At 45.2% G+C, this 288,358-nt stretch overlaps 3 protein-coding genes across 5 annotated transcripts; 1 reads left to right on the forward strand and 2 right to left on the reverse strand.

The window, feature by feature from the left end:
* Positions 1-23,536: 23,536 nt before the first annotated feature.
* TADA2B (transcriptional adaptor 2B) lies at positions 23,537-35,525 on the reverse strand. The gene is made up of 2 exons (XM_068276999.1): positions 35,127-35,525; positions 23,537-25,980 (listed from the first exon to the last, which is right to left on the reverse strand). The coding sequence occupies exons 1-2, from the start codon at positions 35,394-35,396 to the stop codon at positions 24,988-24,990; spliced, it is 1,263 nt and encodes a 420-aa protein (XP_068133100.1). The 5' UTR covers positions 35,397-35,525; the 3' UTR covers positions 23,537-24,987.
* Positions 35,526-35,558: 33 nt separating this feature from the next.
* CFAP184 (cilia and flagella associated protein 184) lies at positions 35,559-39,264 on the forward strand. The gene has a single exon (XM_068276985.1). It carries the CDS (start codon positions 35,664-35,666, stop codon positions 37,560-37,562), a length of 1,899 nt encoding a protein of 632 aa, XP_068133086.1. The 5' UTR covers positions 35,559-35,663; the 3' UTR covers positions 37,563-39,264.
* Positions 39,265-55,400: 16,136 nt separating this feature from the next.
* Positions 55,401-239,826, reverse strand: TBC1D14 (TBC1 domain family member 14). Of its 3 annotated transcripts, XM_068277011.1 has the most exons (15): positions 239,748-239,826; positions 214,227-214,371; positions 203,377-204,082; positions 134,588-134,711; positions 103,551-103,669; positions 89,325-89,407; positions 80,167-80,284; positions 77,290-77,396; positions 73,279-73,359; positions 71,204-71,298; positions 69,266-69,337; positions 69,008-69,136; positions 67,873-67,982; positions 64,413-64,671; positions 55,401-60,875 (listed from the first exon to the last, which is right to left on the reverse strand). In XM_068277011.1, the coding sequence occupies exons 2-15, from the start codon at positions 214,270-214,272 to the stop codon at positions 60,810-60,812; spliced, it is 2,115 nt and encodes a 704-aa protein (XP_068133112.1). In that variant the 5' UTR covers positions 214,273-214,371; positions 239,748-239,826; the 3' UTR covers positions 55,401-60,809. The 3 variants fall into 3 exon arrangements, with proteins under 3 accessions (XP_068133112.1, XP_068133122.1, XP_068133131.1); XM_068277021.1 differs by lacking the exons at positions 203,377-204,082; positions 214,227-214,371; positions 239,748-239,826 and adding an exon at positions 165,728-165,945; XM_068277030.1 differs by lacking the exons at positions 134,588-134,711; positions 203,377-204,082; positions 214,227-214,371; positions 239,748-239,826 and adding an exon at positions 109,540-109,949.
* Between the last annotated feature and the right edge of the window lie 48,532 nt (positions 239,827-288,358).

Below are 288,358 nucleotides of genomic sequence, written 5' to 3' on the forward strand. Positions count from 1 at the left end.
GTCATTTGTGGGGTGTGTTTACTGTCCTGACATTTTGGGGGGTGCTAAATTGTAAGCACCCCTGTAAAGCCTAAAGGTGCTCATTGGACTTTGGACCCCTTAGCGCAGTTAGGCTGCAAAAAAGTGCCACACATGTGGTATTGCCGTACTCAGGAGAAGTAGTATAATGTGTTTTGGGGTGTATTTTTACACATACCCATGCTGGGTGGGAGAAATATCTCTGTAAATGACAATTTGTTAATTTTTTTTTACACACAATTGTCCATTTACAGAGATCTTTCTCCCACTCAGCATGGGTATGTGTAAAAATACACCCCAAAACACATTATACTACTTCTCCTGAGTACGGCGATACCACATGTGTGGCACTTTTTTGCACCCTAACTGCGCTAAAGGGTCCAAAGTCCAATGAGTACCTTTAGGATTTCACAGGTCATTTTGAGAAATTTCGTTTCAAGACTACTCCTCACGGTTTAGGGCCCCTAAAATGCCAGGGCAGTATAGGAACCCCACAAATGACCCTATTTTAGAAAGAAGACACCCCAAGGTATTCCGTTAGGAGTATGGTGAGTTCATAGAAGATTTTATTTTTTGTCAAAAGTTAGCGGAAAATGACACTTTGTGAAAAAACACAATTAAAATCAATTTCCGCTAACTTGTGACAAAAAAATAAAATCTATGAACTCGCCATACTACTAACGGAATACCTTGGGGTGTCTTCTTTCTAAAATGGGGTCATTTGTGGGGTTCCTATACTGCCCTGGCATTTTAGGGGCCCTAAACTGTGAGGAGTAGTCTCTAGAATGGGGTCATTTGTGGGGTTCCTATACTGCCCTGGCATTTTAGGGGCCCTAAACCGTGAGGAGTAGTCTTGAAACCAAATGTCGCAAAATGACCTGTGAAATCCTAAAGGTACTCATTGGACTTTGGGCCCCTTAGCGTACTTAGGGTGTAAAAAAGTGCCACACATGTGGTACCGCCGTACTCAGGAGAAGTAGTATAATGCGTTTTGGGGTGTATTTTTACACATACCCATGCTAAGTGGGAGAAATATCTCTGTAAATGACAATTGTTTGATTTTTTTACACACAATTGTCCATTTACATAGAAATTTCTCCCACCCAGCATGGGTATGTGTAAAAATACACCCCAAAACACATTATACTACTTTTCCTGAGTACGGCGGTACCACATGTGTGACACTTTTTTGCAGCCTAGGTGTGCTAAGGGGCCCAACGTCCTATTCACAGGTCATTTTGAAGCATTTGTTTTCTAGACTACTCCTCGCGGTTTAGGGCCCCTAAAATGCCAGGGCAGTATAGGAACCCCACAAGTGACCCCATTTTAGAAAGAAGACACCCCAAGGTATTCCGTTAGGTGTATGGCGAGTTCATAGAAGATTTTATTTTTTGTCACAAGTTAGTGAAAAATGACACTTTGTGAAAAAAAAACCAATAAAAATTAATTTCCGCTAACTTTTGACAAAAAATAAAATCTTCTATGAACTCGTCATACACCTAACAGAATACCTTGGGGTGTCTTTTTTTCTAAAATGGGGTCACTTGTGGGGTTCCTATACCGCCCTGGCATTTTACAGGCCCAAAACCGTGAGTAGTCTGGAAACCAAATGTCTCAAAATGACTGTTCAGGGGTATAAGCATCTGCAAATTTGATGACAGGTGGTTTATGAGGGGGCGAATTTTGTGGAACCGGTCATAAGCAGGGTGGCCTTTTAGATGACAGGTTGTATTGGGCCTGATCTGATGAATAGGAGTGCTAGGGGGGTGACAGGAGATGATTGATAGGTGTCTCAGGGGGTGGTCAGAGGGGAAAATAGATGCAATCAATGCACTGGGGAGGTGATCGGAAGGGGGTCTGAGGGGGATCTGAGGGTTTGGCCGAGTGATCAGGAGCCCACACGGGGCAAATTGGGGCCTGATCTGATGGGTAGGTGTGCTAGGGGGTGACAGGAGGTGATTGATGGGTGTCTCAAGGTGTGATTAGAGGGGGGAATAGATGCAAGCAATGCACTGGCGAGGTGATCAGGGCTGGGGTCTGAGGGCATTCTGAGGGTGTGGGTGGGTGATTGAGTGCCCTAGGGGCAGATAGGGGTCTAATCTGATAGGTAGCAGTGACAGGGGGTGATTGATGGGTAATTAGTGGGTGTTTAGGGTAGAGAATAGATGGAAACACTGCGCTTGGGTGGTGATCTGATGTCGGATCTGCGGGCGATCTATTGGTGTGGGTGGGTGATCAGTTTGCCCGCAAGGGGCAGGTTAGGGGTTGATTGATGGGTGGCAGTGACAGCGGGTGATTGATGGGTGGCAGTGACAGCGGGTGATGGGTGGCAGTGACAGGGGGTGATTGATGGGTGGCAGTGACAGGGGGTGATTGACAGGTAATCAGTGGGTTATTACAGGGGAGAACAGATGTAAATATTGCACTGGCGAATTGATAAGGGAGGGTCTGAGGGCAATCTGAGCGTGTAGGCGGGCGATTGGGTGCCCGCAAGGGGCAGATTAGGGTCTGATCTGATGGGTAACAGTGACAGGTGGTGATAGGGGGTGATTGATGGGTAATTAGTGGGTGTTTAGAGGAGAGAATAGATGTAAACGCTGCGCTTGGGTGGTGATCTGATGTCGGATCTGCGGGCGATCTATTGGTGTGGGTGGGTGATCAGATTGCCCGCAAGGGGCAGGTTAGGGGCTGATTGTTGGGTGGCAGTGACAGGGGGTGATTGATGGGTGATAGGTGATTGGCAGGTGATTGACAGGTGATCAGTGGGTTATTACAGGGAAGAACAGATGTAATTAATGCACTGGCGAATTGATAAGGGGGGGTCAGAGGGCAATCTGAGCGTGTGGGCGGGTGATTGGGTGCCCGCAAGGGGCAGATTAGGGTCTGATCTGATAGGTAAAAGTGACAGGTGGTGATAGGGGGTGATTGATGGGTAATTAGTGGGTGTTTAGAGGAGAGAATAGATGTAAACAATGGATTTGGGAGGTGATCTGATGTCGGATCTGCGGGCGATCTATTGGTGTGGGGGGGTGATCAGATTGCCCGCAAGGGGCAGGTTAGGGGCTGATTGATGGGTGGCAGTGACAGGGGGTGATTGACAGGTGATCAGGGGGATAGATGCATACAGTAAACAGGGGGGGGTGGTCTGGGGGGGGGGGCTGGGGAGAATCTGAGGGGTGGGGGGTGATCAGGAGGGGGTAGGGAGCAGAGGGGGGGGGAATAAAAAAAAATAGCGTTGACAGATAGTGACAAGGAGTGATTGATGGGTGATTAGGGGGGTGATTGGGTGCAAACAGGGGTCTGGGGGGTGGGCAGGGGGGGGTCTGATGGGTGCTGTGGGCGATCTGGGGCAGGGGGGGGGAGAAATCAGTGTGCTTGGGTGCAGACTAGGGTGGCTGCAGCCTGCCCTGGTGGTCCCTCGGACACTGGGACCACCAGGGCAGGAGGCAGCCTGTATAATACACTTTGTAAACATTACAAAGTGTATTATACACTTTGTATGCGGCGATCGCGGGTTTAACATCCCGCCGGCGCTTCCGTATAGCCGGCGGGATGTTGCGGCGGGCGAGCGGTGACAGTAGCCGGCGGAGGATCGCGTCACGGATGACGCGATCGCTCCGCCCATGCCCTTAGAAGGACCGCCGCCTCTGTGGGTGAGCCGGTCCTTCAGGGCTCCACTTCCCGGCCGCCTCTGTGCGTTAGGCGGTCGGGAAGTGGTTAAAGATCTGGCATGCCGGATCATTAAGTGACCGCAGCAGACACATGTGCACAGGCTAGATTCACAGGCAAGGAGGCCTTCTCCCCTTGAGCCTGGTAACGATGCAAATTTCATTGGCCAAACACTGACCAATTTTACCACCTCCATGTAGTGTAAGAGAATACATACAAAATCTGTTCATAGTACTGTATTCAAAACCTGTTAGGCCTCATACTACATGGAAGTGGTAAAATTTGCTTCAAGCCTCATCCATTCATTTATGATTGTCCAATCACTGACCAATTTTACCACCTCTATGTAGTATGAGGGTCAGATATTAAATACTATGAGCAGATTGTGTAGGTACATTCATATTACATGGAGGTGGTAAGATTGGTCAGTGATTGGCCAATTATAATTGAAAATGTGTACTAGGCTTTAGACTCTTAGGCCTGGAACCCACTGAAATCCGCAAACGCAAAACGCAACCGCTAGCGTTTTGTCTGAGCGGTTTGCAAGCGGATTCATGCGCGTTTTCGGTCGCGTTTTGCAACAGTGTATTTTTTTGCTCAGCGGTTGTGTAGCGTTTTGCGTTTCGCGTTTTTATCCTGATTGGTCCTGTGAATTATTTTTAATTTTGTTACAGTGTGCTGAACAGCAAAACGCTAGCAAAACCGCTCAGTTTAGGTTTTGCTGAGCGTTTCTGCTAGCGTTTCAATACTTTACATTGAAGCGCTAACGCTCCCAAAATGCTGCAGGTCCTGCGTTTGCGTTTCTGGGAAACGCAAACGCTCCTGTGGAAGTTGCCCCATCCATTATCAGCTGAGCGTTTTGGCAAAACGCTAGCGTATCGCAGCGCTGCCAAAATGCTCAAAAAACCGCTCTTGTGGGTTCCAGCCCTTATGCCTGTACAATATAGATGAGAAGCTGCACAAAGACAGCAAATTGAGATTGATATGTGGCCAGCAATATGCAATCAGTTTGTACCATCAAAACACTTTCATTTATCAGAAATTTCCTATTCAAAAATACATAAAAACATACACCTCAAAAAGATCAGACCATTATAAAAAAAACAAAAAAAAACCCACAAATTTCTGCTTGTATGGCCATTTTACAGGAAAACCTAACAAATACAAAGTGTAGCCTTACAGAACCAACGAAGGATGATAATACACTACAAAGGCATAGCAACCAGCACACAATGGTACATGTCACTAAATGGACATCTAAGCTTGGTGCATTGAGGGGAAAAAAGTAGTCTTTCACTAATGTCTCTCTCATCAGGGTAAAGCAATCATATGGCACAGCCTCCGTATTTGTAAACAAGGCCTTACTGGAGGAGGAATAAATATAAAGGACCAGTATAGTTAACTCTACCTCTCAGGCTTGGTTCACATAGCATCAGATTCCTCCTGTGACTGGTAACAGCACATTACCCTTGTCCCCATTCCATCAGACAAGTCTTAAAAAGTATCCCATGCATGACAAGTCTGGAATTATTTAGTACTGCACAAGAGAGCGTTCTGCTCATCGCAAAAAAAAAGAAAAACTGAAAATCCATTCAAAACAGATATGAACACATCCAATACTTAACGTAGGATCCATTAACATGTCTGTTGATCCGCTGCAGTAAAAGGAAATATTCTGATTGTAGTGTAAACCAGGCCTCAGTCATTTGTCCCTCTTCTGCTCAAAAGCCCACACAAGCTTAAAGCCAGACTCTGCCCTGTCACTCCTGAGAAATGTCTAAATAAAGATGCTGTAAACACAGCTCTTAATCAGAGAGGGGGAGGGATACATGCAGCTTCAAGTTAGGCACAAGTATTTACAATTAAACTCTGAAGCCGTACAGTCTCATTACTACAACATGGTGCAAACACAGATTAGCGCTATATTTTGCTCTTGGGCACACAATCTCTTTCAAAAAGGCCTAAGGGCCTGAGCCCACCAACGCAGTTGTACACAGTTGTGTCCGCTTTTCAGCATCTGTAACATTGATGGGTTGACCCAAAAGCGGACCCAACTGCGCACAACTGCATTAGTGGGCTCAGGCCCTAAGATTTTATTTTTTTTAAGCATAGTCCTATTTCTTTATTGCAGTTAGCAAGAATATTTTATGTTAAAGAAATATAAATTTTTAACCAGAATGTGATCTCTCTTTGGCATTCCACCTACTGGTTCAACTGACAAGAATTAAGGTTCTTTTCACACTATATAGGCTACGTATTCTGAAATCTAGGATTGATGTAGAGATGCATTGTAGGTGCATGGACTAATGATGCATACACACCTTCAGATCCCCTTGCCCGCTGGGACTTAATCCCTCGGGTGACAGTTTGGGATCTGATGCTGTACAGATGTGTTGTTGACCTGCTACGGAGGGGGCCGAAGGGGTGACGTCGCAAAGCAGAGAGCAAGTAGGAACCACTTTTAGTCTGCGCTTGGCTAACATGACTGTGAGGTGGATTGACACATCAAGGTCAGAAATTGGTAGCCGCTGTACACACACTGGAGTTTTGCCTCAGCTAAGAACCACGTGGTGCGTGTGCAAGACTTAATTTGAGCAGCCTGGCTGCATGTTTGTGGTAGTGTGACACGGACACCTCTGCAGCCAAAAAGACCAGCAACCAGGCAACGTACATTTGGCTACCTCCATATCCCATTAAGGTCCCATTAAGAAGGATTTAAATATGAACTATTTACCTTATGCTGAAGTAGGGGATACAAAAGCAGAAAATAACTTGGAGCATTGTTCTTGCAGTTTACCACAACCTAGCGCCCTTATTATTTACCAGTCACTAAGCCGGGAGGCTTTCAGAATTTCATATCAGAGACTTGTTTATTGCAGAAATAAAGCAGCAAACCCTCAGACCAGCTGTGGAAATGTACAAAAATGTATTTGCAGCATTTTAAGGAAAAGGGAGGGGAATTGGAGGGCAATCCACCATTTTAGAGCGCCAGAAACTGGATTCTGGGACCCCACATGCTGCTCATTTCAGGTATGGGTGATAGAAGATATACAGTATAAAGATATGAAAAAAATTATCTTGCTGTTGGTGGGAAGGTGGTGGCTTGTTTTTTGGGAAGACAGCCATAAGGACAACTGCAGTGAGAAGTATATGGAGACTGCCATATTTATTTCATTTTAAACAATACCAGTTGCCTGGCGGCCCTGCTGATCTATTTGGCTGCAGTAGTGTATGAATCACACCAGTGATCAGCAAAGCGCTGTATCAATGTATTACAATGCAACTGTTCTCACTGTAGCATTGCAATTTCTCTAAGATTGCAATCATGCTTCATGCAGCATTTTGAGTAATTGCACTTGAAGGTATGCTGAAAATTCAGTCATTCCTTCAAAATCTGAACATTGCAATTGCTTGACATTTGCTATGTGTATTGCAGAATTCTGTGTTGCAGATTTCCTGGACTCTGGCAGAGTTTAAAAAAACACTATCGCAAAAAAGTAGGCAGTTAAAATCTGACAGAACTGACAGTTTTTGGGCCAGTCCATCTCAGCATGGGGGATTCTCAGGGTTTTCTTCGTTTTCAACAGCATTTAATGAACAGCAGTTGCAAAGTCTAACTGACAAAATACTGCCCGCGCAATACGCCGCAGACAAATACGCCGCAGACAAATACGCCGCAGACAAAGTGGGCTTGATTGACAGCAGCACTTCATGGAGGCACAGTAAGGACGACCTCGAGGTCATCCTCTGCACCGCGCGGGGACCCCAGGCCGGCGACTGCAAACAGAACTCTCAGCGTGGGACAGACAGCTGCGAGGGGCTGGAGAAAGCACCAGCTTAGTAAATCAGATTTCCATTATTTTTCCTGATAAATCTTTTAAAGCATACATGTGAAACTCCGGCCCGGGGACCAAATCTGGCCCTCAGAGCCATTAAATTTGGCCCCCAAGTGGTTGCCCCACTTTCCATTATATTTGGCCCACTCTAGGGAAGCCATATTGGAGGTGAAGCCCTAAAACACCAGGGAACCAATATGGGGGAGGTAAGGGGAAAGCATTAAACACTAGGGAACTGTATAGGTGAGGGAGGGGCCACTAGACACCAGAGAACTTTATAGTGGAGGGAGATGGATCACTAGACACCAGGGAACTGTATGGGGAGGAAGGGCTACTAGACACCAGGGAACTGTATAAGGTTTGGAGGGGAGCTGTTAAACACCAGGGAACTTTATAAGAGAGGAAACGGTTGGCTCAAGACTAGGTTCCAGTGTTCAATTCCAGCCCTCTTTCTATTTGAGTTTGACACACCTGCTTTAAAGGAACCCTGAGCAGTCCCCCAGCGTCCCTCTGGCTTCTCTCAGTGTCCCACCAGCGGCTCCCATTACTGGCAACACCCAGGCCAGGTGTCGGGTGACTTCCTGGATCCTGACACTCGTCATCACGGCGGCCTGCGAGGCTTTCTAACTAAACCGCGCAGGCCTGTCACACCGGTCACAGTAATGACGCATAGCGGCCGAGCATCAGGATCCAGGAAGAGTCGCCCGGCCCAGGTGTCGCCGGTAATGGAAGCCGCCGGCGGAACACAGAGAGAAGCCAGGGGGACCTTGCAGCCTACGGTGGGCTGGAGGAAGCCCCAGGTAAGCAACATTTTTTTAATTTAAAGGGTCCCTTTAATGCTGTCACCTGACTGTCCACAAACAGTCTACCGCGGTCAGGCTTAGGGATAATTTCCACTATGAAATGCGATCACAATTGTGTTTCACTTACCACCATACGATTGTGCTTTAGCTCTACTGTACTGAGTATAGTAGCTCAATCGAATCCAAAATGCGGCAGGACAACGGATGGCGGAAATTGCTGCTGCTGTTTCCATTAGTTTAACCTCCCTGGCGGTAAGCCCGAGCTGAGCTCGGGCTATGCCGCGCAGGGGGAGATCTCAGCCCCTGGTGGGGCGATTTTTATGCTGTAAATTGCTGTGCGCGCAGCCAGCACTTTGCTAGCCGCGCGCACAGCTTGATCGCCGCCGCTCTGCGGCGATCGGCCGCACGCAGCGGCGAAAGAGGGCCCCCCGCCAGAGCCCTGCGCTGCCCGGACCAATGAGTTCCGGGCAGCGCTATGGGCTGGATCGGAGGTGTCTGACGTCCATGACGTCATCCCGATCGTCGCCATGGCGACAGGAGAAGCCAAACAGGGGAACGCGTTATATACGCGGTCCCCTGTTTGCTATAGATGCCGGCGACGATCGCACTAGAGGGACACATGCGCCCTCTAGTGGTGTTTCATGTAGCTACCACTCTGGTAGCTTTACATGAAACAAAAAAAAAAAATAAAAAAAAAAGGTTTTTTGCCAATTTGGCAAAAAAAATTAACCGCCAGGGAGGTTAATGTACCTTGCATTTTGTGATCGGAATCAAATCGCAGGGTAGTGGAAAAAAAAAGCCCTTATGGCTTTTTCCAGAGATAACTTGGCAAGGTCTCATTTCAGCAATCAGAACAAAAAAGGTAAATAAAATTACAATGTTGCACTGTACCACTCTCTAAAAATATTTAATATTAAAATAAAGATATTTATGTTACAGTTCTCATCACTGATCTGTCCTATTTATCATGCTGGTGATTATGAGTATTCCCTGGGGTTTTCCTGTCTGCTGCAGTGTGAACACACCTGATAAAGCTGCAGCAAGCAGGATCCACAGGTGATTGGAAGATGGCACGACATGTAAGCCAATAGCGCAATGTCTACTGAAGCACTTATTTGCATAACAAGAAAGTGAAGCACAGAGGAACAGCAATGTCCTCTGTACATACAAAAGGCATAGAGGATGCACAGATTGCAGCAGCATATTTACAATATTGCCCATATTATTCATACTCAAAACCAAAGTCCTCAATGTCTCTTGCCAAAAACTCCATCAGACTATAAAAGCAAAGCTGCTATTGTGATCATAAGCAGTGCAGAAAAAAAATAAACTACATTTTTACCCAGTTTTGACACTAGGGCCCATGTGCAATTCACTTTTTCTCCTAGGTAATATTTCCACAACTTCTCATAAAATGTTTTTTTAAGCCACCAGAAAGCAAGAAAATGCTCAAAATAAAGTTGATAGTACTTTTTCACAATCTTTTGGGTACTTTTTCAATTGTAAAATGCTGAAAATTTGGTTTAAAGAGAAGATGAAAATGATCTCCTAGGAGATAACTCAGGTGAAAAAAAATAATTGCATATGGGCCCGGTCTCAAGATAATTTCTCTGTATTGATCCTACAACTGCTAGGCCTCAAACACTATGCAGTAACACAACTCACCTGCGCATGCCCATACAACTGAAGTGCAACACACATTGTTATGCCAATAAGCTGTCTGCTGCTGGTTTCTGGATAACATGCATGGAAACACACATACCAAAAAAATACACCAGGCTATGAAATAGAGCAAAATAGCATGCAGTGCGTTAAGCAACATGCACAGTGTGAACAAGGTTTATGGGTACAACAATTTTAGCCAATGCTTTCACCAGAGAAGCCTGGTGATGTCTGGCACTTCCTAGTCACCTCACTGGTGGGTGCTGCCAGGCGTGCTCTATTGTCCCCATGAGGGAAATCAAACCACTAGTGGGCACAGCACCAATCTGTCAGCCACCATCAGGCTTGTAGCATGAAAACTGACCTCACTGAGAACAAAGGTTTATGTCTTCTCAGCACTTTCCTAGAGCTGGCTGTAAAGTGCAAATAGAGAGAACCACTTGGAGGGTGAATGCACGCAAACTGGTATGAAGAACATGAAAGATGGAAAATAGCCTTATAAACAGCCATCAGCAGTACTGGCAGCTATGAGGTCTTAACAAATTGGTTCTGAAGACCAAAGAACATTAGTCTCTAACCTAAGAAAAAAAAGTTACTGGATCCCTAAAGGCACACATTCCATACTTTAGCAAACGACGGGTCTGTCAGACCCTCCCGCTGGGCGGATGTTCTGCCGACAATAGGACATCTGTACAGACTGTCGTCAGACTAATAAGTGTTGGGCAGATCTGTCAGAAACAGTCTTATCAGTCTGCCGACAGAGTGTACGCGTCCTACTGTCGGCATAACATCCGTCCAGCGGAAGGGTCTGACGGACCAGTCTGCTAAAGTATGGCGTGTATACGCGCCTTTAGGGATCAAGAGTCTTCTCTCCTCTTAGGCGAGTAACTTCTTCTTAGGTTAGAGACTAATGTTCTTTGGTCTTCAGAACCCATTTGTTAAGACCTCAGCTGCCAGCACTGCTGATGGCTGTTTATAAGGCTATTTTCTGTACGCGACTTTAGACTCTAAGGCCACATACACACATCAGACCATAGTCTTTTGAAAATGAAAGATCACAGACCAATCTTACCACCCTTCATGTAGTATGAGAGCCATACGCTACACAGTCTTTTCTATTGAGCTGAACTCCCCATCAGAAAAAAAAAATCTTTGCAAGATGCTGCACACACAGATCCTGTACAGACACAAAAGATCAGTATCTGCAAAAGATCTGTTCCTGCCAAAGATCCGTTCCTGCAAATTGCATTCATATAGTCTATGAGATCTGCAGATCATCATGCACACCTTGTTTAACAGACATTCATCTGCAGATCAGATCCACCAGGATGGATTTTCAGATCTGCAGAGGATTGTCTGATCTGCAGATAAATGTCAGTGAAACAAGGTGTGTATGATGATCTGCAGATCTCATAGACTATGAATGCAATTTGCAGGAACTGATCTTTTGCAGGAACAGACCTTTTGCAGATACTGATCTTTTGTGTCTGTACAGCATCTGTGTGTGCAGCATCTTGCAAAGATATTTTTCTGATGGGGAGTTCAGCTCCATAGAATAGACTGTGTAGAGTATGGCTCTCATACTACATGAAGGGGGGTAAGATTGGTCTGTGATCTTTCATTTTCCAAAGACTATAGTCTGATGTGTGTATGAGCCTTCCTGTTCCTCTCTGCATCCCCTCATTCCACTGCTGGGCCCCAGTTTAAATCTCTGTGTCTTCAAGTACTTCTGACGAGGAGGAGCTCCACAGGCAAGCACAGTAAGGAGCCGAATGTCTTCAGGAATACTCAAAGACCCGGCCGGTGGGAGATTTAAACGCGAGCCAAGCGGTGGAATGAGGAGATGCAGAGAGGAACAGAAAGGGTCTAAGAGTATAGATTTTTTTTTTATATAATAATCCAAACATTAGTATAGCTGTTTTTTCCTGTTGGACTTAAAGCGCTCAAAAGCGGAGCAGTGCTTTTCAGTGCTGCTAGATTTGGGCGCAGCCATAGACTATAATAGGAATCAGTCTATAGCGGCGCTCAGAAGACGGAGCCAAAGTTGCTTAAAAAAACACAATAATTCGGCCTCCAGCAATCGCTGGAAGCCAAATTATTTCATTCCCCCACTATCCATGGCGGCCTGGAGGGGGAATAGTAATTAAAACGGCCTGGACTTGTGCAGAAGCAGGATCAGCCATATACTGGCTGTATCCTGCGCCCAAGTCTACCGGCGCCGATTTCAAATGTACTCTTGCCTTGAACTCCTTACTGAGTAGGTTTATTCAATAGGAATAGGTGAATTTTTACTAGGTGTAAGTTCTTTAAAAAAAAAAAAGTTGCTATTTTGCAACAGTTGCAACCCATTTCCTTCCTGTTCACCAACACTCTCAATGGCAGCCATTTTCTATAGTAGCAACAGTGCCTGAAAGTACTTGCAATAATCTTTAGATCACATGCTGTGCATTTAGGGCATCGGCATCTCTGTGGATATACCAATACTGTACAAGGATTTCTGGAGTTTAGAAATTGGGAGCAAAACTCCAACACCCCTGCCCACCAACTTGAGTCCAACAAAAAAACTGTTTGCTAAAGCGCTAGTGCAGTACCAATTATTGGCAGTGATCTCACTGCCACAGATTGTGAGCATTTTGCGGCAATCACAAAATGCGGTGCATGCAGCATTTTACCCCAATTCTAGAGTAATCGCGATACATGGCTTAAAAAGCGCTAATCGCTCAAAAATTGCAAGAGTGTACAGTGATTTTATCGCATTAATCGCAATAAAATCACCCATGTCTGCGATTGCCAGTAAGAATTGGGCCTTAATAGCAGCTGCATAACTCCTTTCTCCCGTCCTTGTCACTAGAAGCTGAAGTGCCAAAGATTTCTATGTCTGAGTAATCATAAGACGATGGAGTGCCAGCAAATAACTGATGGGCTGGGTTGACCGTTCTGGAAAAGAAAAACAAAACAAAACCTGGAAGAGTCACATGACCACAAACCTGGGGAAGAGAAAAGGTTAAGCCCCTTCAAAAGACCCAAGACACCCTCAATCCCAGGCACTTTAAGCCACATTCAACATGGTTTATATTAACACCTTTTCTGAAATATTAAGCATACTAATCCTCACTGATCTCTTAATGACATTTTGTATATACAGCTATATACAAAATACACTATAAAAAAAGTTAATGTGTATAGCTCTTTAAGGCCCCGTTCACACTTGCGTTTTGGCAAGTAAACGGACTGGATCCTGATCGGATCAGGACCTGATCCTGATCAGAACCGTACGGTTCCGATCCGGTCCGTTTGTATCAGGCATGCATCAGGCTGCCATCCGGATCCGTGGGCAAAAAAATAGTGAAATTTAAATAAAAAAAATGTTGGGGGTCAGCAGAAGGTGCACCTGTAGAATCAGGTTCCTCTGCTGTAGGCCTCACCTCCACCTCCGACATTCTGCCAAACAGCTCCAGCACGTCTGTCACTGCTGCTCCACTCCAGACATGCTTGGCCCATGTGTCCCCATCTGAAATGGCCGCTTGGATACGCATAGGAAGTGAGGTAGAACGTCAGGTTTTTGTAGCCAGTGTGTTCTGTGGCTTCCGTTCCCCATTGGTTTCTGTGTTCCAGATGGTGCTGCCAGGCTCAGGTCAAGCTCCGGGTGCATGGGCCGGATATCCGGACCCAAAAAATAGCGCATGTTGGAAAAGTGTCCGGAGTCCGGTCCGGCTCCGTACTGTACTGTACGGACACGTCTGAACGTCCGCATAGACTTTGCATTGCTATGCGGAACATACGTTCCGTTTGTACAGTATACGGTCCGGATCAGATCAGGAAAATCCGGACAGGGAACGCTAATGTGAACCGGGCCTTAAAGCCCTCAAGATCTGCAGCCACTCATGGTGTAGGCCACCCGAGAACACATCAGGGAATCTTGCCCAATGACTCCTTATGTCAAGGGTGGTGATTAGATATAGCCATAATTCTCATGACGGAAGGGGGCAGAGGAGATAAATAGCCTTCGCCTGAGCTGATCCAGCAAGCCGCATCTCTCACCCATGCTTTAGGGCTATTGCATACAGGCTTTAAATAACAGTTGTAGCGCTCTGCATATATTTAATTTAAAAATAAGGCAGCAAAGTATATGGGGTTAAACTCTCATCCCCTTCGAAACAAAAAATATAAAAAGAATAATACTTGCGCCAAAACTACAGTAAATTACTGAAGCGTTTCATTATTAAACGCTTCAGTAATTTACTGTAGTTTTGGCGCAAGTATTATTCTTTTTATATTTTTCTATTGCATACAGGCTAGATTCTTGGCTAAGGCAGCCAAGTCCTGTGAACCATCTACCGGTAGCAGGTGTACAAGCTTACTTTCCACTCACCCTTTTCACCACGTCACTCCTGCACTGCTGCAATCCCCCCCCCCCCCCCCCCCAACTGACAAAACACATCACTGGCCAGCACAGCCTTGGCCCTGCAATGTTGCCCAAGGGATCAGATCCAGATCCCCACCGGATGACATGCTTTAATCCTGCTCCTAGTGCATTGTTGTCAGGAAGTCCATGCTTCCAGATTTCCATATCCTCAGAACTAGAACTACTGCTGAAATAAAAGTAGAGAAAGTTGTAACACTGAATGACTAGTTTCAATCCACAGGGCCACAACACAATCAGCACACAAAGGAACTTTATCAACAAGGAATGCATTTACAAATACAACAAAAATAAATAAATAAAAGCTTGCACAGAGAAGCAATAACAGACGTAATTACTTAGTAACTCAACAGGAATACTCCTTAAAGTGAATTTGTTAGAACAGAAATAGGAGAGTTGCCACTGCTGAATTGTTCATAAATGTGGAAGATTCAAGGCTAGAATTTTGATGCTGGCCAGTGGACCTGAACTCTTGCACAGGACAGAAGGAAAACAGAGAGAAATGGACCCAGTATGTATTTAGAGTTTAGCCAGTCTAATCCCCTTCATCTGACTAATCACAAGTTGTAATTTGATCTCTGTGTCAGCTGGCTGCCTTGGCAGAGCAGCTAATTTGCAAACATGATGTGCTTCCATGAAAGCTGGAAATAGACACTGCAGATTCATTGCAGGATTTGTATCTGCTGTAACAAAAATGTTTTTCTTAAAGAGAATCTGTATTGTTAAAATCACACAAAAGTAAACATACCAGTGCGTTAGGGGACATCTCCTATTACCCTCTGTCACAATTTCTCCGCTCCCCGCCGCATTAAAAGTGGTTAAAAACAGTTTTAAAAAGTTTGTTTATAAACAAACAAAATGGCCACCAAAACAGGAAGTAGGTTGATGTACAGTATGTCCACACATAGAAAATACATCCATACACAAGCAGGCTGTATACAGCATTCCTTTTGAATCTCAAGAGATCATTTGTGTGTTTCTTTCTCCCTGCATCTCTCATGCACTGAAGTTTCAGGCTGCTCTTTTCTTCCTGCAAACAGCTTTGCCCTTGTCTGTAATTCCTCACTATGTGAAAGCCCAGCCAGCTCAGAGGACATTTATCCAGCTTGTAAAAGATAAGAGAGAAGCTGCTCTAATCTAAATAACACACAGGCAGTGTGCATAGAGGGGCCTGGAAGGGGGAGTTCATAGCAGAACCACAACACTGAAGAACTTGGCAGCCTTCCAGACACAGGCTGACAAGTCTGACAAGAGAGAGATAAGTTGATTTATTACAGAGACTGTGATAGTACAAAGTGCTGCAGTAAGCCAGAACACATTAGAATAGCTTTTGGAACTTGTAGGATGATAAAAAACAGGATGCAATTTTTGTTACGGAGTCTCTTTAAAGGTTATACTATTGCTCATCTTGTAGAACTGAGAGAAAGTTCTAAGTTCAGGTCCCCTTTAACGGTGAGTCATGTGCTCAGTATTATAAAATGTATGTCATGTGCTCAGTATTATAAAATGCATGACACTACTGCCTCCTGCATGAAGCCACAGACATAGCAGCCTGCATGAAGGTTGCTAGTCAGAGACACACTTGCTTTTGGTAACTGTGTTTTGTTATTTGAAACCGACAATCCTTGGAAAACTTGCATCAGATAGCTGTGCTTTAGGGCAAGCATGTATTTGTAAGCCAAGAAGTATATGATAGATCAGGGCTTCTCAACTCAGTCCTCAAGGCCCACAAACCGTGCATGTTTTATGGAAATACACAGGGGTCCTAAAAGTGGACCTGATCTCTTACACAGGACAGAAGGAAATGTAGAGAAATGCACCCTGTATGTTTTTAGAGAGTTTAGCCTTTTCAAATCCCTCTCACCTGTGATTAATCACAACAGTAATTTGATCTATAAGCTGTGTTAACGCCTGTCTTGGTAGAGCAGCTAATTGGTAAATACAGGGGGCCATATGCAATTCACTTTTTCTCCTGGGAGATACGTTTTCATCAACTTTTAAGCACTTTGTAATTGAAAAAGTACCAAAAAGTAGACTAATAAGTACTATCAAAATTATTTTGAGTATTTGTTTGCTTGATGGAGTTAAGGGCATGTTATTTAGAAGTTGGGAAAATTTCACACTCAGGTGAAAAATTGAATTGTATATGGCCCAGGATGTAAAACCTAATGTCTGCTTCCATGAAAGCAGGAAGTAGACACTGCAGATATATTGCAGGATTTGTATCAGCTGTTACAAGGAAATGTTTTTCTTTTAAGGTTATTATGCTGTTGCTTATCTATTAGAGCAGAAGAAGTTCTGAGTTCAGGTCCGCTTTAATGATGGAACAGAGAGATAGATATCACACGCTGTAATCAGTCTCTAGTGATATGGACGAGGACATCATAATCATATTGGAATATTGACCTTTCATAAAGTATAGGATTCTTCCCATGATCAGAGCTGGCTGTAAGAAGACTCTGCAAAGCTTTAATAAAAATCCCACGTGATCCTGAGAACTCAGCTGCCTGCAGAAGTGAACCTTTATTGGTCAAGCAAAAGAAATTGTCGCTACAAGACTTCAGAAAAGCATGATTAAATAACAAAAACACATCTTTAAAGTTTTTTTATTTTAAAGAAAAAGTGTATTTGAAATATCTGGCCTAGCCACAGATGCAATCTGGAGTAACAAGTACGGTTTACAGGCAGGACACCCCTCTGCTCAGTTCCTGCAACAAAACAAAAACCTTTTAAAGAGTCTGAAGTGAACCTACCCCCAAAATAAAATTATATATATTTATTATAATATATGATATCAGAGATAACTGAGGACAGGGAAGGCTCTATAGAACCTTCCTGTTCCTCTCACAGTCCGCTTGTTCCACCGCTGGCTCCTCCATTTAAATCTCCTGCCCAAGTGCTCCTGAAGACAAGTGGCTCCGTGCAGTGCATGTGCGTGATCACATGCACAGTGCGGAGCGCCCCCTGGAGCTGCAGTGGAAGAGAGCAGTCTCCAACCCATTGGTCAGAGACTAACGGGGGCACCAGCGGTGGAATGCAGGGACCAGGAGAGGACCGGGAAGGCTCTATAGGACCCAGGGCTTTTTTTTTTTTTTTTATAGCAGATTCGCTTCAGATTCCCTATTAAAGAACTACTGTAGGGAGAAAAATATTTGAACTTACCCAGGGCGTCTAATGGCCCCCCGCAGGCATCCTGTGCCCGTGCAGCCAATCACAGATGCTCCAGCCCCGCCTCCAGTTCACTTCTAGAATTTCCGACTTTAAAGTCAGAAAACCACTGTGCCTGCGAGGACACGCCCTTGCTTCCGATGATGTCACTAGGAGTGTATTGCGAAGGCCCAGTACGGTCTGCACCTGCGCAGTACATTCCTGATGACGTCAGTGGGAGCAAGGACGCCGCGCAGGTGCAGTGGGTTTCCGATTTTCAAGCCAGAAATTCTAGACGTGAACCGGAGGCGGGGCCGGAGCACCGGTGAGTGGCTGGGTGGTCCCAGGATGTCTGCGGGGTACCATTAGAAGCCCCAGGTAAAGGTGGCCATACACGATTAGCAGCAGATAGATTTCTGATCTATCTGATGTGTTTAGGAACATTTTTTTACTAGGAACAGATTTCCAATAGACTTCAGTATGAAATTTATTGAAAATCGATCTGATGGCATTTTTTGCCATCAGATTTCCATTAGGTCCAATGCAAAATGATAAGTAATCTCAACAGATCGACCTAGATTTTCCAGCATGTAACACACGGGTCGATCCGGCAGCCGATTAGCCGCCGGATCGACCACAGCCACGTCCCCACGGATTGAGTACAGCTCATCCCCGCCGGCGCTTCCTTATCAGCGCTCGACTCCCTGCCATTGTCCACAGGCGGGGATCGAGCGGGGCGAGCGTCGAGCGGCTTGATTGGGACAGCTGAATATTATCAGCTGGTCGATACACGGTACAGAAACGTACCATGTATCCCCAGCATCAGATTGATTGAAATCGACCGCAAATCGATCAATCGATTTGTGATCGATCGATTTCGATCAATCGGCCACTAATCGGCTCAGTGTATGGCCCCTTTAGTTCAACTGTTTTTTCCCCTACAGTAGTTCTTTAAATAAAATATTCCAAGTCTTGAATCAGCACTGTAAAAACATAGAGCAAGGCTTGGGCACCCCTTGCTTCCTCCCAGCATGCACTGTTACACCACGCACCGGTTAGCAAGGTTTCTGACATCTGCAGCTGCTCAGAGACTTTGTAAGATTCAACAGGCTTTCTCCATTTTCACATGACAGAAAATTAAGCTATCTGAAAGCTATGCATGTGGAACCCAAATGTGGGAGAAGAAAGGGTAGAAATTATTTTAATACTGATAAGGTTTTAGAGTAAATGGAAAATGTCCTTACAGAGTTCAGGTCCACATTCTATACACAATAAAGGCTTTGTAAACATAAAAAAATTAAGTTAAATTAAATATAAAAAAACCCCTTCCCTTTAAATGCAATTGAGCAGTGGCAGCTCATGTGCTCTCTTCTCACTGGTTCATATTTAATAATAATAAAAAATAATTTCCTGTCACACTATACATGAATTTGTGATCCTCTACAATTTACATATACACAGAGTAGTGATTTGTTTGTATTTTATAGTCATTACAGGTTACCGTCACCTCAGCTTTTTTTGCCATTATCTTTGGCAATCAGAACATAGTAACTGCATAGACAGAGTATGGGGCCTCAACTTCACCAATCCTTTCCAAGCATCTGTTCTGGCTGCAAAAGCAAGCCCCTCCCACACCCAGCATCTTTAGTGGAAATCCTGCCCACAGAAAGAGGATGGCACCGCCTCTAACTGAATTCACAATGGCCCACCCGATTACTCTCTCCTGCTTTTCTCCAAGAGGTTATTTTCAAACCTTACCAATAAAATACGTTAACCCTTTAGCAGCCAATTTATTTAGCTGCTTGCAAGTGCTCCAGGCCAATTCATTTTAGCACTTTTTTTTTTTCTTATTTGTTACATTTCCCTGCTTCTAATTATTACAGCTGTAATGTGTATTTATGGCTACTTGTCACTAGGGGGCAGTGTGAGAAAAGACTTCCGCTTTCAGTTCCAATATTTTCTGTTAGTAGAGAGAGATCAAAGCATTCCAATAATTTACAGCACAAATTCTGCCAGCTGAAGTCAAAAGCAGTGCACTTATCTCAAACGAGATAACTATTGAAGCTTCTAATGGGTTAAAAGCTCTGACCATGCAAGAAAAGACTCAAAATAAGTTGGATATAAAAGTGCTGAAAAGTTATTTTCTAGATATGATGAAAAATGAACTTGTGTGAAAACTGAGAAAAAAAAAAGTGAATTGGAAAATCGTGCATTTCTGCTGCAGCAGTTTCCCCACACGTATTCGGAATTACAGCCTACTAAAAATCAATAGGCTATGTGTGAATCGTGTGCAAAGAGAAAATGCTGCTTGCCGCAGTTTTCTGCAATTTGCATCCAAATCCCCTTAGTCATCCAAGGCTATAGCAATTGGGATGCCGATTTGCATCTGCCTGGGTGCAGCATCCATTCCAGAAACAGACAGGGCGCGCCAGTGGAAACCCAGCCTAAAGGCTCATACACACACTAGACTATAGTCTTTGGAAACTGAAAAATCACAGACCAATCTTACCACCCTTCCTGTAGTATGAGAGCCATACTCTACACAGTCTTTTCTATGGAGCTGAACTCCCCATCAGAAAAAAATCTTGGCAAGATGCTGCACACACAGATGCTGTACAGACACAAAAGATCAGTATCTGCAAAAGATCTGTTCCTGCCAAAAATCCATTCCTGCAAACCGCATTCATAGTCTATGAGATCTGCAGATCATCATACACACCTTGTTTAACTGACATTCATCTGCAGATCAGACAATCATCTGCAGATCTGAAAATCCATCCTGGTGGATCGGATCTGCAGATGAATGTCTGTTAAATCATGTGTGTATGATGATCTGCAGATATCATAGAGTATCAATGCAATTTGCAGGAATGGATTTTTGGCAGGAACAGATCTTTTGCAGATACTGATCTTTTGTGTCTGTACAGCATCTTTGTGTGCAGCATCTTGCAATGATTTTTTTCTGATGTTGAGTTCAGCTCCATAGAATAGACTGTGTAGGAAGGGTGGTAAGATTGGTCTGATCTTTCAGTTTCCAAAGCCTATAGTCTGATGTGTGCATGCACCTTTAGTGTTCAGAATATGACCTAGAGCAGGCAGACAGTTTCTTTTCTGGCCATATAAATGTCTGACCTATAACATCCTGAAGGTTATTAGTAACCTGCTTTCTCAGATTTCGGATTCTTTTCCCAAGAAAATTATAGAACTATATCTAGGCTGTATGCATACTTGGAGTCGATCTCTACCTATCATTTAGTGCAAACCAAAATTCTGCAAGTTAAAAACCACAATCTCAATTCTTTCTATCTGAAGCTATAGCAGTATCAAGGTCCTCACTACAATGCAACCCTAGCAGTGTAGCCAAATGTCTGTGCAGTGTCAGTTGATCTAACCATAGTCAGGCTGAACAACAACTTCAAGCCTGTGCAGTCATCCAGTGCCAGGTGCTGCTATCCATGCTTAGGAGTGGAAAGACAATGGCCCAAATTGGCTTTCTTCAGATGACAATTGTGTTTTTCCCACCACCATAGTCTCCCATATTTCTAGACCACACATGTCAAACTCCAACCCACGGGCCTTTAGAGCCATTAAATTTGGCCCTAAAGTGGTTTCCCCACTTTGCATTATGTTTGGCCCACTCTAGACCACCAGGGGAACAATATTGGAGGTGACGCCCTAGATCACCAGGGAAGGGAGGGGGAAAGCACTAAGCACAAGGAAACTGAATAGGCGAGGGAGCCCCTGATGAAACTGGAACAGTGAAATCGGTCGGGTGAGGCGGACGAGTGGCTGGACGGTGTCCTGTATGTTTTATATGCTGATGTGCTGCACTGGGTCCCTGTAATAAGGACCCTGATGTAAGTGATTGCTGAATTTTAATGTCTTATTTTAAAGGATTAATAAATTTAAGATAGATACGCTCAGATAAGTCTACCATTATTATTTTTTCATGCTCCTTGATTCTGAGAGTCTGAAATATTGCTGACATACATCTGTGGAAAGGAGGCCAGCTGGGAAGACACCTGCCGCTGACCTTATGCTCTATTGCAGACCCTGTAATTAAGGTCTGTCTTTATCTGGTAAGCGCATTCATTTTCTATGGTGTTGCGGTGGTGGATGTATATGAACTAGCGCTGAAGGTTTTATCTATATGAGGGAGGGGGCCACTAGAAACTAGGGAACTGTATAGGGGTTGGAGGGAGGCCATTAGACACCTGGGAACCTTATAAGAGAGAGGTGGCCAGTGGACACAGATTAGCCCGCGACTAGGTCCCAAGGTACAATTTTGGTCCACTTTGTATTAGAGTTTGACACCCATGTTCTACTAGGAAAATGACGGCCAAGTGCATTCACATTGCTAATTAAAACAATAAAAAAAAAAAAATGGCTACCTATAGTGCATTTGATTCACCACACATTGGCAATATGTGAGCACTTTGTGATTTTCACAGATTGGGCCAAAAGCAATTGCAAAAACTCTACATGGTGTATGACTACTACACAAAGTAGTATCATACACTCAGCCATGCCAAAGTCCTACCCATTACAATGATGCCACTGTACAGCATTCCTTTTTATTACACTGCAAATTGCAATGCAATTCAGAATTCACTGGATGCTAGAAACACAAGCAGAAAAAAAAACAGGACTTTTTAAAAATCACATCGGAATTGCGTGTAGTGTAAAAGAGCCCTGAAAGAAGACAGTGGGCCTAAAGTCTGCAAAGGTCTCTACCTTTTTAAAAACCAAAAATGCACTCCTTTAAAGGATACCCGAAGTGACGTGTGACATGATGAGAGACATTACAGTGCCTAGCACACAAATAACTTTTTTCTTTCTCTGCCTGAAAGAGAAATAGCAGGTATTTAAGTGGCTGACTCAGTCCTGACTCAGACAGGAGGGGACTACAGTGTGACCCTCACTGATAAGACATTTCAACTAAAAAAACACACTTTCCTAGCAAAAAAAAATGGTTTCTGAGAGCAAGAAAGAGATAAAAAGGGACCTTTCTTATCAGTGAGGGTCAGACTGTAGTCCCTTCCTGTCAGCCACTTACATACCTGATATTTAACTTTCAGGTTGAGAAATAAAAGAAACAGCATAGTTACTTGTGTGTTAGGCACTGTACATACCCATGTCTATCTCATGTCACTTCAGGTATACTTTAACAAGTACCTATGTACTGTGAAGTTGCCTCCTTTTCTCTTACTGCGCCAACTTCCCCCTAAAGCCACACCTCATGAGCCAAATCCACTGTTAGTAGTTTCTGATAGTCTGCAGAGCTTGACATCCAGGTTCTATATAATCTTGTCTATGCGCTGTATGCCAACACATCTCTGCCATAGCTCACAATGACTTCCTTCTTCAGCCCCATATGTAAATACTAGTGTGACAGATGCAGATTTATTGCTTCAACCAACCAAGTGATTTTGTGATGAGAGACTAGGACGAGAATCACTTCCTGCTGCAGCGCCCCAAATATACTGCAACTAGGGAAACCTTCTTTAAGAAATTGATGGAACTATTTCCAGACTTTCACACAGAGGATGAGAGAAAACGCTACATTCTACTAGAAGAGGAATCCACAGTGACAATCGCTGCACACTATGTCACAGCATGCCAGGAGCATAAATTAACTGTAAACCTAAAAATGTCCATGAACTGCTAACCTACTGTATCCCTCTACCCCACCCTGTTTCATGTCCCAGATCCCCCTCTGCTTTGGCAATGCCTGTATGATTTTTGGTCATGCCAATAAAGCTATCTTTGATTTGACTAGTAGAAGGACTAGACTATCTGGAGCCATAAATCAGCATTTGTTACACAGCAGCATTTACATATGGGGCTGAAGAAAGGAGTCATTGTGAACGAATGACAATCAGATCGATTTTCTGATAGTTTTTCTAATCGATTTCCATTCACTTCTATGAAAAATCGATCAGAAAAATCGAAAATAAGATCAGCCAAAAAAAAAAAAAAAATCTCATGGTGTATTCCCAACATAAGGAAGAGCTGTGTTAGCATACAGCACATTGACAAAACTATATAGAACGGCCGACGGCAGTTTTGGCTCATGGAGCGCGGCCTTAGGCGAGACGGGGTAACTTCAGATATGCATGCTTGCTAAAAGGGACACCGGGCATACGCAGGCTTTAGGTCCGCTTTAAGGGATGTAACTCGTAGGGAACTAATGTCTGTTCCACACAGAGGAACCACTGAATCTAATGAAGAGGGAACTGATCATGTGACCACTGTTTCCAAATCAAAATTCAGATAGTTAAAAGCCTTGTTGTATGAGGTAAGCTCTCGATTGCTAATCCCTTAGTGGGTTTTGTAGTGATGCCTTTAGTTTAAATCCTGGAGCGTCATCTCTTTGCATCCCACTACAGGTATGAAAAATAACTATGTAACTATGCATCAATGCTTAAAGAGAAGAAATACTTGAATATTTGGGCAATAGTTGGACCTTGTGGCACTTCCTATATGTGATCAAGCTGCTACTCACCGCCCACAGATTTAAAGATAAACAGGGGTGTGTGGCATGCCTAGCACTCTACAGAAATCCTCCACAAGGGAAAAAAAAAAAAAAAAAAAAAAGTGAAGCCAGCTCCCATATCATCTCATCTGCACCATAACAGGAAATCAGCGCCCAGATCTCTAACATAAAACAGCATTTTCAAAACAAATCAAAAACAGCAACTTCAAATTTTTTGATGCCACTGGGCTGCATAAAAATAATATTTTCAGGCCGCTGCACAGCATATAAGGGGGATTGGGGGAAAAAAAAAAGTTGCTGCAGGCAATTACAGCCATAAAACAGGCAGCACCATTTTAGGAAGAGCACAACAGCAGAAATCTATGCAGACAAAGTAGGAGCTCAACCACTAAAGCCAACTTTGAAACAGTCCTGCTTGAATCCATTCAGCCCACAGCTCATTCTCAGCTCCAATAAACTCTAACTATCTGAGTGCAATCTGGCATTTATAGTCTTGGCAGTATCTTTATTCTGTCTGCTCTGTCAGGAGGATTCTGTAGACGTGAAAGAAAAAAAGAGGAGCTATTGTCAAATCAACCAAAACTTTCCAAACCTGCTAGAAACCGATGTGATTGGATTGGCTGCTGCCCACGTTCCCATTCCTCTACTTTTACAGAGTTGCCCAAGGCAGACGCAGTTTCCTTACATATAAAAACCAGAAATCCGCTGAAATCTAAGTGACAGAACCATTTTTCCATTCCTAGACTTTGTAAAGAAAAACGAGTTGCCCCTTCTGTTCCGTTTTGATACAATGTTCCCAATCCATCCGCAATAATAAAATTATAATAAAAAAAAACAACTATACATTTATAATACAAGTTCAGTGGAGTCTATGTTACACGAGTCTTATATACAGCAGTTTACAGATTTAAAAAAAAACAAAACAAAACATGGTCATGAGGCATCCCGGGAAATCCAGCCACTTTCTGTGAGGAAGTTTAAAATCCGTTTCTTTAGGACTTTATCCAAGTAGCTGGGGAGGCGACTCTTGGAAGGAATTCCCTGTCTTTTCTGCAGATGGTCCTTAATGATAATGGTTTTGACAGTCAGATAACGTGTGGGGCTTAGGTTGATAGAGCTGCAGAGCACCTTCTCTCTGTCCGATAGCAGCTCGAAGCCTGAAAGGTTTTCAATGGCGGCAAACTCTCCGTCTTTCCCATCCTCCCGACCCCTCTTTGAGCTGGCAGTGTTTTTATTCTCCTTCCTCTTCTCCCGCTTGTGACGGGCAGCTTCATATTCCGCAGATTCCTCCATCTTAGTGATGCCGTTCCTCCGGTACCTCTGCAGTTCCCGTAGCTTAGCCCTCAACATGCGCTCCTTGTGCATGTTCTCAAAGAAGTCCTCAATGTCCTTGTTGGACATGAACTGGTAGAGCGGCCTCAGTTTCAACCGCAGTTCTTTCTCCTCTTTGGAAATTTTTCTTTTCACCGGCTTGTCCTTGTCCTTTTTATCCTTCCCCAAAAAGGCTGGCACCAAGTTATACTCCCGTGCTATGCTCTTCCTTCGCTGCCTCTCCTTGAGTTTCCGCACATACATGTCCACACAGCATTCTTTAAGTTCTACCTCTATGTCATCGTCGTCATAATTTACAGACAAGCCACTGATTAGTGTTTCGGCATCCTGATCGTACTCAATCTCGTAGTCATCCCGGAGAGGCATGTACCCCAGCTGCTGCTGTTCTTGAACGGTGATGTCCAAGGGAGGCATCGGTGATGTCAGGCTGGGAGACAGTGGGCCTCCGGTGGGACAGGTGTGATCGGTTACCCTGTTAGGGATACTGTCTGGAATGCATGCTTTTCCAAGGTTCCCGTGGATATACATGCTGACATAGTGCTCCATCACTTCCTGGGGAGTCCGCGAGGCGCCCACATGAGCTGCCATATCCTCCTGCATAGAAAGAAGTGGAAATGTGTCAACTTGAACTTCAGGACACTATGTAGCATAAAGCAATTCATTAATAAACGTATCGCTTTGCTTAAAATATATGGTTTTAAATCCTAAAACCCAGTTTGAAAAAGATTGTGTTTAAATTAACTTAGAAAGTGTCTTCAATATACAAGGAGCTACCCGTCATCCCAAAAATGAAAACAGGTATAAGGTTCAGGGCCAAGTGCTGTACAGACGTGTAGCCTGTAGCTATGCAAGGAGGAGGAGGGACTACAGTGCAGCACATAATGTAGCGACTTCCAGCAGGAGGGTTAAGGAAAAGCACTTGCAGAGATGTTCCGGCACACTAAATCCCTCAGCAACGCATCGCTGTACACACAAGATTGACTGAGCCAGCCCAGACCAGCTACCAGGGCCAAAAACCCTCCAGTGCATCTACAAGGCTTTAGCGCCTCTTAGATGAAAGCATTTGCATTAGTAGGATAAGCTATGTGTCAACTGTGTCACAGCTTACTGACAGTGAAGACAGACAAAAGGCCCATACACACGTCGGATTTTTCCGAACGACTGGTCGTTTGAACGTCCCGTCGTTCAGTCGTCCGGACGCCAAATCGGGCGTGTGTACAGTCCATCGTTCGGGTGATAAGACTGGTCTTGAGCGATCCGCCTGGCGGATCGCTCAAAATCAGTCTTATCATCCGACCGACAGACTGTACACACGCCCGATTTGGCGTCCGGACGACTGAACGACGGGACGTTCAAACGACCAGTCGTTCGGAAAAATCCGACGTGCCCTCATCCGAGGGCAAACAAAAGGTATGTGTGAAATGGTCTTTGTGAGGGGAACTCATGCATAGGTTTTGTTTGTGAATGGTTTCTGCATTCAGGTATATTTTAAAGAAAAAAAAAATAATAGGCAAAGTTTAACAATTATTTAGTCAGTATTTAAAGCTACACCTCAGGTAAACAAGCCATTTAATGTAATTACATGACCACTGCGTTCATGACATTTTTCTTACATTCCCACCATAGTAGCACTCTCTCCAGAACCTGAGTGAAAACAATGCACCATTAATTCTACCAAATCAAAACTAATGCTGGGTCTACACGTGCCGATAAAGCTTATCAATCGAGCCACTGATGCGGCTCGATTGATAAGATCCGACAGGACCGATCTCGCTGCGGCCGATTCCCGCTCGTTCTCCGTGTGCGGACAATAGCGGGGAATCGAGCGGAAGATAAGCGGCGCCGGCGAGCGGGTACCGAATCCGACGCACGCGCGGATGAGCGGGGACACGGAATAGTCGATCCGGCAGCTAAACGTGCCGCCGGATCACTCCGTGTAGATGGAGCATAGTCATGATAGCAGATATCAGACACCTCCATGCTCTATAGTGATGTCTTCAATCTGTGGGGATCTGAGCATCAGATAAGATTGAGAAAACTGCCCAGCTGTTGCTGTTCCCCAGCACAGGAAGTTGCTGCTTAGAGCTCCCTCTGTCTTTCCCTGCCCTCTCCATTGTGCAAAGTGGAGCTCAATGCTTGCATGAATGTGTATGCACCTTAAAGCGGACCCAAACCAAACAATTTTTTTTTAATTTACAATATTTAGTTGCACCACTGACACATACAAAGATACATTAACACTCCTTTAATCCTATGAGCATTTCAGTGCATGCTTTTCACAACTAGGGTTATACAGGTGGCAGCCATTACTTCTGAGCTTAGTAAGTTTTAGATCATGGGTGTATTTGTCATCAGCTACCCTCCCTCACAGGGGCATCATCTATGTGAAATCTCACACAAGCTGAGATCACCTCCCCTGTGACATCATCAGTAGCAGCCTGTGTTTTGTTTTTGTATCTTATCCACCAGTTTGCTGGATTCTGTCCCGGCAATATGAAAGGAAGGGAGGGAGGGGTTCCTCCAATAAAAGTAAAATATTTTATATTTGTCATCATGTAGCTGAAAAAAAGGCTGCTATTATTATAAGTTAGAAAATAGATTTTATTTCTGAAATCTTGTATTTTTAATTTGTGTCCACTTTAAAATACGCCTGAGCTGAGAGGGAAATGCAGGCTGCCATATTTCCTGTTTAAAAGGAGATCTGTAGTGAGAGGTATACGGAGGCTGCCATATTGATTTCCTTTTAAGCAATACCAGTTGCCTGGCAGCCCTGCCTGCAGTGTAAATCACACCAGAAACAAGCATGCAGCTAAACTTGTCAGATTTGACAAAAATATCAGAAACACCTGATTTGCTGCATGCTTGTTCAGGGTTTAAGGCTAAAAGTATTAGAGGCAGAGGATCTGCAGGTTAGCCAGGTAACTGGTATTGCTTAAAAGGAAATAAATATGGCAGCCTCCATATACCTCTTACTACAGTTCTCTTTTAACAATGCACATTGCCTGGCTGTCTTGCTGATCCTCTGCTTCTTGTACATTTAACCATAGACCCTGAACAAGCATGCAGATCAGATGTTTCTGACTAAAGTCCGACTGAATTAGCTGCATGCTGGTTTCAGGTATGCGATTCAGACACTACTGCAGCCAGAAAGAACAGCAGGGCTGCCAAGTAACTGGTATAGTTTAAAAGGAACTAAATCTGGCAGCCACCATATCAATCTCGGTTCAGGTGCCCTTAAAGCTTCATGGAGAAGTATACTGCTATCCTATACATATTCCAGAAAAAGGGGAACAGGAACAAATTTGGTGCCCAGCGAAGCAGTTGCTCAGAGTGGCCAATCAGAAACTTGATCTGAACATCTGTTCCATTTTTTTTGCATCAGTTTCACACAGGTTTTCCTTGCACTGCTTTTAGAAATATGCCCCACCCCAGAATCCGCACTCACTTTCTTGAGGTAGGTGGCCATTCTTGTAGGCCTATCTGCATGATCTGACTATCTTTGGAATGCCCATTTTCAAGACTTTAGAAATGTCTGGAGTGCCACCTCCTGGCCACAAGTGATCAGGCATTTATAAATAATTATGCCATTTAAAGGGTCTGTTTTGTTGTGTAACAAATTACAATACGCTAGATTGCAGTTTCACAGCTCACTTCAGGGTCATCTGCAATGTGAGGCAGATGGACCATTTCAAATATCTCAGTGAAAAAGATCAATCACATTATACCACTAGCCAGCTGCCAGTAATCCTTGGTTGTATCCCGCTCATCTGCAAGTCCCCCCCCCCCCCCCATGTCTAACCAGCCAGATGACTGTGTCTAGTCTATCTTGTGAATAGCTAGCTCTCAATAGAGAAGTCAATTTGATGAAAAGGGCCACACTGCAAGCTTGCTAATACCTATTGTTTTTAAACAGGTGGCTCAATCAATAGACAAGAGGCTTGTGGCTGTGCATGAAAGATCTAGCTAGCTAAAAGCTGTATTCAGAGATGGTAAAAATAAGCATGCACCTGGGAAATATTTGAAATAGAAAAAAACAAAACACTGTATCCTTTCTCCTAAAGCACGATTTAGCAAAATACCTTCTTTTCTGTGTGAAGTCTCATTCTAATATTCCCACTTCCTAGATGTCCATTGACTGCAGTCAACAGCACCTAAAGCTTGGTACACAAATTTAATTTTAATTGCCCAAATGTATCACGTCCACGTAGTATGCGGGCTGACATTTGGAATATTATGAACAGATTGGGTAGATAAGCCCTCAAAGGATATGAGGTGGTGGGATGTTCGTTCCACTGCCCTCCAGGGTGCTGCTGCCCCCTCTGAAATATCCTCGACCACGACTGGGTCTACTGGGCATGCGCCTCTCGATCATGCTCCAGTTCCACAAGCGCAGAACACTCCCATCTATGGGAGCTTTACAGAGTGAAAGACATGCAGCATCCCGAAGCCACAGCTGTGGTCGGGGATCTTTAGGAGGGGACTTACTTGAGGCTCGAAGAAACCAAGTAAATATAATGTTCCCCCGATCCCCAGATTTTCTTTAAAGCCAATGGGTACCGGTAAAAAAAAAGAGAAAAAAAGTCAGATACTCACCTAATGAGAGGGAAGGCTCGGTCCTAATGAGCCTTCCCTCTCCTCTCCCGGTGCCCTCGGTGCTGCGCTGGATCCCCCGTCCGCCGCAGGGACTTCGGGAGCACTCGGGCTTCCGAAGACGGGCCGCTCCATACTACGTACGCGCGAGCGCGTCATAGAGGGCGCTCGCGCATGCGTAGTATGGAGCGGCCGCGTCATTGGGAGCCCGAGTGCTCCCGAAAGCTCCCTTTGGCATGCGGAAGTGGCAGTATTTGACCGAACTGGTCGAATACTGCCACGGGGGATCCTGCGCGGGACCGGGCACCGGGAGAGGGAAGGCTCATTAGGACCGAGCCTTCCCTCTCCATAGGTGAGTATCTGACTTTTTTTTTTTTTTTTTTAACCAGTAAACATTCACTTTAAAGAGAATATGTAAAAAGGAAAAGCAAAAAAAAAAAAAAAAAAAAAAAAAAAAAAGGCACCTGGAGAGTACTTACCTCGGGAAGGGAATCCCCTGGATCCTAAAGGGGATCAAGTGTTACGATCCGATATGAAGAATACTGAAGGTGCTTTAACATAACTAAAATTTGTGACATATCTGGCAGATTCAATCTGCCAGAGATCGATGCTGCAACATGGACACTTGATCGAAATTTCGATTTCCGTCTGAAATCAAATGATCCAGCATGCTGGAAAGAGCTCACTCAAAAAGGCTCCATCAGGTGTGCAGTGGTAGCGTAGTTCGATTTCTCTACGACAAAACGACCCTGCACGGCAGGGCTGTGGAGTCAGAGTCGAAGCAATTTTGGGTACCCGGAGTCGGTGATTTCACAAACTGAGGAGTCCGAGTCGGATGATTTTGTACAAAATTCACAGCCCTGGTAAATAGACTATGGAGTCGAGGAGTCGGAGCCATTTTGGGTACCCGGAGTCAGTGGTTTCATAAACGGAGGAGTTGGAAGATTTTTGTACCGACGCCACAGCCCTGCCGGACGATCCCATGGGCACTCCCTCCTGTGTCCAGTGCATTCTCTCCATCGCTGCCAGGAGTGGCATGACTTGAAGGCATGTACCACCGAGCCACAGGGTACAGGCACCCCGGCCGGGATGGAGAGAAGGCAGAGGGCACCTGAAAATAGATGAGTTTGCAACACTCACCACGGTTGTACTGAGGCAGCTGCACAGATTTCCAATAGAAAAATCTGTGTGCACTACACTGGCAGCAATAGATCCCTCTCTGATCAGATTCTATCAGAGATCTATCTGATGGTTGAATCTGCTGGCCATTACCAGTGTATGAGCAACTGTACACTACATGAAAGTGGTAAAATGTGTTAATTAAAATTGGATGTGTGTACCAGGCTTATCTCTCCACACTTGGCCAATGAATAGCGAACTGATGGTCGTTGCTCGATGTACTTGTTACTCGAAAGTGCTTAGACTGTATATACATATAGTGGTGGAAGCGGCGGTGGAGTTGGCCTACAACCTGTGGGTAGAGGCATTGATAGCTCTGGAGATTGGCTCCGGATATCGGTGGATATAGGTAGGGGGAAGGTTAGTGTTATACATCTAATGAACAGTTTCTTATACATTTTTTAATATTTCTTAAAGGGAACCTAAAAAAGTTTCACTTACCTGGGGCTTCTACCAGTCCCCTGCAGCCACCCTGTGCCCACGCCATCCTGAAATGATCGTCCGGTCCCCCCGCTGAGCTTTGATTTCGCCGACTGGTCGAGGCCACTGCGCGGGCACACATCCTCAATCACCCTCTCGCCACCAGGAGCATCCTGTGCATGCGCAGTATGAGAAAAATCACATTCTGCGCATGCGCACGATGTTCCCAGCAGCAGGAGCGTGATCGAGGACGCACGTGCACAGAGGCCATCGACTGGCCCAGTTGTCGGAAATGAGACTCAGCCGCTGTAGGGGACCAAAGGATAGTTTCCGGACTGCACCAGCACAGGGCGGCTGCAGGGGGCTGGTAGAAGCCCCTGGTAAGTGAAACTTTTTCAGATCAGTTTAGGTTCCCTTTAATAGTTACATTAGTGGATTGTAAGATACAAAAATACAAGTACCCATGGACAGGGTTTGAGTTAGACACCCGATCAGTTTCTCAGCAGAAATCCTTCCATCCCATATTGCCTAGCATGACCTCTGACCCGAAGTTAGGCAGCCAGTGGCGTTTGCAAACCTGTGTGTCTATACAGGAATTCAAACATCCCTATTGGCAGATGCCTTCAGCGGGTGGTGATGGGGTGGCAGAGCACATCAAGAGTTGGGTATTTAGAGTTTTTTTATTTTGTTTAATCTTTATAAGAATTGCATGCTTCTTGTTCCTCCAGTGCTGCTCTCCTCTGCCATTCCCACGACTGACTGGCTGCTTACCATGCAAAGAATCCAATTCAAACTTCTGACATCAACCAAAAATCTCTCTATAATGAATCCCCTTCATTCTAAGAATCCCCATATACCACCCAAAATAATATCCAGTTTAGAAACAAACTCCTCCTCTTCTCCCACATTTAAAACTGCTCACAAGCTTTTCCACTGCTGTGGAACTCTTTCACTGTTTGGCCCTTCCTATTCCACAGTATTGTTCAAAGTAATCCCAAAACACACCCCTACCTGTTAACATATAATCTGACCTAAAGCCTGGTACACACATTCAATTTTGATTGACCAATGACTGGCCAGTATTACCACCTCCATGTAATATGAGGGACAACAGATTTGGATCACCATGAACAGATTATGAAGATAAAGAACGTGTGCGCCTGGCTTTGGACAAGTCGCCTACCTATGAATCCTACCAAATCTCATTCTCTAACCAATGTCAGGACACCACAGTTTCCAGAGTCCCTTCAGTCATCCTCTTTACCAGGGCTGTGGAGTCGGAGCAATTTTGGATACCTGGAGCCAGAGTCGTGGTTGCTCTTTACCCACAGGGCTGTGGAGTTGGTACAAAAATCAACGACTCCGACTCCTCTAATTTGCATATTACAAGCTTGTTGATTGAAAGTATGTAATATGAAATGCATCTCTTAACTGCCAACGCTTAGGAATTTTAAAAGACAACTGAAGTGAGGGGGATATGGAGGCTGCCATATTTATTCCCTTTTAAAGGGAACCTAAACAGAGGGATATGGATGTTTCCTTTTAAAGGGAACCTCAACTGAACGGGGGGTAAAGAGTTTTACTTACCTGGGGCTATTACCAGCCCCCTGCAGCAGTCTTGTGCCCTCGGCGCCGCTCTGGAATCCTCTGGTCCCCCGCTGTCACTTAGTTTCGTTTTTGACGACTCACCAGTCGCCGGCCGCCATGCGTATTATTGGACGCATTCACCAATGCAATTAGCGCTAATGCGGACCGGAACGTGTACAAAAATACGCGTTGCCGCAATCCGCACGCGTAGATATGCGGCAACGCGGTCCGCAATATCGCTAATTGCATTGGTGAATGCGTCCAATAATACGCATGGCGGCCGGCGACTGGTGAGTCGTCAAAAACGAAACTAAGTGACAGCGGGGGGGGGGGGGGGGGGGACCAGAGGATTCCAGAGCAGCGCCGAGGGCACAGGACTGCTGCAGGGGGCTGGTAATAGCCCCAGGTAAGTAAAACTCTTTACCCCCCGTTCAGTTAAGGTTCCCTTTAAACAATACAAGTTGCCTGGCAGTCCTGCTGAACCCTTTGGCTGCAGAAGTGGCTGAATCACACACCTGAAACAAGCATGCAGCTAATCCAGTCTGACTTCAGTCAGAGCACCTGATCTTCAAGCTTGTTGAGGGGCTGCGGCTAAAAGTTTTAGACACACAGGATCAGCAGGAGAGTCAGGCAACTGGTATTATTTGGTACTTATCCGTTAGCATCCGGCAGGTGGCGCTAATTACTATTCCCCCTCCAGGCCGACATGGATAGTAGGGAAAGATGTAACTGTGGTGGAGTTTTGTCGCCACCTGCCGGATGCGCCCGGCTAACGGTTAAGTACCTTATTTTAAAAGGAAAAATCCATATTCTCAGCTTAGGTTCCCTTTCAAAGGAAATATGGCAGCCTCCATACAGTCCTCTTAAATTTCCTAAGCATTGGCAGTTAAGAGATGCATTAAAATGTTACATACTTTCATCAACAAGATTGTAATATGCAAATTAAAGGAATCAGAAGAATCATAACCTGAGGAGTTGGAGGATTTTTGTACCGACTCCACAGGCCCTGCACATGGAAGATAAGCAACATGTCCAATGCACTTCTGCACAAAGAGTAACGGCCGGGCATAAAATCATTTATTTTTATCTGGTAAACAAGTAATAAGGATGCTAACCAGGCAATCCAAAAGTTAAAATCTCTATTACTTTTCTTGTTGATAAATGATCATTCTACAGTTTACCTGACTCTTAATTGGTACACACATTTGGTACACAAAAAGGAAGTTGCAGGGCATGCTGGGTTGTCATCTTTTGCTTCTCTAACCAATAAAGGACAACCCAGCATGCCCTGTGACTTCCTTTGTGTACCAAATTTTGTGTGTACCAAATAAGAGTAAGGTAAACTGGGGAATGATCATTCATCAACAAGAAAAATAATAGCGATTTTAACTTTTGGATCGCCTGGTTAGCATCCTTATAACTTGTTTACCATATAAAAATAAAGAATTTTTGGATTTTATGCCCAACAGTTACACTTAAAAAAAAATTGATTATGAGCTTGGGATTGGTCACTGGCAATCTCAATTGGAAATAGGATCTGAAGTGAAAATTGCATGTGTACCAGGGTACCTACCACCACTGGAACAGACTGCCCTAGGAGGAGAGGGAATCCTCTTTAGGATCCAGAGGCACTGCTCTTCGAGGCAAGTATACATTTGAACCATTTTTCAACGTCACAGGTTTACTTTAATTCATGAAGCACCAGTGGATTTTTTTGGGACCTGACCAAGTACAAATTTGCCTTCTAAAAACTGAAGGTATTTGCAAGTATCGCAGATGAGCCAGAAATCCCTCCTCCCCCCAATAATGCCCCACTCCAGGGCAGTGAGTGAATGAATGGTAAGCAGCCTGGCTGCTGGGAGACACTGGAGACACCAGGAGCTTCTCTCACTACTATGAGTGACACAGGAGCAGCAATGCATGCCGGGAAGCAGCCAGGACACTCAGCAGCACACACAGCTCACCCAATTGCCGAAGCCGAACTGCTCGATGGCATCGAGCAGCAGCTGCTCTTCCCTGCTCGTCCAGCCCCCCTCCGCCTCGGGCCCCCATAGGGTAAAGCGACCGCCGTCCACCAGCTGGTAACCATGCCACCGCCGGTGACTGCCAATCTCCGCGCCGGCCGAGAAGCACTCGCTGCACAGCTCGATGTCCTGGCATTCCGTGCAGCGCAGCCGCAGGCTGGTCACGTCCGCCAGGCAATACACGCAGTACTTCTTCCCCAGGTCCGCCATCTTGGCCTCCGCCAGAGCTCCGAGGCTCTCTAAACCCAGCCCAGCCTTCTGCCCCGCCCCTCGGTGCGCGCGCTCCTGCAGGGGGAGGGGGCGGCGCCTCTGGTCTCATAGGCTGCGTCCGCGCAGCCCTCCTGGCATTGGTGGTTGTGGTGACGTCATGTGATCGCGTCCTGGTGTTTAGCTGTAACACCGCCCCTATGCACGCCGTCTCCATGGAAACCCTGCAGACGCCTAAATACACAAGTGGGGAGAATCTGAGCAGGTGCCATGCAGTCCCCGGAGCCTGGTGCAGAGGTACCCGCAGGAACTGAAGCAGAGCGATCTGCTACTGGGCAAGGGACTGGCACAGAGCCTATTAACAGTGACAAAACTGACAGAGAACATGGTGGCCATCTGGAGGCTGGGAATGATTCTAGTACCCACAGGGAGACAAGCAGAGAACAAAGTGTTCATCAGGAGGCTAATGGTGAACATGGCTCTCACCAGGATGCTGGCAGAGAACATGATGCCAACCAGGAGACTGAAAAAGAATACGCTGCCCAACAGGAGACTGGCGAACAAAATGTCAACCAGGTGACTGAAAAAGAATACACTGCCCACCAGGAGACTGACGGAGAACCTGGCATCAGTGAAGGTATGGATGGAGAACATAGCACCAACCTGGAGGCTGGTAGTGAAGCGATTGGCAGAGAACCTGGAACCAGCCAGGAGACTGGTAGGGAACAGAACGCCAACCAGGAGGCTGAAAAACAGTCTGTACCTGACAGAGATTCTGGCATGCCTGATCAAGAAACTGAAAGGGAACTGGGCTCTGGGGATGATACTGGCGCAGAGCTTGGCACCATTGAGGTGGCCGAGGAGCAGGATGTTAGAGAGGAATTTAAAACCATGAATCAAGAGACTGCCTCATCAGAGCTGCAACAACAAGAGTTTGGCTCCACGTCAGTTTCTGAGAGCACAGAATTTGTTCATCCAGCAGAGGAGCAGGAAAAAATAGGTGATATCGACAACGAGTTGGTAGGTACAGCTGCCTATCAGGAAATGACTAGTGAGCCTTCCGAAGAGCAGACCTCAGAGTATCTCATGGGACAGGTGAATGAAGAAAGCATGCTTGAAGTGGAGGGTGAGCAATGGCAACAAGAGGAGGACATCTCTGGTGCTACAGCTGAAGATGAAGCTTTCAAGGAATCTCTTATACAACAATACCATGCAGTGGTTTCAGAGAAAGAGAAAGTTCATCAGCAGAACTCTCAGCTTCAGCACAAGCTTTACGAGTACTTCCGTAAGAAAAGAGGGGAAGAGACTCGTCCAGAGACTGAGAAGCAGGTAGCCGATCAAGAGCAGCGTTACCTGAAATACTTGGCTACACTGGAAGAAATGAGAAAGAAGTTCCAAATAGATGCCACTTTGCATCAACAGCAGATTGAAGAGCTCAGGACTCAGTGTCAGAAAGTTGAAAATCAAGTAGATAAGGAGTGGTCTTCCTTCCAAGAGCAGCAGAAAAAGATGGTTTTATACATAGTAAATCGGGGTGCTGGAAAACACGCAGCATCCTCTTTCAACCACGAACTGGAGCAACTCCAGTCCCGGGAAGAAAGAAAGGAGAAGGAAGTCATTCAGGTACGTCTAGAGAACATCAAACTGAAAAACCAGATACAGCGCTATGAGTCCACCATGCGTTCTAAGGAGGAACTGGCTGAAGGCCTGCACCTCATTGACTTTGAGCAGCTCAAAATAGAAAATCAGACCTACAACGAAAAAATCGAGGAGAGGAATGAGGAGCTGCTTAAACTTAGAAAGAAAATCACTAACACTGTGCAGGTACTCACACATGTCAAAGAAAAGCTTCAGTTTGTTCAAGCTGAAAACCAAGAGCAGAAAGACAAGCTGATGGAAATAGACGCACTGGTAGCTCATAGAAGGGACATTCTGACCAAAACTAAACAGGCCAGAGACAGCCTGAGGATGGATAACCTGAACCTGAAACAAAAATCTGGCCTGCTTGGCAACAAGATCCTTCTTAGAGATTTTGAGGATAAAGTCGATGCTACAGAAGAACTTAGCCAGAAACTTGAGAACCTGAAGAGGCGTCATGCTGAGCTGACATTATCCAGCAGGGGCATCATGAAGAAAATAGATGAAGCTAAGCTGGTCATGGAAAGTTAAAGTACCCCTGAAACCAAAAAATGTATAGTGAATGAAGCCCATGGTGGGATAGATTACTTCCTACTGATCATCCTCCTACAGCTCGTTGTCTTTGGTGTCACTCCTGTTCCCATGGTCTTAAATACTCAACTGGTCCCTCAATAGAATATTCTCCAGAAAGCGCCCGTGGCCACACACAAGCACTTTTGAACTGGGCATAGGTGAGTTCCAAACTGTGCATGCCTAGTAAAAGAAAGAAGATGCACACAAAAGAAGAGAAAGACGTACACAAGTCCGTTTAGTGGGTATGCACAGTTCTGAACTTGCACATGCCCTGTTCAGAATCGCTTACTCCCCTGGTTGATGAACATCTGGGAGGCTGAGGGTAAAGACGGCCCTGAAACAGGGAGGGACATCGAGCAACAGGAAGATGGTGAGTAGTGGGTTCTCTAGCCCACCATGGTCTTAAACTAAACACCTTAGCACACTTCAGATGTACTTTCTTCCTAACTTTTGGTCCTACGCCACTTACAACTTTTATTTCAATTTTAGATGAAGTGGAAAAGGCTTTCAACATTTTTTTTTTTTTTGGGGGGGGGGGTTAACACTGTCATTGTCTCCACTGGGAGGAATTGTACTCACATCTCATCCTCTTTACCAAGGGTGAATACAGTAATTGAAAAAAATATTTTTAATGGAGTGGGGAGCCAGAAGGATGTATCAGTTAGTGTAGTGGTCTTACCTTGTGACATGCTGGGATTAAATCAGAGCCCTTGGCCCTTATTCAATTCACTGTTTCTCCTAAATTTTAGGTAATAATTACCTAAATTACTAGGTAGTAATTTCACACCTTATTAATAAAAAGTCTTTTAAGCCACCAGTAAGCAAGAAAATAGAAGCATTTTTACATACTTTTTTATTGCAGAGTGCTGAAAAGTTATTTAAAATGGAAGATAAAAAAATATCTCCTAGGAGAAAACTTAGGAGAAAAAGTGAATTGAATATGCCCCTTTGTCACCTGGATGTAAAGTAAGAGGCACCTTCTTTAAGGGCCCGTTTCCACTATCGCGGTTTTCGCCGCGATTCCGCAGAGTTTCAACGCACATGAATCGCACGGGGAAACTCTGCCATAGGGGATAACGGCGCCGCGGCCGAATCGCTTGCAGAATTCGCGGCGGAGGCTGCAAATCCCATAGCCGTGCATGGCACGGCTCATGGGATTCGCCTGCAATCCTGCCCACCCACTCACGCTGCACTAGTGGAAACGAGTCCTAAAGGGAATCTGAGGTGAGAGGGATATGGAGGCTGCCATATTTATTTCCTTGTAAACAGTGCCAGTTGCCTGGCAGCCCTGTTGATCTTCAGGCATAAGTATCGTCTCAGTCAAAACCCTGGAACGAGCATATGGCTAATACAGTAAAACCTTGGTCAGCTGAGTCAGACTACCTGATCTACTGCATGCTAGTTCAGGGTCTATGAACTAAAAGTATCAGAGGCAGGACCAGGAGGACTGCCTGGCAACTGGTTTTGTTTAAAAGGAAATAAATATGGCAGCCTCCAAATCACTCTTATCTCGGGTTCCTTTTAATGAAGAACACAGACAGGATGAACTAACTAACATAGGTTGTAATCTCTTCTATTCTATAAAAAAAAATGGCAGCAGAAGGATGTGTATCTTTGCTGATAATGGTAGATCTGTAATAAAAAATATATTGATTCTGAATACATTGAGCAGTCCAGTAATAATCACACTATACTGATTGATTCATCTTTCATTAGTGTAAATCCAATGGCATTTTATCATAGCTAAACATTGATGGCCAAGATGAAAAAAAAACTTTACATATTCATCAATTATCAGCATTGGTGAGTGTCTGTTATATTTTTACATTTCTGAATAATATTTTCATCAAGGTTTCTCAACTGTTACCTGTTCAAAAACTCCAGACAACTGTAACAAACGGCTTCCAAACTTACTGCAGAGGTGTCACAGTCTAATGATTTCCTGTTAGTGGCAGCACAAGTCATGATGGGAGCTGAATAGAGATGACCAATAAGATGCTGATAGATCCAGCTTACTTGTAAGTTCTTTGCGGCTGGGAACACACTAGGCAGAAACGCTAGCGATGAGTAAAACGCAGCGTTTATGCCTATAATTCTGGGAATACATCGTTTTGCCGCTCGATTTGTCATTGAAGTGAAAAAAGATAGGACAAACGAGCGGAAGATAAGAGAAGTGAGCGGGCAAAACGAGAATCGAGCGCCAGAATCCACCCGTGTATTCCCAGCATAATATTAGTCAATGGGCTGCATAAAAAATGCATATAGAAATGCATATGCGTTTTTTATGTGTTTTATAATATGCATTTTTAAAAACGCTGGTTTTGTTGCATGTTTTTCAAAAACGCATCAAAGATGTACTTAAAGCACTTCTGAGGCTCAAATGTCAAAAAAAGTTAAATACCTGCATCACTTTTGTAGGCACGGATGCACGCAACAGGCTGTTTCCTGTTGCGTGGATCGGGGGGTTGGCCCTAGAGCTGCGCAGCCGCACTCACGGCTATGCGGACTGCGCAGCCGCGGCCATGTTAGTGCAGGCAGGAGAGCCCGACCCGGGCTGTGAGGTCGTGAGCCGGCCCGGGGGGTTATTGAGCTGCGGGGACCCGGCGGAACGACACGGAGGGCGCGGACGGCGTCCTCCGTGCCTACAAAAGTGATGCAGGTAGTTAACTTTTTATGACATTTGGCTTTAGAAGTCCTTAAAAGAAAGTCAATTGTGACGCATAAGTATTACATTTTGGTGGGTTTTGCATGCATTTTATATGCTTTTTTTTAAGATGATGTATTTCCGCTTCCTGTTGACTTATTAGTGATTTGCATAAAATGCATATAAAAAAAGCATGCAAAATGCGTACAAGCGTTTTGTATATGCGAACCGCAAAAGCATTAAAACACACACAAATGCAATAAAAACGCATGTGCGGCAAAAAAACACGCTACAAAGTAAAAACGCACATGACAGAAAACACAACCTTTCACGCACTGACAAGTGTGCACCCAGCCTGAAGCTTGTTTCCAGTTGGACACTCCAAGTAGTCAGGAAATTCATTTGACTGGCCTAATTCTAACGGCGCGTACACACGCCTGATCACTTCAAACGACAGGTCGTCAGACTAGCCCGTGGGACCCGGCCGTTCTGCCGACAGTTGACTGTACACACGGGGAAACTGTCGGCAGAACGGCTGCCCCGCTGGTAGGTCTGGCTACCCATCGTTTGTTGTGATCATTTGCATTCAGTTCAGACATCTCATTGACCATCACTATGTGTCTGGAGAGCAGCATACAGCTGTTTAAAGGACACCTGAAGTGATAGGTATATAAACCATTCAAGTTGCCTGACAGTCCTGCTGATCGCCTTGGTTGCAGTAGTATCTGGATCACACATCTGAAAGTGGACCTGAACTCTTAAGGTGGCCATACACTGGCCCGATTCGACGCCGTTTCGACAGCAGATTCGATCACTGGGATCGAATCTGCTGCCAATCGTTCGCGCTACACGCCGAATTTCGATCCTTTTCGTCCGATCCCGTCGATCGCTCCGTGCGGAAAATTAGTGTCGATCGCCCGCAGGTAGGGAGCTCGTCGCTAGCGGCGTTCGAGTACCCGACGACCGACGAAATAGAGCCGCATACATTACCTGCTCCGTCGGCACGTCTACGCCCGGTCACCGCTGCTCCGTGTCCGCGCTGGTCTCCGGCATGCTTCAGTTCCTCCTGCCCGGCAGGAAGTTTAAACAGTAGAGGGCGCTCTACTGTTTAAACTTCCTGCCGGGCAGGAAGAAGTAAAGCATGCCGGGGCCGGAGACCAGAGCGGAGACGGAGCAGTGGTGACCTGGGGACTGGAGTCGCGCCGGCGGAGCAGGTAATGTATGCGGACGGGGGGAGCGGCGGCAGCACCACCACCACCACAACAGATTGTGAACGGTTTCAGGCTGAAATCGGTTCACAATCTGTTTGCAGTAAAGGTAGCCATACGTTCCCTCTCTGACCAGATTCGATCAGATACGGATCTGTCAGTTGGTCGAATCTGATGGCAAATCGACCAGTGTATGGCTACCTTTAGGCCTCCTTTCCACGGACCGCTGATAGGCAGTAAAATGCCTCTCAAACTCTCTCAACTGCTCACTGCTGCCTAGTAACTGCTTGTTGCTGTATGATAACTGCTGACTGCTGCCTGGTAACTGCTTGCTAAGCACACAGCTCAACAGTTCGTGGAAAGGAGGCCTTACACAGTACAGAAGGAAAACAAAGAGAAATGCACCCTAGTTGGTTCCGAGTACATTTGAAATCGGCGCCGGTAGACTTGGGCACAGGATACAGCTGTTATACAGCTGATCCTGCTTCTGCACAAGTCCGGGCCGATTTAATTACTATTCCCCCTCCAGGCCGACATGGATAGTGGGGGAATGAAATAATTCGGCTTCCAGCGATTGCTGGAGGCCGAATTATGTTTTTAAGCAACCTCGGCTTCGTCTTCTGACGGCTCCGACGTTACTCACTGAGCGCTGCAATAGGAATGATTCCTATTGAAGTCTATGGAGGCGCCGGCTGCGCCCAAATCTAGCAGCGCTGAAAAGCACTGCTCCGGTTGGTTCCAGCTCTAACGCTGCACAGACGAGAAATGGCACATTCTAGAGTTGTATTAAACCCGGTACACACTTTCAATTATGATTGGCCAATTACTGACCAATTTTACCACCTCCATGTAGTATGAGGGTCTACAGATTTTGAATACTATGAGCAGGTTGTGTAGGTAAGCCCTCATACTACATGGAGGTGGTAATATTGGTCAATGATTGACCAATCATAATTGAAAGTGTGTACCAGGCTTAAAGTGGACCTGAACTCTTGCACAGAGCAGAAGGAAAGCATGGAGAAATGTACCCTGTATGTATTTAGAGGGTTTAGCCTGTCTAATCCCCCCTCATCTGTGACTAATCACCACTGTAATGTGATCTCTCAGCTGTCTCAGCTCAAGAATTTGTAGACGCACTGCAGATATATTGTAGGATTTGTATCAGCTGTAACAAAGAAATGGTTTTCTTTAAAGGTTATTATGCTGTTGCTTATCTTTTCGAGCAGAGAGGAAGTTCTGAGTTCAGGTCCACTTAAAACAAGTATGCAGCTTGTAGCTGAAGTCTGTCTACATTAAGGCTAGTTACATAGCAGGACGTTGAGTTTAGGGGACGTTATAGGGCACATAACGTGCCCCTAACGCAACGCCTGGTGCTCTCTGGTGTGCCGCATTGTGCAGCTCACTCTGGCGTCCGTGATGCCGTGATGCGTACTCTTGGACGCATGCGGCATCACGTGGTCCCGCCCCGCCAAGCGCCGCACAGAGCGGCCGCTCCAGGAAGTAAACCCTGCACGTCACTGAGTGCAGTGAATATTAATTAGCCATGTGCCCGGCCGCTCTCCCCTCCTCCCCAACATGACTGCGCATGTGCAAGCAGTCTAACACGGCTTAGCCGCGGAGAACGCACAGCATGCAGCACTTTGCTGCATTACAATGTAACGCAACGTAGGCAGTGTGAACAGCCCACTTGTGCTACATTGCTGTGCGTTGGGGGAGCGTTACAGGCTGCACTAACGTGCGCCTGTAACGTCCCTGTGTGCAAGAAGCCTAAAGGACAACTGTATTGAGAGGTATAAGGAGGCTGCCATCTTTATTTCATTTTAAGCAATACCAGTTACCTGGCAGCCCCGCTGAGCCTCTGCCTAGAATACTTTTAGCCATAGACTCTGAACAAGCATGCAGCAGATCAGGTGTTTCTGACTCCAGGTACCTAAAATGGCTCTGACTCCTTAGTGTAATACTTACCAGATCTGTGGATTTGGTACAAAATCATCCGATTCCCAACTCCTCAGTTTATGAAACCACTGACTTCGACTCCAGGTACCCAAATACTGCTCCAACTCCTCGACTCCACAGCCCTGCACATATGTAATCCTTTTTTCAAATTTTGATCATTTTTCTGATTGGATATCAGTCAAAAATGAATCAAGAGGAAAAAGGCAACCAGAATCAGACATACACATGGAACAATGGGGGGTATTTTTGGTAGATATTTTTCAGCCTGTCCAATCTGCTTTTCGAGAAGCTGGATATGTTTTTTTTTTCTTTTTTACTCGATCCATTTTCTCAATTGGGAGTAGAATCTGATGTGAAAATTGAATGGCGTGTGCTAAGCCTAATATGTAGAGCTTAGCAACCCAACTTGGTACCAGTTTTGCGGTTTGCAGCAGCTAGAAAAGCCCATCTAGTTCTCAGCCTCATGCACGTCGAGTGTACAAACAGTCCTTCCTTCTAATTAAAACCTGGTGGCAAAATGACTTCCAAGGTTTCCTCTCTAGAATGTATGAATGATGCAGGAGGTGTCACCTGCTAAATCATCATCGCTGCCAGTGGAAAAGGGCCCTTACGGTGGTTTTACAACATGCTGGGCTGCTTCTTTCATTTTATTTTAGCTGTCATCCTTTAAAGGACACCCGAGGCGAAAATAGACTAATGATATAAACGATTGTATCTATCATCCTTCTCCTAAAATGACTTAAGATAATCCACAGTTTTATTTTACGTTTAAATCTACTTTTTAAGTTTTAACGGTTTTATTGTTTTTGCTCAATGACACATTCATTGAAGTATGCCAGAGCTAAAATCTATGAACTATTGACCTTTTTTTATCTCTTTCCTGCTCTAAGAAGCCATCTTCTGCTAGGAAAGTGTTTTATAGTTGGAATTTCTCATCAGTGAGGGTCACACTGTAGTCACTTCCTGTTTGAGTCAGGACTGAGTCAGCCACTTACATACCTGATATTTAACGCTTTCAGGCAGAGGAGGGAAAAAAAAAAAGGAACACAGCATAATTATTTGTGTGCTAGGCACTGGGCATTGTACATACCCATGTCTATCTCATCATGTCACCTCAGGTATCCTTTAAAAGGACAAACAGGACTTCCCTTGTATGGTTTAAGCCATTTTTCTACGGACGGCTGAACTATTTGTTTGTCAAGCAGTCCAGCCTTACGTCTGCTGCCCACGGTTGCCATTCAGGTGCAATTAAAATGACTGCAGCGTTACCATGTGGCAAAACACCATCTCATATCACATCTGAGCTCGGCAACCGCCTGCACCAGGCCTTGTCCCCACCTGCGTCACAGTACTAAACTGTCAGTGGCCACTGCAGGCTCTCACATTGCACTGTGAAATGGCAAGTGTACAGATAAGCTGCATGGTGCTGAGCAGAGGCCCTCAGTACAGTGTATAAACTGGAATTTGTTTGGGAAAAATCTATATAATAATGTCATTGTAAAGACTGGTACTTCTGTGCTAAGTTTTGCCATCGCCTGGGTTTTGATTTGTTTAAGTCAGAGGGATGTGGAGGCTACTATATTTATTTCCTTTTAAAAAAAAATATCGGTTGACTGGCAGCCCTGCTGATCTGCCTGGCATCAGTAGTGTCAGAATCACACACCTGAAACAAGCATGTTGCTAATCCAAAACAAAAACAGGGAGCGCTCCATAGTGCATTAACATAAAAACTTGTTTATTGCGCATTAAAAGTTATACTCACAATGTGCTAATGTAAAATTCGCCTATCAGCGGTAAGCCCTTCCGCTTAGATCCCCGGCAGCTATGGCGCTCACGCTGTGGCCAGCAGCGCGGTCCTGGTGTAATCGGTAGCTCGTCTCTCGGGGGGTGGGCGTGGCTTAGTCCGAACGTGCTTGCTGCGTCATTACGCGTTTCGGCGCTCTGCGCCTTCGTCAGATGACGCTGCAAGCTGAAGCACGTCCTTTATTAGGCTGCCTCTCACCGTAGTCATAGCAACAGTTTCTGCGGCGATAGGGAGACTCGCCCCAGTGCAGATAGCAGTTGCAACGGTGATAGAAAGATTTATCTGGGGCAAACAGAGGGTGGGTGGATTACTATAATTAAGCAACCCACTAAGCAACACATATGATTAAAGTCAGGACCGCTCTGTTGGCCCTTAGCAGCGCGTTAGAATTTGTTGACCATCATTTCCGTGGCAGGCGGCGAAACGCGTAATGACGCAGCAAGCACGTTCGGACTAAGCCACGCCCACCCCCCGAGAGACGAGCAATAATGCGCAATAAACAAGTTTTTATGTTAATGCACTATGGAGCGCTCCCTGTTTTTGTTTTGAAGTTGCACACACCCCAGAGCTGTTTGGAGCGGAGCCAGGCATTGTGAACATAAAGATCGCAGAGATTGTTTTGGATGACTGTTTGAGACCAGGATTGAAGCGCAGGGGTTATTTGGATATGTTGCTAATCCAGTCAGAGCATCTGCATGCTTGTTCAGGGTCTATGGCTAAAAGTATAAGGCTTATACACACATCAGACCATAGTCTTTTGAAAATGAAAGATCACAGACCAATTTTACCCCCTTCCATGTAGTATGAGAGCTATACCTTCACAGTCTTTTCTATGGAGCTGAACTCCCCATCAGAAAAAAATCTTTGCAAAATGCTGCACACACAGATGCTGTACAGACACAAAAGATCAGTATCTGCAAAAGATCTGTTCCTGCCAAAGATCCGTTCCTGCAAATTGCATTCATAGTCTATGAGATCTGCAGATCATCATACACACCTTGTTTAACTGACAATCATCTGCAGATCTGAAAATCCATCCTGGTGGATCTGATCTGCAGATGAATGTCTGTTAAACAAGGTGTGTATGATGATCTGCAGATATCATAGACTATGCAGGAACGGATCTTTTGCAGGAACAGATCTTTTGCAGATACTGATCTGTTGAGTGTGTACAGCATCTGTGTGTGCAGCATCTTGCAAAGATTTCTGTCTGATGGGGAGTTCAGCTCCATAGAATAGACTGTGTAGAGTATGACTCTCATAATACATGGAAGGGGGGTAAAATTGGTCTGATCTTTCATTTTCCAAAGACTATGGTCTGATGTGTGTATGAGCCTTAAGAGGCAGAGGATCAGCATGACAGCCAGGCAATTGGAATTTGTTTAAAGGGAACCGTAACCGAAGTAGGGAAAATGGGGCTGGGGCTTCTACCTGGTGCAATCACCCTGTGCCCACGTAGTCACTCACGGATCCTCCAGTCCCCCGCTGCGAGCTAGTTTCGTTTTCCCCATTGCATGTGCATGGCCCTTGCCACGCACATCTTCGATCACGCTCCGGCCGCCGTGGCCGTCCTGCACATGCACAGTACGCATACATACGTACATACGCGTGCTGCGCATGTGCAGGACGGCTACAACGGCGGAAACACGATTGAGGATGCGTGTGGCCCTAGTACAGTGGGCATCGACTGATCAGTCAGCGAAAATGAAACTAGCTTGGGGCAGGGGACTGGAGGATGCGGGATTGGAGGATTTACACGGGCACAAGACGTCTGCAGGGGGCTGGTAGAAGCCCCAGGTAAGTGAAACTCATTTTACCTACTTCGGTTATGGTTCCCTTTAAGGATCCTTTCACACTGTGACATGCGGTAAGCTATTTTACCACAAGAGGCTGCTAAGTCACTGGAAGTCTATGGAGACTTTTACACATGCACAATGCACTGGAAGTAGTTAATTTGCCACATAGCCTTCACAAAGTCATCCGTGCATTACCGCATGATCCAGGTCTACCACACAGATTATGCAGTATTGCAAATCTATGGCTATGCAGAAAGTGTGAATGACAGAGTGCGGAGTGCATGCCGACTGGAATCCCAGTGACTTACTTGCTGTCCAGCAGGGAGTACGCCACTGAGCAAGGGGCGTGTCTATGCATGTGACCCTGTTGGCGCCCTCTGGCACAGAGTCATAGAAGTACGGATTTGTGTATTTTTGTGGCAGGCTCCCTTGCTGTGGGATCACTGCAAAAGTGTAAAAGGGCCACAGGAAATAAAAAGATGGCAGCCTCTATAGTCCTCTTAACCACTTGAGGACCACAGTGTAAAACCCCCTCTACCGACTAGGCTTTTTTTTTTATGCACTGGGCTGTGCAGGCTTTTCAGCCTCCTGCACAGCCCAGCTATGGAGCCCAGCGATCGGACTCACCTCCTTTTATTTGTCCCTTAGGGGACATGCCGCCGGAGGGGTCCGATCTCTGGCAGTTTTTTTTTTCAGCTTGTATAGGCTCTCCCTCCCTCCATGCTCTGAGTTGGAACAGGACAGCGATCCGTCCTGTTCCGCCTCTCATAGGCATAAGCCTATGAGAGGCCGGGGATCGCCGATCTCGTACAGCCCTGCCGGGGACCGCAGCGCTGTACAGATGTAAACAAAGGGGATCTCTTTCCCCTTACGTTTACAAGCAGCCTGCTAGCCGCAATCGGCAGCTAGCAGGCTAATCGCCGGACTCAGTTCCGTGAAGTGGCAGGGAAGGATCGCGCATGCGCGCAGCCGTTCCCTGGGAAACTGCAGCTCCAGGACTTAACGCCAATTGGCGTTAGGCGGTCCTGGGGCTGCCACGCGGTCACGCCCATTGGCGTGACGCAGTCGTTAGGTAGTTAAATATGATTTTCAGAAAATACTATGGGAATGGCAAGATATGGGATCAGTATAACCAGAGTGGCTGATGTTGGGAAACTACAGCAAATAAGCGCTCAGCATCAGGGCTGATATTAGACTTTTTGCTGCCTGAGGCATAATTGGTTAGGGTGAGATGTCTTTAGGCCCCGTTCACATTACAAACGCGGACGGGCACGCACGCGGAACGCAACGCGTACGAACGCACGCCATCCGCGTTTGTATGCGTTGCGTGGCTGATCCCATCACTGAAAAGTGAATGGGACAGCCGCGCGTTTGCAACAAAATCTGCGTGCAGCATGCGTTCCCGGACCGCACAGGTCCAGAACGCATGCAGTGTGAACATCAGACATTGCACTCTATGCACTGTCTGATGTCCTGCGTGTCGGCCACCTGCACGCGTTTCCAAAACGCGGCTGGAAACGCGTGCAGTGTGAACGGGGCCTTTGTTGTCTGCCCAGTAGCACCTCTTCTGCTTCTAGTGCTTCCGCAATCCTGACACTGTCAGGCTGGGATGGTGTGTGCTGCCTCTTTAAAGGACAACTGTAGCGAGAGGGATATGGAGGCTGCTAGATTTATTTCATTTTAAGCAACACCAGTTTCCTGGCAGCCCTGCTGATCCTCTGCCTCTGATACTTTTAGCCATAGACCCTGAACAAGCATGTTGCAGATCAGGTGTTGCTGACATGATTGTTAGATCTGACTGGATTAGCTGCATGCTAGTTTCTGGTGTTATTTGGGCACTACTGCAGCCATAGATCAGCAGGGCTGCCAGGCAACTGGTATTGTTTAAAAGGAAATAAATATGGCAGCCTCCATATTCTTCTCTCTTCAGTTGTCCTTTAAAGAGGAACTGTAAATGAAGTGAAAATAATGAATGCAATTGCTTATTTTTTACAATATTAATTTATAGGTTATTTAGTCACGGTTTGCCCATTGCAAAAGCTTTCCTCTCCCTGATTTACATTGTGAAATGTATCACTTGTGGCGACATCTTTAGTCCTGCCAGGTGATCTGTACTGAATGTTTTGTTACTGAGAGTTCTATGCGCAGAGGGAGATGCTGCTTGCTTGGCAGTTGGAAACAACCGTTATTTCCCACAATGCAATGAAGTTCACAGACCGTGTGATGCCAGGACCATGGTCATGACATCACACTGTGGGAGGGTTTCACCACAATATCAGTTACAGACTCCCCTGATGATCTATTCGAGAAAAGGTAAAGATTTCTCATGGGAATGGGGGTATCAGCTACGGATTGGGATGAAGTTCAATCCTTGGTTAAGGTTCCTCTTTAAGAACCAATAATGAGAAAAAAAAACAAAAAAAAAAACAGGTAAACAGTACATTTTTTTTCAGAGTACTAATCTATAAATTACTTTTCTGCTATATTGCTGTTTCTTACAGTAATTAGTGAATATATGACAAATCTGACAGGTTTTGAACTAGTCCATCTCTCTATGGCCCAGTGCACACCGAGCGGTTTTTGGAGCGATCCGCCGGCCGCATCCGCCTACAAAAACGCTTGTCTAATGTATTGCAATGGGATGGTGCACACCGGCGGTTTGCGGTTTTTGCCAAGCCGCAAACGCGCCTCCTGCTGCGCGTTTGCGGTTTTCGGAAGCGTTTCGTCCTCAATGTAAAGTATAGAAAAAACGCAAACCGCTCTGAAAAACGCTAGTTCAGAGCGGTTTGCCAGGCATTTTTGTTACAGTAGCTGTTCAGTAACAGCTTTTACTGTAACAATGTGTAACTGCTACACAAAAACGCACGCAAAACCGCTAGGTATGTTTAGAAAACCTCTCTAAGGGCCCGTTCACACTGCACGCGTTTCCAGCCGCGTTTTAGAAACGCGTGCAGGTGGCCGACACGCAGGACATCAGACAGTGCATAGAGTGCAATGTCTGATGTTCACACTGCATGCGTTCCGGACCTGTGCGGTCCGGGAACGCATGCTGCACGCAGATTTTACAAAAACGCGCGGCTGTCCCATTCGCTTTTCAGTGATGGGATCAGCCACGCAACGCATACGAACGCGGATGGGGCGTGCGTTCGTACGCGTTGCGGTCCGCATGCGTGGCCGTCCGCATTTTGCAGTCTGAACGGGCCCTAAACATACCTAGAATCGCTCTGAAATCCGCTCCCAAAACCGCTAGCGTATTGCGGATCTGCTAGCGGTTTTGGTGTGCACTGGGCCTAAGGAGGATTTTCAGTATTTCCTTTATCCTTTACCAAAGCACTCCCTAGAAAAGATCTATACAAATATGCAGGTTGGCCTCCCTACCAGTTAGCACTATTTTATAAGCTGGAATAAATAAATGCCATTCAGTAAGTGCTTTTGAAACAAAAAAACCTGAGAATCCCCCATGAGGAGATGGACTAGTCCAAAGCCTGTCAGATCTTGTAACAGCAACATGGGGGAAAATGTAATTTATAGTGCATTTTACTTTAAATCCAATCATGAATAAAACGCACACAAAAACAATAAAAACCACACACTTGCTGGCGACTTTTTACATAAGTTTATTTACTAAAACCATATTTACATTTCAAAAAAGTACAATTCATTTTTATTATAATACCTTCTTCCCCCAATTAAACAACTCTACACAGATATCTGTACACTTTACACATGATTGCATTGGGTGCGGTTACTCATACAACTGCATAACAAGTGTGGTTTTCCTCTCTCTGTACAGCCAGTTTACATTTACAGTATATGCATCTCCCAGGAAGGGTCAATGGCTACACGCAACGATTCCAGATTCTATACTGATCATATAAAACAAGCAAAGCAGAACTTCAGGACAGGACAGAAACAAGCAGACACAGAGGTCTAACTAAAACAAAGCCACACAAAACAAAAACATGAAGTGTCATAACTCAGAGCAGCCAATAAGATTTACACAAGTCTGATCAGTGAAGAATGAGTTCTGAATGGTCGATTGAAAAAATTCATCTTGTAGATTTCTGAACATTATTATATTGTGTTAAAAGGACAACCGAAGTGAGAAGGATACGGAGGCTGCCATATTTATTTCCTGTTAAACAACACCAGCTGCCTGGCAATCCTGCTGATCTATTTGGCTGCAGTAGTGTCTGAGGGTAGGATAGGAACACACTAGGCAGAACCGCATAGGTGGTTTCCATAGCACATATTGGAAAACCCATATGCGATTCTGCCCAGTGTGTTCCTACCCTCAATTACACCAGAAATAAGCATGCAGCTAATCTTGGCAGATCTGACAAAGGCCTCAATTCACTAAGATGATCTCCTGTCTTTAATAACTCTTCTAGAGTTGTTACCATGGTGATAAGGCATGTAGTATTTTACCTCAGGCAAACCTAAAGTTAACTCTTCTGTCTTTACGTTAACTCTATCCTTAAAATAACTCCAGAGTTAAAGACAGGCTGTTAATTAACTGCATGTGAAAATAACTACAGAGGAGGGTAACTTAAGGAATGAAGAGATAAGATAACTCTCTCACTGATTGGAGGTAAGTTTTCTCTTGCCTTATCTCCAGCATGATCTTAGTGAATTGAGGCCAATGTCAGAAACACCTGATGTGCTGCAGGCTTGTTCAGGGTCTATGGATAAAAGTATTAGAGGCAGAAGATCAGCAGGATAGCCAGGAAACTGGTATTGCTTAAAAGGGAATAAATATGGCAGCCTCCATATCCCTCTCACTACAGTTGTCCTTTAAATAACAGTGCAGACATCTGTACATGGCATTTTCTATTTGCTGCAAATCACAAGACAAAAAGGGCCTGATTTACAAAGATCTTCTAGTGTGTGAACTGAATTTATTATAAATTGTTTGCTACAAAAGGACAAAAGCTTGCAAGCAATACTTGCCTGTGTCATATCAAACCATAAGCAGTTTGCTGAAAAGTGGTCTGTGAAATAAAGTTGTGTGACAGCAGCCAAGTTCACATCCTTGCATTAAGAACTTGGATTTATTTAGTTTCGTTAATTTCTCACTGCAGGTGTGTGGAGCTGACTGCAATCACCAGACTGCCATTTCAATAATCTCGCAGCAATTATCATCGCCGTGGTCAGATATGACACAGGTAATGGTTACTTGTATTTCCCATCCAATAGCAGATGATTAATAAATCGAGACCAGATCTGCAGGACCAATTATGGTCTCCAACCCCAGAGAGCATTCGTACACCAGAGGAGTAGTACACAATGAGCCTGCAGCTGCTGAGGGTGTACATTATTTGTACAGTGATCCACAACAATCATATGCTGGGGATTCGCCAGCTTGTAGTCCCAGGAAACTGTCCAGGCATGGTTAGTGGACAGCTCTCAAGAACAAATTTTACAACCAAGGTGTCCAAAAACATTAATGGTTTGTAATTCTTGCCTTATATTTGTGAAGTAACACTGCTGTTCAGGCGTGGTGCCACAAGTGTTCCAAAACCTGTCCTTTCTACCCATGATGCCCAACATGCACTAAATAGACACATAGACTGATTCAAATAAAACAGGGCCCTAGTCAAGTTGCAACTTTGGCTCCCCCGTCTGGTCCTTTTTGGTAAGCTGAGGCGAAGAGAGGTCAATGAAGTTAGCAGCTGGGCCCCCTGACACCCACTAGGCCCCAGGCGCCTGCCTAGGTTGCCTTGTGGCCGATTCTGCTCTGAATAGACACCTTGCCTTCTCTGCACCTTTACTTGCTACCGTGCAATGAAAAGCCCTGTTACCGGCAGGTGAGGAGCAACCTCTGGTTTGTGGCTGAAAGAAAGGGGTGTGGCAAATGTCCAAGGTGGAGAAGTCAAAACACCTATTCAATGTATATCTACACTGGGAGATATCTCCAGGCACCTTGTGGTATTCACAATCAAGCAGCAGTTTCAAATCACAAAAGTGGAAAATATAGGCTTGTATAGATTTAAGTCACACTCTGCTTTTATTAATGTACTTCGGTTATATTAAATTCAAAATAATTGTGAGCAGAATTTAAAAAAACAGATTTAAAAACATTAAAAAAACGACGACAGAGTACAGTAAGTGGCTCGCTGTGTTCAGGATCAGGTACCCTGGAGCACAGAATGGAATGTGAGTGAAAGACAAAACACTGATGAGCCCAAGTCCTGAACATCAACTCATGAAACCCATACAGGCTTTTAGAATTCATAATTGACATAACCGTCAGTGCTGCTCAAAGCAACCAATCCTCTCCTGGCTTTCATTTCTTTAAAGTGCCTAACAAACATGAGACAGACAGACACTGATTGGTTACTGTAGGCAGCATACAAAAGTCCCATAAAACATTTCTGAACGCAACGATTTTACATACACACATACAGTGTTCGACAAGATCCCTGAATCAATTAGGACAGAAAAGATCCATACCAGACTTTACATATTTTGGTATATCAACCAGAGAAATGGTGTATATTATCCCAACGCATCTTGAGCAACCCCCAACCCACCCCAAACTGTGCAAAATAGAGTATTGCATTGCTATTATTTCCTTTCTGACACTATTCACTAATAAGTCAACAACAAAAATATATACACAAAGATTCATAGAACTATAACAGAACATCCTAAATATACACGCAAAAAAAAACAACCAAAAAATATGTGAAAACAGACTTACAAATTCATACAGCACATCCTGTGAACGGGTGCACATTTTACGTGTACATAAATGTACGGAATTAGGTGACATTTTTGTTTCACGTTTTGCTCATTTTCTGAGGTGGTGGCATGACGGCGGTGAAAGTCGCGTGGTGCCAGGCACTAACCATCTAAAGATTATTTACCTGAAAAACTGTAACAAAATCTGAGAGCCTAAATAAAATATACAGTAAATAATCTCTGTATACCACAACATATTTACTGTCTGAAAGCACTCCTGCATTATAATCACCATAGTTTGGTCTTTTATAAGTGGATAGGGTATAGTGCGGCATCCCCTAAGGCATACATGTCAAACTCTGGCCCGCGGGCCAAATCTGGCCCTCAAAGTCATTACATTTGGCCCTCAAGTAGTTTCCCCACTTTGCATTATGCTTGGCCCGCTCTAGATCACCAGGGAAGCTATATTGGAGTTAAAGCCCAAGAGTACAAGGGAACCCATGTGAGATGGAGGTATGGGGAAAGCAATAAACACAAGGGAACTGTATAGGGGTGGGTGGGGGACTCTAGACACCAGGGAACTGTATAAGAAGGGAGGACCATTAGACACCAGGAAACTGTATAGGGGTTGGAGGGAGGCCATTAGACACCGGGGAACTTTATAAGTGAGGGAGGTGGCCAGTAGACATTGAGGATGGCCCGTGACTAGGTCCCGGTGTACAATATCAGCTCACTTTGTATTCGAGTTTGACACCCCTGCCCTAAGGGTTTATTAGTTCCGGGCACATAGGCGATTGGTGCGCTAAACCCGGCAATAAGCCTGATTGCTGCTGGGAGGCCTTTCATATGGATTTGAAGAAGTCAATTCACATCAATGCAGTGTGGGGAGCAGGTAGAAAGCCTGGCTAATAGCATTTCTTTATGATGGGACAACTTCATGGAGGTATATTGCTATCATGCCAATGTAGCATAAGGACCTATCAGTGGGTTTCAGATTCCACTTTTTTAAAATAGGATTTCTACTTTTTTGACACCAGTTTTATAAAAGGGTGAAGCTATTTTGTGCAGTGATGATCAGTGCCCAATCCCCAATACCGTAATACACTTGAATGGAGTAACGGATCAACCATTACTTTAACACGGGCGGAAACCGCACGGAGTGGCCCATCGACAACCACTGCGGCCGCTCACTGCTACTTCTTTAAGTGGCAATATGCGGTAAATCAGACAAATTAAGAGTACGAAACCATGCTCTGATTCCATCCAGCTTTACTAAGAGTTTATATATTCCCAAATATAACGCTCAACACAACAGATGACAAAACTATTCTGTGGACTCTAGCTGCATGGAAAATAAGTGAATTAGCCTATGAATTTACACCCATAGGCCCATACATACGCGCAATCACTATCACATGAAACAATTTTTGCCGATCATCCTGGGTGACTGGAACAATCCTTACAGACACACCACTGCTTCAGCCATGCAGCCTGTTCTGTTTTACGGCAAGGGCAGGTGAATGTGCAGGAGGAGCTGAACCATAGCAGCTGGTGAAGGAGGGGAGTCCTGCATTCATGAATGTCTCAAATTCTTTGAATTTAAAGGAAGCTGCGCTGCCCTCTTTGTCCGCATATCTCTGGAAAATAACGATAATCTTCTCCATGGATCGCTCTGTCTCTGTGGAGTCGCATGTTCTCATCTGGGCCATGGTGCTAGGAGGGTCCGCAGACTCACAGAGGGCTGCTGGGCTAGGTGAGTGGAGAGAGCTGAACCAGAGATATGCGGACAATGAGGGCAGAGGGCAGCGCAGCTTCCTTGTACTTCAAAGAATTTGGAACAATAGCAGCTGTTCATGTCTGCTTGTACTGATCTGTATCAGGAACACAGAGGCGCCAAAAGGATAAAACTATGTACACACTCGCTTAGATAACAGATCAGCTGCTCCTGTTCCACTGCCTGAGGAAGTGGGCTGTGTCCCACGAAAAGCATCACAATTATTGGAGTATAATATAAAAAGAATATTTTAGAAACCTTTATCTTGTGCAATCTTCCATGGGGAGGCGAGTACCTCTTCCCCTACTTTAAATTTTAACATTGGATTTCTCTATTTGTACTGATCTGGCACGTCACTGAACCATGATGAGACATCTGTACCAACCTTAGACTTTTACGTGAGACAATCGTAAATAAGCAAGGACAATTTACCGTATATTTGTAGCTTAAAGGTTTGAGTGAGTTGCTCATGCTAAACAGGTTCAAGGCACAATAAAGAAGAAATAAAAACAATCTGCCTGAACTGAAACCAAAGTAAAACCTTCTGTAAAAATAGCTTTCCTCCTCCCTTTGTAGGTTGGCTGCTGCTCTCCTGCACGGCCCTGAATGCAATTTATGCAATTGTAAAGAAAAGACTGAGCCTGAACCCTGCCTAGCTGGAAGGATATGTACATCTTTGTGGAAAAATTGAGTTTTACACACCCAGAAACTGTATCAGAGAATCTAACCATCCAGCAATCATCCACAGGGCTTACTTATAACACAGAATGAGAGCAATCAGATGGTAAAAGCACAGCAGCCAGAAGTGGCCAGCATCAGTAGCGCTGTAAATTCTGATTTATGCCTATGTTCTGCTTGGCTGTTATGGGGCATTACGCTTCAACCTTTGCTACTAATTACAGCCTGTTCATTTTAAAGTGCTTAACATATTGGTGCATGGCCTTTTTATGCCACTAAATCCCAGCTAGCTCAAAGATACAGTAAGGGCCATGGCCCACTACAGCAATTTAAGCCGCTTTTCATATTTGCCTACAATTCCAAAACACTAGGCTAATGAATGTTAATGGAGGTGGTCCCACAAGAGCGATTGGCGATTTGCCAAAATCACAGTCGCCCTTCATGCAGCAATATTGAATTTCATAGAGTAAAGCAGAGCCCAAAATCGCTTTCCTATTAATTGCTCTACTTTTACGCTGCAAAATCCCTCTCAGTGTTTTGATATCGTCATGGGACAGTCAGTGACTTCCTTAGCAGCTCGGTACATTCTAGGGACAGTCGTATGATCGATGCTGCATAAATTCCTGCCAGACATATTAAGCGCCAGAGATTAATAATTTATTTTACTGAGACTCATCTCCAGGAGCATTTATGAAGAAGCAAGTGGTCAATTATACCTCACTTCCTGTTTAAGCTGACACAGGAAGGAAAAGATAAAATCACATGACTGCAACCTGCCAATCAAGGACTACAATTCAATCCCCAGATCGAATCCATGTAATCACTCTAGTCCACAAGGGTCGAACTCCAGTCATGGAGGGCCATATCCATATCGGTGTTTAGGATGGACAGAGGAATGGAGAAGGGCTTTCTACTTGATGGACCACACCTTCCCTGATCCAGTCCCATCAATTAATTTGAGCTGTGCCAAAAATGTGTGAGGACCTCGGCCCCTGAGGATTGGAGTTCAACATCTCTGCTGTAGACTATAAATTGATCTCTATCAATATATAGTACTAATATGTTCCGTTATGAGGCTATTGTGTCCAAACAAAGGTTAAAAACATAATTTACTGCTTCTGTTTCCAGTGTATAGACTAGTAAAAAAAAAGTGCAATTTTCTTTTATAGCAGAAAACATTCACAATATGAAGATTATAATTACATTTCCATATGCTTGTGTTCATATCAGCAGGACACAACTTTTCCAAAAGGAAACCAAAGGGTTTGTAGATCATGTAACTACACGAGGACCCTCACAGATGTGTGTATGGTCACGGCACTGCAGACCAGTATGACAAGTGCCAGTTATATGCCGCAGTACACAGCAACCAAAACTAAGTGTGATAAACCAGCCAGTTACTGCTCCTGCCAGCCTTGTATTTAGAATTTATCTGTAAGGCCAGGTTCACAGTGGCCGTTGTGTTACCCTTATTACAGCAGGAACACAACGCAACGGATCAAGACAGCGGCGCAGCATGCATTGTATCGGGTACAGTGAAGCATACAGTCAATGAAAAGTATGCTTCACACCAACTGTTAAATGGACACGTTTAGAAGTAATGCACTGCAAGCAGCGCATTATGATGCTGCAACCAGTTGTACCACATCGCTAGGTGGTGAGTTGTAGTGCGGAAAGTTGCTTTACAAAGCAGTCATTACATCGCACTGCATCACTTGGGAAAAGGAGTCAGAGTGTATTCAGGTCCATTCACTGTGCAATGGGTATCTAATTCATCTTTTGTGCAGTTTCCAGAAACCATGACGCAGATAAGACAGGCACCTATGAATTCAGTCTTTAAGGGGACCGTAAAATGACAATAAGGCAGCCAGTTTAACTTACCTGGGGGCTCATCCAGCTCCCCTGCAGGTCTCCTGGTCCCCTGCCGTTGTTTTGCTCTTCTTCCTTCAGCCACGGTGCTCCGCTGAAAGCTGCATGCGGGCCTCCTGATTGTCCTCCTGTGGTTATGGGAACAAGGAGGCGCACGACTGGGCATGCTCAGTAGTCTGTGACTGGCCCAGATGGCCAGCTTTCAGAGGAGCATAGCGGCTGAAGGGAGAAGAGCGGTACAACAACGAGGAACCAGGAGAACTGCAGGTGGCTGGAAGAAGGCCACAGGTATGTGGCCATCTTATTGTCACTTTAACTTAAAGTGTAAGTATATTCTAATTTCAGAAGCTTCTGAGCCAGGATCCCTTTGATAATTAAACATGTGTTGCTATAATATAATGCCCTGTGTTAAAAATCTAGAAAACCCAACATCTGTTGACTGCACTGAGATTTACATGCATTAGACCATTAGTGTAAAAAAGAACAATATGTTGGTACAAAAGTGAGATGGACAGGTAAGGCCTCTGAGCTCCGCCCCCAGACTGGATCCAGGACAGGTAAGGTCTCTTAGCTCCGCCCCCAGACTGGATGCAGGACAGACAAGTCCTCTCAGCTCTGTCCCCAGACTAGATGCAGGACAGACAAGTCCTCAGCTCCGCCCCCAGACTAGATGCAGGACAGACCAGTCCTCTCAGCTCCGCCCCCAGACTGGATGCATACCGTATGTAACATTACACCAGACCTAGTACAGGCATTTACATGGCTTCAGACAATCGCTTTCTTTAGCACAGCTGCCACAACCATATCAGCTACAACATTAACACAATTACTTGAGTGCAGTTTTCTTTGGTAAGTGCCCCTTGTGACATAAATAAAAGTACCATTGGTAAAGTAATGTCTTTTTCCAAGTTGATCAGGATCATCGCTATCCCTCTGAATAAACTGAAAACTGTATAAGATTGTGTAACATGCACATATGGCTTGTACCAATGACAGAACTCTGTGCAAGACTGATAGTTGAAATCTAGGCCAGTTTAAAAACACAATTTCAATTCAATTATGCATTCAATAAAAATGCACCAAGTCTGTCTAAGTAAACGCTGTCAGTGTAGTACCAGATTCAGTCTATATATCAAGTCCTGAGATCCCTTTCACAGCTGCATTCAGGCTGGCAGAGGGAGGACTACTGAGAGCCAATCATCCTCTGTTACATAGGACAGTGCTGCAGAAGTAACAGTGGATGTTTGTTTACAGTAGGGAAGAACACAGTGAGTGAAATGTTCACTGTTCCACCAGCAGGTTGAAGGAGGGGCTGTGCCCAAACTGCCACTCTATTGCAGAGGTCAGAAAGGGGAGGTCACACAGCTGATTTCATTGGCTGTTTTGCGTAGTTCAGCTATCTGAATCACAGGAATGGATGGACAGAATAACAATTGTTTTGGACATTTCATATTCACTGTATTTCATTATTGGTTGTATACCTGGAGGGCCACTTTAAATGTAAGCTCCACCTAAAACATATTTTAGTTTTTGATGGGCACTGATCTTTCTAATCTCAAACTGGCTCCTCACAGCTCTTACAAAGCTCCTGTGAGTCCATATATGTTGGATTCCTCGCCCACAATGAAGGCGTTCCATTTCTTAAACCTGGATTCCCCATTTATGTAGCATATTTTGCAAACAATGCCAACTGGCCTGGAATGGAACACAATAGCTGCACAGTGTGGTGGGGATGCCTCCTCCCTGCAATATAGGAAGCAAACAGATCTCAGCCTCATACTAGGTCTGGGGAATCATCTCCTCTGTCCCAGAACTAACAAGCAACCCAGGAGTCACACAGAACGGTCGCTATAGGACTCAAGCTTCACAATACAGAATACGTTATCAGAATGGAAAGCACACTAATCTTTAAAGAGCCTGTCTGGCTAAAAGCACTGTGTACATAGTAAGTGCACAGAGCTCCCCCTGCTGGAGTGTTCCTGGCCCTTGCTGCAGCATCTACTAATCAATGTAAGGAAGTCCCAATCTTTCACTCTCTCGGATGGAAAAGCAGCAAGAGTGACGCTCCCTCACCCGGGCAGGCCTGGAAACTCCGGGAGAGTGCAGACTGAAGGTGACCTTTAACCATGCAATCCCACGGACGATCGATTATTTCTGATCGGCACAGCAATCGATCGGTCCTATACGTGGCTGAAAAACGTCAGCCTTTAAAAACACAGTCCCCGGGAGATCTAAAACGTGATCTTCACAAAATGCATGATCATTTTTGGGTTTACTGACCTTATGGTAAAAGTATAGCTGCCCTACTTAAAGCAATGGTCCATGGGAAAAATGTTCAATGTTCTAGTTTGTTCATTGCAGTGGAAAAAAATAAAATAAAAACAATCACACAAACACACAATGTGCACAACCTGAGGCCCGGCCTCACAGAATCCAGGCAGTATCTGCCCAGTCCGGTCCTTCCAGACAGATAGTATCACAGGTGCGGGATGGAGAACCATTTTCTGGATTATACTGCATCAACTGGTACCAGGAACTTGCACAGGGAGGAGCCATGTTGTGGGTGGGATCAGTAACGAGCCAATTAGCTGGCTAGCTAGGGCTTATTGACTGCATTCCTGTGAGCCAGCTTTCTACCCTCAAGATGGCTGCTTCTGTGCCGTGCTAGTGGCTAGTATAACCGCTAAGGCCAATTCCAGTGTATGACAAAGTCCTGAATAAGAAATCTATCCTCCCAATGAAGACCAAATCCGCCACATTCTTGGAAACCCTTCCCCATCCTGAGATAATGGTCAGCGCTTGAGTGAGGGACTTCTGTTCTCCATGTCACGGTTGTCTTTCTGTAGTGCGGATAGAATCTGGAACACAACAGATAAGGACAGTCACAAACTTGTCACATATCATGAGGAATGATATTAAAACATGCACGATACTGAAGAGTAAATAACATTTGGACTGTCCCTGGACACCCTACAATCAATCTTTGGCAGCCTTCATTCTGTTCTAACCATGCACGACCCAGCTCAGAGGAAGAGATGGACATGTCTAGGAGAACTCACGGAAAAGCATGTGATTAGTTTGGTCAGCTGATAGACATGCAAGTCTCTGATTTGCTAGTCATGACCATGTGTTAAAGTGGGATGTGATCACAGGAAATCAGAGCTTTTCAAATCTATCAGCTGATGAAACAAATATGTTTCACCACGGGTTCTCCCACACATAACCATCACTACTCAGAGGGAGAGCAGCAGCAAAGGTAGAGGGGGGGGGGGGGGGGTAAGCATTTCCCGGTCAGTAGATCCCTTATCAAAGTTCTGCCCTGTGTATCCTGGCTCTTGCTAACTGAATCCCTGACCTTATTAACTTGTGACTGCAATTTTTGACCTTTCTAGTCCAATCTAGAGAGCCAGAATTCTGCCAGAATTCTGTCTTGGTTCTAGAGGATCAAATATTGTTTTTTTACTCAATGACATGCAAACAATTTATAGCTTTTATTGGTTGATTTTCGGTCTCTTTTCATTAAAATGTAAAACCTTAAAAAGTTCAAAGAGGGGTTATTTTAACCCTTTCTCCTCTTTTGTCAGACTATTGGCCTCAATTCACTAAGATCGTGCTGGAGATAATAAGGCAAGAGAAAACATGCCACCGCACAGTGAGAGAGTTATCGTATCTTTTCATTCCTTATGCTGGGTACACACGTTGCGATTTACCGCTCGATCCACGGGATCGATTATTTCCAACATGTTTGATCGGGTTTCAATCGATCTAGCCGTCGATTTTGCATTATAAGTATGCAAAATCGACGGCTGTATCGATCGAAGCCTGATCGAACATGTCGGAAATAATCAAATCGTTCCCGAGGATCATTAAGTTTCCTCCTCTGTAGTAAAGTTACCTCCTCTGTAGTTATTTTCACACACAGTTAATTAACAGCCGGTCTTTAACTTTAGAATTCTGGAGTTATTTTAAGGATTGGAGAGTTAACTTAAAGACAGAAGAGTTAACTTTAGGTTTGCCTGAGGTAAAATGTTTCCTGAATACTACATGCCTCGTCACCATGGTGATAACTATAGAAAAGTTATTAAAGACAGGAGATAAGCTTAGTGAATTGAGGCCAATGTCCGAAATTGCCATTTTCCTGAATGGCTCCAATGTAGGACGTGATAAAACGTGCTGCTGCTAGGTGGCACTGTTGCTGAATAAAATCCGACACAGCATCATCCTGTACTGATCAGAGTGATGGACTAAGTCCAATACGCTGATCGCTGCCAGCCCTACCCACCGGCGATGTGCTACATACTGTAAATATTAAACTCGCGCATCAGGCTTGTTGCAAGGGCGTCGCTGCCACATCTGGTCCCTCACGGCATTCTTCTGGATTAAAGCGTTGGACAAAGTCAACAACAATATTACGGTGACGCTCATGCAAGGGGGTGGAGCTACACTGTCCAAGCTGGTGCTGGCCCCACCCCCCACCACTGATCCCAGGCCCCGTCCTCTTTCCACTGACATCGGGTATAGAGCCTCTGGGTCCCTGATCCTTTCCCGATCACCCATGTCCCCTGCAACACCCTGGGGAAAAAAAATAGGTGCTGGGGGACGATGATGTGGGTGATCAGGAAAAGAGACTGTAAAGTGTTAAAGTGGACCTCAACTTAGAACTTCCTTTCTGCTCTAAAAGATAAGCAACAGCATAATAAACTTTAAAGAAAAACATTTCTGCGTTACAGCTGATACAACTCCTGAAATAAATCTGCAGTGTGTCTACTTCCTGCTTTCATGGAAACAGACATAGGTTTAACATCCTGTGTTTACAAATTGCCTGCTCTGCCTAGGAAGCCAGTTGGCACAGCTGAGAGATCAAATTGCAGTTGTGACTAGTCACGGAGGTGGAATTAGACAGGCTACTCTCTAGGACCCGTTTCCACTAGTGAATGGGAGCCAAAATGATGCGATGCGGCTACACATTACTTCTGCATCTCCCGATGCGGAAGTGAATAGGAGGAGACAGGATGCAGCCGTGTGAGAATCTGTAGCATGCTGCAGATTCTCGGATGGCTCCACATAACCAGCACACAATGGAAACGGTTCCATTGCCGTGCATTGGTTTCAGTTCGGCCGCAGTGTGTAATGGAAATGGGCCCTAAATACATACAGGCTGCATTTCTCTCTGTTTTCCTTCTGTCCTGTGCAAGAGTTCAGGTCCACTTTATAGAGTAACTGTCGGGCATAAATTCAAAAATTAATTCTTTATTTTTATCTGGTAAACAAGTAATACGGATGCTAACCAGGCAATCCAAAAGTTAAAATCTCTATTACTTTTCTTGTTTATAAATGATCATTCCCCAGTTTACCTGACTCTTATTTGGTACGTTGCCGCACAAAGGAAGTTGCAAGGCATGCTGGGTTGTCTTTTTTGGCTTCTGTATCTTAGTTAAAGGGACACTGTAGGGGGGTCAGGTCCCCCGCAGACATCCTGTGTTGGCGCAGCCACTCACCGATGCTCTGGCCCCGCCTCCAGTTCACTTCTGGAATTTCAGACTTTAAAGTCTGAAAACCACTGCGCCTGCATTGCCGTGTGCTCGATCCCGCTGATGTCATCAAGAGCGCACAGCGCAGGCCCAGTATGGTCTGTGTCTGCGCAGTACACTCCTGGTGACATCAGCGGGAGCGAGGACACGGGCGTGCAGGCGCAGTGGTTTTCTGACTTTAAAGTCAGAAATTCCAGAAGTGAACTGGAGGCGGGGCCGGAGCATCGGTGAGTGGCTGCGCCAACACAGGATGTCTGCGGGGGACCATTAGAAGCCCCGGGTAAGTTCAGCTCATTTTCCCCCGACCCCCCCTACAGTATCCCTTTAAGTCTGAGGGGAAATAAAGAAGCAAAAAAAAAAAAAAAGACAACCCAGCATTCCCTGCAACTTCCTTTGTGCGGCAACGTACCAAATAAGAGTCAGGTAAACTGGAATGATCATTTATAAACAAGAAAAATAATAGAGATTTTAACTTTTGGATTGCCTGGTTAGCATCCGTATTACTTGTCTACCAGATAAAAATAAAGCATTGTTTTTTGATTTTGTGCCCGGCAGTTACAATTTAATAGCAGCAGCCAGGCCCAAGATAGTCGTAGAGGAGTAATCTGCAATCGATTTCACTTTTAAAAAGGACTAACCAATCATCTTCTACACTGGCTCTCTCTCACGGTTTTTAAACTCTGCTCACATGATCACGTGTTAACGTCAATCAGTTCCCTGCCCGGCACACTAGAAGAGAAGGACTATACCTATTTGCTTACTAGCTTCAAACACATATTCAGTATATTTTGTACAAGGAATTTGATGAACATACAAATGTGTACAAAGCCATTATCCCCAGTGCAATAGATCCCAGCCCCGTACCTGTGACCACTTCTTATTGCGGCTCTGCATTTGGATGGAAGCGATTGAGGCAAAGAGATCTTCAGGGGTTAAGTCCTCCGGGAGTTTGGTAAGAAACTGGGCAATGTGAATGAAGTCCATTCTAGTTAAAATGTCTTCGAACAGTTTCAGTATTCCCAATGCAGTGCTGAACAGGAACTCCTCCCCGTCGCGGCAGAAAACATCCCACACTCGGCACGCCAGGTCCAGCGGTAGAGATTTACTGTACAGAGTAAATATCCTGCAAGGAGGAAGCACAATTCACACACTCAGTCTGCATCAATACCGATTACAGGAAGTCTGAGAAAAGATTCGTGTTACTGGCCCTGTCTGGTGAGGCTGAACACTCAACATTACATTTTATCTCATGGATCCGTTAATTCTTTGGGCCACAAGTACGTTCTGCGGGAAACCTGTCGCTTTGCTCTGTTGTCACTGAGGGACATCAGATTGCCAGCAGTGAGTATCTGGGAACCTGTAACCCCCTGTAGGGTATCACTGGGGCATTTACCAGTCAAGTCATATTTAGGGAAGCATATTACGGATATTGGTCAGATCAAAAGGATCTAATAACTTGACCACCCCCGGAGTTCAACTAAAAACCTTTGGAGCCAGAGCTTTGGGTCATGCTGCCTCTACTCTTTGGAATGCTTTGCCAAACTTAATCAAGACAGCTCCAACCCTGGACATGTTTAATTCAAAACTGAAGAGCCACCCGTTTTGTCTAGCATTTATGATTACCTAACTTTTTCCCCCGGTACACATCACTATGTACTGATCTGGGACAAGCTTATGCACTTTGGGTTCTATGGGAGAAAAGCAATTTACAAATGTTTTGTTGTTGTTGCAATAGATCATCAAAAAAACAAACAAACAAAAAAACATAAAAAAGTGTTAAATCGGAGTGCAGCCATGATACTCTGGTTGCAAAGCATGCTGGGTTTTCTGTATACAGCTAGGACAACCATACTCCATATTTTTTTATGAAAGAGGAGAAAGGGTGTGATCCTGCTCTGAGAGTCAGTCTGCAGTGTAAATAACCATGATTTTAGAAAAGTAGCTGTTCTGTGATCTTGTTTAAGATTTCTGCATTGAATTTGCCACCTCCCAGTTAGTTTTAACAAAAATATCTAATTGTTTTCCCAGACTATATTTTATACTTTTATAGGGGACAAGATAAGAAAGGCCCAATTATGAGCTTTCAGACTCTTGAAAATATGCAGTATCCAAAATAGCCAGCAGATGTCAGGTTTGTCTTACTGCAATATCCTGAGAATTTCTATTACTTTTATGGAAAGCAAAAATTTGCTTTCTTAAAACAAAAAGTATTTGCAATAATTCAGGATGGAGTGAGCTCAAGATATCTTCCAGTGCATCACTGCTGAATATATGCAAATTACCCATGCATATAAATATGCAAATGTTACTTGCGCTGCCACACTAAGCTGTGCTGCTTGAGCAGTGTAACTTAGTGAATTAACCCCTACTAATTTGTCTGTGAGGCAGATGTAGCCATCAAAAGAGCCACATCTGGCTCCCGAGCCATAGGTTCCCTACCCCTGCTGTAAGCCCTGGACTTCAGTCGGTTGGTGTATAGGAAGTCCAGAGGTGGCAGGGGAGATCCGATGATCCTCTCTGCAGTGTTAATGACTCTTTGAAGTTTGAGCCGATCACTTGCGGATGCGCCAGCGTGCCAGACAATGGAGGAGCAGAGGATGGACTCAATTGTGGCAGTATAGAAATGGGTCAACAGTTCCTGCGGCATACTACCCAACGTCCTCAGTTGCCTCAGGAAGAACAGTCTTAGCTGAGCTTTCCTCTGGATTATGTTGGCGTTCTCACCCCACCGCAGATAGTTTCTGATATTGGTACCCAGGAATCAAGCACTCACTCTGGGGACATCAAATCCCTCGATGAAGATAGGGGTAGGAGCGGGAGGGCGCTTCCTGAAGTCAACAACTAATTCCACTGTTTTTGTTGCATTTAGTACTAGTTTGTTGTCTGAACACAATTTTAAGCTTAGTCCTGCAAGCCTAGCCCAATCATGACTCAATACAATACAATAAAAGTAAAGCCTCATCTACACTGTACAATTTTCCATCAGATAAACGGATCTATTTGTTGGATCTAATAAGAAATTGCATAGTGTGTAAACATCCACATTTTTTTCAGATCAATTTTTGCGATAGATTTTGCTTTGAGAAGTACCCAAAATCTATTGCAAAATCTAATGCCTGGTACACACCATGCAATTTTCCATCAGATAGACTGACGAAACAATTATTTCCGATATGTCCAATCTGATTGTATATTGTTTTTCTGATTGATTTTGTATATAAGTGATCAGAAAAGCAATAAGAAAAATGATTGGTATCAGGGCCTGTCGGAAATAATCGATTCGACCAGTCTATCTGACGGGAAATTGCATGGTGTGTTTCAGGCATTACACAATCCGATTGGACATTATCGAATAGATCAGTGTTAACACACACCATACACCATACAATCTTGGTTGTACAGATGTACCAAATCTATGTAGTATAAGGGCCAACAGATTGAAAATACCTTAAATGATTGATTGGATAAGCTCTTATACTACATGAAAGGGGTAAAATTGAACAAAGAAGATTGTATGGTGTGTGTGTTGAGCCTTAATAGATCCAATCTGATGGAAAATTGTACCGTGTAGATGAGGCTTAAAAATAACCCGAGGTGGATCTTTGGTGGGGAGATGGGACACAGAGGCTTGTTCTCTGCCTCCTGAGGTCCTCCTGACATGCCTCTGTGTACCCACACCACCAATCTCTGCCCCCCCATCGAGTTTAGCGACAATACCTGTCGCTAACTCGGAGGTAAATAAAGGGTAGAAGAATTCCCTATTCAAAATGCCCGCCAGGGGCATTCCTACAGGGTTTCCCGAGCTATCATTGGACAGCTCTCTCCCCTAGACTGCACCCCCTGCCGCTCCCCCGCCTTCCTGCACGCTATGAGAAACACACAGTCTCAGTGCAGCGTCATGACCCAGGTGTCACGCAAGTCCAAGAGGGCCACTGCGGCCCACGGGCGCGGCTGTTTTTGCGGCTACCTGATCCCCTCAGCCCTGCGGATCAGGTACCTATTTTATTTATTTTTAATTTTTTTTTAGACAACCTCGGGCTCTTTAAGAGTTGCAGGGAAAATGAAAGAAAAAGAGGAGGAAAAATAAAGAGAAGAAAGAAAAGAGAAATGATCCACCAAAGGAGGCATAAAAGTCCTCTATCACCTTCATCGTCACTCTAATGGATTGTAAAGTCCACAATTCTAATAGATTTTCATCGGATGATGCTTAGGTCAACACCAACAAAGTGATATATTGAAAATATTGGGTAATATATGAATGTCAGAAATGAAAGCCTTCACACAAGCCAGTGTAAACTGCTAGGAAACACTGATGTAAGCTTACCAGTCTATTAGGTAGATATCTGGTGTCAGATTGTTCTTTTTGAAGTGCGCAAATAATCTAGGCAGATTTTCTTCAAAAAATACTTCAAATGCTGCAAAGTAAGTTAGCATCTGCAAGAACAAACAACGGCATGTCACCACTTACAATCACTCTTTACCTAGGCAAAGCAAAGTCAGGCAAAACACACACCATACATATTGTAAATTATATGTAAATATTTACAGTATAGAACTTGCAAGTCCAGTCTGGCCGATGATAATCTATAGCTGTGAAAATACATTTTAATGTAAACTCTAGAAACCGTAGGTGTGACTTGAAGCTGAACTCTGGGGGTGGTGTCCTAGATCTGTGTAGGTACTCTTTTGCAGTCTGTATAGAAGCTGCTTGATTAGCTAATGCAAAGTACATGTGTTCTTTTGATGTACCTGATCTGCAATTTTTTTTATACCTGCTTTGTGTGCCTTTGCTGAATTGTACCAAACTGTGCAGTGCCAACAGGATTCTGGGAAGTATTTGGAGGCCACTGTACACACGCTGGGTTCTCAGCAGAGTCTGCCTTGCCCAAGAACTGCATAGCTCCCAACTGTCCCGCTTTTGGAGGGACAGTCCCTCTTTGGGAGCCCCTCTGTCTCTCTTTCTTCCTCATCTGTAACTCTTTCAGGACTTTGTCCCTCTATGTAAATATATATTTTTCTCTACTATAAAAGTGTGTTTAATTGACTCAATGTTAATATGAAGGAAAATGAACCAGGATAGAAAGGATCAGTGTGGTTTGAATTATAAAACAACATTTTTTAAAATGAAATCTTTATGGTATGCGTGAGTAGGGGCATGATTGGGGTGTGGCTTAAGTGTCCCGCTTTCTCATCTCAAAAAGTTGGGAGGTGTGGAACAGTCTAGTGTGTGTACGGGGCTTTCATTTTAGTTCAAGTATAAGATGGCAGTCTCCATAGCTCTCTAGTGACATGCGCTTTCACTGCAGTGGACAAAAATTAAAGGCGCTATATAGATGAGTAGTGTGAATAGTAATGCTGGTTGTGAAAAAACGACAAATACATAAAATAAAACGTGTTTATCTTTTCCCTGCAGTTCAACATAACGATGTCATTAATGCGTCCAGTAGCCGGATACTTACAAGGCCATGGTCCACTCTGAAAAATGCCATCTGACAGGGTTTATTCAAGAGGTTTGAAAAAGCAATAAAGGCATCAGCAGTATCTAGGTTCAGGATCAGCACAGCAGCTATAAAAGACATGCCCTGTACCTGGAACACAAGGAGGGGGAGATGCTATCAGTGGACAGGAGAACAGCACCTTCCATACACAGCTAGGCACACAGCATACTGCTATCTATAAATAGGACAGCACATGAATTCAGTGAACCGCAGACTTACATAGCCAACGTCGGGTCTATAACACGTGTAGGCTCCTAAAATACTATGCAGCATGTCGTGGTAAGGGCCACCCTAAAATATGACAAACAAAACATCAAAACACTAGCAGTACACACAGCAACCAACTACCTACACTGCACACCACAGGCAGTTTTTCATAAACATTTTCATATTATTAACTTTAAGTGTAGCCGAATAGGGAAGCCTGTGAATCCTCCAAAGGCTTCCCAGGTCCTTCTGGAGACCCCTGTTGCCATGCATGGACCCCCAAAACAAGAGCTTGTGGAATATGTTATGGTGGCTGCACTCCCAGGTGTGTATGAGACAGTCAGTGCTGCCCCTAGGTGAGTATGGCCACTCTTGTGCAGTAAGCCAGAGCGGCTCTGTGCTACTTTGCAGGCGGGGCCATCCTCATGCAGATGCAGCACAAATGCACTCACTGCGGGAAGCATGTATGCAAACTTGAAGTAGATCCTGGACAGCAGCAGAGGCCACGAGGAGCCTCTGGAGAATCAACAGGCTTCCCTCCTCATAGGTGTCTCATTTTTTCCCATTAGGTTTGCCTCAGGCTTGCTTTAAGTGAGGTTCTGTTTACAGTTGTATTTAGTTCAGCTTTAAAAGACTCCTGTAGGGAGTCAGGGGAAAAAAAGAGAGTTGAACTTACCTTGGGCTTCTAATGGTCCCCATAGATGTCCTGTGCCCGGCAGCCACTCACCAATGCTCCGGTCCCCGCCTCCGGTTCACCTCTGGAATTTGCGACTTTAAAGTCTGAAAAACACTGTGCCTGCGCGGCCGTGCTTTCGCTCCTGCTGACGTCACCAGGAGCGTACTGCGCAGATGCAGACCGTACTGGGCCTGTGCAGGCCTCTTCAGGTGACGTCAGCGGGTTCGAGGGCATGGCTGCGCAGGCACAGTGGTTTTCGGCCTTTAAAGTCACAAATTCTGGTAGTGAACCGGAGGTGAGACCGGAGCATCGGGGATTGGCTGCGTGGGCACAGGACATCTATGGTGGACCATTAGAAGCCCCAGGTAAGTTCGACTCATTTTCCCCCTACCCCCTACAGCAGTCCTTTAAAGGATCCTTTGGACCTCTGTACAGGTTTATATTAGAAGGTGAATGAAGAAGCAATGGAAATACAATATGGATCGAGCAGTGAAGTACAGTGTACTGTAGATGATAGGGGGAGCAGCCCCTGTGGCCACAGAAAGGCACAGAGCTGTGGGACACCATATCTCCTTACCATAAGTATTATCAATACAAAGGCAGGTGTTATGGGTTACGTATTATAAGATTCCTGGAAGACAAACTTCCTGGTCTTGGGGGTCACCATTGTAAAAGGAATGTGTGAACCTTGGAGGGTGGGGATATTATTTGTAGTTACACCCCTGGGAACAACTTTGGATTCTTGAAGGTGGTCAAACTATCCCTGTAAAGCAGCAAACACCACTAGCGCCATCAGGGGGATGTGAATTTTCAAACAAACTGAGATAGATGCAAATAATTCCAACCTGATACAGGATTATGTAAATTCTGTATGCAAATAGATGTAACTTTAAAATGGACCAATCAAATTAAACCTTGGTGAGACTTGATTGGTCCATTTTCAAGCTGCGTACATCATTAACATAATCCTGCATTTAGTCAGAATTATTTGCATCTCATTGAACATCCCTAGATCAAACCACAGTTGCTGCATTATCTCCACCATTGTGGCTGCTGCATGGAGCACGAATTATGATGCAAAAAGACTGGATTTTGACTGTATTCCTTAATTGGCTGTAAATTGCAGGGTTCCGTTTCTTCCTCAGAACACCACTGCATGCCCTGGCCAAAGAAACAGAACGCAAGGCGCAATCAACACTGCATCCCGCAGAACAGCAGTCATAGCATTTACCCAGAATATTGGGTTCTTGACACACAGTAAAGCAAAGATGTACCTTCTGAAAAATGCACAGATTTGGAAACGTCCGAGAAATATCCAACTTTATGAGCTCCAAGCTGGCTTCCCGATCTGCGGCCGACAAACCTGAGTCTGAGAAAACAAAAACAAACATAGAATTTAAAAGATGGCAACACACACACTAGATTTTTATTTGACAAAGGTCAACCTTAAAGTGTACCTATGATGATTGAAATAAAAGGATTTATACTTGCCTGGGGCTTCCTTCAGCCACCCATACTCTGTCAACTCCCTTGGTATCATCTGCTATGCCATTCTCAGCCCCAAAATGTCCGGGAAAATAATGTGTATATGCGGTCTTGGCCGCACGCACCCCCCCCCCCCCCCCCCTTCCCGATCACACTCCTGCGTCCGGGAGTATTCAGTGCATGCACAGTTCGTTAAGACTATAACTGCGCTTGTGCAGAATGCTCCGGGAACAGGAGCGTGATGGAGGAGGTACGCAGCCTGGAACAATGTATGCACAGTGGCCCACAACCCAGCTGAATCATGGACTTCACAGGAGCCCAGCGGATTGGACTGGAAGGACATCAAGGGAGCCGACCGCCTACTGGAGGAAGTCCCAGGTAAGTAAAAGTCATCTTCTCCCATTTATCTCAGGTTTACTTTAAAGAGCCTTCATGGAAAGACTGTTCGGTAATCCAGTGTATTTAGAGGTGTCCTGACTTCACTGACAGTGTTGTTAGTGATGGATCATGTTGGGTCATTTATGACCAATCTCTATTGTTTGTGTGTTGTAGAGACCGCAGCAGGGCACCTCACAGCTCTTTCCTCTTCCACTCTCCATAGAATAGAATGACGGTCGTTAAAAGCATGTATAGAGCGCAACAGTCCTGTCGTTTGACAGTTTTAGATAAATAGCTGTTCAGTTCTAATTGTTCTTGAGGAAAGGTAACAGGGAGTGGATGATGTATGGTAAGCTTCAGGAATCCAGGCAAAGATGAAATGTCATTGAACTTGGTGTTGAAACATGTTTGCAACTTGCACCCTCTCAATATTATTTCCTTTCAGAAGTTATTAGTTGCAAAACTTCTTAAAGGAAACCAGAGCTGAATTAAAAGTTTTTTAAATACCCGGGGCTTCCTCCAGCACCATGCGCACCGATCGCTCCCACGTCGCTATCAGTCTTCTCCCTCTTCGGGTCCCGTAACTTCAGCCAGTCGCTGTCCGTCTGCGCAAGTGAAGTGTGCCCTCTACGTATCCCTGCAGCGGCTGCTGGAGAGATAGGCAAAGAGCGCACTTCTCGTCTGTCAGACTGGCTCCGACTGACAGAAGTGATGGGACCCGGTACCGAAGAGGGAGAAGACTGATAGCGACGTGGGAGCGATCGGTGCGCATGGGGCTGGAGGAAGCCCCAGGTATGTATAAAACATTTAATTTAATTCAGCTCTGGTTTCCTTTAAAAAGGAACGCCAGTGAAAATAATGTAATAAAAAAAGTGCTTCATTTTTACAATAATTATGTATAAATTATTTAGTCAGTGTTTGCCCATTGTAAAATCTTTTAAATCCCTGATTTACATTCTAACATTTATTACATGGTGACATTTTTACTGTTGGCAGGTGATGTAGCTGCTGCATGCTTTTTTGGCAGTTGGAAACAACCCCAAACAGCTATTTCCCACAATGCAACAAGGTTTACAGACAGGAAACTGCCAGGAGCACCACAGCCCTCAGAGTTTCTTGTGCGAGGGGTTTCACCACAATATCAGTCATACAGCGCCCCCTGATGGTCTGTTTGTGAAAAGGAATAGATTTCTCATGTAAAAGGGGGCATCAGCTACTGATTGGGATAAAGTTCAACTCTTGGTCGGAGTTTCTCTTTAAGAAGTTCTGCAACTACCGGTAATACAACTTTTGAAAGGAAATAATATCGAGAGGGTGCAAGTTACAAACATGTTTCAGCACTCAGTTCAAATGACATTTCATCTTTGCCTGGATTCCTGAAGATTACTAGTAAAACTATTTTTTTTGCCTCCGATGTGGATATCTGAGGCGATTTAAAAAAAAAAAAAAAAAAAGGGGGACAGACACATGGGGATGGATCTCTTACCTTCATTTTCAACTTCTGCAGTACCCAAGCTCAGAGATTTCCACCGGTCTTTGGCCCGAGACAAGCAGATGTCATACAGCTCTAGAAAGTAAGTACACAATAATGCATAAACGCTCTAATGTTTCAACAGGACTTTTCACCACTGTGTGTAATGTAAGGATCCTTCCACAATAGAAAATGCAACGCAATCTCTTTTCTTGTGTGCTTGCTCTGATTTCTGTGGTGTGATTGCAAATTCTCACTCAATGTGGCTGAACAGCATCGCTCCAAATATGCAGCATGCAGTGCGTTTGTGGATGAAGGGAATGGGGGTCACACTAGTGGGAACGCTGCACTGCAGTTTACATTACTACACCGGCGTCCTTACGGTCAGCAAACTGCATGTGTTCATAAAATAAGATTGAAACGCAAGCAATGTGAGAGCTGTAAACACAGAGACTGTCCATTGCCCGATGCGGGCGCAACCTCTGCACCCCCTATTGCTATGGCCCTGATTGCAGGGAATCTGCTCTCAGTGTTTTACCCCTCCCATTCTCCACTAGTTATACAGTCATTGAGCATCTACCACTTTGGCCTGAAGAACAACCCAACAAATATTATAATATAACGTAAGGATGAGCTTGATTTAATACTTTACTATCTGCATAGCACAGCGATCTTCTGAATGTATGCAAATGTATTCTATGCAAATGTATTGCCACAGCAGAAACAAGCAGCAAACATTTCCTCCTCCAATGCACCTTTCTCCACATATTTTTACAGCATAACCAAACCCAGGCTTTATAATCACAGTGCAGAAAGCATGCTTGCACACATCTCAGGCACAGGATGATCATATACTGAACAGTGATCATCCTAAGATAGAACAGACTGCATGCTCTTTCAGCCATGAGGCCTAGATCAGACTGGGTGATTTTTCAGCGATTTGCTGATCACTGTCAATCACCAAAATGCTGCTGCTTATGCCAGTCAATGGTAGTGTTCACACTGTAGCGATCGCCAGTGATTAGCGATTTGCTGATGGTGCATGCAGCATTTTTGAAGCGATTGCATTTCAATGTTATAAAATTAGACCTGAACGATTTTAGGTAAACATTGAATTGAGCAATTTCTGTCCGAAATTGCGATTTCAATTTGATTCACAATTTCCTTCAAGGCAGTTAACAATGTGCGGCGACTCAGAGGTATTGCTGATTACTTGAGCCGGGCAGCTGGAGGGCGGATCCACTCGAGCCACTGATTGGCACAGACAGAAGCTGTGTAAAAGCAGTGCATATTGCCGATTGTTAAAGAGCCGGACAGCAGGGGTGGTGCGAATCCAGTCCAGAGCGGCACACAGCTCCACCAATCGTTGGATAGACATGGTATGACGGCGGGGCTGTACGCTCTTGTACAGCTCCGCCTACCACCGCCGTCCTACCATCTCTATCCAGCAATTGGTGGAGCTGTGTGTCGCTCTGGACTGGATTCGCCCCGCCCCCGCCCATTAACAATCGGCAATATGCACTGCTAGCCACAGCTTCTGCCAATCAGTGGCTCATCTAAATGACGGCGCGGCGGTAGGCGGAGACATGCGGCCAAGCACAGAGGGCTTGGCCTATATAGCCCTATATAGAATCACAAAACTTAATCACTCCTAAATCGCTTTCCTGTACAGTGAAAAAACAGCTTTTTGCTGATCGCCAGCGATCAGCAAAACGCTACCAAAGCGCCCAGTGTGAACTAGCCCTGAGACAGAGCGTAAAGTCATGTCTTGGCTACAGGTTCCCTCCAGTCCCGGCTACCTGATGGCTTTTCAGAAAAGGACAGATCAGACAATATCATCTGATTATTATTCAATGTCTTGATAAGCTGGTGTAACAGCTGTGTGAGGCCCCCGCTCTCTTCTCCAGAGAATAAAAGTGACCATACATCTCTTGACTTGACTGCCAATCGACCATCTGATTCAATAATTAAATTGGATGAAAATCGGTGCTCGTGTTCTCCCCAGAAATCTTTTTCCAGCCGGGTGGCATGAAAAAGTAGCCGGGTGGGGCGAGATGAGAGAATGGAAGGCCCGTGCTTTTCTGCACAACTCTGCTTATAACATAGGCCAGTGATCTGCAAACTTGGCTCTCCAACTGTTAAGGAACTACAAGTCCCACAATGCATTTGTCTTAATGAATCATGACTATGGCTGTCAGACTCCTGCATTGCATTGTGGGACTTGTAGTTCCTTAACAGCTGGAAAGCCAAGTTTGCAGATCACGGACATAGCAGGAGGTGAGCTGATGACAGCCAGGTGCTCACCAAAACTAGCTGAATTGAGCACCCGGCTAAAAGAAGAGCATGCTTGATCGACAAGGCAACCAATTTCGGCTGGTGAGAGATATCGGGATGAGCAATGAACGGGACGAAACCCCTGGCACAATTCCCCCCCTAGTGTATAAATGTGCGCGCCATGTGTCATGTCCTATTTCGCCCACCGCGTGGTGCCCATCCTTCTTCGGAATCCTGATGCGTCATTAGCGCTATACACTCATTCAGCGTTTAACACGTGTGACATCACTCATGCCAAACGCTGGCAGTGTGTATAGTGCTGATGAAGCACCGGGATTCCAAAGACGGATGCGCATGAGGTGGTGGGTGACACAGGACAGGTAATATATAAATGCACACATGGGGGGCACATTTATACACTGGGGGCAGCAAGGCGGCAGATACCACGTCACAAGGCCGATTCTGGAATGATTTCAGCATGAAATTGATCGGAAATCTTCCTGTGGTGTATGGGCAGCCGGCAGATCTCTCTCTAATCAGATTCGATCAGATAGAGATTTGTCTCTGTGTCGAAACTGCCCATCATCATTCGATGTATGGCCACCCTTAAAGGGGAACATTTGCTGGACCAAACAATGGGATAATGCATGATATGCCCTGAGAGCAGTCACATGGTCAAACACTAACAGATTGCAACCCGATGTGGCAAAACAATCAAATTCTCACTAGTGATGAAAAACTTTGAGCTAATGCAAATTTATGCACATTTTTACACAAATTTATGCAGCTCGAAAATGAACCAATCGAATTTTACTTCGGCGGGATTTGATTGGTTAATTTGCAAGCTGCATACATTTGCATAAAAATTTGCATCAACTTGAAGTTATTTGCATCTACTTGACCATCACTAATCCTCACACCAAAAGGTATTGATTCCAACCACTAACTGCATTTCAATTTTCAATTGTTTTAATCGATTGAACTGCAGCATTGCACTATTTAAGCAGTGCAACGCTATGGGCTTTCGATCTACTGCTTTTCCTGCCCCGCCCTCAAATGACCTAGATCTTCTGTCAAATCTATACTATTGAACAGTTTTTGGTAAAAAAACGCCTGAATGTGAATTGTTTGGACATTTCGGGAGAGTCGATTCCATGCAGACTGATCTGATCGAATCTGCAGGGAATCGAATGGGAAAATTGTTTTGGGTATAGGCACCATAGGGTTGCATTAGGCTGCAGAAATCTGACGCACCACGCCAGTGTGAAAGTGTGTGACTAATAAAGCTACAAAGATAAACAGGGCAGTCGGGCAACTAGCATTGGTTAAAAGGAAATAAAATATGGCAGCCTGTGCCTCTCACTACCGTGTCCTTTAAACAAGTGACCGCCGTCTGGTGCATACATGTAATTAAGACACTGGGAAAGTTGGGCGCAGGGTCAACGGCTCAAGATGCTCCTGCAAAAAAGTCCCGGAGGCGTAAATTAATATTCCCCCTCCAGGAGGCCGTGGACTCAGGGGGGTAAGACATAATTCAGCTTCCAGGTATTGCTGGTTTCCAAATTACACTGTTTTTATCATAGTTTGGGCTCCAATGGTGCCCAAATCATTGACTGAGCTCCGCTTTAGCTGTAATTCACATTATGTCCTATGGAGGCGCTGGCTGCACCCAGACTTCCAGCGTTGTTTTTGCCGGACTCGCCTCTGGCATCTAGGGGTACCACAGTACCGTACATGCAGTGTCAGGCTTACCATGTGTGATGTTTAATTCATTTCCGATGGCCAAGCTCCAGACTTTTCCCCTCACGCTGGGTGGGAGTCCCTGCCACCACATATCCCGAACTCTCCGAGAACAGCACCTGATGGCAGAGCAACGCAGGATTACAATACAATTCATCAACTATTAGGATTCTACTTTAAATATGTGCAAAAGGAAAAAAAAAAAAAAGGTAGACACTTATTAAGGCCTCTTTTCCATGGACTGTTGATGGGCAGTGAAATGCCTCTCAAACTCTCACAACTGCTCACTGCTGCCTGGTAACTGCTTTCTGAGCACACAGCTCCACAGTCCGTGGAAAAGACGCCTTAAAAGGAACCTAAACTGAGAAGGAAATGGATTTTTTCCTTTTAAAATAATACCAGTTGCCTGACTCTCTGCTGATCCTGTGTCTCTAATACTTTTAGCCACAGCCCCTGAACAGGCATGCAAATCAGGTGCTCTGACTGAAGGCAGACTGGATTAGCCACATGCTTGTTTCAGGTGTGTGATTCAATCACTACTGCAGCCAAAGAGATCAGCAAGACTGCCAAGCAACTGGTATTGTTTAAAAGGAAACATCCACATCCCTCTCAGTTAAGATTCCCTTTAAGATGGTTTAGTCTAAGCTTCATTTGCCGTAATACTATTATTATTTTCCCCATTCTAGATGAAAGATAAATATACAATATATATAAATATATATATGGAAAACAATTATATACAGAACAAGAAAAAAAAAAGAAAAAAGAAAAAAAAAAGGGGGGGGGGGGGGTGTTTCAATTGATGATAATGTATACATCAATTAAAAAGAACTAGGAACATAGTGGATAGTATTCTAATAGTATTGTGCATTACGGCAAATGAAGCTTAGACTAAACCATCAAGTTTGCCCTTAGATAGGAGACACAGTAGTGTGTTCTCTTTGATGTGTGTGTGCGTGTGCATAAATATGCGTTTGCATATGCACAGCATAGAATCAACTATTAGGGCATGGATAAATCTGCCAAATTAAATCATGTTATGCTATTTATTCATTTATATATGTACTCTGACCGCTATTATTTTTATAATTTTTTATGAAATGTGTATATGTATGTATATTGAGGAACTCTTCCTGCTGTTCTAGGCACCGTATTGGCCTGAGGAAGTGGGCTCAGACCCGCGAAATGCGTTGCCTGTGCTCAAATAAAAATCTTTTGTAAGTTTACAGAGATTTCGTCATTGAGGTAAGATACCTCATTTTTCTTTTTCGTTTTTAAACTGGTTTTAAAAGCTTTTATTCAAATCAGGGCGCCTCTTTCCCTTATTGTGCGTAGTTATACCCCCGTACATGTTTGTCCGAGGGGTGGTGACAGAACACCCGTTGTTTTACCACGGTTAATGTTTTGTCCATCCTTTTTCGTCTAAGAGAGCGACCGCAACCAGGTCCGTCCAGGACCACCCCGAGTGGAGTCGGGTTTATGGTCTCCACCTGCTTCCTGTGGTCGGTTGCCCCTTGCAACCCTCCTTTGTGAGTAGCCCTTTCAATCAAGTGATTTCTCCACACACCTATTATTGACATACTGCACTATCGGGTTCCCTTTTTTGTCTCCTGTATTTTTTTCCATAGGGTGCCAAGACACCCCAACCACGATTACACAGTACAACAGTCCGTGGAAAAAAGGCCTTCGTCACTTCCAGGAGGCTGCAGCCATACTGGGCATGCATGAGTATGACCTGCACATCCCCAGCAGCACAAAGTCACCTGTGCATGGCTTTTCCCCCTGTGCATGAGCGGCTTCGTGCTACTGGGCATGTGTGAACCGTACTCGTGCATGCCCAGTTACGCTTGTACTCAGATTATGGCATCACTGTGCGTGATTGGCCAACAAACTCACCTGACATAAATCCCACAGGGAATCTATGGGGTATTGTCAAGAGGATGAAAGACACCAAACCCGAAGGTGCAGACAAGCTGAAGGCTGCCATCAAAGCATTCTGGGCTTCCATAAAATTCCACAACACCTTAGAAGGGGCTGAAGCAGTAACTCATGCAAAAGGACCCTGTATTAACCACTTAACGACCAGCTAACGCTGATAGGCGGCAGCTGGTCGTTTGTGGATTTCCATGGAAACTTTCCATGTCAGTTCACGGCGGGGGGCTCCGTGAGCAGCCTGCAAGCCTCCGATCGCGGCTCGCAGGCGAAATGTAAACACGCGGGGAAGAAATCCCCGGTGTTTACATAGTACAGCTCTGCTGTTGCAGGATCGGCGATCCCCGGCCTCTGATTGGCCGGGGATTGCGGCCGTCTAAAAGGCCGGTACAGGACGGATCGCCGTCCTGTACCGCCCATAGTGGGAAGGAGAGGGAGGGAGGGAAAGAGAGGGAGGGAAGGAGAGGGAGGGGGGAATAGCACTGCAGAGGGGGGCTTTGAGGAGCCTGAAAGAGTTAAATATCAGGTATGTAAGATTCAGACAGGAAGTGACTAAAGCGTGACCCTCATTGATAAAAAATTCCAACTATAAAACACTTTCCTAACAGAAAATGGCTTTTGAGAGCAGTAAAGAGATGAAAAAGGGCCAATAGTTCATAGATTTTAGCTCTGGCATACTTGAATGAATGTGTCACTGAGCAAAAACAAAACAGTTAAAACTTAAAAAGTAGATTTAAACATAAAATAAAACTGTGGACTATCTTAAAAAAGTCATTTTTAGGAGAAGATAGATACAGTCTTTTATTTGATTAGTTTACTTTCGCCTCAGGTGTCCTTTAATAGACACAGATATAGATGAAATATGGGACAGATTATTTGCAACAAAAGTGCTATATATTATATTATAGAAGAATATTATCCCCTCTCCCCCATGACAAGTGCAGCCACTTCTCTTACATGGTCTCCCAGTTGGGTAAGATTTCATTGTTCCATGTTAACGCTGCGTTTCCGATACTCTCCTCCAGCTTACATCGCTCCTCCAGTTGTTTTTTCCTCCTCTGGGCCTCTTTAAATTCTGAAAACAAAAAAGGCTAATTAAAAATGCAGCAGGCGTGTAACTGTACTCTGCCGGTTGGCTCAGCCCCGCATGAAAGGATGCTTGGGAAGAAGCAACATGAAATAGCTCAGGTAAAAGACTGTTTACTGGCTGTGGGAGAAGCTATTCTTTGGTGGTTTGCTCACCTTGTATGAAAAACACTAAAATGTTAGCAGAAGACTCAAGGACATTCCCCTCCCAGGTAAATGTGATGATGAACAGAACAGTCTCTGCCCAACTCAACATTTCCTCCTATGTTCCTGTTGCTTACAGTAAGCCGTACACATCAGACAGATTTGTCAGGTTTTGGACTAGTCCATCTCCTCATGGTGGATTCTCAGGGTTTTTATTTTTATTTTCAAAAGCACTTACTATTGCAGTTGCTCAGTCCAACTCCCAAAATAGGGGATACCTGAGTAAGCAGGCTGGCCGACCTCTTTTGTTAAGATCCTTTCCAGGGAGTGCTTTTGTAAAGAATAAAGGAGCTACTGAGAATCCTTCATGAGGAGATGGACACGTCCAAAACCTGTCAACTGCCTACTATAAGTGACAGCAACATAAGGAAAAAGTAATTTATAGTGCATTTTACTCTGGGACAAATGTACATCATAATATATATATATATATATATATATATATATAGATAGATAGATAGATAGATAGATAGATAGATAGATAGATAGATAGATAGATAGATAGATAGATAGATAGATAGATAGATAGATAGATAGATAGATAGAACATTTTACATTTCTTTGCAATAATTGTCCTTTAACAGCATTATGACTCAATTCCTCACCAACAAGCATCATAAAGCAATCCTATAAATTGTACCCACTGCTTCTGCCCTCACTAAGCTCTTCTCATTGGTCAGCTATCAGTAAACCAAAGCCTACTAATCTTGTAGCCATCACAGGACAAGGAATGGGGAAACTTGGCCAGCCGGATCAGGCATTCAACTGTGAGCTCCTCTGAGGGACAGTTAGTGACATTGCTATCCACTCTGTAAAGCGATGTGGAAGATGGCATCACTACACTATATAAATATAAAGTACAAATAATAACCTTACTTTGGACCTCAGGTCATTTACATGGAATTATTTCTTTTTTGATCATCTTGCAAAAAAGATGTGCAGGAGTTATTAAAACTCATGTGTGTAACAACTATTAGGCTTGGTTCACACATAAAAAAAGTTGTTCATTTCTGTCCTGTCAGATTTTGACATTTTCTATGGCTGTGGTCACGCATAAATGAAATCTGTAGAATTCCGGTCTGGTCCTGTTAGTTTTGTATGTGTTTCTATGGCTGTGTTCACACATAAAAGATGTACATTTCCGGTCCAGTCAGGTAAAACTGATAGAAAACTGATGCAAAACTGACAGGACCTGCGGAGAATACTGGACCGGAAATGTGTGAACCAGGCCTAACTCATTAGCAACAACTTGGAATGGCAGATGCATGAATTATACCAATTGCAACACCCTATTTCTGCAAAGGGCTCCTTCACACTAGAGGCCTTTTTCAGCGTTTTACTGCCACGCCCATAGTTTGCATTTTCCATGGTAAAATGAAAGTCCATAGACTTTCATTTTACCTTTCACACTTAATGCTGCGTTTTTGAGCATTGCGGTTTGAAGCTCCCCGGTGCTTTTTCAGGGCTGACTGCAGCGTTTCGGGTTTCAATGATAGTCAATAGAAAACGCAAACTACAGATTTTTTAAAACGTTTCACCCCTGAAAAAAGTCCCCAGAATTCAATTTTAAAAAAAGGCGTATTCAGAGCTGTAAAACACTTTGAAAACGCTATGGAAAAGCTATGTATTGGCGTTGAAAAGCATAAAAACTCCTTCAAAAAGCACCAAAACGCTGACAGCAAAAGGCAGCGTTTTTGCGTTTTCTACCGCAGCCTTTAGTGTGAAAGAGACCTAAGGCCGACAGAATTTTATCTAAGCTCCACCCCCTCCACAAGCAGTCCCCTCCTGAGGCTAGAACAGGCATGGGCAATCTTGGCCCTCCAGCTGTTAAGGAACTACAAGTTCCACAATGCATTGCAGGAGTCTGACAGCCACAGTCATGACTCATAAAGGCAAATGCATCGTGGGACTTGTAGTTCCGTAACAGCTGGAGGGCCGAGTTTGCCCATGCCTGGGCTAGAATAATGGGGCTATCACAATGATGGGCATATACCAAAAATAACAGCGATCAGGACGCAGGTAAGGGTGGAACTCAGCAAAGCTGACGACTGTGGCCGTTTGTGTGGACTGGTGATAAAGACTCCAGGGCGTTCTTCCAGGTAACATGAATAAGATGCCAGGTAGAACAGGTTTTTTAGCTCACCAGGACCCGGATGTGACTTTAAAAAGCGTTTAATAACAGCTCAGATCGGTGCTGAAGACTTTAATGGAATCTGAGGAAGTGAAGAATGACCTCTCTCTCCAGTCTGCGCAGTAGAGTAATGTTAGTGTCAGGGAGAGTCAATAAATGCACTGTATATCATTCTAGGAGAGGGAAGTAGTCACTGACAGGCAACACTAATAAATACAAGCTACAGTATGCTGCAATACACAGCAAGGCATTAGCAGCTGCATGTATCTGGAACACCCAGTAATATCCATGCTGCATGCCAGACCACTTCCTCCCGAGCATGAATAAAACATGGGCGGCTCCTGCAGAGCCTACAGAGCGTTCTTTTGACTGGCGTGCTTGTGTAATGGATTGTGCAGGAACATGGTTCACACTGGGAATCAGGCTGCCGGCTTACACAGAGGATGTTAAAGGGAATCTGAAGTGAAAATAAACTTAGGATATAATGCATTATACAGTGGCTTCAAAAGTATTCGGCCCCCTTGAAGTTCTCCACATTTTGTCACATTACTGCCACAAACATGAATCAATTTTATTGGAATTCCACGTGAAAGACCAATACAAAGCGGTTTACAAGAGAGAAGTGGAACAAAAATCATACATGAATCCAAACATTTTTTTACAAATCAATAACAGGAATGTGCAGTGTGCGTAATTATTCAGCCCTCTGAGTCAATACTTTGTAGAACCACCTTTTGCTGCAATTACAGCTGCCAGTCTTTTAGGGTATGTCTCTACCAGCTTTGCACATCTAGAGACTGAAATCCTTGCCCATTCTTCTTTGCAAAACAGCTCCAGCTCAGTCAGATTAGATGGACAGCATTTGTGAACAGCAGTTTTCAGATCTTGCCACAGATTCTCGATTGGATTTAGATCTGGACTTTGGCTTGGCCATTCTAATGGCCCATACTCACGGGCAGCAAAAGTTGCCTGTCGCCAGCACACGTGAGCGTGTGGGCGACAGGCCGGCGACAGCTCCTCGCCAGGTCCCTCCGCGTACACACGCGGAAGAGGGACCAGCGGCGCGACGGAAGCTGTCGCCGACGTTCCTCCTCCCCCCGCCGGAAGCTCCGCATTCTCAATGGAGGTTGCTGTCGCTAGTCCGCGTACTCACGCGGACTAGCGACAGTTGCGGTGGAGGTGCGGCGGCGACTGTCGCTAGGCGATTGAAACTTTCAATCGCCTGGCGACATCAGCTGCGGGCGATAGTTTGGGGTGCGCGCTCGTGCGACGGCCCATACTCACGGGCGACCTGTTGCCGCAACACGCGCGTGCCGTATGGGCCATAACACTTGGATATGTTTTGTTTTAAACCATTCCATTGTTGCCCTGGCTTTATGTTTAGGGTTGTTGTCCTGCTGGAAGGTGAACCTCCGCCACAGTCTCAAGTCTTTTGCAGTCTCCAAGAGGTTTTCTTTTAAGATTGCTCTTTGTTTGGCTCCATCCATCTTCCCATCAACTCTGACCAGCTTCCCTGTCCCTGCTGAAGAGATGCACCCCCCGAGCATGATGCTGCCACCACCATATTTGACAGTGGGGATGGTGTGCTCAGAGTGATGTGCAGTGTTAGTTTTCCGCCACACATAGCGTTTTGCATTTTGCCCAAAACGTTCCATTTTGGTCTCATCTGACCAGAGCACCTTCTTCCACGTTTGCTGTGTCCCCCACATGGCTTGTGGCAAACTGCAAACGGGGCTTCTTATGCTTTTTTGTTAACAATGGCTTTCTTCTTGCCACTCTTCCATAAAGGCCAACTTTGTGCAGTGCACGACTAATAGTTGCCCTATGGACAGATTCCCCCACCTGAGCTGTAGATCTCTGCTGTAGTCACCATGGGCCTCTTGACTGCATTTCTGATCAGCGCTCTCCTTGTTCGGCCTGTGAGTTTAGGTGGATGGCCTTGTCTTGATAGGTTTACAGTTGTGCCATACTCCTTCCATTTCTGAATGATCGCTTGAACAGTGCTCCGTGGGATGTTCAAGGCTTTGGACATCTTTTTGCAGCCTAAGCTTGCTTTAAATTTCTCAATAACTTTATCCCTGACCTGTCTGGTGTGTTCTTTGGAGTTCATGGTGTTGTTGCTCCCAATATTCTCTTAGACAACCTCTGAGGCTGTCGCAGAGCAGCTGTATTTGTACTGACATTAGATTACACACAGATGCACTCTATTTAGCCATTAGCACTCATCAGGCAATGTCTATGGGCAACTGACTGCACTCAGAACAAAGGGGGCTGAATAATGAATTATGTACACCCCACTTTGCAGTTATTTATTTGTAAAACATGTTTGGAATCATGTATGATTTTTGTTCCATTTCTCACGTGTACACCACTTTGTGTTGGTCTTTCATGTGGAATTCCAATAAAATTGATTCATGTTTGTGGCAGTAATATGGCAAAATGTGGAAAACTTCAAGGGGGCCGAATACCTGTGCAACCCACTGTATGTGTAGTAAGTACAGCTAAGAAATAGAACATTAGTAGCAAAGAAAAGCGTCTCCTATCATTTCCAGTACAGGAAGCGTTCTGAAACTTCAGTTATCTATGCAAAAGAGCTTCTCTAAACTCTCCAACCCAACTTGGGTTGGAGAGTTCGGTCCTATTTTCTGAAGCATTTAAACATAAAAAAAACAGTGAAAAACAGCTTCTGATAAAGATTTACTGCAGAGGAGTTCAAAAGGTCATTAGCTCTGCTCTGTTACATAGTTTAAAATACAGAGTGTTTGCAAATGCAAATATGACAGAATGATCCAATGCTATAAAAAAAAATAAAAAAAAGCTATATAACAAAAAAAAAATATGAGACTTTTCTTTGCTGCTAATGTTCTATTCATTATCCATACTACACATACAATTCAGTAGATCATAAGCTTTTTTCCACTTCAGTGTCACGTTACATAGTTACATAGTTATTTTGGTTGAAAAAAGACATATGTCCATCGAGTTCAACCAGTATAAAGTACATCGAGTTCAACCAGTATAAAGTACAACACCAGCCTGCTCCCTCCCATATCCCTGTTGATCCAGAGGAAGGCGAAAAAACCCTTACAAGGCATGGTCCAATAAGCCCCTAAAGGGAAAAATTCCTTCCCGACTCCAGATGGCAATCAGATAAAATCCCTGGATCAACATCATTAGGCATTACCTAGTAATTGTAGCCATGGATGTCTTTCAACGCAAGGAAAGCATCTAAGCCCCCTTTAAACGCAGGTATAGAGTTTGCCATAACGACTTCCTGTGGCAATGCATTCCACATCTTAATCACTCTAACTGTAAAGAACCCTTTCCTAAATAAATGGCTAAAACGTTTTTCCTCCATGCGCAGATCATGTCCTCTAGTCCTTTGAGAAGGCCTAGGGACAAAAAGCTCATCCGCCAAGGTATTATATTGCCCTCTGATGTATTTCTACATGTTAATTAGATCCCCTCTAAGGCGTCTTTTCTCTAGACTAAATAAACCCAGTTTATCTTACCTTTCTTGATAAGTGAGACCTTCCATCCCACGTATCAATTTTGTTGCTCGTCTCTGCACCTGCTCTAAAACTGCAATATCTTTTTTGTAATGTGGTGCCCAGAACTGAATTCCATATTCCAGATGTGGCCTTACTAGAGAATATAGAAGCCGGTGCTGACTGGTGATCCTGTTCCTTCCCATCCTCAGCCAGCTGTCCTCATTTACCAGCGAGTGGAGGAAATAATTAACTGCTCTGCCTTCATGGCAAGCGGCATAACAACATGCTTCACCAGCCTCCAGACACCAGTGCCCACATGTCACTAGAACTGCTGCAAAAATAGCACATCAGAAAACGCACATCCAGGCAGAATTTCTTATCAAACCAGAGCTTCCACACTACTCCTAACAATCATACCCCCCCTCCCCCGATAAACACAGACACATACCCCCTACAGTAGCAACAGGTGTTTAAAGAGAATCTGTATTGTTAAAATCGCACAAAAGTAAACATACCAGTGCGTTAGGGGACATCTCCTATTACCCTCTGTCACAATTTCGCTGCTCCCCGCCGCATTAAAAGTAGTCAAAAACGGTTTTAAAAAGTTTGTTTATAAACAAACAAAATGGCCCCCAAAACAGGAAGTAGGTTGATGTACAGTATGTCCACACATAGAAAATACATCCATACACAAGCAGGCTGTATACAGCCTTCCTTTTGAATCTCAAGAGATAATTTGTGTGTTTCTTTCCCCTGCAGCTCTCATCCACTGAAGAGTGGCAGGCTGATTGTTTCTTCCTGCAGACAGCTCTGCCCGGTCTCTAATTCCTCAGCATGTGAAAGCCCAGCTCCTTTCACAACAGAGGATTTATCCATCGTGTAAAAGATAAGAGAGCAGAGAAAAGCTGGCTAATGTAAATAACACACACACACACACACACACACACACACACACACACACACACACACACACACACACACACACACACACACACGGGAATGTGCATAGAGGGGCCTGGAGGGGGGCGTGCATCACAGATCCACAACACTGAAGTTGGCAGCCTTCCAGACACAGGGTGGCAAGTCTGACAGGGGAAAGATGAGCTGATTTATTACAGAGACGGAGAGGTGATAGTAGAAAGTGCTGCAGTAAGCCAGAGCACATTATAATATGTTTAGGAACTTGTAGGATGGTAGAAAACAGGATGAAATTTTTGTTAGAGTCTCTTTAAAGCCTCATCTACACGAGGCGATCCGGCGGTTCGATTAGCCGCCGGATCGCCTCAGCCACATCCCCGCGTGTACCCGCCGCATCCCCGCGGATTCGATCCCCTGCTCGTCTCCGCCGGTGCCGCTTATCTTCCGCTTGTTTCCCTGCCATTGTCCCCTCATGGGGAACGAGCAGGGAATCGGCGGTGGCGAGATCTGACCTGTCGGATCTTATCAATCAAGCCGCATCAGCGGCTCGATTGATAATACACATCGGAGCGTCATCTACGCGTGTAGACCGAGCGTAAAGGATTAAAGGGAACCTGAAGTGAGAGGAATATGGAGGATACCATATTTATTTCCTTTTAAACAATACCAGTTGCCTGGCAACCCTGCTGATCTATTTGGCTGCAGTAGTGTCTGAATCACACATGAAACAATCTTGCAGCTTACTTGTTTGATACCTATAGCCCCCCCTTATGCTAGCCTCAGGAGGGGATTGTTTTTTTGAGGGGTGGAGCTTGGGTAACATTCTGTGGGGCTGTAGAACAAATAGAGGCCGTCGTAGTTGGTATAATCCATGTATCTGCAATTACCGATTATTCTGTATCTTGTACCAACTCTGTATTTCGTACATGGATTTTGTACCCCATGTTTGTTTCTTACTTTGTACAGCGCCATGGAATATGTTGGCGCTTTATAAACCAATAAGAATAATACCTATGGAGAAGGAATGGTCTGGATCACACCCGCTCTCACTAGGTCCCTCGTTCACCTCCGCTGAAGTCACACGCCTTTGAGTCTTCGGAAACACTCACATCCCAGAGTACTTCAGAAGATGGGAACATCTACACTGCGTATTCGGGAGCCCGGACTCGCGCCTGCACAGTACAGATCAGCTCATCTTCAGAAGTACTCAGGGCTGCAAATATTTCAAGAGGCTGCCCGAGGAGGGCCGAATATGTATTCCACCCTGCTGGTCCAAGAACTCCACCAGAGCCTGCCGCTGGAACAGCAGCACAGAGCGAGGAGGGGGAAGGCTGCATGGGATCCAGAGCATTCCCTCTACATAGGCAAGTATCTTTTTTTTTTTTTTTTTTTTTTTTTTTAGCTGTTTCAGATATATATTAAATAATACCAGCTGTCAGATCCTGCTGATCCTTCCGGCATCAGCAGTGCTTGAATCATACACCCAAAACAAGGATGCTGCTAAGTCTGACTCTCTATTATTGTTCAAAGTCTATGGATAAAAGTATTAAAGAAAGAGGATCAGCAGGATAGCCAGGCAATCTGCATTGTTTATAAGGAAATATATATGGCAACCTCAAGACAGCTCCACGCCAATCGGCATGGACGCGGCGGCAGCCCCAGGATCGCTCAACGCCAAGTGGTGTGAAGTCTTGGGGCGGGGTTTTGCAGGAGATCTCGCGCGCATCTCCACTTGAATGACGGGGCTCCGCTCCGTCATTTTCCCAGCGGTGAGAGACTGTTAGACGGCGAAACCACCATCTATTTACATTGTACAGCGCTGCGATCTACGGTGTGACACGACTTTCCCCTCTGGAGGCACAGGAGCAATCAGCTGTCATAGGCTGATGCATATGACAGCCGATCGCGGTGATTGGCTGGCGCGGGGGGGGGGGGGGGGGGGACATAATAAAAAAAAAGGTTAATTTGTAAAAAAAATAAATACATTTATATATATATTATATATAAAAACATGCCGGCAGGGATCAGAGCCCACTAACGGAAATCTCTGTTGGTGGGCAGAAAAGGGGGAGGGGGGGAATCACTTGTGTGCTGAGTTGTACGGCCCTGGAGCGAGCCCTTAAAGCTGCAGTTGGCTGAATTGTAAAAAAATACCCTGGTCACTAGGGGCGTGTAAGCCTACGGTCCTCATGTGGTTAAAATCAAGAGCAATCATTGAGGCGAGTGTTGGGAATGGAGAGGACTCCAGCTGGGCCAAAACTGTGGCAATGACATGTTGTGATTACCTCGCCTTTTCGCCTGGGCCACCATCTCCTCATACTCCTGCCTGTGCTTCTGGGCTTCCTCTGCTGGTTTGGCTGGAAGGTTTCTGCAGGCAATGGAATAATAACACCATTAGTTTGCACACAAGTTACCACCCTGATACAACATTAGGGCAGACTTGCCAAAACCAGTGAAAGGAAAACTGGAGCTCAACTGATACAAAACACATGCAAGACCGGAGCTGTCCCTCCAAGCAACCAACCAGAATCCCTGGCCTGGGCCTTTGCTCCATCACTGGGACCAGTTTCACTCCAATTTCCTCTGCATGGGTTTTGATAAATATGACCGGTTATGTTAACACAAATCACTACCAATTTCGTTCTGGTAAAATACAAGTAATCATCATAAATATTAAGAGGTTTTCATTTTTTTTATCTAGATTAGTTTTAAAACACATAGGTAGAAAGGTCTGTGAACACTGGATATTCCATTTACTCACAGCAAAGTTACCTTGCAGGAGGAACTCTTTGGTGACAAATGGCTGACTGGCTGTGAGTGGTCTTATGAGATCTGTGCAGGACAAGAGCCACAGTCAGAGTGGCCACTTTGTCGAATAAAAAAAAATATATACCAGTACTGTGTGTATCTGTGCACTCTGCGAAGATGCAAAGCCCCTACTTGTGTGAAACATGCCACCTTGTTGGGCGTTTAAAGAGGAACTCCAGTGAAAAGAACATAATGAACAAAAGTTCTTAATTATGTATAAATTATTTAGTCAGTGTTTGCCCATTGTAAAATCTTACCTTTCCCTGATTTACATTCTAACATTTATCATATGGTGACATTTTTACTGCGGATAGGCAATATCAGTGAAAGTAGTTGCTGCTTGCTTTTTTGGCAGATGGAAACAGCTGTTAATTCCCACAATGCAACAAGGCTCCCACAGTGTGATGTCAGCACTGTGGTCCTGACATCACACTGTGGGAGGGGTTTCACCACAATATCAGTTATACAGAACTCCCTGATGATCCGTTTGAGAAAACGAATATTTCTCATGGGAAAGGGGGTATCAGCTACTGATTGGGATGAAGTTCAATCCTTGGTCACGGCTCCGAAACCAGAGCTCAGACAAAGAAAGATTTATACATACCTGGGGCTTCCTCCAGCCCCATCTGCTTGGATCGCTCCCATGCCGCCGGCCTCTGATGTCTGCAGCTTCAGTATCGGGTCCCCGCACTTCCGTCAGTCGGCTGCAGTCTACGCAAGATAAGTGCGCTGTTTGTGTATCTCTCCAGCAGCTCCTGGAGAGATATGTAGAGGGCGCACTTCTCTTACGCCAGACTGGCTTCGACTGACGGAAGTGCGGGGACTCGGTTCCCGAAGCTGCGGGTGGATGGGGCTGGAGGAAGCCCCAGGTATGTATAAATCTTTCTTTGTCTGAGCTCTGGTACACTTTAAGCTAGTTTGGTGGCAGTCTCCAGTATTTAGAAAAGCTGCAGCACACAACTCCTACCCCCAACAATACTACGACACACATCTAACAGAAAGTATCTTCTTACTACAAAAAGAAGGCCAAATATACAGTGAAGGACTTACACTTGGGTTATAGTTAGAGAATCATGTTGGTCACCAAGCCATTTCAGAAGGCGCCATAATGGAGTTTACTATACAATAAACCCATCGCCTCACAAAACTTCAAGACTTGATCTGGCCATAAACTATGTGGCAGAGGACTCTACTGGCAAATGATCATAAAAGGATTCAAATCAAATTGAGCCCTAGGCAAGATAGCAGTTTTTTTTTTTGTTTTTTTTTTTTTTTAGCAAGATTGGGTGGGGGTAGGTATCCACCAGGCCTCTAGACTTTCTCAAAGCCAATGAAAATTGGATGCATTTATGCACCCCAAGCACTGATCCCTAGCCAATTCCCCATCCCATCAATAAAAAGGGCTGCCTCCTAATAATTTTTCAATTGATGTTTAAAGGACCACTGTCGTGTCTTAAAATTCCCAATAAATGTAAACACATACAAATAAGTAGTATGTTTTTTTCCAGAGTAAAATGAGCCATAGATTACTTTTCTCCTGTGGCGCTGTCACTTACAGCAAGTAGCAAAAATCTGACATTACCGACTTTTTCTAACCCTAACACACAATTAGTTACTCAATGACCAAGCTTGTGCGCTTTGCAGTCTTTGGCATCAATCATTTGCATTGAAATGAAACAAATCTGATTGGCTGTTTGTGGCTCCACCCCCTTTTCTGAATTTGAACCCCAGTCACCCAATGACTAACTGTACCAGGTTTGACGCTTGTGCCATTAACAGTGCAAGAATGGCAGCAATGAAATATTCTCCTTGAAAATCAATAGGTGAATTTTGATTGGCTTTTCTAGGCTCCACCCACTTTTCTGATTATTAATCCCAGTCACCCAGTGACCAACTGTGCAAAGTTTGAGAACCCTACCCTACCATTTTCCAGTGACATTTGTATTTGTCTCCGCCCACTTTTTGGTTATGGAGATAAAAAGTATCTTCTATGTTATTCCAGGTAATGTACTATGTGTGTGCCAAATATCATTCAAATCCATTCAGCCATTGTTGTGTGATAGAGTAACAAACATCCAAACTTTCACATTTATAATATTTGTAAGATAAGATACAGACACTTTTTCATTTCTTTTGATTAGATAATTTAGTTCGATTATTCCGTTAGATTGAATAAAAAGATTTTTCCAAAATGTCTGATCAGGTTTTTATAGAAAAAAAAAACGGGATAATAGTTCATTTTTCTTAATAGAAAAAAAAAAAAAAAGTTTTTTTCAACTTTCATTCCATTTGATCGTTTTGGTTGGAAAAAAAAAATGGGAAAATTAAACTTTTTTTATTGTACCGTGTAAAGGTACCATAAAGCAGCCCATACACTCAGCCGATTTTCTGGCCGACCGATCGATCGCGATCGATCGATCGATCGATCGATCGCAAATCGGTTGGCCAATCGACCGATCGACGGCCGATTTCGATCGATTTCGATGGATTTCCATCGAACTAGCAGGGTGGAAAATTTAGGTCGATCTGATGAGATTGCTTATCAGTTTGCATTGACCTTAATGGAAATCTGATGGCAAAAAAATGCCATCAGATCGAATTTCAACAGATTTCAAACTGAAATCTATTGGAATTCTATCCTGGTAAAAAATGTTCTAAAAACGCATCAGATAGATCATCAGATGCATTTCTTATCTGTCTGCTGCCAATCTGACGAGTGTATGGGCACCTTAAGAAAAAAAAAAAGATTTCTACAAAGATGCTGGCCACCCTCCCTGCTCGCTACACAGTTTTTTTGGCAATTGGACAGAGCAACTGCCATTCACTAAGTGCTTTTGAAAATTAAGAAAACCCCGCGAACCTCCCATGAGGACATAGGCTAGCCTAGTTCTGTCAGATTTCTACTACTTACTGTAAGTGACAGCAACATAGGAGAAACGTAATTTATGGCTCATATTACTCTGGGAGAAACTTACTTCTTATCTGTATAGGTTTACATATATTTTAAAATTTTAAGATTTTCGTGACAGTGGTCCTTTAAATTGGAACAGATTTACTGAGGCCCAAATTCATGTTTGTTTGTTATAGTTGAAGAGTGACCCAAATTTATAGATTAAAAAGCTCATAGCCTGTATAAAATGCAGGAATTTATCTCCTGCTTATTCCTGCAGGGCTTCCCTCTGCATTTAATGAAGAAATCTGATCCCCAAAAGAGAAGCCTCAATAATCATCTTATTGTTAGTTATGAACAAGTAGTGACATCCCATTACCTCTTCCAAACTGGTCCTGACAAGCTCTGGAGACTTCCGCATCATGCAATGTACTTGCCTCCCTTATGGTGCCCACACACGGTACAATGAAAATGTAAAATTTTCTCATTTATTAAACCAAAATGATCTAATCAAATGAAGGTTTAAAAAAATCCTTTTTTTCAATCAAGAAAAAAAAAAAAGAATTGATTATCCCATTTTTCCAATAAAAATCCGATCGGACATGTTGAAAATTATCTTTATATTCAATCTAATGGAATAATTGAACAAAATTATCTAATAAAAAAAAAATGGTACCATGTATGGGCACGATTAGTGCGGGTTTGGAAATCTGACCTTAGTTCGATTGACGCTGGTCGTACATTAGCCTCTTCTCCAGAAGTGAGAGGAATAAGGAGCAGCCAGATTAATTTCTGTTTACACAATACCAGTTGCCTGGCAGTCCTGCTGATCTTTCATGCATCAGTAGTGTCTGAACCACACACCTGAAACAAGCATGCAGCAAATCGCGTCAAACTGTAGTCAAACATCTGATCTACATGCTTGTAAAAGTATTAAGGACACATACACACATCAGACCATAGTCTTTGGAAAATGAAAGATCACAGACCAATCTTACCCCCTTCCATGTAGTATGAGAGCCATACCTACACAGTCTTTTCTATGGAGCTGAACTCCACATCAGAAAACAATCTTGGCAAGATGCTGCACACACAGATGCTGTACAGACACAAAAGATCAGTATCTGCAAAAGATCTGTTCCTGCCAAAGATCCATTCCTGCAAATTGCAATGATAGTCTATGGGATCTGCAGATCATCATACACACGATTTAACTGACATTCATCTGCAGATCAAGCAATCATCTGCAGATCTGAAAATCCATCCTGGTGGATCTGATCTGCAGATGAATGTCAGTTAAATCATGTGTGTATGATGATCTGCAGATCTCATAGACTATCATTGCATTTTGCAGGAATGGATCTTTGGCAGGAACAGATCTTTTGCAGATACTGATCTTTTGTGTCTGTACAGCATCTGTGTGTGCAGCATCTTGCCAAGATTGTTTTCTGATGTGGAGTTCAGCTCCATAGAAAAGACTGTGTAGGTATGGCTCTCATACTACATGGAAGGGGGTAAGATTGGTCTGTGATCTTTCATTTTCCAAAGACTATAGTCTGATGTGTGTATGAGCCTTAGAGGCAGAGGATCAGCAGGATGGCTAGGCCAGTGATCTGCAAACTTGGCTCTCCAGCTGTTAAGGAACTACAAGTCTCACAATGCATTTGCCTTTATAAATCATGACTGTGGCTGTCAGACTCCCGCAATGCATTGTGGGACTTGTAGTTCCGTAACAGCTGGAGAGCCAAGTTTGCAGATCACTGGGCTAGGCAATTGGACCATTTCCACTAGTTCTGCATCCAGATTCCTGGATATAGCACAAGATTTTCCCATACAATGGAAACAGGCCCATTGACATTCATTGGAGTCAGTGTTTCTGCATCCAGAATCTGTGTGTAGTGGAAACAAGCCCTAAGGGCTGGAACCCACAGGAGCGCTTTTGGCAGCGTTTTGGCAGCGCTGCGATACGCTAGCACTTTGCCAAAACGCTGGGCTAATGTTAATGGACGGGGCAACTTCCACAGGAGCGTTTGCGTTTCCCAGAAACGCAAACGCAGGACCTGCAGCATTTTGGGAGCGTTAGCGCTTCAATGTAAAGTATTGAAATGCTAGCGGAAACGCTCAGCAAAACCTAAACTGAGCGGTTTTGCTAGCGTTTTGCGGTTCAGCACACTAACAAAATTAAAAATAATTCACAGGACCAATCAGGATAAAAACGCAAAACGCAAAACGCTACGCACCCGCTGGGCAAAAAAATACACTGTTGCAAAAAGCGACCGAAAACGCGCATGAATCTGCTTGCAAACCGCTCAGACAAAACTCTAGCGGTAGCGTTTCGCGTTTGCGGTTTTCAGTGGGTTCCAGGCCTAAAAGAAAATAAATATGGCAGCCTCCACATCCCTCTCACTTCAGGTGTGCTTTATGGAGGAATCATTACTAAAGTAAAAGTTGGAAGAATGGCCGGGACACAGTCTTGTGAGATGCACTGCGAGGGGGAGGCTTTGCTGGCCTGTCACCCAACCTCCCTCTCATGTTAGTAGAGTGCCAAGGTTAGCCATCACTGGTCTAAAATAAGCTCAGTCACTGAGTGTTTACACAACACAAGGAAAACATTGGTGCCTTGAGTAGTTATTGTTATGCATTAATTTAGAGCTGATATTTTCTGTAGCCCTTTACAAAGTACACTGAATAATTCATGCCACTAACTAAGCTTTAATGTCTTACCAGTGAAGATTGTGAAATATGCATGCTTGGCTCAGGTGGCGGCATCATGCACTTTGCAATGGAAAGAAAAGGGGGAGGAGAGCAGGAATCCACTTGCAGCAGCAGAATACAATAACAAATAGCCAGAAAAATCCAGTGCAGACAACTGCTATTCCCCCCAGTGTGGATGGGGGAGCAGAGTTTAATGTAAAGGGAAACCAGAGCTGTGTGTATGAGCAGGGGGCTCCACCAAGTCACGGGCCAACCTCAATGTCTAGTGGCCACCTCCATCCCTTATAAAGTTCCCTGGTGTCTAGTGGTCCTCCTCCCTCCCCTATACAGTTCCCTGGTGTCTAATGCCTCTTCCCTGCCCTTCTCAGTTTCCAGGTGTTTAGTGGCCCCCTCCCTCCCACTATACACTTACCTGATGTCCAGTGCCCCCCCCACCCTATACAGTTCCCTGGTGTCTAGTGGCCCCCTTCCTGCCCTATACAATTCCCTGGTGTCCAGTGCCCCCCCTCCCTCCCCTATACAGTTCCCTGGTGTCTAGTGGCCCCCCTCCCTCCCCTATACAGTTCCCTGGTGTCTAGTGGCCCCCTTCCTGCCCTATACAATTCCCTGGTGTCCAGTGGCCCCCCTCCCTCCCCTATACAGTTCCCTGGTGTCTAGTGGCCCCCCTCCCTCCCCTATACAGTTCCCTGGTGTCTAGTGGCCCCCTTCCTGCCCTATACAATTCCCTGGTGTCCAGTGGCCTCCCTCCCTCCCCTATACAGTTCCCTGGTGTCGTGCAGCCCTCCTCTCTCCCCTATACAGTGCCCTGGTGTCTAATGCCTCTTCCCTGCCCTACTCAGTTCCCTGGTGTTTAGTGTTCATCCCTCCCCCATACGGTTTCCTGGTGTCTAGTGGCCCCCTTCCTACCCTCTACAGTTCCCGGGTGTCTAGTGAGCCCCTCCCTCCCCTGTACAGTTGCCTGATGTCTAGTGGCCTTCTTCCTGCCCTATACAGTTCCCTGGTGTTTAGTGGCCCTCTTCCATACAAGTTCACTGGTGTCTAGTGGCCTCCTCCATCCCCTATAAAGCTCCCTGGCACCCAGAGGCCCCCTCCCTCCCCTATTCAGTTCCCTGTTTTGTAGTGACCACCTTTCCTTCCCTATACAGTTCCCTAGTGTCTAGTGCTTTCCCCCTCCCTCACCCATATGGCTTTCCTGGTGATCTAGGGCTTTAATATAGCATCCCTGGTAGTCTAGACTTGAGAGGGCCAAACATAATGCAAGGTGGGGAAACCACTTGGTGGCCAAATTTGATGGTTCTGAGGGCCAGATTTGGCCCTCGGGCCAGAGTTTGACAAGTATGCAGTAGAGGCTTCCCATGTCCTCCTCGCCACTGCTTGCCGGGACCCTCCAGAACATCGAGGCCACGCTCCTCTTCAGGTACAAGTGCAGCAACAGAGCAAGCGTAGGGCAGGAGCAGTATGGCCATGCTCGTGCCTAAAGATGAGCATGGCCTATTTCTACTGGCAAGCCTTGGTCTGTAATCTTCTGGGGTCCGCGAGCGGCAACAGGGGGCCAGAGGATGGCGTGGCAAGCCTCTACAGAATCCAGAGGCTTCCCTCTTCTTAGGCAAGTATGTGTTTTCAAACCCGAGGTTTGCCTCAGGTACACTTTAAAGGGAACCAGAGATGAAGCACCCTTGTGTATTTTATCATATATATATCAGTAAGAACATTAGAGAAAACACTTACCATGCTCTCTGTTTCATCCTCACTGCTAAAAGTGTCTGTTATCAGCTGTGATAAGAATCCCGGACTGAGCATTCAGTCTGGCTTTGCAGGGAATAATTATAGCTGAGTCATTATATCAGAGCCACAAGGGGGCAGGCTTGGCCTTGAAAAGACACCAGAGAAGACAGACTCAGCTATAATCATTCCATAGCAAAGCCAGACTGAGTGCTCAGTAGGGGATTCTTATCAGAGGGTATAACAGTCAGATTAAAAAGAGAACAATGAAACAAAGAGCAGATTAGGTGTTTACTGTCATGTTCCCACTGATTTATAAGGTAAAATACAAAAGGGGGCTTCATCTCTGGTTCTCTTCAACCACTTCAGGTTCCAGGGTTTTTACCCCTTAAGGTTTCTGACAATTTTGCCATATGAGCTGTGTCACTTGATATAGCAATAACTTTTCATTGCCTATGCCATCAAAGTGATACATATATCATTTTTTTCAGGACATTGTAGGCTTTCTTTGAGTAATATTTTTTCCAAGTATTTTTTCTTTTCACAAGCACTTCATCAAGGGAAATTAGGCACAAACACGAAAATTTTGCATTTTTACATATTTTCCCCTTCCTAATTTTGTACATGACAAGTGCCACTGTTGTGAAACACCTCAAGGACAGCCACACGGAGCAGCAGAGCCACAATGACCAAATTATGCCAGATTTGCAAAGAGGATGAGGCCCTCTTGGATGATCTCTGTATCCAAGGACTCCTCAGACAAACAGGACTTAAAGCAGACCTGAACTCTGCTCTAAAATATAGCCGACAGACAGACATTTCTTTGTTACAGCTTATGGAGCTGCTGCAGTGTGGTTACTTCCTGGTTTGCTGGGAGCACAGAAAGGGTTTAACTCCTGTAACATACATATTAGCACTCAACTGGCAGACAGCTGGGAGCTCAAGTTGCTCACTGAGAAGGGAGAATTATTCAGGCTGCACTCTATATACACATGCAGGGTGGACAGTGGACACAGGGTGGATTTCTCTGTGTTCTCCTCCCCTGTGCAAGAGTTCAGGTGCACTTTAAAGGCGCTAGGTATTAACTTTAGCAGTGTGCCAAAAGCAATCCTCATAAATGTAAGTAGGTCGAGAGAAAGAAATGGCAATTGACTACCATTGATTTCCCAAGATAACGCCAGAATCACAGCTATCTGGCTATGCGCCTTCAAAATTACAAGGCACTCTGTGCATCCCTATTACCAGAACAATTTATGAAATGCTGCCTGATGTCTGCAGATCCTCTAGGGCAGCCTCGGACAGGAGTGACGAGCGTCATCCAATGATTAATCTGTGTCAGTTTGCATCCATACTGCTCTCTAGTGACAGACAGAGACCACACCCAACATTTTCATGCATGTGAGGAACTGTCTCTGACTGGAGGATTCAGCTTCCCTAGGACAAAGGGCACCTCCGACTGAGCCATGTTTCGCTGCAGCAATAACATCGTTATTACCGAGTAGGACAATATTTACATGAGATAAGCATGAGCACTTGAATGAAGTAATTAAGGTTAGAACAACACTGACATATGCCCATAAAGAACTGTAAAAATAGACATAGATCGAGCAATGATGAGCAGATTCGACCAAAAGACAAATCTCCCTCCAATAAAGTCTGATCAGAGAGAGATCTGTTGGCTGCCCATACACCGCAGACCGATTCCCAATCGATTTATGCATGAAATCTCTTGGGAGTCCGCTGCTGCTGCCCAGTGTGCAAATGTGCCTGTCCTGTCGTGTGCATTTATACATCTACAGAATCCCGCTGCTCCATTAGCACTATACACACCGCTGGTGTACAGCACACGGCGCATGTGTGATGTCACACGTGCCACTCTGGTGTGTATAGCTCTAATGGAAGAGCGGGGGATTCCAAAGACTGATGGGCACCGCATGGTGGGTGACAGGACAGGTAATGTAGAGATGCACAAACGGGGGGCACATTTATACACTGGGGGGGGGGGGGGGGGGCAGCGCTGCAGTGTTTCGTCACGTTTGTCCAGATATCGCACGCCATTAACCCCCACGCACCCGATCGACCACGACAGCCCGACACCTTGCAGCATGTCTGATTAATATCAAATCGGATGGTCGATCGGCCGCGAAGTTGAGAGGTGTATGGCCACCTTAGTGATGCTCAGACCAGAATCACCCTGCGATTCCGAATAAACACGCCACAGACACTGGCTCTTCTCATTATAGATGCCGCTCACATACACTTTAATTCATCTCAGTGAGCCAATTCTGGTCTAGTACATAAATCCATCAGAAATGCACACGCCATATTCTCCAGCAGTAATGTAAATGGCAGACAGCGGAGCCGATGTCAGTGATGGAAGACTAATGTTCTGTTCAGGGACCGGCACAGGCATCCCTGCGAATAGATGTATCGTCTCGCATTTACAGCATTTTCGGTAAAATAAGCAGATGTTGCCAAGCGGAACCCATTTATTTTATATTAATCGAAAAATTGTCACAGATGCTTCTTTTAAATGTCTCGTATTATTTAAAGTGGACCTGAACTCTTGCTCAGAACACAAGGAAAACACAGAGAAATGCACCCTGCGTGTATTTAGAGAGTTTAGCCTCCCACTCATCTGTGACTTATCCCAACTGTAATATGATGTCTCAGCCGGCTGCCTGGCAGAGCAGCTAATTTATAAACACAGGATGGTAACCCTAGCTCTGCTTCCATGAAAGCAGGAAGTATACACACTGCAGATTTATTGCAGGATTTCTATCAGCTGTAACAAAGAAGTGTTTTTCTTTAAAGGTTATTATGCTGTTGATTATTTTTTTAGAACAGAGTCCGGAGTTCAGGTCCGCTTTAAAGCTACCACACACTATCAGATGTATGGTCGCCGTTGTAAACAAATGAGCTTTCCTTCATCGAAAATCAATTTGGGAACATTGATTATTTTACCAGTAAATCAGATTTCAGCATAAAATCTTGTAAAATATGGATTGGAACGAACGCTGCCAGCGCTACCTTTGTAACTCTGTGCAGCACAAACCTATGGGGTAACTGACTGCGTGATGCTTTCTACCGCACTCAGTTGATTTAAAGAGACACTGAAGCGAAAAAAAAAATATGATCGAATGATTTGTATGTGTAGCACAGCTAAGTAATAAGACATTAGGAGCAGAGATAGAAGTCTAATATTGTTTCCAGTGCAGGAAGAGTTAAGAAACTCCAGTTATCTACGCAAAAGAGCCATTGTGCTCCACGACTTTCAAAGTCGCAGAGAACTCTGTCTTCTGAAGCTTATTATCTCAAGTATCTGTCACTGTATTTTCTTTTTCTCTGCAGAGGACAGGTCAAAAGTTCACTGGCCTGCTCTGTAAAATCATTTAGAATGCTGAGTAGTGTAAACTGCAATTATTAGAGAATGATGCAATGTTATAAAAAAACACTATACAACTAAAAATAAAAATATGAGAATATTTTCTTTGCTACTAATGTTCTAGTAATTATCCATACTACACAACCAATTCATTATATTATAATTTTTTTTCGCTTCGGTGTCTCTTTAAAAACAGTCAATATACTTCATGGTTTGATCAAAAATTGATCGACTGGTAAGGCTGTTTTGAACAGGTTTTTGTGCGATTTCGGGCTTAAATGAAATCAGACATTACATTTATTAAAAACATGTATAGTAGAGTCCCGGTTATCTGGAACTCAACTAACCAGCAGTCTTAACCAACCAGCACAAATCACCAGCAGTACTCACAGTGGCCAACTTCTTAGGCTGTTTGTAGGCTCTGCTGTGCTTAGAGACCGGCTTCCACGGCTCCTCCAAGGTTAATATACTTTCATTTACTGTATTTTAATATTTAGTACATAGCTCATGGTATGTATATAGAGTGGGCTATAGCACTGTATTAGCTAGACTTATTTTTTAACATTAAGTCTCAAGCAACCAGAAAGCACACTTATCCTGTATCAGACAATCCCCCGTCAGTGCCAGATAACGGAGACTCTACTGTAGTAGCATATGTCAGGCTATAAGAAGACAAAGTACATATCTACCTAGTTGTAAGGGCAATGCAGCCTGTATGAGATAATTCTTCCTCCAATAGCCACCCTCAACCATTTCAGGACCATAGGTTTATATTCCCCTAGTAACCAGGCTACAATTTCGGGCTCTACAGCTTTAAAAGCTTGCTGCAGAGCCATACCATGCAGCAACAAATTAACCCCCCCCCCCCTTTTCTGCCCACCAACAGCTTTCTGTTGGTGGGATCTGCTCGCTCCCCCAATGTTTATTTATTGGTGTATTGATTATTAATACAATTACCTATTTTTTTTTTATTTTCCCCCCCTCCCTGCCTCCCTTCCCCCGCCAGCCAATGACAGCGATCGGACGTCACAGGCATCAGCCTATGAGAGCCATTAGCTTCTCAACCTCCCAGGGGGACAGCCAAGTGACAAGGCTGCCGTAGATCGCAGTGCTGTACAATGTAAATAGATGGCGGTTTCACCGTCTAACAGTCTCGTAGCGGCGATCGCTGCTGGGAGACTGATGACGGGGCGGAGGTCCATCATTCAAGCAGAGATACGCACGCATCAGCGCTTGCGATCTCCTGCAAAACACGCCCCCAGGACAATTGGCATTGCGTGGTACCGGGGGAGCCGCCGCGTTCACGCCAATTGGCGTGACGCGGTCATATAGTGGTTAAAACTAATCTGAAATCCGAATCATATTAAGGCAGCCATGTTAATTTCCTTATAAACAAAATCAGTTCTCTGGCAGTCCTGCTGCACCCTACTCTTTGGCTGCAGTAGTGTCTGAATCACACGCCTGACAAGCATGGGGCTCATCGGGTCAAACTTGGGTCAAAGCACCAGATCCGCATTCTTGTTCCGAGTCTATGGCTAAAAGAATTAGAGGCAGAGGATCAGACAGTCTGCCATGTAATTTGCATTGTTTAAAAGAAAATGAATATGGCAGACTCCATATCATATGCTTTAGAAAGGAGGTCTTGCTGCATTTTTTGCTGTTCAGTAATAAAAGTACCAAGCGAGAATAGTTCAAGTGTAAACAACCAATAAGAAGTTCTCTTCTATTCATGTGACTTCATTAAACGGAGATCAGAATGAAGTGCAGCGCTGGGGTGTGGTGGGGTTGGGGGAATAATGTAAACTTGTATTCGCCCCATCGGGTTCTATAACCATGGGCATAGTGGTTAGCACTCTCGCCTTGCAGCGCTGGGTCCCCGGTTTGAATCCCAGCCAGGTCAACATCTGCAAGGAGTTTGTATGTTCTCCCCGTGTCTGAGTAGGTTTCCTCCGGGCACTCCATTTTCCTCCCACATCCCAAAAACATACAGATAAGTTAATTGGCTTCCCCCTAAAATTGGCCCTAGACTAGAATAGAGGCGATGTGCCTGGATATATATGTTTTTTTTTTCTTGTTACTGACCCCTGTGGCTAGGGTTTTTATTCAGTGCACTCCCTCCTTCCCCTGTATGTGTTTGTCAGCATGCACACAGCTTATGCTAGTGTATGTGCATGGTGCACATGGATACATTACGTTAGCTCCCTTGTGCGATTGGTAAGATGCACTATCTGTCCCAAGAGAGGATGTCGGGATGTGTGCTCCTAATCCATTGATAGGTTTGATGCAATGAATGTTTACATGTCTGCACTATGCATGTTACAGGGCCAGAGTTAGGACACCTATGTTTACCTGGGTACTTCTAAGCAGTATAGGTAACTAAGCATAAGAATGCATTCTTCTGTGAACTAAAACCCCGGCTTTTAATTTAGCTGTAGGAATAACAGTGGTGCCTGGATGAGTGAATCTGTGAATTCATTCGTTTGAACATTTGCATGCGAGCGTGCGAAGGGTTAATAGATTTTTTGGTTTTTTTTTTTAGAATAGACATTTGACTATAGTAGGGACTAGATTGTGAGCTCTTCCGAGGGACAGTCAGTGATAAGACTGTGTATATTCTGTAAAGCACTGCGGAAGATGTCTGTGCTATATAAATACTAAATAATAATATAATAATAACTACATCCCTACTTGTAAAGGTGGTCTGAGGAGCTGAAGGAAATCACACAAAGAGAACTGCAAAAGATGCCAGAGCTAAGCCAAATGGCCCCAATTCTGCAGGTGGCCGTGCATTACACCACAACATATGGCCAAAAAAATTGAGACTCTAATCATTCCACGTGCTATCTGAACGGAAAAAAAAGAAAACTTTTGGTTGAAGTTTGAATAACTACCAACATTCTCCAACTTCCACCTTCAAATCACTCAGCTTTCAACAACCGGCTGGCTGTGACAGCTGCCACGCTGGACAGAACATGAATACTGTATACTCACGCGGGTCGGTCTTCCAGTATAAGCGCTGTAGTGGACAGGGGCTCAAACACCAGGTTCTTCCTCACATTCTGCTTTGGAGAAGGGGACTTTGGAGCTCGTCCTATCCTCTCTTCATATTCCTGAGGAGCAGAGGAACATGCAGGTTATAGATATGGCTGAAGGATAATGCTGGTTCAGTAAGAAGATACACAGATATGACAATACTCGCTATGTGCCACAATGCATGCTGCATTCTCACTGTCATGATATTGCAGCTAGTTATGATGTTGGGATAATATGCCGAACACAGAAGCCATATTTTCCCATTTTTATGTCTGCTGTGTACTACTGTATCATATGTGTATGTCTGCTAGCCAGTCTGGCTTTGGAGGTATTGGCAGCTAGCTTCATGGAAACTGTTAATGTGATTGTGTGTGTGTCAATAGACATATATTTGCATTAAATTCCTCTGGAAGCAGGGAGCTTGGACATTAGCATACAGTTCCTCTGGACAGCCAGGAACAGGTAATTAGGTAATGATTCCCTTTGAAATCTCTGAAAGATCAAAAAACGAATACAGGAAAGCTTTGAAGTTTGCATATCAAAGAAAGGATATGACCAGATGTCACCATCTGGGAAATTGCGTTAGTTTTGGGGACGGAACATTACATGCCCCAGGCTACCCAGAGGACCATATAAACTTAGCCTGGGACAGTCACAGATTATCTTCTCTTGGAGGTAGCGCATAGCTAGGGAGGATCCCGAGCGAATCGGAAACGGCATTCTCCCCCCAACCACGTTCTAATTTACGCTGGTAATGTTATTTCCCTTTTATTTTTGCAACTTGTCTTGTGTGTATCCTTGTAAACTTTTTATTTTGTAACTTTTTACTTTGTTTTCGTAAATCTGTTGTATATATTATTTTCTGCATTGTTCCACTTTTTTCCTGGAATATTAAATAGTTATTGAATAAGTTTGACTTATGCTGTACTAAACTAACACTCATATCCTAGTAGAGGAGACTGAAGTTTAATGGTGTATAAGTACATGCCTGATTATATGATTGAGTAACACTACCGTATAAGATTGTAATTGCATTGTGTGTATGGGGCACTTTCGCGCTCGACAGCAGAATGGGAAGTCTTGGAGTGGCTAACAGTATCGTTCGGAACGACTGTTTGTGGTTTTTCTTCACTACAGTGTAAGATTGCATGTGTGTGTGTGTGTGTGTGTGTGTGTGTGTGTGTGTGTGTGTGTGTGTGTGTGTGTGTGTGTGTGTGTGTGTGTGTGTGTGTGTGTGTGTGTGTGTGCATGGCGTTCCCGTATTCGGCCTAAAGCGCAAAGCTGACCCGAATACGAAAACGCGGATTGCGTGCTGAGCACTCGACAGCAGAGTGGACGTGTCTAGCAACAGCTAGTGGTGGCAGTGAGAAGTGTTTGAGGGGTCACAGCCTTGTGGTAGCTCGACTAAGGCTGCTTCCCATCTCGATCTGGTCAAACCCGCAGTCGGGAACCGTATACGCAGGCGTCCCGCGGGCCGGTTCCTGACACTCACTACTAACAATAAGTCTTTCTAACTCTGCTATATGCAAATACGACCCAGACAAGGGCTACAATTCTGACGGAATCATCCAGAAATCTACTGACCCAAGATACACGGTTGGTCAATTTTTAATGATAATTTAAAAGACATCACCACAATTAGCTTGCTTGGCCCCTGTGGAAGCGGCTGAATAACTGAGAAACGTACATCAGGCACACTGGAAAGTTGTAAGGATACTGATCAAGAAGGTTTGCATTTGGATATGTGATTTCATCCAGACTGCACACGAGGCACAACTCATTTCAACCCCACTGAAATCCACCATAGGCCTCCCCTTACCCCCTTTCCTTTACTCCTTTAAGGTAAAATATAGACCAAAGCAACACTAAAGGCTCAATCACTCAGTCTGTGGTGTCCATAATTATGTACAAGTGTATTAGGGCGGAGCAGTGAGGATGAGCACTGTACAGACAATGCCTCCCCCTGATTGCCATGGAGCGTGAAAGAGGCATAAGGGGTCAGCGCATGAGTGAGTGGTGTCTGGTGGGGCAGGTAAGTATAAGCAGAATGGGCTTATTTGTGGCTTAAGGTTTTGATGTGTCAGATCACTAAATGACTGTGGGCAGCTATACACAAATGACAAATGACTGTGGGCAGCTTCCCCCACAACGTAGACTCTCAGTGAGACAGACACAAACGTCTTTCTCTGCAGAAGATCATCTATATCCTGTCTGTGAGGACCATCTAGTCTGCCTGCTACATTCCCCTCTTCCGGTGATGTGTCTGATCGGGCTGCCTGTAAATTTACGCTGCCCCGCATACGCAGTAGGAGCCTGTGCTGCCACATTTCCTATTTAATTATGCTGCCAGCCTTAAACACCAAATATCTCCGTTTCCACATCTCCTATACTCCCCAAATTTTCAGGGTAGGGAGGGGACCACCCAAACGACCTCTGAGCCAAATTGCCCCTGTAATCTACCTCTGGAACCAGCGAGGCTCAGGGGCTACAATTTGCCACCACAGAGGTAGTTGGGAGGGGGGGGGGGGAAGGCAGCTTCCAGGCATCACGGTCAGACATTACACCAGCACACACCATCCCCTACCCTTGTGCTCATTCATACAGGCAATGTCGTCATTGTGTGTGACACATTCCAAGGCTGCTAGGCTGTCCATCCAATGCCTAGGCACCAATCACAAGGGAGGATACAGTGTCCCACAGGGGACAAATACTGTACACCAATGTGCCTGCAGTACACCATATGCAGATAAAATCCCAAATTTTTTGTGGTACATCCAAAAGACAACTGCCAGCCTCTGTACTTGTTGCTACTTGTGCTTGTCCACTACTTACAAACGACTGCAGTTACAACGTTTCAGAGATACAAGCAAAGTTGCCCTTATGTACTAAACATACAAAACAGTTTTCATAAAATATTTTTGCTGTTAACTGTTACAGTATTGTATAAATCTGTTATAAGTAGTTTAAAACACTTGTTGAAAATAACCAAAAAAACACAGTTTATAGTCTATGTCCAAACCCAGAGATGTCCGAAAGTAAATCATTTATCCACATTTCACCATGTTTAACACAATACCCAACTTACAAACAAGCAAAGACAGTTAACCCTTTGCACACTCTTCATGCAAATGTTCATACAAATGCATTCACAGGAATCAATCATCCAGGAACCACTGCTATCCCTGAAGCTAAATGAAAGCCGGGGTCTTGGTACAAAAGAATACATTATCTTGGGTAGTCAACTACACCATGCAGAGTTACCTCAGATTTGTAGGTGTGCTAACCCTGGCCCTGTAACATGCATAGTGCAGACATGCAAACATTCATTGCATTAAACCTATGTAAAGATTAGAGGTACATATCCCAACGTCCTCTCCTGGGCCAGCCGCCCTGAGCCAGCATCATCACAAAGAGATCCTCCGGTTCCCCGCAACGCCCTACTTTTGTTCTCATGTGCGGCCCCAGTCTGCGCACCTCCTGATCGCGCTCCCAAGGACGGGAGAGCTCTGCGCATGCGCAGTATGCAAAAATCTCTACTGCACATGTGCAGAACAATCCCGGTGTCAGGAGTTTGATCGAGGACATGCACGGCTGTGCATTCGCAGTGCCCATTGACTCACTCAGTGGGCCGGCTGGAAGAGGATCGCTGCAGGGTACTGGAGGATCACTTAGTGACAGTGCGGGCACAGGGCAGCTGCAGGGGGCTGGTAGAAGCCCCAGGTAAGTTAAAATGATTTTTTAATTTTTGATTTAGGTTTCCTTTAAATGCCTTAACTTGAGGTGATGTGCCGGGTTTTATGTGGTTTTTTTTATTGAAACTTACAAACAAATCTCCCGGAACGGACCTGGTTTGTAAGTAGGGGATCGGCTGTAGTTGCAGCAAGTCTATCCAAGCATGCAATTAGAGATGGGAGAAAACCCTGGCAATTCAGTAAATCCACTCATTCTTTATTACTAGAGTTGTTCAGTGCAAAAACATCAATCCGCTAATGTGCCAATACGTAGACGTGTCAAAGGAATACATAGCTAAGGGTGCCAGTCTGTGAGTGGCGGAAGTTATAGAGTGTCTGTGATGTCCCGCTACTCTGCCAGAGTCCCTACAGGGCTACACAAATCCAGGATAGGAGAACCCACAAGCAGAACAGTGAGTTTAGTGGTAAAGACAGGGCTGTGGATTCTGAGCAATTTTTGGGTCCCTGGAGTCGGTGGTTTTTAAAAACTGAGGTGTTGGAGTCGGATGATTTGTGTACCAACTCTACAGCCCTGGTAAGTATTCGGGCTAGGTACACACAAAACAATACAGATCGATTATTTACAACACGTCCTGATTTCTGATCAATGAACTATAGAAGTTAACTTCTATAGTTCATTGAAAATTGATCGGACTTGTCAATAATCGGTTTGACAGTAAATCTGGCAGAAAAATTGTACTGTGTGTACCTAGTATTAGACTAAAGCTGGCCACTAACGGTCCAATTTCTAGCGAAAAATCGTTCGAGCGATCAGAAATTCGGATCGGATTGGTTGTAAATAATCTCCATTGGTGGACACAATCGATTATGAACGAGTGAAAAAAATGTCGCCCGAATGAATTTTCGTCGAACGAAAATTTGGATTTTCTTGGTGGTCGTAATAGATAGGAAGCAATGATTGGTTAGTTGATGGTTTAGTGAACGATTTTTCATCCGATCAGAATTTCTGATCGCTCGAACGATTTTTCGCTAGAAATTGGACCGTTAGTGGCCACCTTAAGGAGTCGGAGTTGGAGCAATTTTGGGTGCCTGGATTTGGAGTTGGTGGTTTCATAAACGGAGGAGTCGGATGATTTTTGTACCCACTCCACAGCCCTGGGTAAAGAACTACTAAAGATGTGAAGACAAGCTACCATAAGCAAATCTCACTAACAGAGTTTCCAAAATCAATGAGAAGCCAGCGGAAAACTGACCCCAACCTCACCACCAAAAACCAAAAAGTGTGCTTTGGGTGGAGACGTCCCTTTAAAAAAGATTTAATACATTTTATCTTAACTATTCTGACTAATTCAAAACCAGTCATGCAACAATATAGTGTGAGGGGGGTATAAACACTATTAAAAAAATAAGCCTTTGAAAACTCCCTCTGATCAGCCTATCCCTAGCCTTTATCGTTACTCATTCATAGTTAAACATTACTCAGCTACCGCTCCAGCTAACATCCACATTAAAGAAAAAAAAAATACAACGATACCCCACTGACCTGCTGATGACAACTTTTCTTTATTAGCTGCGCTAGCACAAAATATGTGCCGATAATGCAGTTCTGAAAGGCAGCCTAGCAAACAATTATTCAAAGCAGCAGCAAACTCATTGTATTTATCCATCCCCTGCCTGGCTGCGGTGATGGAAATCACATCGGGGATGATTCAACACAATATAAAGGCAATGAAACATCAAATAAACCGGCAAGGGCAATACACACGAGTGCCCTGTATACCTGAAGGATGCGTCTATCGCGCCCATAGCAGATGTGAGCTAAATGACTGGACTAATGTACCCATTTACTGCAAATGATCTCAGCATTAGCAATATGGATTCTTACCATGACTATATACATAATAAAAATACAATAAAGTGATGCAAACAAGTCTAAGAACAGAACAAAGGATAAAATAGGCACATATTTAAATTTGTTTAGCAAAACAATTAAAACAGAGCAGTCAAGTAATATGTGCACTGAAAAAGCAAAGAGGGCAAGGATGGAAGATAAGAGTGAAATTTGCCCAGATGTGGGGGTTTTCTAAGGATCTGCGCTCTGCAAGGTCACCTGGAGGAAGAAGGGGATCCGGCAGTTTGCAAGGCACGCCTGGTGTGTGTGTTGTCCCATGGTAAAGGTTCCTGCTAGTGAGGGAGTGAGTAGTGTGTATAGCAGATGGGCTGCCTGGTGATGCTGCACATTTGGTGGTACTCACCATGAAAGCTGCAGTTCCTCAGAGACACAGAATCAGCTGCTCCATGCTGCATCACCTCAGAGCCCAGGCTGGCTGCAGAGTACCAGCTCACAGCAGGGGGAGTCCAGCACACACCATGCCCGCAGGATGCCGGCGGGCGGCCCCTCAGAGGGCCATCATGTGCATCTCTGCTGTCAGCTGCTTTCTTCAAGGACCACAGAGGGCTGGGACATGGCAGGGATGGCTGCATCAGCCATTCCAATCAGCTGCAGATGGAATACACCCAATCAACACGCTCCGGTCTCTGCTCTCATGCCTTGCTACAGGGCGTAATGAGAGCAGCATCAGTGAGCAGGCTGTGTCTCTCCTGGGCTCAGGTTTCCATACAGAGGCACAGGAACCCCTCCCAAGATCATGTGTAGCTTCTGCCAGCCCTGCTGCATAATGCACATGGAGAGGAAAACACTTGTGTAATCTCCGTCATAAGTCTGCCATGTGATAACCCTGGTAGATACTGTAGAGCAGGGTTATTACAGCATTATTACAGCATGTAACCCCTTGACACATACATGTTGCTTAATACTTCATAATTGTGTATGGATGCTTTTCAAGCATTTCTTTGATGCTTTTAACAAATTATAAATATTTATTCAGGTTCATTTATGTCTGCTTTATCATTTTATTTTATTTTTATCTCAAAACATAATACATTATGGTCTTCAAAGGGACCCTGAACAGACCATTTAAACGCAAATCTTAACCTACCTGGGGCTTCCTCCAGCCCCCCATAGACCTCAGGGTCCCTTGGTGTCCTTTGGGTCACTTCCATAGTCCCGCTGGCAGCCCCGTTAGTAAGGCGACTTCAGGCAAAATCGTGTGCATGTGTGGCCTGTCCACGCAACCGACTCGATTCTCGAAAGTCTGAACTGTGTAACCCTGAACACTTACAGCATGCGCCGCATGATCGAGTCGGGTGCGTGGATGGGCCATGAATGCACAGTTGTGCACCATTTCACTTGTAGTCTCTTTTATTCCTCACATTCACTCTCTAACCAACTCCTGTCATCTCCAACTCAAAAACATATCTGGCATCCGACCTTTACTCACACAGGAGTCTATTAAAATGTTAATACATGCTCTTCTAATATCATGTCTGGACTATTGCAATATATTGCTTTGAGAACTACCAACTAACAATGAATAATAGGTAGCAACAGAGGCGCCAAATTAGAATAAAATGGTTAAAAACCGTTTAAAAGGAGGGGGTAGGTGGACACCACCCTCAGGTATATAATGGCCAGCCAATGAGTCGTAAACAGACAATAAAATTTATTACAAGCTCTCCAAGTATGCAACACGTTTCACGGGTCAACCGCCCGCTTCATCAGGCAATCAAAGTTTGGAGGTACACAGTGCTGTATCAAACTCTGGGTCAAGCGCCTACTGTAAGAGTCAGATGCGTCTGGTACGCTACATATAGTATGTATAGTAACAGACTGGCACTGCTCCAATTTGTACTGAACTAGTCTCCCTCTTTTTTCTCACTCTTCCTCTATGGCCTGCTCTGTCAAGTTCTTCATTGACTGCCAATTAACCAGAGGATCCATTTCTAAAGCCCCATCTACACGATACGATTCTTTGTACGATTCTATTTACGATCCAATTAAATCAGACATGTCCGATCAGGATTCGATTAAATTTGATTTGCCATTGGAAAACAATGGCAAATCGAATTGAATCCCAATCGGACATGTCGGATTTAATCGGATTGTAAATAGAATCGTAATTGAACCGTACAAAGAATCGTATCGTGTAGATGGGGCTTAACTCTTAACCCTAACCTACAAAGCTCTCCACAATCTCTCCCCCCCTTACATCTCCTCACTAGTTTCCAGATGCCAACCCAATCAGTGTTTCAGATCTGCACAATACCTTCTTTTATCCTCCTCTAGAAGCACCTCCTTGCATTCACGTATACAAGATTTCTCATGTGCCTCACCCTTCCTCTGAAAACCCCTTTTCAAAATACATCTGTACTCTCCAGCTTTGGAAATGTTTAAGCACTCCCCCAAAACTCACTTTTTCTGACAAGCATATGCCCTAACTTAGGAATATGTTGGCGCTTTATAAATTAATTGTTATTAATTGCTGCATTTACCAATTATAACAATGATTGTCTTTGCATAACAAATACTGGAGATAGAGAAACACCATGGCATTTTTTTTTTTTAGCATGGGGTAGGGCCACTTACCGTAAGCCTGTGGCCCCCTGGCCTATGGAAAGATGTCGGGGGGTAAAGACACAGCAGGTAATTATAACTTGCTATAAGTAGAGGACCTGTTGAATGTATGAAGGTGGCTATACACGGATAGATTTGCAGCAGATTTGACCATCAGATAGATTCCAGTCAGATGTCCGTCAGGAATCTAACAGGAATCTATTTGATGTGTGCCACACACCAGGAACAGATTTTCAGTAGATTTCACAATGAAATCTATTGAATATCGATCAAACTGCATTATTGCACCATTTGATCCAATGCAACTCTATGGGCCATCGATCAGCTGCCAGCAGCCGATCGACCTAGATTTGCCGTACGGACCGATCTAGAAAATCGATCGAAATCTGCCGGAAATTGATCGGTTGATCGATCATGCCTTCTACTGCACCGATGTCTAGCCGATGCGATCAGAGCAGTCGAATTGGCCGTTGATCAATGGCTGAAACTAACCAGTGTAGGGGTCCCTTTACATAGACTGGAGTGCCACTTTAACAATCACTGTTAGGTATTAGGAAAATATGATGACTTCAGAATCAGCTGAAGCAAATATGCAACAGATGGCGCATTAGTAACACTACTGACTAGATAGGGAAGAATTATATAAGGTTTGGCATTCACCTGTATGCAGGTATAGTAGCAGAATTTTAGTTGTGTTTAAGCAAGTCTGCAACTTCTGTGGATCTATTTATAAGTCTCTTGTCTAGAGACCTTTCCAGCTCACATCTGCTGATGCTGTCTTAAAAATTATCTCTGCTTGAATTATTAACCTGCTATATGATGTATCCTGCTGTACATTGAATTGTGGAAAAGCTTTTATCACGAGAATGGCACAACCCAGATCAAAGGCTATTATATAGTCACGAAAGAGCACTTGTCATTTGCAACTAGCCAGATGCGGGCTTTACCAACCTGCATTTATAAATACCCTTTCAATATATAGTCTCACATATATTTCAAGAATAGATGGTTTTCAGTCAATTGAACTCTGGCCTTGCAGCGCTGGGTCCCCAGTTAAAATCATGGCCAATACACTATTTGCACGGTGTTTGCATACCACCCATTTTTGCATGAGTTTCTTCCAGGAACTCTGGTTTCCTCCCTCATTCCAAAAGTTAAACAAAAGTTTGCTTTCCTAAAACAGAAAGAATTTGCGATAATTCAGGTTGGAGTGAGCTTGAGATGTCTCCCAGAGCAACACTGCTGAATATATGCAAATTAACCATTGTACCCTTAGAAGCTAAACACACCTCCAGAACCGCTGGAATGCAATGATGTGTCAGCTTGTTAATTTGTACAGAGCCATAATAATCCAACATGCATACAGACTGTTTCGGATTGTTTGATCCTCATCAGTGCATGGCATGGATTAATTTGGCTCTATGGAGTAGGGCTTGTGAATCCGAGAGGCACAGACTAACCAGCAAATTCTTTCTGTTTTAGGAAAGCAAACTTTTGTTTTTCTTAACATCTTAGTAAGGGGGCTTTTAGGACCATTGTAGTCCCTTACACACTCCAATGAGTTCTGGGTCACCATGAGCTTGCTGGTTAGTCTGTGCCATTCCAAAAGATACAGATACGTTAACTGGCATCCCTTAATTGGCTTTAGACTATGACAGAAACACATGACTGTGGTAAGGATCAGATTGTGAGCTCCTCTGAGGACATTGACAAGACTTTATACTCCGTATAGGGCTGGGGAAAATGCCAGCACTATATAAATACTTAATAAATAAAAATTTAAAAGAAGGTTTTAAACCAGTAGTTCCCAATCCTTTACAGGTCTCTATGCAATATGGGAGGAGGCACCCTAATAGTGATACAATGGGAACTCAATGGTGGATGACCAAGGTAGTTATTAAATGCTTTCTTTGCTTCTGTCTTCACAAAGGAAACAGCACTGTTGCAAATTACAGAGGCAGAAGAGTCTCAATCTTCTAACTGTAATATTAAATACTTAACGCAGGAAGAAGTGAAGGCAAGACTAAATAAATTAAAAATAGACAAGGCACCTGGCCCGGATGGCATGCATCCTCGGGTCTTAAGGGAATTAAGTTCAGTTATAGCTAAACCCCTTTATCTTATCTTTTGTGACTCTCTTGCAACTGGCAGAATCCCAGTGGATTGGCGTACAGCCCACGTTTTCCCATTATTTAAGAAGGGCAAAAAATCAGATCCAGGAAATTATAGACCTGTAAGCTTAACATCAGTTGTATGCAAACTATTTGAGGGGTTACTAAGAGATACTATACATGACTTCATAGTAGAAAATAATCTTATTTCTCAGCATCAACATGGGTTTACTAAAGACAGGTCCTGTTTGACTAACATGCTCAGCTTTTATGAGGTAGTGAATGCTAATATGGATATTGGGAATGCTGTAGATGTGATATACTTGGACTTTGCAAAGGCCTTCGACACTGTTCCCCACAAAAGTCTGGTGCAAAAGTTGAGGATGCAAGGACTGGGGAAGAGTCTGTGTGCTTGGATAGGGAACTGGCTAATGGACAGAAAACAGAGTTGTGGTCAATGGATCGTACTCAAATTGGGAGACTATTAGTAGTGTGGTCCCACAGGGGTCTGTACTGGGTCCAGTGCTCTTCAATTTATTTATTAATGACCTAGTAGATGTAGTAGTGAGCAATGTTGCTATTTTTGCAGGATGATACAAAATTGTGCAGAATCATCAACTCTCAGGAAGATAGTGTCATATTGCAACGGGATCTGGATAGGATGGCTATATGGGCACATACATGGCAGATGAAATTCAATGTTGAAAAATGTAAAGTCCTGCATTTTGGTCGTACCAATGGTCTAGCACCATACAAAATAAATGGGATACAGTTGGGGACATCAAACTTGGAGAAGGACTTAGGAGTACTCATCCACAACAAGTTAAATAATCATACTCAATGCCAAGCCGCTGCAGCTAAAGCTAACAAAATTTTGGGATGCATTAAAAGAGAAATAAAAACTCGAGATGCTAGCATAATATTGCCCCTGTTTAACTCTCTAGTAAGGCCACATCTGGAATATGGAATTCAGTTCTGGGCACCACATTACAAAAAAGAAATTGCAGTATTAGAGCAGGTGCAGAGACAAGCAACAAAATTGATACGTGGGATTGAAGGTCTCGCTTACCAAGAAAGGTTAGATAAACTGGGTTTATTTAGTCTAGAGAAAAGACGCCTTAGAGGAGATCTAATTAACATGTATAAATACATCAGAGGGCAATAGAATAGCTTGGCGGATGAGCTTTTTGTCCCTAGGCCTTCTCAAAGGACTAGAGGACATGATCTGCGCATGGAGGAAAAACGTTTTAGCCATTTATTTAGGAAAGGGTTCTTTACAGTAAGAGTGATTAAGATGTGGAATGCATTGCCACAGGAAGTCGTTATGGCAAACTCTATACCTGCATTTAAAGGGGGCTTAGATGCTTTCCTTGCGTTGAAAGACATCCATGGCTACAATTACTAGGTTATGCCTAATGATGTTGATCCAGGGATTTTATCTGATTGCCATCTGGAGTCGGGAAGGAATTTTTCCCTCTTGGGGCTAATTGGACCATGCCTTGTAAGGGTTTTTTCACCTTCCTCTGGATCAACAGGGATATGTGAGGGAGCAAGCTGGTGTTGTACTTTGTACTGGTTGAACTCGATGGACATATGTCTTTTTTTCAACCAAAATAACTATGGCCTCAATTCACGGAGCATTATCAAACGTTTATCAAACACTTTATCAAACGTTTGATAATTTACCTCATGGGTAAAATCTCACTAAGGTGTTATATATTTGTTGAACATTTTATCGGTAAAACATTCGATAAATATATAACACCTTAGTGAATTCAAAATTAGATTTTACCCATGAGGTAATTTATCAAACGTTTATTAAACGTTTGATAAAGTGTTTGATAAAACTCCGTGAATTGAGGCCTAAGTAACTAATGTGCAGTGAGTGGAGGTAAGTAATAGGTACAGTTTTACCTCATGATAAGAGGTTAAGATTTTCATTGTTAGAATGAAAAAAATGTAAAAATACAAAGCGTTTCATGGGACCTGCCCGCTTTTTCAGGTCAATACGAGACAGTGTCTGAGCTGTGTATCTCCGTTTCAGAGCACCAAAACAGAGATACATAGCTCAGACACAGTCTCGTATTGACCTGAGGAAACAGGCAGGTCCTGTGAAACGCATTGTCTTTTTATTGGTGTCTAACAATAAAAATCTTAACCTCTTATCATGAGGTAAAACTGTACCTATTACTTACCTCCACTCACTGCACATTGGCTATCATTCATAAAAGTGTGATCGGTAAAATAAATCCATGTGGGAAAACACCGCTGTCGGTATTTTAGACTTCTGGCTGCTCATTCATAAAAATGTTGGCAGTGGCGATAGCACTGCGGAGATTCCCCGAACTAGGCTGGCGGTAGGCAGACGGTAGGAAGTAGCCGAGTTGATACATTTCTCCGTGTTCCGCTCTACTGCAGCTGCCTGGGAGGTCTCTGTCTCCATTCACTTAACATTGTTATCGCCACATCCAAGGGAGCGGTACTTCCCGTCCCCATACCGATTGCGTAAATCTTTATGAATTAACATTTAGTTACATTTGTTACGATAATCACCGCACAAGGCGGTAATTTATTGCTCTGCCAGGGAATGTCAGCTTTTCATGCGGAAACAGGCTTTATGAATGCAGAATTTGCAAAGTGGTCGGTAAAGTGAGCGGTTTTCAGCATTTCCGCATGTGGGAATGTTTTATGAATGATAGGCTTTGTGTCACATTTCGGGGCACCTCCTCCCATCTAGCAGTCTCCTCCCTGTCCCCCAGGGGTGACTTCTGCGGCTACATCCAGTGGTCCTTTTTTTTTCCTAGAGCATGACCCACGTTGACCCAACCCGAGTCATAATAACCGCCTTGAGATGGACATTCTCAAAATGCCAGACATGTTGGTTGCCTATAGCAACCAGTTTATGAGTTGCTATTTTTGTTACATTTCCTATATCCCAGAATTACTACACTATTGGAGCTCCTGGTGCTTTTTCTTGTCTCTTTCTTACCGGTACCAGGGTTTCCAAACCTGAAATTCATCTACCGGACCTCCCAGACTTTCCAGGTCACTGCAGCCTTAGTGCCTCGGTAAACCTCTCAAGTAAGTCTGAGCTCTCTGAATCGGAACAGTTCCGAGTTCTGATTATCGCATCAGAATTCGGCAGTTCCAAATACCGCATTCCATTTATCGTTGAACTCAATAGCCCCAACTTGCGCGGTCAATTGTAAAGCCACCGTACATGCTATCATTACCAAATTTTCCACGTATGTTAAACAGATGAGTAGGAACATGGTAAAAAAAAAAAAAAGGCCTTATAGTTTGAGAAAATTGATTTCAGTTTCATAGGAAAATGGTTTTTAAACTGTGTAAAATGACACTTGCTGCAGTACACCGTACTGCATTCCGAGTTCTGTGTACATACTGTATGCATTTCATAAAAACAGACAGTGTTAGGTCCCCCCTCCCGAGCCTCCTTAAACCCTGGTCCCCCCCATGCAGGCTGGCATAGCCAGAATGCGGAGCCCCGGCAACGTATGTAACAGCCTGCATGGTCCATGGTATGGCGGGGCTCTGGAGGAGAGGGGCGGCCAAGCCTTCCCCTTTCCCCCAAAGCCCTTGCCCAATCCATGGACAAGGGGCTCTTCCCCACCTCTGGTGCCCCAGGAGGAGGTGGAGGCAACTGATGTCCTGGGAGGGTTCATGGTGGCATCCTGGGGTCACCTTTAATAAGCGGATCCCTAGAGGCCCATCCCCTCCCCAGGAGAAATGAGTATAGGGGTAGATAATAGCCCTTACCCATTTCCATGGAGAGTTAAAAAATTATAAAAACAAAAAAAAAGTCCATTATTGTTGTAAATTAACCAGGGATACTTACCTTGCGATAATCCAACACCAGTATCCTCCAAAGAGGTCCCACCACCCTCCCCCACAGACAAACGATGATGACGATGATGGCATGTATAGGGGCTTTACAGTTAGCCACAAAATTTGGCACCATTCAATTTAATAGAAAATGCCCTCGGAACACGAAAATGGGAACACAAAATTTGGTATTTGGCTGTGGATCAATCCTACTCTCAAGTCACCACTGGGTGTTGTCAAATGAGGGCGTGGCCATGAATAAATGGTGTTACAGCTTTCTGATGTCCAACCAACATATTCATAATCTTTCAGCTGCAAAATAATTTTCCACCAACCAAGTCACACAACACACACACCTAGCTTATGTAAGGTCTCCTCTGTTGTCTCATTACTGCAATTCTCCCATTAGAGCGCCCTCCACAGAGCTTGGATACTCTCTTCTGTATATAGCACAGCCTTCAGTGCACCCCACTGTACTCCATTACAGTGACCACCATTTACACCTCCTTCATTACAGTGCTCCCCATAGTACTCCCTTCACTACAGTGACCACCATTAGCAACTCCTTCATTACAGTGCTCCCCATAGTACTCCATTACAGTGACCACCATTTACACCTCCTTCATTACAGTGCTCCCCATAGTACTCCCTTCACTACAGTGACCACCATTAGCAACTCCTTCATTACAGTGCTCCCCATAGTACTCCATTACAGTGCATCCCATAGTACTCCATTACAGTGCATCCCATAGTACTCCATTACAGTAGCCACCATTACCACCTCCTTCATTACAGCGCTCCCCATAGTACTCCCTTCATTATAGTGCACCCCACTGTACTCCATTACAGTGACCACCATTGGAATACCCTTCATTATTGTACAGCCCACACAGTACTCTCTTCATGACAGTATGCCCCGTAATGCTAGGTTTGTTATAGTGCCCCTGGGCCATGAATAAATGGTGTTACAGCTTTCTGATGTCCAACCAAAATATTCCGAATCTTTCAGCTGCAAAATATTTTTCCACCAACCAAGTCACACAACACACACACCTAGCTTATGTAAGGTCTCCTCTGTTGTCCCATTACTGCAATTCTCCCATTAGAGCGCCCTCCACAGAGCTTGGATACTCCTCTGTGTATAGTACAGCCTTCAGTGCTCCCATCATTATAGTCCACCTCATTAGAACCCCCTTCATTACAGTGTTCCACATAGTACTCACTTCATTACAGTGACCACCATAGTACTCCATTACAGTAGCCACCATTACCACCCCCTTCATTACAGCGCTCCCCATAGTACTCCATTACAGTGCATCCCATAGTACTCCATTACAGTGGCCACCATTACCACCCCCTTCATTACAGTGCTCCCCATAGTACTCCCTTCACTACAGTGACCACCATTAGCACCTCCTTCATTACAGTGCACCCCACTGTACTCCATTACAGTGACCACCATTGGAATACCCTTCATTATTGTACACCTCACAGTACTTTCTTCATGACAGTATGCCCGTAATGCTAGGTTTGTTATAGTGCCCCTGGACGTTATTTTGCACTGCGTTATGTGTCTCTTGGTGCACCATTTTCATTACATACTGATGAAAACGAAAACGGCGAATGCATTACATTAAAAAAAAAAAAACCTTACTGAGCATGTGCAACACAACGCAGAAAATGTATTGCTAAACGCACAGCATGCAGCACTGTCTAAATATTGCTACACGTTACACACAACGCAACGTTTGCACTGTGAATGTCGCACAGACTTTGTATTGCTGTGCGTTAGTCTGCGTTATACATTTTTACAACGTGCGACATTAACGTCCCGCTGTGAAAGAGGCCTAAAAGGAACCTGAGGTGAGAAACATATGGAAGCTGCCATATTTATTTCCTTTCATACAATGCCGGTTGCCTGGCAGTGCTGCTCATCTTTCTGGTCAGTAGTGTCTGAATCACACACTTGAAACAAGCATGCAAATAACTTCGTCAGACTTGAGTCAGAAACACCTGATCTGCTGCATGCTTGTTCAGGGTCTATGGCTAAAGGTATTAGAGGCAGAGGATCAGCAGGACAGCCAGGCAATGTGCATTGTTTAAAATGTAATAGGTCAGCCTACATATGGGTCTCATCTTGGGTTCCCTTTAAGGTTGCCCTGTTAATCAATAGGATATGTTCACATTGCGTTGAACGGACTGCAAGTTTGGAGAGGCTGCACTAATTCCGGAGCGGCGGATGCGTTGCACTGACCACGTTCTAAAGGAATGGATCAAGATCGTGAAGACCAGTCTGTCTTAAAGTGATCCTGAAGTGATTAAAAAAACCTCACTACTTACCTAGGTAAAGGTAAGTCTCCAGATAGTCCAGAGGCTTCCCATCTCCTCCTCACACCCACCATTGCAGCGCATGGACCCTCTGAACATAACAAGCAGGGCTGTGGAGTCGGAGTTGGAGTCAGTGTCGGAGCAATTTTAGGTACCTGCAGTCGGAGGATTCATAAATTGAGGAGTCAGACGATTTTTGTACCGACTACACAGCCCTGCTAACAAGAGCTTGTTTGATATGTTCTCATCGCCATGCTCCGCGCATCAAGAACCCAGAAGATATTACATTATTTCCAAAACCACATTTTTGCATAGCTTTATAAAGAAAGTCTCTAAAGACTCTGTTGAAGGCTTTTTCGGCATCTAAACTTTATTAATACTGCATCTAACTACAGATTGAGTAAATGTAGTCTCGTGCTTGTTTTTCCTTTTTGAAGCCTGACTGCTGTCCTCCCAAAATTTTCTCCATAATAGCATACAGCATTTCATATTTCGATATTTGTAATAAATATTGAACATAGTTTTCACAAGCGGTCCGTGGCTTCCCCGCCTTATAAATCAAGGTAATAGCTGCTGTGTTTGTAAGTTGAGAAAAGGATGTAGCAATCTATCGTTCACTAGATTGCAGAATGGGTCGGCTAAGACTGGTGAGAAGGCGTTCTAAAACTCCACTGAGTATCCATCAGGCTCAGGGCAGACGTGTCGCATTGACTGCAGGCTAAAGGAACAGATCAAGATCGTGAAAACCAGTCTGTCTTAAAGTGAACTTGAGGCGATTAAAAAAAAAAAAATACTGAATACTTACCTAGGTAAAGGGAAGCCTCCAGATAGTCCAGAGGCTCCCCATCTCCTCCTCACACCCACCATTGCAGCGCATGGACCTTCTAAACATATCTAACAAGAGTTTGTCGGATAGGATCTCATGGCCATGCTCCTCTCATCAAGAACCCAGATGATAACTGGCGGAGCATGAGGCGGCCCATGTAAACGGTGAATGATAAGTTTGGGAGACTACACACATAAGCTGCATGCACCACATATACACAGGCCAGCTGCATTCTGTATGGTGGCTGTGATGGAGTAGCTAGCCTTCCATGACACGAGACTCCGGATATGACGCACGACAACCCTGAAGAGAAACGTGAGATCCTGGAACAGACAGCACAGCTGAGACCCAGTAAATGAAGGTCTACAAACACAAGACAACCAACCTCATGTCTGTTCACCCTATTAAACCTCCAGTGAGCAAATAATAGATTATTATGCAATGCATGCCTTCATGTGATGGGCTGTATGACGCAACTAATTATTTGTTTCCCCCCTCTTGTGGCCAATAATATAACACCACAATCACTCACCATGCTTATTGAACACTTGCCGAGTTGCAGTGCCAGCAACACAATACAAGTTTTAAGCTAGAACTGACTAACGGAAATCTGACACCATCTTAAAGGGAAGGTCCAAGCAAAAATAAAAAAATGAGTTTCACTTACCTGGGGCTTCTACCAGTCCCATGCAGCCATCCTGCGCCCTCGTAGTCACTCACTGCTGCTCCGGTCCCCCGCTGGCAGCTTTCTGACCTCGGAGGTCAGGGCCACATTGCATACATTTACACGCATTCCAGCTAGTGCCGGAACAAAAATGTACACGTTGCACCACTAACGCGTAAAAATGTATGTGTTAATGTTCCTGCACTAGCTGGAATGTGTAAAAATGTACGCAATGCGGCCCGCCGACCTCCGAGGTCAGAAAGCTGCCAGCGGGGGACTGGAGCAGCAGTGAGTGACTACGAGGGCACAGGATGACTGCATGGGGCTGGTAGAAGCCCCAGGTAAGTGAAACTTTTTTTTTTTTTTTGCTTGGACCTTCCCTTTAAACGTAATGGGAATCTGAAGTGAAAATAAAATTATGAGATAATGAATTGTATGTGTAGTAGAGCTAAACAAAACATTATTAGTAAAGATAGGAGTCGGATATTGTTTAAAGGAAAAGAATAGGAAGGGTTCAACTTCAGTCATCTATGCAAAGAAGCTTCTCTGAGCTCTCTGACTAACTTGGTCAGAGACAGTCCTATTTTCTGCAGCACTTATACATCAAAGAAACAGTGAGAGACGGCTTCACATAAGGTTTTACTGCAGGGGAGTTCAAGGGGTCTTTAGCTCTACTAATAGTTTAAAATACCTTGTGTAGTTTGTAATCGCAAATATGATAGAATGATGCAATGTTAAAAACAAACAAAAAAAAAAGCTATGTTCTGTTAATTATCTGTACTACACATACAATTCATTATACCATAGTGTCACTTTAAATTACAATGGGTAAACAACCAATATCTACCTGCTAACAGGGCTCACATTTCTTTACAGTGTTATAGCAGTTTTTTTGTTTTTTGTTTGGGAGGGGGGGGGGGGGGGTTGATTCCAAATAACCTGCCCTCGTTGCATAACTGTACTCAGGTGTCCAATACAGTTTTACAAAGTTTTCCATGCTCCTCCCTTGTTAATCCCCTAACTATACTGCATTCCCTTGTGTAAAAAAATAAACAAACGTATCAACCATATTACCACCATTTATGTACCGGTAATTTCTTTCCTGACATCTCACCAACCTCATCTCTCCCCCCCCCAAAGTTCAACTCCTCCTGATGCCTCCTCCTCACCGTCCTAGTCCTAATGTTAACCCTTTTCTGACATCTACCCTTAAACTACCCCTTACATAAACACCTCCTTATGCATACCTGCTAATCTTCTAATTTTAAAGGACCATTACAGCAAAAAAAAAGTAAGCAGTTAATATCTGACAGAACTGACAGGTTTTGGACTAGTACATTTCCTCATGGGGGTTTTCTTTGTTTTCAAGAGCATTTCCTGAAGAGCAGTAGGAGATGTACTTGTCCAAAACCTATCGGTTCTGTCAGATTCTAACTGCTTATGTCTTTCCCTGGAGCTCTCCTTTCAAAACAGCTTCCATTCATTTGAATAGAACAGTGGTAGATCACTTTAAACATTGCTTTCCTCGCCTGTCGAAAAAATTTGCGTTTACAGCCGTGCAGAAGTCGGTGTAACGCAGCCCTAATAGATGCTCCAGTGCTGCTTTCTACCATTTTCTGGTAAATCAAATAACGAAGAACAAACACTGTGAGACAGAAATAGAGGAAGAATCTTACAAAACCTTTATTAATCCTCCACATAGTATTACTTTAAAAAGTCACATAAGTGTGCTCCCAACCCCCCAATAATCCCCTCCCCATCAACCCACCATCCCACCCACTACTCGCCCCGACTCCCCTATCTAAGATGTAAACCAAGAAGACACTGCACCCGAGGTACTCAAAGTTCGGAAGCAACAGTGAAGCATATGCATCGGCTTCACTCTACATCATTTTGTAGACAGTCCAATTCCAAAGAAACCGCTCAAAAAGCACTGGATGTTAGTATATTCCAAATGAACTTTGACTCAGTTTGCAGCGGTTTGATTTCACTTATCACTGGGTGAAGCAGATGGACTGTCCTGTTCATATCACAGACCAGAATGATAGTCCAGAGTATCAAATATGATGAATAACACCTCAGTACACCGCACAGATAATTCCCAAGTCCAACCACCAGAAGATTCCAGTTTACCAGTCTTGAATTTATATGGTATATAGGTTCAGTTACATCCAAGGATATAAGTCAGCCCACCTTGCATATGGATGCCCATAAGTATGCACAGCCTCTGTTTGCATGGCTAAGAGGATGAAGCAAAAAGAGTTGCACACAGCATACAGTCTCAGTGAGCAAAGCAGCGTACAGTCTCAGTGAGCAAAGCGGCCAACGACATGTATAACAGTGCTATGCAATATGTCTCAAGCAGTCAAAAGCAGCAATGTAGTCAGACGGGTGCACAGCTAAGTCCAGTACACATGGTTATCCAGTCTCAATGATTAATGCAGCAAGGCAAGCGTCTGAATGAACTGGGGTGCCCACTGGGCTGCTTACAGACTCAAATAAAATCAAATAAATAAATCAAATAGCAGTGGTATATACTGCAATATAAAAGCTATTTATGCACACATACTAGAAACTGAAGCGGTATTTTCATCTTCTATTACAGAGCACAGAGCAGACTGCACACAGTCTTTTCGCTCAGAGGCAAATACAGATTAGCAGCCTGTGTACAGCAAACAGACAGAAAATGGCATTGAAAACATTCGCCTAGTCAGAGCCAATGTTTTATTAATAGCCCCATCTGGCATTCAGGTGGGGCACTGTACTCAGCGTCTTTAGCTGTACTTAGAGATCAGAGGAGGCTGCGCGGTATCCCCAGGTTGGTTCACATTCCTGTAGAAATATTAGCTGCTAATTCTTGCTATAGGCAACACATGTCTCTGTCCATGAGAGTAACATGCAGGAATCCCAGGGTACCTTGAGGCAAGATGTCATTCTCATCATCTTGGTCATTATTATTCGCTAGAAGAATCATGAGTAACTTGGCCTGATGACGTGGCCCCACCAGTTAAAATGAGCTGAAACTCTGACATAATATTCAATAAAAATGTGTTTTCTTACTTTTTATTACTCATACAGATATCATATTTGCTTTTGTGCATAAATAATATTGTCTGTTTACAAAGTACACGTTTCCAAAGTGTAGTTTATCGTGCCCTGAAATCTGCCATTGCAGGTTATTCAAACTGCTTTTTATTATATATTAACATGTTCTAATTAGCTGTTCTGAGCTGTTTGTGTGCTTGAAGCACAGAGAGCTTCACAGAGAGCTCCTTTTCACTTGTTACACTGTGTTTGCATTCAAATGTTATACATGTGTGTAAACAAAGATACTGTTATCTCCAGGTTGGATGCGGATTTGAAGCTGAATACCAGGACAAGTGCTTTGTTTAACCATTTCAGCGATGTTCTGCTTATAGAGAACCAGAGACTAATAAATATCATATTTATACATACCTGGGGCTCCCTCCAGTCCCATCAGCCTGGATCGCTCCCACGCCGCCTTTCTCCGCTGCTTTTGTCCGCCGGTACCGGGCCCCGTCATTTTGGCCAGTCGACGCAAGCGCAGGCGCTCCCTCCATACTGTGCAGGCGTACAGAGCCGGAGTGAGCCCGGTACCAGCGATAGAGGCAGCGGAGGATGGCGGCGTGGGAGCGATCCAGGCTTATGGGGCTGAAGGAAGCCCCAGGTATGTATAACATCTTTTTTTTTTCATTTTTAAAAAACGTTAGTCTCTGGTTCCCTTTAAAAAAAAAATTCTGGGATAGTAGCTTTCAAGCTGTGAGGAATCTTTTAGAGCAAAGTAGAAATGCTGGCTGAGTGAGTGAGTGAGTGAGTGAGTGAGTGAGTGTGTGTGTGTGTGTGTGTGTGTGTGTGTGTGTGTGGGCGAGTGTGTGTGTGTGTGTGTGTGTGTGTGTGGGCGAGTGTGTGTGTGTGTGTGTGTGTGTGTGGGCGAGTGTGTGTGTGTGTGTGTGTGTGTGTGTGTGTGTGTGTGTGTGTGGGCGAGTGTGTGTGTGTGTGTGCGCGGGCGAGTGTGTGTGTGTGTGTGTGTGCGCGGGCGAGTGTGTGTGTGTGTGTGTGTGTGTGTGGGCGTGTGTGTGTGTGTGTGTGTGTGTGCGGGCGAGTGTGTGTGTGTGTGTGCGGGCGAGTGTGTGTGTGTGTGTGTGTGTGTGTGTGTGCGGGCGAGTGTGTGTGTGTGTGCGGGCGAGTGTGTGTGTGTGTGTGTGTGTGTGTGCGCGAGTGTGCGAGTGTGTGTGGGCGAGTGTGTGTGTGTGCGGGCGAGTGTGCGTGTGCGTGTAGCAGGGTTGTAACTACAGGGGATCAGCCCCTGCAGGGGGGAGGGGGGTAGAGCCACGAAGGACAACTCTACAGAATTAGATTTAGGGCAATTTCTCACTTTAAGTACCCTTTAATAATGTCAGCTCCTAGCCAGGGCTGTGGAGTTGGTACAAAAACAAATCATCAAAATCAAACCACCAACTCTGACTCGAGGTACCCAAAATTGCTCCGACTCAAATTCCTCGACTCTGACTCTACAGCCCTGGAAGGGCTATGGAGTGGGTACAAAAAACATCAGATTCCCAACTCCAGCTCAGACTGTTTTTGAAACCACCGACTCCAGGTATGCAAAATTTCGCCAACACAGACTCCTCGACTCAGACTCCACAGCCTTGCTGCTAACAGGCCAAATGTTTCCAAAGGAACCAACAGTCATTCCTAAATGTACTGAGGAAACCTGTGCCTGTGTATATCTGAGAAAGCCTACGCTGAGGAAACAATCATAGTATGACACAGTCAGATTCCCCCATACTGTGCAAGTTAACAATAGATCTTTAAAATCTCCATAAAAGCAGGCTGAGCAAAAGGTTTCTCAGGTTTTTACAGAAAGGAGGATAGTTGTAGGTCATGCCTTTTACTGCATAACAATATATTTTACAGATGCAAAAGCTTTTAGGAACGTTTAAAATAACCTTCTTCATGTCTTTACATTTTTAGGGACTTTTCTGAACACTGACTCAGAGACAATAATGGATTTTATAGTAATAATTAAACTAAGGGTGGCATGGTGGTGTAATGCACAGTTCCCTAACCCTGTCCTCAAGACCCACCAACACTATGTTTTGCAGAAAACCAAACATGCACAGGTGGGGTAATTAGTCTCAGTAGAGCTGCTTGACCTCCTCTGTGGATTTCCACAAAACATGCACTGTTGGTGACCATTGAGGACAGAGTTGGAGAACACTGGTGTAGTGGGCAGCACCCTCATTTTTAACTTGTGCAGGGTCTTACCCGGACACCAGGGGATAACTGTACAGAGTTGGCCAATGCAAGCTTAGTTATTTTAAAGCAAATGTGTGGCAATTTTATTTCTGAACGTCTGATACTTACCTATGGAGAGGCAAGGCTCTGGATCTCATAGCGCCTTCCCTGTCCTCTTATGGTGTCTGCATTCCAGCGCTGTCCCTAGTTTGAATTTGAAGCCTTTGGGAGCCATCGGAAGGAGTCAGTAGTATCAGTTTGGCTCTCTGCTGAACAAGGTGTTCTGTGATATGGTGGTAGAGGGAGGAAGACGAGTTTATAGGAGGTAGTAGAGATCTGACAAGTTTTGGACTAGTCCATATCTTCTTGGGGGATTTTCAGTATTTTATTTATTCGTTACAAAAGCACTCCCTGGAAAGAATCTACACAAAGATGCAGGCCACCCATGCTTGTTTGAACACTATTTTGGCAGTTGGACTGAGCAACTGTCATTCAGTAAGTGCTTTTGAAAAAGAGAACTCTGAGAATCCCCCATGAGGAGAAAGACTAGTCCAAAACCTGTCATTTCCTTCATATCACTATTACTTGCTGGGACTAGTACTTAAGTGATAGCAACATTGCATACAAGTAATTATGCCTCATTTTATGTTGGAAGAAACTTATTTATTTGTATGTTTTTACATGCATTTAACTCTTTTTTTTGCGATAGTGGCTCTTTAAAGGCCAGATTTTAGACGTACAGAAATATATATATACATATATACATATATATATATATATATATATATATATATATATATATATATATATATATATATATATATATATATATATATATATATATATATATATATATATACATATATACACATATACACACACACACACACACACACACACACACACACACACACACACACACACACACACACACACACACACACACACACAGTTTTCAGATCTTGCCACAGATTCTCGATTGGATTCAGATCTGGACTTTGACTGGGCCATTCTAACACATGGATATGTTTTGTTTTAAACCATTCCATTGTTGACCTGGCTCTATGTTTAGGGTCATTGTCCTGCCACAGTCTCAAGTCTTTTGCAGTCTCCAAGAGGTTTTCTTCCAAGTTTACCCTGTATTTGGCTCCATCCATCTTCCCATCAACTCTGACCAGCTTCCCTGTCCCTGCTGAAGAGAAGCACCCCCCGAGCATGATGCTGCCACCACCATATTTGACAGTGGGGATGGTGTGTTCAGAGTGATGTGCAGTGTTAGTTTTCCGCCACACATAGAGTTTTGCATTCTGGCCAAAAAGTTCCATTTTGGTCTCATCTGACCAGAGCACCTTCTTCCACATGGTTGCTGTGTCCCCCACATGGCTTGTGGCAAACTGCAAACGGGACTTCTTATGCTTTCTGTTAACAATGCCTTTCTTCTTGCCACTCTTCCATAAAGGCCAACTTTGTACAGTGCATGACTAATAGTTGTCCTATGGACAGAGTCTCCCACCTTAGCTGCAGGTCTCTGCTGCTCGTCCAGAGTCACCATGGGCCTCTTGACTGCATTTCTGATCAGCGCTCTCCTTGTTCGGCCTGTGAGTTTAGGTGGATGGCCTTGTCTTGGTAGGTTTACAGTTGTGCCATACTCCTTCCATTTCTGAATGATCGCTTGAACAGTTCTCCTTGGGATGTTCAAGGCTTTGGAAATCTTTTTGTAGCCTAAGCCTGCTTTACATTTTTCAATAACTTGATCCCTGACCTGTCTTGGACCTGTCTTGTGTGTTCTTTGGACTTCACAGTGTTGTTGCTCCCAATATTCCCTTAGACAACTGCTGAGGCCCTCACAGAGCAGCTGTATTTGTACTGACATTAGCTTACACACAGGTGCACTCTATTTAGTCATTAGCACTCATCAGGCAATGTCTATAGGCAACTGACTGCACTCAGATCAAAGGGGGCCGAATAATTATGCACACAGCACTTTGCAGTTATTTATTTGTAAAAATATGTTTGGAATCCTGTATAATTTTCGTTCCACTTCTCATGTGTACACCACTTTGTGTTGGTCTTTCATGTGGAATTCCAATAAAATTGATTCATGTTTGTGGCAGTAATATGACAAAATGTGGAAAACTTCAAGGGGGCCGAATACTTTTGCAACCCACTGTATATATAGTCAACCTACAGCTAGGTTCTGTAACACAATAGAATGTGCTTCAAAAGGTGTGACAATTACATCAGAGCTGGGCCTCAATCCATCACATCGCTCCTGTCACAAGAAATGCCAAAGGACAGAAATAGTTCACATGACTTGCATTGATCTGTACTAATCTATATAGCTAGTTGTAGACAAGCAGTGCGAATGATCCGAGTACCGGCTGCGGTAATCAAGACATGCAGGAGTTAATGCACAGCGATACACAGAGAAGTCAGTGCAGTCCTGTGGCCCAAACACTGAGGAGGACCGGCAGGATTGTCAGCAAAGAGAACAGCCCATGTAGTCAGGACAAGGAAATGTAGAGCCCTACTGAATACTGTACATCAATATAATCTGCAGTGACACACATATGCCAAATAAAGTAATCTGAGGCTTTCCCTGCAGGTCACTTAAAGAGACACTGAAGCGAAAAAAAATATATGATATAATGAATTGGTTGTGTACTATGAATAATTACTAGAAGATTAGCAGCAAAGATAATATTCCCATATTTTTTTTAAGGAATATAGTGTTATTTCTAACATTGCATCATTCTATAATATGTTCAGATTACACAACACTCAGCATTCAAAATTATTCTTTCAGAGCAGTCTGTGAACTAATGACCTCTCCTCTGGCAGAAAAAAAGTAAATAGTTCAATGACAGTTGAAATAATCAAAGTCAGAAAACAGCCCTCTCCACGACTTTGAAAGTCGTAGAGCTTAACGGCTTTTTTGCATAGAGATAACAACAGGAGTTTCTTAACTCTTCCTGTACTGGAAACAATGAGACTGATGTATCTGATCTTAATGTTTTATTTCTTAGCTGTACTACACATACAAATCATAATATTTTTTTTTTTCGCTTCAGTGTCTCTTTAAGGCCCCATTGAAACAAAAAAAAACAACAAAAAAAAACAAACAAACAAAATCGGTGTTTGCACAGATGGCCTGCTGCCAGCATGCATTAAACTGCATTTTGTCCCGGTATTCGCACAGCATATTCCCAGTGGATGGAAGCTCAATGCAGTGGCGGGAAACACCTCAGCAGTCAACGTCAGAAAATTGACAAATGCCAAGCATGCACGTTTAGCAGAGAACCTTCCTGATATATGCTCCTAAACTTTATGCAATGAATGTTTGCACTATGCATGTTACAGGGCCAGAGTTAGGATACATACTAACATTGGGGAACCTCTGCGCGGTGTAAGTGACCGTAAAAGATAATGTTATTTTTGTTTTTTGTTTTTATCAAAGACCATGGTTCCTGGATGACTGATTTGCATGAAAGCATTTGCATGTGAGTGTGCAAAGGGTTAACGGACTTTGCTTTTTAAGTGACTAGGCTCAATAAAGAAGATGGAGGAGGATTCCACTGTTGAAAGAAAAGCATACAAAAATCCAGACAGGAATTGGCTACACCAGAGGTGCCCACACTTTTTTGGCTTGTGAGCTACTTTAAAAATTAGCAAATCGAACTGATCTTCCCATGTGCAATTTTAGGAGCACATTTGTATATACAGAATGGAAAATATAGTGCGGTCGGGATCTACCATGAAGTCCTTTGCGATCTACCGGTAAATTGCGATCTTTACAATGGCTAGACTACATACTAACAGGCCACAATGCTTGCCAATCTGGAGGATTTTGGCAAGTCACATCAGCCTTCGAAGACGGCTTTACACCTATCTTTTGCGTTGTGGTGGGGATGCGATGCTCCTGCCTCATCTCTCCGCAAAAAATTACAAACATGTGACCCTGCGGCAGAGAATGCGCTGCAGTACGTCACTGGGATTCCCATCGGTCTCCGCCGCACCCTGTCATATACAGTATCTGCGTCGCTCATAGACTACCATTATCCTAAGCACCATGCGTTAAGCGCAATGCTTCCGGTAATGGGCTGTTGCCCTTGCATTAGCTTGGATACTTCTGGCACACTACAAAGGACCTCAGTAGGTGTGAAAGTCTCCGTAGACCTTCATTGCTTTTGCTGCCCCTTGCAGCACAATACGGTAACAACGCAGGTACACCCTGAATGTGTAAGAGGGGCATAAAGCTACGAGCAAAAAATAAAGCTTTCAAAGAAAAAGAACACCATTGCCTTCTGTGAAGCCTACAGGAGAGGCATGCTTGGGGTTTGAGGTTGGGCATGTGGTGTGGGCTGCCTGTAGAGAACAATTAAATCTCCAGACCATCAAGACATTCTGTAAACATACTGTCCAGTGTAGGAAAGGCATGTCTCAGTAGCAGTACATGGAACAACCTACAGGAAAATGACTTAAAACACAAACCTAAAAACACCAAAGTATGCCTAAAAACAAATATAAATTGGACTTCTATTCTGAAGTGGTGTTCAATGAGCTCTGATCTGCAATCTAAGGTAACAATAAATATTTTATAGAGCTTTTCTCCCTGGGGACTCAAAGCGCTGTGACCCTGCATTATGCAGTCTCAAAGGCTCGGGAAAAGAGGTGAGTTGTTAGCCTTTTTTTAAAGCTAAGGTAAGAATGAAAACAGGAAGTCTGTCTAACCTGACACAGGTAGAGGAGTTTACTCAGGAAAAGCCAGACTAAATACCTGCAGACAGGTGTAGAAGTCTCACACAGAGCTACGGGAATTATTTACAGATTTTGAGCAGGTCATTAAAGTAGTATGAAACTCAGAATTTCCTCTTTGCTCTAAAAGATTATTTACAGCATAAAATCTACTACCACAAAAAAATTGTAGCAGAACAGCATTCACACAGTTGAACACAGCACCCTGTTCTTCAGTGAGAAGCTTCTTGCTTCGGTGAGCAGCTTCTGGCCTCCTGAGAAGAGGTGAGAACATTATATTTTGTTTACATTCCTTTGTCAGATACATTTAGTAACCATTAGAACATTAGAAATTGAGCTCCCTGTGCTTCTAGTATGTGTGCAACTGAGATGTGCTCACTAGATGTTAATATATAAATATAGCAGCTACGCAATAAAAATGCAATGGCAGCTTTCAGAGCAGATAAACTGTACTTGGGAATATGTAATTTGTAGCAGGGCTGTGGAGTCGGTACAAAAATCATCCGACTCCAACTCCAACTCCTCAGTTTATGAAACCACGGCTCCGACTCCAACTCCGGGTACCCAAAATGGCTCCGACTCAGACTCCTCGACTCCTTAGTCTAATACTTAACAGGGCTGTGGATTTTGTGCAAAAATCATCCGACTCCGCAGTTTATGAAATCAACGACTCCGACTCCGGGTGCCCAAAATTGCTCCGACTCTATCTCTGACTCCACAGCCCTGATTTGTAGACTAACAATATTACTTGCGCACAAAAGCAAATATGATACCTGAATGGGTAATAATAAGCAGGAAAACACATATGTATTGAATGGTAGGTTAGAGTTTTATCCTACTTTACTTATCAGTATTACAATTTGAAATTTTCAGTAAAATAAAAAAAACTCTACAGTAAAGTTTTTGTTATATAGAAAGAAATGAAAGGTGCCAATTACTTCATTGAGTTTGAAGTTATTTTGGGAACGTTGAAGATCATTATTTCACAGAAGGGTACAAACAAATTTGTCCACATTTGTTGAAACTTTTTTTCTTGCATTTAGAAGAAATTATAAATGTGTGACAAGTACCAATTGTGAAACGGATTCATACTGGTCCTTTATATGACCTCACATTATCAGGGCGTGCCCTTGTTTCCCACACGTTTACATTTTGGATCTCGTTCAGCATTAAACGGACAGGCAAAGTCAATTCAAAGAAAACCAAACACTAGAAAACAAGCCAGAAACCAAAACCAAAGCAACACAGATTACACAAAACACACAGATTGGATCTCTGAAGATTAAACCACAAAAGCCAAAACACTCCTGAGGCACTGCATAGCTTAACCCACTCCTGTCTGTACCGCTTTTCTATAATTGTTCTTGCTTTGGGCCCTTATAGTAAGGCTGTGTTCCCACCTGTAGTTGGATCTCCTGTCGGCCAGCGGGAGCAGACAGTGTGCAATGTCCGCTCCAAAAGTCCACCTGGAGCCCGGGGGCAGATGCGTTACACCTCTATAGGCTATATGGGGAATGCATCTGTATGTATGGGATTATCACTGACTGCACAGAAGTGCAGTCCACTTACCACAATGGATCACACAGGTCAAAGGGACAAGTGTGAACGGCTCATATTTTTTGCAATGCGGAGAACTGACAAAAACTTTCCTCAAGTGGTAACAGGGCCCGTCAGACCCTCCCGCTGGGCGGACGTTCTGCCGACAGTAGGATGTGTGTACACGCTGTCGGACTGTTTCTAAACGATCCACTCGGCGGATCTGTCAAAAACAGTCTCATCAGTCTGCCGACAACGTGTACACCCGTCCTACTGTCGGCAGAACGTCCGCCCAGCAGGAGGGTCTGACGGGCCCGTGAAGTATGGAGTGTGTGTACGCGCCTTAACAGTGGGCTACAGGAGCACACAAGCAGCAATTAAATCAGCATTTGGACATATGAGTGAGGTAGAGATTAGATTGTGAGCTCCTCTGAGGAACAGTTAAAGGGAACCTAAACTGAGAAGGATATGGATTTTTCCTTTTAAAATAATACCAGTTGCCTGAATCTCCTGATAATCCTGTGTCTCTAATACTTTCAGCCACAGCCCCCAAACAAGCATGCAGATCAAATGCTCTGACTGAAGTCAGACTGGATTAGCTGCATGCTAGTTTCAGGTCTGTGATTCAGCCACTACTGTGGCCAAAGAGATCAGCAGGACTGCCTGGCAACTGGTATTGTTTACAAGAAAACATCCATATCCCTCTCAGTTTAGGTTCCCTTTAAAGCGGCACTATGGCGTAAAATTTAAAATATGTGCAAACAGACAAAGAAGAAGTATATTTTTTCCAGAGTAAAGTGAGACAAATTACTTTTCTCCTATGTTGCTGTCACTTATAGTAGGTAGTAGAAATCTGACAGAAGCGACAGGTTTTGGACTAGTCCATCTCTCCATAGGAGATTCTCAGCAAGGCTTTTGTTCTTTATAAAGATATTCTCTAAAAAGGATTTAAACAATGATGCTGGCCAGTTTTTTGGCAGTTGGACAGAGCAACTGCCATTCACTAAGTGCTGTTGAAAATAAATAAATCCCTGAGAATCCCCTATGAAGAGATGGACTAGTCCAGAACCTGTCACTTCTGTCAGATTTCTACTACCTACTATAAGTGACAGCAACATAGGAAAAAAGTAATTTATTGCTCATTTTACTCTGGAAAAAACGTACTTATTTGTATACTAGTTGACCTAAGCCAGTTTAAAACCGGGCTCTAGGTTTCTCCATGCCAGAAAGCAATACATCAAGGCTCAGATTCTTTTTTTCCAGTCTATAAAAAAAGTCTAAACATTAAATAGAACAAATGTGGCTGCAGACCAACATGACATCACAGTTAATGTGTAAAATAAGGACTGGGTACAGATGAACCACAATCTAGCAGTGCTTGGTGCTCTCTGCCATAACAGCCCTCAGGTTTCTGTGCAATCATGCTACTTTCACATAAACAGAGACCGTTCTGGGAATCCAGCAATCAGGAAATGCAGGTCATGAGGGTAGAAAGACAGACAATTACCTGCTGTACTTTCCGTGGATTGCTCTGCTGTGCTGTGTCGCGAGGAGGGACTTTTCCAAACAATTTCCAGCCAAGGTCGCTCTGTTTATCCACCTGGAGGCTTTTTCTCCGAGCAAATATATTCCTGAAACAACAAAGACAAGGAACTTGTGAGTGCATAGAGGATGAGCTTCAGTTGTGACAATGGTTCTCAAACTGGTCCAAAAACGATTGGTGGGTAGGGATGTCAATACTCAGGAGAACTCATGGAGAAGCGGATAGATTTGTAAGGCTCTGATTTGCCAGTCATGATCATGCATAAAACCAGGAAGACATCATAGCAAATCAGAACCTTACAAATCTATCAGCTGATCAAACTGATTACATGCTTCTCTTAGTTCTCCTAAGCATTTCCATCCCTATTGGTTGGCCTTAGACATGTGTCAGATGGTCTCCTGCCATGACGGGTGGTGACTTGACATATACTTCTGGTAAAATTCTGGGACCGATTTACACTTTTTGCTCCATTCTACCATCCAGGACCACTTTCTGCAGCTTCCCTTCCATTTATGGTAGCCTGCTGGATGGTCCGTTGGGAGTCCGTAAGTGGATGAGTTTCCCCAATAGGCTTCTAAGGGAAACGCATCCACTTTCCCGGAAAAAATGTGCAGGATGGGACTCTGCGTTGCACCAAGCATACCCAAATGGGGCATTTTTGAACACCTCTCCATATACTGGATCCTGTTGTAATATCGGCCAGTATCTGTTGACCACTTGTCTGCCAAATCTCGAATGTTTGCAACGAACGGGATCCGGTCAGACGACCCTTACCGCTTGGGCTTGCTTTCCAGTAGAGATTCCCTTGGGACCTACCCCACTTCTGCTCGTACCTTACCCAGCATTTTGGGATCATACCCCTTCGATAGGAATTTATTCGTCAATCTGCAGTTTGGTACCCTTTATTCGTGGAAGCTAATCTCCTGGCTCTCAGGAATTGTCCCTTGGGGATCGCTTTAATAACATTTCTGTTATGAAAACTGTCCACACTGAGCAGATTGTTCCGGTCTGTCAACAGATACTGGCCGATATTACAACAGAATCCAGTATATGGAGAGGTGTTCAAAAATGCCCCATTGTTTTCATTTAAAAGGGGGAGGACGATTAAGAACATAGTCAGTTGAGTGGATCTGTCAGAAAGGTGTGTGGAGATGCATAAACTCACAAAAGAGGTACCTTTCCTTGCATGAATTGTAACTGCTGTGGTGCTATTATTAAATGTGAGTCACCCATATACAGGAGAAAAAAAATGGGATCAAAATCCATGTACACCTGTGAACGTTTATGCATTAAAATGTCCATGTGGGCTCCTGTACGTGGGGAAGGCGACAAGGGACGTCAGCACCAGAGTACAGGAGCACAGAGGCTCAATCCAGGGATTCAAACCATCAGAACTAAGCAGCCACACTCCGGTGGGCAAACACTTTCATGCCCGAGGACATGGGGTGTCGCAGCTTAAGTGGATGGTTCCAGACCACGCACCCCCGCCAAAGCGAGGAGGAGATAGGGACAGGTTGCTGTTACAGAAAGAAGCGCGGTGGATAAGGAAACTCGATTCAATTACGCCTAGGGGCTTGAATGGAATGCTTAGTATGAAATGCTTCTTGTAGGTAAATGCTGTCATTTGTTTTCTCTTACAGGTCGTGATGACTTGTTATCGCTTTGGTGGGTGGTGAAGAGAGGGAACATCTGCATCCGTGGTACAGTGAGTCTATGCATAGTATTGCTGATGTACTCTGTGAATTGATAAGGTATTATCCAATGTTTGCTTACACTTATGATCCTGAAGGTGTTTATTTTGGGTAGACATCTGATTGTAGTGCCCAATAAAATGGACTTAGCCCTGAGGGGTTAAATTGGACTTGGACTTACCCATAGAGGTTAATGCAGATACTGGTCATGTGACCAAGGAGGAGGGTCTTTCAATATTGGGTGTGGTGCACTACTGATGTTCATAAGTTTGCTGTGTTAGTCTTGGTTGCATGTACACCTGAGGAAGGGGATTACCCCGAAACATGTCGTGTTTGCTCCTGAACTGATAAACGTAAGTTTATACGCCAGTTGAGTGCCTCCTTCATTTATACGCTTTCCACCAGCTAGTTGCTGTATAAAATATCTATTGTGCTAATCTTAGCCACAGAACAGGTATTACAAGATTGGTAAAAGGGTAAGAGAAAATAAAACCGATAAGCATATTAAAACGGTCATGGAAATTATGATCTGCATATTCTTGGAAACAAAGAAAGGCTTGTCCTAATAAAGCAACAAGATATTATGCATGTGACACGGCCACACGGAATGCAACCAAACATCCTCACACAGGCTTCAGCCCAGCTCAGTCAGAGTGGATATCCCCATCGGAGAACAAGGCATTGTGCTGAGGCACCAGTGAAAACCACTTAGTGAAAGGACATGCATGATGGAGAGTTGACATCACATATGTACATGTAGATATGTAACAAGTCAACTTTCTGTAGAACGCAAATCTAAATAGAACACTATAGAACGTATACAAAAAAAAAAATTTCTTTGAAGTCCTTTTCAACCAAATTCTTCTAACCAAATCCTCCTTCCCCCATCCTCTATATGCTCCCATTCTTATATTACCACCCTGTAAACACCCTCTGCACATATTGACATATACAGGAGAGCCTCGGTTATCTGGCCTGGAAGGGGATCCGCTGATGCCAGATAAGTGTGCTTTCAGGTTGCTCGAGACTTACAGCAATAGGCCCTGCTAATACAGTACTATACCCCACTCCACATACATACCATGATCTCTGTATTAAATGTTAAACTACAGTAATTGACTAATCTCCCAGAACAGCTCAAATTAAGGACAGTACAATATTGCAATGCTGTACCTCACTAATCCACCCACTCAGTAGACAGAACTCATGCTGTAAATTTTTGGAAGCTTTGATCTCTCTCTGGTAGCAGAAAATACAGATACTGAAAGCAGAAGTCCTGTTATTGTCTCACACGGCTCCCTAGTGATAAATGGACATAAAAACGCATTACAGCACTACTATTTAGTAGCAAGCAAATGTAACAAATAAGAAAATAAATAGGCCTGGAGCACTTGAAAGCCTCTAAATAAATTCACTGTTAAAGGGTTAATGGAGAGGGAGGTTAACAGCTGTAGCAGCATTCAGAAACAGGAAGGGGAAGCAGAACAGAGGTTTGAATTCAGAAAGAAAGTACGAATTAAAGCTAAATGTACACTATGCATAAGTGCTGTAAAAAATATATTTTGTGATGAAAACCATAAGTGGCAATGTGGCATACCAACAAACAGTGGTTGCTGCACAAAGAGGTCAGGGCTCAATCACTCAGGCCACAGTTTAAGTGCCAAATGTTGTACAGACGCCTTGCTCTAAAGGGGGGGGGGGGGGGGGGGGAAACAAAGCTTTTGGGGGTGACTTGTGCACATGCTCGATCCTAGAGTTTAATATTCAGTATATGTTCCTTTAAGGTCAGCAACATGGCGGAGAGGACAGTTGTCCTCGATCTCCACGTGTCACCCCCTTCAGCCCTGCAGAAGGAAATGTAAATAATATGTACACAAAGAGGCTCCAGCCACATCTCCAGCTATAACAATGTGTGTTTAGTCTCCCATTGCTAAAGACAAAAAGAAAGCCAGCCAGCTAGTAGAGTGCAAACAAAACGGTGCTTATGGAAACAGGCTGGATGCTTCACTGCTGTGTTACTCTATGCAGACTAGACTAGCAGGACTGAACTCAACATTATTGAGCATGCCCAATCACGGACACAGGACAGCACTGCTTCACATGTGGCCATGCTGCAGTTCAACAGTCTTTTATTGGAAAGGTCTGAAGGATGTCTGGTCTCCTGTCCTCAATTCCATTTCCCCATACTATCTTTGAAGCAGAGTCACTTTTAAACCTGGTACACACTTTCAATTAGGATTGGCCAATCACTGACCAAATATTACCGCCTCCATGTACTATGATGGTTTCCCTACACAACTTGCTCATAGTATTCAGAATCTGGTGACCCTCATACTATATGCAGATGGTAAAATTGGTCAATGATTGGCCAACCATAACAAAGTGTGTACCAGGATTAATACAACTCTAGAATGAACAAGTGCCATTTCCTGTCTGTGCAGGAAAGCACCTGCTAGACCTACCGGTAGCGGTGTTTCTGTCCTGAAGCTGGGACACGTCCTTAGGAGTTTGGGCACGCCCAGACACCTGTTGAGAATTCAAGTATACCAGCACTCCAGTTTTCTCAAAGATTCACGCTCTTTTATTGAGCTAACATATCCACAGACATGACCGACAATTGTTTCGGGGCCTCGCAGGGTCCCCCTTTCTCAAGGCGTATGTGGTTACCAATACGCCTTGAGAAAGGGGGACCCTGCGAGGCCCCGAAACAATTGTCGGTCATGTCTGTGGATATGTTAGCTCAATAAAAGAGCGTGAATCTTTGAGAAAACTGGAGTGCTGGTATACTTGAATTCTGGACTTATACTTTGGTGGTTTGCCTATACCACAATACCAAGCACCCTGCCTTAGATGGTGTGCCCAGTCACAACTCTTCTTGCCCCAGACACCTGTTGAAACACACAGGAAAAAGTATTAAAAGCTCCCGCCCTCCCTCTAACCTCAGTGCATAAAAAAGTAACAGACCGGAACACCAGGAAAGAGAGATGAGCGAAGCACCTCCTAGTGACCCCTAAACAACTGGCCCCAAGGAAAGTGCGAAGAAAAAAGGGTAGGGTAGCGGACGGTGTCCCAGCTTCAGGACAGAAACACAGCTACCGGTAGGTCTAGCAGGTGCTTTCTCTATCCCTCAGCTGGGACACGTCCTTAGGAGTAGATACAAAAGTAAATAACCCACCTAGGGAGGGACTACAGCTTGGAGCACTTTCCTGCCAAACGCCAAATCCTGTTGCGACAGTACGTCCACTCTATAGTGTTTGACGAAGGTGGAAGGACTTGCCCAGGTCGCCGCCTGGCATATCTGCTGAACCGTAGCCCCCGCTCTTTCAGCCCAAGACGTGGAGATGGAACGGGTTGAATGCGCATTAACATTGTCTGGTGGAGTGGAGTCTGAAATCTCGTAGGCTAATGAGATCACCTCACATAACCATTTAGCCATGGTTTGTCTTGAAGCTTGCTGTCCCTTATTTTTTGATCCGTACAAAACAAATAAGTGAGAGGTTTTTCTAAACTCTCTAGTTCTTGTCAAATAAGCTAGAATAGCCCTTCTGACATCTAGACAATGAAATTCCGACTCCCTAGCACAAGAAGGCTTATCACAAAACGAAGGAAGCACAATATTTTGTGACCTGTGGAACTCCGACGAAACTTTCGGTAAATAATTAGGGTCTAAACGTAGGACGACCTTGTCCGAAAAAATAGACAAAAAAGGATCCTTAATGGATAAAGCTTGAAGATCGCCTAGTCTTCTAGCTGTCGTAATTGCAACTAAAAAAATCACTTTGAGAGTCAAAAATTTTAGCTCGATTTCATCGATCGGCTCAAAGAGAGGTTTGGTCAAAATATTGAGCACTAAAGAAAGATCCCATTGCGGTACTATTTTCTGCTTGATAGGCGTGGATTTTTGAATAGCCCGAAAAAAATCTTTGATTAGCCTTTCTTGTGCCAAGGGTCTATCGAGTAAAATAGACAATGCCGAACACTGTACCCTAAGCGTACTTAGAGATAAGTTCATCTCTAGTCCACTTTGAAAAAAATCCAGAATAGTACCAATCTCAGTCTGTACCCTATTATGAGAAACACACCATGACCCAAACACCTTCCACACTTTTCTATATATTTTGTGAGTAATGGGTTTCCTGCATTTCAGCAGGGTATCTATCACTTTCTCTGATACTCCTTTGTTTCTTAGTATTATCCTCTCAGGATCCACGCTGCTAGATTGAACAACTCTGGCTTGGGGTGGAATAAAGGACCCTGTCGCAGAAGATCTGACCTCAGAGGAAGTGGTAACAGCGACTGACCTGATAGACTCAAGAGAGTGGCAAACCACCCTCTCTTGGGCCAAAGCGGCGCTATCAGTATCACACAAGCTTTCTCTTTCTGCACTTTGTCTAAAACTCGCGGGATCAGGTTCAGGGGTGGAAAAGCGTAACCTAGATTGAACGTCCATGGTACTGAAAGCGCATCCAATCCCAGAGAGCTTGAACTGCTGTGGAGAGAGAAAAATTGAGGAATCTTTGCATTGTTTGGGGAAGCGAACAGGTCTATCTCTGGAAAGCCCAGTTGCTCTGTTATCCAGAGAAAAACTTCTTGGTTCAGCTCCCACTCTGCTTGATCGAGTTCGTGGCGGCTCAAATAGTCCGCCTCCACATTCAGCACTCCTTTTACGTGAATTGCCTCGAGTGACAGCAGATTTGTTTCTGCCCACTCAAAAATCTCTGTTGCCAGAAGAGACAGACTCGGGGATCGAGTGCCCCCCTGTTTGTTGAGATACGCAATCGCGGATATGTTGTCGGAAAATACAAGAACGTGTTTGCTCCGAATCAAGACCTGGAAGGCAAAAAACGCCTCCAAAACTGCTCGAAGCTCTCTGAGATTGGACGAACTCCTCGCCAGTCTCTTGGACCAGGTTCCCTGTGCTTGGTGACCTAATGCTGTGGCCCCCCAACCCCAGGCACTTGCGTCCGTGTGGATTCTCACTGGGTCTTCCTGTCTCCACACTCTGCCCTTTACCAGATTGGAAGTATCCAGCCACCAATGAAAACTTTGTTTCACCTGATCCGGAATCTGAACTACCTGTTCTAAGGATTCCTGAGTTTTGTCCCAGATCGTTAACAACCATCTCTGTAGACCTCGCCCGTGAAATTGTGCCCATGTGACCGCTGGAAGTGTTGCCGTTATTAACCCCAACACTTTCATTATATTTCTGATGGACGTTTCCCGAGACAGTAAAAGATTTCTCAACTCTAACTGTAACCTCTCTATCTTTCCTGATGGCAGAAAAATTCTGCCCCTGACCGAGTCTATCACATACCCCAAAAATACAATTGTCTGGGTTGGTGTTAGATGTGATTTTGAATAATTGATGATCCACCCCAATTGTGTTAGAGTGTGGATTACTCGATCTCTGTGCTGGAATAGAATCTCCTGGGATTTTGCAAAAATTAATAGGTCGTCTAAGTAGGGAATTATTTGTATCCCCTGTAGTCTTAGGAATTTCATGACCTCTGCCAATACCTTGGTAAAAATTCGGGGAGCGGTTGCAATCCCGAAAGGAAGTGCTTGGAATTGGTAGTGAAGACACCGGTCCTCCATCTGGACCGCGAATCTTAGATATTTTTGGTGCGATCGGGCAATTGGGACGTGTAAATATGCGTCCTGTAAATCTATTGATACGAAGTACTCCTCTCCCTGAAGAAGAGCTTTCACCGACGCTATGTTCTCCATTCTGAACTTTTTGTACGTTAAATAGGGATTTAGGGATTTCAGATTCAGAATGAATCTGAAATCCCCTGTGTTTTTTGTTACCAAAAACACATGGGAATAATATCCCTGAAATTCCTCCCTTGGAGGAACCGACACAATCACTTTTTTTAAAATTAACTTTGTTATCTCTGAAAAAAGCCCGTTTGCTTTGCTCAAATCCTGAGGAAGGCTGTTCACATATACCCTGGGGGGAGGGGGAACAAAAAATTGTGGACGATATCCGTCCTGAACGATTTTCAAAATAAAAGGATCTGGATTTATCTGACACCACTGGGACACAAAATAAAGAAGCCTTCCCCCCACCGGCCGTGAGTCACTTCCTTTCTTTGGGGTTGCTGGGTCTTGCAAGTGCAAAACCCCCTTTCCCTCTGCCTGCTGGAAAGGACCATTTCCTCTGCTGAGATTGAGATTTGGATTGGTCCTGCGTTGGTCTTTTGAAAATACTCTGTTTCTTAAATTGAAAATTCTTACGTTTAGTGGGGAATTGTTTCCCTTTTTCTGCCGACCTGGAAAGTATATTTTCCAATTCGCTACCAAAAAGTAGATTCCCCTCAAACGGGACTGAACATAATTTGTTCTTGGAAGTTAGGTCCCCCTCCCATGCTTTGAGCCAGACCGCTCTTCTGGCAGAGTTGACAAGAGCTGTAGTACGAGCGGAAATCCTAATAATTTCAACCGCTGCGTCTGCCAAAAAAGCCACCGATCTTAAAACCACCGGGAGTGATTTCACATAAGTACTCAAGGCTTTACCTGAAGTCACGTGTGAAACTAAATTTTCCATCCAAATTTTCAAGTTTCTGGAAATGCAAGTAGCGGCCACGCTAGGCAAAAAGGCAAAGGAAGCCGATTCCCATGCTTTTTTCAGAAGCACATCAATTCTTTTATCCAAAGCATCTTTGAGTACCCCTGCGTCCTCAAAGGAGAGGTCCGCATTTTTTGAGTGCTTGGATAAAGAAGCGTCTATTTTAGGACATTTAACAAATTTATCCATATCTGCTTGAGCAAATGGGTATTTCCTTCTTGCTGATTTAGGTATAAATAAACGCCGCTCCGGCTCCAGCCATTGCGACGTAATAATATCCTTAAGGGATTGGTGAAAAGGAAACACTCTACCCGTTTGCTGAGCCAGACCAGAATAAACTTGATCCTGGACCGAAAGTTCTGTGTGGATTTCCGGAATCTGTTCGGTAGTGTAGACAGCTTTAAGTAAATCGTTAATCTCATCAGTATTAAACAAAAATCTTGCTGGTTTTTTTGACTCTTCATCTGACTCTTCCTCAGATTGAAGAGTTTCCCCCTCTTCTAAATCGGACCAGTTTTCTCTGTCCTCTAAGTCCTCCCCTTCACCCTCCTCCTCTTCCTGCGGAACCCCAAAAATATCACCCGGGTCTAGAGGAGGAATTGCCGAGGTATCGCCCTCAGATAATCCGATAGCGTCTATAGGGGAAGTGGATTCAATCGGGACTATTGGTGCAGAGGAAGGGCCCGCAATAGGGCCCTCGGTAGAGGCTGACAAGATAGAATCTTTAAATTTCCCTAAAGTGTCAGTCATATCTTTCTTAACAGACCGCATGACATTCTTAAAAATAGCAGAAGATTCCGAAGCAATAACTGCATTGATACAGCCCTGACACAGACTCTTAGTATAACTGGAGGATAATTTAGTCTGACACTGGCAACATTTCCTGGACCTAGCTTTCTCACTAGAACTACCAGATTTCGACTCCACTCTGGCCTAGAGAGAAAACCAAGGAAAGGAACGGACACACAAAAAACAGGAAACCTTATTAGTATTTACACAGTTTCTATAAGGCATTCCTTATGGGAGATATTACTCCCACTCACCCCACCATCAGATTGTTGTCTGGTTCCTGATGTGGCTGAGGAGGATGCTGCCGCTGCCCCTGAGGCTGACGCTGCTGCTGCCCTTGTAGAAGGTGCTGCTGCTGCTGCTGCCCCTGTGGCTGGCGCAGCCGCTGACCTTGAAGAAGGTGCTGCTGCTGACACTGCGGCTGGCGCTGTACCTGGCGCCGCCGAGGCGGCCGATGCGGACATGGTGGCTGCACTAGCTGACTCCATCCTCCACCATGCTGGCTCCCCGGCGTTCTCTTATGCGCAACCGGAAGTGCAGTAACGCGTCACTTCCGGTGCGACGACTCCTCCTCCCGAGCTCTGCGCTCTCGCCGTGTGATCAAAGGGCAGGCCAGTTTAGTCGCGCGGGAGGAAGGAAGCTGGACAGCCCTATTCCACCCGAGGGCGTCCAGTTCAATGGCGGCAGAGGCACCTTCTCCCCGATGTCTTGACGCTTCTTCCCGGCTTCCCAGGTACCTCTGCCAGTGACACACTCACCCTCTGGTGAGATACAGAAAAAAACAAACTGGAGCTACTTTCCGTGTGCTTCCGGGCGGAAACACAAAAATAACTGAGGTTAGAGGGAGAGCGGGAGCTTTTAATACTTTTTCCTGTGTGTTTCAACAGGTGTCTGGGCGTGCCCAAACTCCTAAGGACGTGTCCCAGCTGAGGGATAGAGAAATAACCTTTAAAGAAAAACATTTCTTTTTAACAGTGGATACAAATTCTGCAATATATCTGCTGTGTGTCTACTTCCTGGAAGCCGACATAGGCTAACATCCTGTTTTTACAAATTAGCTGCTCTGCCAAGGATTGCCGAGATTCCTGAGCTGACAACAGCTGGGAGATTAAAGGGGCGCTATGTCGAAAAATTAAATAAAATTTAAAATATGTGCAAACAGACAAATAAGTAGTATGTTTTTTCCAGAGTAAAATGAGCCATAAATTACTTTTCTCCTATGTTGTGGTCACTTACAGTAAGCAGTAGAAATCTGACAGAAGCGACAGGTTTTTGACTGGTCCATCTCTTCATAGGGGATTCTCAGCAAGGCTTTTATTCTTTATAAAGATATTCCCTAAAAAGGATTTAAACAATGATGCTGGCCAGCTTCCCTGCTCACTATACAGTGTTTTGGCAGTTGGACAGAGCAACTCCCATTCACTAAATGCTTTTGAAAATAAATATATCCCTGAGAATCCCCTATAAAGAGATGGACTAATCCAAAACCTGTCACTTCTGTCAGATTTCTACTATTTACTGTAAGTGACAGCAACATAGGAGAAAAGTAATTTATGGCTCATTTTACTCTGGAAAAAAACATACTTCTTATTTGTTTAGGTTTGCACATATTTTAACTTTTACAATTTTTCGCCATAGTGCCCCTTTAAATTACAGTGGTAAGTATTCATGGATGAAGGGGAATTAGACAGGTTCAAATCTCTAGATACATACAGGGTGCATTCCTCTCTGTTTTCCTTCTGTCTTGTGCTAGAGTTCAGGTACACTTTAACATTATCCTGCCAAGGTTTGCTGGATCACACAGGCACTCCACAGATCTCCTCAGAAAAAACAGTGGCACAAGCACTGAGCCTGAGATTATTAGTTCAGCTGCAACACTGCTACCCCACTGGCTAGATAACATGTTGGCTCTCTCTGCAAGAAGAAAACAAGCAGCAGAAAAGCAACCCATGACCAGTAGAGGAGTGTGGAGGGTAAAAGTCTAACCACTGCCGCTCCATCAGATAGAAGCCAGGTGACCTTTCCTCCGCACCAGTGAGGCTTGACGAATGCTCTCTGCTGCCAATGCAGGCGCCAGAAGAAATCAGAAAAACGGATCTAGCCAAAATCATTCATGGCCATCCTTTCAAAGAAGTTGGAGTTAATAAGTTAAAAAATGTACAGGAACATTGTAAACTAACAACAAAAACATTTGTAAAAAGCTTTACTCCCATAGGACTCAATGTTCTCCCCAGATTTATTTTTCCAGCCGGGTGGCATGAAAATGTAGCCGGGTGGGGGGCGAGGGGGGAAAGCGAGGGGTGCAACTCTGCTTACAGCATAGGAGGGGATTGAGCCAATGACAGCCGGGTGCTCACCAAAATTAGTGGGGTGAAGCACACGGCTAAAAGAGGCTGAAGCGCATAAGCTCGTTTCAGATCAGTACATAGTGATGTGTACAGGGCGAAAAGTTACGTGATCATAAATGCCAGACTAAACAGGTGGCTGTCCAGTTTTAACAATTCAGGGTTGGAGTGGTCTTGATTGGGTGTGGCAAGGCGCTCCAAGGGGTAGGGGCAGCATGATAGAAAGATCCTCTTGCTCCAAAGGTTTTTAGTTGGATTCTGGGGTGGTCAGGTTGTTATATCCTGTAGATTTGAGGTTGTGGGGGGTGTTATACAGTTGCCAGTTTCCTGGTGCCAAGCGCTTGGCTAATGTATTTGAATGAGATGGAGCAGTGGCATCTCAGGCTCAGTGCTGGTTCCCAACCGCAAACGCGGGTCCTGCAGCATTTTTGATGATTTCCGAGGTGATTCAGCCTCTATGTTAAGTATAGAAAAGTGGAAAATCCCTCTGAAAAGCGCTAGATCAGAGCGATTTTCCAAGCGTTTTTGTTAGAGGCTGTTCAGTTACAGCTCTACTGTAACAAAATATTAAAAATGCTACTCCAAAATGCTCCAAAAATCGCTAGGCATGTTTAGAAAATCACTCTGCACATGCCTAGAATTGCTCTGAAATATCACTTCAAAAAGCGGTAAGCAATTGCGATTACGCTATCGCTTTTTGGTGTGCCTAACTGATACTTTTAGCCAAAAACTAGAGTGAACATCAGCGGCTTTGATTTAAGTCTAGCCATTTTAGCCACATGCTTGTTACAGATGTGCAAATCCCACTCTGCAACCAAAAGGACCAGAAAGACTGCTAGGAAATTGGCATTGTCTCAAAGTAAATAAATATGGCAGCCTTCACACTACAGTATATGTAAAAAGAGAACCAAGAGCCCAATATAGTGTAGTAAGTATTGACAATTGGGTAAATGAAACGAGTATAATATATACTCACAAACCAGGGTTGCCTCCAAGTAACCACTGTACAGGCAGGTGAGGAGATTAGCCTGTCCTCACTCAGGGTTAGGAAGTCACTCTATAGTAGACAGGAGAGAGAAAGAGGTATCCCCCCTCCACCAGGGGTGGATATCAATTATAACGTAATGAAGAACAGAGGCGCCAACAGGATAAAATCAATTCTTAAAACTTTTAAAATTGCTTAGGAGGCAGTGGACTTACAACCCGCATGCCGACACAAAAACTGTGTATTCAACAATCAAATTTATTGGTACACTCCAGGGTTTTTTTGCAACGCGTTTCGCAGGTATATTCCCGCTTCCTCAGGCAATAAAAAATAGGAGTACACAGTACTCCTATTATCGTGACCTTGAGACTGTACTGTGTGTACTCTTATTTTTTTATTGCCTGAGGAAGCGGGAATATACCTGCGAAACGCGTTGCAAAAAAACCCTCTAGTGTACCAATAAATTTGATTGTTTTGAATACACAGTTTTTGTGTTTGCTTGCAGGGGGCAAGTCCACCACTGCCTCCTAAGCAATTTTAAAAGTTTTAAGAATTGATTTTATCCTGTTGGCGCCTCTGTTCTTTATTCACACTACAGTAAAAAACATGGGGCATACAAGTATCTGCCAAGTAGCATTCCATAAGATTTATTCTTATCAATGCAAATCCCCCCCCCCCCCCCAAGCTCATAGAACAACATTTCTAGATGTCATTGCATGGAAACCGTACATCATTCAATTTATTTGTAATTGTTTTTGGTGGGGGGGAAAAATTGAACCCCTCTCTGTGGTATACAGAGCCGTTCAGGTGCTACATTTTTGCAGGAATTTTTTTTTTTTGCAGAAGAGAACATTGAACAAATGAAGAGTAATTAAAGTGTTCAATGAATACACTGTTCACTTCTGCAGCAGCTAAAAAGACCAGCAGCTATTTCAAAGCACAATTCAGTAAAACACATATACAGTTAGAGGCGATAAGAAGTTAAAAAACATGCAAGCTTCTCATCAGCTTAAGATTTACCGCCAAATTCAATTGCTGGTTTCACGTAATGGGACACGGAATAAAAAATAATAAAAAAATTAAAAAAAAACAGTTTTACTTGCCTAGGGCTTCCCAGCCCCCTCCAGTCATCCCATGCCCTTGCAGTCACTCACAGAGCATCCGGTCCCCCACAGTCAGCTAGTTCTGTTTTTGCTGACAGGCCCTGAAAGGGAGTCGGCGGGCTTTCTGCGTCTGCGCAGGCCTGGCCGCGTGTATCCTTCAGGTTTCCGTTCTTAACAGCATCCTGCACAGGGCGCAATTGTGGACGGGAACGCAAAGAAAAATAAGCATGTCCAGGTCTGTCAGTGAAAACGAAACTAGCTGGCTGCGGGGAACCGGAGGCTCTGTGAGTGACTGCGAGGGCACGGGACGGCACGGGACTGGTAGAAGCCCCAGGAATGTAAACCTGGCTTAATTGTCCCTTTAACCACTTGCCGACCGCCCACAGCCCATGGGCGGCGGCAAAGTGGACGCCTAAAGGACCGCAATACGCCTTCAGGCGGCGCGTCCTTTAGGCATGCCGGGGGAGCGATCGCGTCATTGATGACGCGCGCTTCCCCCGGCAACTGGCTCCGCCCACCCGCCGTAACATCCCGCCGGCCATACGGAAGCGCCGGCGGGATGTTAACCCCGCGATCGCCGCTACAAAGTGTATAATACACTTTGTAATGTATACAAAGTGTATTATACAGGCTGCCTCCTGCCCTGGTGATCCCAGTGTCCGAGGGACCACCAGGGCAGGCTGCAGCCACCCTAGTCTGCACCCAAACACACCGATCTGCCCCCCCCCGCCCACTGATCGCCCACAGCACCCCTCAGACCCCCCCCTGCCCACCCCCCAGACCCCTGTTTGCACCCAATCACCCCCCTAATAACCCATCAATCACTCCCTGTCACTATCTGTCAACGCTATTTTTTTTTTTATCCCCCCCCTGCCCCCTCCTGATCACCCCCCCACCCCTCAGATTCTCCCCAGACCCCCCCCCCCCCCCAGAGCCCCCCCCCCTGTGTACTGTATGCATCTATCTTCCCTGATAACCTGTCAATCACCCGTCAATCACCCGTCAATCACCCGTCAATCACCCGTCAATCACCCATCAATCACCCATCAATCACCCATCAATCACCCATCAATCACCCATCAATCACCCCCTGTCACTGCCACCCAACAATCAGCCCCTAACCTGCCCCTTGCGGGCAATCTGATCACCCACCCACACCAATAGATCGCCCGCAGATCCGACATCAGATCACCTCCCAAATCCATTGTTTACATCTATTCTCTCCTCTAAACACCCACTAATTACCCATCAATCACCCATCAATCACCCCCTATCACCACCTGTCACTTTTACCTAACAGATCAGACCCTAATCTGCCCCTTGCGGGCACCCAATCACCCGCCAACACGCTCAGATTGCCCTCTGACCCCCCCTTATCAATTCGCCAGTGCATTAATTACATCTGTTCTTCCCTGTAATAACCCACTGATCACCTGTCAATCACCTGCCAATCACCTATCACCCATCAATCACCCCCTGTCACCCCCTGTCACTGCCACCCATCAATCAGCCCCTAACCTGCCCCTTGCGGGCAATCTGATCACCCACCCACACCATTAGATCGCCCGCAAACCCGCCGTCAGATTACCTCCCAAATGTATTGTTTACATCTGTTATCTTCTCTAAACACCCACTAATTACCCATCAATCACCCATCAATCACCCCCTATCACCACCTGTCACTGTTACCTATCAGATCAGACCCTAAGCTGCCCCTTGCGGGCACCCAATCACCCGCCCACACGCTCAGATTGCCCTCAGACCCCACCCCCCCCCCCCTTATCAATTCACCAGTGCATTAATTACATCTGTCCTTCCCTGTAATAACCCACTGATCACCTGTCAATCACCTGCCAATCACCTATCACCCATCAATCACCCCCTGTCACTGCCACCCAACAATCAGCCCCTAACCCGCCCTTGCGGGCAAACTGATCACCCACCCACACCAATAGATCGCCCGCAGATCCGACATCAGATCACCACCCAAGCGCAGTGTTTCCATCTATTCTCTCCTCTAAACACCCACTAATTACCCATCAATCACCCCCTATCACCACCTGTCACTGTTACCCATCAGATCAGACCCTAATCTGCCCCTTGCGGGCACCCAATCACCCGCCTACACGCTCAGATTGCCCTCAGACCCCCCCCTTATCAATTCGCCAGGGCATTATTTACATCTGTCCTTCCCTGTAATAACCCACTGATCACCTGTCAATCACCTATCAATCACCCATCAATCACCCCCTGTCACTGCCACCCATCAATCACCCGCTGTCACTGCCACCCATCAATCAGCCCCTAACCTGCCCCTTGCGGGCAATCTGATCACCCACCCACACCAATAGATCGCCCGCAGATCCGACGTCCGATCACCTCCCAAGTGCAGTGTTCACATCTGTTCTCTACCCTAAACACCCACTAATTACCCATCAATCACCCCCTGTCACTGCTACCTATCAGATTAGACCCCTATCTGCCCCTAGGGCACTCAATCACCCGCCCACACCCTCAGAATGCCCTCAGACCCCAGCCCTGATCACCTCGCCAGTGCATTGCTTGCATCTATTCCCCCTCTAATCACACCTTGAGACACCCATCAATCACCTCCTGTCACCCCCTAGCACACCTACCCATCAGATCAGGCCCCAATTTGCCCCGTGTGGGCTCCTGATCACTCGGCCAAACCCTCAGATCCCCCCCAGACCCCCTTCCGATCACCTCCCCAGTGCATTGATTGCATCTATTTTCCCCTCTAACCACCCCCTGAGACACCCATCAATCACCTCCTGTCACCCCCCTAGCACTCCTATCCATCAGATCAGGCCCAATACAACCTGTCATCTAAAAGGCCACCCTGCTTATGACCGGTTCCACAAAATTCGCCCCCTCATAGACCACCTGTCATCAAAATTTGCAGATGCTTATACCCCTGAACAGTCATTTTGAGACATTTGGTTTCCAGACTACTCACGGTTTTGGGCCCGTAAAATGCCAGGGCGGTATAGGAACCCCACAAGTGACCCCATTTTAGAAAAAAAGACACCCCAAGGTATTCTGTTAGGTGTATGACGAGTTCATAGAAGATTTTATTTTTTGTCAAAAGTTAGCGGAAATTGATTTTTATTGGGTTTTTTTCACAAAGTGTCATTTTTCACTAACTTGTGACAAAAAAAAAATTCTATGAACTCGCCATACACCTAACGGAATACCTTAGGGTGTCTTCTTTCTAAAATGGGGTCACTTGTGGGGTTCCTATACTGCCCTGGCATTTTAGGGGCCCTAAACCGCGAGGAGTAGTCTAGAAAACAAATGCCTCAAAATGACCCGTGAATAGGACGTTGGGCCCCTTAGCGCACCTAGGCTGCAAAAAAGTGTCACACATGTGGTACCGCCGTACTCAGGAAAAGTAGTATAATGTGTTTTGGGGTGTATTTTTACACATACCCATGCTGGGTGGGAGAAATTTCTATGTAAATGGTCAATTGTGTGTAAAACAAATCAAACAATTGTCATTTACAGAGATATTTCTCCCACTTAGCATGGGTATGTGTAAAAATACACCCCAAAACACATTATACTACTTCTCCTGAGTACGGCGGTACCACATGTGTGGCACTTGTTTACACCCTAAGTACGCTAAGGGGCCCAAAGTCCAATGAGTACCTTTAGGATTTCACAGGCCATTTTGTGACATTTGGTTTCAAGACTACTCCTCACGGTTTAGGGCCCCTAAAATGCCAGGGCAGTATAGTAACCCCACAAATGACCCCATTCTAGAAAGAAGACACCCAAAGGTATTCCGTTAGGAGTATGGTGAGTTCATAGAAGATTTTATTTTTTGTCAAAAGTTAGCGGAAAATTGATTTTTATTGTTTTTTTTACAAAGTGTCATTTTCCACTAACTTTTGACAAAAAATAAAATCTTCTATGAACTCACCATACTCCTAACGGAATACCTTGGGGTGTCTTCTTTCTAAAATGGGGTCATTTGTGGGGTTCCTATACTGAACTGGCATTTTAGGGGCCCTAAACCGTGAGGAGTAGTCTGGAAATCAAATTCCGCAAAATGACCTGTGAAATCCTAAAGGTACTCATTGGACTTTGGGCCCTTTAGCGCAGTTAGGGTGCAAAAAAGTGCCACACATGTGGTATTGCCATACTCGAGAGAAGTAGTACAATGTGTTTTGGGGTGTATTTTTACACATACCCATGCTGGGTGGGAGAAATATCTCTGTAAATGGACAATTGTGTGTAAAAAAATGAAAAAATTGTCATTTACAGAGATATTTCTCCCACCCAGCATGGGTATGTGTAAAAATACACCCCAAAACACATTCTACTACTTCTCTTGAGTACGGCAATACCACATGTGTGGCACTTTTTTGCAGCCTAACTGCGCTAAGGGGCCCAAAGTCCAATGAGCACCTTTAGGCTTTACAGGGGTGCTTACAAATTAGCACCCCCCAAAATGCGAGGACAGTAAACACACCCCACAAATGACCCCATTTTGGAAAGTAGACACTTCAAGGTATTCAGAGAGGGGCATGGTGAGTCCGTGGCAGATTTCATTTTTTTTTTGTCGCAAGTTAGAAGAAATGGATTCTTTTTTTTTTTCTTTTTTTTTGTCACAAAGTGTCATTTTCCGCTTACTTGTGACAAAAAATAATATCTTCTATGAACTCACTATGCCTCTCAGTGAATACTTTGGGATGTCTTCTTTCCAAAATGGGGTCATTTGGGGGGTATTTATACTATCCTGGAATTCTAGCCCCTCATGAAACATGACAGGCGGTCAGAAAAGTCATAGATGCTTGAAAATGGCAAAATTCACTTTTTGCACCATAGTTTGTAAACGCTATAACTTTTACCCAAACCAATAAATATACACTGAATGGTTTTTTTTTTTATCAAAAACCTGTTTGTCCACATTTTTCGCGCTGCATGTATACAGAAATTTTACTTTATTTGAAAATTGTCAGCACAGAAAGTTAACAAAATCATTTTTTTGCCAAAATTCATGTCTTTTTTGATGAATATAATAAAAAGTAAAAATCGCAGGAGCAATCAAATAGCACCAAAAGAAAGCTTTATTAGTGACAAGAAAAGGAGCCAAAATTCATTTAGGTGGTAGGTTGTATGAGCGAGCAATAAACCGTGAAAGCTGCAGTGGTCTGAATGGAAAAAAAGTGGCCGGTCCTTAAGGGGTAGAAAGACTGTGGTCCTCAAGTGGTTAAAGGGATTCTTAAGCCTAGAAAAAAACATTTTTTTTTTACTCACCTGGGGCTTCTACCAGCCTCCTGCAGCTGTCCCGTGCCCTCGCAGTCCCTCTTGGATCCTCCTGTCCTCCGCAGCCAGCTACCTTCGATTTCGGCCGAAAGGATCAGTGCGCCTGCGCAGGCCTGGCCACGTGTCTCCTTCGCATTCCCGTCTGCAATAATGCTATTGTAGACGGGAACGCGAAAAAGACTACGCTTCGCCACGCCTGTCGGTGAATTTAAAGTAGCTGGTGGCGGGGTACAGGAGGATCCGAGAGAGACTGCAAGGGCACGGGACGGCTGCAGGGGGCTGGTAGAAGCCACAGGTGAGTAAAAATGATTTTTTTTCTAGGCTTAAAGCGGATCCGAGATGAAAAACTAACTATAACAAGTATCTTGTCTATATATCTTATCTAAAGTTTAGCTGAGCATACTCTGCTTTAGGGAGCACGAGAGGCACAATAAAGACACAAGGAGACACATAGGGGGACACTGAAGCACAGGGGACAGAGAAGGCCGCTGATTGGCCCGGAGCCGCCATGGATGAGGTGAGACTTAGTCGCTTCTGCTGCACATACTAAAGGACATACTAAAGGAGGCACAAGAGGTAGTCCCCGGCTGCGTGACTTCATCGCGGCGGGTGTTCGTAACGGCGGGTCGTTCGTAATTCGGGCGTTCGTAAGCCGGGGACTACCTGTAATTTGGGCTCAATATTCTGACGTCGCCCAAACCATTCAATGAGCACAGCTATGGCCGTAATTCCTATTACGGCCTATGGTGGCGTCGGCTGCGCCCAAATCTCCTGCACAGATTTTACTGGGCTCAGCTAACCGCAGCCTAGGAGCGATCTGTCAAAACAGACAGATCAACTCCTAGTGTGAAAGAGCCCTTAGAGGCTTTTCTCACTGTAAGATCAGCAGCCAGTACTTAGTTACCCAGCAGACACCTAATTGTGAATCAGTAACTTTTCATGTGACTTTCCACAAGTCCAACCAACTTCTGCTTTCTGTGGTAAAAGTTCCTGTTTCATGCCCCTCTGTACTGGCACTCAGTTCAGGCGGTCACATGACTCACCACAAGCTCCAATAGTCAGCAAGTTTCCCTCACAGCAGACTCTGCTGTCAAGTTTAAAGCAAACCTGTAAGATCCACAGGTCTAAAGTTTATAGATGCCGGATTTGCCATGGTAGAGGGAAGCCTCTGGATCCTCCAGAGATTTCCCAGGTTCTCTTCCCGACCACCAATCCAGCGCTGGGATCCTCAGAAGTTCGCAGCTGCGCTCCCATATATGTAAATGAGTGTGGCTGCATGGCGCAGGATGGCTCAAGCCTGCACAGTAGCAAGGAGTTGCTGCTTGGGCTCAGCGGAAAAAGACGAGGCTATTCATCTCTGTGCTACTACGCTAGGCGCAAACCATCTGGGCCTGCGCAATGCGACTGAGCTCCATCAACTAGCCCTTATAGATGGGCTTTGGGTGGTCCTATTGCTGGAATGTTGAGGTGGAGGGGGGCTAGCGGAACCTTTGGATTAAAGGCTTCCTTTTATCTACTTAGGTAAGTGCCTATGTGGGGAACTTTTTTCCCCTTCAGGTACACTAAGACTTTGCATAGCTTTAGAATAGACTACAGTGTATGCTTTAGAATATGCTAGAAGGCCTTGTTCACAGTATAAATTGCCAGCACTATCGCAAGCGCTGAGCAATTTATACTGATTTTTGAAGAGCTTTTCCCTGGATTTGCGCTTAGAAAACCTCTTTTCTAAGCGCTTTTTATTAGCGATGATTTTTTTTCACTTCCTGACATTAGTGAGGAAGTGAATGCTCTAACCTGGAAATGAATAAATACGATGTATTTTGTCATAAAAGCGCTTGGGAAATCGCTATACAAAGCGTTTTTTTCAAGTGCTTTGCAATTTCCCTATACTTACCATTAAGCCAAAGCGCTCAGAAAATACAGGTAGTGCGTTTGCAATTTCAATGAAATCAAAACGCTTACATGTGAACACTGTCATAGGAAACCATTACACAAGCGCTTTTAGGGCGATTTGCAAAGTTGCCAGCACTTTAAAAAAAAATAAAAATCAGTGTAGTGTGAACAAGACCTATCAGTGTACGCATATTTGTGTTTTCAGCTGCAAGTGTTAATGCTGAAAGGCACGAGTCTTCCTGCTAGAATCAGCATGCTGCACATTTAAAAAAAAAAAAAAAGGTCCATGTGAACGCCACAAATAGTATATGGTATATGTAGTAAATAAAGAGAATTCTGTTCCTAGCATTTACCATCTGGATTCCCTCTAACTGAAGTCAATCCTGATGTCATTTCCTCCCTTACTTTTTTCGTAGCTAGCTTGCTTTGTAGACATGTGAGCACAGTAAGAGCAGATTTCAGCCTTGTGCCACACTGAACTGCCTTCAGCCAATTAGTGAGGAGCAGGAATGTGGGAGAGGTGAGGACAAGCTTCACTCTCATCAGCAATGTACCAAATAGAGCCAGTCTGACTGAGATAAGATTACAGCAGAAACATTTGTGAACAGATTAGAGTGCTTGCAATGCAGGGTTAAAGGACTTACGAGCCCAAATAAAAAAAAAAGTAAAGTACCTGCCTGAAATGGATGCCATCCGTGCCCTCCGTGCAGTTCCGCTGGGTCCCCGCAGTTAAATCGACCCCCTGGTCCGCTCCTGACCCCACAGCCCGGGTCGGGCTCTCCTGCCTCTAGCAAAATGGCCGCTTGAGCTGGCCGCGGCTGCGCAGCTCTAGGGCCTCCCCCCGATCCACCTAGCGTAGCTGGTAAGTCCTATAATGAACACAGCAGTGGGTAAATGGAATCTGATTTTGTGGCCGACAATCCCTCTTTAACAGCAACTTGCCACTGCATAGACAGCTGTAGAAAGTATAGCTGGGTATTACATTCAACTTTCCTTTTCCAACTGGAAGAAGCAGAATTATGGCCTGTACTCACACCTGATGAAGCTCGGCCAAGAACAACCGCCTCTGCCGAGAATCCAGCGTGAATACAGCTGCCCCTGATGCCCCCCGGCGGCTCGGCCAACGATCCATCCTGGTGGATCACTTTGGTCAAGTAACGGCTAATAGAATTGTTTTCCCCCTTACTACTCCCCACGACGTCACTCCTAAGCTGCTAAGCCCCTCCCTTCCCACGCATAGAGCAGAACAAGTTGATCACTTGCAAAGTGAGTGCTGCAATGTCACCTGACAGATCGGAGCCCAATCCCCGTTGGGCAGTATTGATTGTGAGTGTGCCAGGGCCATTAGGCGTACTTGAACTAGAGTATTGTACAAGGCTAATAGGATTAAGAAGCTAATGACAAATTGACAGCCCGATTAATTCACCAAGCCATCAGTTAATTAAATATCTGTTGAGCTCCATGTAACGTTTCGGTTCAGGCATCACTAATTCTGGTTCCTGTAGATTCAAACTGGAAAACTAAAAGGACAACTGAAGTGAGATGTACATGGATACTGCCAAATTCATTTCCTGTAAAACAATACCAGTTGCCTGGCAGCCCTGCTGGTCTATCTGGCTGCAGCAGTGTCTGAATAACACAAGAAACATGCATGCAGCTAATCTTGTCACATCTGACAATAATGTCAAATGCCTGATCTGCATATGCTTGTTCAGGCACGGCTAAGGGCCTATTTCCACGGCTGCGGAAGTCGGGACAAATCCACAGAGTTTCCCCGCAAGCAAATCGCACGGGGAAACTCTGCCATAATGGATAATGCTGCTGCCGTCCGAGTCGCTTGCCTTGGCCATTCGGCTGACATTGCAGCATTTTTTCACGTGGAAGAAGAGTTCTCCCCAGAATTTTTTTCTAGCCGGGTGGTATGAATATGTAGCTGGGTGGCCTGAAAAAGTATCCGGGTGAGGCAAGATGAGAGAATGCAGGGCAGGTGCTTCTGTGCACAACTCTGTTTACAGAAGAGGAGGTGAGCTGATAACAGCCGGATGCTCACCAAAACTATCCGGGTGAAGCACCCGGCTAAAACAGCCTGGGGAGGCAGCGAATTGTCACATCAGTGCATGGCACGGCTTCCGGGAGTCGGCTGCGTCCTTGCACAGGAAGGAACTGCCGCCGCGCGTCTCGCAGGACGCACGGTCGGCTAGCGGAAACGGGCCCTAAAAGTATTGGAAGCAGAGGATCAGCAGGACAGCCAGGCAACTGGTAGTGTTTAAAAGGAAATAAATATGGCAGCCTCCATATCCCTTTTCGCTTCAGGTTCCCTTTAATGTAAGATCACAACTGTAGTAGCAATCTACAAAGTGCCATAGCTTGAAATAATACATTTAGGGTGGGGATAAACAAGTCATGCGTTTGATAAAACCTCTCACACCTCATGTCAATGTGCAATGTTCATTTATTACAGTACAATTTGCATACATTATAACTGATTTATGTAAGGTTTAATGCACTTTACAGTCCTCCCTATTGATGAGCAGGCAGCACTGCTGTGACCGAGAGTGAACCAGAGACTGCTGACGGCCTCACTCTTCCCGAGATCCGCAACTCCACTGGAGAGGATTGTGCAAGTGCTGCCAGATCAACGATACTTGTGAGGACAAAACATTTTCTACACTGAAAACGCCAAGTCAATCCATAACACTGCCGTGATGAGAGATAAGAGCATGAGAAATAGTCACAGCACAAGGAACAGGCCCTATTAATAGATCACATGGCACAAGACAATGAAAAAAAGGCCAAGGCCACATACCCAGAATGCCATTACAGATTGTATAGTCTTGTCACTAACTGTCCCTCAGAGGGCCTTACAATCTAATCCCTGCCTATAGGTAGCCATACACTGGTCGATTCTCCATCAGATCGACCAACAGATAGATCCCTCTCTGAACGTTTCTGATCAGAGGGATCGTATGGCTGCCTTTACTGCAAACAGATTGTGAATCGATTTCAGCATGAAACCGATCACAATCTGTGAAGCTGCCGCGCCGCAACCCCCCCTTCTTCTCCGCGCTGGGCTCTGGGTGCGGCTAGCTTGGCTTCACTGAACTTCCTGCTGGGGGAAGCTTAAATAGTAGAGGGTGCTCTACTGTTTAAACTTCCTATCGGGACAGGAAGTTCAGTGAAGCCAGCTGGACCTGGAGCCCAGCGCGGAGAAGAAGACAGCGGAGACTGGGCGAGTCGCGCTGGCCGGAGCAGGTAATGTATTGCCGCTAGCGTCGGTCGGCGGGCATTCGAACACCGCTATCGACGCACTCCTGACCCGCCGGCAATAGAGCAAAATTTTCCGCACGGACGGATCGACGGGAATGATTGATTTCGGATGGAAATCTATCGTTCTGTCAGCGTTTGCGCAACTATTTCACAGCAGATTCGATCACAGTATTCAAATCTGCTGTATATCGATGGGAAAATCGTTAGGTGTATGGGCCCCTTTAGTCATATGTCCATCATAGTCTAGGACCAATTTATTTATCTGTATGTTTTTAGGATGTGGGGGAAAACCGGAGTGCCCAGAGGAAACTCACGCAAACAGAGAGAGAACAAACAAATTGCTTGCAGATAGTGCCATGGCTGGCGGGGATCCAGCACTGCAAGGCGAGAGTGCTAACCACTACGCCACTGTGCTGCTCACCCGATCTGGGTCTATGGCTAAAAGTAGTAGAGAGACAGTATCAGCAGGACAGCCAGGCAACTGGTGTCTAAAAGGATACAACTAGCAGTGGCTGGAAAGCGTACTGGTTAAGGGCTCTGCCTCCGACACAGGAGACTGGGTTTGAATTTCAGGTTTTCCTGTTCAGTAAGTCAGCACCAATTCAGGACACCTTGGGCAAGACTCCCTAACACTCCAGCCACCTATAGAGCATTTCCTAGTAGCTGCAGCTCTAGCGCTTTTAGTCCACCAGGAGAAAAGCGCAATATATATATATTTTTTTAACTATAGCAGCCACCATAGACTTCTTGCTTCAGGTTCCCTTTAAAGAATACCTTAGCGCATACACACATTTAAGAACAAGGGGAGCAGGCATGTGTAGTGGGCTCTCCTGATGCCCACAGCTCCCTCCGTTCTCCTCCGTCCACCTCCATTGCCGCGTACCGATCCCCTGAACTTATTTCTTGGTCGGGGTGGCCGTGGCTGACTGCACAGGCGCCCTCAATCTCTCTTAGGCTCAACACACACCATACAATCTTGGTTGTTCAATCTTACCACTTTCATGTAGTATAAGAGCTTATCCAATCAATCATTCAAGGTATTTTCAATCTGATGGCCCTTATACTACATAGATTTAGTAAATCTGTACAACCAAGATTGTATGGTGTGTGTTGAGCTTTACAGTAAAGTCTGAAGGTCTGTCAGCTGCTCCTGTGCACCAGCCAGGTTCTTAGTAGTCCTCTGCACAGACAGTGGAGAGGACACATGTGATGCTGCAAATGCTGCCATCCAGCTGAATCAGATTGCAGCCGGTAGGCAGTCGGTGGTCAGCAGATGGAAGGCTGAACTGCCTGACCAGTGCACAATTCATCCTCCTGTGTGAGAGAGACCTTAACCACTTCAGACTTCATTGTATTTTCACCTTATGCATCTGAGCAATTTTCACGTTTTAGCGCTCCTCTAATTCATTCACCAATAACTTTATCACTACTTATCACAACAAAATGACCTATATCTTGTTTTTTCCGCCACCAATTTAGGCTTTCTTTGAATGGTACATTATGCTAAATTATTTTTTTCTAAATGCATTTTAATGGGAATATTAAGAAAAAAAATGGAAAAATTCATTTCTCAGGTTTTGGCCATTATAGTTTTAAAATAATATATGCTACCATAATTAAAACCCATGCATTTTATTAGCCCATTTGTCCCGGTTATTACACCGTTTAAATTCTGTCCCTATCACAATGTATGGTGCCAATATTATTTATACATAAAGGTCCATTTTATCAGTTTTGCGTCCATCACTATTTACAAGCCCATAATTTAAACAATAACAGTAATATACCCTCTTGACATACATATTAATAAAGTTCAATCCCTAAGATAACTATTTATAGTTTGTTTGTATATTTTTAAATTAAATTGATCTCCCTGCTAACGGGTGGCAGCGAGAACAAGCGCAGTATTGCATGCACGGGCGAGCAGGAGAGCGCACATCTGTGATTTCGATTGAGTACGTATATTTACTCCCCTGAGGCTAAAGCCCCATCTACACGATACGATTCTTTGTGAGATTCGATTACTATTCTATTTATGATCCGATTAAATCCAACATGTCCGATTGGGATTTGATTCAATTCGATTTGCCATTGTTTTGCAATGGCAAATCGAATCCCGATCGGACATGTCGGATTTAATCGGATCGTAAATATAATGGTAATTGAATCGCACAAAGAATCGTATCGTGTAGATTGGGCTTTAGATTACATTTTTAGGGGAGTAGATATACTGTACTAAAACCATTAAGTGGTTAATTAGGGCCTGAAGGTGGCCATACAATAGGGCTGATTTTCTAACCCATTTGTTCACTGATTGAATCTGACAGTAACTGACTGACCATTGCAAGCCTGATGAAAGGAGGACTGGAGGTGCTGGTAAATTATATCAGATAGCCACATATCAATGTACTCCATGGATCGCTACAAAGCTAGCAGGGAAAGTAGTCAATCTGAATGCTAAAATACCGAGATCAGATGTGATAAGGAGGTAAACTGATCATTACACTCCAGCTGCTGCCTGATCGCTTCCCAAATCCGGCCACTGTTGACCTTTGTGCAACCTAGCTTACAACCCCAACTCACGCGTTTTGTGATGCATTCAACTTCTCAAATGTGATAGCAGAGTGGCCAATTGTCTCAGGAACAATCTGCATTCCATACTCTCTCTTAAAATAAAGCCACATGCACATGTAAGAGCTTTGTACACACGTATGACAGGAATAACTGCGTTGCATTCCTGTGTCCAGGAGCGTTCTGCGCAGGAGCAGGAAGATCGGCGTGACCAAGAACATGCTCGGCCAGGGCCACACATTCGCAGTAGTCCCCAACTGGCCCAGTTGGCAACTTCAACAGGAAGGACAGTGGAGGAAAAGATGGGACTGGACAGACACAGAGATAGCCCACAGCCTGCAGGGGGCTGGAGGAAGCCCCAGACCCAAATGCTTGTGTTAATTATGTCTGAAGTACACATTAACTTATATCATAGTTAGGTTTGCTTGCATACGCATTCTCTCACAGCTGATAAAAGATGCTTTCTCCAGGCTACTGGTGACCAAACAACATAAATACAGGTGAAACTCGAAAAATTTGAATATTGTGTAAAAGTCAATTTGTTTCAGTAATTCAACTAAAAAGCTGAAACTAATATATGAAATAGGAACCCTCTGCAGGTGTTCTGGATTAATTAGCTGATTAGAGTCTGACACTGAGCCTTAAAGGGGCACTACAGCGAAAAACTGTAAAATTTAAAATATGTGCAAACCTTTTACAAATAAGATTTTCTCCAGAGTAAAATGAGCCATAAATTACTTTTCTCCTATGTTGCTGTCACTTACAGTAGGTAGTAGAAATCTGATAGAAGCGACAGGTTTTGGACTAGTCTATCTCTTTATAGGGGATTCTAAGGGATATATTTATTTTCAAAAGCATTTAGTGAATGGCAGTTGCTCTGTCCAACTGCCAAAAAATGGGTGTAGTGAGCAGGGAAGCTGGCCAGCATCATTGTTTAAATCCTTTTTTGGGAATATCTTTATAAAGAATAAAAGCATTGCTGAGAATCCCCTATGAAGAGATGGACTAGTCCAAAGCCTGTCACTTCTGTCAGATTTCTACTGCTTACTGTAAGTGACAGCATTATAGGAGAAAAGTCATTTATGGCTCATTTTACTCTGGAAAAAATGTACTTCTCTGTATAGGTTTGCACATATTTTTAATTTTAGTTTTTCGCTGTAGTGCCCGTTTAAATATTGAAACTTTTCACAATATTCTAATGGTCAGATTTTGATTTTGGGGTTTTCATCAGCTGTACGTCAATCATTATCATTATAACAAATAAAGGCTTGAGATATCTCACATAGCATGTAATGAGTCTATTTCATATATTAGTTTCACCTCGTAAAGTGAATCTGAAGCCTAAATTAGAATAAAAAGAAACAGATACTCACCTAAGGAGAGGGAAGGCTCTGAGTCCTGATGAGCTTTCCCATTCTCCTCCGGATGTCCACGTTCCCCCGCTGGAGACTTCCACCTGAAACAAGCATGCAGCTAATCCAGTCAGACTTCATTCAGAGCATCAGGTCTGCATGCTTGTTCTGGGGCTAAGGCTAAAAGAAATAAAGGGCCCATACTCTGGTCGATTTCAGCCATCGATCGATTGATCAATTCTATAGAATCGTTCGATTGATCAAAAATAGATTCTTTCAAATCAGCAAAACGATCGATTTGCAGCCGATTTCGATCGATTTGATCTATCTGAGAGGATGGAAATCTAGGCAGATCGTTGGGCCATGGAGTTGCATTGGATCTAATGGTGCAATAATGCATTTAGATCGATTTTCAATAGATTTCCAATAGATTTACTTCTGAAATCTATTGGAAATCTGTTCCTAGTGTGTGGCACACATCAGAAAGATTCCTGTCAGATTGGACTTGACAGGCATCTGACAGAAATCTATCTGATGGTTGAATCTGCTGCAAATCTAAGTGTATGACCACCTTTAGAGGCAGCGAATCAGCAAGACAGACAGGCAGCTGATATTGTTAAAAAATGAATAAATATGGAGGCCTCAATATCCCTCTCAATTCAGATGCACTTTATAAGGCAACTCCTGGGTAAAATGTGGATAATGCAGTCACATTTCCAGCATCACAACGGGACATGCCGTACCATATGTATTGTTCTAGTCCCATAGGGCTATCACTGCTTCTGCGATGGTACATAGCGTTTTTGTGCGACACAACGTGACGGACCGTGTAAAGTGTGATAGGGGCCTAAGTTTGTTCTACCACGTTATCTCAGTACGAGGAGCGATTCAGATCATTACAAGTTTGCGTACATCCAGAAAGATTTGTGTTAGGAGGACACCATCTACCACTACTGCTAAGCTTGTGTCTAGTGATCTCAAAGTGAACTCAAAGTGAGAGGCTGCCATATTCATTTCCTTTTAAACAACACCAGTCGCCTGGCAGCCCTGCTGATCTATTTGACTGCAGTAGTGTCTGAATAACACCAGCAACAAGCATGCAGCTAATTTTGTCACATCTGACAATGTCAGAAACACCTGATCTGCTGCATGCTTGTTCAGGGTCTATGGCCTCAATTCACTAAGATCATGCTAGAGATAATAAAGCAAGAGAAAACTTACCTCCACACGTGAAAGTTATCTTACCTCTTCATTCCTTAAGTTACCTCTCCTGTAGTTAATTTACCTCCTCTGTAGTTATTTTCACACGCAGTTAATTAACAGCCTGTCTTTAAATCTGGAGTTATTTTAAGGATTGGAGAGTTAATTTAAAGACAGAAGAGTTAACTTTAGGTTTGCCTGAGGTAAAATGTTTCCTGAATACTACATGCCTTATCACCATGGTAACAACTCTAGAAGAGTTATTAAAGACAGGAGATAAGCTTAGTGAATTGAGGCCTATGGCTAAAAGTATTAGAGGCAGATGATCAGAGGCAGAGAAACCGTAACCAAGAACTGAACTTCATCCCAATCAGTAGCTGATACCCCCTTTCCCATGAGAAATATTTTCCTTTTCTCAAACGGATCATTAAGGTGGTCTGTATGTCTGATATTGTGGCGAACCCCCTCCCACAGTGTGATGTCAGGACCGTGGTCCTGACAGTTTTTCCTGTCTGTGCACCTCATTGCATTGTGGGAAATAGCTGTTTAAAAGCAAGCAGCATCTCCTTCCACTGACATCACCTGCCAGCAGTAAAAATGTCACCATGTGATAAATGTCAGACTGTAAATCGGAGAGAGAAAAGGTTTTACAACGAGCAAACACTGACTCTAAATCATTTATACATAATTATTGTAAAAATGAAGCACCTTTTTTATTAGAATATTTTCACTGGAGTTCCTCTTTAAGTGTTAAAAACACATCAGCATTGATTGGTGCCTTTAGCAGGAGCAAACTGGTGCTTTTAACAAGTGCAAACTGACGTTTACTGAAATTTTATAGCCATTTTACTGGTGCTGAAAGACTTTTCCATTGACTTCTGTGGAAGTAATATCAGTAGTAAGCAATAAGCATCACAAAATTGCCTACAGCAGGAGTTGCCCAGCCAGTGCCAAGGTAACAATGCAAATCGGCCTTACTGACAACAAAGGAGTGTACACTGTACTATTATAGTTCACTTTGCCAGAGCTATAAAAAGTGTGGCCTGGCCACTGTGGCCAGGAGACAGGATACATGCTTCATCAGCCACAACTATCACACAGAAAAATAATAAGTATGTGCCCACGAATGATACAATCTTTTTTGTCTGTTACCAAACCGATGTAGGAGAAAGGTAAACTGTGAATATACATGGATATTTTAGGTAGTCCATCATATTACATAGATTTGAAAAAAATAAATAAGTACATCAATAGTGGGCTCCTTAAAATGGTTCTTCTTGCACAGGAAAGAAATTCACCCTGTATGTATTTAGAGAGTTTAGCCGGTCACATCTGTGATAGATTATAACTGTAATTTGATCTCTCAGCTGTGTCAGTTGGCTGCCTCGGCAGAGCAGCTAATTTGTAAACACAGGTTGCTAACTCCATGGCTGCATCCATGAAAGCAGGAAGTAGACGCACTGTAGATTTACTGCAGGATTTGTAACAGCTGTAACAAAGAAATGTTTTTCTTTAAAAAAGTAATTATACTGTTGCTAATATTTTAGAGCAGAGAGGAAGTTCTAAGTTCAAGTCCGCTTTAAGATTTCTGCAAGGCAGAAGTGCTGCATGCAGCTATTACAGAAACAGGGCAAGCAGCATTTTTCTCCACTGACCTTTATTGGCCATAAAGCAGTCAATGTAACAATGTCCTTCTAAACAATCACAGTAGATAGTGCACAAGTGTGATCCTCAAGCAGTGAGAACACAGAAAACTGCAGCAAAAACGGAGACCTGTTCCTGCAAAGCATGAATCACATTTTATCTTTGACATCAAGTTTCTATCGTCTCGTTTGCTATATTGCAAAATAAACAGTGAAATCTTGGCATTAGCACCCGGTATTAGCTATGAAGTATTCGGACACAAACTTTAGCAAACTTTTATAAGGTTTCTGATAGCCTGTTCCAAGTTCAGACCTGGAAAATTGTGAAAAACCAGCCAAAGCTCTACAGAACAAAGTTTGTGCTTCTGCTACAGAAAGACCTTTCACCTGTAGTCTAATACGCACCTGTCTACCAAGAGAAGCAAAGGAGGGGCAGCCATGATCCAGGGATAGTCTGTCGCAGCCCTAGGCGATGGTCTTCATAGGAATCTGGAGGGTCCTATAGCAGTGATGACATAATAGAAGGCAGAGGGCATCTCACTGGTGTGATGAGGGCTCCATGTTCCCCGGCAGCCAGGAAGTTCCAGCAGGGGAGAGTGACTGATCTGTGCTTTACACTTCCAGTTGCTGTGTCAACAGGGAAGGGCACATACTGCATAATACTACTCAGAGGGCTGAGCTGCCGGGTCACTTCACACCCACAGCCTGTGCTGGAACTGCTCAGGTTACATTCTGAGTGTATTTATAGAGTGCAGAGCTGTAAGGGAGCAGGAGAGGTGGTGACCTGCAGACCCCATTTCTAGAAACATTGTCCAATCTGAAGTTCTAGATCAAAGTTTCCTGAAGTGCCAACAGATACAGTGTAACCACTTCAACAACAAATAACAAGCACCGCATGCAGCGGCTACATCTGATTGGTCCATTTTTTAAAGAAAACCTGAAGCAAAAATAAACTTATGAGATAATGGATCAGATTTATCAAAGCATTACCAACAGTTTATTCTTCTTAAACAGTTCTAACCAGCAGGGGAACTGTTCCGCATGATAATAAGAAACTTCTCTAATCCTACATAATAGCAGCAAATTAGCATGGATTTCTAGAGCTGCACTACAGTTAAGAAAAGTGCAAATCCATCCCTAAACTGTCACAGATAAAGAAGTGCTTAATAGCAGTTCTACAGATAGTACATCAGTGCAGGCTAGGCATGATTTGTGAAGTGCTCCTCCCCCCTGCTGCCATGGTGTCCTGTAAAGCTGTTCTGTGCTTAACCCTTCCAGTGCTGGGCATTGGTGCAACACAGCAGGTGCATTGGTTACCTCAGCAACAGCAATTTCCCTCACACACTGCAGTGGCTGAGAGACCTTCCTAACTCCTCCTATTCCTAACAGTATAAGAAGGAATCTGCATTGTTTAGTAATTTCTTAGGATGTCTGAGACAGTTCTGCACAAACTTCTAAAACCCTACTAATATTTTGTCTCTTGATAAATGCCCCCAATGAATTGTATGTGTAATACAGGTGAGAAATAGAACATTAGTGGCAAAGAAAAGAGTTTATATTGTTTTCCAGTACAGGACGAGTTAAAAAAACAAAACAAAACCACTTCCCTGAGCTTTCCGACCCACTGGGTCTAATACGGCCCTGTTTTCTAAAGCTGAGGTTCTCAACGTGCGGTACGTGTACCCCAGGTGGTACTTCTGATGGTTCCAGGGGGTACTTGGGCTAGATATACTTAACCAAGAATAACAAATTTAGACTTTTAGAAAATGATAAATCTTATTTAAACACCAAATTAGTATTTTAGCTAATTAATAGCAATAGTAAATGCTTGGAAATTGTTTAGAACCAATTGTCATGTACTACGATTAAATATATATTTGTCAAGGGGTACTTGTGCCAATGTTTACTATGCTAGGGGGTACTTGGTGAGTACAGAATTAGGGGTACATACCAATAAAATGTTGAGAAACACTGTTCTAAAGCACTTAAAGGGAACCCGAGGTGAGAATAATATGGAGGCAGCCATATGTATCTCCTTTTAAGCAATACCAGTTGCCTGGCTGCCCTGCTGGTCCTCTGCCTCTAATACTTTCAACCACAGACCCTGAACAAGCATGCAGCAGGTCAGGGGTTTCTGACAATATTGTCAGAACTGACAAGATTAGCTGCATGCTTGTTTCTGGTGCAATTCAGTTCACTACTGCAGCCAAATAGATTAGCAGGGCTGCCAGGCAACTAGTATTGTTTAAAAGGAAATAAATATGGCAGCCTCCATATCACTCTCACCTCGGATTCACTTTAAACAGCCAAGAAACCGCGAGAGACAGCTTGAGATAAGGTTTTACTGCTGGAAAGTTCAAAGGCTCATGATTGCTGCTTTGTTTTATAGCTTAAAAGACGGAGTGTGGTTTTAAAACTGCAAAAGTGACAGAATGATGCAGTGTTATAAAAATAGCTACATAACTGAAAATAAAAAACTTGAGACTCTTCTTTGGTACTACTGTTCTATTTATTATCCACACTACACATACAACTCATATTTTTTTTCTGCTGCTTGAGGTTTGCTTTAAGCTGCGTAAAATGACCATAAAATCTGAATGAACTCAGCAGTATTAGCATTCCATTGACCTTTCCTACTACTTACTTACTACTAATAGCACCACTAATAGCAACTGATAGCTGGAATCAACCGCATTAGCAGAAAAACCACAGGAAACGTCTCTGCAGATTTACCAGCAGGGAGAAGACGAGTACAGTACATACTTCTTTATGTCCCCTTACATCTACTTAGTGCCGAGGTTCTCAATAGACTGTATACGGGCCCCAAGGGGCATTATGCACGGCAGGGCCGGGCCGAGGCATAGGCTGGAGAGGCTCCAGCCTCAGGGCGCAGTGTAGGAGAGGGCGCACAATTCATTCAGCTGTCATTCCTAATTGTGTATGAAGCAGAAAGAAATAAGAAAAGGGGATACATAGCAGTAACTGAAAGCCAGATAACTAGATATTAGGGCGCTTTTCCACCAGCGCAAATCGCAAAAACGCAAACCGCTAGCGATTTTACAATCACTACGGTTTGCTTTTTAACATAGGAATCGCGGTAGGTCATTTCCACTACCGCGATTCGTTTTTGTCAGGAATGCGAACGCGCGGCGGAGCAATATTTTCCGCGATTTTGCTATGCATAGCATAGCAAAATCGCGGCGGCGAACGTCGGGGAATCGCCGGTAATTTGCGATTCAGCAATCGCTAGCGTTCAGCGTGAACGCTAGCGATTGCAAGTGGAAAAGGGCCCTTAAGGTGTTTGGGAGGTTGTGGGCCCGGTGGCGCCTCTTAGTCTAATAGCAATCAGTGTGTGACAGCTGGGGTGGGAGGGATGGAGGGGCGCACTTTGGTGTCTCAGCCTTGGGTGCTGGAGGACCTTGTCCCTGCTCTGATGCACGGCTAAGTAAGTATGCAAACCTGCCACAGATACTGTAACATAAAATAAAAGAACAGCTTTTGGAAGTTTAAAAAAATCTCGGGGATGTAACTAGAGGGGAGCAGCCCTGTGATCGCAGGGGGGCCCAGGGGTGGGGGGGGGGACCCCTGACTAGTAACCTTCCCTTCCTCCGATACAGGGGACTATACTTCAGATCAGGTATTATTGTGGCTATGTGTGTAAAGATTATGAGGGCCATGCTTGTTTTATGATCCTTGTGAGATGGGCCCCAAGGCCGTGAAGAGCAACAAGGGGAGGCAAGGGAAGGTTGTGAACATTGGAAGGGGAGGGCATCAAAGTTTTGCTGGGGGGCCCATACGTTGTAGTTACACCACTGCTCTCTCTGATCGATGGAAGTGAAAAAAAGGATTACCAGCACCGGATGCAGCTGGATCTGGACTCCACATGTGCCAAAAAGGTTCTCGGTAGCGTGCTCCTCAGTAGTAACTGCAATTTCCACAAGAAGAGAGCAGCGAGGCACCGCTCCTAAAAATACCTTTTATTGCGACAGGGGTCTACCTGACACCCTCCCGCTTTATCTGTATTGACTCCTGTCACAATTAACGGTCTTAAGACTACAGAGACATCGTGAGTAAAGAGTAGAACAGTAGACAGACCAGGGCATTATATAGGGACGAGAATTTTCTAATTGGATTCTCACAAGCTATATGATAGACAGCGTTGCCCAGCCTCCCTCCCCATAGGAGACCCCTCTTTCTTTTCCTCTTTTTCCCTAATTCTTTCGATTATTTTCTTTTTTCCCCTTTTCTATTTTTTCCTTTTTTCCCCCCTCTTTCTTTCCCTGCAGACAATATGGAAAACAGGGTAACGCAACACAGGTTTACAATGCAAGTGTAAAAGGGGCCTAAATGAGCTTATCTCAAAAACTTGCAATACCCAAAACAAAATGAAATGAAAAAAGTCTGGATGGAGATGAGAGGATGTGGGTCTGGACTCCAGTTACACTTGCAGAGGGGGCTCAGATGGGACTGTGAAAGGGGCCATGCAGTGGGTGAATATGTATCCCAGTTACACCAAAAAAGTAGAAGGAAAAAACTCTGCTCTACAACTTCCAGGTTTCTGCCCACTGTTGCCCTGATAGGTAGCAGGTTTCTGCCCACTGTTGCCCTGACAGGTAGCAGGTTTCTGCCCACTGTTGCCCTGACAGGTAGCAGGTTTCTGCCCACTGTTGCCCTGACAGGTAGCAGGTTTCAGCCCACTGTTGCCCTGTCAGGTAGCAGGTTTCAGCCCACTGTTGCCCTGTCAGGTAGCAGGTTTCAGCCCACTGTTGCCCTGACAGGTAGCAGGTTTCAGCCCACTGTTGCCCTGACAGGTTGCAGGTTTCAGCCCACTGTTGCCCTGACAGGTAGCAGGTTTCAGCCCACTGTTGCACTGACAGGTAGCAGGTTTCAGCCCACTGTTGCCCTGACAGGTAGCAGGTTTCAGCCCACTGTTGCCCTGACAGGTAGCAGGTTTCTGCCCACTGTTGCCCTGACAGGTAGCAGGTTTCTGCCCACTGTTGCCCTGACAGGTAGCAGGTTTCTGCCCACTGTTGCCCTGACAGGTAGCAGGTTTCTGCCCACTGTTGCCCTGACAGGTAGCAGGTTTCTGCCCACTGTTGCCCTGACAGGTAGCAGGTTTCTGCCCACTGTTGCCCTGACAGGTAGCAGGTTTCAGCCCACTGTTGCCCTGACAGGTAGCAGGTTTCAGCCCACTGTTGCCCTGACAGGTAGCAGGTTTCAGCCCACTGTTGCCCTGACAGGTAGCAGGTTTCAGCCCACTGTTGCCCTGACAGGTAGCAGGTTTCAGCCCACTGTTGCCCTGACAGGTAGCAGGTTTCTGCCCACTGTTGCCCTGACAGGTAGCAGGTTTCAGCCCACTGTTGCCCTGTCAGGTAGCAGGTTTCAGCCCACTGTTGCCCTGTCAGGTAGCAGGTTTCAGCCCACTGTTGCCCTGTCAGGTAGCAGGTTTCAGCCCACTGTTGCCCTGTCAGGTAGCAGGTTTATGCACACGGCTTGTTCCCAATGACGACAGATATCACATTACTGCTTTGCATGAGTCCCTGACAAGAGTCTCACTCGCCTAGCTGTAGAAGAGGGCTGAAACCTGTTTATTCTGCTACTAAACTGATTTGATTGTGCTGCATCTGTTCCTGGAAGGTAATAATGTAATTTATATCTTGTACAACCCTGGCTGAAAAATGTACACACAACTCACACAAAAGAGAGGATTACATCAGTCCAGCTCATCTAAAGTATGCAAAACCAGTAGATAGATATTTAAGCCCAATGCCAGGAATGTTTATTAGTAGTTTGGGAAACAGTGGGTAGAAATGGGTCAGATCCTCTTTTGGATTTCTACTACTGGAGCAATTGCCCTTATGAGGGAATTTCCACCACGGCCTGTCCCGGCAAAGAACAGGGAAACCTCGCTCACAGCTGAATTACACTGGGGGCGACAAAAGCGCTAGTGCTACATTTTAGGTTTCATAGACTACCTAAAGAAAAAAAAAAAAAAAAAACACAGACACTCCACCCCACTTCTCAGAAACGCAGTCACGGCCACTTTGCCTGCGTTGCCCACCCTCGAGAACAGAGCTACCAATTGCCAAGCTGAGGGCAGCCCACAGCAACAGAGGTGGGGGTAACCAGAGCCTCAGCAGAGGTTTTGGAAAAAAAATAAATAAATAAATAAAACCCTGCCACAACCGTAATTCTGAGGGGGGCAAAGCCAGGGGTGCTTTTAGGCATAGGTATTTCCAGGACACTGCCTGCAGTGCCACTGGTCCTGGGGGCGTCATGCCCCTCAATTAAGCCCCACCACAGAACTATGCCGTGCCCCCAAACAAAGCCATGCCTCCTAAACTAGGCCATGCCTCCGCAGGTGATTGTGCCGCCTCCTGTCCCTGTGTGTCCCTCTGTCTCCCATTGGGCCTCCTGTCTCGCACTTTTGGCAAGATTTGTTGGGGGCTAGCATAAACCGGGCCCCTAAACTCTCTCCAGGCCCTAGGCACTGGCCTAAGTTGCCTTATGGATGATCCGTCTCCGTGTGCGTCCCTCTGTTTCTCCTTCTGTCCCCCTTTGTACCTCCCTCTGTCCCACTAGCTGTTCCTGTCCCCTCCTGCACTCCCCCAGTCCAGTGTATAAAGGCTGAGTATAGCGCAGCAGAAGCTGTGCTCTTGCCTCCCCTCTGGAGTCCAGTGCTGTGCCTGTGTAACTATCCTCTGTTTTCTGCTCCCTCTAGTGCAGGTACCTAACTCTCATCATGTAGTTTGCACAGGTAGCAGGTAACCATGGTTAACAGGAAGAACAATGATTTCAAGCATCACCCTGAAGCAATAAACTTTGTGAAAACAAGTATTTATGGAATTCTCAAAATTTTTGGCCATGAATGTACACTTAACACTATGAATAGTCTGCGTTCAACTATATTTCAGCAGAAAATTTGTGCCGGTTAACCTCCTTAGCGGTAATCATGAGTTCAGCTCGTGGTGGAAAAAACATGCCAAAAGCGGTATCCCTGAGATCGTGGTAGCCACCAGGAGGTCTGTGCAGAGCAATGCGCACAGCGGGCGTTTTAATTTACCTACTGAGGGATCCCGACATCGGCCGCCATTCTTCTTTCTCTCCTCCGAGGCTCGGCTTCTCCCTGGTGAGATCGATGTCTGCCGTCATGACGACAGCCGGCAATATTACTATAGGGTTATAGCGCCACCTGGAGGACGGAGGGAAAACTTCAGCGCTGGATCCCAGGAAGGCGAGTGAGTGCTGGGCTGCTGCAGAACTCCCTAGCAGCATGATTTTTTCCAGGTTTTAGGATCTAAAATCATGCAAAAAACTTGCACCACTTTTAGACCCCAAAATCCGGAAAGAATCATAACGCCAAAGGGGTTAATCTTGTGACTGTAATGTCCATAGTTTGGATATATAATAGCAAAAACCCTGGGAACCTCACTCCCCCTGCCGCTTTGCTCTGCTTGTATCTGGAGTTGAAATACAGAATAACCAATCCCTGTGGAGCAAGTGGCAGGGGTGAGTGATCGGTGCTCAGGGTTCGATTATTAAATAGCCGTATTGTTTTGTTCTTGAATGCCCTTAAAGAGACACTGAAGCGAAAAAAAATATATGATATAGTGAATTGGTTGTGTACTATGAATAATTACTAGAAGATTAGCAGCAAAGAAAATATTCTCAAACTTTTATTTTCAGGTATATAGTGTTTTTTCTAACATTGCATCATTCTCTAATATGTGCAGATTACACAACACTCAGCATTCAAAATGATTCTTTCAGAGCAGTCTGTGAAGTAATGACCTCTCCTCTAGCAGAGAAAAAGTAAACAGTTCACTTACAGTTGAGATAATAAAAGTCAGATAACAGCCCTCTCCACGACTAAGACTAAAGGCCCATACACACGTCGGATTTTTGCGAACGACCCGTCGTTTGAACGTTCCGTCGTTCCCACGTCAAATCCGGCGTGTGTACAGACTATCGTTCGGGTGATAAGACTGGTTTCTTATCACCCGAACGATAGTCTGCACACACGCCGGATTTGACGTGCGAACTACGGAACGACGGAACGTTCAAACGACGGGTCGTTCGCAAAAATCCGACGTGTGTATGGGCCTTTAGTCGGAGAGTTAATGGCTTGTTTGCATAGAGATAACAACTGGAGTTTCTTAACTCTTCCTGTACTGGAAACAATTAGACTGATGTATCTGATCTTAATGTTTTATTTCTTAGCTGTACTACACATACAAATCATAATATCATAAATTTTTTTTTCACTTCAGTGTTTCTTTAAAGGGACGCAGAGAGGAAGCACCCTCATGTATTTACCATATATATCAGTGGGAACATTAGAGAAAACACCTACCCTGCTCTCTGTTTCATTATTTACTGTTCAGATTGCTTCTTATCAGCCCAGATAAAATACCAGACTGAGCATTCAGTCTGGCTTTGTTCAGGAATCTTTATAGCTGAGTCTGTCTTCTCTGCTGTCTTTTCAAGCCCAAGCCTGCCCCCTTGTGGCTCTGCTCAGTAATCGTTATAGCTGAGTCATTATAGCAAAGCCAGACTGAATGCTCAGTCGGGGATTTTATCAGGTCTGATAAGAAACAAGCTGTGCAGTGCAGAATGAAACAGAAAGCATGGTAGGCATTTTCTCTAATGTTCCCACTGATCTATATGGTAAAATACATGAGGGTGCTTCGTCTCTGGTTCACTTTAAGCACTCTACAAGATGGTGTTAATTTTATTAACTCTCACTTTCATTCAGCCCTGCCTGTTTAAACCTGTGCCCTTCAACTGACTTTATTCACCAAGTACACCGTATGACATACTCTGAATTGGTTGTGGTACACATGGCAATGGCAGTAGTACAAAGACAGCACATAAGTCAGACATAGCAATGTCAATATGAAAAGTGTTCATGATACAGTACTCAAAAGTAAGAATTCAGAGCAGAGTGGACAAATGAGAGAACTAACAGCTACGGAGTGGGGCAAAATAGTGCTCGATGTTCGGGGTGAGTGTCACGACTACAGTGCTGCAGCTTGGAAGGAGGGGGGGGCAGCTAGGGTTCAGTAGGACAGCATGGGGGAAGAACATGCTCCTGCGCCTGGTGGTCCTAGATTGGATGGCTCTAAAACGTGGCATTCTACAGCCAATGCCAGAGCTATAGTGACCAGAAATGTGCACACTAGACAGTAAAGTGATAGGAGGCTCTGAAATAGAGATTTGTGTTCAGGTAAAAAAGTGTAGGCCACCCAGGTTGCAGAGAAGCTCAAACGCCCCAGAAGCTCAAACTCGGCTTTCCAATTTATATGACAGCGCAAAGATTCCCCCGCATGTCTGCACTCTAGCAGCTCTGGGAGTCTGGTCATAATTTAGGGAATGGATATACAGTATTTGCCTATAGCTAGGCAGCGTCCATCATGATAGCATCTGAACAGCAGTAGTGCAGAAGCACCCAGAGCAGCAAGCTACACTCCAACCCAATGGAAAATTGCTGCATCCTGAGGCTCCACAACACACAATGTTTGGTAAACTGTTATAATTAAAGTGCTCAAGAATGTCTGCAAACATTAAAAAGACGTGACTAATCTAATTACTTTCCCTTCCTCACTTACTGAACAGCTGATTCTGCATTGCTAACATATGCTAACTCATTTGGAACGGGTACTCCATGTCCCCACCGCCAGATACCACAGTATTGCTGTTGCTGAGTATTTCAACAAGACCCACAAAACTGCAGCACTTCTCGCAACAACAGAGGCCTCACATTTTTCTGGCAGATTTCTTGAGATTGCTGCAAAGCGGGGTCTCTGTCACTATATCGCCATCACAGCTGCCAGCAGCACCTGCGGGTACGCCAGATCTACCAGATGCCATCTGAGGTCTTGCAGTGTGCCAGATGACGGGACTCTTGCATTGAGCTTTGAACGGTTTGTTGTAGATCTACTGTTGTAGCGACAGGCTAATGGTGTCCACACGTGACTCATTTTTCGTTCAGAATGTTCAGATGTCTATGCCGCAACATGGCCACCCAATCGATTTCTGGCCAAAGGGATCGATCGGACATGCTGGAAATTCTTGCTCACAAGGGCCCGATTGGGTGGGCAGCTGTAATGGCATTCAACTTCCCGACGGATCTTCAGCTGGTTCCCCCCCCACACCCAAGTGCCTGTGTAATGTGTGCCCCCCCCCTCAGGCCGTGGCGCGACTCCTCGTCTCCTCCGATGTATGGCATCTTTTCGAATTGGCATGGCGAGTGCCTGTAGCACGTGGTATCCCCACATGTACTAATGTCCCTACATGCGCTGGTGTCACATGGTACACACCAGCGTACCAGGTGAGCCTGCAGAACTCCCCATAGGGCCAAAGATTGGGGGGAGGGGGGTGAATCACACACACATATTACATGAGGGGAAGGCGGTACGGCAGGCAGCAAGCATACATTTGAAATCGGCGCCGGTAGACTTGGGCGCAGGACACAGCCGGTATATGGCTGATCCTGCTTCTGCACAGGTCCGGGCCGTGTTAATTACTATTACCCCTCCAGTGGATAGTGGGGGAATTATATAATTTGGCTTCCAGCGATTGCTGGAGGACGAATTATTGTGTTTTTTAAGCAACTTTGGCTCCGTCTTCCGACGTTCCTCACTGAGCGGCGCTGTAGATGTGATTCCCTTTATAGTCTATGGTGGCGCCTGCTGCGCCCAAATCTAGCAGCGCTTAAAAGCACTACTCCGGGCGGCGACAACTCTAGGACAATGTCCAATAGATTTCATGCTGATCTCATGAGGGATGTATCTGATAGTCAACCAGGTGGTAGATTGACAGGTGTATGGCCAACTTTAAGCGATCAAAAACAGATACTTGCCATCAGGAGAGGGGAAGCCTCAGGATCCTATTTAAGCTTCCTTCGGTTGTCGTAAGCCCCCCCCCCCCATTGCAGAGCGCAGCCCCCTCCATATTGTTGCTCCTCTATTGCATTCATGGCTGCGCACTAGAAGCTCAAGCCCTACTGCGCGACCATAAATGCGGAAAAGGAGCTACGTGGCCCCGATAGGATCGCTAATAATCTGTGGGGGGGGGGGGGGAGGAGGGGGACAGTAGACCACCAAGGGAAGCCTCAATAGGATTCTTGAGGCTTCCCTCTCTTTAGGCGAGTATCTGATTTTGTGCACCCGAACCTCTGGTACTCTTTAAAGTGTAACTGTCGGGCACAAAATCAAAAATCAATTCTTTATTTTTATCTGGTAAACAAGTAAGAAGGATGCGAACCAGGCAATCCAAAAGTTAAAATCACTATTACTTTTCTTGTTGATAAATGATCATTCCCCAGTTTACCTGAATCTTATTTGGTACACAGAAAATTTGGTACACAAAAAGGAAGTTGCAGGGCATGCTGGGTTGTCCTTTTTGCTTCTCTATTCCCCCTCAGACTTAACTAATGCAGCCTGATTGGATGTAGCCTCTTTCCCTCCTGTTGTCCCCTCCCACACCTCTGTTCCTCTCTGATTGGCCAATATTTCTCATGCTGAGACAATGCACTTTCTATAGTGAAGGGCGAGCAAATCAGGCAGAGGAGAGTTAGGCCTTGTTCACATCTACTAGCGGAGATGTCAAAGGAGGGAGGTCCGCACCAGTTCAGGATTCTAGGTGTGTATCTTTATTCAGGACGTATCCAATATAAAATAGACACATGCATCAAATGCTGACATGTTTCGAGCTATCTCAGCTCTTAATCATAGCTGGTTTGAAAAATGGCAACACCCCCTATAAATAGGAGGAAGTCATGTATCCGCCTTCCAAAGCCCCTCCCCCGAATGGAGGTGGGAAAGGCAATCTTTCACAATAATAAACAGATACTAAATCCATACCATCTACCACAATACAAGATGCTGTGTACAGGAAGATAAAATATTGTTTACATTTAAAGATGCAAAATACAAAATATAAAAATTAAAGATTAAAATATGACTGGAACAGCGTGTGAGTCAACTATATATAATTATACCCGGGTATCACCAGCCAGCAATAGGGCTTAAGGGAAAAAGGGGAAGGGGGGGAGGGGGGAGGAGAGGGGGGGGAGGGGAGAGGGGGGGGAGGGGGGGGGGGGAGAGGGGGGGGGAGGGGGAGGAGGGGAAGAGGGGGGGGGGGGGAAGGGAAGGAAAAGGGGAGAAAAGGAAAAAGAGTCACTGAGTGATGAAGGCCAGGTCCCACCTGGCATTAAGACCATGGGGCGACCTAGTCCCCAAACGGTATATCCACATGGCCTCTCTTTTGAGAAGGATCTTATATAGGTCACCCCCTCTTCTTGATGACATGACCTTCTCTACCCCCTGAAACCGGAAACCCGTCAGGTCACCCCCATGCACTTCCCTAAAATGCTTAGCCACGTTCGAAATGTGAGTGGAAGACCACCCTGCCCCTAGATAATGTTCGGCAATTCTCTGTCTCATAGGCCTGGTGGAACACCCAACATATTGGAGGGAACAAAGAGTGCAGTCAATAAGATAAATAACATAGCGTGTGCCACAATTAATAAACTGCTTAAGACTATAAGTGTGGCCATTAGAGACAGAGACAGCCGTCCTGGTTTATTAGAGACAGAGACAGCCGTCCTGGTTTTATTATGGAGGTGGCAGTATCTACATGTGGCTATCCCACACTTGTAGGACCCCTTGACTGTCAGCCAGGTATCCATTGTGGCACTAGACGTGAATAAACTAGGGGAAAGGATTTGTCCCAAAGTGGGGGCCCGCCGACTAGAAAACCTGACTCCATTCCTCAGAATAGGCGAGAGACCTTCATCCCCTTCCAAAATAGGAAGATACCTAGAGATGATATCCGTCACCCGCCTGTACTCAACTGAGTAGGTAGTCACAAACGTGGGTTTGTATGTGTTGCGGACCAGGTGGCCATCATTTTGTAACAAATCAGTCTGGGTTCTCTGCATGGCTTTAGATCTCCCTCTGCCAATAGACCATGACGGGTAACCTCGTGCCCTCAGGCGTTTCTCAACGATGTCAAGCTCACTCTTCAGATTTTCATCCCTCGAGCAATTACGCCTCGCTCTGGTGAATTCACTGACAGGAATGCCACGAATAGTGTGAGCTGGATGACAACTGTTTGCCCTAAGGGTTGTGTTGCCACCACACGGTTTTCTATAAGTGGAGGTGTTGATCTGTCCAGACACACCATCCCCACTCAAAGTGACATCCAAATAATTAATCGACATGATGTCAACCGTATATGTGAACTGCAAGTTCAATGTATTTTGGTTGAAATAATCAACTAGGGAGGCTGCACTGGAAATATCACCTCTCAGGATAATTAAGAGGTCATCGATATACCTCCCGTAGCACACAACACTCTCCAGCAGACGGCAGTCTCCCCCAAAGACGTGACGTTCTTCCCACCACCCCATGTAAAGGTTCGCAAGGGATGGTGAGAATTTGGCGCCCATAGAGGCGCCCCGCCTCTGGAGGAAGAAACCTTTCCCTTAAGCCCTATTGCTGGCTGGTGATACCCGGGTATAATTATATATAGTTGACTCACACGCTGTTCCAGTCATATTTTAATCTATAACCACCCTGGCGTTCTGATAAGATCGCCAGGGCGGCTGCGGGAGGGTTTTTTTTAAATAAAAAAAAAAAACTATTCCATGCAGCCAACTGAAAGTTGGCTGCATGAAAGCCCACTAGAGGGCGCTCCGGATGCGTTCTTCTGATCGCCTCCGGCGGCCAGAAGTAACACGGAAGGCCGCAATGAGCGGCCTTCCGTGTTTCGCTTACCTCGTCGCCATGGCGACGAGCGGAGTGACGTCATGGACGTCAGCCGACGTCCTGACGTCAGCCGCCTCCGATCCAGCCCTTAGCGCTGGCCGGAACTGTTTGTTCCAGCTACGCTGGGCTCGGGCGGCTGGGGGGACCCTCTTTCGCCGCTGCACGCGGCGGATCGCCGCGCTGCGGCGGCGATCAGGTAGCACACGCTGCTGGCAAAGTGCCGGCTGCGTGTGCTGCTTTTTATTTCATTAAAATCGGCCCAGCAGGGCCTGAGCGGCACCCTCCGGCGGTGTTGGACGAGCTGAGCTCGTCCAGACCGCTCAGGTGGTTAATTTTTATATTTTGTATTTTGCATCTTTAAATGTAAACAATATTTTATCTTCCTGTACACAGCATCTTGTATTGTGGTAGATGGTATGGATTTAGTATCTGTTTATTATTGTGAAAGATTGCCTTTCTTCCCACCTCCATTCGGGGGAGGGGCTTTGGAAAGCGGATACATGACTTCCTCCTATTTATAGGGGGTGTTGCCATTTTTCAAACCAGCTATGATTAAGAGCTGAGATAGCTCGAAACATGTCAGCATTTGATGCATGTGTCTATTTTATATTGGATACGTCCTGAATAAAGATACACACCTAGAATCCTGAACTGGTGCGGACCTCTGACGTATACTGTGGGCTTTGCTGACCTGATCCTGCACAGTACAGCGATTGGTGGGTAGAGCGGTGTGTACACCAACGTTCATTTACTAGCGGAGATGGCCGTGTGATCAGAACAGAAAACGTACGATCACATGCCATCTGCGCCGCTACCCGCTGCGCTGCTCATGCCATCCATTCAGTGATGGGTCAGCTCTGCGCTTGCGAGCAAAATGCAGGCAGCAGTACGCAAGTGCATCATAGCGCATCGTACTGCTGCACAGCACAGTAGAAGCGAACGGTAGAAGGGCTGTCTATGCCCTTCTGCCGTTCTTGCGTGTCACGTCATACGCGCTTCCAAATGCGCATGGAAGCGCGCGTAATGTGAACAAGGCCTGAGGGAGGAAATGACATCAGGATTGGCTTCAAAATAGTCACACTTAAAATGGTAAATGCTAAGAAGGATTTTCTCTTTTACTGTACAAAAAGCACTAAAATCAAAACGTGGACAGTGCAATACATATGCTATGCAAGTAGAGCAAGTACAATATATATCTACTTATATATGTGTTTTTTTTTTCTGAGATAGTATTGCTGACCGCTCCTCTTTAAGGTCACACTATGTGCGTTGCGCAATGCCTAGGACAATGTGGGCTTAATGCAATGCACACTCTGCATGTTCCGGCCATATCACACTGCACATTCTGTGTTTGGATAATATGGTCCATTACAACGCAGAAACATGAACAAGCCCACATAATTGTGTTCATATGTTAACAATGTAGCATGCTGCAATGTGGGCAGTCTGAACAGACCTCCCCTTATACCTCATTGTCAGACACATGACCCGTGAGTCACAACCAGACCTGAAAACTATTTATATTGACCTTTCATCTACCTTAGGTAGGGCATCAGTTGTATTACTTATAGCATTTACATAGTGGAAACATTATGGAGCAGTATACATAGCACACAAAGCCAGTCACACCAGGTTGTGAGTTGAGTTAAAACACATACTTTTGCACTATCAGAGCTTGTACATAGTCCTCCCACTTGGGGCTTGTCCCCACCTGGCAGAATCCTGTCCATTTTCTGCAACCATATGCAGTTGCTGATCCGCAGAGAACTGCAAGGGAATGCAGTTCTCCATTGGTAAATCGTTCACCACGACATATTTCTGTACTTTTCAGTACCATTGTGGTGAGAGCAAGGTAGTGAGCAAGAGTGTGCAGACATGGCAAAGCAGCTTAAAGGACAACCGATCTGAGAGGGGGCACGCACGCTCCCGGGCCGCGGAATCAATGAATTGGGACATGGCGCCCGATCATTGATCCCTTTCCCCGGCAGAAAAAAGTGACTGCTTCTCTTGGAAGCCTCGCTTTTTCTGCCTCTTACATCCCCCCTACTTCCCTCTAAGCGTACATGTGACGCTTAGAGTGTCGTAATATAAATAAACACATGGTTGCCACCTTGTGGCCAAATAGTAAAACTACATCTACATTTTAAAAAAAAAATAGACATATTTACATAAATAATTATTTACATCCCACGCTCCCAGAAATACCCAAATAAAAGGTTTAATAAAAAACAATCCAAAAAACCCATTACAATAAAAAATAAATAAATAAAAACGTAAATATTTACCTAAGGGTCTAAATTTTTTAAATATCCATGTGAAGATGAAATATTTCTATTTTTCCGGCAGCCGCCGCCAGTGCGCAATGCGTGCCCGCCTCGCACGCAACCACCGTGCGCTGAGCCCGCCCACCTCGCTCCCTGGTCCCGTTCAGCTGTCCGTTACTGCGCACATGCGCAGTAATAAAAAAACCTGGGACACAGGGACAGCTGCTGGACGCAACGACAATTAGGGTTTTATTATAGAGGCTAAGCTTGTAAATAGTGATGGATGCAAAACAGAAAAAATGCTCCTTCATTTCCAAATAAAATATTGTCACCATACATTGTGATAGGGACATAATTTAAACGGTGTAATACCCAGGACTATTAGGCAAATACAATATGTGGCTTTTAATTATGGAGGCATGTATTATTTTAAAACTATAATAACCGAAAACTGAGAAATAATGAATTTTTTTCTTATTCTTCCTGTTAAAATGCATTTACAGTAAAGTAGCTCTTAGCAAAATGTATCACCCAAAGAAAGCCTAATTGGTGGTGGAAAAAACAAGATATAGATCAGTTCATTGTGATAAGTAGTGATAAAGTTATAGGCAAATGAATGGGAGGTGAAAATTGCTTGGATGCATAAAGTAAAACACGACTGAGGGCTCAAGTGGTTAAAAGTTATTATGCTGTTAGACTAGAGAGGAAGTTCTGAGTTTAGGTCCTAAGCAAGTGCCTATTGCAGGCTGGACACCACCAACAAAGTGAGGGCAGGAGCTGAGAAGCAGGTCACAAACAATTCAGGAAGCACTGTGCAAATATAGCTGTACACAAAGTAATGTAACCAGGTCCTGGCAATCTACTCTGTCATCATCATATACAGCATAGATAAACATTTCACATACACATTAATTTCCACACTTCTGCATCAGCGACAGAGTGCACTCAGCTCTGGAGACAAGTACAAACACATGGCCACTCATATCTATGGCTATTCAGTTCACACAGGAGCAGTAATCTAGCACTTTTGAGGTTTGAAAAAGAATGATCAAACAGGCTGGAAAACATCCAGTAGTGACCAGGTAGGGAACAGTAGTGAAAATAAAAAGTGAATTTTTTTTTTTTGCAATATTATTTATCCAGTATTTGGCCATTGTAAAATCTTTCCTCTTCCCAATTTACATTCTGAAATGTATCACTGGTGACATCATCTTTAGTTCTGCCAGGTTATCTGTACGGAATGTTCGTCACAGAGTTCAATGCACAGAGGGAGATACTGCTTGCTTGCCAGTTGAAAAAAGCCTTTATTACCCACAATGCAACAAGGTTCACAGACAACAAACTGTCAGGACCAGGGTCATGACATCACACTGTGGGAAGGGTTTCACCACAATATTAGCCATGCAGACCCCGTGATGATCTACCAGAGAAAAGGTAAAGATTTATTGTGGGAAAGGGGGTATCGGCTACTTATTGGGATGACGTTCAATCCTGGATTAAAGTTCCTCTTTAAAAGGGAACCTAAGCTGAGAAGGATATGGATTTTTTCCTTTTAAAATACTACCAGTTGCCTGACTCTCCTGCTGAGCCTGTGTCTCTAATACTTTTAGCCATAGGCCCTCAACAAGCATGGAGATCAGGAGCTCTGACTGAAAGACTGGATTAGCTGCATTCTTGTTTCAGGTGTGTGATTCAGCCACTGCTGCAGCCAATGAGATCAGCAGGAAAGCCAGGCAACTGGTGTTGTTTAAAAGGAAACATCCATATCCCTCAGTTAGGTTTCCTTGTACACACGTTAGATAAAAGTAGTTTGAAACGTCCGAGGAATTACAGATTTCACAGTTTCACACACTCTCAAAGATGTAGCTTAACCACAAGTGACTGATATCGTGCAGTCGGCTGGTGTGTACAAGTCGTTCAAACCACATTGTTCTGTCTGTGCGCACCGTTTTTGAAGGACATGACCATCTGGAGTATCGGTATGTGTGGACAGCGTCGTTTAAATGACTTGTTTCTTTTTGCATGGGAAATGCCATTTGAGCAGAGCGTTTGTGTGCGCAGACTTATCTAGCGTGTCCAGACCTTTACTCTGATGTAACCTAAACGTAAATAAGACTGTATAAAAAGATCAATTCTATTACGGTAATTTCATTCCTGATTTTTTTTACCTTCATTTCATCAATAGATATTTGATTGTAAGGGAACAATCCAAACGACATGCTTCCAAAACACCACTAAAGCTAAATGACCAACAAAGCGAATAGAAAATGGGTGAAAATGTACTAGTTGTGTGGTCAGTATATTCTCTGAATGCCGCTAATAGGAGAATATGAGAGTCTAAAAAATGTGTCTACTGTAAAGTGATTTGGCCTCAATGTTACAAAGTCACATGAAGGTGGCAACAAGCAACCCATAACACTGTCAACAGACAGAGAACCAGCACAGAGCACAGTCCTATCAGCCACAATCTAATAACAAGACAAACACAGACAAACAAAAGATGCAGTATCGGGTATCCCAAATTCTGCTGAGTGGGGGGAAACTTGTGGATGTTCTCAAATGTCTCATAATTGTTCCTGGCTCCTGATCCAAAGCAAGTCTGAATTCTGAAGTCACAAACAAAACAAAAAAAACAAATAATATAATAAAAACACAGCTAGCCACATCATCTATAGCTTTGGTTTGCACCAATTCCTACCTAATGTACAGCAACATACTACGTACAAAGAGAAAAGTGCATAGGATGGAGTGCACCACTGATTGGGCGGGAGCAGAAGTGAAAAGCTGGAGCGAACTGTGGTATATGCATGGAGACGGAATGTCCTCCGTGTTCATGTGGGTTTCCTCCAGGCACTTTGGTTTTCTCTCACTCCCCAAAACATACTGATAGCTTACTTAGCATTTCACCCCCCCCCCCCAAAAAAAAAAAGCAAAACAAAAAACTGGCTCTTGAAATTGGTAAGGATATTAGACTACGACTATGATAGAGATTAGATTGTGAGCTCTTCTGATAGACACTAGCGACAGGAACTGTTCAATGTATTCTGTAATGTGCTGGGGAAAATGAATAATAATGCTGGATGTGTGCCAGAATTAGAGTACATGGAGGTTAGGAAACCCTGTTCTAGAGCTTTTATTATTATTTAGTAATTATATGGCGATGACATCTTCTGCAGCACTGTACAGAGTACATTGTCTTGTCACTAACCAAGGGGCTTACCATCTAATCCCTACCATAGTCATATGTCCATAATAGTCTAAAGCCGCATCTACACGCGTAGATGCGGTGGCGATGTTCCTTATTAATCGAGCCGCTGATGCAGCTCGATTGATAAGATCCGACAGGACGGATCTCCCCACCGCCGATTCCCTGCTCGTTCCTCGCAAGGGGACAATGGCAGGGAATCGAGCGGAAGATAAGCGGCGCCGGTGGGGACGGGCGGGGAATCGAATCCGGCGCACGCGTGGCGAGTGAGGACGCGGCAGGTACACGGAAGAGGCGATCCCGCCGCCTCATCTACACGTGTAGATGAGGCTTAAAGCCGTGAACACAATACGGTTTTCCCGTTCCATTCTCTGCTCTATTCTCTTATCTTCCGCTTGTTTTTATTATATTTTTCCATTCACTTCTATGGGGAATCGAGTGGTAGAGGAATATCGTACATGACAGAATTTATCAATCAAATTAAAATGTAACGTGTGTTCCCAGCATTAAGGTGGCTACACACCATACAATTTTTTAAATATCTGTTCAAGAATAGCAATCAATTTTTCTAATTCAAAAATACTTTTGGTCTTGGGATAAAAGCTCAATCCTACTTAGGAGAGCTGCAGCCGGTGCCGATCCTCCAGGTAGGTACACCACTCCTACCACCACACAGTGATACTATCGCATGTCTTGCACACACTACATGTTACGGGCTCCGCCCTTCATCGTGTGCAAGACATGCAATACATTTAACGCAAGTTCTAGCCAGTGGAGTGCATCCTTCTACTTTATCGACAATACATTTTTGTGACTGATTGTAACAATTAAAAAAATATAACCAATGTACCATACACCTATGTTCAATTTTTCCCCAATCATGAATAAAATAAAAGCACACAAAAAAAAAATTTGATTGGAACCGTACATCAAGTAATTGACAATCCATCACACACCATACAATTCTTGATAAAGTTGGTCTCAAATTTCCAACATATCCAATCTCTAAAAACCGAAACAGGAAATCCGATCGGATTTCTCGATCGAAAAACAAAAACACAAATTTTGGGAACAACCGATCGTAATTATCGAATTGGTGAAAAATTGGATCTTTTAATTGTACGGTGTGTGGCCACCTTTAGGCCAACTTAGGTGGAAGTCCATTAACTAATTTGTACGTTTTGGGGCTGGGAACGCGAAATGGGGCCCAAGGCAAGTTAGTAGCTTTGGCTCCTCTTATCAGTTTTTTTTTAGTAAATTGAGATGGGAGAGGAGTAAGAGAAGGCGACAACCAGGCCCTTAGATACCCGATAAGCCCCAAGCACCTGCTTAGGTTGCCTTGTGGATGATCCTACTCTGTTTTTGGGATGTGAGAGGAAACAGGAATGCCTGGAGGGAGCCCACATACGTACATGGAGAACATAAAAATGATGTGCAGCTAGTACCCTGCCTGGGATTTGAACCAGGGACCCAGTGCTGCTAACCACTACAGCACTGTGCTGCCTGAGCTGACCTGATCTATTTAGCATATAATATTTATACCATCTTGTAGTTGATTCCTATTGTTTTCTACATGCAGAAAGGGAGAAATCGATCTGATGGCATTTTTTTGCCTTCAGATTTCCATTAGGGCCAATGCAAAATGATAAGCAATCTCAACAGATCGACCTAGATTTTCCAGCCTGCCAGATCGATTGAAATCGGCCACAAATCGGTCGATTGGTCAATCGATATGCAATCGACCAATCGATTTTGATTGATCGATCAAAAGTCGGCTGAGTGTCTGGGCCCCTTTAGACAATGTTGCACATTTTGGCCCCTTACATGATTGAGTTTGACACCCCTGAGCATTCAGACACTTCCTCTACTGAGCCAAGAATCTAAATTTTTTGTTTTAAAAGTCACGTTTGCTTTAAAAGGTCACGTTCATGGAAGAAAAAAATAAAAAAATCCACTTGCATGGTGCTTCCTCCAGCCCCTTGCTGCAGCTCTGCTCCCCTCCAGTAAGAGAGGCCTAGTTGTGCTTCAACGTGCGGCTAATGTAGTCACGCTGACGTCATCCGGACTGCACTGCGCAGTAGTTCTGCGCCTGCGCAGTACAGCCCGGGTGACGTCAGTGCGACTCCGTGAGCCGCACGCCGGAGCACAAGTAGATGCCGACCTGGTGAGGTTGGCATCTGCACCACAGGGGACCGGGAGCCACCCAAGCTGCGGCGAGGGCACAGGACAGCTGCCAGGGGCTGGAGGAAGCCTCAGGTAAGTTGATTTTTTTATTTATATGCTCCTCGGATCTTCCCTTTAAAGGGGAACTGAAGAGAGAGGTATATGGAGGCTGTCATGTTTATTTCCTTTTAATCAATACCAGTTGCCTGGCAGCCCTGCTGGTCTATTTCTCTGCAGTAGTATCTGATTAAAACCAGAAACTAGCATGCAGCTAGTGTTGTCAGATCAGACTTATAAGTCTGAACCACTGAAACACCTGATCTGCTGCATGCTTGTTCAGGGGCTATGGCTAATAGTATTAGAGGCAGAGGATCAGCAGGGCTGCCAGGCAACTGGTATTGTCTAAAAGGAAATAAACATGACAGCCTCCATATACCTCTCTCTTCAGTTCCCCTTTAAGAATGCATTTAGATTAAACATTTATATTTAGAATTCGGCAGGTTGTCTTTCATGTATGTAGCCAAATTGTCAGCTGAAATGCGGGGCACCGGTATTAACCGTATTGAAAAGCTATTTGGAGTGATGGGACTGATGTTAAGAGAGAAGTATACTTGTCTGATTTCTGATTGAGTAGTCCTGGATAGATGATAATATTCATTGCTTGGTTTGCTCTTTGGCTAAAGCTGTGTACACACTTGAAAGATTAATGATAGATCACAGACCAATTTTACCCCCTTCCATGTAGTATGAGAGCCATACTCTACATGTTAGGGATGGTAGAAATAACTTTCAGGCGGATAGCGGCGCTTCCGCGTCTGACATCACGGCTGTCGTTGCTGCGGCGTCTCCGGGCCTCCCCGCAGTCTCTGGGAGGTCCGGGCTGTCTGAGGCACATAGAGGGCGGCAGGCTTTATGGGGTACGGAGACGTGTCAGCTGACAACAGCTTGTCTTCCTAGCCTTCTGATTGGCTAGGCTTTCTGTGCGGCGCTGTTTGAATTGCCATTTGTATTTAAGGATGTGCTGGTCATTTGCTCTTCGTCTGTTGTTGCTGAAACTTCGCAGTGAAAGCTCTCAGACCTTAGTCAGATCCGTGTGTGCTTGATCCGGCAGGACCCCGGGGATTCACACTTAGCTCAGGATAATTATTGCTATATTGTATTTTGTACTTCCGTGTATGACCCTTTACCTGAACATCTGACTATTCTCTGTCTTACGATTCTGTACTTCTGCCAATCTGATCTGTTGCCGACCATTGCCTGAAACCCTCACTCTGATCTAGCCTTACGATTCTGTACTTTGCCTCTCTGATCTGTTGCCGACTACTGCCTGTATACTCACTCCGATTTCGCCTGTCGATTCTGTACTACTGACTGACAGATCTGTTTACGACTTTTGCCTGAACGACCACTCTCGGTGAGGGATAGCCCCTGTCACTCAGGGCTATCCCTCTCCAGTGCTCCTGATTATTACTGTGCACCCAATCACGTGTGATCACACTTTTCAATAAAGTACTGACTGTTGTGCTGATAGAGCTCGTTCTGATCATCTGTTATATCACTGATCATTACACTACAGTCTATTCTATTGAGCTGAACTCCTCATCAGATAAAAATATTTGCAAGATGCTGCACACATGCAACAGATCAGTATCTGCAAAAGATCTGTTCCTGCAAAATACATTCAAAAGGTGCGTACACACGCACTCCGGCCGCAAACGACGGGACCGACAGACCCTCCGGCTGGGCGGACTTTCAGGCGACAGTACCGTGTGTGTACGCACTGTCGGCAGACAGATAAGGCTGTTTCAGTCAACCGACAGTGCGTACACACGCGCTACTGTCGCCTGAAAGTCCGCCCAGTGAGAGGGTCTGACGGACCCGTCGTTGCTGCCGGTAGTGCGTGTGTATGCACCTATAGTCTATGATATCTGCAGATCCTCATACACACCTTGTTTAACAGACATTCATCTGCAGATCAGATCCACCAGGATGGATCTTCAGATCTGCAGATGATTGACAGATATGTAGATGAATGTCTGTTAAACAAGGTGTGTATGAGGATCTTTAGATAACAGACTATGAATGCATTTTGCAGGAACAGATCTTTTGCAGGAACAGATCTTTTGCAGATACTGATCTGTTGCATGTGTGCAGCATCTTGCAAAGATTTCTATCTGGTGGGGAATTCAGCTCAATAGAATAGACTGTGCAAAGTATGGCTCTCATACTACATGGAAGGTGGTAAAATTGGTCTGTGATCTTTCATTAATCTTTCAAGTGTGTACACACCATAACTCTGTTCAGCCACCTGAGACTAATTTTAGCAGGGCTGGCAGTTGGCAGGGAGAAGGCAGTAATTTTACTGAGTCAAGGGCAGAGGAAATAGTATGATAAGGAGCTGCGGCAAACCGTGCAGTCAGAGGAGGAGGACATGGTTAGTAGATGGTTGCAAAGCAAGAGAGGGCTAGAATGTGTAAAAGTTCCCATACATTTACCAACTTTGTGGCCCACAGCTATCCGATTAGATAAATTTATTGAATCAGATGACGATTGGAGCCGCCCTATCGATGATTCAATCAATTTGGGTCGAAATCGGTCTAATGCATCGATCGTACAGGCTAGAAAGTTTTTGGTTAAAAGTACTCGATATCGTAATACCCGACGAATGCGACAGACCCCTGGCCACTGTCACCCCCCCTTCCCCCCAGTGTAAAATTGTTCCCTCCTGTGCCTCAGTGCCTGTGCAGTGGAAAAATCCCACCTGTCCCTCTGCCAGGACTCCTGGTGTCACCCGCTGCCACCCGTGTGGCACTGTGTGTCACACACGCACCATGTGGGGACGCTCGCGGGTGAGAGCGAATGAGGCACAGAAGCCTACGAGAGAGTATTTACACTGCATGGGCACTGGTGGCGGGGGGGGTGGGGGGGGTGGAAGGGGTACACTTGGGTGGTAGCCAGGCAGGCAGCATCACTAGGCCGATTCCCGATAGGTTACTTAACATGGTGAAAACTATTGTGAATCGGCCTGCAGTAGATGGGCAGAAAAGAGATCCCCCTCTGATCAGCTTCAAATCAGAGAGAGAGAGATAGGTTTCTTGGTCAATCTGCTACATTGCTAGTTGTGTGGGCACCTTAACCTCCCTGCCGTTATAAAAAAATGCTGCGCACGGCAGGGAGGGTGTTTTTTCGCATTATTTTTTTTTTTTTAGCATGTAGCTAGCCTAGCGCTAGCTACATGCTTCCCCCCTCCCTGCGGCGTCCCCCCGAATGCGCCGATCGCCGCCGGCGCATATACCCATCCGGAAATCCCGTTCTGAACGGGATTTCCAGGAGGGCTTCCCCCGTCGCCATGGCGACGGGCGCGATGACGTCACCGACGTCATCGACGTCGTGACGCCAGAGGGAGTCCCGAACCACCCCTCGACGCTGCCTGGCACTGATTGGCCAGGCAGCGCACGGGTCTCGGGGGGGGGGGGGGGGGGGGGGGACACCCTCTGTCGCGGCGGGTTGCGGCGAATCGGCGGGGAGCGGCGGCGATCGTAAGTTACACGCAGCTAGCAAAGTGCTAGCTGCGTGTAACAAAAAAAAAATTATGCAAATCGGCCCAGCAGGGCCTGAGGAATCCTCCGCGGCAGGTTACCCCGAGCTAAGCTCGGGATAACCGGCAGGGAGGTTAAGGGCCCGTTTCCACTAGAGCGAATCCGCATGCGTTCTCTGCATGCGGATTCGCATAACCAATACAAGTGGATGGCCCTGTTTCCACTTGTCAGTTTTTTCCTGCGTTTTTCTGTGCAGGATTTTTCTGCACGGTAGAGCCTGCAGAATTCGCCTGCGTGAGGAATGCAGGCGATTCGCAGGCTATGTATTTAATAGGGAAAACGCGCATGCGTTTTTTTGCCGCGATTTCGCATGAAAACTAATGTAAATTGAACCAGGCAGTGACATGGTTAAATTCGCATATACCCTGCCTATGCGAAATCGCTGCAAAAAACGCACGCGGAATCGCATCCGCATGCGATTTCATCAGCGGTGGAATCCCGGTGATTCGCACCGCACTAGTGGAAACGAGCCCTAAGTGTATGTGAGAGAAAAGCAACAGAGTAACCAAGCAGCACGGAGTGACCCTAAACCACAAGTATAGGGGACTAAAAGACCAAAAAGCCATCCTACTAAAAAGCGATGCTTGGTATGATTTGCCTTCTTAAAATAGAAGGTATTTGTGACAATTCAGCTTTAAAGAGAACCCGAGGTGGGTTTGAAGAATATTATCTGCATACAGAGGTTGGATCTGCCTATACAGCCCAGCCTCTGTTGCTATCCCAAACCCCACTAAGGACCGCCTGCACTCTGCAATCCCTCATAAATCACAGCCACGCTGCTGACAAACAGCTTGTCAGAGCTGGCTGTGTTTATCTCTATAGTGTCAGTCTGCTGCTCTCCCCGCCTCCTGCAGAACTCCAGTCCCCGCCTGCATCCCTTCCCTCCCTGCTGATTGGAGGGAAGGGACAGGGGCAGGGACCGGAGCTATGCAGGAGGCGGGGGAGCAGCTGAGACTGACACTACAGATGTAAACACAGCCTCACAGCACGGCTGTGATTTATGAGGGATTGCAGAGTGCAGGGGGACCTTAGTGGAGTTTGGGATAGCAACAGAGACTGGGCTGTGTATGCAGATAACATTCTTTAAACACACCTCGGGTTCTCTTTAAGTAATCATCTGTGGTTACCCACAATGCACCGCTACTGAATATGCACATTATTTATGCCCCTGTAGCCAGGCTTACATCCAGAACCGCTGATATGTAGCAGAGCCACATTTACATTTTACAGAGCCACATCAACACCACAAGCAGACAGCCTGTTTCAGACTTTTGGTCCTCCTCAGTGCATGGCAGGGTTTAACCCCTTTGCCGTTACAATTCTGGCGGCAAAGGGGCAGCGCAACACTTTCACTTTCGCTACATGATAGCCGCTGACAAGCGGCATCCCCCTATCCACTCTTATCACTGAAGGCGATCAGAGTAAAGCAGGAAATCCCGTTCAGAACGGGATTTCCTGCTGGGCTTCCCCGGTCGCCATGGCGACCGGGCGGGATGACGTCACGGACGTCGGGACGTCAGAGGGAATCCCGATCCACCCCTCAGCGCTGCCTGGCACTGATTAGCCAGGCTGCGCAAGGGGTCTGGAGAGGGGGGGGGGGGGCGGCGCGGCGGGTAGCGGTGAATCGGCGGCGGCGATCAGAAACTGCACGCAGCTAGCAAAGTGCTAGCTGCGTGCAGGGGAAAAAAAAATTGAAAAAAAAAAATCGGCCCAGCGGGGCCTGAGAAATCCTCCTACGCAGGTTACCCCGAGCTGAGCTTAGGATAACCGGCAAGGAGGTTAATATGGCTCTATGGGAATATCACACGGAAGTGATCGGGGTGAAAAAGGAGAGTTAAGCAGCCCATACACTCAGCCGATTTTCGGGCCGACCGATCGATCCCGATCGATCCATCGATTGCAAATCGGTTGGCCAATCGACCGATCGATGGCCGATTTCGATCGATTTCGATGGATTTCCATCAAACTGGCAGGGTGGAAAATTTAGGTCGATCTGATGAGATTGCTTATCAGTTTGCATTGGCCTTAATGGAAATCTGATGGCAAAAAAATGCCATCAGATTGAATTTCAATAGATTTCAAACTGAAATCTATTGGAATTCTATCCTGGTAAAAAATGTTCTAAAAACGCATCAGATAGATCATCAGATGCATTTCTTATCTATCTGCTGCCAATCTGACGAGTGTATGGGCACCTTTAGTGAAGTTGGACAGAACAGGTGAGCCATCAGGTGACTCTAAATCAATGCTGGCAGGCCTAAGTTTGCTGTGCAGCCTCCACAGAGACTATTATTTGGTCATTAGTCATTTCTACCTTGCCATTGAGACTTTGCTGCAAACGCGCCATCTAGTGGTTACATAAGTGTAAAACATGGATCACTGCTAAAAACAAAACTAAAAAACCTTCAACTAAGCTTGGTTCACCCTATAAACTATTTGGGTGCAACAGGATGAATTCAGAAGCATTTCAGGCAATATTAACTGCTCATATTCAGCCAAATGCTTCAGAACTTATCGGACGGCGCTTCACAGTGCAGACGGACAATGACCCAAAGCATACTGCAAAAGCAACCAAAAAGTTTTTGAAGGGAAAAACTGACAGTCTGCAGTTAATGCACATGTTCATTTTATTTCAAATCCATTGTGGTTGTGTACAGAGCAAAAAATGTTAGAATTGTGTCGATGTCCCAATATTTATGGACCTGACTGTATAAAAATAATCTGCCATCCGACAGGAGTAATGGTGTCTTCACAAAGTCACACAACAGCATGGCCAGGAAGTAATTCATATGCATTCACAGGAAGAGATCAGATGAACAACAAACCGCATGTCGAAATGGGTGCAAAATAACAGCAACAGTATACTGATCATTTTACGGATATTCTATTATCCACTATAATAGGATATAGGTAAATTTACCAATATTTTACCATGTCTTAACCTAATCTATTTCCACACAGAACCCTCCCTCTTAATGCCTAACACTAAACTTAACTCACCCCAATCCCCCCCCCACCTAACCCTTAATACCACCCTGCCATCTAACCCTTAAGGCACCCCCCCCCCCCCCCCCCCCCCACATACCCAGTCTTAGCCAGTGATAGGCAAGCATACGCTATTTATCATTTAATTTCCCCTAAATGCAGATATTGTAAAGGGCGCACACCCATAACTGGTGCGCTGTGCCCAAATTTAACAGTATGCCCCAGCATTGTCATTATAGCAAGTACATTACATTGGTGGCATATCGGCGCCCAAATTTCATCACAGCTTAATTGCTGTGACTGCCACAAACAGGGCTGTAGAGTCGGAGCAATTTTGGGCACCTGGAGTCAGAGTCAGTGGTTTCATAAACTGAGTCGGAGTTGAATGATTTTAGTACCTACGCCACAGCCCTGACCACAAAACACCTTCAATCTCCATCACATTTCTGCAAGGAATTGAGTCATTCGACGTTATTTTGCTAGTTTTCGGCCGTTTGATATTCCTGTTGACAGCTCCTCTTTTAGTCGGAACACTGACATTTCTGTCCCGTGTGCCTCCAATGTCCCCCCTCTGTGTCACCTCTGACCCTGTACCTGCTTACACAAGTTTAAAAGCCATTTTTTCCTTGAAATTTTTAAAAATGGATTTTTATCAAAAACTGTCCAATTTGAAAAACATTTTTTTGACTTGTTCCCACAGAATCCATGCCATTCGTATCAGCATGTCGTTCGTAAGGTGAAAGTTCTTAAGTCAGGGGCTACCTGTACAACTCACTAGTCCCCATTGTGTGCAGCCTACTCTACCACTTTTCTAAGACAAAAGGCCATTAGTGTGGTTGCTCCAAACATAGCATCCCCATAGAAATTCAGTCTCCTATGCGCAGCGAATGGACCAATGACATGTTCAATAGGCGACTTGAGAATCAACAGAAAGCAGAATTTGTGAAGTGATCTAGGACTTTTACAGTGGGTGATCACTTTCAGGAGCTGCAGATGAACTACCCAGAAACTGGTTAGTGAATTGAGTAAAAGGGCCCACACACTGGTCGATTTCCACCATCGATCGATTCTATGGAATTGATCAATCGATCAGAAATCGATTCTATCAAATCTATTGATTGTTCGATTTGCACCCGGTTTCGATCGATTTCATCTGACAGGATGGAAAAGCTAGGTCGATCTGCTGCTGGCAGCAGATCGATGGCGCATAGAGTTGCATTGGATCTAATGGTCCAATAATACATTCAGATCGATTTCCAATAGATTTCATTCTGAAATCTATTGGAAATCTGTTCCTAGTGTGTGGAACACAGATAGATTCCTGTCAGATTTGACTTGACAGGCATCTGACAGAAATCTGATGGTCGAATCTGCTGCAAATCTATAAGTTTATGGCAACCTTTAAACCTACAGGAAGTAGGAGGGGCCTGGTGTGCTATGGAACATGGAGTTGCAAAGAGTCGGGCACGACTGAATAGTGAATGAACAGCAAACCTAGCTTTCCAGAGATGCTGAAATTCTCAGAGCCTGAAACCAAAAAAAAAAAAAAAAAAAAAAGGGGGATGAGAATTCTTGGGGAGTAATGTATACCAAACTATATATTATGGTCATGGTTTCAGGCAGGGTTAATACAATTAAAACAATATTACTAAAATTGCTGCAGCAACAGAATGAAATCAGAATAAAAAAATTAAAATGTTTAATATGAATATTATTTATAAAGTGAGTTATATAGCATTCATATACGGTATATCCACTATTCCACATAAAAACAAGGGAATTCCGTGTGTCTGCACCTCACATGTGCAGACACACCACCATTTCCTGCAGAAAGTATAGTCTACACACCTGTTATTAATGAACACCAGTGAAGCAGATGGCAGACTATTATGTGACGGTAACAGGTGAACTGACATACTGGGGAGGCTGGGCAAGGAAAGTGTCCCACAAGAATAGAACAATTTCTAGATCAGCTAAAGATAGCATCTGGCTGCACACAGGTAAAACTTCCACCCACACATTTCACAACTCTGCCAATCTCACACACAAACACGAGTTAGGAAAGTGCCTCTGGGATCAGTCAGAGCTGGTTACACAGCGCATCAGGCGTGGTACTCACAGATACTGTCTATTAACCCTCTGCAGGGCACACTGCGCTAAATATATTGTCACTGGACAACAGATACACATCTTACAGCTCGACAGATTGCCCAGAAATCTCATGGTGAACCAGAACTCCTAGGAGTGGGTACGGGACTAAAAAAAGACCAAAAAGCCTCTTACTAAAAACATTATGCAAAACAGAAGTTTGCCTTCTTAAAACAGAAGGTATTTGTGATTACTCAGGCTGGAGTGACTATGAGGTGTCCCACAACGCATCACTGCTGAATATGTAAATTATCCTTTTGTTGTCCCTGTAAGCTAGCCACACCTCCAGAACCGCTGGAATACAATGATGCATCAGCTTGTTAATTGTTCAGAGCCACACTAATCAAACACGACTGTGTCGGACTGGTTGGTCCTCATAAGTGTATGGCATGGATTAATGTGGCTATGGGGTAGGACTTGAAACACCCAAAGTTAGAGAGTACCCAGCAAGCTCATGGTGAACCAGAACTCCCAGGAGTATGTAAGGGGCGAAAAAGGAACATGAATAATTGCAAATATCTTTTTAAAGAAGGCAAACTTCTGTTTTTCTACCCTACAGCTCATGACAGAAAACACAAAATGGTAAAAGTTTGATGACGGCAGAAAAAATATTCTATCCTATCAAAGACCTCTATGGATACAAACAGACAATACAGTAACTTATCTATGGAAAGCACATCAGACTGCCATACAATGAAATCACAAGCACTATTGCAACAGTCTTTCATAATAAAAAGAAAAAAAAAGTCATAGGAATTGCATGGTTTAAAGAGAACCTGAAGTGAGGTATATGGAGGCTGCCATATTTCCTTCTAAACAATACCAGTTGCCTGGCAACCCTGCTGATCTTTCTGGCTGCACTAGTGTCTGAATTACACACCTGAAACAAGCATGCAGGCAGTCCAGCTAGACCTCAGTCAGAGCACCTGATCTGCATGCATTGGTTTGTTTTTATGTGCATATAAAACAAGCTATTAGTCCTACAGCAAGGTGGGGATTTTTGTGCAGGCCCATAGCAACTGTACGCCAAACAATACATGAGTACTGTTGCTAAGGCTGCAAAGAATAGCAATTTGAGCTTACTGACAGTTTTGGGAAGATTTAGCTGGCTACAGACTGAACTGAGGAGAATTTTTAATGCTACTATTTTATTCACAAAACTAGAATTTCCTGTTGAGCCAACAATCAGGCTGAAAAGCTAGTAAGCCTTCCCCTTTAAAAACAATTCAGACATTTTGTAGTCTATCTCCCATATTTCTGTGCTTCCCGGCCTGCTGTCTCTCCTCCTAGCAAACATGCACAGACAGTGGCAGGAAGAACAGGAAACCAGATATCAGGCCAAATAATGAATTGTTTATGCATTTTGCGGCTGAACAATGCCCACGGCTGGGGACATGGATTCATGTCACTGATCAGGTTTTGGTGCGTTTATAATTTACATGTTTGCTGGGCAGGCAGGTAGAGGAGACAGCACAGAAGAGCAGGTGGAGTAATAATATTAGTGTGGGCGTAGCCAGGGACACTGGAGCCCTACAGACAGCAGTGATGTCAGACTACAAGGCACGAGGCAGTCTGGACTCGCACACAACAGCTACACTACCTATAGGAGTGATAAAAGAGGGCAGAGCTGCAAACCGCACATACCCTGCAGGACTATTCCCTCATTCAGGAAAAAAACAGGACTGTCCACAGGCATTCCAGAGAGCCACTTTTAAAGGACAACTGAAGTGAGAAGAATATGGAGACTGTCATTTGTATTTCCTTTTAAACAATACCAGTTGCCTAGCAGCCCTGCTGGTCTATGTTTCTGCAGCAGTGTCTGAATAACACCAGAAACAAGCATGCAGCTAATCTTGTCAGATCTGACAATGTCAGACACACCTGATCTGCTGCATGCTTGTTCAGGGTCTATGGCTAATCGTATTAGAGACAGAGGATCAGGAGGACTGCCAGGCAACTGGTATTGTTTAAAAGAAAATAAATATGGTAGCCTCCATAACCCTTTTTACAGTTGAAGAGGAACTTTAAAGGACCACTACTGCGAGAAAAGTAGGCAGTCAAAATCTAACTGAACCAACAGATTTAGGATTAGTTCATCTCTTCATAGGGGATTCTCAGGGTTTTCTACAGCATTTCTTGAACAGCAGTATAATTGCCAAAATAGAAATATATCAGACAGCCTCCCTATTCACTTGCACACTATTTTGTTAGGGCGTGTTTCCATTTGTGAAGTGATGCGAGTGTGGCTACGCAGCCGCATCGCATCACTTCCGTCGCCGGCCGCATCACTTCCGCATCTCAGATGCGAAAAAGTGTATTGAGGAGATGGGACTCAGCTGCGGGCGGATGTGGGCGTGCGAAAATCTGTAGCATGCTGCAGATTATCGGATCGCACCGCACACCATGCACGCAGTGGAAACTGTTTCACTGGCGTGCATGTGTTTCAGGACACCGCACCTAGTGTAAACGAGCCCTTAGACTTTGCAACTGCTGTTTAGGAAATGCTGTTGAAAACAAAGAAAATCCTGAGAATCCCCCATAAGGAGATGGACTGGCCCAAAGCCTATCGGTTCTGTCAGATTTTAACTGCCTACTTTTTTTGTGATAGCGGTCTTTTAACCGAGGATTGAAATGTATCTCAGTCAGTAACCGATACCCCCATTCCCATGAGACATTTTCCTTTTCTCAAACAGATCATCAGGTGGGTCTATATGGCTGATATTGTGGTGAAACCCCTCCCATATAGTGTGATGTTCTGGCCCCAATAGTTTTTAGCCTGTGAACCTGTATCTATATATACATTTTCTTTTTTTTTCACATGGTTAGTGGGTGTGTTTATGGATATTGTCCGTTGGTGCAGCTGTTTGAATGCGATCACACTTTTGTAAAAATCGAATTGCGGAAATGGAAAAAAACTAGCGCAATTCCTATGTTAACCTCTAGCCGACCGCGTCACGCCGACGGGCGTGGTAGCAGCCCCAAGACGGCCTAACGCTGATCGGCGTAAAAGATCCGGACTTCCCAGGATAGTAAACGGGCACCAAGAGCCGCATAACGCAGCTCAAACTGACGTCCAACTTCAACACCACCATGTGTTACGTTAGGGGCAGATAATGGGACCTTAACCTACCCAGCGTTCAATTTCCCCAGGATTTCTGTGCAAACAGTGATAACATTTATTTTTAAAACTTTTTTTTTCCTGTAACTTGCCAAAATGTGTCAAGCAAGGGTCTAGTATACAGTGCAGGAGAGTATTGATGTGTATGCATGTTTATACTGTTCACAGCATGTTTTTTTGAAGGGACATTTCTGTCCATACCGCTAGGGAGGTTAAAGGGGAACTGAAGTAAGAGGTATACGGAGGCTGCCATATTTCCTTCTAATCAATACCAGTTGCCTGGCAGCCCTGCTGGTCTATTTCTCTGCAGTAGTATCTGAATAACACCAGAAACAAGCATGCAGCTAGTCTTGTCAGATCTGACTTTAAAGTCTGAAACACCTGATCTGCTGCATGCTTGTTCAGGGGCTATGGTTAATAGTATTAGAGGCAGAGGATCAGCAGGGCTGCCAGGCAACTGGTATTGCTTAAAAGGAAATAAACATGGAAGCCTCCATATACCTCTCTCTTCAGTTCCCCTTTAACGTCCCCTAAAACGCAACGTCTTGGTGTGAAAGAGGCCTAGGTTGTTATTACTGTATTATCATAATCATCATCATCATCATCATCATCAACAGTAAAGTTCCCTTTTATAAAGGAGCTGTTGGCTTCTGCTGTAAAACTCATTTGTCTTCCTCCTTTGAAGTGAGCCTGACAACCTGCCTATATACAGATACATACAAACCAAGCTAAACCTCTTCCTGGATTGCAGAGAAGGAGATTCAGCAGCTTTGTGCGTCAGCAATATAGGTGCTGGCAAGAGGTGCCGCCCATCTGTTATTAGTTACAAATTACTCATGGGGTTTACAGACTGTATCTAGCGACGTGTGTCTAGTAATGGTGTGTTGTGGGCTTGTGAAAGCTAAGAAACGCTGTGCATGTGCATTTTTCCTTGCAGGGAAAGGTGCAGGGAAAGAGGTATAAGCACTTGGCCTGAGAAGCCTTGGCTTAAACATATTGCTGTAACGTTAAGCACGCACACACACCAATTTTTCCAACCGACTGGATCACTTTGATCAGACTGACCAGCTATCTTATCTACTGACCCCAACATAAAGATGGTCATACACTTATAGATTTGCAGAAGATTCGACCATCAGATAGATTTCTGTCAGATGCCTGTCAAGTTGAATCTGACAGAAATCTATCTGATGTGTGCCACACACTAGGAACAGATTTCCAATAGATTTCAGAATTAAATCTATTGGAAATTATCTAAATGCATTATTGACCATTAGAAGGGGTAAGTAACTGGATTATGTATTATGTAGCCAAACCCCACATCATCTGAAACTTGGTGTTAGGTACAAGTAGGAAAGGTTAGTGTTAGGAGTAGGTAGGTGTCATGTTGATGCTGCTGTGCAAGCAGTTACCAGCATTCTGCAGTTAAATTACACAGAAAGAATACCTGGCATGGCAGAGAAAACCAATAGATTATATACCTACAGTGCTTTGCAAAAGTATTCGGCCCCCTTGAAGTTTTCCACATTTTGTCACATTACTGCCACAAACATGAATCAATTTTATTGGAATTCCACGTGAAAGACCAACACAAAGTGGTGTACATGTGAGAAGTGGAACGAAAATCATACATGATTCCAAATTTTTTTTAAATAAAAATAACTGCAAAGTGGGGTGTGCATAATTATTCAGCCCCCTAAATCAATACTTTATGGAACCACCTTTTGCTGCAATTACAGCTGCCAGTCTTTTAGGGTATGACTCTACCAGCTTTGCACATCTAGAGACTGAAATCCTTGCCCATTCTTCTTTGCAAAACCGCTTCAGCTCAGTCAGATTAGATGGACAGTGTTTGTGAAAAAAAGCACTTTTCACACCTTGCCACAGATTCTCGATTGGATTTAGATCTGGACTTTGACTGGGCCATTCTAACACATGGATATGTTTTGTTTTAACCTCCCTGGCATTCTGATAATGCGCAGCGGCACGGCTGCGCATAGTTTTTTAAACTTAACTTTTTTTTCCAATCATGTAGCTAGCCTAACGCTAGCTATATGATACCCCCCTCCCAGCGTAATCCCACCCACCCTTCCGATCGCCGCCGGAGATGATGGCTGTCAGGAGATCCCGTTCTGAACGGGATCTCCGTCAGGGCTTCCCCCGTCACCATAGCGACGACCGGAATGACGTCATCAACGTCGTGTGTTCTGAGTGATGTGCAGTGTTAGTTTCCCGCCACACATAGCGTTTTGCATTTTGGCCAAAAGTTCCATTTTGGTCTCATCTGAGCAGAGCACCTTTTTCCACAGGTTTGCTGTGTCCCCCACATGGCTTGTGGCAAACTGCAACCGGGACTTCTTATGCTTTTCTGTTAACAATAGCTTTCTTCTTGCCACTCTCTCATAAAGGCCAACATTGTACAGTGCATGACTAATAGTTGTCCTATGGACAGATTCCCCCACCTGAGCTGTAGATCTCTGCAGCTCGTCCAGAGTCACCATGGGCCTCTTGACTGCATTTCTGATCAGCGCTCTCCTTGTTCGGCCTGTGAGTTTAGGTGGACGGCCTTGTCTTGGTAGGTTTACAGTTGTGCCATACTCCTATTTCTGAATGATCGCTTGAACAGTGCTCTGTTGGATGTTCAAGGTTTTGGAAATCTTTTTGTAGCCTAAGCCTGCTTTAAATTTCTCAATAACTTTATCCCTGACCTGTCTGGTGTGTTCTTTGGACTTTATGGTGTTGTTGCTCCCAATATTCTCTTAGACAACCTCTGAGGCCTTAACAAAGCAGCTGTATTTGTACGGACATTAGATTACACACAGGTGCACTCTATTTAGTCATTAGCACTCATCAGGCAATGTCTATGGGCAACTGACTGTACTCAGACCAAAGGGGGCTGAATAATTACGCACACCCCACTTTGCAGTTATTGATTTGTAAAAAATGTTTGGAATCATGTATGATTTTCATTCCACTTCTCACATGTACACCACTTTGTATTGGTCTTTCACGTGGAATTCCAATAAAACTGATTCATGTTTGTGCCAGTAATATGACAAAATGTGGAAAACTTCAAGGGGGCCGAATACTTTTGCAAACCACTGTATATATACACACACACACACACACACACACACACACACACACACACACACACACACTTTTTTTTCCTCACACCCATGCATACACATTCACACACCCCTGTGTAAGTGTTCAAATTCCAGCTTATAAAAATAGAAAACAATGGAGGTAAAGTTCAGGTTTAATATGCTAGGTAAAGCACTGCAGACTATGCTGAGGCTGTATAACAAAGAGAATGAGGTGCGGTTCATACCAGCCAGTCACATTACATTTATTCTTCCTCTAGTGATGTCATCTAACGCACTCACATTACAGCATCCCTCTAGGCTGCCTCAGCTGTATAAATGTCACTGTGAGGAGTGACAAGCCAGCGTCACTTCCTGCCTACCAGTATGTTGCTACAATTACTATGAGATAAGAAAATGTCAGCTTGTAAAGAAACCACCGTGACTCATCAAGACTGAGGCTCCCTGTTCCCGTTATGTGGTCTGCAGAGTCCGCCAGTAGAAAAGCGCAATGTAGATGTTATTTGTATTTGTTACACTGCACACAAGAAAGAGATATAGGCTTTAAAGTGGACCTGAGCTCAGAACCTCCTCTCTGCTCTAAAAGATACACAACAGCAAAATAACCTTTAAACAAAAACATTTCTTTGTTACAGCTGATACAAATCCTAAAATAAATCTGCACAGTTTCTACTTCCTGATTCATGGAAGCAGACATATTGTTTACAGCCTGTACTTTCAAATGGCCTTATCTGTCATCTCTGCCATAGGCAGTCATGTGACACAGGGATCACATTACAACTAGTGATTAGACACAAATGAGGGGAAATTATACAGACTACATACAGGGTGCATTTCTGTTGTGTCTGTGCAAGTTCAGGTCCACTTTAACACTGAACAAAGGGTGTGTTTGCTGTGCTAGTTTGCAACATACTCACGTTCGTTCTGCTTTAAAGCAAACCTGTATTTAGCACATACTTCAAATACATGAGAAATTATTGGCATCTTCCAGTAACAATCATACATTTAATGTAATTGCGTTGCTGGAGAGGACTTCTGAGAGTCCCTGGACTGTAAGAACATCCAACCAGTCAAATCAATCAACCCCTAAAGAAAACCTGTAAGGAAAAAAGTGCACCTATGGGGTACTTACCTTGGGAGGGGGAAGCGTCTGGATCCTAATGAAGCTTCACTCATAGTCCTGTGCAGCCTTGATCCAACGCTGACACTCCCTGAAAATTGCAGGCAGTGTAGCACCTGGAGCTTGTGGTGATATTGACCTCTGAGATCCAGCACAGGCGCAGTACCAGCTTCCCCCTCGGGCCTCCGGCGGAAATAGCCGAGCCCGATTGAGTCCACTCTACAGATCAAACACAAGATTGGTGCTGCACAGGAGGAAGGGGGAAGCTTCATTAGGATACAAAGGCTTCCACTTCCCAGGGCGAGTAGGTGCCCTACCATCCCTTCCCTGCAGTGCTGGTTTACAAAAAACAACAAAAAAAAAAAACACAAGGTTTGAAGGAGCCATTTCTTGTCACTCTGCTGTTAAAATCAGAAGGAAATGTGGCCATGTTTCCCTGGCCAGTCATATGAGCATTATTTGCTCAGCACTGGAGTCATGTGTCATGTGACTAAACCCACGCCCTCCACCAACCTATTCTTTTTTCAAAAAATAGGCCTGTCCAGACTCCAATTTTACTATAAGTAAGCTTACCTGTTAAAGAAGTTGCTGATTGGTCCCAATATTTTTATCTTGCGGTCCTCTGCTTCCTTAGATCCAGGATCACCGCTTTCCTTTGAAGAGTTCAAAGTCACATCTGAAAACTGTGCCTCATCATTTTCCAAGTTGACTATCGCGCTTGAGTTGCTCGTCACTAGGAAGTCCCCAATGTCGTCGTTGCTGACGGACAGTGTGGTGGAAAAGTCTGTGCTGAGGCTGGAGACACTGCAGTCGGAGATGTCATCGCTCCTGTTCAGAGAGGTTGGACTGTAGAGCTTCGCAGAGTCATATCCTGACCGGGGAAAGGTGGAAGACTTCCAGATAACGTGGTCACTCTCAGAGTTCCTTAGAGACGGAGTAACACTCCCACCACTGGGAATAGTCCTGGAGCTCTGAAAGGCTCGCTCATCTCCAGCAGCCCCATTCACACAGTTCTGCCTGACCGCACAATGGACAGGCTCCGGGTTAGAGATCTCGAGAGTTGGGATTCCAGAGTCCACAGATGTGACGCTGTTACTTTCAATGACTGCAGTAAAATGTTCACTGCCAAACTCTGGCAACAGTAAAGGCTGAGAATTCCTGCGGTTCCAATTCTCAAAGTTATGAATATCACTGTCAGAATGAATGTCATGGACCTCGACAAAGCCCAGGTTGCTGATGTGCATTGGTAACTCCTTGCTCATGTTAGACCATGCAGGGGCTGAGAAACGGAATGAGAAGAAAACGATTCAACACCAATTCTAACAAACAGGTTAAAAATAGTGAAAACATCATCAACAGCTTGTTGTATTAAGCCCCATCTACACAATACGATTCTTTGTATGATTCGATTACGATTCTATTAACAATCCGATTAAATCAGACATGTCCGATCTGGATTAGATCCGATTCAATTCGATTTGCCATTGTTTTGCAATGACAAATCGAATCCCGATCGGACATGGCGGATTTAATTGGATCGTAAATCAAATCGTAATCGAATCGTACACAGAATCGTATCGTGTAGATTGGGCTTAACAGCTGGGAGTAACGTTTACTGGCTACCCCTACCCATTGAAAGAACAAGATTCTGAGACGACATGCATCTTCTTCAGACCTGATACAAAACAGTTCTTAAAGCAAACCTGTGACAAGAAAAAGTTTAAACAGATACTTAAGTAATGCAAAACAGAAATGTGCCTTCTTAAAACAGAAGATAGTTGGGATTATTTAGGTTGGAGTAAGTACATGAGGTGCCCCACAGTGCATCACTGATGAATATGCAAATCATCCCTTTGCTGTCCCTGAAAATTAAACATACCTGCAGAACTGCTGGAATGCAATGATGTGTCAGGTTCTGGGGGTGTGGTTAGCTTTCAGGGACAACAAAGGGATGGTTTGCATATTCAGCAGTGATGCATTGTGGGAGACCGCATATGCTCACTCTAACCTGAATAATACGTTGTTTTAAAGAGACTCTGAAGCGCGAATAAATTTCGCTTCAGAGCTCCCCTGCTAAACCGCCGCTATAGCGCCGCTAAACGGGGGTCCCTTCACCCCCAAACCCCCCACTGCGACACTTGGTCGCAGACTTGGTCGCTCCTGGAGGCAGGGCTAACGGCTGCAGCCCTGCCTCCAGTCGCGTCTATCAGCGGCGCATCGCCGCCTCTCCCCCGCCCCTCTCAGTGAAGGAAGACTGAGAGGGGCGGGGGAGAGGCGGAGATACGCGCTGACAGACGCGCGTGGGGCAGGGCTGCGGCGGTTAGCCCTGCCCCAACCAGGAAGCGCTCCCCCGCTGAAACGAGGGGATTTGGGGGTGAAGGGACCCCCGTTAAGCCGCGGGATAGCGGCGGTTAAGCAGGGGCACACATGCCCCTGCTATCTATGAGGTCTGAAGCGAGATTTATTCTCGCTTCAGACTCTCTTTAAGAAGGCAAATAATCAGTTTTGCATAGCGTTTTAGTAAGGATGCTTTTTGGTCCTCTTTAGCCCCTTACACACGCCTAAGAGTTTTAGTTCACCATGAACTTGCTGGGAAATCTAATATTTAAAGGACAACTGAAGTGACATGTGACATGGTGAGATAGACGTGTGTATGTACAGTGCCAAGCACACAAATAAGTAGGCGGTGCTCCTTTTTTGCTTTCTCTGCCTGAAAAAGTTAAACATCAGGTATGCAAGTGACAGTTTCCGCATGGGTCTGTTCTGGGTCAGACTATAGCATAGCCCTCACTGATAAGTAATTACAGCCATAAAACACTTTCACTTCTGACCTCAGAGCAGAAAAAAAGATTTTAAAAAAGGGTAAATAATTCATAGATTTGAGCTCTGAACTCTGGTCCCCTACCTTTCGTGTCCCTACCTCTCCTTCTAGATAAAGCCTTTAGGCAGGGTACTCCTCCTTTTGTGTCCTACCTGATCATGCACCTCCATTACTGTGAACCCATGCTATGCATTTGAGTGAACTCAACTTGCCTAATCTCTATGCTCCCATCCAGTGACTGACTAAGCATTACCTTGTACTCATACCGTGCTGCGTGATCTGGTTTTTCTTGTATTCCTGTATGTCACCCCTAAATATTGTCTGTAACCTTAACTAATGTCCAGCGCTGTGTAATATGTTGGAGCTTTATAAATACAATAAATAAATAGTTTTTTTCATCAGTTTATTTTCACCTTGGATGTCCTTTAAAGAGTAAAGGTCGGGCATAAAATCAATTCTTTATTTTTGTCTGATAAACAAGTAATAAGGATGCTAATCAGGCAATCCAAAAGTTAAAATCACTATTCCTTTTCCTGATGATAAATTATCATTCCCCAGTTCGCATGACTTATTTGGTACACAGAAAATCTGGTACACAAAAGAGAAGTTGCAGGGCATGCTGGGTTGTCTTTTTTTTTGCTTCTCCACTTCCCCTCAGACTGAACTAATGCAACCTGATTGGCTGAAGCCTCTTACCCTCCTGTTTTCCCCTCCCACACCTCTGTGCACTTTCTATAGTGAAGGGCGGGCAAATCAGGCAGAGGAGACTAAGGGCGGATATTACATCACGACTGGCTTCAAAATAGCCACAGTAAATATGGAAACTGTGTAGAATAGGATTCTCTAATTTTCCTTTATAAAATTCACAGGAATCATAACATGGACAATGCAATACATATGTTATGTAAGTTTAGCAAGTATTTATCTACTTATAGATTTGTTTTTTTCCCCCTGAGATAGTATGGCTGACAGCTCCTCTAAGTAATGAGAAGCTTCTGGATACTCCAGAGCGCAGGTGTTGACCTCCAGTTCTTGAGGGCCATATCATTGCCAGTGTTTAGGATGGGCAAATAAATGGAGAAATATGTTCTACTTGATGGACCACACCTTTCCTGATTCAGTCCCATCAATTCATTTGGGCTGTGCCAAGAATGTGTGTGGACCATGGACCTTGAGGAATGGAGTTCCACATCCCTGCTCCAGAGGACTCCCAGATCTTCCACATTCCCACCGCTGCTGCCCGGAACCTTCTTTAGCTCCATGGACACGCTCCCATTAACCCCCCTGGCGGTATGAAAAATTCCGCCAGGGGGCAGCGCAGCATTTTTTTTAAATTTTTTTTTTAAATCATGTAGCGAGCCCAGGGCTCGCTACATGATAGCCCAGCGGCATCCCCCCAGCCCCGCCGATCGCCTCCGGCGATAGGCGATCAGGAAATCCCGTTCAAAGAACGGGATTTCCTGGAGGGCTTCCCTCGTCGCCATGGCGACGGGGCGGGATGACGTCACCGACATCAGCGACGTCGGGACGTCATTGGGAGTCCCGAACAACCCCTCGGCGCTGCCTGGCACTGATTGGCCAGGCAGCGCACGGGGTCTGGGGGGGGGGCGCGCGCCGCATCGGATAGCGGCGATCGGGCGGGGGCCGGCGGCGATCAGAGTGCTGGCGATCAGAGTGCTGGCACAGCTAGCAAAGTGCTAGCTGCGTCCAGCAAAAAAAAATTATGAAAATCGGCCCAGCAGGGCCTGAGCGGCACCCTCCGGCGGCTTACCCCGTGTCCAGCACGGGGTTACCGCTAAGGAGGTTAATGTGGGCATATTGCACAATTTTTTTTGTATATACAGGCGCTGATCCAATCTTTATCTCATGTGTATGTTCCACCAGCTGCTCAGGATCAACCACATCCACAATCGGTTCCAAGAAAGAAAATGCATACAAATCCACAGCGCTTGGTACTCAGATCGGCATCTGCAGTAACCCCACAGTCTCAGAAACATGTTCCCTGATGACGGCGCAAGGCCGAAACCAGTAGGAACTGGAGACTGGGCAACTTATATGAGATCGTTTTTGAATTTTAAATGTGTACTGGGTAACATTTTTTTTTTAACAAACATATTTCTGGAATGGCTGCAAATGTGAATGTGGTTTGAGGTATGAAGCAGTCTCCTACTCACCTTTACTATAACAACAATAACAATATTTATATAGCGCTTTTCTCCCTGGTGACTCAAAGCGCTGTGACCCTGCATTATGCAGTCTCAAAGGCCAGGGAAAAGAGGTGAGTTTTTAGCCCTTTTTTTAAAGCTGTCCAGAGAAGGAGCCTCTCGTACTGATTGTGGAAGTGAGTTCCATAGAGTAGGGGCTGCGTAGGAAAAGGCCCGAGCACCAAATGTTAAGTGTATCCTGGGAATAACCAGCTTCATCTTGTTGGCAGAGCGGAGGGTGCGTGGAGGGGCATAAAGTTCCAACAGATCCGCTATGTATTTGGGTCCCATGTGGTGTGGAGCCTTGAATGTCAGCAAGGCAGATCTTAAAATTGATTCTCCATTTTACTGGCAACCAGTGAAGAGTTTGCAGTACTGGGGTGATGTGTGAGCTGCGGGGGGCATTGGCTAGGAGTCTGGCTGCAGCATTCTGTACTAGCTGTAAGGGGCGCAGAACCTTATCTGTAGATCCGATGAACAGGGGGTTGCAATAGATTAATGAAGAGGATAAGAAAGAACTATGGGGTTTAAAATCAATTATGAAAACTGGTAATGCTGAGGTGTGTACCTTTAACCTAGAACAGGGTTGACCAACTGGTGCTCATTTGCCCGTATTATTTTTTTTTTGTCAGGTCCCTTCCTCTGGCAGGCCCACCTTTTGTTTCTGCTTAGCTTCGCCCCTCCAAAGCCAGGACATTGATGTTCTGCCCCCTCCAGACGAAAAATCAGGTGCTAGACACACCCCCTGCCCATGAAGATGGACAGCACTGACATAGTAGATGTGTGACACACGTACAGTGCTGCTCTACAGACACAAACACACTGCTGTCAGGAGTATGGATAGGAATAATAGGATAGTTTGCGGAGTGTTCCCTTGTACACAAGCAGTGATCAGGCATGTGGCTGCTTTCCCTATTATGGCACATGGTGACTAACCTTCATGTTGTGCATCAAGCCAATGAATAAAAAAAAAACTGAAATATTTATGCATGTCTCCTTGACTCTGTCCATTAGGATTTAAACAAAATTTAGAAACAAGACTGAAGGCAATGTTGGCATGGCAACACTCATATCATTACAAATTAAAGAAGCGAATCAACGACTGCTCAAAGCAAAGTGTTCTGAGCTCAGACAGGTCTCATCCAAATGCAGGAATATATTACTGAAAGATGAACTGTAACGGCATATACAGTAGTGGAATGCAGTACATTATTCAGAATACCCACTTTTACTGGAATTGTCTGGCTTTCAGCATCAGAAACACTTCCTATAGCTGTAAATTGGTGTATATTGCCATGTAGCCTCCCAGTGAGGGCGTAGCCTAAACTGTTTATTATGCAGAATCCCGCCTCCTCCCCACCCACCCACCCAGAGCATTCTGGTAGACCACAGAACTTTTCTACTGGCTTTCAAACTCAACAAATGAACATTCTGCAGAGATCACCTGTCAGTGCGAAAGATGCTGCTGCCTGTGATACATTTCATAATGTATATCGAGAGAGGAGAGATTTTACAATGGGCAAACACTGACTAGATAATTTATAAAGGAATATTGTAAATATGTGTTTGTTCAAATCCTTTGTATAGCTCTTCTAAAAAAATACTGGTATATAAACGTATATCCCAGGAACCTGTGACAGTATATTTATGCTGGTTGTCCATGACAACCAGTTTTATCTTCAAACCATCTGGTTAAAAAGTGTACCTGTAAAAATAAAAATAAAAAAAATGCAGAAGATAGATACTTTCCCTCAGGTGCTGAGGGAATCCCCTTGATGGTCCCTACTGCTCCAGTTCTGAGACCCTCTGAAGAGATTTCACAAGAGTTTGTCAGATATGCTCTCATGGCCGAGCTTCTCAATCCCCTACAAGCACAGCAGCACTGCGCAGGCACAAGGATGGCCCACCATTTCGCTTACGCAGTGCGGTCGTGTTCCAACATGGAGGAGAGCACAGATGGGAAGAAGTAAAGGGTGTGGATGAGCAGCAGTGGGATAGAGGAAGATCAGGAAGCCTCTGAATCATCCAGAAGCTTCCCTCTAAGGTAAGTAACAAACTTTTGCATTTTTTTTTCATCAGGACACAGACTTTCTTTAAAACAAATTATAAAGACTACAGGCCACCCAAAAAAAAAAATATATACTTCTACATAGCTTTAGCCAATTTATAGCACACATTTTCTTTAAAGTGGCACCACAAGAACTTTGGACTTAAACCTTTAGGGCCTTTTTCCACTAGCCTGCGATTTGTGATTTGCTTCTGATCGCAAATCGCAAGGTACATTAAACTAATGGAAACTGCAGCAGCAATTTCCATTAGTGCGATCCGATTGCGATGCAATTTTGGTCAAAGCGCAATCGTCGTCCTGCCGCGTTTTGTATGCGATTGAGCTGGACTATAATGAGTATAGTAGCTCAATCGCAATCGCATGGTGGAAATTGAAATGCGATTGCGATAATTTCATAGTGGAAAAGAGCCCTTAGGGCCCGTTCACACTGCACGCGTTTCCAGCCGCGTTTTGGAAACGCGTGCAGGTGGCCAAAACGCACGACATCAGACATTGCATAGAGTGCAATGTCTGATGTTCACACTGCATGCGTTCCGGACCTGTGCGGTCCGGGAACGCATGCTGCACGCAGATTTTGCAAAAACGCGTGGCTATCCCATTCACTTTTCAGTGATGGGATCAGCCACGCAACGCACACAAACGCGGATGGCCATGCGTTCGTACGCGTTGCGGTCCGCACGCGTTCCGCACGCATGGCCATCCGCATTTCTGATCTGAACGGGCCCTTAGGGCCTGTTTCCACTACACGCAGAATGGATGCAGAAAAATTGACTAATGAATGCCTATGGGTCAGTTTCCACTATATGCAATTTTTCTGATGCAGATTTTCCCATAGGCATTCATTGGTTTTCTGCATCCAATCTGAGTGTAGTGGAAACAGGCCCTTATTCCCCCCTTTTCAGGTCTCTTTTACACAACATGCAATCCCGATTTTGATAGGATTCCAGTTTTTAATGAGGAAAAAAAAAAAAAAAAAAAAAAAAAAAACTCTGCATGCTGTGTTTTTTTCTTCTTGTGTTGCTATCAATTTTCCCATTCAATTCATCTGTGGGAAATCGATTCCCCAAAATGTCAGATCGATTTCGATCGAAAAAAAAATTGATCGAAAATATCGATTGGACAGGGTGGAAAATTTGAAACAATTTGGGACAAGGCAAGAACATCGCCAGATCAACAGCCTATAGCTTTGCACTGCGTTGAACAGGGCAAATCTGCAGTTTGATTTTCAGTAGATTGAGATTCTCTGCTGGAATCTATTGGAAATTGATGTGCAGTGTGTGGTAGGAATTGATTCCTTCTAGATTCCTTTCTGAATCGAATCAATATATCGTTTTGGAACATTGGGTGGAAATCTATAAGTGTATGGCCAGCTTTAGATTTTTTTTTTTTACTCAGCCTGTCTATAAATAGTGTATATCTTCCTCTTAACACAAATTAGTTGTGTTTGTTTTTAGCTTTTCCGCCGGCCTGCAGACAAACATCACAGTAATATAAATGTCATGCTGAGGCGCCAGTGTAAACACCTGGAAGGAAGCAGAGTGTTAACTGTGGAAGGCCGGAGGCCTGGGGCCAGACTCTGCTCTCCTTCGGCTGTGCCAGGTCACTACAGCAACCACGCTCCAACATGTCCCCACATGCAGATCACCACAGGTGCTCCTCACACTCATCTGCCTGCTGCTGCTTCTGAGAGTTCCACACACAGAACTCCACAGCATCCCATTCCCAGGCTGCCCCCATACTTCACAATACAATGAATAAAACACTCACAGGCATGATCCAACTACCACAGAGTATGGTGCAGTGTGTAATGCTAGGTACACACCATACAATTTACTGGCAAATTTACCTGCCAGATTGATTATTTCCAACATGTCCGATCTGAATTTCGTTTGACTTTTGTTTTTTTTCAGAGCGTTTAAATTTTTTTTATTGATTTTTAATAGAACTGAACCAAAATTGGTTGACAAAACGATCGGAAAATCAAGCAGATCAATCGAAATTCAGATCGGACATGTTGTAAGTATTCGATCTGGCAGGTAAATTGTATGGTGTGTACCTAGCATTATGCTGCCGGTTTTCTCAAGACCAGAGCAAACAAAACTGGAGCAGATTATTATCCTTGTCTCAAGGTGCCCATACACTAAAGGTGCGTACACACGTCGGATTTGTGCAAACGACCCCATCGTTTGGACGTCACATTGGGCGTGTGTACAGTCTGTCGTTCGGCTGATAAGACCGGACTTGAGCGATCCGCTAAGTGGATCACCATGTTCCATCTCCAAACCCCGAGACCTGTAGTTGTGGAGATACCGTGACCCAGTTGTCTAAGCATCGTAATGAGGCCACTGTCTGATGCTTACGCTTACTTATTTTTACCGTATCAGACAACTAACCTTCAACAACCAACTGTTCATTTTCTGCCTAACAATAATTCCACCCCCCCCCCCCCCCCCACACACACACACACACACACACACACACCCTTGCAAGTGCAATTGTAGCAACCTAGTCACTTTGACTGCAATTGGTTTAAGTGCTGTAGGTCATCTCTACACCCTCCATAGTCTGTCCTGTAAGGTTGAGTTCATGGATAAGTTACGGCCAGAACCCGAAGTGTGGGCACTTCGCGTTCTGGCCGGCCAATGTGCGAGGTAGGCCGCAGCGGAGCGGCCAATGTCAGAAATGTAATTACTACACTAAGCTACAATGTATTTTATGGCCGTCTCGCTGCGGCCAAATGTATAACAACTTGCTTAATTTCATTAAATATAGCCGGCGGCAATGTAATAGATGAAGCCGCCGGCTTTCGCACCTCCTCCTCCGCCTTTCCTCCCCCCTCCGCCTCTCTCCTCTCCCTGCCTCCTATACGATACGGAGCAGCCGGCGGGGACACGCGTCCCGAGAGTCGTTCGTCGCGGCAGGGGTATCCTGCGGTTCTTGTAGAGCGGGTGCTCTGCTTCCCCTGCCACGACGAACGACTATCGGGGACACGCGTGACCCCGCCGGCTGCTCCTTATCGTATAGGAGGCAGGGAGAGGGGCGGGGGGGGGGGGGGGGGGGGGGGGGGGGGGGGAGGAGGAGGCAGTGCGAAAGCCGGCGGCTTCATCTATTACATTGCCGCCGGCTATATTTAATGAAATTAAGCAAGTTGTTATACATTTGGCCGCAGCGAGACGGCCATAAAATACATTGTAGCTTAGTGTAGTAATTACATTTCTGACATTGGCCGCTCCGCTGCGGCCACTTCGCACATTGGCCGGCAAGAACGCGAAGTGCCCACACTTCGGGTTCTGGCCGTAACAGATACAAGTATTATGCTGGGAATACACGGGTCGATCCGGTGGCCGATTAGCCGCCGGATCGACCCCAGCCGCGTTCCCGCTCATCCGCGCGGATCGATTGCTGCTCGTCCCCGCCGGCGATTCCTTATCAGCGCTCGATTCCCTGCCATTGTCTGCCGGCGGGGTCGAGCGGGGCGGGAGTCGAGCGGCTTGATTGGGCCAGCTGAATATTATCAGCTGGCCGGATCAGCTGGTCGATACACGGTACAGAAACGTACCGTGTATCCCCAGCCATAACACTGAGGTTTCATGTGTCAGATTACTCTCCTCCAGCTCAGCCCTGCATATGTACAGAGATAGGCTGAGGTTGCACAAGGGTGGAAAATGCTGTCAGAATAAGCAACCACTCACAGCACATTAGCAGTATAAATCAGTGAGGCTTGTCCAGAAAACTACTGGTACTTTCATTTTAGGTAAGTTTAGGAGCAGCATTACATGGGGGGGGGGGGGGGGGGGGGGGGGAGGAAATCATATGAGTGGATGTGGTGGGGCCTGCAGAGCACTTTGGCCTATTTCAGCTGCACAGTCACTAACAAATGGGGCGGGGGGTTGTCACAGCAAAATAGGCAACTTTATTATGCAAGAATAGCACTGCAGTAAATAATCTATAAATATTATTGTAAAATATAAGCAATTTTATTCATTATGTTATTTTTACCACAGTTCCTCTTTGAAGACAGTTTGAGGAGGTTCGCAGCATGGATTGCACTTGGCAGTAAGCATTATTATGCAATGTGATAAATGAGCACAAAAGTGTCCTAAAAAAAAGGGGAAGCGAGAAGCAGGGAGCCGGTGACCTTGCACAAGCAGCTCAGGAAGCAGCTCGGACCAGCTTCCTGGACACACAGCTTCATGAGTTGCTACACATCACCAGGCAGGCTGCCAGGTCATGTGTGCGGCGGGTTTTATTTTCACTTCTGCACACTGTAGACACGGCTATTCCCCAGGCGCCCCGCAGGTGAACTGGAGAGGCAATAAGCTGGCATTACCTTGGCAGTGATGACCTCCATTCCTCTGCAGCTCATGCTGTGACATTGCCTGCCAGACGTGCTGAGTGTGAAGGGAAGTGTGGCCCAGCGGGACAAAGGCTCATGCATGGCGGGTTAAGCCATTTCGTTACAACGTCAAAGAAGTCTACAAGGAGGAAACAACAGCACAAAAAAGTTAACTCACTAAAGGCAAACACAAAATAAAGGATGACTAGAAAACGGTAAAGAGGCATTGTAGTGACAATATACATTGCTGTATATTGAATGTAGCCCTGCCCCTACCAGTGACATATAGCCAAGGCTGATGCCCAACCCCAATATGAACCACGTAGAAAAGGAATAAAAGTACACAGTCGGCACTACTTGGAGAAGTTGCCCTTTTAGATGTATTGGGAATGACTCAGAAGGCACCTACGTGTCATATGCGTGCTCAGGATGGCATATTGCTGCAGTATATCATAGTCACAAAGCAGATTGAGAAACATCCGGCACTGCATAGAAAAATTGCACATTTATTGTGGACTTGTGCTCAAAAATATCTTAGAATGCATACAGCAAACAATTCAACATAAAGAACAATACAGTCCTACCATAGGTGCTTGGATGGCAGTGGGTGCTGGGTGTGATACGGGCAGCCTGACAGCCGTTTCGCACGGCGGTGCTTCTTCTAAGGCTTGGATGGCCACTGGTTGAGCCTTAGAAGAAGCACCGCTGTGCGAAACGGCCGTCAGGCTGCCCGTATCACACCCAGCACCCACTGCCATCCAAGCACCTATGGTAGGACTGTATTGTTCTTTATGTTGAATTGTTTGCTGTATGCATTCTAAGATATTTTTGAGCACAAGTCCACAATAAATGTGCAATTTTTCTATGCAGTGCCGGATGTTTCTCAATCTGCTTTGTGACTGATGCCCAACCCCCCCTTCCTGGTAAATTTCAGAATGTAAATCCGGGAGAGGGAAGATTTTACATTGAGCAAACAATGTTTACAAATGAATATTGTAAAAAAAAATTTGCAATTTTATTCATAATGTTATTTTCACTACAGTACCTCTTAAAGCAGGGGTAGGGAACCTATGGCTCGGGAGCCAGATGTGGCTCTTTTGATGGCTACATCTGGCTCACATACAGATCAGTAGGGGTTGATTCACTAAGCTACACTGCTCAAGCAGCACAGTTTAGTGTGGCAGCGCAAGTAACATTTTCAAAGAAGGCACACTACTGCTATAGCGTGCACTAATAACTTACTCGCGCTACCTCAAAACGAACAGCTGCTCCAATTGTCCCACTCTGGAACCTGTCAGGTCCAGTGACTTTGTAGGACGAGATTCCCGCACTTTGATTGGCCCAGTAGGCTGCCTGTCACTTGAGAGGCAACCTGTTAGGCCAAAGTGTGGGGATCTCATCCCACAAAGTGAATAAAATTGCTGATGTTGCTGAAACTCAAGAGAAGCTGAAGATGTATACACATCACCATAGCAACGGGGACGTGAGCCCTCTGCTGCGCACTATCCCAGTCTGAAACATATAGTATGGCTCTTAGGATAATACATTTTAAAATATGTGGCTTTTATGGCTCTCTCAGCCAAAAAGGTTCCTGACCCCTGTCTTAAAGCATTACTGTACATTGGAACAGAAAGCTGAACAAATATCATGGCTGTACAAGACATTTTGTAACCAAATGCAAATAAATGTTTCGACTCCAGCCTGCTGCTGCTTTTTTGAGGCCTCTTTTCTATGGACTGCTGAACTGCTCGTTTGTCGAGTAGTTCAGTCTCCCAGCTGCCAGCCACAAGCGCAATTCGCTACAATTACAGGCAGTCAAATGGCAGCATTCGATAACACCTCATGTGTCACGGTTGACATGAGGCGGCATTAAAAAAAATGTCTCATGTCGTGTCTGAGCATGGCAACCACTGTGCTCAGATGCAACCCGCATGCAGAGGCTGCCAGTCCCTCCATCGTACCGAGCGCTAGCAAGAGCCTGGCCGGTAAATGTGAGCAGCTGACAGGGCGTGAACTCACCTCCTTTAGCTGCGCGTGCAAAGGAGGCCCAACTATTTTTTTTTTTAAAGAAATTTGCTGGAAACCTAGGAAACAGTATAAGCTTGCGTGGAGGGTACCAAAATTCTCCTTTCTGCATTTGGCTTACTGGTGAAAAGTCTGCACGATGCTCTATTTCAACTACCCAGAAGCACATTGCATTTGAATCCACCAATCAAATTGAGAATCGCTAATCACAAACGCAATGAAATTGCTGACACTCTTTACAAATAGCAACCTTAATGACCGGAAATCGCAGGTGCAAAGTGCTTACACAAAACAATTGCTATAACATTTTGCGAGGTCTACTGTGTCCCAGCCCTCCGGCAGGTTGTTTAAAAAAACAAACAGAAAAAAACAGAGATCAGTTCAGATTGTCTATACTAGGGGTGATTTGCCAATTAATAATGCAATTACTGCATAATTGGCCATGACTCAATTTTAATACATTATTATTATTATTATTATTATTATTATTATTATTATTAACTATAAGAGTCTTTTTCTCCTCCAATAGTGGTGAAAAAAGTCACTGCGTCTTATCGTCAAAATGCAGGGAGTTCCTGACTTGTAATACAAACCCCCACCCTGCCGCAATGTCGGGGACTCCCCGTACTGTGCCCATCCAAAAGGAGGACACAGGGGGACACAAAGGGGCATAGAGAAGGACACAACGAGGACAGAGGCAGACACATGGGGGACACAAGGAGACCCAAGAGGTACAAGGGGGCATAATCCACCAGATACCCCTTCACCATGGATGCACCAGGTTTAGTATATATTTTTCCCTCTGGTTTTTGTCCTCTAAATCTAGGTGCGTATTATGGTCAGGACCGTCCTATAATGTGAAAAATACTGTATGTACTATTAAAGGACATCCGAGGTGTAAATAAACTGATGAGATAAACAATTGTATCTATCCACCTCCTCCTAACAATCAGGGCTGTGGAGTCGGAGCAATTTTGGGTGCCTGGAGTCGGAAAAAAAATGCACCGACTCCGACTCCTAATGAATTTAAACTGTAATTAAAATAGACAAAATGATAAAAATGTTTCACTTCTCAAATAGTCATCATACATAATTTATATACACAGTAAGGCCCGGTTCACACTTGCGGTGGCCCTCCGGAATCGCCGTGCCGGAGCTGCACCGCCTGCAGAACGGACGGAACGGACGCACGGCATAGCAATTAAAGCCTATGCGTCCGTTCACATGGGTCCGTTCTGCAGAACCGGAGCCGGACCGGATCCGGGCCGGATCCGGACTCCGGCCTCCGTTCCAACATGCGCTATTTTTTCATCCGGCCCCTCCGGCAGCCGTATCCGGGGCGGAGCCGGACTGCACCATCCGGCCAATACAAACAAATGGGAACCGGAGGCCGCACAACACACTGGCTGAGAAATCCGGATGTTCTACCCCACTTCCTATGCGGATTTTTGCGGCGATATTGGCTGGGGACACATGGGCAAGCATTTTGGAGTGGAGCAGCACGAGCTGGAGGTGTTGGCAGGATGTTGGCAGCATGTCGGAGGTGGAGGTGAGTGCTAAACAGCAGAGGGCCTGATTCCACAGGTCCCCCTTCTGCTGACCTCCCAGACCCCAAAATTTTTTTTTTTTTACGTTTACTTTGCCAAACGGATCCGGATCGCATCCTGATTACCACCTGATGCAACCTGACCGGATCCGGATCGGATCCGGATCAGAACCGTACGGTTCCGATCCGGATCCGGTCCGGATCCGGTCAGGTCATCCGGTCCATTTGGCAAACAACCGCTAATGTGAACCGGGCCTTATACAGTAGCTGTGCTTAGTCCACAAAGATGAAATAAACCAATCAAAAAAAAAAAAAAATAGTTACTTGTGCTGCAGTCCCTGTATTTTTAAAGTCAGATACAGGGGTGCTCGGATACCCCTTTTCAAAATCCGAATTGATCCGGATACCCAGATATCCGGATCGTATATCCGAATCCGATTGTTCAGATATCCACGTTCATGCGGATATCCGAACGCATTATCCGGGTGGATTCGGATATCTGGATAGAAAAAACAGAAGTGCCTTTTAAATTGCTTTAAAAAATGTTTTTTAGGGTAAACGAGGCATGTAGCATCATTTTTTAAAGGAGAACACTAATAGATGATGTGGGGGGGACCCCCCCCCCCCCCCCAAAAAAAAAAAAAACTGGCTGTCAATTAACATTAGGCCTAGGTTCCAGACAGCGGTCGTGCAGCCCACATTGTGTCCAAAGTCCAACTGCACAACAGGGACATGACAGTTTTCAGCCAAGACACCTCCAAACAATTACGCAGCAATTGTGTTTTGGGTTAAATATAAGTGGTATCAGTGGCCTGTGGCACCCTGGCCTGGCGGTGGGAGCTGCACAGGCAGCAGGAGCAGGGCAATGCAGCAGCAGGTGTAAGGCCTCGTTCAGACTATACGCGCTGCCGTGCGCATTTTGGCAGCGCGTATAGTGTGCGACACGCAAGACCGGTAGAAGGGCATAGACAGCCCTTCTACCGTTCCCATCATATGCGCTGCGTGGCAGCGCGATTGCGCTATCGCGTGCTGCACGCATTTTTGTGAATCGCAGCGCAGATCCCATTCATTGTAATGAATGGGATCTGCAGCGCAGCGCATAGGAGCGCAGATGGCGTGCGATCGGACGCGTTGCTTTCCGATCGCACAGCCATCTGCGCTAAATGATGTGAACGAGGCCTAATGTGTGCCAGGTGCATGCCGGACGTGGCACGTGTCACTTGGAATGTGTCACTTGGCAAGTGCCACGTGCGAGTGACAGTCAGACAGCAGAGGAGAAGACACTAGTGCACACTAACTGTCACACTGGCACTGCTCACAGCACAGCAATTCTGTAGAAAGCTAACACAGAAGTACTACTACTCTAACAACTACTAGCACACTGACTGCAGTACTACAGTACTAACTACACAATAACACAGTAATCCTATACCATAATCCCTAACCTATACCTAAGGCTAATAGCTGTCCATCAGGCAGCAGCTGGCCTGTGCACAGCACACACACACAGACACATAGCAGCTGCCTGCAGAACACACTGACTGTCACACAAATGACACCAAGCTAATTAATGATTTTAATTTTTAACCCCTTTGAATTAGTGAAGGGGTTAATCACTGAACCGTTTTCGGTTTATCACTGCTAGGCCAGCAGCACTGGAGCACACACTGACTGCCATACAACATCAATCAAGCTAATTAACGATTTAACAATAGTGTAGTGATAGTAGTGAAGGGGTTAATCACTGAACAGCTTTAGGTTTATAACTGTGTACAGGCTTACAGCCCTTGCTAGGCCACCAGCACTGAAGCATGTCTCTCAGTGAGCATTCAGCAAGCTAAGACGATATGTCTCATCATGGCAGCAATTATACAGGGGGGCTGGCCAGTGTTCCTTTCTGTGATTGGGTGCCAGGGTTTAGGCTGGGAGCCCTCTGACTGGCTCAATGAGGTCAGGTGCTGGGTTCCCCTCTGTGATTGGTTGCTAGGGCTTCTGCTGGGAGCCCTCTGATTGGCTCCAGGACGTCATCTCGTTACAGTATTTCGGATCCGGATATCCGCAATATCCGTGTTATGCAGCCAAATATCCGCAGATAGCTAGCCGGATTTTTTAAAAAATCCGGGATCCAAATCGGATAGCGTAAAAAAGTTTGGATATCTGGGTTACCCGGATATCCAGAACCCGGATGAGCATCCCTAGTCAGATATACATATCTGATTGTGACTGTACAGTATGTATGATGTGTACACAGGAATCTTTAATATATACTAAACAACATCTATGCTGTAAGAATAAAGCCTTATGTGTAGCGGTGTCACTAATAGAGATGGTCAATGCGATGGAAACAATTCTGCGTTGATGCTGGTTTGGTCTGGATGCAAATTTATGCACTCTTTGTTCATGAAATCAAATAATTTTATATGTTGTTACAATTTGGTTTGGTGACTAAAGGGTACGTGAGATGGATGAAAAGAAAAGTGTTATACATACCTGGGGCTTCCTCCAGCCCCCTTCAGGCTAATCAGTCCCTCGCTGTCCTCCTCCACCTGGATCTTCTGCTATGAGTCCCGGTAATTCAGCCAGTCAGCACAGTCCGGCCGTATGCCGCTTCCACAGCCAGGAGCATTCTGCACCTGCGCAATAGTGCTGCGCAGGTGTAGTACGCTCCCGGCGGCGGAGTGTGTGCATGCGCACTACACCAGACTGGCTCAAGTACCTGGACTCATAGCAGAAGATCCAGGTGACGGAGGACAGCGAGGGACTGATTAGCCTGAAGGGGGCTGGAGGAAGCCCCAGGTACGGTATGTATAAAACTTTAATTTCATCTGTCCCGGGTTTACTTTGTTACACAGTAGTACTATACTCTCCATATGCACTCCCCACAGAGCTGCAGGGAATCCACTGAGAATGTTGTGCACATTGAACACAGAGGTGTTGTCTGTCACCCATAAACCTGGTTCAGATTGTGCATGAAGAATGTGTAAGAGAGGAAGAATTCCTTCATTCCCCTGCAGAGTACCTGCATATCACTCTTAGGGCCTTTTTCCACTAGCCTGCGATTTGCTTCTGATCGCAAATCGCAAGGTACATTAAACTAATGGAAACTGCAGCAGCAATTTCCATTAGTGCGATCCGATTGCGATGCGATATTGGTCAAAGCGCAATCGTCGTCCTGCCGCGATTTGTATGCGATTGAGCTGGACTATAATGAGTATAGTAGCTCAATCGCAATCGCATGGTGGAAATTGAAACGCGATTGCGATCGGAATTTCATAGTGGAAAAGAGCTCTTACATGTACCCACAGTTATACTGCCTAGGGCCTGATAGATGTTCTTTGTTCCTGTCTGTACCTTCTACAAGTACTCTTATCAAGGACTAGTTTTAGTGACTAAAAGTATTAGGAGGCAGAAGATCAGCCAAATAGCCAGGTAACGCGTATTGTTTAAAAGGGAATAAATATGGCAGCCTCCATAATCGCTCTCAGTTCAGTAGTCCTTTAAAATTCCTAAGCGTTGGCAGTTAAGAGATCCATTTTATATTACATACATTCAATCAACAAGATTGTAATATGCAAGTTAGAGGAGTCGAGGAGTCGGAGGAATCCTAAAATGAGGAGTTGGAGCATTGATGGATTTTTGTACCGACTCCCCAGCCCTGCCAAAATGACTTTAGACATCACACAGTTTTATTTTATATTTGAATCCTGTTTTTACATTTTTCTCTGTTTTATTGTCTCTGCTCAATGACACATGCCATAGCTCAAATCTATGAGCTATTGAACCTTTTTATCTCTTGCTTGCTCTCAGAAGCCATTTACTGACAGGAAAGTGTTTTATTGTTGAAATTCCTCATCAGTGATGCTATAATCCTGACCCAGTCCTGACCCCGGACAGAAACTGTCATTTGCATACCTGATGTTTAACACTTTCAGGCACAGAAGAAAAAAAAGGAACACAGCATAGTCATTTGTGTGCTTGGCACTGTACATACACATGTCTATCTTTTGTCACCTCAGAATAATTGTATTCATTATGTTATTTTCACTACTGTTCCTCTTTAAGTATAAAGTACAATAAGACTTTAAGAGAAATGTCACTATTATTGAGAAACAGGGAATCCCATCAGATCTGCACATTATCAGGATTCTGACAAAGTTTATTTCACCCTTCTTGCCTGACAGGTGTTACATTTTACCTGAGTACTCCAGGTATTTAGGAAGAGTTGCCAATGCCTCCTGCTCTGTGCAGCTTCTTATTCATGTAGGAAGATATGAGCTAATGGGGAAGTTACTTGGAAATCAGTACATTTAGAGAGATCAGAGCGCTGACTTCATGGCTGGAAATAGACGCTGGGCATTATCTGGCATTCCTAGTTGGAAATGAAAACATAACGTTTTATAACTCGCATGTAAAGAAGAATAACCGATTGGCAATTCACTGCACCAAGCAGCACCGGACTCACACTGCCTGCACAGGGCCGCTAAGCCTCTTAATTGCACACACTGTGCTCACACAGCTACACAGGGGCTGAAAACTAATTAGACTCATGGCCTCAATTCACGGAGCATTATCAAACGTTTATCAACACTTTATCAAACGTTTGATAATTTACCTCATGGGTAAAATCTCATTTTAAATTCACTAAGGTGTTATATATTTATTGAATGTTTTACCGATAAAACGTTCAACAAATATATAACACCTTAATGAGATTTTACCCATGAGGTAAATTATCAAACGTTTGATAAAGTGTTTGATAAACGTTTGATAATGCTCCGTGAATTGAGGCCTTAGTCAACTTCCTTATAGGGGATTTCACTGTAACTTCATCAAAGAGACCTCAGTCCCACATATTGCAATACAGGTTATCAGGGACACCATAAGCAGGTTGCCTCACATCTCCCCACTCTTACCTCAGTTTAAAAATGACCCAATGATTTGGGAACATGCATGCAAAGCGACTTGGGAGCTGGCTTACCAGAGAGGAAGGGGTGCCACGCTGATTGCGCCTCAAAGTATTAATAACGCTTAACAACGTTCAAGTATTGAAAAGATCTTCATCGGCACTAACAGGCATCGTAGCGAATTTTTGAACGAAAGTTACATTTCGCTTTAACCACTTAAGGACCGTAAGCTTACACCCCCCCCCCCCCCCCCCCCCCCCCCCGTGACCAGGCTATTTTTCACAACTTAGGCCGCTGCAGTTTTAAGGGCTCGCTGCAGGGCCATACAACTCAGTACACAAGTGATCGCCCCCTCCCCCTCCTTTTCTGCCCACCAAAAGAGCTTTCTGTTGGTGAGCTGTGATCACTCCCAGGATGTTTATTTTTTTTTTATTATTTTTTTTTCTTAAATGGTGGCTGGATGGTGTAATGGTTAAGGGCTCTGCCTCTGACACGGGAGACCAGGGTTCGAATCTCGGCTCTGCCTGTGCAGTAAGCCAGCACCTATTCAGTAGGAGACCTTTGGCAAGTCTCTCTAACACTGCTACTGCCTATAGAGTGTGCCCTAGTGGCTGCTGCTCTGGCGCTTTGAGTCCGCCAGGAGAAAAGCGCGATATAAATGTTATTTGTCTTGTCTTGAATAAATATTGCTATTTCTTTTATTTTTTGCATAGCTCCCTCCCTCCCTCGCCAGCCAATCAACGCGATCGGCTAGGCCTGAAAGGTAAATCGAATTTATATCGAAATCGCGAACACCAATTTCACAATTTCGGAATCGTCAAAGCAGCAATTATTGCGATCACGTCATTTCCACATGGGGGGTGGGGGGGGGTGGGAGTTTGAAGAAGTGGCTTCAAACCTCCCCAAAGTCCCAGCGCGTGCGGCCCTCAGCGTTGGACATAGCTTGCGCACGAGTCGAAACGCTGTTCGTCCTCTATCACCGCCTGCCAGCTCTTGTGTTTGGCAAAACTCTGGGTTCCTGTATGTCACATGACATACAGGAAGTATTTCGTGCATTAGAGCCTGCAGGAGGCGAAGTGGTTAGATAGGCATCGCTGGACTCGTGCTGGAAGCTATGTACAGAACTGATGCAGCTTGGGGGACAGAGGAGGCACAGAGAGAGACAGAGTGGGAACAGAGACAGAGGAGGCAAGAGAGAGACCCAGAGGAGGCAAAAAGAGGCAAAGGGGGCACAAATAGATACAGGGGGACAGAGGGGGAACAAACAGGCAAAGAGGGGCAACAAATCTTGATTTGAAGGAAAACGTGAATCGAAATCGCAATTTCAGACAGAAATCGCTCAATTCAATTTTTCCCTAAAATCGTTCAGGCCTACGATCGGCTCTCATAGACATCAGCCTATGACAGCCGATCGCTTTCCTGCCTTCCAGGGGGACAGCCGTAGATCGCAGTGCTGTACCATCTAAAGTCTCCTAGCAGCAATCGCCGCTGGGAGACTGGTGACGGAGCGGATCTCCATCATGCAAGTGGAGATGCGCATGCATTGGCGCGCGCGATCTCCTGCAAAACCCCTCCCCATGACTTCACGCCAATTGGCGTGGAACGGTCGGCAAGGGGTTAAAGAGAACCTGTAGTGAGTAGTATATGGAGGCTGCCATGTTTATTTCCTTTTAAACAATACCATTTTTATGGCTGCCCTGTTGATCTTTTTGTCAGCAGCAGTGTCTGAATCACACACCTGAAACAACCATGTGGTTAATTTTATCAGAAACATCTCCCCTGAATCGTGGTCTATGGCTAAAGAGGTGTAGCGAAAAAAAAAATCCTGATATAATGAATTGGTTGTGTAATACGGATAATTAACAGAACATTAGTAGGCAAGAAAACAGTGTCGTTTTTATTTTCAGGTATATAGCTTTTATTTGCATAACATTGCATCATTCTTGTAATAATTGCAGTTTCCACAAAACACTCAGCATTTTAAATGATTTTACAGAGCAAGCTATTGACCCTTTGAACTTTTATCTGCAGAAAAGAACAAAAGAAGAAACAATGAGAGTTGAGATAAGTGCTTCAAAAGAAAGTGCTGTCCAAAAGTTTATAAAGTCACACAGCTCAAAAAAGCTCCTTTGCATACTCTTCCTGTATGAACAATATGCGACATATCTGTGCTAATGTTTTATTTCTTAGCTGTACTACATATACAAATAAGTTTATGTCCACTTCAGATTCCCTTTAACGCTGGGTTCACATAAATCTGTACACTTCAATTCCAATCCTATCAGTTTTGCATCAGCCATAGAAATTGGTACAAAACTGAAAGGACAGGACTGGAACGGAACTATACATCTTTTTTGTGTGAACACAAACAGAAAAAATTATACAAAACTGATAGAAAACTGACAGGACTGTAACGAAACTGTATGCATTTTGTGTGTGAACCCAGCCTAAGGTCATGTCCCAATTTTCTGCCTGTTCTCCGCTCACTGTTAAAACAAACAGTGAGCGACTCCCATTTTATATATAGGAGCTGTTTAGACTTGTCACTGCAAAGGACCAATTACGGTAAGCAGGCCGCACTTCTGTGCAGTTTGTAATAATCCCGAACGTAACAGGACAGCAATACAGCACAAGCGTGACCGCTACTATAGAGCATACAGCGATACATACAACGTAACATAGTAGCGGGCCGCACTAGTGAGGTGACGCGGTTGCGCTACGTCACTATCGCGGGGGCATTTAGAAGGATCGGCCGTTACTAAAAGAATGCACGCTATGCTGCCAGAACCACGCATAGCGTATGCTCATTAAAATTGACTCGCGCTCCTTATAATAACTCATGCTGGCAAACGTGTTACATTTAGTGAACATGCCACCTTGTCCTGTCAGAGTATGGCTCCTCTTCGCTTGGTGATACACTGTAATTGTGGACGCCCGTGTCGTGTGGGAAAAAGAATAAAGTTGTACAATTTAAAACATGTTTTCCCGAGCTAGGCTACTGACTTCAATAGCCTGTGGAATCATGTGGGTCTTGCCACCTACGGCAATACGCTCATAGGTCGCAGCTAGTGTGTTCCCTGCCTAAGCCTAGGACTGACTGGTTATATAAAACAATAGGCTGCAGCACGCATATTTGTAGCTGTACTCCGACCAGTCTGACTGTCTCCTGGCAAAAATACAAATACACGGCAGATGAGGTCAGTTTAAAACTGAACAGTGCCTGGGGCACCACGTCTTCTCAGATATGTGAGAAATGCTGTAAATGTATCGCCAGCATTCTATATTTTTACACTAAGGTACACTGACCACATAGGGGGAACACAGGAACAACCAATAATTACACTGACCACATAGAGGGACTCAGGAACAACCAATGGCTGATCCTATGCCCCCCTATCTGGTCAGTGTAACTTAGTCCAAGAAAGTTTTACTTTTCGGAAACAGCACGAAATTTCAAATAGGCGTAGAACTTATGTAAGAAGTTTTTCTTTACTGCTGTTTGTATTCCTGCTGTAGGATTCTACCCGTTTCCTGTCTCAGAGGCTTGACAAGTAGAAAAGCCTGGTACAACACATCCCAATTTTGAATGGCCAATCATACTACTAGCCATGGAGGTATGACATCATCCATCTAGCCCAACTGCACTATTCTGGCAGGGCAATTAGAGGGCTTGATGCCGCCTCCTGTACCAGCTGCCCGCTAGACACAACACTGCACTTCCCATGATCCCTAGTGGTGAAAAGGGAATGCTCACTTTTGTTATAAAAAGTGACAAATATATATCGGCATATTTTTTCTGCAAGTTAATGTTGTGTTGTCTCATGTGCTTACACAGTCTTTCAGAGTCCCAGAAGCTAAACTATATGAACTGTTGACCCTCTCTATCCCCTGCTCCCATAAGCTGTTCTCAGCAAGGAAAGTTTTATGGCTGTAAATCCTGATCATTGAGGGTTACACTATAGTCCAACTACCTACATTTTAACTCTTTCAGGAAGAAAAAGAAACAGAAGTGTTATTTTTATGTATAGCACTGTACATGTACATGTCTATCTCATCATGTCACTTCTGGTATCCTTTAACCACTGTAGGACCGCGTCACGCCGATGGGCGTGGCCGCGGTGGCAGCCCCAGGACTGCGCTGATTGGCTGGTGGAGGGAGGGAGGGCAAGGTAAAAAAATATTACAAAAATAAAGAAATAAATATTTGTAAAAGAAAACAATCATTGGGAGAGCGATCAGACCCCCACCAACAGAGAGCTTTTTTGGTGGGGAGAAGGGGGGGGGGGGGGGGGGGGGGGGGGGGAAACGTTGGAGAATCACTTGTGTGCCAAGTTGTGCGGCCCTGCAGCAAGCTCTTAGGCCTGGTGCACATCAAAAACCGCTAGCAGATCCGCAAAATGCTAGCAGATTTTGAAACGCTTTTTCTTTTTCTGTAGCGTTTCAGCTAGCGTTTTGCGGTTTTGTGAAGCGTTTTTGGTGTAGTAGATTTCATGTATTGTTACAGTAAAGCTGTTACTGAACAGCTACTGTAACAAAAAACGCCTGGCAAACCGCTCTGAACTGCCGTTTTTCAGAGCGGTTTGCGTTTTTCCTATACTTAACATTGAGGCAGAAACGTCTCCGCAATCCAAAATCTGCAGCAGCCCGGGAGTATGCGTTTCTCTGCAAAACGCCTCCCGCTCTGGTGTGCACCAGCCCATTGAAATACATTACCCCCAGCGGATCCGCACCCCGCAAGCGGATCGCAAACGGCAGCAGAACCGCACTGGTGTGCACTAGGCCTTAAAGCTGCAGTGGGCATTTTTGTGAAAAATAGCTCTGTCTTTATGGGGGTAAAGTCCGTGGTCCTGAAGAGGTTGAAATTCTTAAAAATCCTTAAAAATTAAAGCAGAAATGTAGTCATTACATGGAGTCCCTACCAGAAAGTGGCAATTAGAGGTGTCAAAGTTTGCTGCCAATTAGCAAATTAGTCCCAGATGTTGAAAATTAGCAATCAGGGCTCCTGCTCTGCGAATTCTCTTGCTCTGCCAATGCTCTTGCTGCATGGTGGGGGACAGCCACATAGCAACAGTACTGCAAATGGAGTACACAGAGCACTGCCGTCAGTCTGGCAAATTAAAACGGAAACAGCATTTTTATAACATTAAAGCGGACCTTAACTCAGAACTTCCTCTCTGCTCTAAAGGATTAGCAACAGCATAGTAACCTTTAAAGAAAAAACATTTCTTTGTTAGGGCTGATAGAAATCCTGCAATAAATCTGCAGTGTGTCTACTTCCTGCTTTCATGGAAGCAGACATAGGGTTAACTGAGATTCTACTTCACCTGCGTTTATAAATTAGCTGCTTTGTCTGGCAGAGAAGATTCCTGAGCTGACACAGCTGGGAGATTAAATTACAATAGTGATTATTCCCGGATGAGGGGGAATTAGACAGGCTAAAACTCTCTAAATACATTCAGGGTGCATTTCCTCTCTGTCTTGTGCTAGAGTTCTGGTCCACTTTAAAGCAGACCTGAACTCAGTAAGCATCCTCTGCTCTAAAAGATGTGCAACAGCATAATAACCTACAAACAAAAAACGGTACTACTCCGTTAGCCGGGCACAACCACTAGGTGGCGCTAATTACTATTCCCCCTCCAGGCCGCCATGGATAGTAGGGAAAGATTTAACTCGTTGGCGGTTGCGCCCGGCTAACGGAATAGAACCCAAAAAACATTTCCTTGTTACAGCTGACGCAAATCATGCAAAAAATCTGCACTGTTTCTACTTCCTGATTTCATGAAAGCAGACATATTAACATCCTGTGCTTTCAAATGAGCTTGTGTGCCATCTCTGCCCTGGCAGTCATGTGACACAGGAGAGAGATCAAATTACAACTTATGATTAGACACAAATGGAGGGGGGGGGTTACATACAGGGTGCATTTCTCTATGTTTTCCCTCTGTACAGTGCAACAGTTTAAGTCCACTTTGAGTGCTTTAGAAAACAGGACTGTATTCACCTAGTGGGTCGGATAGCTCAGAGAAGCTCTTTTACATAGATAACAGCTGACATTTTTAACTCTTCTTGTACTGGAAAACAATGTGACTTTTTTCTTTGCTACTAATGTTCTAGGTCTTAGCTGTACTACACATACAACACATTCTCTCATCAGTTTATTTTTGCTTCAGGTTTGCTTTGAGGGAAAGTGTAATTTCCCTTAAGACGACAACAGCGAATCCTGCCAGCTGATATTGGTATGTATAGGGCTGCTGGCCATCAGGTGATCTCACATCATGTGAAGTAGAATCTCAGTAACTAACCCACGCTGTCAAGTTCAAAACAGGATGTGTGGCCACATTGATTTACTTGAATAGCCTCTGCAGGGAAACGCAAGAGATCATCGACAAGCAAATGTACAACAATACAGTCATCTGACTGTACATATTTATGGGTACAACAAAGCACTTTTTACACGTGAGGGTGCCATTTTCTGTAAACTAAACCTCACTCTAAAGGTGGCCACACACCATACAATTTTTTAAATATCTGTTCAATTTAAGAATTGCAATCAATTTTTCTGACTGATTGTAACATTTCAAAAAGTATTACCAATGTACCACACATCTATGTTCAATTTTTCCCCAATTATGATAAAAATGATTGAAAACTGAGAAAATTGCTAGAATGTGTATATTAATAAATTTACAATCTAACACACACTATACAATCTTTAGAGAAATTGAAGAAAAATATCTGGCATTCCGGATAGATAAAAATCGAAAAAAAAACGGGAAATCCGATGGGATTTTTCAGTCGAATGAAAAAAGAAGCTTTTGATTTTTTCGGGAGATCCGATCGTTTTTATCGAATTGCCATAAAATCGGATCATTTTATTGTATCATGCAATGTGGAGAGGAGAAGACTGGCACTAGATATAGGCAAGAAACAAAAATTGGGTACACCGGATCCTGTACAATGTGCTAAAACGTGCTCTCAGAAGCGTGCATTTGCATGAGGAGAAAAAGAAAATTGAGGCACTGTGATAGCAAATGAGGTACCTTTTAATCCACGGTGTGACAGACAGCAGGGTACACAGTGGGGGTGAGGGGATGCCACTGTGTACCCTGCTGTCTGTCACACCGTGGATTAAAAAGGTACCTCATTTGCTATCACAGTGCCTCAATTTTCTTTTTCTCCTCATTTTATTGTATCATGTGTGGCCAGCTTAACCCTAACCTATGCCTAGCACTAACCTCCCCTCTATCCACACCTAACACTAACTAGTACCCCCGCCACCACCGATGCCTGGCAACAGTATAGCCGACCGCCCACCACACTAACAAAGGATGGCGCCTTCTGTAGCTGAACACCAGCACCCAAACTAACGCCTGGCACTTGTCTATACCACCAGAGCTGAACGATCCCTCGCTGCATAAGCCAAACCGTGCTCATCTATACCATGGCCAATCACCTATTACCAATTCCCACCACTAGAGCCATACGGTACTGGGCTGTACTGTAGCCGAGCACTGCTAGCCGGATTAACCACACCGCTATACTATAGCTCAGGGGTCAGGAACCTTTTTGGCTGAGAGAGCCATAAACGCCACATTTTAAAACGTAATTCCATGAGAGCCATACAATATGCTTCCATCTGGGGTAGTAGGTCTCACGTCCCTGTTGCCGTGGTGATGTGTATACAGTTGATCCGCCGGGCAGCGGAAGCATCAGATGCGTCTTCAGCTTCTCTTGGGTTTCAGCAACATCAGCAATTTCCCCGAGAGCCAGGATAAATACCAACTAACACCTTGGACAATTAGCTAGGTGACTTGGGGGTTGATTCACTTTGTAGGACGAGATCCCTGCACTTTGGCCCAATAGGCTGCCTGTCAAGTAGTGGCCAATCAAGGTGCGGGGATCTCATTCTACAAAGTCAATGGACCTGACAGGGTCCAGAATGGAAAAATTGGAGCAGCCGTTCGTTTTGGGGTAGCGCGAGTAAGTTAGTAGTGCATGCTACAGCAGTAGCGTGCACTACTTTGCTTGAGCAGTGTAGCTTAGTGAATCAATCCCTACTGATTTGTCGGTGAGGCAGATGTAGTCATCAAAAGAGCCACATCTGGCTCCCGAGCCATAGGTTCCCTACCCCTGCTATAGCTGAACTCCGGTACCCAAATTACAGACTGTGTGCCGCGATAGCCGCAAATGGCATTGCAGCCTATGGCAGGGTCCCAATCCCTGTCGGGCAACATCCATCCAGCTTGTGTGCGAGCTTTTAAACATACAGAAAACCTGCTAGCCACAAAGAAAAAAAAATGAATAGCAGACAAGTCCTTACATATGCATACATGGGCATTATTAACCATTTCAGCCCGCCGGTATTTTCAGCCCGCAGGTATTTTTTAAATACAAGCCTCAATTCTGGTAGGGTGATCAAACAAATTACCTCATGTGAGGTAATTTACCTCATGAGGTCATGACATTTAGCAATTCTGGTGGATTTTAGTCATGTTTTACCTCATGAGGTAATTTATGAGGTAATTCATGAGGGAATTTACATTAATTTTACCGAAAATAGCTTTTTACCGAAAATAGCTATTCTCATGGAAATTAGGGGGCATGTTGGCACATAAATTACCAATCAGTTTAACTGCCTGTACCTGGAGGTAAAGTCAATTTCTGTGTATTTTGTAGTTTTTAGTGGAGTTCCTATTGCTGTTTTAGTGTCGTTCCTATTCAGGCTGTGTAATAGAAAAGAATAGTAGAAATAAAACTCCAAGGGATGCATATAAATATACTTTTCAAAGGTTGCTACATAATCTTCCAAAGACTATCCTAACTTATGGAAGACAATTAAAGACTACTATTATTTATTTACTGAATGCTTACCGCTGAAATACCTCATGTTTTACCTCACTTTGGGCTCAATGCTGGTAGCGTTTAGTAAATTACCTCATGGAATTGGGTTTACCTCATGAGGGAAATCAACTTTTGAATTCTGGTAGTTTAGGTAAAGTTTTACCTCATGTAATTTCATGTGGTAATTTTCTACTAAAAATGTGTGGTATTTAGTAGTGAAATACCTCACACTTGAATTCTGAAGTGAAATAAGGTGCATGTTTGCATGTCTTTTACCTCACATAATTAGACCTACCTCTACCACATGATAAATGCAGTGCTGTGACAGAATTGTGATATCTGTCACATAACATGGAGCCTTTTCAGCTTGTTCTGTGTTCAGGGCCCCCATATTTTGCTGAAATAAGTAAAAGTGATCTGACCAACAACCCCCCCCCCCCCCCCCCCCCGTCAGCTTCCATTTTGTTTAAAAAAAAAAAAAAGAACGAGTGCTCCAAACCCTGTACAATCCTTCATCTGCCACTCCAACCCACAGCCTCTATTTTTTTTTAAAAAATTAAGTAAAACTGCGGCAAACACGACCCCCCCCCCCCCCCCTCCGGTTAAAAGTGCTCCGAGCCCCCCCCCCGCAGCCTCTAAAAGTTAAAGTGCTGTAACCCCCCCCCCCTCCAGACCCCCAGCCTCTAAGGCCCCGTTCACATCACAGAACGCAGGCGCGTTCCGTTTAGAACACAACGCACAGGAACGCACGTCATGTGCGTCTCTGTGCGTTGCGTGGCTGATCCCATTCACTGAAAGTGAATGGGACAGCCACGCGTTTTTACAAAAAATACGTGCAGCATGCGTTCCCGGACCGCACAGGTCCGGAACGCATGCAGTGTGAACATCAGACATTGCACTCTATGCAATGTCTGATGTCGTGCGTGTCGGCCACCTGCACGCGTTTCCAAAACGCGGCTGGAAACGCGTGCAGTGTGAAAGGGGCCTAAAAGTAAAAGTACTCACAACCCCAGTCTCTAAAAGTGCTGACCCCTCCCCCAACCTCTAAAGGTAAATGAGCTGGATTTTATTTATTTTTTATAATGTATGCCTATAAATTTACTTTTCATAGGTTGCTGCTTAACCTCGACGACCAGCTAACGCCGATTGGCGTAAACTGGTCGTCTGCGGGTTTCCATGGAAACGGCCGCTCAATCGAGCGGCCTTTCCATGTCCGTTCACGGGGGGTGTCTCCGTGAACAGCCGGAGAGCCGCCGATCGCGGCTCGCCGGCAAAATGTAAACACGCGGGGAAGAAATCCCCGCTGTTTACATCATACGGCGCTGCTGCGCAGCAGCGCCGTAAGGCAGATCGGCGATCCCCGGCCTCTGATTGGCCGGGGATCGCCGGCATATGATAGGCTGAAGCCTATCCTACAATGCGCAGGACGGATATCCGTCCTGCGCAGCTCATACAAGGAGAGGGAGGGACTGAGAGGACGGGAGCGCCGAAAACGCTGTGGAGGGGGGCTTTGAAGAGCCCCCCGCAAAGCGCAGCAAGCCGGCGGCGATCAGACCCCCCCAGCAGGACATCCCCCTAGTGGGGAAAAAAGGGGGTAAGTCTGATCGCCCTGGCTTTATCCTGATCTGTGCTGCGGGCTGGAGAGCCCACGCAGCACAGATCAGGCAATAATCCCCTGGTCATCAAGTGGTTAATCAAATACACCTTCCCTCCTCAAAAAAAAATAAAAAAAAAAATACATCTTCCAAAGACTATCCTAACTTATGGAAGACAATTAAAGACTATTACTTATTTGCTGCAGGCTTACCACTGAAATACCTCACTCTATGCATTTACCTCAGGCTTTACCTCAGGCTTTACCTCAGGCTTTACCTCAGGCTTTACCTCAGGCTTTACCTCAGGCTTTACCTCAGGCTTTACCTCAGGCTTTACCTCAGGCTTTACCTCAGGCTTTACCTCAGGCTTTACCTCAGGCTTTACCTCAGGCTTTACCTCAGGCTTTACCTCATGCTCGGAAATGGAGAAAAACCTTTCAGAATTGATAAAAGAGGAGGAAAATACCCCATGAGGTATTTTACCTACAAAAAAGTATTTACCTGACATAGCTACCAGAATTGAGGCCAATGTATTTGAGTCCGCAAGGAGAAAAGCGCAATATAAATGTTATTTGTCTTGTCTTGTATTTATTCATGAAAGCGCTGGGGAAATCGCTATACCAAGCGTTTTTCAAGCGCTTTGCGAATTCCCTTGAGGCAAATCGCCCCAAACATGGTACAGGCAGCGCTTTGGTGAGCGGATCAGAATCAAACCGCTCAGATGTGAACACTCTCATAGGGAATCATTGCACAAGCGCATTTAACGCCCTAGGTGTGAACAAGCCCTTAGAGTTATCAACTGCCATTTTTAATTTTTTTATTTTTATTTTATTGTATTTGTAAAGCGCCAACATATTACGCAGCGCTGGACATTAGTTAAGGAAACCTTGTAACAGACAATTGTCTGTAACAGACAATATTTAGGGGTGACATACAGCAATAAGACAATACAGGAATACATGCAAACCAGATCACACAGCACAGTATGAGTAAAAGGTAATGCTTAGCCAGTCACTGGATGGGAGCATGGAGATTAGGCAAGTTGAGTTCAGAGGGTTGTATGATTTTATGTTGATACTTGAAAACTTGGCATAAAATAGTTTGAGACTAAATACAAGATTTTAGCAAGACATTCAGAAAATGCCTTTGAAAACATAAGAAAGCCCTGAGAATCCCCATGAGGAGATGGACTAGTCCAAACCCCATCAGTTCTGTCAAATTTTAACTACTTACATTTTTCGCTGCAATGGTCATATTTCTACTACATTTGCTTTAAGGACTGTACAGACAGACCTGTCAGTTGAAAAGGTAGTCCGTGATTATTTTGGCCAGTACCAAAAAAAAAAAAATCAGTACAAGCCACTGAGCAGAACATATGCATGCCTCAAACTTTTTCCACACTTTAGATTTTCAAGACAGCGTACAAGTGGTCCTTGATGTCCCTGGCCTCCCATGCACTGACCTAGCAAACTGATCACTCGCTTTACTGCCATGATTCCTGCAGGAACTTACTTCAAAGCTCCTATGACTGGCATAGCACAGCTCACTCGTTCTCCCATTGCCTCTCTCCATAGAACAGAACCTCCATGCAGCTGCTCAGCATAGAGTCTGTACAGTGGCTCTTCCTAAACTGCCATCCAAATGACTAGGAAGGATCATTTTGGCGACAATACTCATATTTATCTACAGTTCTTGTAATTGTGGAGCCTGAACTGGAAGTTAATGGACAACTGTAGGGAAGCTGACATGTTTTTTTTCCCTTTTGTGCAATACCAGTTGCCTGGTTGTCCTGCTGAACCTCCACCTCTAATACTTTTAGCCATAGCCTCTGAACAAGCATGCAGCAGATAAGGTGTTTCTGACATTAATGGAACTGACAAGAATAGCTGAATGCTTGTTTCTGGTGTTATTCAGACATTACTGCACCCACATAGATCAGCAGGGCTGCCAGGCAACTGAAATTGCACAAAAGGAAAAAAAAAAAACATGGCAGCCTCCCTACAGTTGTCCTTTAACTTCATTTATTCATGACTGGAATTCCGAAGTTATTATCTTAGTTAATCAAGCTGTTAAAAAATCATTGCGCCTTTTAGCCTGGTACACACTATGCAATTTCCCGTCAGATACGTGGGTCGAATAGATAATTTCCGACAGGTCTGATCAGATTCCCGATCATTGTTCATAGAAGTGATCAGAAAATTGATCTGAAATGCGATCGGATCTGTCCGAAAATATGTATCGACCCATCTATCTGATGGGAAATTGCATGCGGTGTACCAGGCTTTTCACACATTAGATCATACATGTCAAATTCTGGTCCATGGGCCAAATCTGGCCCTCAAGTGGTTTTCCCACGTTACATTATGTTTGGCCCACTCTAGAGACCACCAGGGAAGCTATATTGGAGGTGAAGCCCTAGAACACCAGGGAAGCCATGAGGGGGAAGCACTAGACACCAGATAACGGTATAGGGGGAAAAGTGGGGCCACTAGACACCAGGGAACTGTATAGGGGAAAAAGTGGGGCCACTAGACACCAGGGAACTGTATAGGGGAAAAAGTGGAGCCACTAGACACCAGGGAACTGTATAGGGGAGAAACCTTTAGCTACTAAAACACAGATAGATAGATAGATAGATAGATAGATAGATAGATAGATAGATAATGGTTTTCTTCTGATGGATGCAAAGCGCTTCAGGGCTGCAGCCACTTAGGGCGCTCTCCATGGGCGACCAGGATCATTAGGAGGCCTTGCCTAACTCGCAATTCCAATTTCTATTCGCGATTCTGATTTTCACTGGGTGTTAGCAGCACAAGAAGAAAAACGCAGAAAAAAAAAGAAAGAAAAAAAAAAAAAAAACGGAACAGAGGGTCATGGATGGAAAACTGATCCATGGAAAGTCCATGCAGTGCGATGATCATTTCTACCAACAAAGACTAATGTCCCTACAGGGCTTTAGGAGCTGAAGGCTTGATATAAGTTCCTTGCTCACAATACATTGTACCTTGAGCCACAGGTGCTGTACAGTTATTGGCCAGGTTCACAATGGGAAGTTGCATTGTATTTTCTGTGTAACAGTAACGCAAAAGAACAAAAAAAATTGTAGCATACACCGTGGTCACGTTGCACTGCATACAGTGAAGCATAAGTCAACGTAAAGTATGCTTCACTGTACCCGTTAAACACGAATTAAGGAATAACACACTGCATGCAGTGCGCTATCATACAGCAACCTGTTACCACATTACTTAGGTGGTGCACGGCAGTGAGGTAAGCCACATTACAAAGCGGCCATTACACCGCACCACTGTGAATGAGGCCTCACTGTTACACTGTCTGCAGACCTTGCTGTGAAGTCTTACTATCATTTTGTAGTTTGAGAGCCCCCTAGACAGACAGACAGAACTATATACTTTATTTATTGACCATTCTACTGCACAGTTTTGGCAAGTCGACATAAAGACTGAAAGGTGTGTGGCCACCACAGGGCTGTACAAAGAGATTGTAATGAGAGTGACCAAACTTCATATAATTTAACAGACAACCAGCTGAGGGCCTGTTCACAGTGGGTATGCCGCAAAAGCAAAACACCGTATCTAATGCTGGGAATACACCATACAATTTTCTGTTATGCTGGGGATACACAGTACGTTTCTGTACCGTGTATCGACCAGCTGATAATATTCAGCTGGCCCGATCATGCCGCTCGACCCACGCCCGCTCGATTCCCGCCGGCGGACAATGGCAGGGAGTCGAGCGGTGATAAGGAAGCGCCGGCGGGGATGAGCGGCAATCGATCCCCGCGGACGAGCGGGGATCCGCTGGCTTGATCCGGTGCAGAAAACGAGCCGTGTATGCACGGCATTAGATTTACCTGCCAGATAGATCATTTCCAACATGTTGGAAATGATCTATCTAATGCTGAATACACACGGTTCGTTCCTGCATCGAATGCGCCGCTCGATTCCCGACAAATCGATTATTCCCAAACATTTCCGAGTGCATTTTGATGATTTTTAGGTCGATTGCCATGTAAAGTATGGCAAATCGACCTAATGATCCATCGAACCACGAATCGGACATGTCGGAAATAAACGAATCGACGGGAATCGAGCGGCGCATCGACGGGAATCGAGTGCGGGAACGAACCGTGTGTATCCAGCATTATCCTCTATCTGCCTAGCAATTAGGCATTGTTCAACTCAGCAGGAGATGACCAGAAGACAATGCACCAGAGATAATGACCAGTCTCTACAGAAAATAATCTAATTATGCATTCTAATAGAAAATCTAACAGAAAAATCTAATGCTGGGCATACACGGCCTCGATTATGCGCCGGATCGAGCCGCTGGCTTGATCCCAGCGCATCCCCGCCGGCGCCTGCATCAATCCCCGCTCGCGCTCCTTATCTTCCGCTCGATTCCCCGCTATTGTCCGCCCGCGGGGATCGAGCGGAGAATCTATTCGGCAGGTCATCGGACCTGTCGGATATTATCAATCGAGCCATCAGCGGCTCGATTGATAAGGAGCAAATGCTCCGTGTATGCCCAGCATAACAGAAGAATCTAACAGAAAATTGTATGGTGTATTCCCAGCATTAGGCCTGACAGCATTGGGCCAACGGGCATGCAGAAATGATGTTCCCATGGGAAAGCACTTGTCTGTTTACACATCTGTCTCCTCCTTTGCATTTCCACAATGCACAAACAGCATGCAAGACGTTTTTTGGAGTGGATGTGTTACCATAAAATGCCACACATCCACTATCGAGTGTTGCCACAGACTATCAGTGTGGTACAGCATATCCATGCTCATCAGACATACTGGCATTCCACTCCAGCAGTGTGAACTTGGCCTCAGCGTGTGACTAGCAGACATCGGGAAAGTGTGTTGCCATCAGGGAACTTTCATTTTCACTTACAATGAACTTTATGGGCTAAGACCCACTAGGAGGGCCTTGGCAACCCTTTCTGATCGGCGACGATCAGCAAAACGCTACACCAAGGATTCCTACGGAGGTGGTCCCACTAGCAGCGTTGCGATCACAGAGCAATTGCAAAACGCTGCTTGCAGCATTTTGTGAGTGAATGCATCAGTGGCTACAGTAGCCAAATCCCGATTGTTCCAGGAATATGCTTAAAATCATGGCACTTCCACGAATTAGCAAACCACAGGCACTTTCCGATTGCCTCAAAAGCACCTGTAGTGTGTCCCTTCCCTGAGTCTAAAAATTACATCTCTCGTTCTAATAAACTGCAACTCGCACTGGTATAGCAGCAGATAACAATACAGCAATTTCTACAGTGTAAACCAGGTGTCAGGAACCTTTATGGCTGAGAGAGCCATAGTAAACGCCACATATTTTAAAATGTAATTCCATGAGAGCCATACAATATGTTTCAAACTGGCACAGTGTGCATGCGCAGCAGAGGGCTCACGTCCCTGTTGCCATGGTGATGTGTATACAGTTGATCCGCCGGGAAGCGAAAGTGTCCGACACGTCTTCAGCTTCTCTTGGGTTTCATCAACATCAGCAATTTCCCCGAGAGCTAGACAGGAGAAATACCAACTAAGAGCTTGCACAATTAGGGCTTGTTCACACTACAAAAGCTTTTCTGAGCGCTTTGTGATTTTAAAAGCTCTTGCTAATGTTATCCTATGTAAGCGTTCACACTGGAGCAATGTAATTTTGTAAAAATCCCCCATAGCATTGCATTATCAAGAGTTTTTAAAATCTCTAGCATTTAAAAAGCTCTCGTAGTGTGAATAAACCCTTAGCTAACGGACTTGGAGGTTGATTCACTTTGTAGGGCGAGATCCCCGCACTTTGGCCCAATAGGCTTCCTGTCAAGTGGCAGGCAGGCTATTGGGCCAATCAAAGTGCGGGATCTGGTCCTACAAAGTCACTGGACCTGACAGGGTCCAGGGTGGGACAACTGGAACAGCTGTTCGTTTTGGGGTAGCTCGAGTAAGTTAGTAGAGCATGCTACAGCAGTAGCGTGCCTACGTTGAAAATTTTACTTGTGCTGCCACACTAAGCTGCGCTTCTTGAGCCGTGTAGCTTAGCGAATCAACACCTAACTGTGAGCCAGCTGTAGCCATAAAAAGAGCCACATCTGGCTCCCTAGCCATAGGTTCCCTACCCCTGGTGTAAACAATCAGCACATTTTGCAGCACAGGCCATGAGGCCAAACACTGAGCATTTCCTACAGTAACACATGGAAGGAGCAGCCATCTCCCAGCATCAGTGACCCTGACAGGCACCCATCTCCTCTGTGAACATGGACTCTGCAGACCTCCATCTCTACTAAAACTTTTGCAGCCCAGTCAGGAATACTTCACAGCTTCCAAGTTCCCATCAGGCACTCACAGTGCAACTTCAACAAAGCGCAATCAATCAGCATCAAGGCAGAAACACATAAATAAAGCAGTATAAAAAGTTCTCTCCCCTCCCCCTGGCAACACCTGCACCCCCCTGTGGCACGCAGAGCCCCCTCCCCGCACTGACACACTTCCTGCTGGAGGTGATAGCCATCCTCTGTCCCTGCAGCCCGCTCAGCCTGTGCCCCGTGTGCCCACCCTTCGCCCAGCGCTGCTACAGACCTGGCCCGGCCGGGAGTCTCCTCCCGCTGCTGGGGATACATTACTCAGCCCGGTGCTGCAGGTGCTGCTCTTGTTCCTGGAAGGGAGGAGCTTTCACGGTGTGTCTCTGCTCCGCCTTCTCTCTGTGTCATCCCTCCTCCCTGCCTATTGCTGGCTGCTGCTGCTGTTGCCTGACAGGACAGAGAGAGCTGAGGAATTGCTGCTGATGCCCCCCTCATGGGGCTGCTCTGACTAGCTGGGGGCAGAGAGAGCTGAGACATTGCTGCTGATGCCCCCTTCATGGGGCTACTCTGACTAGCTGGGGGCAGAGAGAGCTGAGACATTGCTGCTGATGCCCCCTTCATGGGGCTACTCTGACTAGCTGGGGGCAGAGAGAAGATGATACACTGCTGCTGATGCCCCCTTCATGGGGCTGCTCTGACTAGCTGGGGGCAGAGAGCTGAGACACTGCTGCTGATGCCCCCTTCATGGGGCTGCTCTGACTAGCTGGGGGCAGAATGAAAGCAGGGACATTGCTGCTGCCCCCCTTCTCGAGGCTACTTTGACTAGCTGGGGGCAGGGAGAGGGAGCTGATACATTGCTGCTGCCCCCTTTATGGGGCTGCTCTGACTAGCTGGGGGCAGAGAGAGAGCTGAGGAATTGCTGCTGATGCCCCCTTCATGGGCTACACTGACTAGCTGGGGCAGAGAGAGATGATACCGTGCTGCTGCTGCCCCCTTCATGGGGCTGCTCTGACTAGCTGGGGGCAGAGAGAAGATGAGACATTGCTGCTGATGCCCCCTTCATGGGGCTGCTCTGACTAGCTGGGGGCAGAGAGTGCTGAGACATTGCTGCTGATGCCCCCTTCATGGGCTACACTGACTAGCTGGGGCAGAGAGAGATGATACCGTGCTGCTGATGCCCCCTTCATGGGGCTGCTCTGACTAGCTGGGGGCAGAGAGAAGATGATACACTGCTGCTGATGCCCCCTTCATGGGGCTGCTCTGACTAGCTGGGGGCAGAGAGTGCTGAGACATTGCTGCTGATGCCCCCTTCATGGGGCTGCTCTGACTAGCTGGGGGCAGAGAGAGAGCTGAGGAATTGCTGCTGATGCCCCCTTCATGGGGCTGCTCTGACTAGCTGGGGGCAGAGAGAGCTGAGACATTGCTGCTGATGCCCCCTTCATGGGGCTGCTCTGACTAGCTGGGGGCAGAGAGAGCTGAGACACTGCTGCTGATGCCCTTCATGGGGCTGCTCTGACTAGCTGGGGGCAGAGAGAGCTGAGACATTGCTGCTGATGCCCCCTTCATGGGGCTACTCTGACTAGCTGGGGGCAGAGAGAAGATGAGACACTGCTGCTGATGCCCCCTTCATGGGGCTACACTGACTAGCTGGGGGCAGAGAGAGCTGAGACATTGCTGCTGATGCCCCCTTCGTGGGGCTGCTCTGACTAGCTGGGGGCAGAGAGAGCTGAGACACTGCTGCTGATGCCCCCTTCATGGGGCTGCTCTGACTAGCTGGGGGCAGAATGAAAGCAGGGACATTGCTGCTGCCCCCCTTCTCGAGGCTACTTTGACTAGCTGGGGGCAGGGAGAGGGAGCTGATACATTGCTGCTGCCCCCTTTATGGGGCTGCTCTGACTAGCTGGGGGCAGAGAGAGAGCTGAGGAATTGCTGCTGATGCCCCCTTCATGGGCTACACTGACTAGCTGGGGCAGAGAGAGATGATACCGTGCTGCTGCTGCTGCCCCCTTCATGGGGCTACTGTGACTAGCTGGTGGGCAAAGAGAAATGTGATACATTTCTGCCGCTGCCCATAATAGGGTTACTCTGACTAGCTAAGGGGAAGTTTTTCTTCCAACTCCAGTCACTATACTGTATTGGTGTTATTACACAATTCAAGCAAGAGAAGGAAGAGAGATATTCAGCCTTATATAGGCCTTTTCACAACATTGTACTAGTTTGACTGGAATGATTGATTAAAAGTAGAAGGAAGTTAAAGTGTATCTCAAATCAGCACAGTGTTGCTTTCCTGCTGAAATCCCATCATTATGATTTATTCTCATGATTACTTTCTGAAAAGTTCATGCATGCACATAACTGAGTTTCCTCTCTCCTGCCTGACCCCTGATTCTCCCGCCCAGGCAGAATCTGCTAATAATCTAGCATGTGTGCAGCGATAAGAGATCCCTGACAACACAATACCCAAGCAGCTCCAGGTGACCCACAACCATTAGGAAAATATAAGGGACTGAAAAGCCCTCCTACTTTCCTAGTAGTATTGGGTCAACCCGAGTTGCTTGGTTACTATGTTGTACTGGTCCAAGCCCCTATCCCATACAGCCATATCAATCCCTGCGCTTCTTGTCATCAGTCCCATCCTGCTTGCGCCTTCCTTCTCCATCTTGCCGGGAGTCTCAACTAACCGGCATGCCTGAGGGGATAACAGGGACCTCTTTTGGGGGGCTTTCTATGGAGGCTGGCGGGCTTTTAAATATTTACCGAGCCTCCAGCGATGTCTCCCTCTATCTCCCCGCAGTCTCCTAACGGCTTCCGGTGTTGTGTCTGATTACGCTGCCTGTGGATTTGCGCTGCCCCGCATGCGCAGTAGGAGACTGTGCGGCCACATTTCCTATTGAATGATGATGCTGCTGGTGGTAAAATACTAAATATCTCCGCTCCCACACCTCTTACACTCCCCAAATTTTCAGGGTAGGGAGGGGACTCCCCAAACTACCGCTATGCCAAATTGCAACCCCCGAGCCCTGCTGGTTCCCGAGATAGGTTTCTCTAATCTATCTCCTGAACCAGCGGGGCTCGGGGGCTGCAATTTGGCATAGAGGTAGTTCGGGGGATCCTCTCTCTACTCTGAAAACTTGGGGAGTGTATGATGTGTGGAAGCGGAGATATTTAGTATTTTACCATCAGCAGCATCATTAACTTCACACTGAGCATGCGTGCTACTCAGTGTGGAAGGGACCTCCCGGGCAGCACAGACATTACAGCGGCATCTGTATAGAAGCCGGAGTGTCACATGATTTAAAACAGGTCAGCTGATGCTCCAGCTTCCGTGCACAGGGAAGCCAGAAAGGCCTGGAGGCTTGGTCAGTATTTCAGGGGGGGAGGTTTGTGCTATTTCGGCCAGTTGCTCAAGCAACCAGCAAGCACATGTATCCGGCGATCCCCGCTGGTGCCTGATACTGGGGACTTTGTCATTGAAATTGTCATGTTCATGCACATAAAGTATACTATAGTGCTGAATTTTTATTCAGTCAATAATTGGGAGTCATTTTTCTTTTCTAGTGGCATTTTATTGAAAATGCAAACCTAACACAACTGTATTACAAACTTTTTTCCCAATGGCAAAAATGCACCACCAGCGATCGGCAGCACATAGTCAGTCAGACCACACACAGAAACACTCAGGTTGAAGCAGAGCATTCAGCAGTTGCACTTGGGCATTTAGGACTGGAAAAGGGGCCCCCCTTTGCCTTACTGGTGGCCAGGGCCGGATTTACCATAAGGCACTGTAGGCATGTGCCGACAGGCGCCTGATGATGAAAACCTCTGCTTACTCCCCTCCCCTAGTGCCTCCCTCCTTCCATCCCTATGCAAGAGTCCCGCGCAGAGCGTACATGAGAGGTTACTCACCCAGCTCTCGGCATTCCATTCACAAGATCTCCCTTCAGTCTGGGGCACCACTAGCTACTTAAAGGAATACTATCGATTCACATATTTTTTTCAATTGACACAGGAATTGTTTGGGAAGTGCTGCTAAGTACTGGTGTATACATTTTAGTAGCAACTTCTTTGTTTACTGTTAGCAAAATACATTCAAAGTTTACTGACGGCTGACTGAGCCATGAGGAGAGGGGAAATTCCCCTCACACTTGATCAGTTAATTCTATGTGTAGCTCTGTGTGTGACAGAGAGAGAGAGAGCTCCCAACAGCTGCAGATCCTGTGTCCTGTGTTTCTGACTGAAGTGTCTGAAGAGAGCAGAGGAAATGTAACTAATTGTCACAGCTTTTCATACTGTTTTTGCTTTCAGAGTTTGATATGTTTGATATTTGCTTTCTGTAGTCTGATATGCAACTCTGGCTGTGCATTGAAGCAGACACCCCTTCTGCAATTGATTTGTCCCAATATAGCTAAATCCTACCCTCAATAAATTACAGCTTTTGCCTCTGATATTTAACATGAAAAGTAGGAAAATGTTTACATAGCTACTTAGACATTATTTGCACACTGTCATTTTAGAACACTTGGGTATCGATAGTATTCCTTTAATACTAAGGTTAGCTCTGGATACCTAATGCTAAGCAACACCTCTAGCTACGACAGGCAGGGTAAGTAAGGGAGAAGTGACAGCTGGGACAGCCAGCACCATTGCGGTACGGTTCGGTGGGGTTTGTAGGTTCATGGAGGGTGAAGTCTAGGGTGCCAGGACATCTGTGCCTATAGGCTCCGGTGATGTAAATCCAGACCTGCTTGTGGCATACAATACTTGTGGCATACAAAAGTGGATAGTGCCGCTGTTACTCTTTAGCAAGGATGCACATTTGGTGGACGGACTACAAGGTCTAGAATACCTTAGGGCTGCATAGCCAGGTAACACGTATCCCAGGCTGGACAAACCACAGCATGCGTCCTGTAACTGGGTAAGACAAAACTTCCTGTTCACACTTGAGCCAATCATGCAGCCTCCAAAATGCAGCCAATCATCATGTAATCCAACCTGTGCTAGTTGCCGCCTGCAGAGGTATCGGAGCTCAGATTCCTCCAGCTTGGGGATCGTGTTGCCTGGCTATGCAGCCCTAAGGTATTCTACAACTTGTAGTCTGTCCACCAAATATGCATGCTTGCTAAAGAGTAATGGCCCATACTCACGGGCTACAAATGTCGCCGCAACACGCGGCACGCGCGTGTTGCGGCGACAGGTCGCCCGTGAGTATGAGCCGTTGCACGGGCGCGCACCTCGAACCGTCGCTCGTCGCTGCTGTCGCCAGGCGATTGGCGCGGTCAATCGGCCGGCGACAGTTGCCGCCGCATCTCCGCCGCAACTATCACTAGTCCGCGTGAGTATGCGGACTAGCAACAGCAACACCCAGGGAATACCATCAACTTCTGGCGGGGGGAGGAACAACAGCGACAGCTTTCGCCGCATTAGTTGCCAGGTCCCTCCGCCGTGTGTATGCGGAGGGACCTGGCGACGAGCTGTCGCCGGCCTGTCGCGCACACGCTCACATGTGCTGGCGACAGGCCACTTTTGCAGCCCGTGAGTATGGGCCATAACAGTGGTGCTATTCATTGCATCTCATTCAGGCATCAGCTCACCGGCGAGTGTGAAGAGAGCAGCCGAGATCATTGGTCTCACACTGACCCATGCACCTCCCACATTTCACTATAACTGGAGACAGAAAAACTAGTTTGTAAATCCCAATGTTTATTATATCAGAGTTTGCTATACCAGGCGTTGCTCCCATAGACTTATAATGGAGATTGGCCGGGACCTGCAGAGGTTATTAGTTTACTATACCCAAGTTTTTTATAACGAGATTATACTGTAGGAGAGATCCTGTTTCTTTCCCGTACTGCTTGAAAATGGTGGTCTGCTTAATAACGTGGAACACCCTTCTTTAGTAATTTTTCCTTTCATTGGGGCTCACCTTGCAAAGTACTGTAATTATCACATGTCTGAGATTCATTTCAGTGACAAAAGAGCCCTGAGACACAACACTATGAATGAGTTTAATTGAAAAACAAAATATTTAATCTTTATGACGCTTAAATAAAATTTGCATAATAATTTGGAACACTGCATAGTGCCAGCATAGTAAGTCATGAAAGGCCTCACCCATGTCTTGTACACAAATAAGGGAATATACTGTAGATTAAGTGGGAGGTGAGCTGTGCAGCTACTGTACAGTATTAACTCTTATGCTAGGTACACACCATACAATTTTCTGGCAGATTTACCTGCCAGATCAATTATTTCCAACATATCTGATCTGAATTTGATAAATTTTTCCGAATGTTTTCGGAAAATCAAATGGAAAAATGATTTAAAAAATGATCGAAAAATCGATCGAAATTCAGATCGGACATGTTGGAAATAATCGATCTGGCAGGTAAATCTGGTGTGTACCTAGCATTATATACCCAACATGTCTCTAACTTAGTTATAGGATGAGGTTTGAGAAGTGCTAGCTTCTGGGTTCAGATCCGTGAGGGCACAGCATAACACTTACCGCCCCCCTACACACATACACACCTTCCCGGCGATCGTTGTGCAACCGCCCCTGGCCGCAGTAAGGGCAGAGCTTGATAAGGAGTTTATAGCAAGGAAATGAACAGCGCTACTTAAAAACAGGCAAGTGTCTACCTGCAAAAGAGTGCAAGCCCCACTTGTGCGCTGAGCCCCCCCAGAAACTACAAACGCACCTTGAACCCAAACAGAAGCTCTGCATATACACCAAAAGCATGGCTGTTAAGTGGGAGCAGCTGACCAAAAACGAAATAAATTAGTACATAGCAAGGAAATGAACAGCGCTACTTAAAAACAGGCAAGTGCCTACCTGCAAAAGAGTGCAAGCCCCACTTGTGGAGTCGAATACACACCGAGCATACACATGACCTGTCTACCAATGGAGGAGGATGTTAGTTTCCTGTAACAGCTTGCATGCAACCTATTAAGTACTATTAAGTACTTGTCCCTCCCACTGCGAAGAAGTTGCGCTGATCCACCTTTTGTGCAATTTTCAATTTTCGATTTTATTTGATTAGCCGCACCCAGGCTATGCATATACATAGGTTAGGATTTAGTTAGTGTTAGGCCCCTCCCATGGAGGATCGACTTCTTCGCAGTGGGAGGGACAAGTACTTAATAGGTTGCATGCAAGCTGTTACAGAGGTGCTCAGCGCACCTCTGATTGGAGGCCATTCGGAAGCGGCCTGGTGTTGCGCTGATCCACCTTTTGTGCAATTGATAAGGAGTTTACTCACCTATCTCCGGGTTCTCACTTCAGCCACGTCACAGCAGCCTCTCTATGACTTCTTCAGCGGGATCTCTCATTACGTTACGCCGCTGGAGGAGTCATAGCGAGGGGATGCTGCAATGCCGCAGAGAAGGCACTTACAGGTGAGTAAACTCTCTATCATGCTCTGCTTTTAATTTTGGGGGCACATCTGCTGTCTATGCTAGGGAGTAGGGCTGCCAAATACTGTTGGCCCATATGGCTACCTGTACTGGGGGGGGGGGGCTTACCTGCCTAATACTGGGGGCACATCTGGCTACTTATACTGGGTGGGGTGGGTTATCTAATATGGGGGGCACATCTGGCAACCTGTACTGTGGGGGGGGTTTACCTGCCTAATACTGGGGGCACATCTGGCTACTTATACTGGGTGGGGTGGGTTATCTAATATGGGGGGAGCATCTGGCTACCTGTACTGGGGGGGTTACCTGCCTAATACTGGGGGCACAGCTAGGTAACCTATACTGGGTAGGGTGGGTTATCTAATATGGGGGGCGCATCTGGCTACCTGTACTGGGTGTGGGTGGGGGTTATCTCATACTGGGGGCACATCTGGCTACCTGTACTGGGGGGGGTTACCTGCCTAATACTGGGGACACATCTAGGTAACCTATACTGGGTGGGGTGGGTTATCTAATATGGGGGGCACATCTGGCTACCTGTACTGGGTGTGGGTTATCTAATATGGGGGCACATCTGGCTACCTGTACTGGGTGTGAGTTATCTAATACTGGGGGCACATCTGGCTACCTGTACTGGGTGTGGGGTATCTAATACTGGGGACATATGTGCTATCTGTACTGAAGAGAGGAACCTACCTAATACTGGGGGCACATCTGCTATCTGTACTGAAAGGGGAACCTACCTAAGGGCTCAAACTCACTAGCAGCCTCTTCTAAGCGCTAGTGATTTGAAAAAGCTCTTGCTAATGCAGTGCTATGGATTTTTTTTATTTTTATAAAATCACATCACTCAAGTGGGATCACACCCATAGCATTACACTAGCAAGAGCTTTTCATATCACAAAGCGCTCAGAAAAGCGCTCCTAGTGGGTTCCAGGCCTAGTACTGAGGGCACATCTGGCTACCTATATTGGGGGGCTGAGGGTAAGGTTAGGCATTAGAAAGCAGAATAAGTTGATTTGCAAGGTAAAGCTCACCTGCTCGCTGGCGATTCCAAAGCTTGGCTGAAACAGCTCCTGTGGATCCCAGCCCTAATTTCAAGATGCTGTGGAATACTGCCATTTTTTTTAGCAAATTAATGCAGCTTGAAATTGGCCCAGTAGAATCCAACCCTGTCTTCATTGGATTGGTCCATTTTCAAGCTGCATGAATTTGCATAAGGCCTCTTTCAGGCGAGCATCTGATCTTTCGGAGTAAACTGAGGCATGTGTGTTACCAGACAACATGCATGTTTTTTTTTGTTCTGCTGTTCAGGAAGATGGCGCATTAATTGGCAGCCATGGCCACAGGATTCTGTTTTGTTCTTGTTTGTCTTACCTTTTCCCTACCAATTCACCTTGTTCCCCCCCTGAAGGGGTGTAGTGTGGTCCGGTGTAGCCTGGGACACTGGTGCGGGTTGTGGGACCTGGAGTTTTTTTCCACCTTGCAGCAACAAAGGGTCCGCTGCCTGGGTCCATTGTCTGTGCAGGTACAGGCCGTGTGCAGTCCACCACTGCTACCCAGGAGATCAGGACTCCACTGAGGTAGGAAGACACCGCGCTGATTGGGAAATCTTCGGCCACGCTGGATGCCGGCCAGTGTCGGACTGGGAGGTGGAAAAACTGAGGAAAGCCGCCTGCTGGCCAAGCAGCAGTAACCCTGTGTTATAGAGTAACTGTCAGGCATAAAATGAAAAATCAATTCTTTATTTTTATCTGGTAAACAAGTAACAAGGATGCTAACCAGGTAATCTAAAAGTTAAAAATCGCTCTTATTTTTCTTCTTAATAAAACAATTCCCCGGTCTCCTTGGCTCTTATTTGGTACATCTGCCGCACGAAAGGAAGTTGCAGGGCATGCTGGGTTTTCGTTTTTTCTTCTCTACTTTCCCCTCAGACTTAACTAATGCAGCCCGATTGGCTGAAGCCTCTTTCCCTCCTGTTTTCCCCTCCCACACCTCTGTTCCTCTCTGATTGGCCAATATTTCTCAATGCACTTTCTACTGCAGACCTTGATGGGAGTGCCTGAAGACTGGGAGGGGGGGCGGCAATGACACACAGACAGAATAAGGGAGGAAAGTATGTCAGGATTGGCTTCAAGATAGACACAGACAAAAATGGAAAATCCTAAAATGGATTTTCTCTTTTTTTACTGTAGAAATATTACTAAAATCAAAATGTGGACAGGGCAATACATGTGTAATGTAAGTAGAGCAAGTATTTATCTACTTATATATGTATGTGTGTGTGAGGGGGGGGTTCTGAGATAGTATGGCTGACAGCTCCACTTCATCACTCCCAATAGAAACCTGCAGCAAGTCTTCACTGTGAGCAGCAACACATGATTACTAGGGCTGCTCAAATCCGGATTCGGGAGAAACCCGGATAGTTGCTATCCGGATATCTCCCAGTAAACCTGTGTGGGCTGGGCAATTCCCAAATACTACCAATACTTCCTCCTTCAACTCAGAAGGAGGAAGTGTTTGTAGTCACGTGACTGCCGCGTGGACCGCATCGTGGGAGGCGCCAGGGACGGACGAAGAAGACGTCAGACAGGTAAGCTTGATTCCCCCCCCCCCCCCCCCCCCGCACAGGTTTACTGGGAGATATCCGGATAGCAACTATCCGGGTTTCTCCCGGATCCGGATTTGAGCAGCCCTAATGATTACTGCTGCTTGGCCAGCAAGTGGATTTCCTCAGCTTTGCCACCTCCCAGTCTGACACTGATGCCAGCTCCATCCATCCATTGGCTGCTGCTGCTCCACTGCAGCAGGGACACCTCTGGTTTAGCCCCTCCATGATGCCAGCCACTAAACCAGAAGTAAGGGCCGCCGCAGCCGGATGCTTCTGTGACAGCCATATTATCTTGACCAGCCCTGCCAAATGCTGCCCAGGAGTCGGGCCCACCACAGAAATGAACACTACTGCACTTCTTGAGCTGGAACACATTGGCCAGCACTGCCAGATGCCAGCAATTGGGATCCTCAGCAGCGTCAGCCATCACCACAGGTTTCTATGAAGAACTGGGCCATCACTGCTTAACCGTCACCTCCCCTTCCCCCCCATGTCTCCTTAGGGATAACAGATGATTGTCAAGTGCGACCGGTGGCGCCGTAGTATGGCAGCCTCGGCTCTTGACTTTCGGACATTATCCCCCCGTCCTTCCAGAACCTGAATAAGCCAAAACCAATTATGGGTACAAACCCGTTTGTAGCAAAATAAATGATTTTGACTCTGATGTTTACAGTTGCCCCGAAGCATAATAATAACCATATGGCAGTGCTCTCACTACCATGATCATTGTAGATTTGCGATTAGCGCTGGTCGCTGAAAGCGCTACCTGCAGCATTTTCCTGCGACTTTAGAGCGTTCTTAATCACAATGATAAAAAAAGCGCTAATTGCAGAAATGTACAGTGATTTTTCCACGTTAATCATGGAAAAAATGCCAGTGCTAGCATTTTGCGTTTGCAAGTGTGAATGGGCCCTTCAATTCTAAGTGTGAAAATCTCAGTAAAAGTTAAAGCAATGATATGAACTGACCCAGTACAGTTGCACATGGGCAAGCTCATATTTTTTAAGAAAAAAAGTGGAGGGCGCTCGGATAGATATGGGATTGTAACAATTGGTGTAGCAACACAGACGTCTGATTATGTGTGATCTGCAGAATCACCAATAATACAGACGCTATACCTGATTATGTGTGATCTGCAGAATCACCAATAATACAGACGCTATACCTGATTATGTGGTGATCTGCAGAATCACCAATAATACAGACGCTATACCTGATTATGTGGTGATCTGCAGTATCACCAATAATACAAGTATAGCTGGCAGAATATAAAGTATGTAGTGCTTGGTGCAACAGTAACAGAATAGTTTAGCTAGACCTCACCAGAGGAGCTGGTGGGCACTATTGGTACACAGTAACTGATTAGTTTGACAAAACCTCACCAGAGGAGCTGGTGGGTACTATTAGCAGAGCACCTCACCAGTGACAAGGGCTCACTGGTAAGTAGAAAGGTCAGACAGGCTAGGATCAGTAACAGGCGGGCAGGTACAGTACAGAATTGTCAGGCAAGAGAGTAGTAAGATATCAGGCAGGGTTCAGCAACAGAGTCAGATGGGCAGAAGTACAGAAACGATAAGAGCAGAGTCAGAGGGTAGCCAGAGTCATACACAGAATATCAAAATACAGTAATACACATGGCCGGATTTCTGGCAAGGCCACATAGGCCAAGGCCTAGGGCACCAGATAAACATGGGGCGGCCTGCAGACAGTGGGCATTATTTGCAGGGCATTATTTGCAAGTGTCCAAACAAATGAAAGGGGTCAGGATAACTGCACTATTAGTACCAGCTGGCATCTGCCTGTGCAGTGCTACAGGCAGCTGCAGTCCGTTAATTAAATGTTTGTGAACAGTGTGTGACTAGCAAAAAGCCAGACCTTGTCCAATGACATAGCAGCAGCTGCAGGCAGTTACAGAAGGCCGGGTCTCATGCACTTGGTGTGGGGGATGAAAGGACCAGGGGCAGCACCAGCAAATAGTACAGAATACAGAAGGCAGCCTCTCACAGTACCCTTTTCTTAATTATTGATTGGCCAGCGCTGTTACCCTGGAGACAGCAGTGGGTACAGGACTCACTTTTACGTGTTGCTGACCCCACCAAATGTCCAATTGTGAGCCACTTTTGACAATGTGTGTGTGGTGGACGGCTCCCACCACGCCCATCACCTGTATATCGCTTGATTGACCATTTCCCCCATGTGACGTGATTGATTCACTTCACGTTGCCATGGAGACCTCAGCACTAGCCACAATAGTGGACCCCAGCGGCCCAAAAATTTTTGGGGGTGTGTGTGTGGAGAGAGGTGGTAGGATACGGTTTCGGTTGGGGCGGCTGGTAATAGTCGGCCTTAGGCGGTAAGAAGTACAAATCCGGCCCTGGTAATACAATAATCCTAGTCTTGTGCGAAATCCCTGGTTTCCTCCCAGATCAAAGCACACCGGATACTATCTAAGGTCTGAGCGCTAACACGTGAGTATTCGCAACAGCAGACAAGTTGCAAGTGAACAGTGAAGGCTTATGAAGCAGAGGAGACCCCACAGCCGCACCCACAACAATCAGCCAATCCGGAGCGCCGTGAGTCTCCTCTGAGGTCAGTTGACCGGCTGGTCAGCTGACGCGCCTCCTCCCTAAAGGTCCTGTCTCCGCGCGCGCGCGATACGGCAACCCTGTGTGCAAAAGACAAACCCGCCCTCGGAGAGGAATCCACATGCACAGCAGGCTTCAAAAGGGACACATGGAACGATTTGACACCTCTTATAGAGGGCGGAAGTGAAATGACATAGGTAACATCAATCGTTGATCCTTTTGGACACTGGGTATGGCTTATGAATCTGGAACCCAGTTTTGCAGAGGGCTGCTTCAAAGCTAAATGTCGAGTAGACACCCACACCATATCACCTGGTGAAAAGACCCACTCTACAGATCGTCTCTTATCTGCCTGCTTTTTCTGGGTGGCAAAGGCCTTCTTAAGATTTCTCCTGACCATACCCAAGATCTCCTTTAAAGTTTCCTGCCACTCCTCCAGAGCCAGGAAAGGAGATGACACCACAGGCAGTGGGGAAAACTTAGGTGATCTCCTCGTTACAACCTGAAATGGGGAGAACCCCGAGAAAGCACACTTCAAATTATTATGGGCAAATTCTGCAAAGGGTAAGAACTTGACCCAATCCATCTGGACATCCGCCACATAGCACCTAAGGAACTGTTCTAAGGACTGGTTAAACCTTTCGGTCGGCCCATTAGTCTGTGGGTGGTAGCCGGAGGAAAATGATAGATTAATACCCAAATGATGACAAAAGGCCCTCCAGAACTTGGAAACAAACTGGACTCCCCTATCTGACACCACACTCTCTTGGATACCATGCAATCTGAAAATGTGATGAATGAAGAGCTCTGCCAGTTCCTGTGCAGAGGGGAGTCCGTCCAAGGGAACGAAATGGGCCATCTTACTGAACCTATCGACTACCACCCATATGACTGTTTTCCCATCAGATCTGGGCAATTCACCCACAAAGTCCATGGACAGGTGAGTCCATGGCTGCTCAGGCACCGGTAATGACTGTAGTGTACCCACAGGAGCCCGTCTAGACAACTTCACCCTGGCACAAACAGAACAGGTTCCAACAAAGTCCTCATGGCCCATACTCACGGGCAGCATTTGTGGCCTGTCGCCAGCACACGTGAGCGTGTGGGCGACAGGCCGGCGACAGCTCATCGCCAGGTCCCTCCGCGTACACACGCGGAAGAGGGACCAGCGGCGTGACGGAAGCTGTCGCCGACGTTCCTCCTCCCCCCGCCGGAAGCTCTGCGTACCTCAATGGAGGTTGCTGTCGCTAGTCCACGTACTCACGCGGACTAGCGACAGCTGCGGCGGAGTTGCGGTGGCGACTGTCGCCAGGCGATTGAACATTTCAATCGCCTGGCGACTTCAGCGACGGGCGACAGTTCGGGGTGCGCGCCCGTTCCGGGCGACAGTTCGGTGTACGCGCGGCCCATACTCACGGGCGACCTGTCGCCGCAACACGCGCGCCCCGCGTGTTGCGGCGACAATTGTCCCTCGTGAGTATGGGCCATTACAGTCAGAGACAATAGAGGGCCAACAGACACATCTGTCCAGCAACTCCTGCGTGCGGGCAATACCTGGGTGACCTGCATTCTTATGGGCGTGAAAAAACATGTAGAATTTGAAATCTGAACTGAAGTGGTACAAACAGAACCCCATCTGGTTTCCCTTCGGGAACCTCCTGCTGAAAAGGGTTCAAGACAGATGCCCAATTTTCCCAGGTCTTAATGTCAGGGGCGTCAGAGGACTCTGGTGACACTCCCTCCACTTGAATCTCGGTAGCGCCTATAATGACTTTCTCCAAACAATGATGACGACAGTAGGAGGACCAACTCAACAGTTGTCTGGAACTCCAGTCGATCTGAGGGGAGTGTTTCTTTAGCCATGGCATACCAAGAATTACAGTGGAGGTGGACATTTTAAGAACCAGGAACTGTATTTGTTCTTTATGCAACACTCCTAGCTGACATGTTAACACAGGAGTCTGAGTAAGTGGTTGTTTCCCCTGCAATGGTGAATCATCCATTGCGGTAACCACCACCTGGCGTCCCACAGAAAGGAGAGGAAACCAAATTTAACGGCAAAATCATAGGCCATCACATTAACTGCAGAACCCGAGTCTATAAAGGCCTGGGTGGAATGAATCTGACCCTCCCAGGCAATAGAGCACGGGAGAAGTAAACAATTGTTTTTTAGAGGTAAGACTGGATCGCCTAGGGTAGTACCTCCAGCTACACCTAGGTGATAGAGTTTTCCGCCTTTCTGGGACAATTTCACACTATATGTCCTTTCTCTGCACAATACAGACAGATTTTCTCAGCACGTCTCCTGTTCTTTTCAACCTCCGAGAGTTTGGTCTGTCCAATCTGCATTGGCTCATCCAGAGGCGAAGGGGAAGGAACAGGAGTTGAAAAAATACCAGGAGCGATTCTCCCTGGGACTTTACCCCGAGTTTGCTTTTGGTAGCAAACTCGCCGATCAATCTTGATTGCCAAGGATATAGCCTCATCCAAGGACTTAGGCTCAGGGTGACCTAACATCAAATCGGCTACAGCATCAGACAATCCCGTCAGGAAACAATCCAGCAGCACATACTGCCCCCATCTGGCTGATACTGCCCACCTTCTAAATTCAGCTGCGTAAGTCTCGACAGGGCTATGCCCTTGTCTGAGAGTCTTAAGTTTCCTCTCAGATGTTGTAGCCAAATCGGGATCGTCATATATAACTGCCATCGCTTTAAAGAAATCCTGCACAGAGGCCAAAGCCTCACTACCCTCGGGGAGATTGTAGGCCCAGGACTGGGAATCCCCAGTTAATAAGGTCTTTAAAAAAGTGACCTTCTGACTCTCTGTACCTGAAGATACTGGCCGTAACTCAAAATATGATAAGCACCGGTGCTTGAAGTTTCGAAAATCAAAGCGATGCCCCGAGAATCTTTAAGGAGGGGGCATCCTGGGCTCCATAACTAGAGGGGAGGACACTTGTGCATTAGGACCTTTAAGATGGTTAGCTGTCTCAGCCAATTGGTCAATCTGGGTTTGCTGTATGTTAACCGTCTTGATGAGATCGTTAAAGGTCGTGGTCAAAAGTTCAACCCGATTGCACAGTGTCTCCATAATTTTTTGGTTTGCTGTTCTGTAACGATTGGTGTAGCAACACAGATGTCTGATTATGTGTGATCTGCAGTATCACCAATAATACAAGTATAGCTGGCAGAATACAAAGTATGTAGTGCTTGGTGCAACAGTAACAGAATAGTTTAGCTAGACCTCACCAGAGGAGCTGGTGGGCACTATTGGTACACAGTAACTGAATTGGTGATCTGCAGTATCACCAATAATACAAGTATACCTGGCAGAATACAAAGTATGTAGTGATTGGTGCAACAGTAACAGAATAGTTTAGCTAGACCTCACCAGAGGAGCTGGTGGGCACTATTGGTACACAGTAACTGATTAGTTTGACAAAACCTCACCAGAGGAGCTGGTGGGTACTATTAGAACACAGTAACTGATTAGTTTGGCTTAACCTCACCAGAGGAGCTAGTGGGTACTATTAGAACACAGTAACTGAATAGTTTGCCAAAACCTCACCAGAGGAGCTGGTGGGTACTATTAGCAGAGCACCTCACCAGTGACAAGGGCTCACTGGTGAGTAGAAAGGTCAGACAGGCTAGGATCAGTAACAGGCAGGCAGGTACAGTACAGAATCGACAGGCAAGAGAGTAGTAAGATATCAGGCAGGGTTCAGCAACAGAGTCAGATGGGCAGAAGTACAGAAACGATTAGCAAGAGCAGAGTCAGAGGGTAGCCAGAGTCATACACAGAATATCAAAATACAGTAATACAATAATCCTAGTCTTGTGTGAAATCCCTGGTTTTCTCCCAGATCAAAGCACACCGGATACTATCTAAGGTCTGAGCGCTAACCCGTGAGTATTCGCAACAGCAGACAAGTTGCGAGTGAACAGTGAAGGCTTATGAAGCAGAGGAGACCCCACGGCCGCGCCCACAACAATCAGCCAATCCGGAGCGCCGTGAGTCTCCTCTGACGTCAGCCGACCGGCCGGTCAGCTGACGCGCCTCCTAAAGGTCCTGTCTCCGCGCGCCAGCGCGATACGGCAACCCTATGTGCAAAAAACAAACCCGTCCTCGGCGTACTAGACGCCAGAGGCACGGGCGAAGTCCCTGAACAGGAAGGCAAGGCGGCTGCGGAGACACCATGCGTGCCCGCAGCCGCCATTACTGTGGATGTTACAGGGATATATATAACTTTCACCCGCTGCTGGCCTGTATATTGGGGTACCCACTAACCCCAGTGTAAACTGCAATATATTACATGTTGTAACAGCGTGCGTACATATAACTAAGTATACCACAGACTTCATTGCAGAGGTCCACTTGATGAATAAGATAAGACTTTGGACATAGGAGCACAGGGACCTTGCTTCTTATGCTATTTGATGTGAAGAGGAAACCCTAATCTCAATCTTACAGACCCAGACATATGGAAATTGATGGACTTTTAATTTGAGTATCTATATACACATTTACACTTTTTCCTGGATTAATAAGTCACAGTTAGCATCTTTTGCACCTTAAGGCTATGTTCATACTACAAATCGCTAAACGCAAAAGCAAACGCTGAAACGTTTTCTGGCGTTTTTCTCAATAGTATTTTGAGCGTATTTTCACTGTATGGGATAGCGTTTTTCAGCGGTTTCCAGCGTTTTACAGGAGATGGCCGCTAGCCAGGAGTTGGCTGCTAGCCAGGAAACAGAGGTGTTTTATGGGTAATCTGCTCTGTCTTGTGGATAATCTGCTATATTTACTGAGTAAAAGCGCTGGAAAAACGCTGATTATTGTGAACAGCCCACCGCTTTTGAGCGATTTTGAAGCGCTCCTATCTTTAACATTGAAGCACTAATCGCTCAAAATCGCTCAGAAATGGTGCAGGTTACGAGTTTGCATTTCAGCTAATCGCTGAAAAACACAAAACACTTAAGTGAGAACAGCCACATATACTTTTTTTTCATCATAAAAGATTTTATTGAGCAGATGTTAATTACAAAAATTCAAATAAACTTGCAGTTGAAAAGCTATGAATCTTATATATGACTACAAAATATGTAAGATAAGCCACATATACTTAACATTGACCAAGCGCTTTTCAAAACACTAGCGATTTCCAGCGATGCTGAAATCAACTGAAAAGCGCTCTAGTGTGAATGGGGCCTTTTATACAGTTTTTCCCTTTTTTCATTTTTCTGGAGATACACACTGGATGGTCTATGGATGATTGTCGGTGAGTGAATGGATTGCTTCAGTTATAAACTGTACCTTTTCACTGCAGTCACAGGATAGACATTTAACTTTAATCCTAATTTTATTCTGAGTATTTATAATTCTAGACTGTTCCATTATGTTTTAATATATTAATTAAAAGCATTTTATTACCAATACCTAGTATTCCCAGCTACCTGTTACAACATATAATATATTTTTTGTTTAGTGCCATCATCTTCCAGGGTGCTGTACACTGTACAATACAATTGTGGGTGTTATTGCTGACTTGATTTAAAAAGTCTTCTTCTCTGGTTGTGTGCTTATTAACTGTACTTAAATGCTATACGAGTTATTAACATATGAGTATGCAAATCAGGTGTTCTGACTTCACCTGTCCTGACCTGTGTTGATATTAGCTGCATAATTGTTACACTGCTGAAGCCAAAGATCAATGTATTATACATCCAGGCCAGGAGCTTTACTGAATATATTTGTAATTTTACTTTAGAAATTATTTAGTCAATGTTTGTCCATTGTCAAATATTTTTACATTTTAAATGAAGAGCTTGTTTCCACTACATTTGGATCTGCAGTAATTCCCCGCATGCGAGTTGGGCGGAGAGACGCTACCTATCCCTGTGAATGGCTTGCCGTCCAGATCGCACTGCAGCAGCACGCACCCAAATCTCTATTGCCATGCATATCATGGCTTAGCATGCAGGGCCTGCATGGCCCTGGCTGCGTGCGTCCTCCATCACGCTCCTGACGCTGGGAGCATCCTGTGCAGGCACAGTATGCACAGGATGTCCTGGCGTTGGGAGCGTGATCGATGACACGCATGGCCAGGGCTGTGCAGGCGCAGGTGCCATTAAAGTGGACCCAAATTAAAAATACAAGATTTCAGAAATAAAATCTATTTTCTGAATTATAATAATAAATAGCAGCCTTTTTTCAGCTGCATGATGACAAATATAAAATATTTTACAATTATTGGAGGAACCCCTCCCTTCCTTTCAAATTGCCGGGATTTTTCCGGCAAACTGGTGTAGTAGATGGTGTCCAGCAATGGAGGAATTGCTAATGGCTGCCCCCAGTATAACCCTAGCTATGAAAAGAGAAGGGTGAAAAACATGCACTGAAATGATTTGAAGGAGTGTTTATTTATCTTTGTATGTGTCAGAGTGGTGCAACTAAATATTTTTTATTAAAAAAATGTTTGGTTTGGGGCTGCTTTAACTGGCCAGTCAGGGGAAATGAAACTTAGCCGTGGGGGACCTGAGGATCTATGAGTGACGGCGCAGGCACAGGGCGTCTGCAGGGGGCTGGTAGGAGCCCCAGGTAAGGCTTTGTCCACATTAGAGGCTAATGTGGCGATTGCGTTCGCAGTTTTAAGAATAAATACATTGTATTCATTCTTTTCCAGATCAAAGAGTTCACTTTCTGACTTGCGTCAGGGAGTGAATTACCAAAACGCTCCGGAAAAACGCGTCGGAAACCGCTAACCCCCCCCAAAAAACTGCCCACCCAAGCGCCGGGAATCAGAAAGAAAAAAACGCCTCAAAATAAGGCCACCGCTGACGGACACGCGAGCCGAACGCAATGTGAACAGGGCCTAAGAGAAACTTTTGTTTTTTTTCTCTTTCTGTTTAGGTTCACTAAAAGACCTGAGACGCTAAAAAAAATGAATTATACATACCTGGGGCTTCCTCCAGCCCCCTTCAGGCTGTTTGCTCCCTCGCTTTCCTCCCAGGCCGCATGGATCCTCCGCTGGGCAGCTTGGTCATTCTGCAGTATGGTGAATCGATAGGTATGTTGTATTACAGGTCAGAGTTGTCAATCTTCGATACTCCGCTACAAGTGTATGCTATCTTGTCAATGCATGCTGCTTCATTGGCACACTAGTGCGGGCGCCTCCAAGATGAGCATTCTCTCTCTCTCCGCTGCTTCCGCCTAGTGCTGGGTGTCACGTAATGACGCGATCAATAAAGCTGGCACTAGGAGGATGTAAGGAGTGAGGAGAATGCACATCATGGAGGCACTGGGAGCAGGTGACATACCTGCTGCTGCTTTCACTGCGGAAAGTACTCTGCAAGCCGAAAGAACATTGCTGAGGGTGCACAAAGCAGGGTGTCCCCAAGTGCGTGATGTCATCAGATGATCATAAGTCAAGGCTTCCCTGTATTGCTGTATATTGGTATGTAACCCCGCCCTCCCACTGAGGCTAGCCTTGGCTGTTTATTATGCAGAATTACCCCCTCCCAGAGCATTCTGGTAGACCAGCTACAGTATATTTTTCTACTGGCTTTGGAACTTTCATTAACCTCCTTGGCGGTAACCCCGTGCTGGACAAGGGGTAAGCCGCGCAGGAGGATTTCTCAGGCCCCGCTGGGCCGATTTGCATAATTTTTTTTTATACAAGCAGCTAGCACTTTGCTAGCTGCGTGTTACTTATGATCGCCGCCGCTCCACGCCGTTTCGCCGCTACCCGCTGCGTCAGAGGGTGCCCCCCCCGAGACCCATGCGCTGCCTGGCCAATCAGTGCCAGGCAACGCTGAGGGGTAGATCGAGACTCCCTCTGACGTCACGACGTCGATGACATCATCGCACCCATCGCCATGGCGACGGGGGAAGCCCTCATGGAAATCCCGTTCAGAACGGGATTTCCGGATGGGCATATGCGCCGGCGGCGATCAGACCGTACGGGGGGACGCCGCAGGGAAGGGGGAAGCATGTAGCTAGCGCTAGGCTATCTACATGCTACAAAAAAAGGGTAAAAAAACCATACCGCCAGGGAGGTTAAGGCCTTGTTCACATTACAAATCGCTGGTCTTGCTGGATATTTTTCCAAAATGCATCTAAAGCGCACAACGCACATAATGAAAGTCAATGGTGACGCAGAGGTATTGCGGTTTAGTGCGTTTTTTATGTGTTTAACAAACCAAGTTTAATGATGTATTTCCGCTTCCTGATGTCTTTCTAGTGATTTGCATAAAACGCATTAAAAAAAATGCAAAACGCATATGCGAGTTATATATGCTAACCTCAAACGCATTAAAACGCACACAGAATTTAAAAAAACGCATGTGTGGAACAAACATGCAAACGGCAAAGAAAACTCACTAAAACACAGAAACGCTTATGCAGCAAAACACTACCTTTCCTGCACTACCTAGTGTGTTCCTACCCTCAGTAACGAACATTCCATACAGATCACCTGGCAGAACTAAAGATTTCTCCACCAGTGATACATTTCAAAATGTAAATCAGGGAGAGGAAAGATTTCACAATGAGCAAACACCGACTAAATCACAATTATTTTTAAAAAAAAAAGCAATTTTATTTTTCGTTATTTTGACTACAGTTCCTCTTTAAACAAGATAACCTCTTGCAGACAAGCCGCCACATTAAAACATCCAGGAAGTTTTAATGCGTTGCTCACTCCCGCCACCACTGTGCACGTGCACGCCCTTAACCCCCCTCCTCGCCCCCAGCATGGATCATTATCGTCGGGACACCATGATCTGCGATTGGGGAAGGAGAATCTGATCCAATCAGGGGCCATGTCCATTCATAAAACAGGAAGTAGTAAAAGCACATAAAAAGGAAAAAATAAAAAAGTGAACACTTTCTGTAAAACAGGAGTGTTTGCAGCGCCATCTAGTGGCCAAAAAGTAAAATTACACACATATTTATAATTACAAATAAAATGAATCCTTTCCACTTCCAAAGCAACACACACACGCACGCACGCACGCTCGCACACACACACACACACGTAAAAAAAAAGAAAAAAAGGCTTTGTTCACATTATAAATTGCTGCCGCTATCGCAAGCGCTGAGCGATTTATTGAGCTTTTTTTTTAAAGTGCTTTTCCCTGCACATTTATTCATGCGAGAGCTTGGGAACTCGCTATACAAAGCGCTTTTTCAAGCACTTTGTGATTTCCCTATACCTTCCATTGAGCCAAAGCCTTCAGCAAATGGTACATGTAGCGCGTTTGCGATTTCCAGAAAATCGAAAACGCTTACATGTGAACACTGTAATAGGAAATCATTTCACAAACGATTTTAGGGTGAATTGCAAAATCGCCAGTACTTAAAAAATAATCAGCAAATGCTCATAGTGTAAAAGAGCCCTAATACTTGCCTAGGGAACTCAGCTTTTTTTTTAATATGCATTTTATGAGGGTATATTCCTGTTACTTTACTACATATGGGCTTGTCATTACAGATCGGACACAAAAACAAAATATCTGAAAAATTACACCTAGATTTCCAAATAATATATTGTCGCCATACATTGTGATAGGGACATAATTTAAACGGTGTAATAACTGGGATAAAGGGGAAAATAAAATATGTGGGTTTTAATTATGGTAGCATGTTTTATTTTAAAACTATAATGGCTGAAAACTGAAAAATAATGATTTTTTTCCATTTTCTTTGTAGTACTCCCATTCAAATGCATTTAGAATAAAATAATTCCTAGCAAAATATACTACGCAAAGAAACCCTGATTGGTGGTGAAAAAAAACAAGGTATAGACCATTTTGTTGTAATAATGTTATTGGCGAATAAAAGGGAGGAGCGCTGACAGGTGAAAATCGCTCTGATGCCTTGGGGTAGAAACCCCTTGGGGGTGAAGTGGTTAAAGTCAATGGGAACCGTTTTTTTCCCTTCCTATAGAGCCTTTCCTCTCTTCTCCCGGTGCCCGTTTCAGGGCTGGATCCCCTGTAGCAGTATTCAACCAGTTTGGTCAAATACTGCTGTCTCCGCCACTGGAGGGAGGCTTCGGAAGTCGGGCTCTCCATACTGTGCACGCGTGAGCACACTCGCACGTACGCAGTATGGAGCCGCCTGTCTTCGGGAGGACTCGGCTCCCGAAGACTTCCGGATTCAAACGGAGGAGCTGCCGCTGCAACAAGGGCTTCCGGGAGAGGAGAGGGAAGGCTCTATAGGACCCAGAGCCTTCCCTCTCCTTAAAGTGAACCAGAGACGAAGCCCTGATAAAATCCCTGACTGAGCATTCAGTCTGGCTTAGTCATTATAGCAGAGCCAGAAGGGGGCAGGCTTTGGCTTGAAAACACATCAGAGAAGACAGACTCAGCTATAATGATTCCCGAGAAAAGCCAGACTGAATGCTCAGTCGGGGATTTTATCAGGGCTGGTAACAAGCAGGCTGAGCAGTGAAGAATGAAACAGAGAGCAGGATTGGTGTTTTCTCTTATGCTGGGAATACACAGTTAGATTTATGTGCATGATAGAGCTGCTGGCTAGATCCTGGCACGGCCCCGCGGGCGCTCATCTTCCATTCATTTTCTTCCCATTGTCCGCCCGCGGGTATCGAGAGGGGAATCGAGCGCCTCGCTGATCGGACCTGTCGGAAATTATCAATTGAGCCATCAGAGGCTCGATTGATAAGAAACTATCTAACCGTGTATTCCCAGCATAATGTTCCCACTGATATATATGGTAAAACACATGAGGGTACGTCTCTGGTTTACTTTAAGTATCTGACTTTAAAAATAAAAAAAAAAGATGATTTCCATTTACTTTAACATATATACAGTAGTGGTAGATAGTTAATTGTATCTGAAAGATAAGCAGAAATGGAACCGTTACTGAGAACACATTATTATGGAATTATTAAGCAGCTGAGCTGGACTTACCTGGATTACTAGCAGTTCCCATGTGGCTCCTCAGATAAAGGTCATCATGGATTCAGTGTACCATCAGCCTGGCAAGCCGTGGCAGGTCCCTTGAAGTGTACTATAAGATTTTACTGTACTGGATTATGATTAATAAGATAGACTATGGAGAGATACTGTTATGCTCTGCATATGTTTTTTTCATACAGTATATGCATGATTTGCAGACTGTTGATGTCCTTCCCTCTTTCACTGATAACCATTTGATAAGTCTCTCTTTATACTTGGGATAATGCCTGGCTGTGAGAGAGCCTGGAGCACAAGAGCTGCTACTATAAATCAGAAGGAGGCCATGCTGTGATTTGACAATCTGCACCCTTAGGCCACATACACACATCAGACCATAGTCTTTTGAAAATGAAAGATCACAGACCAATCTTACCACCCTTCATGTAGTATGAGAGCCATACGCTACACAGTCTAGTCTATGGAGCTGACAGAAATCTTTGCAAGATGCTGTACACATTCAAAAGATCAGTATCTGCAAAAGATCTGTTCCTGCCAAAGATCCGTTCCTGCAAATTGCATTCATAGTCTATGAGATCTGCAGATCATCATACACACCTTGTTTAACTGACATTCATCTGCAGATCAGACAATCATCTGCAGATCTGAAAATCCATCCTGGTGGATCTGATCTGCAGATGAATGTCTGTTAAACAAGATGTATATGATGATCTGCAGATATCATAGACTATGAATGCATTTTGCTGGAACGGATCTTTGGCAGGAACAGATCTTTAGCAGATACTGATCTGTTGCATGTGTACAGCATCTTTGTGTGCAGCATCTTGCAAAGATTTCTGTCTGATGGGGAGTTCAGCTCCATAAAATAGACTGTGTAGAGTATGGCTCTCATACTACATGGAAGGGGGTAAAATTGGTCTGTGATCTTTCATTTTCCAAAGACTATGGTCTGATGTGTGTATGAGCCTTTAGTGGATGATGTGCTCTGCACTTTATCTGCACCTACTGTATGTCTTAACCCACCTAATTAGGGTGAGCGAGAACAGTTCAGTGCAGGCTTTCTCAACCAGGGGTCCTTGAGTACTCTGCAGGGGTTCCTTGGCATTTTTCCCCATTGTTGGGGGGGGGGGGGGGGCTAGGGGGGAGTATGATAGAGCAGTGTTCCCCAAATTTGACCTCAAGCCCCACCAACCGTGCATGTATATTTAACCACTTGAGGACCCACCCTTTACCCCCCCTTAAGGACCAGCGCTGTTTCAGCTGATCTGTGCTGGGTGGGCTCTGCAGCCCCCAGCACAGATCAGCGTGCAGGCAGAGCGACCAGATCGCCCCCCTTTTTTCCCCACTAGGGGGATGATGTGCTGGGGGGGTCTGATCGCTCCTGCCTGCCGGGTGTTGCGGGGGGGGCACCTCAAAGCCCCCCTTCGCGGCGAAATCCTCCCCCTCCCTCTCCTACCTGGCCCCCCCTGGAGATCCGGGCTGCACAGGACGCTATCCGTCCTGTGCAGCCAGTGACAGGCTGTCTTCTGTCACATGGCGGCGATCCCCGGCCGCTGATTGGCCGGGGATCGCCGATCTGCCTTACGGCGCTGCTGCGCAGCAGCGCCGTACAATGTAAACAAAGCGGATTATTTCCGCTTGTGTTTACATTTAGCCTGCGAGCCGCCATCGGCGGTCCGCAGGCTATTCACGGAGCCCCCCGCCGTGAATTTACAGGAAGCAGCCGCTCGCGCGAGCGGCTGCTTCCTGATTAATCAGCCTGCAGCTGGCGACGCAATACTGCGTCGCTGGTCCTGCAGCTGCCACTTTGCCGACGCACGGTATAAGCGTGCGGTCGGCAAGTGGTTAAAGAAGGAGCTGACCGCATCTGTAATACATTTTGTGTGTGTGGGGGGGGGGGGGGGGGGCTGCGGTAAAAAAGCCTCAGGGGGCCACATTCGGCCCGCGGCCTTGTTCACATTATAGGCGTTTTTGTAAAATCGATTTTCAAAATCACCCTGAAAGCGCTTGTGCAATGATTGAGAGAGTTCATATCAGAGCGGTTCATTTGTAATCCGCTTTGAAAAGCGATGCTTGGGCCATTTTTGAGGCGATTTGCCTCAATGGAAGGTATATGAAAAACGCAAAACGGTCACAAAATCGCTTTGTCAAACGATTGCGTGAGCGTTAAAAAAAAATACATTGTATTATTTTTTTCCGGATTAAAAGACGGAAGCGCTCTGCAAAAACGCCCACAAAAATGAGCGAACGCCCAGAAAATCACCAGAACAAGGCCTAATAGAGGGAGCTGTGGGAAGAAGCACTAAATTGGGGGTCAGAATAATAATGAGTACTTTAATAAAAAGCACTAGAATAAGAAGACATTATAATGAAGGGCACTGTAATGGGGTTAGTAACAAACAGCCACATCAAATTTTGAAGACCATGTTTCCTGCAAAATAAATTAGATCAAAAGTATTTGCAGGGTTCCTCCAGGGTAAAAAGGTTGAGAAAGGCTGGTTTAGTGAGAAGCGAAATAGTACCCATTTGTGTTCACAGGCACAGAGTTAATCAGAATCAGAATCTTTATTTCGCCAAGTGCGACCGAGGTCGTACCCGGAATTGGTTGTGGTTCACATGGCAGTGGCAACAATAGCAAGGACAGAGATTGGCATTAGACAATAGCCATAGTACAAGCAAGACAGGCATAGACAATAACATATAATACACAAGCAAGATAAGCAAGACATGCAGTAACACACACTTTTTAGTCAGTTGATGTAGTGCAATATGTGTTTTGCTCTTTTATGGAAACCCTCCGGGTTTGGATATTGTGCCACTCAGGGATAAGTAGCTTTGTACCACACCTTGAGTAGAGTTCTGCCAAGGAGTGCAGGCTAATATGACCTGAAATGCGGCTAGTGTACCGCCGAGAGGCCAGAAATTCAGCAGGAGGGCTGCTTGGGGAAAAAAAGTGTCCCTACGCCTGTTAGTCCTCGGGCGGATGGTCCTGTAGCGTCGGCCCGATGGAAGGAGCTCAAAGAAGCGGCAGCCTGGGTGGGACGGGTCCTGGGAGATTCTGTTAGCCTTTGTTTTCATTCTGGTGGTGTAGAGGAGATCTAGAGGTGGCAGAGGAGAGCCGATGGTCTTTTCCGCTGAGCTGATAACTCTTTGGAGCTTATACTTATCACATGGCGGTTGCTCTTGCGTACCATACCAATATGGACGGGTCCTGGGAGATTCTGTTAGCCTTTGTTTTCATTCTGGTGGTGTAGAGGAGATCTAGAGGTGGCAGAGGAGAGCCGATGGTCTTTTCCGCTGAGCTGATAACTCTTTGGAGCTTATACTTATCACATGGCGGTTGCTCTTGCGTACCTTCAATAGTGGCAGTGTAGAAGCTGGACAGCAGCTCCCGAGGCATACCAAATTTTTTCAGTTGGCGCAGTAAGAATAGTCTCTGCTGAGCCTTCTTCTGGATTTTGGTGGTATTCTGTGCCCACCTTAGGTCGCTCGTTAGGGTAGTTCCCAGGAACCTAACGCTGGAAACCCTGGACACTTCAATCTCATTGATAGAGATTGGTTGTTGTGTGGGGGAGTGTCTCCTAAAGTCCAAGATCAGTTCCACTGTTTTGGCTGCATTAAGGACGAGCTTGTTGACCTCGCACCATCTGCAGATTCTCTCTATCTCGATGCGATAATCCTGTTCACCCGCCTCTCCGATGAGCCCGATGATAGTGGTATCGTCCACAAATTTAATGGCCTTTACGGAGTCAGCGGAGGAGGTACAGTTGTTGGTGTACAATGAGAACAGGAGAGGGGACAGAACACACCCCTGTGGAGCCCCTGTGTTGGTAGTGCTCACACTGGAGAAGCAGTTACCAAGCTTCACCTGTTGCGTCCTATTTGAAAGGAAGTATTTTACCCACGCGCAGAGTGTGGAGTCAACTCCAAGATGTGCCAGGTTGTCGATCAGTATGTTTGGGCAGATTGTATTGAAAGCGGAGCTGACGTCCAACAACAGAATCCTAACGTAGGAGTTTGGTCTTTTGAGGTATTCCGTGATGTACGCCAGACTGATGTTGATGGCGTCATCCACGGACCTATTAGCCCTGTATGCAAACTGATGTGGATCAAGGAGGGGGCTGGCAAGGCGTTTCAGGTGGGCAAGAACCAGACGTTCAAGGATCTTCATGACTATGGGGGTGAGGGCCACTGGTCTGAAGTTGTTGTATTCTGTGTTGCCTGGCTTTTTTGGGACCGGAATGATTGTGGACCTCTTAAGACAGGAGGGGACACTGCCTTCCGCCAGGGACCTGTTAAAGAGGGAGGTGAGCGTGGGGTCCAGCTGGTCTGCGCAAGTTCTCAGGCAAGTTGGTTATATGCCGTCCGGGCCGGCAGCTTTCCTGGCATTGAGTCTGCGGAGGCGATGGAGAACATCTTCTTCCTGGACTGCTACTGGCACTGGGTCGACCTGGATCTTCGGGGAGAGCGTTGTCGAGGGTGCAGGGTTAGCCAGCTGCTTGGGACTGTTTTCAAACCGACCCTAAAACTTATTGACGTATTATCACCTTTTCCTTTCAGTATGGGAAGATGAGACCATCTGGTCCCCGATTAACCCCTTCCGCAGTAAACTTAAATTGTGGCGCCGATACGTGGATGACGTCCTTGTGGTCTGGGATGGCGTCAGAGACGAATTTGCTCAATTTATGGAGTGGATTAATTCCAACCAAATTAACATGAGCTTTACGTCACACTTTGGAGACAGGGAAGTGGAGTACCTGGACCTCAAAGTGGTGATTGAGAATCACAGGATTTTGACTAAAGGTTATAGGAAAGAGACTGCTACTAACAGTTTGCTCCATGCCTCGAGTTATCATCCCAGTCATGTCAAGGACGCCATCCCGTATGGGCAGTTTTTACGCCTTAAGAGGAATAATCAGAGCAATGTGGATTTTGAGACACAGGCAGCAGACCTATGTGAACGTCTTGTGAATAGGGGGTATGACACCCAATCTATTCACAGAGCCTTAGATCGTGCCCGGGGGGTCCCCAGGGAACAGCTACTTTTGAGGAAAAAGTGTTAATCGGTGTAACTTTGTTTTTGATTATTCACCCCTTTCTGAAAGAATCAGGCAAGCCATTCGTAATCAGTGGCGGATTCTTAAATTAGATAGGACCCTTAATGATATAACCACCGCTCCACCAAGGGTTAGCTTTAGACGGGGGAAAACCATTAGGAAAGTGTTGGTAAATAGTGATGTTAGGATCAAAGAGGAAGGCCAGCAGAATTAGCTATCCAAATATAAATGGGAAGGTAGTTATGGGTGTGTTCATTGTAGTGCCTGTCGATCGATGAGAAAGGGGAAGGTGGTCCAGATTGGCCCAATCACCTGGAGAATCAGAGAATTCATCAATTGTCGTACTAAATATGTCGTGTACTGTGTATGGTGCCCGTGCGGCCGGTACTATATTGGTAAGACCGTTCAGCCACTAAAGGAACGTTTTCTCCAACATAAGAGATCTATCGGGAACGGTGTAGGTGCTACCCGTCTGATAGAGCATGTGAATGAGGCTCATTCTGGTGATGCGGAGTGTCTTTCCTTTGCTGGTCTGGAGGTCGTGTAGGGCGACCTGAGGGGAGGTTGGAGGGATGATAAGCTCTCTAAAAGGGAAGCTTGGATGATATCTCGTACTGAGGCTCTGGGGAATCTGGGTTTTAATGAGAGGGATGAGGTTAATACTTTTTTTAAATAAGGAATCTAGAATTTACTGCACTGTCACCTATACATCTTACTTAGAGTGCACCCCCTCCCCCACCCCTCTGTGAGAGAGAGGTTAGGTGGTGGGTGGCGTTACCTGTATATAGGTGGGGAAGGAATAATGGGTGCCAGGCCCCACGTGTCCTGAAGAGGCGTTTGATGCACGTGAAACAGCTGTAGACTGAGGGGCGCTTTTTGTACCTGTAACATGTGGCATGAATAAAGAGAAGATTTGTTGGAGTGCCGGAGTCCGTTTGAATTCTTGTGGGAAGATTGTAAAACTTATTTAGTTCCTGGGCTAGTGAGGTGCTGGGGGTCGCATGCTGGGGAGGGGTGGTTTGAAGTTCGTAGCTGCTCTGAGGCCTTTTCACACCTCGCGTGGGTTGTTTGACTGGAGGTAGTGACCCAGCTTGTCAGAGTAGGCCCTCTTTGCAGCACGCAGTTCACGATTTAGGGCATTAAGTTACCTGTATCAACGCCATTTGTTACTGTGCTTCATATTCCAGACACTTCCACCTTAACTGCTTTAAAGTGGACCTGAACTCTTGCACAGGACAGAAGGAAAACAGAGAGAAATGCACCCTGTATGTATTTAGAGAGTTTAGCCTGTCTAATTCCCCCTCACCTGTGACTAAGTACAAGTAGTACTTTGATTTCTCCCCTGTGTCAGCTGACTGCCTCAGCAGATAAGCTGATTTGAAAGTACAGGATGCTGCTTCCATGAAAGCATGAAGTAGGATCGCAGCAGATTTATTGTAGGATTTGTACCAGCTGTAACAAAAATATTTTTCTAGGTTATTATGCTGTTGCATATCTTTTAGAGCAGAGAGGAAGTTCTGAGTTCAGGTCCGCTTTATGTGGATACCACTCTTTCCTGGCAGCGCTAGCGTTTCCAAATCTGCACCAGGATGACATCTTCACCATATACTATAAACACAACACTTTGGCATACCACAGCTATAAATACTGTTCCTGTGGGAAGTAGGGAAAATGGCACAATACGTGATGGAGTGGCTTCCAACAGGCGAAAGAGGGGAACAAATTGTTGAATAAGCTAGGGGATATATTCTCTTTTCTTCTCTGGTCACCTCTTTTCACTCTCGCTTATAAAACTTCTCTCAATCCTCTCCCCTCGTCTGGAACACCCTCCCTCAACACATCCGCCACTCACCCTTTTTGGGTTCTATCTGAAAACTCACCTCTTCAGGCACGCATACACTCCTACCTACAGCAGAATACCCAAGCAGCTCAGGGGGACCCAAAACTACTAAGAAAGTATAGGGGACTAAAGCCCCATCTACACCATACAATTTTTTGTCCGATTCGATTCAATCAGACATGTCCCAACGGGATTCGATCGGACATATCGGATTGAATCGAATCAGACAAAAAATGGTATGGTGTAGATGAGGCTTAACAGAGATTGGAAAGCCCTCTTACTAAAAAGCCAACACTCAGTGTAGTTTACCTTCTTAAAGAGACTCTGTATTAAAAATAAATGCCCCTGGGGGGTACTCACCTCGGGAGGGGGAGGCCTCTGGATCCTATAGAGGCTTCCCCTGTCCTCCTCCGTCCCATGGTGGTCTCTGTCTGCCCCTCGGAAAGGCACAGCCGACAATTTGTCAGGCTGTTCAATATTTACCTTCCCTGTCTCCAGCGGGTGGCGCTGTTGTGGCTCTCCGCTCGGAAATAGCCATTCCCAGTCGGGTCCTCTCTACTGCGCAGGCGACTCGCGCCTGCGCAGTAGAGCGGACCCAACTGCGATCGGCTATTTCCGCCTATTTCGGAGCCGCTACTGTGCTGGAGCCGGGAAGGTAAATATTTACATCCCTGCCGTTCGGAGAGCTGTATCGCTGCTGCCGTGGGGACACAGGAGGATGGGGGAAACCTCGGTAGAATCCAGAGGGTTCCCCCTACCTAGGTGAGTACCCCTCAGGGGAGGTTTTTCTTAATACAGATTTTCTTTAAAACAGAAGGTATTTGTGATAATTTAGCTTTCAGTGAGCGACTGTGGTCACCCACAATGCATCACTGCTGAATATGCAAATTATCTCTTTAAGCCCCTTGAAGCCAGGCTTACATCCAGAACCACTGGTGTATAGCAAGCCTATAGCTTATAAAATGTACAGAGCCACATCAACCCAACATGTAGCTTGTTTCAGAGTGCTGATTCTCCTTCCTGCATGGCTGCCATATTTACTGTATTTCCTTTCAAGCAAAACCAGCTGCCTGGCTGTCTAGCTGATCCTTTGCCTCTAATACTTTTAGGCACACACCCTGAACAAGCATGCAGCAGATCAGGTGTTTGTCATTATTTATTGTTAGATCTGACAAAATTATTAACCCCATGCTTGTTTCTGGTGTTATTTAGACACTACTGCAGCCATACAGACCAGCAGGGCTGCCAGGAAACTTGTATTAAAAGAAAATAAATATCAGCCTCCATATTCTTCTCACTCCAGTTGTCCTTTAACCACTTCAGGTCCAGGGGTTTACCACCCCTTAAGGACCAGCGTGTTTTTTTATGATCTGTGCTGCGTGGGCTCTGCAGCCCCCAGCACAGATCAGGGTGCACGCAGAGCGATCAGATCGCCCCCCTTTTTCCCCCCTATGGGGATGATGTGCAGGGGGGGTCTGATCGCTCCTGCCTGCCTCCCCCCTCCCTCTCACCCCTGGTGATCGGGGCTGCACAGGACGCTATCCGTCCTGTGCAGCCTGTGACAGGCTGTCCTCTGTCACATGGCGGCGATCCCTGGCCGCTGATCGCCGATCTGCCTTACGGCGCTGCTGTAGCAGCAGCACGGTTCAATGTAAACAAAGGAGACAAACGTCTCCTGCGTTTACATTTAGTCTGTGAGCCGCGATCAGCGGCTTGCAGGCTATTCACGGAGACCCGCTCCGTGATCTAACAGGAAACGGCCACTCGCGCGAGCGGCCTTTCCTGATCAATTAGGGAGGCACCTGGCGACGCAGATGTGCGTCGCTGGTCCTCCAGCTACCACTTTGCCGCCGCACGGTACGAGTGTGCGGCCGGCAAGTGGTTAAAGTGGACCTGAACTCTTGCATAGGACAGAAGGAAAACATAACAGAAATGCACCCTGTATGTATTTAGAGAGTTTAGCCTGTGTAATTCCCCCTCATTTGTGTCTAATCACTAGTCGTAATTTGACAACCCCCCCCCCCCCCCCCCCTTGTGTCACATGACTGCCTATGGCAGATAAGGCCATTTGAAAGCACAGGATGTAAACAATATGTCTGCTTCCATGAATCAGGAAGTAGAAACTGTGCAGATTTATTTTAGTATTTGTATCAGCTGTAACAAAGAAATGTTTTTTATTTAAAGGTTATTAAGTGGTTTATCTTTTAGAGCAGATGAGTTCTGGAGTTCAGGTCTGCTTTAAAGGGAAACTGACAGGAATCTCTGAAAGCCTGGAACCTTACTGCATCTTCCTACTAATACCAAGACAACACAAAGTAGCAAGGCAGTCCTGGAGGTGGTAATTATGGATTAATTACCATAACTACCTTTCATGATATAATCTTCTTGTATGCATTATCCTGATTTCATGATATCATTAAAGAGGAACTGTAACGACAAAACGGCCCCTGGGGGGTACTCACCTCGGGTGGGGGAAGCCTCAGGATCCTAATGAGGCTTCCCACGCCGTCCTGCGTCCCTCGGGGGTCTCGCTGTAGCCCTCCGTACAGCGGTGACGCAATATTTACCTTCCTGGCTCCTGCGCAGGCGCTCTGATGGCTGTCGGCGCCGAAGTAGGCGGAAATACCCGATCGCCGTCGGGTCTGCTCTACTGCGCAGGCGCAAGTTTCCGGCGCCTGCGCAGTAGAGCGGACCCGACGGAGATCGGGTATTTCCGTCTATTTCCGTGCCGAAAGTCGCCACAGCGCCCCCGCTGGAGCCAGCAAAGGTAAATATTGAACTGACAGTCGGCACAGTCGCCGGCTGTTCGGAGGGCTGCGGCGAGACCCCCGTGGGACAGAGGACGGCGTGGGAAGCCTCATTAGGATCCCGAGGCTTCCCCCACCCGAGGTGAGTACCCCCCAGGGGATGTTTTTCATGTTACAGAGTCTCTTTAAGGATGAGGCTGTGAGCCATGATACAGGTATGCCATATCCACATACAATCATCTAATCATTGCGCCTGTAACCAGGATATCGTGGTACAATCCTATACTTCTATAAAATATTGATATATCACAGCTGTACTATGTGAAGCCGCATCTACACGCGTAGATGCGGCCGTGATGTTCCTTATCGAGCTGATGCGGCTCGATTGATAAGATCCGACAGGACGGATCTCCCTACCGCGGATTCCCTGCTTGCTCCCCGCGAGGGGACAATGGCAGGGAATCGAGTGGGAGATAAGCGGTGCCGGCGGGGACAAGCGGGGAATCGAATCCGGCGCACGCACGGCGGGCGGGGACGCGTAAGAGGCGATCCGGCGGCTAATCGAGCCGCCGGATCCCAGCCTCATCTACCCGTGTAGATGATGCTTTAGGGGTAGAAATGATGCACACACAAACAGGAAAAAGCCTACACATCGTAAAGCCTTGTACATACATTAACCACCCTGGCGTTCTATTAAGATCGCCAGGGCGGCTGCGGGAGGGTTTTTTTTAAATTAAAAAAAAACTATTTCATGCAGCCAACTGAAAGTTGGCTGCATGAAAGCCCACTAGAGGGCGCTCCGGTGGCCAGAAGTAACACGGAAGGCCGCAATGAGCGGCCTTCCGTGTTTTGCTTATTTCGTCGCCATGGCGACGAGCGGAGTGACGTCATGGACGTCAGCCGACGTCCTGACGTCAGCCGCCTCCGATCCAGCCCTTAGCGCTGGCCGGAACTTTTTGTTCCGGCTACGCTGGGCTGAGGCGGCTGGGGGGACCCTCTTTCGCCGCTGCACGCGGCGGATCGCCGCACTGCGGCGGCGATCAGGCAGCACACGCGGCTGGCAAAGTGCCGGCTGCATGTGCTGCTTTTTATTTGATGAAAATCGGCCCAGCAGGGCCTGAGCGGCAGCCTCTGGCGGTGATGGACGAGCTGAGCTCATCCATACCGCCCGGCTGGTTAACCACTTAAGTATCAGCGGTCTGCCCCCCTAAGGACCAGAGACCGCTGATACAGAAATGGCAGAATCCCGACGGATGATGACGAATCGCTGCACATACCCGCCACAACTGCAGTACATCGAGAACCTGGGCCACCCACTCTGCTGTCTCTATGAGTACAGAGTTCCTGTGAGCAGTTCAGGAGCCGATTTCATTGGCTCCTGACCCTGTCTTTCAATTTAAGCCAATGGGAGTTGCTTACATTGAAAGACAGGGCCAGGAGCCAATGAAATCGGCTCCTGAACCTCTCACAGGGCTCTGCCGTCATAGAGACAGGCAGATGCAGTGAGCTGTGGAGAGAGACGGCGGGGATTAAGCGTCAAGATCAGCGGGAGCAACGGAAACGGCGGATGCGCGCAGCCGTGGCTAATTGAAATCTATGCCCTGCCAGCCAGGTGACCACCAAAACAGGGCAGCTTGGTCCTTAAAGAGGAATTGTTGCAAATATCGTGTCCAGAGTAAAATGAGCCATAATTTACTTTTCTCTAGTGATGGGCCAAACCTCCGATTTTAGGTTCGCGAACTTTCGCGGAAGTTTCGGTTCGCTAAAAAGTTCGCGAACCGCAATAGACTTCAATGGGGAGGCGAACTTTGAAAAATAGAAAAAATTATGCTGGCCACAAAAGTGATGGAAAAGATGTTTCAAGGGGTCTAACACCTGGACGGGGGCATGGCGGAGTGGGATACACGCCAAAAGTCCCGGGGAAAAATCTGGATGTGACGCAAAACAGCGTTTTAAGGGCAGAAATCACATTGAATGCTAAATTGCAGGCCTAACGTGCTTTAAAACATCTTGCATGTGTATACATCAATCAGGTAGTGTAATTAAAGTACTGCTTCACACTGACACACCAAACTAACTGTGTAACGCACCGCAAGTTACCAGCTGTTTGTGTAGTGACGGCCATGCTGGACTACTGCGCAACATAGCGAGATTGCTCTTCCTCACTCAGTGATGTCAGGTAATGTGTGACTGCCTTCTCAACTTTCCATGGCATTGTTAAAAAGCTTACGTTTATTTTTAAATTACATTTTCTACTTGCTGTGTACTTGTTCAGTACCGCTACAATGAGAATCCTATGGAGGCGGGCAAGTCTGGCATTGTGACCCCGGGTAATGGCCAGGGAATGAGGATTTGAATCCGGTGTGGAGCCTGAGCAACGGCTACCACTACACATCCAAGAAGGGCAGCGGGCAGGCATGGCCGTCCCGAGGTAGTGACCAAAAATAACAATACAGGAGGAGGACTTTCGAGGCCCTGCTGTGTATTTGAATGAATGTACTTTAAATCCTTTAACGAGAACCAGTTATGGCGAGCAAAGATGACACCACATTCCTTTCACGAGAATCATATGGAGGCGGGCAAGTCTGCCATTTGTGACCCCGGGTAATGGCCGGGGAATGAGGGTTTAAATCCAGTGTGGAGCCTGAGCAATGGCTACCACTACACATCCAAGGAGGGCAGCAGGCAGGCATGCACGCCCGCCCGCCCCGAGGTAGTGACCAAAAATAACAATACAGGAGGAGGACTTTCGAGGCCCTGCTGTGTATTTGAATGAATGTACTTTAAATCCTTTAACGAGAACCAGTTATGGCGGGCAAAGATGACACCACATTCCTTTCACGAGAATCATATGGAGGCGGGCAAGTCTGCCATTTGTGACCCCGGGTAATGACCGGGGAATGAGGGATGGAATCTGGTGTGGAGCCTGAGCAACGGCTACCACTACACAGGCAAGGAGGGCAGCAGGCAGGCATGCACACCCGCCCCGAGGTAGTGACCAAAAATAACAATACAGGACTCATGAGGACTTTTGAGGCCCTAATTGTAATGAATCAACTTTAAATCCTTTAACGGGAATCCGTTATGGAGGGCAAGTCTGCCATTGTCACAACGGGTAATGGGCGTGGAATGAAGGTTGGATTCCGGCCCGAAGTGGGAGCCTGCTGAGACCCATGCTGTAGCTGCCCTGACCGTGCTTTGCAGACCAGGCATCTGTGGTCAGATGGACCCTTGACCCAGCGGAAGACAAACCAAGTCGAAAGCATTTGCCAAGAATGTTTTATGGAGAGCAAGTTTGCCATTTTTTTCAATTGTTTGAAACTGTAGATGGTTGTATTTTTCAATTGTTTGAAACTGTAGATTGTTGTATTTTTTAATTGTTTGAAGCAGTAGATGGTTGTATTTTTCAATTGTTTGAAACTGTAGATGGTTGTATTTTTCAATTGTTTGAAACTGTAGATGGTTGTATTGCGTTCCGGAGTTGGAGCCTAAGAAACTGCTACCACCACCCGTCCAGGCAAGGAGGGAGGCAGGCAGGCATGCATGCCCGCCCCGAGGTAGTGACCAAAAATAACAATACAGAACTCAGGAGGACTTTTGAGGCCCTAATTGTAATGAATCAACTTTAAATCCATTAACGGGAATCCGTTATGGAGGGCAAGTCTGCCATCCATTCAAGTGCAAGTTCTGCACTGACTGCCAGGTATAATACAATGTGCAGTCACAGATGCAGTGAAAGGTATGCAGTGAGTGCAAACAGCCGTTTGTGTAGTGACGGCCGTGCTGGACTGGTGCGCACCATGACGAGAGTGCAGGTGATGGTGGCTTTTCAGCCCATATGGTTGCCCGACTGATGTAGCTGAATGACAGAACAGTGACTGTCCAGCTGATCAAATTTGGTCTGACCACAATGAAACAACGACCTTATTATCTTTGGTGTGCCACCCCCACCCGAGACACTCATATAGCCGGCGGTCATTGGTTCATTGTGAAGCCCCTTCACTGCGGCAAGGTAATGATCACGAAGGGGGATGGGCACGTGTACATGCCTTTTGTTTTTTTGTTGCAGCCGCCTGCAGTTCAGCCAGAAAATTTAGGCAGGCATGTGCACGCCCCAGAAAAATTAGTATAGCTAAATTCTGGAATCCGCCTAGAGTCCTGGACCCTGGTGGTGGTGGTGGCGGAGAAGGCAGTCAAGCGGCCTGCAGGCAGAGATGCTGTCTGTGGGGACTGACTTAGTCTTCGGTCGTGCAATAGCCCTCAGGGATCCATGCCTCATTCATTTTGATAAAGGTCAGGTACTGAACACTGTCATGACTTAGGCGACTTCTCTTCTCAGTGACAATGCCTCCAGCTGCACTGAAGGTCCTTTCTGACAGGACGCTTGCGGCAGGGCAAGAGAGAAGTTGTATGGCAAATTGGGACAGCTCTGGCCACAGGTCAAGCATGCGCAACCAGTAGAGCAAGGGTTCATCGTCGCTGCTCGTGGTCGCAGTGTGTACATCCACACTTAAAGAGACACTAAAGCGGAAAAAAAAAATATGATATAATGAATTGGTTGTGTACTATGAATAATTACTAGAAGATTAGCAGCAAAGAAAATATTCTCATACTTTTATTTTCAGGTATATAGTGTTTTTTCTAACATTGCATTATTCTATAATATGTGCAGATTACACAACACTCAGCATTCAAAATGATTATTTCAGAGCAGTCTGTGAAGTAATGACCTCTCCTCTAGCAGAGAAAAAGTAAACAGTTCACTTACAGTTGAGATAATAAAAGTCAGATAACATGACTAACTTAGAGCTTAATGGCTTGTTTGCATAGAGATAACAACTGGAGTTTCTCAACTCTTCCTGTACTGGAAACAATTAGACTGATGTATCTGATCTTAATGTTTTATTTCTTAGCTGTACTACACATACAAATCATAATATCATAATTTTTTTTCTCGCTTCAGTGTCTCTTTAAGGCCAGGTAGTCGGCTACCTGCCGGTCCAGGCGTTGGTGGAGGGTGGATCCCGAAGGGCTACTGCGACGCGTTGGACTAAACAATGTCCGCATGTCCGACATCGCCCCGAGATCGCTGGAGTGTTCTGTTCTTGCCTGCGTGGACTGGGGAGGAGGATTACTGCCAGTGGTACCTTTATTGCGTTGTACTGTCACATCACCCTTAAAGGGGAACTGAAGAGAGAGGTATATGGAGGCTGTCATGTTTATTTCCTTTTAATCAATACCAGTTGCCTGGCAGCCCTGCTGGTCTATTTCTCTGCAGTAGTATCTGGTTAAAACCAGAAACAAGCATGCAGCTAGTCTTGTCAGATCAGACTTATAAGTCTGAACCACTGAAACACCTGATCTGCTGCATGCTTATTCAGGGGCTATGGCTAATAGTATTAGAGGCAGAGGATCAGCAGGGCTGCCAGGCAACTGGTATTGTCTAAAAGGAAATAAACATGACACCTCTCTCTTCAGTTCCCCTTTAAATGCATTGTAAAGCATCATTGACATCTTGTTCTGCAAGTGCTGCATCCTTTCCGCCTTGTGTTGAGTTGGTAACAGGTTTACCACTTTGTGCCTGTACCGAGGGTCTAGTAGCATGGCCACCCAGTACAGGTCATTCGCCTTGAGTTTTTTGATACGGGGGTCCCTCAACAGGCTGGACAACATGAAAGAGGCCATCTGCACAAAGTCGGATCCAGACGTATTCTTCATCTCCTCTTGCTCCTCCACAGTGACGTCACGCAACTCCTCTTCCTCCCCCCAGCCATGAACAATACCACGGGAACGTGGAGCAGCAGAAGCCCCCTGTGATGGCTGCTGCGGTTGTTCTTCTGCTGCCGCCTCTTCCTCCTCCACAGAAACACCTTCCTCAATAGTCATCTGCGTCTGACTCCTCTCCTTCCCCACACGACTCCTCTTCTTCCTCCTCCTCCCCCCTCTGTGGTGCCGCAGGTGTCGAGGAAACATGTGGTTCGGATGAAAATCGCTCCCACGACTCCTCCTGCCGTAGCTGTTCCTGTTCCTCCACAGCTTCAGCCACCACTCTACACACCGCACGCTCCAGGAAGTAAGCGTAGGGGATCAAGTCGCTGATGGTGCCTTCAGCGCGACTCACCAGGTTGGTCACCTCCTCAAACGGCCGCATGGTCCTGCATGCATTTCGCATCAGTGTCCAGCTGTTGGGCCACAACATCCCCATCTTTCCAGATTGTGTCCTGTTGTTGCAAGAGAACATCGCATATCAAGCGTCTCACCGGCAAGTTGTTTTTCCGCTGAATGTCCGCAAAGCGTGCCATGGCTGTATAAGACCGCCTGAAATGCCCACACAACTTCCTGGTCTGCTTCAGGACGTCCTCTAAGCCTGGGTACTTTGAGACAAATCTTTGCATGACCAGATTCAGCACATGTGCCATGCAGGGCACATGTGTCAGCTTTCCCAAATTCAAAGCGGAAAGGAGATTGCTGCCGTTGTCACACACTACGTTGATTATCTCCAGCTGGTGCGGGGTCAGCCATTGCTCCACCTGTTTGTTAAGAGCAGCCAGGAGAGCTGCTCCAGTGTGACTCTCCGCTTTGAGGCAAGACATGTCTAAAATTGCGTGACACCGTCGTACCTGGCATGCAGCGTAGGCTCTGGGGAGATGGGGCTGTGTAGCTGGAGAGGAAGAGGAGATGGCAGCACCGCTAGAGTTCAACTGACAGTAAAGGAGGAGGTTGACAGCGAAGAGGATGTAGCGGGAGGAGGAGAGGAGGTGGCAGGAGGCCTGCCTGCAAGCCGTGGAGGTGTCACAAGTTGGTCCGCTGCGCAGCCACGTACTCCCTGCTTGCTGCCATCAGTCACCATGTTGACCCAATGGGCTGTGTACGTAATGTAGCGGCCCTGCCTGTGCTTGGCAGACCAGGCATCCGTGGTCAGGTGGACCTTTGACCCAATGCTCTTCGCAATAGAGGACACCACTTGCCTCTGAACTGCACGGTGCAGTTTGGGTATGGCCTTTCGAGAAAAATAAGTGCGGCCTGGTATCTTCCACTGCGGTGTCCCAATGGCCACAAATTTACGGAAAGCCTCTGACTCCACCAGCTTGTATGATAATAGCTGGCGAGCTAATTGGTCCGCCACACCAGCTGTCAGACGCCGGGCAAGAGGGTGACTGGCCGAAATTGGCTTCTTCCGCTCAAAGACTTCCTTCACGGACACCTGGCTACTGCTGTGGGAAGACGATGCACCTGAAGGAGGAAGAGGAGAAGGACGGTGGCTTGTCTTTTGAGGGGTACTGCTTTTCCGCAGGTGTTCTTCCCATAGCTGTTTGTGCTTTTTCTCCAGGTGCCTTCGTAAGGCACTTGTCCCTACGTGAGTGTTGGCCTTTCCACGGCTCAATTTTCGGAGGCAAAGAGAACAGTTGGCTTTGCTCCTATCTGAGGCACACGTTAAAATATTTCCAAACCGCTGAGCCCCCCTGGGGTGATGGCACTACGGTGGCATCAACAGCTGACGTTGAAGGGCATGTTGGCTGGTTGGCCATAGCTGGCGATACATGGTGCCGGACACTGCCCCCAGATGTTTCTGAGGACGAGCTCCCTCTGCTTTTATCATGGAGTCGGCTCCCCCTCTGAACTGTCCCCCTGATCATCTCCTCTATTGGGAACATACGTGGCATCCGTATAATCGTCATCATAATCCTCCTGCCCAGCTTCGCTTTCCTCAGACAACTTCACAACTGCAGGTGGTTCATCATGCCCCTCCTCACACGTTACGTCCATACTATCGCCACCTAACTCAGACGTATGAGGTGGTGTACCTGCGCCTTCTTCTTGCAGTAGTGGCTACAGTGATTTCACCACCACCACCACATAACTCCTCCGAAGTGTCAAATGCAGCGGATGTGGTGCTTGTTGTAGTGCTGGTGGCTGCGGGAGATGAGGTGTTCTGTGTTAAATACTCAAGCACGTCCTCACAATTTTGGGAAGTGATGGCACGTGCCTTCTTCTGAGCACTGTACTTTGGGCCAGGTCCGCACAAAATCACAGCAACACCACCTCGCACAGACCTGCCAGTGCCAGGTTGCCTTCCTCTGGGTCTGCCTCTTCCTCTACCTGGTTTGTCCATCTCAGGGGGAAGCTAGGTATATGCAGTGAGGTGAGTTCACTCAACACAAAAAAGGTAGTTATATGCAGTGAGGTGAGTTCACTCAACCCAAAGGTAGTTATATATGCAGTGAGGTGAATTCACTCAACCCAAAAGGTAGTTATATATGCAGTGAGGTGAGTTCACTGAACACAAAAGGTAGTTATATATGCAGTGAGGTGAGTTCACTCAACCCAAAGGTAGTTATATATGCAGTGAGGTGAATGCTGGTGGGCTGCTGGCTGTGGGACACACACACATTATGAATTAGAAATGCTGTCTAAGCAACACAAGTGTCAGTTTCACACACAGGAATAAAAAAAAAAAAAAAATGATCACATGAGCAGGATGAGCTCTGAAAAGAGCTGTTCTGGGGCGCTATTATAGCAATAAGATTCAGCTAGGAGCAAGCTAAGAAGGCAAGAACCTGACTACTCTGTCCCTAAGAGAACAAGTCTGCAGCAGCTGTCCCTAGTCTGTCTCTAGCAGGCACACGAGTGATGCTAATGGCCGCCGCAGCCTGCCTTATATAAGGGGGAGCTCCAGGGCTTAGTATAGCCGGATTGGCTACAATGCGCCTGCTGACTGTGATGCAGAGGGTCAAAGTTGACCCTCATAGAGCATTATGGGGCGAATCGAACTTCCGTGTAAGACCCTGGGTTCGCCTGGAACCGTTCACCGGCGAACACGTTCGGCCCATCTCGACTTTTCTCCTATTTTGCTGTCACTTACAGTAAATATTAGAAATCTGACATTACTGACAGATTTTGGACTAGTCCATCTCTCCATAGGGGATTCGCAGCATGGCCTTTAGTCTTTATACAGACATTCCCTGAAAAAGATTTATACAAAGATGCTGGTCAGCCTCCCTGCTTGCTGCACACTTTTTTGGCAGTTGGACAGAACAACTGCCATTCACCAAGTACTTTTAAAATTAAAGAAAATCCTGAGAAGCCCCCCATGAGAAGATGAGCTAGTTCAAAATCTGTCGGTGATGTAAGATTTCTAATATTTACTGTAAGTGACAGCAACATAGGATAAAAGTAATTTATGCCTCATATTACTCTGGAAGAAATGTACTTATCTGTATATGTTTACATATATTTTTAAGTCATGTAGCTAGCCACATGATGGCCGCTGAGCAGCGGCACCCCCGGCGATCAGCGGAAGCAGGAAATCCCGTTCAGAACGGGATTTCATGCTGGGCTTCCCCGGTCGCCATCGGCATCACACGTCGTGACGTCATGGGGAGTCCCGATCCACCCCTCAGCGCTGCGTGGCGCTGATAGGCCAGGCTGTGCAAGGGGTCTAGAGGGGGGAGGGGGCGTTGTGGCGGATAGCTGCGAATCGGCGCGGAGGCGATCGGGAAGTACACGCAGCTAGCAAAGAGCTAGCTGCGTGTACAGAAAAAAATATGCAAATCAGCCCAGCAGGGCCTGAGAAATCCTCCTGCGCACGTAGCCCGACCTGAGGTCGGGCTTACCGCCAGGGAGGTTAAAGGAGAACTAAAGTGAGAAGAATATGCAGGCTGCCATATTTATTTCCTTTTAAACAATACCAGTTGCCTGGCAGCCCTGCTGATTTATTTGGCTACAGTAGTGTCTAAATAACACCAGAAACAAGCATGCCACTAATGTTGTCAGATCTGACAAGAACGTCAGAAACACCTGATCTGCTGCATGCTTGTTCAGAGTCTATGGCTAAAAGCATTAGGGGCAGAGGATCAGCAGGACTGCCAGGCAACTGGTATTGCTTAAAAGGAAATATGGCAGCCTCCATATACTTCCCACTTCAGTTGTCCTTTAAAGGGAACTTTAACTGAGAGGGATATAGGTTTATTTTTAAGCAATACCAGTTGCTTGGCAGTCCTGCTGATCTCTTTGGCTGCCATAGTGGATTAATCACACACCTGAAACAAGCATGCAGCTAATCCAGTCTGACTTCAGTCAGAGAATTTGATCTGCATGCTTGTTGAGGTGTTATGGCTAAAAGTATTAGGCTCCATACACACTTAAAAGCGCAAAAGGGTTTTTGGGAGATTTTCCACAATTAACCACAGAAATAAAAAAAAAAAAAAAAAAAAAAAAAAAAAAAATCACTGGACACTGCAGCGATTTTTCCATGATCGCATTTTGCGCTTCTATAGCACTGAAACACAATCGCTGGGAAATCACCTGAAAATGGTGCAGGCTACACGTTTGCATTTGGCGATTTGCATTAATTGCCGGCGATTAACACAAAACGCCCAAGTAAGAACGGGCCCATAGGGTATTATAGCACTAGCGCTTTAAAAAGCGCCAGCGCTTGAGCGTTTTGATGAAATCGCCGGCAAAACACTCGTAAGAATGGGCCCTTAGAGACACAGGATCAGCAGCAGAGTCAGGCAACTGGTATTTTAAAAGAAAAAGATCCATATCCTCAGTTTAGATTCTTGGCCGAGGCCGATTCAGTTAGCTGAGAATCTAGCATGTGTATGGTGAAGCGTTGTTCCCCCGACATTGTTTAGTGACTCGATCCCTTGGGCGACAGTGCAGGTCCCAAGCTGTTCCAGTCACAAGCTACGCATTCTGCTGCTGTGCAAGGGGAGAAGGGCCGACAGGAGCGTCAGAGTCAGCTAGGTGAGCGGGGAGGATGAGGATTGATGGGTCCACCACCATACAAGTATATTCTTAGGTTTAGAACAGCTTCAGGTTTTTACCAGTAGCTTCATGCCAAACTGCGGTGTTCAGTGATATGCTAGTAATTTTTATATAAATGTTATGCATATGTATGCAGCCTAGATTTGGACAACACACATAGATTTCCCAAATGCTTACATTTGCATCAACTAGGAGTTCTCACTGACCATCCCGAATAGTAAAGCATTCTCCAGATTTTGAAAACAATTAGGCAGTTTTCAAATATTAGAACAAATAAAGACTTCAGGTGAAGGTTCAATATATGCAAGATTTCAACATTTTTCAGCTTAATAATAATAATAAAAAAAAAAAAAAAGTTGCAAAAATTGAGGTTTTTAACTTCCAAAATGGACTTGCGCTATTTTGTACAGGACCAATTCCACAGCTCGGAGGTTCTCAGTTGGTTGTCCCCTGGAGGCATGAGACAGATTTAGGTGTTCCATTTGCTTTAAAGTATAACCAGAGACTAGCTCAGCGTGACCGACTGGTGTAGGCACACTAGGGACCAATTTTAAGGCTAGAGTCCCAATGCTGGTGAATTGGTCCTGTACAAAATTACTGCAGCCCATTTTGAAAGCCAAGATACTCTACTTTTACAACCCAATCTCCCCCCTTCTCCCCCCCCCCCCCCCCCCCGCAAAAAAATAATGCAGATCAGATGTTTAACTGACGTCTCACTGGATTAGATACAGGCTTCTTTTAGGCATGTGATTCAGGAATTCTCTGGCAAGAGATGAGCAAGAAATAGGAAAGAATTATGGCAGCCACCATATGCACCTCAGTTTAGGTGTACAATCCCAGCAGGATGAGTATACCCTTGACTGTATATGTAATTTTTACATGGATTCTGCTATGGGAAATATATCTCTAAGCTTAATGCTTTTCTGTATAAAATTGCTATCCATCCCTAGACTATCATACAATTACTCCCTAGCGGTATGATTACTTCCAGATTTTAGGGTCTAACAGCGGTACCCTTAAAGCAGGAAAAAATTTTTTTTATAAAGCTAGATAGATCTCTGGCAGCCCTGCACATTACTTACCTACCCTGAATCAAACGCTATAATTCTCCCTCTGTCCATTGGACAGCGCTCTACCCCTATAGTGAGATCGCCATCTGTAGTATGACAGACTGATCTCACCGGAGGGATCAAGAGCATCCGAAGACTGGAAGAATGGCTGCCAATGTCTGGGTCCCGGGGTAGGTGAGTTACAAATACCCACTGCGCTCTACATACACCTCCGGGTGGCTACCCAAAGTCAGGCTCAGGGTTACCGCTCTGAGCTGCGGATTTCCAGTCCGAGACTGACTCAGGGTTACCCCTAAGGAGACTAAAATATGCTGTTGGCTAGGGTGCTTCCTGGAAAGAGATCCAGTCACATTGCTAACCACTATGGATGGTCAATGAGATGCAAATTTTTCCAAAATTATGCAAATATATGCAGTTTGAAAACAGACCAATCAATTTAAACCCAGGTTAAAATTGGTCTATTTTCAAGCTGCATATATTTGCACAATTTGCATCAACTCGGGAAAATTTTCATATCTGATCATCCCTCCTAAACCACAGGAACCTGATCATTCCTCGTTTCTTCAATCGAAGTATTAATGTGCAGTTTTCACCACTGCTGTGTCTATCACTTTCAGCTTATGCAGCTTGAAACTGAACCAAATGAATAAAATGAGTTTGATTGGTCCAATTCCAAGCTGCATTCATTTGCTTAAAATAAGAACCTGCATCACTTACCAAAAATATAAATAAAGTTACCTTCAGCAGGAAAGCTTTTTGGAAACCAAGTGTTTCAGCTGAAGCCGCTTCATTAGTTGTTTTGACCTGGTTATAAGAACCTACACAGAAAAGCGTTCAGTACAGCATGGCTACTGAAAAATGACACTCAATTTTTATGTATTTTTTAAACTTTATTTGGTGTTTAATAGGTTCACAAGAAAGGGGAGGGAAAAAAAGGAAACAAAAAATAACTGTGTACATGAAATCAGAATACAACCACTTGAGGGAGAAAAAAAAAATGTATAACAGAATTTCAGTCTAGGAATGGAGAACTGATATGGTTTCAGTGCGATGGATATGCAATGCGCTTCATACCACAGTGCGTTCAGCGTTTTGCCAATCTTGAAATAAAACATTATGTATCTGTCTAAAAGGAGAAAAAAAAATAACTTCACAACGACCTCAGCTAGAAGATTCTATTGCATGACTGGCTAGGTTTTTCTTTATTATTGCCTTTGTCTTCTCTAAGTACTATTCCAGCCACCTGTATAAGCAACTGAAACGTCTACACTGCTACATGTGCCCGACTGTCAGATAACAGCCTGCTCCTGTACCGAGGCCATCTAAGTAAGTGTGATCATGAGGAACAGAATGTGTGATGCGGGGTTAAATGAACACGATGGCAAACTAGTACAGAAAAGCCCTTGATTGCTGCAGGAGCCTCAGACCCAATATGTTCACCTGGCAACAAAAGGTACTCGTTTCTTGCCTTTGTATTTGCACTGCGGGACAAAACCCTATCAGGAAGCTCTGAGAAGTTGTAAAGTAGGAAAAAAAAAAAATACCGTCACTACCCTCCAAAATACAAAATAAAAGTAAAAACACGCTAAAGAAAGTATTCAGTAAATTAATATAAAGATGCACGGTGCAACTAAAGGTTCTCTTTACCGGTCCGACTCTAGCAGCCTGTTTGCTGTGGGTTGCTGGTGTACGCCTCTGCACTGACTTGCTGACAAAATCCACCACTTTTCAGCAATTAGTATGGGAATACTAGAATACCAATAAAATCAAAATTTACATAAAAGATGTTCAGTATAAATTCTGATGTAATCGCTGTGGCCCTACAATAACCAGCAATTGTCAACCAGCCAGCATATTGCCCCCACCTAATGCATTATCAGATTTCTTTGACTGTGTTTTTCTCTGCCCTCTAGTGGACTACCCATAAGACTGCACTGATCAGCCAGAGGGTGACAACACTGAGAACAAAAACACATGAAAGCCATGCTGAAGGAAGATGGAAGGCTTGTTTGAGAGAAATGAACTATAGAACCCTTACACTGGCAATGTTGGAGGGTTGCTTTCCAAGACACCTGACTGCAGAGAACAGGCTACATGCTTATTCTGTGGAGCAGCAGAAATGTCTGTTGCCCATAGCAACCAGATTCCAGCTGTCAATTTTCTACTGCAGGCTGGAGAACGTAAACCCTGAAGAACATCTGGTTGCCAAGGTCAACGTGGGCAAATCACTTCCTTCCTGCTATTTATGCATGGTGCCGGCTGAAAACCCTAAGAAGGTAAAAAAAAAATAAAACCAATAAGCCCCACAACAAAGGACCAAGGCTAAATCAGTATCAAATAATTACGCAGTCTTGGTGGGGGGGAAAAAATGCAAGTGCATTTTTCTATATCTTAAGAGAAATAAAAATGGAACTTCCTCTGTCACAACTTGTATTGCCTTTATAATTACGCTATTGTTCAAAAGCAATATTTAAACTTTTGCATTGGTTGGTGTTACACGCATGCTTTTTTTTGTCCTTTATTATTTGAATGTTTCTGTAATTTGTCTTCAAATATTGCTCTTCCTGTGCTTGAACAATCTTCATAAGAGTTAGAAGCACAAAGAGTTTTGATAATTCTGAACAATTACACTTCGACAATGCAGATTTTTTTTTTTCGTATTTTTTCTTGTTTTATGTTTTTTTTTCTTTAAGTTCAACAAAAACTAACACGGATCACTCGTTACCTCAGCCACACGGTTATGGTGAAAAATGTTAATTACATCCCCACTCACACACTTGCCCATGTCGCCATCCTTTCAAAGCACAACATTTTAAACTACTAGACTAAGTAACAGCAAGAACACTACAGGGTCACTAATGGCAGAAGCCAAGGGATTTCTGGTTACTGATTCTAAATACCTTGAAAGCAGGAACAGGTGATAAACTGAATAAACGGCAAAACCGACTTGAACGTTAAATTATGGGCACGTGTGGACAGCTCTAGAAAGGTCTTTAACTAAATGAAGTATGATTTGTGTAATAAAGTAAAAGCAGTGCTGCAAAGGTAAATGCAATCTAGAAAACAAAAGAAGTCCTGGGACAAGCACTAAGGATAGAGCACAAGGGCATACTAGTCTACAGCACAGATATGTACCTGGAGTGATTTAAAGTGTACTGAAGCTAAACATATTTCCATGCAGAAAGGTGCCAGTAATATCTGCAATATTGGATTCTACCTCATTCATATAACAGAGTGGTCCCCACTGACCAGCTCTGACTAAAGCTCGCCCCAGCCTAACAGCCACACAGTGACAGATTCCCACTCACCACCGTTTGCAAGTCCATATGCTTGGGCAGCAAGAGGGAGGTTGGACAAATAATTCTACCTCACTGAGCAGAGAATGAGAGGGGGGGGGGGGGGGGGGGGGGACTGGACGACACTGGACTGGTAAGCTTATGGTCAAGTTTTGGAGACTGCTGTTACAGCGGACTTAGTCTAGCCCGACAGTGGGAATATCTACAAAATACTAAAAAACCAACAAAAAAAAACTATTGATTTTAATTATCAGCACCCCTGTGCACAGGGAAATCCTCAGTTTATGGTCAGAGCATACTGCTGCTTTGGTCTGCAAGGTGGGTGGTCGTGCATGGCACCTGCATTGTTCTCCGTTGCAGCGCCAACTTCATTCAAAGACTGAATGGCACAGCGCTGCACAGAAATGCATGCAGTGTTCTGTCAGAACACACTACCGCACATCAGTGTGCCTATCAGGCAGTGCTGCCAATGCACTAATGTCCTTACATATCGCACACACGAGCATTGCCAAGACCCACTCAACCCTATAATCCTCCTCAATCCTCCATGGCTGCCTAAATG

This window comes from Hyperolius riggenbachi, chromosome 1 (assembly GCF_040937935.1).
Source record: "Hyperolius riggenbachi isolate aHypRig1 chromosome 1, aHypRig1.pri, whole genome shotgun sequence".
Classification (NCBI taxonomy): Eukaryota; Metazoa; Chordata; class Amphibia; order Anura; family Hyperoliidae; genus Hyperolius; species Hyperolius riggenbachi.

Excerpts from the sequence above, each read along its gene's own strand:
- TADA2B (XM_068276999.1), bottom strand. The coding sequence starts at position 35,396 with ATGGCGGACCTGGGGAAGAAGTACTGCGTGTATTGCCTGGCGGACGTG. Across the intron at positions 25,981-35,126 it reads AGTTCGGCTTCGGCAATTGG|GAGGATATGGCAGCTCATGT; the intron begins GTGAGCTGTGTG and ends CTTTCTATGCAG.
- CFAP184 (XM_068276985.1), top strand. The coding sequence starts at position 35,664 with ATGCAGTCCCCGGAGCCTGGTGCAGAGGTACCCGCAGGAACTGAAGCA.
- TBC1D14 (XM_068277011.1), bottom strand. The coding sequence starts at position 214,272 with ATGTCACAGCATGAGCTGCAGAGGAATGGAGGTCATCACTGCCAAG. Across the intron at positions 69,338-71,203 it reads ATCTGTGCATTTTTCAGAAG|GGTGGCCCTTACCACGACAT; the intron begins GTACATCTTTGC and ends GTCATATTTTAG. Across the intron at positions 67,983-69,007 it reads TCAGAGTGGACCATGGCCTT|ATGCTAACTTACTTTGCAGC; the intron begins GTAAGTATCCGG and ends TTGTTCTTGCAG.